At 42.4% G+C, this 224284-nt stretch overlaps 27 protein-coding genes, 1 long non-coding RNA gene, 2 other non-coding genes and 2 pseudogenes across 49 annotated transcripts; 17 read left to right on the top strand and 15 right to left on the bottom strand.

Annotated features, from left to right (window-relative positions):
* Positions 1 to 3224: 3224 nt before the first annotated feature.
* On the top strand, positions 3225 to 3298 carry TRNAV-AAC (transfer RNA valine (anticodon AAC)). Its single transcript has one exon. It is a non-coding gene; the product is annotated as a tRNA-Val (tRNA).
* Positions 3299 to 3753: 455 nt separating this feature from the next.
* Positions 3754 to 5524, bottom strand: LOC103989244 (E3 ubiquitin-protein ligase PUB23). Its single transcript, XM_009408050.3, has 2 exons — positions 4029 to 5524; positions 3754 to 3958 (listed from the first exon to the last, which is right to left on the bottom strand). Exon 1 carries the CDS (start codon positions 5255 to 5257, stop codon positions 4034 to 4036), a length of 1224 nt encoding a protein of 407 aa, XP_009406325.3. The 5' UTR covers positions 5258 to 5524; the 3' UTR covers positions 3754 to 3958; positions 4029 to 4033.
* Positions 5525 to 7083: 1559 nt separating this feature from the next.
* LOC103984265 (heat stress transcription factor B-2b) lies at positions 7084 to 8906 on the top strand. Its single transcript, XM_009401730.3, has 2 exons — positions 7084 to 7828; positions 7925 to 8906. The coding sequence occupies exons 1-2, from the start codon at positions 7553 to 7555 to the stop codon at positions 8711 to 8713; spliced, it is 1065 nt and encodes a 354-aa protein (XP_009400005.2). The 5' UTR covers positions 7084 to 7552; the 3' UTR covers positions 8714 to 8906.
* Positions 8907 to 14635: 5729 nt separating this feature from the next.
* LOC135641110 (protein DWARF AND LOW-TILLERING-like) lies at positions 14636 to 17043 on the bottom strand. The gene has a single exon (XM_065156185.1). The coding sequence runs from the start codon at positions 15806 to 15808 to the stop codon at positions 14738 to 14740; it is 1071 nt and encodes a 356-aa protein (XP_065012257.1). The 5' UTR covers positions 15809 to 17043; the 3' UTR covers positions 14636 to 14737.
* Positions 17044 to 17827: 784 nt separating this feature from the next.
* Positions 17828 to 26625, bottom strand: LOC135583889 (probable transcriptional regulator SLK2). 2 transcript variants are annotated; one of them, XM_065156102.1, is made up of 11 exons: positions 26488 to 26625; positions 25167 to 26107; positions 24949 to 25080; positions 24750 to 24798; positions 23877 to 24091; positions 23697 to 23765; positions 23011 to 23111; positions 21650 to 21743; positions 21475 to 21544; positions 18553 to 18863; positions 17828 to 18444 (listed from the first exon to the last, which is right to left on the bottom strand). In XM_065156102.1, the coding sequence occupies exons 2-11, from the start codon at positions 25869 to 25871 to the stop codon at positions 17998 to 18000; spliced, it is 2193 nt and encodes a 730-aa protein (XP_065012174.1). In that variant the 5' UTR covers positions 25872 to 26107; positions 26488 to 26625; the 3' UTR covers positions 17828 to 17997. The 2 variants fall into 2 exon arrangements, with proteins under 2 accessions (XP_065012174.1, XP_065012110.1); XM_065156038.1 differs by having other exon boundaries at positions 17828 to 18863.
* A 903-nt stretch (positions 26626 to 27528) lies between these two features.
* LOC103984289 (ARMADILLO BTB ARABIDOPSIS PROTEIN 1-like) lies at positions 27529 to 30219 on the top strand. 2 transcript variants are annotated; one of them, XM_009401763.3, is made up of 2 exons: positions 27529 to 27750; positions 28229 to 30219. In XM_009401763.3, exon 2 carries the CDS (start codon positions 28258 to 28260, stop codon positions 29962 to 29964), a length of 1707 nt encoding a protein of 568 aa, XP_009400038.2. In that variant the 5' UTR covers positions 27529 to 27750; positions 28229 to 28257; the 3' UTR covers positions 29965 to 30219. The 2 variants fall into 2 exon arrangements, with proteins under 2 accessions (XP_009400038.2, XP_065011863.1); XM_065155791.1 differs by lacking the exon at positions 27529 to 27750 and adding an exon at positions 27815 to 28129.
* Positions 30220 to 35751: 5532 nt separating this feature from the next.
* Positions 35752 to 37518, bottom strand: LOC103984294 (protein DETOXIFICATION 49-like). The gene has a single exon (XM_009401778.3). It carries the CDS (start codon positions 37354 to 37356, stop codon positions 35776 to 35778), a length of 1581 nt encoding a protein of 526 aa, XP_009400053.2. The 5' UTR covers positions 37357 to 37518; the 3' UTR covers positions 35752 to 35775.
* Positions 37519 to 37846: 328 nt separating this feature from the next.
* On the bottom strand, positions 37847 to 44056 carry LOC103984301 (serine/arginine-rich splicing factor RS41). 3 transcript variants are annotated; one of them, XM_065155679.1, is made up of 7 exons: positions 43521 to 44056; positions 42557 to 42689; positions 41266 to 41378; positions 40959 to 41207; positions 39814 to 40019; positions 39650 to 39726; positions 37847 to 38873 (listed from the first exon to the last, which is right to left on the bottom strand). In XM_065155679.1, exons 1-4 carry the CDS (start codon positions 43566 to 43568, stop codon positions 41142 to 41144), a joined length of 360 nt encoding a protein of 119 aa, XP_065011751.1. In that variant the 5' UTR covers positions 43569 to 44056; the 3' UTR covers positions 37847 to 38873; positions 39650 to 39726; positions 39814 to 40019; positions 40959 to 41141. The 3 variants fall into 3 exon arrangements, with proteins under 3 accessions (XP_065011751.1, XP_065011699.1, XP_018681195.2); XM_065155627.1 differs by having other exon boundaries at positions 39814 to 40092; positions 40959 to 41194; XM_018825650.2 differs by having other exon boundaries at positions 40959 to 41194.
* Positions 44057 to 44249: 193 nt separating this feature from the next.
* LOC135640744 (large ribosomal subunit protein mL101 (rPPR4)-like) lies at positions 44250 to 48893 on the top strand. The gene is made up of 2 exons (XM_065155491.1): positions 44250 to 44516; positions 47445 to 48893. The coding sequence occupies exons 1-2, from the start codon at positions 44298 to 44300 to the stop codon at positions 48687 to 48689; spliced, it is 1464 nt and encodes a 487-aa protein (XP_065011563.1). The 5' UTR covers positions 44250 to 44297; the 3' UTR covers positions 48690 to 48893.
* Positions 48894 to 49513: 620 nt separating this feature from the next.
* Positions 49514 to 52888, top strand: LOC135640708 (uncharacterized). The gene is made up of 2 exons (XR_010497443.1): positions 49514 to 50104; positions 50293 to 52888. It is a non-coding gene; the product is annotated as an uncharacterized LOC135640708 (long non-coding RNA).
* LOC135640653 (protein IQ-DOMAIN 18-like) lies at positions 50311 to 52715 on the bottom strand. The gene is made up of 5 exons (XM_065155355.1): positions 52443 to 52715; positions 52088 to 52348; positions 51735 to 52001; positions 51501 to 51638; positions 50311 to 51404 (listed from the first exon to the last, which is right to left on the bottom strand). Exons 1-5 carry the CDS (start codon positions 52551 to 52553, stop codon positions 50685 to 50687), a joined length of 1497 nt encoding a protein of 498 aa, XP_065011427.1. The 5' UTR covers positions 52554 to 52715; the 3' UTR covers positions 50311 to 50684.
* A 3736-nt stretch (positions 52889 to 56624) lies between the features above and the next one.
* Positions 56625 to 69280, top strand: LOC135640273 (protein NSP-INTERACTING KINASE 1-like). 13 transcript variants are annotated; one of them, XM_065154965.1, is made up of 18 exons: positions 56627 to 56800; positions 58630 to 59254; positions 59345 to 59423; positions 59607 to 59710; positions 60263 to 61071; positions 61163 to 61478; positions 61880 to 61958; positions 62994 to 64424; positions 64532 to 64664; positions 64850 to 64921; positions 65007 to 65150; positions 65252 to 65323; positions 65421 to 65480; positions 65951 to 66048; positions 67211 to 67360; positions 67534 to 67875; positions 68209 to 68588; positions 68756 to 69278. In XM_065154965.1, exons 8-18 carry the CDS (start codon positions 64313 to 64315, stop codon positions 69074 to 69076), a joined length of 1884 nt encoding a protein of 627 aa, XP_065011037.1. In that variant the 5' UTR covers positions 56627 to 56800; positions 58630 to 59254; positions 59345 to 59423; positions 59607 to 59710; positions 60263 to 61071; positions 61163 to 61478; positions 61880 to 61958; positions 62994 to 64312; the 3' UTR covers positions 69077 to 69278. The 13 variants fall into 13 exon arrangements, with proteins under 13 accessions (XP_065011348.1, XP_065011037.1, XP_065010711.1 ...); XM_065154639.1 differs by having other exon boundaries at positions 60263 to 60729; positions 61000 to 61071; positions 61163 to 64424; XM_065154856.1 differs by having other exon boundaries at positions 61880 to 64424.
* Positions 69281 to 70549: 1269 nt separating this feature from the next.
* Positions 70550 to 76106, top strand: LOC103984356 (transcription initiation factor IIA subunit 2). Its single transcript, XM_009401843.3, has 4 exons — positions 70550 to 70757; positions 72431 to 72562; positions 72657 to 72707; positions 75791 to 76106. Exons 2-4 carry the CDS (start codon positions 72434 to 72436, stop codon positions 75929 to 75931), a joined length of 321 nt encoding a protein of 106 aa, XP_009400118.1. The 5' UTR covers positions 70550 to 70757; positions 72431 to 72433; the 3' UTR covers positions 75932 to 76106.
* Positions 76107 to 77992: 1886 nt separating this feature from the next.
* On the top strand, positions 77993 to 83319 carry LOC103984368 (transcription initiation factor IIA subunit 2). Of its 2 annotated transcripts, none has more exons than XM_065154414.1 (4): positions 77993 to 78227; positions 79779 to 79915; positions 80010 to 80060; positions 82970 to 83319. In XM_065154414.1, the coding sequence occupies exons 2-4, from the start codon at positions 79787 to 79789 to the stop codon at positions 83108 to 83110; spliced, it is 321 nt and encodes a 106-aa protein (XP_065010486.1). In that variant the 5' UTR covers positions 77993 to 78227; positions 79779 to 79786; the 3' UTR covers positions 83111 to 83319. The 2 variants fall into 2 exon arrangements, with proteins under 2 accessions (XP_065010486.1, XP_009400128.1); XM_009401853.3 differs by having other exon boundaries at positions 78003 to 78227; positions 79784 to 79915.
* A 6387-nt stretch (positions 83320 to 89706) lies between these two features.
* On the bottom strand, positions 89707 to 90425 carry LOC135593308 (formin-like protein 8). Its single transcript, XM_065083526.1, has 2 exons — positions 90121 to 90425; positions 89707 to 90016 (listed from the first exon to the last, which is right to left on the bottom strand). The coding sequence occupies exons 1-2, from the start codon at positions 90423 to 90425 to the stop codon at positions 89707 to 89709; spliced, it is 615 nt and encodes a 204-aa protein (XP_064939598.1).
* An 11853-nt stretch (positions 90426 to 102278) lies between these two features.
* Positions 102279 to 102997, bottom strand: LOC135592746 (formin-like protein 8). The gene is made up of 2 exons (XM_065082670.1): positions 102693 to 102997; positions 102279 to 102588 (listed from the first exon to the last, which is right to left on the bottom strand). The coding sequence occupies exons 1-2, from the start codon at positions 102995 to 102997 to the stop codon at positions 102279 to 102281; spliced, it is 615 nt and encodes a 204-aa protein (XP_064938742.1).
* An 11249-nt stretch (positions 102998 to 114246) lies between these two features.
* Positions 114247 to 115554, bottom strand: LOC135592277 (actin cytoskeleton-regulatory complex protein SLA1-like). Its single transcript, XM_065081893.1, has 5 exons — positions 115370 to 115554; positions 114911 to 115265; positions 114753 to 114815; positions 114607 to 114672; positions 114247 to 114522 (listed from the first exon to the last, which is right to left on the bottom strand). Exons 1-5 carry the CDS (start codon positions 115552 to 115554, stop codon positions 114247 to 114249), a joined length of 945 nt encoding a protein of 314 aa, XP_064937965.1.
* A 2080-nt stretch (positions 115555 to 117634) lies between these two features.
* On the top strand, positions 117635 to 118683 carry LOC135590786 (uncharacterized). The gene is made up of 2 exons (XM_065081553.1): positions 117635 to 117862; positions 117955 to 118683. The coding sequence occupies exons 1-2, from the start codon at positions 117635 to 117637 to the stop codon at positions 118681 to 118683; spliced, it is 957 nt and encodes a 318-aa protein (XP_064937625.1).
* Positions 118684 to 135210: 16527 nt separating this feature from the next.
* On the bottom strand, positions 135211 to 141194 carry LOC135640104 (uncharacterized). Its single transcript, XM_065154264.1, has 6 exons — positions 140795 to 141194; positions 139255 to 139454; positions 136172 to 136312; positions 136015 to 136095; positions 135509 to 135633; positions 135211 to 135413 (listed from the first exon to the last, which is right to left on the bottom strand). The coding sequence occupies exons 1-6, from the start codon at positions 141030 to 141032 to the stop codon at positions 135365 to 135367; spliced, it is 834 nt and encodes a 277-aa protein (XP_065010336.1). The 5' UTR covers positions 141033 to 141194; the 3' UTR covers positions 135211 to 135364.
* An 813-nt stretch (positions 141195 to 142007) lies between these two features.
* On the top strand, positions 142008 to 142463 carry LOC135588544 (peptidyl-prolyl cis-trans isomerase-like). The gene has a single exon (XM_065081006.1). It carries the CDS (start codon positions 142008 to 142010, stop codon positions 142461 to 142463), a length of 456 nt encoding a protein of 151 aa, XP_064937078.1.
* A 1822-nt stretch (positions 142464 to 144285) lies between these two features.
* On the top strand, positions 144286 to 147168 carry LOC135640052 (uncharacterized). Its single transcript, XM_065154192.1, has one exon. The coding sequence runs from the start codon at positions 144692 to 144694 to the stop codon at positions 146657 to 146659; it is 1968 nt and encodes a 655-aa protein (XP_065010264.1). The 5' UTR covers positions 144286 to 144691; the 3' UTR covers positions 146660 to 147168.
* A 2766-nt stretch (positions 147169 to 149934) lies between these two features.
* Positions 149935 to 150989, top strand: LOC108952609 (cold shock protein 1). The gene is given in 2 exon segments (XM_065154107.1): positions 149935 to 150331; positions 150334 to 150989. Coding segments are annotated over 2 exon segments (561 nt in total). The 5' UTR covers positions 149935 to 150066; the 3' UTR covers positions 150630 to 150989.
* Positions 150990 to 154874: 3885 nt separating this feature from the next.
* Positions 154875 to 157682, top strand: LOC135639951 (thaumatin-like protein 1b). The gene is made up of 4 exons (XM_065154011.1): positions 154875 to 155035; positions 155198 to 155643; positions 155846 to 156683; positions 156760 to 157682. Exons 2-4 carry the CDS (start codon positions 155619 to 155621, stop codon positions 156947 to 156949), a joined length of 1053 nt encoding a protein of 350 aa, XP_065010083.1. The 5' UTR covers positions 154875 to 155035; positions 155198 to 155618; the 3' UTR covers positions 156950 to 157682.
* Positions 157683 to 159743: 2061 nt separating this feature from the next.
* Positions 159744 to 164517, bottom strand: LOC135639904 (uncharacterized). Its single transcript, XM_065153930.1, has 2 exons — positions 164359 to 164517; positions 159744 to 163213 (listed from the first exon to the last, which is right to left on the bottom strand). Exon 2 carries the CDS (start codon positions 163106 to 163108, stop codon positions 160082 to 160084), a length of 3027 nt encoding a protein of 1008 aa, XP_065010002.1. The 5' UTR covers positions 163109 to 163213; positions 164359 to 164517; the 3' UTR covers positions 159744 to 160081.
* Positions 164518 to 166036: 1519 nt separating this feature from the next.
* On the bottom strand, positions 166037 to 171321 carry LOC108951176 (lon protease homolog 4, chloroplastic/mitochondrial-like; annotated as a pseudogene).
* Positions 171322 to 171918: 597 nt separating this feature from the next.
* Positions 171919 to 171992, bottom strand: TRNAV-UAC (transfer RNA valine (anticodon UAC)). Its single transcript has one exon. It is a non-coding gene; the product is annotated as a tRNA-Val (tRNA).
* Positions 171993 to 172598: 606 nt separating this feature from the next.
* Positions 172599 to 178337, bottom strand: LOC103989284 (protein NPG1-like). Its single transcript, XM_009408090.3, has 5 exons — positions 177901 to 178337; positions 177028 to 177280; positions 175647 to 176854; positions 174008 to 174155; positions 172599 to 173138 (listed from the first exon to the last, which is right to left on the bottom strand). The coding sequence occupies exons 1-5, from the start codon at positions 178111 to 178113 to the stop codon at positions 172819 to 172821; spliced, it is 2142 nt and encodes a 713-aa protein (XP_009406365.2). The 5' UTR covers positions 178114 to 178337; the 3' UTR covers positions 172599 to 172818.
* A 4394-nt stretch (positions 178338 to 182731) lies between these two features.
* On the top strand, positions 182732 to 196221 carry LOC135639820 (DEAD-box ATP-dependent RNA helicase 46-like). 2 transcript variants are annotated; one of them, XM_065153791.1, is made up of 8 exons: positions 182732 to 182888; positions 183599 to 184977; positions 186813 to 187022; positions 187484 to 187552; positions 192309 to 192578; positions 193071 to 193421; positions 193800 to 194077; positions 194923 to 196221. In XM_065153791.1, the coding sequence occupies exons 2-8, from the start codon at positions 183694 to 183696 to the stop codon at positions 195872 to 195874; spliced, it is 3414 nt and encodes a 1137-aa protein (XP_065009863.1). In that variant the 5' UTR covers positions 182732 to 182888; positions 183599 to 183693; the 3' UTR covers positions 195875 to 196221. The 2 variants fall into 2 exon arrangements, with proteins under 2 accessions (XP_065009863.1, XP_065009923.1); XM_065153851.1 differs by having other exon boundaries at positions 182735 to 182888; positions 183640 to 184977.
* Positions 196222 to 196684: 463 nt separating this feature from the next.
* On the top strand, positions 196685 to 202553 carry LOC103984457 (ATP-citrate synthase alpha chain protein 2). Its single transcript, XM_009401949.3, has 11 exons — positions 196685 to 196966; positions 197368 to 197544; positions 197626 to 197868; positions 198073 to 198124; positions 199360 to 199474; positions 199576 to 199657; positions 201044 to 201139; positions 201301 to 201402; positions 201493 to 201609; positions 201685 to 201801; positions 202335 to 202553. Exons 1-11 carry the CDS (start codon positions 196868 to 196870, stop codon positions 202404 to 202406), a joined length of 1272 nt encoding a protein of 423 aa, XP_009400224.2. The 5' UTR covers positions 196685 to 196867; the 3' UTR covers positions 202407 to 202553.
* Positions 202554 to 203371: 818 nt separating this feature from the next.
* On the top strand, positions 203372 to 206829 carry LOC135639715 (S-adenosylmethionine synthase 5-like). The gene is made up of 2 exons (XM_065153611.1): positions 203372 to 203528; positions 205481 to 206829. The coding sequence occupies exon 2, from the start codon at positions 205486 to 205488 to the stop codon at positions 206668 to 206670; it is 1185 nt and encodes a 394-aa protein (XP_065009683.1). The 5' UTR covers positions 203372 to 203528; positions 205481 to 205485; the 3' UTR covers positions 206671 to 206829.
* Positions 206830 to 208105: 1276 nt separating this feature from the next.
* LOC135639615 (DNA polymerase epsilon subunit C-like) lies at positions 208106 to 211569 on the top strand. Of its 2 annotated transcripts, none has more exons than XM_065153531.1 (4): positions 208106 to 208665; positions 210295 to 210499; positions 210808 to 211287; positions 211379 to 211569. In XM_065153531.1, exons 1-4 carry the CDS (start codon positions 208173 to 208175, stop codon positions 211452 to 211454), a joined length of 1254 nt encoding a protein of 417 aa, XP_065009603.1. In that variant the 5' UTR covers positions 208106 to 208172; the 3' UTR covers positions 211455 to 211569. The 2 variants fall into 2 exon arrangements, with proteins under 2 accessions (XP_065009603.1, XP_065009551.1); XM_065153479.1 differs by having other exon boundaries at positions 208107 to 208665; positions 210292 to 210499.
* Positions 211570 to 219767: 8198 nt separating this feature from the next.
* Positions 219768 to 223879, bottom strand: LOC135639563 (PRA1 family protein H-like; annotated as a pseudogene).
* Between the last annotated feature and the right edge of the window lie 405 nt (positions 223880 to 224284).

The raw sequence follows: 224284 nt of genomic DNA, 5'->3' as shown, positions 1-224284 counted from the left end.
CTCCATCGAGTCATCATCCTTGAAAGTCCATCCAGTCCTGCGCATTAAGAATGATGACTAATACCACTAAGAATGATCACAAAGAACACACCAAGGCATCCTGCAGCTCAATGTTTATTACAATGTGACCAAAATATAGTAGACACCAAGAGTCTAGTACTGCCTCCGAGTAATATTCCTTTCAAAGGATATCCTGGATAAGAATTCATATAAACACAGTAGCTACTTTGTTACAGTATCAGTTCTTTGCCAATTTTCACAAATCATAGTCGAGTCCATATGATTCACATAAAGACAGCTTAAATAACATAAAAGTAGGACCTGCAAAAGGGTAGTTTTAAGTGTGAGGTACTAAAGGGGCCAAAATATAATGTAAAGAAGGTGTGTTAATGCTTCCAGTAATCTCGGATAGACAAAATCATTTTTAAGAAATACCAACTACCTAAGGAATCAACATCTTGCGTCGAACACAATCAACACCTCATCATCACGATTTAATATTGCAGGCGGTACAGGAAATTAACATCATTTTTTGACAGCAAGCACAAGAAGTGGACAGATCAATGATGTTGACTCGATTTTCCTTGAGAGTCTTATTGTGTGTGTGTGATGGAGGTGGTTATAACCTATGAAATCTATTGTAATTTCCATTCAGGTAATGCAGAAAAAAAACATCAAAACCTTTTTTCACAGTCAACAAATATGGCATAGTAATACGATCATGTGGTCAATTAAGGAGGTCAACTTCAAATTTGCATCAAGTTCAGATATAGATGATTTTAAATCATCATTACTTACTGCTTGTTATCAGCCATTCATGCACTTCTTGATAAGAGTTACACAAGTTGTTTGCAGGAATACAAGAGGAATTATTTGCATTTAGCATTCTGAATTACTCATTTATTATAACAATGTACATTCTCTTATGATAATTCATGAATTCAACCTTCATTCCCTACAGTCAGTATAATTGATAGGAGACCGGAATATGATATTCTGATAACCTTTTTTGTCACACATCACCTTTCTCCTATGAGGATGAACGGAGGACAGTGGCGGTGGCAGTGATTGACCACGTCGGAAACATAAATTATGGTGGCAATGCATGTCGATTGACATGGTAGTTCTTGGTTTTTGGAGTGTATTTGACAAACAGGAGGTGCAGTAAGTCCTATTCACTGCAAAAACTGATCTCAAACTCAAAGACAGGAGAAGGTTACCAGATAGATCGACTCAGAGCAGACACCAGCGCAGTTAGACATCCGAATCACATGTCCATGGCTGGACTGTTGTTCAACTTTTGAAGAGAAGAAAGTGTGGGTCTTCTTGATGGGTTGTTGCATGAGGTGACTAGGTTCCTGTCATGAGCATTTGCATTAGTGACTGAGTGCTAAACAATCATCTTAACACTGAGCCTATACTCTGCACATGAACATATATACTCATGTGTAAGAATATGAATTTCATCTATGGAAGCCTAGAAATCCATTCGAACATCACTTGGGCCAAGGGAAAAAAAAAAGGAACAACAATCTTATTTTTCATTTTTCAAGTCCAGTCACACCTATAAGCTATAACATATATCCAGAATTTAGGAGCATCAATATTACAGATAACGACATTTGGAACGCTGCATTTTTTTGAAAATATTATGCATCCAAGAAAACTGATGTCAGTTTGCACTACTATTTCCACTGCTATCTTTTTAATCTTGACATAATTACTCAAAATCAGGGGTAACTAGCAAAACGCCAAACTGATAAGCATTAGAACATTGAAACTAAAGTTTAAAAACGAGGTGCCTGATATACCAAAAGTGCTACAACTATTTCTTTGTTCTATAAAATGAAATTAAACCCTCCTCACATTCCACAACAACATGTAAAAAAATAAAATTCCTAGATTTAAACTATTGCCATTAAATAAAGTGGAATTCAAATTAAAAATAAGGCAAGCGAAGTGATACAAAAATAACTCTATTCTTTGTTAGTCCTACCCATGAGAGAGGGGAGCACATGAAAAATGTAATTAATTCTTTGGTTTCCTTGGACCACTGGCCATCCGTGGGGAGTTTCAGGTTTAACACCGATATTATAACAACAAATCCATTAAATCTAAGTGTAGTGCTTGGTGTATTGATTTGTTTCAGAAAGGGAGTGTGTGCAAGTTGTGTATTTCAAGAAGAGGTTAGATCCATCCGATTGCATGTGACCATTGCCTCAAGTTCTTGGAAATCTTTCTCTGTGAAACTATTACCTTGGTTACACTTCCATATGGTGCAATTTGCACAATCTGGTGTGTGAGAAAATGATCTGTCGATCTCACTCCTGGGAATCCAAGTGAGCCCTGGATTTGGAAAATGGGTTTAGAACAGGGCTTAACACTGGTCACTTCCCAATCCTTGGAAGCTAAAGTTGATCACGAACTTCGTTTTTGGTCAGATGAGTGAGTGTGTCCAACATTCATTGATTTCTTTGAACGTCACAAACTCCATGACGGGAGTGCAGTTAGAGTGTCGATCAGCAATCCAGGCAACAACAAAATGTAAGCAGGGAAGAAGAACATACCAGCACCAGCAAACAAACGGGGTCCGGGGAAGAGCATGGACTCCCATCGCCTCCAACACCTCGAATGCCAGTAGTATGGACTCCGAGTTGAAGTGCCGCTCCTTGTAAGAATCCTTCTGCAAAGCCTTCCGCTCCTAACATCCCCCAAACTACGCCAAGGAGAACAAGAAATCCGACCTCTCCCACAAAGATCAGCCAAAACCCTCGGAAAGAACGATGACAAGCACCCCGGTGAGCTTCTGAATCTTCGCTGTCACCGGAGAAAAAGCTGGTGGCGGCGCTCCGACATCTGCCCCGGATGGTCCGGCCCAACCGCCACCGGCAGCCCAAGGTACGCCGCCCGCAGCGTGTCGAACAAGTGGGCGCTCATCACCATTGGGTGGACCAACGCCAAGTTCCGCCCTTCCAATATCCCGAATCCCTCGCCCACCGCCAGCGCGTCCTTCCAACCAAACAAAACCAGCGCTCCAACTAAGACCTGAGATCAAAGTCTTAGAGCGGCGGTGGTTTTCCTCTTTTGATCCCAATAATGCTTATTTCGAGTCCAATAATAATAAAAATAACAAGAACGACAATTTAATGTCTCAAACTCCATATTGATATCTTGGAATGATTAATCCATATAAATAAAATTAGTTAATCTCAATAGAACATTACGGTGTCGTGGTGTAGTTGGTTATCACGTCAGTCTAACACACTGAAGGTCTCCGGTTCGAGTCCGGGCGACGCCAACTAAGTCTTGAATTTTAACTTTTGCCTCTCCTGTAGTCCATTCTTTCAAAAATAAATTTGGAGAGAGGAAATGAAAAATCAAATGAATTATAAATAAATATAAATTTATATCAGAAAATCAACATATAATTTGGAGAGAGGAATTCGATTCCTTTGTAATTTTCCCAATCAATATTTTCATTTGCCAAAAAATAAATAGCAAACCCTATAAAATAAACATTGATTTGTTAGTGAGCTCAACTTGAAAAATCCCATCTTGAATGCACCTAACAAAACAAACTAATCATTTCCCAATCAATATTTTCTTTGTTTTTGCCTTTTTTTTTATGGTGGTGTTGATCACTCATAAATTCAGAATATATGTTTTGGTCCAAAGAAAAAGTTCTCATCACCATTGCATTTCTTCAAGAATTATAAACATAGTTTTATTTTTATAAAGAAAAATAAGAGTTACATTTAACTCAGAAGTTTATATATTGGTTAAAATAATAAGGACTTTTAATACATATATTCAAATCATAAATTTTTACCATTCAAATAATCAACCTTACAAACCTTAAGCACACAAATTATACATCAAACCAATAATTGTTGCATCTGACCACTGTTTTGTGTCTTTAGAGCTCTCATCTTCCAGCCTTTGATCTCAACCTTAAAACCTAACAAAAGCATGGAAGAGATGAGGGAGGAAAGAAGAGGGATCGTGTGAACATGGTTGAAGCTTCTTACCCTTGTCAAGGCAAGCAATGAGAAGGAAAGCAAGGCGACTTGCTCCATGCCTTGATGTGATTCCCCAAGATGCCCTTGGCCATCTCCCTGCTCCTCCTGTTGCCGTCCACCTGCACCAGCATAAAGAGCTTGGCCACTCCCCCCACCTGCAACATCTCCTCCATCACCCCGCCGCAGTACCTGCACACCAAACCCAGCACCATCACCGCCCTCGCCGTCACCCCGCTCGACAAGCTCAGAAGCTTCGCCACCACCGCCGCCACCCCCGCTGGGTGCCCCACCAGCTCCGCCCTCCCCTCCGCCCTCCCGCACATCAGCTCCAACAGGTACAGCATGGCCTCGCACTTCCGCCTGTCCACGCTCTCCTCCACCAGTAGCTCCACTGTCACCGCCACTGCTCCGGCCTGCACCGCCTTTAGCCTGTTCTTACCATGAGGCAGCACCTCGATCATGATGGCCAGTAGAGCCATGGTCGTTGCTCGGTCTGCGTTCTGGTCCTTCAGTATCTCCACCACCCCCTCGATCAGATCCACAGGTATCCTTGCCTTGAGGTTGTCACCGACGACCTCGTAGATGGACCGGAGGAGAAGCGCTGCGTGAACTCTTGCCTGGTGCGAACCGCGTTGCAGCAGTGAAGCCAGATTTGCAATGAGCTCACCGTTTCGGCGCTCCGAAACCTCTCTGAGGGTCTCAGGCGATGGTTTCAGGAGGTGCAGCACGCTGGTGGCTTCGTCGATCAGCACCACCGGGTCAACAAGGTTCCTCAAAGCTTCCGATGGCTCGCACCTGGCAATCAGAGATGCGACGAGAGAAGTCACGCCGGCTTTCTCCATGTGCGCCGCGTTGCCGTCGTCATCTAATACCAGTGACCTGATCGTATTTAGAGCCTTCGCCTTGCCATCGGCACGAGCCGCAGGGTCACCAAGATCGCCGAGTATCTCCGACACGTCGAATCCAGGCTTCGTCGCGGCAACCGCAGCAGCAACGCATCCGGTGGAGCAGGCAGCCCAGGACTGGATGAGGCGGAGGAGGGTGGCGTTTGGGGTGAGTGTCAGATCAGTGAGATGCTGGTTGGTTACCGGGCATGTGTGGTGCTCGTACAGGGTGAGCCATCGGTCGATGCTGGCGCGGTCGTAGGAGACGCCGGTGGAGATGGTAACAGGGTCCTCCATGACCTGAAGAGAGATCGGGCACAGGAAGAAAGGAGGTACGTTGTCCAAGCCATCCATTCTCTTCCCTTCAACTCTCTCTCTCTCTCTCTCTCTCTCTCTCTCTCAATAGCTAGCTAGAGAAGTTTGAGGACGAAGAAGAAGAAGATACACATACAAATGGAAGATTGTTGGAGGGTCAACAACATTTGCAGCTGAATCGGGGCGTGTAATTGTTCTTCCACGTAGTTGATCGATGGAGCTGATCACATGAACGCTGTGGGTCTGTAGCAATCTCTTTTGACCAGCTTTGGCTACTTGGATATGCCATTCGACTTCATCGATCTCACGAATGTGATGCAATAACACCGCCTGCGGGGCGATGATCGTACGACTAGGGAAGTGCCGACTGGAATCCGAAGGCTGACCGTTGACTGCGGGGAAGTCTTTTAAACATATACTCGTGGGACCCCGATGATACAGTAGGCCCATCTCTTTTCCCAATCAGAGGCTGACAAGTCTGTGAAACGTAAAGAAAAGGGATAGAAGAAAGAGACGTGGAACGACAAAGTCGTAGTTTAAGCCAATAAATGCTTGCCTGTCGAGAAATTACGGCTGGAGAATGGTCAAAATGTTTGACCATAGCATAGTCTGAGCTCTGAGATGATCAAGTCAAACGCACCTCTCTTCCTCTCCTGCACTCAATGCTGTGAGACTTCTGCTCCGAGCTCTGAGATGAACTCCGAAATGAATTCTAATACCTGAGATGTGATAAGTGGGAATCTGCAAACGCTCTCCAAATAGTTCTATAGAGCTATTCTTTCAACCTCCACCGTATCAAATCACAGGAAAAGAGAGCTAATATCTAATGATGCAATATCAATCAGCTCAACGGATCAAAAGAGCCTGATATAGTTGACATATGAAAAGAAACACACTTTAAATTGCTTTGACATGATCAAAGCTTTGAATCTTCTTCTTGCTGAAGTTAACCTTGGCATATAATTACCTAAATTCACGGACTGTAAATTCATAATAAATCTGTTCGTAGCAACACGCTGATTTCTTAATGTCATTCGCTTAGACAGATAGATGCGAGGTTAAGATGAGAGAGAACTCATACTTTGACATGCCTTCGTAGTATATTGATTACTAGCAGTCTGATGGTCCCAAGCTGTAGAGTTAGACAGTGATTGACTTCTGTATTCATGCAATAATGATATATTATTTCTATTGATCACTACCAACTTGGCTTCTTGAGAGGAAAAAATGCCATTCGACATTAATCAGTTCTGTCTTCAATACAAAGACTTCTTATGCTCAGTGGACCAGTGGATTGTGGAGTCGTCTGTTGCAGTTGATGCTTTGAAGTCGTAATTACCCTCTATTCGTCAGATGCAGCGTCTCACTTCGATGCTGTTCGTAAAACTATTGGAATGGCCCGTTTCATGCAGCTGCTCGTCAGTTTCTTTGTGCTTCCATGGTCAACGTTTGATCATCTGCAGCTACACGACGATCCGGAAAAGGAGCGGTAAAGAAACAAGGAATGTGTTCTACGTTGCTCAGAATGTATTCTTCGAGATGTTATTCTTTTAAGGCCTGAAAACCATCCAAAGTTGCCTTGCTTTCGGCCTCTTTGATCGCTTCGTGATGCGTATTCGTGTCGTTGTCGACATGGGCACAGCTTCTTGTGTAAAGCTCGGCAAAGCAGCTTGAAGAAGACCTTTATCTTACAGCTGAAGCTCCAAAAGCATGGCTTTTTGGCCTTTGACTTCCGTTCTTTGTACCTGCTTTCTTAAAGCAAGGAGAGGCATGTGAAGACTCGATTTGGATTGACCAATCTATCGATACAGTTCCATACAAGGGAAGAATCGATGCTCAAGATGGTCGTCGCCTTGGATTCCTGGTATCATTGCCTGAACGAAGAGCCCTGGAAACAAAGAACGTACTACCAAGAGAAGAGCGGAGATGATGACGATGACGGTAGGGACGTTCACTTCCGGAAACCTTATCTGCGTTCCTCGCGCTCCACCCATCATTTCTTGACACGCGTCCAGAAACTTCAAGAGAACGGGGGTGGAAGCTTCCCGCACTCTCCCGCCATGTGTTATCGTTAACCGGACGGACGAGCGCATAAGAAGCTTCTATGCGACGCATCGTCTTCCTTCCGATCCGCTCCATCACAACCTTCGATGGCTTTCCAGTTTCGCCTGCCCGATGCGCACAACCTCCTCCGCTGTCCAAGTAGACGTTTATCAGTGTGAGAATGTTCCACAGCCTCTCAAGTGACACCACTACCACCCCTTCGTGTCTCTCTCCTCCATCCTCGCGAAGAAATCGAGGCCATTTCGTCGAGCGAGTGGTGGCCGCGCGGCGATGGGCTCTCCGCCCCTTCCTCCGGCCTCGGAGAAGGCCGACGAGACGACTTCAGCTGCGGCGGGGCACCCGGAGGGGCAGCGGCCGCTCCCGACGCCCTTCCTGACGAAGACGTACCAGCTGGTGGACGACCCGTCGGTGGACGACGTCGTCTCGTGGAACGAGGACGGATCGACGTTCGTGGTGTGGCGACCCGCCGAGTTCGCCCGCGACCTCCTCCCCAAGTACTTCAAGCACAACAATTTCTCCAGTTTTGTTCGCCAGCTCAACACCTACGTCGGTCTCGGCCGCAAGATTCGATTTTGTTCGCTAAATGCTTTGCACATTTTGGATTCTTTTTGTTGATTCTTCCTTTTTGGGGACATTTGATAGGGGTTTCGGAAGATCGTGCCGGATCGATGGGAGTTCGCTAACGATTGTTTTCGGAGGGGAGAAAAGCGCCTCCTTGCCGACATCCACCGCCGCAAGATCAACCCGGCGGCAGCCGCAGCCGCGCCGATCGCGGTGGCTGTGCCGATTAATAGGGCTGTGTCGCCGGCGAACTCGGGGGAGGAGCAGGTCCTCTCCTCGAACTCCTCCCCTGGCCCACAGACGCCGGCCACCACCGGATCCAGCGGCCCAACGGAGCTGAGGGAGGAGAACGAGAGGCTGAGGAAGGAGAATGCGCGGCTCCTCCGGGACCTCGCCCAGATAACGAACGTGTGCAACCAAATCGCGGTCCTGGTTTCGAAGTACGCGGCCGATGGCGGCGGCGGCGGCGGCGGCGGGACGACCGAGGTGGGGGCTCCGCCGCCGATTCTGGAGCTGATGCCGGCAACACGGGTGGAGAAGCAGGAGGAAGAGGACGCGGACACCGTGGCGGCGGTTGAGGAAGGGGTGATCAAGGTGGAGGAGTGGACGAGCGAGCCGCGGACGCCGGCGGGGCCGAGCCCCAAGCTGTTCGGGGTTTCGATTGTCGGGAAACGGGTGCGGGAGGAGGAGATGGACCAGGATCGGACGCCGGCTGTGAAGCCGGACCCTTTTGATCCGGGGCCGGACCCGAAGGAAGCGACCTCGCCAGAGCGCCACCAGCGGTCGTGGGTGGTGTACTGCCCTCGGCCGATACGAAGGTCGTGCAACGTGCCGGACAACCCGACGGATCGCGCACGTGATGCGAGCTGATCGCTCCGGATCATACGAGATGCCGGAACGGATCTCTTTTAGATTCGTGCTCGCTAATTTAATTTAGTCTCATTTAATTTAATCGTGCCTCTTATCCACTGTATGATTTCCACACGTAACTCGCTACTGCACTTGTCTGCCCACTTGGGAAAAAGCGTGGAACAATGATGGCAGCTAATGATAGCTTTCTCTACCTGGTCCGATGCAGTGAACCCTCAGATAATATTTGCTCCTTTATTTTCTTGGGTGTTTTCTTCCTTGTGTTTTGATCTCCGAAATAATTCCACCGCTGGAATTCGACGACACGGTCGAGGGAGTATTGAGTGTTGTGTTTGGTCACGTGGCACATCGGAGGACTTTTCCTATGTCGGGCCCATATCAAAGATCTTCATCAATCACACGCATGAACGAATCTGGAAGTAAATCGTTTCCCACCGCCTGCGTGGCTCACTCTCTCCACGCAACGTCCTCATCCACACGGAGTCGGAAGAGTCAAACACCGACGCGTGTATAATGATCCATCCGCCCACAACCTCGGCCTGCTCCGACGTCTGCTCCTCCTCCTCCTCTGTCCTTCTCAACGCGATCGCGATTACCATGGCGTACGCCGAGAAGGGCGACGGCGACGACGAACAGATCGCGCTGGAGGTCACCGTGCTCTCCGCCGAGTCGCTAAGGAATCGCTCCTCCCCTCTGCTCCCCGGCCGCCGCCTCCGCCCTTACGTCATTCTCTCCTCCTCCGCCGCCGCCAACCGTGAACAATTGGCGCCTATCTACCGGACCCGCGTCGACGAGGGCGGCGCCCACCACCCCACCTGGCGCGACACCCTCCGCGTCCCCATGGACGCTTCCTTTCTGCGTGGCGGCGAGCGGGGGCGGGGGAAGGAGGGCGGCGCCGCGGTGCACGTCAGTGTCGTCTCGAAGCACCCCTTCCGTGGGCCCTCGCGGCTCGGGTGGTGCGAGATTCCCGCGTGCGACGTCGTCGACGGGCTTTGGCCGCCGTCGGCGCGGCGGCGCCTCAGCTACGCCCTCCGCCACCCCCGCCACGGCGGCCACGGTCACGGCGTCATCCACATGGCCGTTCGCCTGTTGGGCCCCCACCTCGAGCGGCTGGTCCCACCGGCTCCGCGGCCCGTACCGGAGCCGGGGTGGTCCGGGACGGCGATCGGCATCCCGCGCGCGGCTACCGCAGCGGCGTTCCAGGTCCCGGAGTCGGGGAGACACGTGCCGTACTGGCGTAGGTGATAGACTTTGGTTGGAAAAAGGAGCGGAAATAAGATCCCGGCGCCGCAATGGAGGACGCCGTCGTCGGAAGTATGTTTGACGCCGAAAGAATGGTGGTTTGGTTTGGAGTGATGTCAATAATTTTCTAAAAGCAATTCCGCCTTTTAATTGTGGAACGATTTCACTATCCTTTTGATTTTCCTAAACTGTGGTCACAATTCAAAAAATACTCAAATTATCTTCATCAGCTTTTCCACCTACTTTAAATTATTTTTATTATTTTATTTAGCTCATTTATAGTCTTTTTAATAGTATTGATCTATTTTAAATTATTTTTTATGTTCATAATTTCAATATTTATAGTTTTATGTTTTCATTAATATAGTAAAAATAATATAAATTAATTAAAAAAATTATTATAAGTGATATCATAAATTAATCACATAGAGTTGCATTACACAATTGGTGTAATAATGGAGGTGTTGAGATTCAACCGAAACCGTGACCACTCGACGCCAAACTCGAGATTTGATAACCGTCTCCATGTGGCACTCATGGAGGACGAACAAATGGCCTCAACAATCGATCATTTTAGGTCTAAGTGGCAAGAAGTTGCTAAATCACAAGCCATCTGGAACTGATGTGTCCTCCACGTCACACTATAAGTGTCGACCATTGTGGTCAGTTGGTCGACTACGTCTCCCTAATATGTTGACCAAATGAGGTTGGCACGTTAGCTCATAGAGTGGATACGTTAGCCACATAAATTCGGCCAAATCATATGCACCCTCTTTTCATGGGTTGAGAGAGAATCATGTCGGGAAGTACAATTGGGGTGATCACGTGCAACATCGGAGGTGGAGGATATGTTAGTCCAACATTACCGGTCATAGCAAAGACTAGCATAGAACAACAAAGAATGCACTAGCTAACATGGTCATGCATGGTAGAGACCGATGAAGAACGACAAAGAATGCACCGACTAACATAGTCAAGCATGGTGGAGTTCGACGAAAAATAATGGAGAACACAATGACCAACACAACTAGGTGTGGTGGAGACGATGGAGAACAATAGAGAACACACTGGCTAACATAACGAGAAGTAGTGGAGATCGACGAACAACGATGAAGAACGCATTGACTGACATGGTTGGGTGTGGCAAAGACTGATGAAGAACGATGGAGAATGCATCGATTGACACAATTGGGAGTGGTGGAGACCGACGAAGAACACATCCACCAACATGATCGAGCAAGCAAGTGTGGCATGCACATCTCTTCCTTCAACAGGTGGGAAAATTCGATTAGATCCGACATGATCCGACAAATGGGCATGTATCGTACTCGCGTATTGACAAATTTGATATAGCAAGTTTATCACATGTCGTGTGCCCCCGACGAAGATTGTAGTGGATTTGGCACAATCTTCACGATGATCCAAATGACCACTATATCGGGTGGATCATGCCATGTGTCCTAGAGTGCTCTGATGGACTCACATGCCCCACCACCTTTGTTGTGCTTCGAGAGGCAAACAAGCGAATGGGAAGTAGAACCATCACTCTCGAGCCCTATAAATAGCGGCCTTCGACCATTATTGCTCTTCACTTCTACCTTCAACTCATACACTCTTGGATAATCAACTTGGACTTTCTCCTCCAACAGATTCAATGTTCTAGATGTCATCCTTCTCCTCTTTCAATGACTTGAACCTAGATATCTCACTAATTCTATCTATCATCCTTGGTGTGAATGACAAAAAGTTTATCTTTGGATAAAGCCGAATCGGTTTTGTCGACGTTAGTTGCCCCCTCCAAGGCAAACACATCATGCAGTGTGGTTCCATCCCCAATAGCGGAGTCTTTTGATTTGGACTCTATGGTGTTGACCTCCGACTTGGAGATTTTTTGGAGGGTCTACCACATACTAGTTGAGTTCAAGCTAATGCCTGCTCGATTGGGTGATCAGTTATATGTGTCACGTCACATGCTCTACACAAGATGCACCGGAGGCGAGACTCCACTTTCTCCTCTACCCTTGTTTTTTAAAAGGCTTTTAACTTTTAAAAGTTCTCACCAACCCAGATGATATCCCCCAACATTGACCCTCCTTTTAGCTTGTTATACCCCTTTGGATTAACTCTTTAAGGAGGAACAATCTTTAGTATTGTGTCGGTGGTCTTGATGGAAACGATAATATTTAGCTATATTCCTTTTTAGCTCGGGTGTTTTCACAGGGCGCGATGTTCACATAGTCCTTTTTCTAGGATTTGCATAAATACATCCATGTGGGAGGTGTAAAGTGAGGTGAAATCCCATCAAGGAGGTATGCACTCAGTCTATCATTTTGTGGCCTTTTTATAGGGATTTCTCGTCGAGGCCTTTCTTTCTTTTTCATCCTTCTCAGTTCAACCTTTTACTTTTCAGCAATTATAGATTCAATTACTATATGATAGTTTGCTTCTTGTCAGAGATTTAAAAATATGGTTAAAAGCGGAGTTATAACTTTGTAGAAGAACCATGAGGGCTGAAGCATACTAATATATGAGATGATAAGACCAGCTGGTATTGGATCAACAACTAAGTGAACCTCATCATTGAATCATCTTGCATAACTCTTCAAGCATTTCTCCTCCTCTTGCCTAATGGCCAGGAGCAAGGTAGTTGGCTTCTTAGGGAGCTGATAAGTGATAAAATTAAGTTTGAACTCCTTATCCAGCACCCTAAAGGAGGAAATTGACTTTGAGAAGAGCTTGGCAAATCACTCGTGTGCAACTTCACTTAAGATTATTGAGAAAGTTCCATAAATTAGTAAGGTAGTATGTCCGAATAACATTATTTGAGACATGAAAGTTGTTTCAAAATATTATATTTTCCTTCGTACACATCAAGTGATAGGAGTCGAAAGCCTTAGAGGATCGGTTCCTCGATGTTTTTGATGAAAGGTTATTACATGTATGATTCCACTTCCACTGTTTTTCTTATTTTGTCTCCCTTCAAATATCTTTTAATTATCAATTTATTTTATTAAGTTGATCTCAAACTTCAATTGGGAGTTTGGTTGAATAAGCAATGGATTAGTAGGAAAACTTGACATTAGCACTTGGACTAAGGAGGGGATTGTACTTTATGGTGGAGGTAGGCGGTGGTTGCTGTATAACTTGGGAAAGTTCGGAAAGGTAAGGGGACTACAAACTGGACTATTTCGGTACTTGTTGGATTAGTAGGGTATTAAAAACTTTGATTGGTATAATTATAGTGGGTTGAGTTGGATTTTACTGTAGATGGGGTCGAAGGAAAGTCTGAGTCTTGAAAGAATCAACCGAAAAGATTTAGCTCGAGTATTTGAGGTGGTGGGTTCAAGCCGATCAGACACCTCAGGTTGGATTGGGATCATCGAGATCGGCGAGGTTCGACATTGGAACAATTAGAGCTATCGAATTAGATCTGTTTTGAGGATTCCACTCAGGATTTAGTCGATCAGGGATAATAAAGTTTCCTTGAGACATGATTGGCCCTCCTTCTAGCACCAATTTATTAGAGCATATTATGATTGTTTGAGATAATCAACCCTCCTCCTTGTTAGAGCATATCAAGCATCGTTATTAATCGATCTCTCGCTATGTCGATCGATACATTCTCCGTCATTATCCATCATTCTCCACCATGCTCGATTATGTTGGCTAGTGCGTACTCCATCGATCTCCGCCATGTTTGGTCATGTTGTTTGATGTGCTCTTTGCCATTCTCCATCAGTCTTCGCCGTGCCCCAACCACGTTGGCCAATGTATTCTCCAACAATCTCCACCATGCTCAATCGTGCCAATTGATGTATTCTCCATCGGTCTTCGCCACGACCAACAATGTTGGCCTAGTGCACCCTCCACCTCCAATGTTGTACTTGATCACCCCGACTCTACTTCCCGACCTGATTCCACTAGGGTGTGGTGTGTGACATAACGGAATTGATGTGGTCGACACGTCGACTCCGTGAGACATCTAAAACGTAAAGGACACATTAGTTCTAGATGGTTGGTGAGCCAACAACCTCCTACCATTGGGACTTGAAATGATCGATTGACTATGTCATTTGTCAATCCTAATGAGCGACACACGGAAATGGTTTTCCAATCTTGAGTTTGGCGCTGGGTGAGAATGGTTTTAACTTACTCCCGTGCCCTTTATTGTTGCACTAATTATATAATAAATGAGCATAACGACTCCAGGTGACCACTATAAAAAAGAGCCTCAAGTACATTCCAACGAGATTGGTTTTTTAGTCTGACTTGTCCAACTAGCTATTGACTCGATCTTCGAATGGGCGTTTACCGAGAGTAAAATCACGAGGTCAATTCATAGAAGAATCAAGCGACTCGGCTCTTAAGTCGAACAACCATAATATGCCCTAACACTCATAGACCATTATGATATATTTTTAGACTTATGATTGGTTTGGTTAAAGTTAGAAATCAATTTGGATCATGGATAAAGTTATTTCTAACTACTACAAATAGCTATTTGAATCCATATATCAAATGATTTATTTCATTTGGTTTATTTACAGTATTATTATTATTATTATTATTATTATTATTATTATTATTATTATTATTAATCCCATGGTCTCTGAATTCTCGTTCAAGCAGTTACAATAATATGAACTAAACATTGATGCCGTGCCTCAGTGGCAAAAGCAATCAAAGAATTAATCTTGCAGTCTTTTATACATAGAAAGATCAAACCTTTGATGTCTGTGTAAGAGTATAAAAGAATCTGTAAGAGAAATGATGCAGAGACCATCAGATTTGGCTGAGATGTGCAGAGGAGCTGCCTGCAACATCCACAGGAACCCATGCAGAGACTGTGTACAGAGGCTGATCCAGCCACTTGAGAGTGAGTCCATGGCCTTCCCCTTCCACATCTATGCTGTACTTGTCGCAGGAATACATCCTCAGTATCATACGACTCTGAAGCATCTCCCTTTCTCCGATGCCTAAGCATGTAAACCCACCTTCCTGCGTCATCCTCCTCCTCCACCTCTGGAAACTCTCGTGCCTCTCGATCCTCTCGTCTCCTTCACAAGCAACTATGTTTCTGATCTCCTTGGCGAACAACTCCTCCACCTTGATCCTGGCATGGCTGTCCTGAGGGAGAACATCATCCAAAGAATCGAAGATGGCTGCGTAGTGGTTGAGTGATCTCGCTAACCTCCTCCCCCAGTCTGGTTCGTTGTGCTCTGCTTCCTGTTCCGCCATTACCACAGTCGCTGGGTTCGTGCTCCTTATCAGACCCAGCAAATCCATGAAAGCCTTTCCGCTCTCATCGTGCAGCGCCCTGTGCATCATTAAGCTGCAGCTCACGGCCACGCACTCCTCCCTCTTCACATGAAGCATCCAGAGCCTGAGATCCTCGAACCTGTCCACCACCGGGTGGAACTCGAATGGGAGGTGCAACGACTCTGCGATCCTCGCGAGCCTGACTCCGGTGGCGTGGAGGTCGGGTCTGGACTCACCGACGCCGGTGATCCGCACGTGGCTGGGAGGACGAGGCCTGGAAGCTAAGCTCTGGAGTAAGCTCGGCCACTGGAGACCTTGCTTGATGTCCAAGTCTATGACGTGCACTCTGTCCCTACCTTCGAATGCCTTCAGCAGCATCTCATTCAGGGTGAAGTGGAGGAATTTGGGGATGGGGCTGATGAGATCGAGGAGCCGCAGCGCTGTGGCGTCGTCTTCCTCACTGGCGTCGATGAGGCGCCTCGGAGGAGCATTGATGGTGAAGATGTGAGGATAGAGCCTTGCGACCCTGAGCGCCAAGGACTCGGTGAAGTAGGCGACCAAGCGATGAACAGGGGTGCCCATCGGAGTGGCCATGTCTCCCAGTCTACCTAAGAAATAGTTGATGGCTTCGTAGTTTCCGGAGCTGATGGAGTCAGCGCAGGACGTGAGCAAGCTCACGAGTTCATGGCCCTGCAGCTCCGTCTCGCCACCCTCTCCTTCTTCACCTCCTACCTCAGCAACACCGGGAGCAGAACGAGCACGAGGCTCATTGGACGTCACATTGCCAAAGGAATTGCATGCACCCGACGATGAACTCGAATCGGACGGAGAAGTGTCATTCGAATCGGCACCTCATGTGGTCCACTCGTTCCGAGGACCATTAACAGATCGTAAAAGAGAAGAGCTCGAGCATGTTGAAACTTCCACCAACGGAGGCCCTTCGCTCTCGGCGTCGACTAATCCTGCAACGCCGCCGGTCCTCGTCCGCTTGGCTCGGCGGTGGTGGAGCGAACTCCTGTCGTAGACTCTCTTCAAGCCCCTCCTCTGCTCCCGAGGCCGGCCACCGGCATCGGTGATCTCAATGGTTCCTCCCCACGAGTGTGCTGGCGCCACTACGGATGACGACGAAGAAATGAAGCATTCTTGAATGCAACTTATCCTTAGAGGAAGAAGTAACCTGGATTCGGAAACATTAGCGAGGAGCGAGCACAGAGCCATGGCCACTCCACAGCGGAGCTCGTACGGGTCCTCTGGTCACCGTAGAAGCCTCTGAGTCTCCACCAGGCATGGCCGCTGGTTCGATGACCTGAGCGACCTGAGCAAGACGACGGAGAGAGGAAGAGAAAGAAGGAAAAGAGAAACTTTAACGTCAACTTCGATTCGCTACTGTTGATTGCAGAGACTAAATGAAAGCTTTAAGAAGGGAAAAAGCAGAGATTTATGGTGTGGTGCTCGTCCTCCTTCCATCTCCCTCCCGCTGCTGCGTTGCTGCACCGGACGAACCGATCGCCACGGACTTCACCAGGCCACGGGGAAAACGCCGGCCGTCGGGGAGTGGGGGAGGGATCCTCGGGACCTATCCGGTTCACGACATCCGGTCGTACGATGTGGATCGGACGGACAGGGAGAGGGATGGATTCTGACCATTGGAAGTAGACAGACATGACCGCGTCGGAGGTGACCGGAATGAAGCTTCGTGACTCTCACGTTAGAGAGGATCGGCTGTGATGGGCCAGTCACGGGGCGCTCGAAGAAGCCGGGATGATCTGTCGACGCGTGGGCGATGAGGCTACATTATGGGTGGTTGAGGCGTCCCGTGTTAGGCGTGGATCTGCTGATCCGTGGACTCCCAGAAGCGGGAGCCGAACCATCGCTTGGCCGTAAACGAGGGTTTATTTCGTCGCGGAGCGTGAGGAAAGATTGGCTGTGGAGGCCCCGGCACGAGGTGGGACGAGTTACCGACGCGTGTTGCGTTTGGCGGTGGGACGACGCGGTGGATTGGGCGGAAGTAAGCGTTGCCGTTTGGTCCTGCTGATGAGAAGAGCTACCCCTCCCCTTCAACGTGTGCTTCTCCGTCGTCACAAAAATCGAACAGCCTTTTTTGTCGTGTCGTGTTAGATAGAAGTCGAGTTCATGTACACTTCCATGGAAGTTTAATTCACATGCATCGTTCACGAAAAAGGAGAACACATATTGGCTCACGGTAGATGATGATAAGCGACTTTGGTAAATAGATTGCAGTCGAAATCACTTTACGTAGAGATCTTCTCATCAGCAAAATGGATACAAATAAAAATTCAAGATCACCACCACAACAATAACAAGAATGATAAAACCATATACGTCAATTAGTTCGGTCAACTACATGAATTTTTGTTTTTATTCGTTATTAAGATATGTAATAAAAACCACAATGTATGTATGTATATCTGAATGATCTCCAACCAAAAACATTTGGATATCACAGCATGAGACTTGCAGGCAAAAAATAAAAATAAAAACATAAGACTCGGAATTTGAATTCTTCATCAACATCGCATTGGTGGGAGGGTATTAACAGGATCTTCAACACGTATTAGATGACTCAAAAGGCAACATCAAAAGTTCAAGCTATAGCATAAACATGGAATGCACATTTAGGGTGGTAATGAGATGGAAGTCCAAATGGCCAAACTCGAAAATTGCCTACTCGAGAAACTTCCTTGTCATAAGCTTAACAACATACACCAAAGAGTGAAAATCACAAATCGCAACTGTACATTGGTCGAAAAACAACATATTAACTAAACCTTCCAACCATATCCCATGTCACTGGGATCACCACTGAACATTCCGTTCTCAAAGTCTTTAGCAATGTGTCCGAGTTCTGGCACATCCATGTTGTGTGTCGAATCCACTCTAGAATTAAGATTGTTGCCGCTGATGCTAGGGTGGCTGGAAACAGATTTAAAACTGTTGCTTCTGCTTGGCACCATTCCCATGGAATTATTAGGCATGTCACCGTGCATATTGAGAAACTCGGTACCTTTTCCAACAGACCCAGGGTTCATTCTGACTGGAACGCCGGTAATGCCACCTCCAGGTACCTCTGGAGCTACCAAACCATTGGCATTGGGAGCACCGACAGACTGTTGCAGTCCACCCCTATTGTTATTTATCACTTGTTGCAGCATTTGTTGAATTACATGTTGCTGCAAGTGTTGGTTCACCTGGGAGGGATGCAGATTATTCTGCAAGGGCAAGCGACGATCTAATGGAGTTTGCTGCTGTGCAGAAATGTTAACAGAGGCGTTTGTCTGAATGGATGAAGCAGAACCTTGAAATTGCATAGGCTGTACCTGTTTGGGACCACCGATAAGACCCAATTGTTCCTGTGGTAGCATACTCTGATTCAAATTGGGAGAACTTCTCAGTAGGTTATGGTAATTGTTCAGTGCCATTACACTCGGTTGGTTGCTGTTAAGAACACGTCTAGCTACCAAGTTATTGTTCATATGATTGTTTAAGCCTGAATGGATGCCCATGGCTTTATTCAGCATGCTCTGGTCAGATGGCAGACTGTGAGCACCCGCCATCAGTTGCCCTGAATCCTGCAAAGTTTGTCTTTGGAGCTTTGCTGTAGCCTGACTTGTGTAGTTCTTCAAGCTATCTGCATCAAATATTATCAGACAAGTAAAACAAAAATGCTTCCAATCATCATTAATTGTACAATGATTGATGCTTTCTGCAAAAAATGATGCTGTACAATTATAAAAATAAATAATGCTCGCTTTCTTCCGCTACCTCTATATACAAAAGGGCAACTTTTCACCAAGCCCCAGCAAATACAAGCAGCAATTGAACTAGAACTTGCATTTTGTAGGATTTAAACAGAGGAGAAATACAAAGAAAATGTATCTTAAACACAGTATAAAATAGATAGTAGCGAGCAAGAAATGATATCTTTCAAATAGCATCTGGGGCTCATGTTGCCACCGTTTCGTATATCTCAACCTACAAGCAAATTCTATCCCAGCAAGCTTAAAATTTGATCAACACCAAAATTCTCACCATTTACACTCCATAATAAGCAAAATCCCAATCACCCTCCTCAAGTCTATGACCTTATCTAAGCTCTATCCCAACAGTTCTAGAAGCATAGGCAACTAATTTCAACATATATTAGCTGATGATAAGATATAGAAAACTAATTTCAGCATAAATTACCTCATAAACTAAGTTTTAGTGTGACTTAATATATTCGGCAAATATCACCTGTCATGTACTTTCTCTTAATTACAATCTAAACAAAGCATCAATAGCTTAATCTTGGTCAGATAAGTTAATAACAGGCTGGAAGACCAAATCACAATATTAGGTATACATTACAAAAAAAAATAGTTTTCTGTTTAGATTCTTTAGACAATTTGGAACCAGTAGAAAACTTTAATACTACAAATGATAGTTGTCTCCATCATATTTTGAGCTAACATACTCCGTTCCTTCTGGCCATCCTTTGGTACTTAGGTATAGAGCCCTGTCGATGTCAACACCATCACGACAACCATCACTACCACCACTGTCATTGGCAACATTTCTAATAGCGTACCTATGACCAAGGCCATCATGACCACCACCCACTATCACCATTGTTGGTGTCATTGTTGCCCTGCCACCATCACTGCTAACATCACCAATGCTGTTGCCATGACTAACAATAATGTCATGTCAGCAAGTTATATCGGCCTGTGTTCATGTTTAATTAGATGCATATACTAAAAAAAGCCCTCAATTCAAACCATACCCATTTAACAAACATGCCAAAAATTCAAACCCAAACTAAACACACCTAATTTACATGTAAACCAACCTGTGGCCTGTGTGACCCCTTTAATAAAGAAGTCACATTAAATTATTATAAAAATGTGATGTTAACCTGTTCTCAACAAGACTTGACCTACCTACATGATCCAGCCTCGACGAACAATCAAAACAACTAACTAGCAATTTAAATTGTCCTATTTACAAGTACCGAACATAATGAAATTGACAAGACAGCATGGAAATGACACACTGAACACATTTAAACCAGTTATTAATTCAGTGAATTCCAGTCAGCCATCTCAACTGCCTACCCAAACCCAATCTAGTAAATAATCGGGTCAATCTAATGCCAACTCACTTATGACCCAACCACTACCACCATACCGTCCAATCATCAATTGAAAATTTGATTCAAATTTGACTTAAGCTGGATCAAGCTATGCCATATCTAATCTACCTACAGGTATAGAGGAAGTAGTAATGCTAGTACAGGTGTGGTGGTGACGAAGGGCATACCGAGTGCACAGAATATGAGGTCTGGGAGGATCAATGTACGCAGCCTTACTATAAAGATAATGGCGGTCAGTGTTGGTGCAATAGTGCCATAATGGTGGTGGCGATGGCATAAGACCAGCTACAAGCTGATCATTTCATCCATGGTCCATCTTGTACAGGTGTGGTGGTGACACCATGGAGATAACGGCGATAGTGGTGCCATAATGGTGATGGCAGTGGCACAAGACCAGCTACAAGCTGATCATTTTGTCCTTGGTCTGTCTTGTATAGATCCTGTGAACTAGGTGAAGTATCCTACAGCTCATGAAACATGGATCCTTCCAAATACTTACCATGTCATACTCATGACATACACATTGTACACTATAATACACATATGTAGCACATGTGTCATCTCATCATCTATGCTAATGCAACGGATATATAGAGAACAGATGCATATCTCAAATTTACTGCTGTTAATTAGCTAATTATTTTTCCGATCAAATAAATGGTCAGGTTGGCCATGATTTATGTGAACTAATAACTGGTTTTCGGTTATAAGTAGGACAAGTACAATAGAATTGTCAAGTCAGGTCCAAGTCAATTTGAGTTTAGGCATACTAATTCAAAAGTTGCCACTCCAAAGTTTACACAATGTATGCAAAATAAAACTAAAAAAAGGAAATCATCAATAAATCTTCACAAATCTAGTGCATACCAGAAGGAGAAAAGAACACATAATAGATAGAAAACAAGACAACAATCTTGCAACAGAATTAAAAAGCTATAAACATTGAGACCATGCTACTGTTGCAAAAACACTTTGTGCCACTAGTTGAATGTTACTTTTGGCAAACTAAGTTTTCAGAAACAATTAAATTTCTCAACATCAACATTCTTCAAGAAGGTAACTAAGAAAATTAAGTAATACATCAAGCCTAATTTAGTAAGAATTGTACCGATTGGTCCAATCCTATGCTCCTGGCTAAAATCAATTAAGTCTTTCATGCTATTTACCACCTCAGATATCTGTCAACACAAACAATAAAAAAAATAACATGGAAAATTAAAGAAAGAGAGGACACCGAAGCCTCTTGAATTGATGATCAAACACCAAAATAACTTTTTGATTACCTGTAAGTACCGTACGTATCTTTTGGAGAACCCTAATTCATTCAATGACTGTGGTTCCATACTTTTTGCAAGTTGACAACCTGCTGCTATGAACCTACAAAAGGTAAAAATGGTATATGATGAGGAAACCCATACATTTTGGTCATAGCTACTGATACACCACAGTTGTATAAACACCTTCATTGTAAAATCTAGAAAAGGACCAAATGTTGGAGTGAAACTAGGAAAATTGTAATAAGCAGTCAAGGAACTATAGACCAGGAGGCTTAACAATAAGGCTATAAGAATATGCATCAGCATCGCCAGAGTCTTTGTTATCTTTCTATGCTAAAGAATTGGAAACATTATTCAGAAAGCAACATTTCAAAACCCAACTAAACTATTCCAGCTTTAACTCATTCATAACTTGTAGAATCTAGTTCTAATCATTATCTCAATGATAGTTATTTTTTAGAATGTTTCCATTTATGAGTTATAATTAATTAAAAAATCAAAATAATAATATAATGAAGTGCAGATCTGGAAGTCGTGACATGTTTATATATTGAACTTATGCCAAAGACGGCTGTACTATCAAATTAAGCATATAATAAGCTGGATAAAATGATCAAAACCTCTACTTGCTGAATGTCAATTTAAAAATAGATCCATGTTGATTAAAAAAATAATATTGTCAAAGCATCAATGAAAGGACCAATTATCATTCATTTGATCATGAAATGGTTATTAAATTAAGGAAAATATATCAGGGCATAATATTAAAAAAATCTTAATATATTTTCTTTTTAGCTGATTTCTCTGGTCTCAATTTCTTGATCAATTTGTATAGGCTTTGAATATTACCTTCCAAGAGTTTTATAGTGGTTTTCCATTTGTAAAGAAAATTTATCTGATTATTTTTTTTAAGAAGATGTCATGTGGATAGGAAAAGGAACATGCCTAGGTAATATGATGTTTTCAAGTCACTACAGTGTTTAGCTTAAAATGGCTTGTAAGCCCTCGCACCAATAATTTCAAAAACACTAAAATCTCTTCACTAGAAGTCCGAGTTTTTCAAGGTCAGCTAATCTGGTGTCACCATCTCATCCTGTTCTAATCACAGTACTAGAATAAAATACAAAGTGTCAGGATCTCCTTAATAATTAAGTATGGATATAATCTTCGCTAATAAAAAGGAAAACACCAAAATTTTAAGATTCCTTTCATCACATGACCATAAAATGGGTAACATGTTCATAGGTAACCACATAAAATGGCAGTCCTGTTTAGAAAATTCCCTTGTAACTTGAATTGTCGTAATAATGAAAAGATTCAGACATTATTTCATTTTAAAAATACGTGAAATGAATCAGGAGACTTACATGTTGCAGCTTGCTTGCAGATCTTGATGGGAGACTCCAGCAGATCCATTTTCATTCACAGTAGTTTGATATTTCTGAGCAACTTGCAACAGTTGATTAACCTATGAAAAAGATGCCATCCATTAGCTCATTGACAGAACAGAATTACTGAGCCAACTCAATACTGTAAGTTCTTGGTCCAATATCTTTAACATGATACCAAAGCTATTAATTAAGTTGATATGCCAAAAAGCCAAAAATGACATGCAGGAAGTTCCATAAAATGGGCCTGCCAGACAAACACGAAGGAGAGGCTACATGGAATGTTGGAAAATGCTTATACAATGAAATTGCCAACTTTATGATTGAGTCTGGAAAAACAGAAATTGGGCAGAACACGTATATAAAATAGACAAGCAACTGAAAACAGCTCCCAGAATCATAGTCTGGTCCACGGCATGTAAATAAATTAACATTCACCAATAAGTAATGACACATTTCTCTGCAAACGAATATCCTTAGATTGATCTTCCATGCAATCTCTTTCCAAGGATCAACTGAATACAAGATTTCACAACCATATAACATGTTACACTTAAAAATTTAATATACAAACCTAAAGGAAGTAAAATCCTCGATGATCCATTGTCTTGGAACTTCTAATTAATCTTATAAATAAGTAAAAAAATGCACCAATGGCCAAATACCTGAGTTGCTAGCACTCTTCGAGGAAGAAATTCTTCATGACGCCGAGCACAGAAATCCCAACATAGTATCTAAATCATAAAATTGAATTTATTAAGGAGTTCAATATTGGGCAAAAGAATGTGTAAAACAAAAGTAACAAATGCAGATTTCCAGAAGATAAGTTGCACTCAGTTTGAAACCTTCAGTTCTGGAGTGAATGTCACTCGAAGTTTTCCCTCACGAGCAACACGTAGATGTTCATAAACACTTTCATGAACCACTTTTTCATACTCCAGCACAATAATTCCCGAAGGCAAATGACACTCACGAGGTATGCCAAGAAATAGATTGTCATCAATAAGCCCACGATCAAATTTAATTTGGAAAAGCCGAGGAAGTACTTCAAAAGTAGCCTCTGCCAAAAGAAAATACATCATTATCCAGCAAAGAAATTAGCATTGACTATTAAAAATGAGATATTTGTCTATTGAGTTAACAGTAATATGCAAAACCAAATCAACTTGCAACTAACCAAAACTTAATTTGCATGAAAAGTAATAAATTAAAATCACCATAAAAACCAGCAATCATAGTTAATGGACCTCCAAGCCAAATAGAGTTAGTGTTTTCAGTATAGTACTACATTAGAAGCCAATTAATTACAAAAGTTGTCCTCAACAAGCAGTAAATGACATGACATATAATCACAGAGCCATGTACAGTCATATAAACTGATGGGAGAAGGAAAACCTAAATCTGATTTTCTAGATTGGCATCTGTATCTTCAATATTAACTTTTGAGAAACATATGCTAAACTTATTACAATTCTTATGCAGCTTAATGTTGTATATGGACTTGTTGACGATAGAACTTTATTCTAACAGAAGGACACAGCATATTTGTCCAACTAGAATGGAAATGCTTCCATGGAAAAGCTACTGATGACACAGGGAATGCCCACTAATTACAATAATGTATAAGTTCAAGAGATAAGCCTAATTTTCTAACAGAATTAATGAAAATTATCCACTAATAATTTTCTAACATAGTTTATTGAAAATTATCCACTAACCAAATCCTTTTCCAGATTTCAAACCACATAGTTCACACTGCCACGCATCCTGCAACGAGCAAAAGAAGTGGAAAAAAGATCATGTTGAATTACTAAATACAGAAAATTTAGTATGTTAGACATGACTATATATGCAGAAAATTATGTTGAGGAAAATATGCTACACAAAATTCAAGAATTAGGACAATCAGATGTTAACCTTAGCAGACTGAGGGAAAACACCAAGAGCATGGTTGCCAATATTCTCATACAATGATAAACACCACCTTTTCTTAGCTAGTGGGGCAAAATACTCTGTGACAAATTTCCTCCAGTACAGTATAGAATTAGCCTACAAATAGTGTAACCGGTGTTAAGGCATCCTATAACATGTCAAAGCCAATGGAATTAACAACCTGTAGAAACGAAGCAACTTACAGCTGGGTGATGTCGTTGATGAAACAAGTACTGCATGAGCCGACGAGAACCTATCACACTATCAACATAGCGTTCTACAGGGGCAACTGCCTCTACAGCGTGCTGCCGCATATGGTGCCTCTGTTGTTGTTGCTGCTGAACAGTGATTGGCGCTTGCTGCATCTGAGGTAAAGATTGCATTAGGTGCTGCTGCTGAAGTTGTGCGAATCTCTGCTGTTGTAATATGGCCTGCAGTTGAGGATTCTGATGCCCCTGCAGCACCGGCTCGGGTCTCAGCAGCAGTTGTTGGATCACCTGCTGCTGCATGATACCGTCCTTCTTCAAATCAAGCCTGGCTTTCTTTGAAGTATTAGTTGAATTGAGAGGCTCCTGCGCCATCGCCTCAGATGTGGCACTCGACGCCCCTTGCTTGTTGCACGCCTGCTCTTGATGAAGGCTTTGCTGCATGACGGAGCCATCCATCATTGAAGAACCTGAGATGTTGTTCGACGAGAATGACATGGGCGAGGCTGGGAGGTGCATATAGGATTCGTTGTTGATGCTGGTGCTGCGCCGCAACTGCGGACCAGAGAGAGCAGAGTTGGCGTCAGTGATGAGGGAGCTCGCTCCAACGCTTGGTCCAGAGGAGTTTCCGGTGCTGTTAAGAACACCAGGGTTCATGTCACCAGACACAGGCCCGAGTCCGGAGCGCCCATTCCCTGTCATAGAGTTCACCGCGGTTTGACTCTGGCCATCACCTTGAAAGAAGATCCCAGAGGCGGAGGAAGACTGCGACTGCCCCCCACCTCCGGCGATCCTTGATGGGGCCACCCGGGGGGTGGGCCCCAACTGACGGCTGGAATCCAGGAAGCTATCTGATGCCAAGACTCTCGCTTGGGAGATCTCCCGGAGGAAGAACCACAGGACCAATCACAGCAAATACAACACAGGAGGATCTTTTCCTGCCAACAGCGGTTGAAACCAAGTGAGACTGATAGAAAAAGATACGACCGAACAAGGAAAAAAGGGGAAAATTGGACCGATCAGCAAAGAAAGATCGAACCCTAATCACCTTAAAACCCGACGACAAAGCATTTTCAAACCTTAAAGAGAAGTTCGAATCTAAGGAAGCATTTTTCTGGCACCGGAAGTAAAAACCTCTTCCGTATGGATACCGATCGCACTGAAACAACAACAACCTCGTCTCCGATCACATGAAAACGGAACACACAAAAAAAAAGAAAGGCCGATAAAATCGAAGCTTCAGTGATCGAACAAGAACAGTAAAAAATAAAACCTCAAAAGGGACCGATCGAGATCCAATAGATTGACCCGTCCTTACCTCCGGTATCGGTCCGGAAATGACCAGGAAGAGGATCACGGAAGCAGATTAATCGACGACGCTGTTTCTCGCCCTAATCTCACCCCCTCCCCCCCCCCCCCCCCCTTTTCTCGCGGCGCCGCCGCCCGTCGAGATCGCATATATAGGGGCAGTAGGTCAGGAGACCCAACACTTACTGGACATCTCCAGTTCTTTGCCCGAACCAAGAAGTGGTCCCCACGGACTGCGAGTACGATCCTTCCTTAATCGACGGTCAAGATTCGGCGATCGGGTGGTTCCCGCTTGCTGAGTGTTACTGGAGAAGACAGGATCCACCCGAAGAGGCGGTCCGACCGGCTGCAACTGCCACGGCGGCCACAGCTTACCGGCTGTGACCAGTCAAAACACCCAAAACATAATTAGTCTTCTGAGAAATCAAATACACACGGCATTTTACACGTGTCAATTTGTAATTCTGTGATTGGATCACTTGCATTGGAAGGATAATTGAGATGTTAAGATAGGCATGATTGTAGTGTTTATATTTGTAAGTAAATACAATTTACATAAGCATATATATCCATCCTTACACATATATCCCTCTAAATTTGAATATTAGGCCATGTTATATATTCTATGTTTTGGCATCCCAAGCTAAGATTCTTCCTTGGCAGGTACGTCTTCATCAATGGAGTCGTCTTTCTCCGTGTGAAAACGTCATCCATCCCCTTTCTCTCTTTTTCTCGGCATGCTTATCCTTCTCCGTTGGCTTTTTCCCGAGTTTAGACATCTATTAGTGATGCCAATTGCCAATTAATAATAGATGCCAATCATTACATCTGTGATCTTTGTCTATACGTCTATATGACGCCCTAAAGCGTCTGATATTTTTATTGCCCACCAAGATTTGGGCCTCCGGCCCAACTAGGCCCGTCTCGTTCAAGTTTCAAATTTGAAGCACGTAACGGTCAGATGGCCGATCAACCCCCCCGTACCAGCCGTCAGATGGGCGGGCCCCTCCGCAACGTAGGCCCATAAATCGCAGCTCCGAAATTGGAGCCTGCCTTCCCCCTTCCCCTGTCCCGTTCTTCCACCGGAGCGGCGAAGTCACTCTTCTCCTCCTCTTTCTGCTTCAAGAGAAGGAAAGGCGGTCGTTTTCCTTACTCCTCGCTGCTCTCTTCCTCTTCGCCCTTCTCTGGTTCGCTTTCTCGAGGAGCAAGAAGGAGGGCTCGGACCTTCCCGTCGGCGCCGCCAAAGCCTCTTCTTTTTAGCTTCCTCATCGAGGTAACATTCGTTTCGACTCTTCGTCTTCGTTAAGCGTCAGGACTCGGGTTAATTTGGGGCCGAAGTGGGTTAAGTACCGGAATTACCCTTGATTTCGTGAAACTATTGGGGCGATCAACGCGCTGCTGTGGGGGGCATTTGTGTCATTTCGCTGACCTCCCGTCGGCTTCGAGCGAAAGCATCTTTGTTTGAAAGCTACGCCGCAAGGCGCCCGCGGACAACACGAAATGACCGTGTTACCCCCTATCTGTTCCTTAAAGCAAAGAACAACGTCACGGCGGCATCCTCCCCGGCGCACGTGCGGCTTGTTATACCTCAATTCCTACGGCGATGTTTACGTGAAGTGAACGCGCGACCGCCGGCTCGTTGATGCAGCCGCGTGGGTCGACTCGGCCGCGTGACTCGTTTCATCTCCTCATCATGTTCCTTCTCTTCTACTTCTTTTGATGAGACGGTCTCCGTTCTCTTTTTCGCACAGATCGGTGGGATCAACTGCAGCAGCGAGCCATGGTGGAAGAGACGGAGCCCATCGCCGCCGCCGTGGACGACTGTGAGGTCGCTGGATCGGCAGAGCATTGGCTCTCCCGCGCTCGTCTCCTCGTCCCCGTCGCCCTGGACAAGGCCAGGTCCGCCAAGGGCTTCCCCGGGCGGTGGAAGTCCATCGCCTCCAAGCTCGAGCGCGTGCCGCCCTGCCTCTCCGACCTTTCCAGCCACCCCTGCTTCGCTCGGCACCCCCTCTGCCGCGAGCTGGTCCAGTCTGTCGCCGCTACCCTCTCCGAGGCCGTCGAATTGGCCGACCGATGCCGCAGCGACGACGGCGCCTCCGTTGGGAAGCTCCAGATGCAGAGCGACCTCGATGCCCTCTCCGGAAAGCTCGACCTAAGTCTCCGGGACTGCGGCCTTCTCGTCAAGATCGGTGTCCTTGGCGATGCGGCGCTCCCTCCCCCCTCCGCCACCGGCGCGGGGCCTGCCGAGACGGAGTTCGCCAGCTGGAATCTCCGTGAGCTGCTCGCTCGCCTCCAGATCGGGCACGCCGAGGCGAAGCACCGGGCACTGGACGGGCTGTTGAGGGCGATGAGGGAGGATGAGAAGAGCGTGATGGCGGTCTTAGGCCGGAGCAGCGTGTCCGCCCTCGTACATCTGATGACGGCCACCTCTCTCAAGGTCAGGGAGAAGGCGGCCACCGCGGTTTGCTTGCTCGCCGAGTCAGGGAACTGCGAGAAACTGTTGGTCTCGGAAGGGGTGTTGCCGCCGCTGATCCGAATTTTGGACTCCGGCAGCTTAGTGGCCCGAGAAAAGGCGGTGATCTCCCTACAAAGGCTGTCCATGTCTGCTGACACCGCCCGTTCGATCGCCGGCCACGGTGGAATTCGCCCGCTGATCGAAGTCTGTCAGGTGGGCGATTCAATCTCTCAGACGGCAGCTGCGGGTGCGCTGAAGAACGTTTCTGCAGTGCCGGAGGTAAGGCAGAGTCTCGTAGACGAAGGAATCATTGGCATCATGATCAATCTGCTTGATTGCGGGATTGTGTTGGGATCGAAGGAGTATGCAGCTGAGTGTCTGCAGCACTTGACATGCAGCAACGAGAGTCTGAGGAGGTCGGTGGTGTCCGAGGGAGGGATTCGGAGCCTTCTGGCGTACCTCGAAGGACCCTTGCCACAAGAATCAGCAGTTGGAGCATTAAAGAACCTGGTTGGTTCTGTATCCACGGATACCTTGATCTCTCTCGGCTTGCTTCCTTGCCTCGTTCATGTGTTGAAAGATGGATCTTTGGGGGCGCAGCAGGCCGCCGCAGCTTCCATTTGCAAGTTCTCCAGCACGGCAGAGACCAAGAGAATTGTTGGAGAGTTTGGTTTCATTCCCTTGCTGGTGAAGATGCTCGAGGCCAAGAGCAATGGCGCGAGGGAGGTCGCTGCACAAGCAATCGCTAGCTTGATGACCTATCAGCACAATGGTAGGGAGGTCAAGAAGGATGAGAAGAGCGTGCCAAATCTGGTTCAGTCGCTGGATCCCAGCCCTCAGAACACAGCAAAGAAGTACGCAGTATCATGCCTGCTGAGTCTGTCATCCAGCAAGAAGTGTAGGAAGATGATGATTTCCTACGGTGCAATCGGCTATCTCAAGAAGCTGACTGATATGGATGTTCCAGGCGCAAAGAAGTTGCTGGAGCGATTGGAACGAGGCAGATTGCGGAGCTTGTTTAGCAGGAAATAGGATGGAAGTCCGATCTCTGTGATTTAGACCTTGTGGGATTTATATGTTTCACTGTCTCTGAAACATAAACCGCAGGGTTTCGAGGCTGTAAAATCAATTCTGCTCTGGGCTTTTCAGATATCTATGAACTGTGATCCGGACTTGGCTATTTTGTGTAAATGTTCAAGTGGCTTGCTTGATGTTTTTATTCTGCATTGTTGTTGTTGTTGTTGTTTGGGGTATCTGAATTCATTTTTCTCTGATAACTTATTATAATGCTCTGTTTGTGTTCTCTGTTCTTGTCTATGTCCTTTGGCTTAGAAGCCAAACTCTGGATTTGCAGATTTGGTGTGTGAATTTGTTTGTCAGCCCAACAGTCATGCATTCAAAATGATGAATTGAATTTTAATCTTGTATTGTTATTATTGTATGATGAATTTGGAGAAGGAATGGTCACTTGCAATAAGCTAAATTTGTCTGTCACCCTTATATAGTCTCCATTCCTTGAACGTGAGAACAATACTTTTATTATTTTTATTTTTTCTTAAAAAATATGATTAAATTATATTTTAGTCTCTATGGTTTTTGTCATAAACCACGTAAGTTCTTGTGATTTACTTATGTCTAAAATAAGTCCTCCTCTTTAAGTCTTATTTAATAAACGTTAGAATATACTTATGCGACGTGACATGTTAACTCACAATAAATCATTAATATAAATTTTAAAAAAATATTAAAGTTCATTTTAGCTTCTATGATTTTGGTCGTGGACTACTTAAGCTATTATGGTTTATTCGTGTCTAAAATAACCTATATATTTTCAAAAACACATCATATAGGTCATTCATGTCAAATTTGAGTTAATAGAAGTTAGAGTATGCTCACGTAACATGTTGACACACAATAAACTATTAATATAAAGATACATACAATTTAAGTTTTTTAAAAAAATTGAGACTACCATTAATGGTAGAAGGAGCACCAAGCCACTATTGATTAGTAGGGCACTATACACATGTAGTCTATCTTGTGTTGACAATGTATTCACGAGCTTTCGGTCCTACCTCATGTAGATATGAGTCAATTAGTCCGACATTAGGCATGCAATGGTCTCATAATCTATCTTCTTCATATTGAGCATCTTTGTCTCTGTCTCTCACTTCATCGTCCCCTACACCCTCACTCACCATGCGTATGATGCGGTCATCTAGCTCTCCTTCACCTTTGCCTTCGACCTCTCATATCTCTGTCTCTTTGCCTTCGTCCACTATTACGACCTTCATCGCAAAATGGACCTTAATTTTTTTTAACTTAAAATATATATATCATTATATAAATAATTTATTTTGAGTCAATATATCACGTAAGTAACTCTAATGTTTGTTAACTTAAAGATAAACTTATATGCTTATGTTTTTTTTAAATATAATGGTTAGTTTTATGTAATTAATATATATATATATATATATATATATATATATATATATGTGTGTGTGTGTATGTGTGTGTGCGCGCGCGTGCCTTTATTCGTGACAATCCAACGTATGAATAGCATATAGACATATGTTAAACAAAAACTCTTATGGGCTTTTCGTGGACCGATATGTTTGGAATTTTATTAATGCAACTCCTTTCTTCCTTTTACATATAGCATGTGAGATTTTTTTTAAGTAATTCTATCGTATTTAGGCTCATATCGCACATCTATCGACATCATGCCGGATATCATATTATAATAGATCGATCTAACGGGATAATTGATCTATTGATTGTTGAATCTGAACTATTGATCTCAAATGCTTAAATCAATGACAGTAAACTCATCAGTGACCTATTGATCTGTCTCGATTCTTTCAAATTGAACACCGGTATGCATTCCAAAGCCATGATATCATTTCACGATGCTCTAACTTGGTGATCTCATCCTATTCCAACGAGACAAACTACATTGTCAGCGTCAATCCAGCATGCAGAAGCACTCGTAGGAGTCTGGGAAGACATGGCGGGATTGAGATAAGAAAGATGGATCGTCGTTTTCTTAGGGCTGGAAAGCTGTAGCTACAGATTGATATATACGGTAAGCTTCCAAAACAAAAGTAGCGTCTTGTTTGGGCCTCATGAAGAGCTGCAGCAGTCTTCTTCTTCCGCTGTTGCTGCTGCTCTCGACATTGTTGGCATGCATGCTGATGGTGGCTTATCTTCTCTGTGTTGTTACACAGTTGGCGCAGCATTAAAAGCATATATACATATATTAACGTGTAGTTCACCGCAGCCCGCAATCATATATGCATGCATGCAAGTCCGGTCGGGTCGCCTTCCTGTCGTCGCTGTCAGCTGAGGTGGCTGACGGTTGGGTATATTTTTATTAGCGGGAACATATTAATGTATTGAAGCATTTTTCATTTCGTCAATAAAACTTCTTCGATAATTGTTCTTATCTTCTATTCTTTTCATCGTGGTATCAGAGCAGTGAAAAAAGCGAAGCTTCGTTCCTGTCTTTGGCCAGCGATTAACGTCGTTGAGAAAAGCAAAGCTTCGCCCTTGTCTTTGGCCAGCGACCAACGTCGTTGAGAAAAGTAAAGCTTCGCCCTTGTCTTTGACCAGCGACCAACGTCGTTGAGAAAAGCAAAGCTACGCCGCTGCAGTCATATTTTTAAGAGGCTCAACGGCCAATCCTTATCTTCCTCACCGCGATAGTCCTTTTGTTTTTGTCATATCTTTTTTTATCAACTCTATTATCTCCATTTGAGTGTTTTGTTATCGTTTAAGTGAATTGAAGTGAATTTTTTTTCGCTTTAATTTCACATTCGAAGTGAATATTTTTTTATAAGAGTTTGATGAGTATAATACTATTAATTTTTATTTAAATATCATCAATTAATTAAGACTCTGAAAATACTTAAAACCTCAAACCCTAAAACACAACAAATGCTAATGGTTTAAAATTTTTAATATTTTTTATTAAAATATAAACAGTTGAGTTTTCGATAATAACAGTAACACTAGCAAGCACTACTTGATATTCTACTAATAGATGATAATGCACCAAACTCATCGTTAAAGAACATTAGATTGATCTAATGGTAGTATAGTAAATCAATTTAATTATTTCTCAAATATGCATGAGACTCATTAACAAGAGTTAATAATTTAAAATTTCATTCGATAAATTTTTTTTAAGAGGTTTTAAAATCTTATTACTTAATATTTTTAAAAAAATTATATATATATATATATATATAATTTTATCGTGGAGAATAAAGAGAGAGATAGCACTGTTGTTTGACTTCCTCCCTCTTCTGCTGCACTACAGAATGGGTATAGAGACTCTCCATTCACTCACCAAAGTAGTCAACGTCATCATCAGACCCGCCGACAATCTCAATCAGCGAGGACTAAACAACGAGTGATAAGTACACACTGGGTTGGCTCAATAGCAGTCTTCTGCAGGTGGTCTTCTCCACTGGTTCATGGCAGCTGGAGACGCAACAATGACCTTCTGTGGCTTCTCTCTCTCTCTCTCTCTCTCTCTCTCTCTCAGAGTTGGAGGCAAATCAAGCACCCTTTTGGGGGAACGAGAAGGAGCTCAGGAGGAGCTTGTCCTGGCGTCGCTAATGGCTCCTCAAAATCCCCAAAGGGTCCACTGTCAAGAGCTTGTTTATTGCCTACACTGCCTTGCCAGGGGATCTTAACCCTTGGGTTGTGCTCTCCAACCCTTGTTTATTGTTAATTTAGGCCACTCCCTTATGCCACTTTCTTCATCGAAGGGTCGTTTAGCTCCTCCCTCTCCCTCTCGCCATCTCGAGAGCCATGGTGACTGTAACAGTACTCATTGCTTGTCCAATGCCAGGAATGAACTGGCGCCGGATATTATAAGCAGAGTTTGCTTACGAGCGTGAGCTTCGAGCAGTATGCAGTACCGTGCTTTGCTGGCGCTCGGGGTGGTTGCTGATGAGAGCTGAGACAACTGAGCTCAGAATTCATGTTGTCGATCGAAATCAATGTTACCCAGTCAACTACTGTTGTTCATTAATTTGATTAGAATAATTAATTCCTTTTTTGGGACTGAAATGTTAGAACTCTTGAATCGACCGAGACGGATTGATCCTCTCGAATGGGATGACCTGCAGAATGAAAGGATATCGAGAATACGGCCGAAAGAAAGAGAAATATGCTCAAGTCAAATGATGAAAACGGATTCGAATCCCTCGTTTCGATTCGACGAGCTCATCCGATGAGCTGAGTTATTTGTGATCCCTTAGAAAGAAGCGATCACCATTGCTTGCGTGCATTAGGTGCAGCAAACAAGAACAGTCGTCTTTGTGAGACAGCTAGCTAGAAATGATTAGAGTAATATCCAAGGGATAAATAAACCTCCTTTGGGATGCCATCAACTCATCCCTTTCTTCGGTGCTCTTGTGACTCTTGGAGGTGCTAAAAGCCTGCGATGAGTCTGCTCTCTCTCTCTCTCTCTCTCTCTCTCTCTCTCGTCTGGGACTGGGACTGGGACTCTTCCTGGTTCTCACACTCATTAAACTAATCGTATAAGTTACTCGTAAACTGGTCGATCCCAGATTAAGAATGCTTCCATCAGAGTAGCACGTTGGCGTGCGCAGTGATTAGTTCTTTCTTGCATGACAATACTACAGTTTCCTGTGCATTTGTCACGCAAGCCTGATGCCATTCGCTGTGCAATTTGGAGGAGAAGACGGTAGATAGAGTGTCTTATAATAATAACACTTCAATCTGCAGTGTTTTATAATAATAACAAGAAGAATAAAAATGGTGGAGGAATCTTGTGGGCTCCATTGCCTGCATCTCGCCCGAGCACGGATGAATGGTGATAAGGGTAATAATAATGATGGGACACGAACTAACGTCATCGGGTGACGTCTCTTAGGTCACACAGATCGAGGAGTTACGGGGGTCGCCCGCCTCAATTTGACCTGACTGTGCTTGGCCCAAGCAGACCAAAACGTCGACCGAGGCACGTCACCATCCTGCAGGAGCCCGGTCCTTCACGTAACGCTAATGTCGGTGTCAGACGTTATCCCAGGTACAACCCTGCTCTCTGCAAGCGGGTACATCAGGAAACGGTAACCTTCCCTATAAAGAGGAAAGGGGGAAAAATAAGAAAAAACCCCCTGAGACTATCAACTAACTTGATCGTCGGAGGGGTCGGGCCGAGCTCTCCCGACCCAACTTGTGTACAGGGACGAAGACGGAGTGCCTCCCATCGAAGGCCCAAGCGATGGGTCCCCTCTCGGAGAAAACAGTGACCCCGTCACGATCGGACCATCGTGGTCGGCTACCTCAATAGTCTCAAGAGTCGTTTAAGAAGATCTCCAATCATTCGGACCCGAACTCAATCGTATTGGCCCCGAGGCCACGGCGTAAAGATGTTGACACTGACAGACGGATGGATGGATGGCTGTGGGGAATCATTAGTTTTGCGCATGAGACCGCACTTCGCAATGTGGTCCTCCGACGCTCTAATATATTAGCGCATGCATGAGCGTGTATTGGCTTTCATTTTTAACTGGTTTCATCACGTTCAAGTCACCCAAATTACTTGTGTTTTTGGAGGGATTCAAATTGCTCGGACCGCAAAGTTAAGCCTTCAGTGATGTTGATGAGGGGAATCATAAATATATATATAATTTGGTTTATCTTCTCACAATTCAATTATTGTTTTATTGGTGAAATTTGAATCGTCGTTTGTGCTTTCTTCGTTTCTGCTTCATGAGATTTACCAGTTCAGTCGGTAGATGGGTTTGTGATCACAAGAAGAAGAAGAAGAGTATGACATGGAGAAGAGCAATTTTAAGCTTATCAACTTGATGCAGTCGATTGATCGATCTTTAGGCTATCAAAGGAATCACATATCTCAGCGTTGTCGCCGTCTGCTGCTTGTTTCTCGTCGAATTCGTTGGTTACCACCACCACCACGACTGCTGTGTCAGTTTCGACAGGGCCGCCGGTCAACCGCTGCGCCCGCTCGGCCTGCAGATTCCAGTCGGTGCGGCGAACCACCACCAGCATCAGCGCCACGCACGTCCCCTGCGCCGCGAGCATGCCGAGCCACAGTCCGGGGAAGTCCAGCCTGCCCCAGAAAGCCAGCCCCGCCGCCACCGGCATGCCCACGCCGTAGAACGACCACATGTTTATGTTGGCGCCGGTGCGTGGCCGCGCGCTCCCCCGCAGCACCCCGCACCCGGCCGTCTGCGGGCAGTTCCCCAGCTCGCACATGCCTACGATGGGGAGCACCGCGGCCGTCAATCCCAAGATCGAGGCGTCCGCGGTGAACATGCGCGCCCAGGCATTCCTGACCGTCACCGCGAACGCGAACGCCAGGACGCCGAGCGCGGCGCCGCAGGCCACGCCCACAGTGGCCGCGCGGCGGGCGCGGTCGGGGCGGTTCGCGCCGAGCTCATTGCCGACGCGCGTCGATACCCCGAAGCTGAGCGAGGAGGGGAAAATGTAGATCAAGGAGGTGGTCTGGATGAGGATGCCCATCGACGCGACGGTGGACTTGGGGTCGAGGAGCAGACCGCAGAGCAGGACCATGATCTCGTACCACCACCACTCGAGGCAGACCCCGATGCAGCTGGGTATCGCGAGGTTGAGCAACGATCTCCAGTTCCCGAGGCACTCTGCAGTGAAGTTGAGCGCCCCCGTGTGCTGATGCACGCCGGAGGAGCAGATGTAGACGAGGAGGAGGAAGAGAAGGTTGAGGTTGGTGCAGACGGAGGCGAGGGCGACGCCGCGGATGCCGAGGCGGAGGACGGAGACGAGGACGTAGTTGACGGGGAGATGGAGGAGCGCGGCGGCGGCGGCACAGTAGGTGAAAGGGAGCGTGATGAACTGGGAGCGGAGGTAGATGCGGATGGGGTGGAGGAAGGACTGGAGGAGGAGGTCCGGGAGGGAGGCGAGAACGTAGGCCTGGGCCACGGCGGCGATGTCGTCGTCCTGGCCGCTGAGGAGGAGGAGGGAGCGCATGGAGGCCCAGAGGGCGGCGATGGGGAGGGAGGCGGCGAGGAGGAGAAGGACGGCGCGGTGGAGGACGGGGCCGAGGAGGGCGGGCCGGCGGGCGCCGAAGGCCTGGCCGCAGATGGGCTCCATGCCCATGGCGAGGCCGGAGAGGACGGAGTATCCGGTGATGTTGGCGAAGCCGATGGCAAGAGCGCCGCCGGCGAGGGGGAGGCGGCCGAGGCGTCCGAGGAAGAGCATGGAGACGAGGGAGCGGGAGTAGAGGAGGAGGCCGGTGAGCGCCATGGGGGAGGCCAGGGACAGGATGGACTTGGCCTCCACCAGGGCCGCGCTCACGTGCTTTGGCCACTCGGGTTTCAGGCGTGGTGGCGACTCGGTCGGGCTCGGCCACTCCCTCTTTATCAACGGCTCGGTCAACCACATCCTTGCTTTTGCTCTATACGAAGTACATACAAGGGAATAGAGAGGAAGAGAGTGAGAGAGCGGCAAAGTGTTTGGACTCCCCAAGTCCTAATCTTGTAAGGCCAACTTCGGAGAGACCCTTCCTCCGCGTTGGTGGTGTATGGCAGAGTGAATGAATGGGGAACGGCCATGGCGGAGCTTATATAGAAAGGAGGGTCGATGTCTGTTGAGGGGATCCAAGGAGGCAATTTCTTTTATATGTGGATGGTAGCCATTTTTATATCCAAACCCTTACCAATATCGAGGAAACTTGCGTGTCCCTTTAGTGCGTACGTGGAGAACAAATACGTAGAGCTAAGCTTGTTTCTATTGCTGCTACCAAATCGGCTTATGTTTCATGCAAGAGCGAAAAGTATTTTAATTGTGTATGGATGTTATAAAGCGTTTACTAATCTAAGAGCCTAAATTAGTAATTTACAAAAATGTCAACTCAAGTTATAGCAGGAAGATATTCGACTAATCCCATCAATCATCTCAATTCACTTTACCACTAAGAGTCACGATAATGATGTTTGGAGCTCCAACTGTGATGACTTGTACCTATCATTTACTCCCTAAGATCAAATAGAAACCTCTGGAGAGGATATGATTGCTTCCTCATTGCAAGACACGCACTAATGTACAACATAAGATGAGTCCAAACCATTCTTTTCATTCCTGTGCGTGTCAGAACCCCACTTTGATAGTACCACTGGGCTACTATCTCCTGTAGCTTTTTCCGAGACTGCTTTGTCCATGTGATCTATATCCATCCGTATATAGATAACTGTCCTCTACAATGACGCAGTACTGAGCTCTTTCCAGCCTAAGTTGCTGTCCACATTTATCCTCTTTGGACAGTGAATTCTGATACACCAATAATGGATATTATCCATTATGGTGGATGTGGCCTCAGTTCACGCCTCTTATTGACTGCCTGTAGCCGCAAGCAGACCACTTGCTTGTCTTCTTCTCATCTCCTTGTGGTCCACCTGGAGGACCACAAGATACAGGTTCTGATCACCCGGATTTCCACTTGGATCCGGCAGGGAATCGAAGTCAAGACTTGGAAGATTGTACTCGAGAACTCGGAGGAGTTGTTTGTTGGCTAGCTAGCTGTAGCTTAGCTTGGCTTTCTCTCATATAATGGGTGCCATGACATGCACAGTGAAACCATGGAGGCCACCAGTGTGTCGCCACTTCGGGGGAGGCTTTGTGCAGCAGAGATCACTCCACGACCAACAGTGCCGTCCACTATTTGATTGGCTAGATGTTGCTGCCGCCAAGGCGATGACGTCTCCAAAGTGATGCCGTCCCCCTGCAAAACTTTGTCGAGTTGTGGAGAAGAATCACTGCAAAAGCTTCCGACTGAATCGACTCTATCAATAATAACACATTTCACATCGGATTTTGTCCTCTTCTTGATGAGGAAGATGATATCGAATGCGGGCAATGGGCAGACGCGCGATCCTGAGCAGCCAACCGGGAGAGAGACGTACCTGCCATTGAAGACATTTTGATGAAGATGCGTATCATGAGACGTAATATGTGATATCAAAAGCACAACCATGCATAACTTTCCTTATCCACATGCATGCATATTAACTTTCGGCTGTACCTCAAGATTTCTAATGGTTTTGACAAATCGGAAGAGAACAAGCATGTCACTGCATCTACCACTTACAGGACCCTTCCCATGAAGCAAATCATGGCCATGGATCAGAGATTGAACCAGAAAGCAATAAAGCATAGCCAAGCGGCTCGCTGTCAAATTCATCAGTGGATTCCAGCAACTTGTATCCACTTTTATGATTGTTGAGTTCTACTATTGAACTTGCACAGTCTAGGCCAGGCAAAGTTTTCCTCCTTAGCAACCACCCCCTACCCCAATAGCTCCAGATTATAATAGATCTTGCAAAAAAGAGCCATCAAAATTATTCAAAAACAAATAAACCTTTCTTTCCTGTAGCCATTTGTTCATATTCTAAAACCATTGGTGCATATACTTGATGATATTCCACCAACTACCGATAAAAAGGTACATCATGTAACACATATCCACAACTAGCACTGTAGTTGACACCTGCAGTTACAGTGTCTTTGAAATCACTCCTCTGGGTTAGACCGTACTTGTTTGCATTCATAGAGGCTCTAAAACCAATTGCAGTACTGCAATTGGTACATACAATTTTGTCATTTAGCAATAACAGCAATAGTCCAATTGAGATATAGTTCGATGCAGATCTATGATAACCACACAAACAAAAGGAAGTACCTGAGCCATCATGGCCGCTATGACACAAATTACCGAGTGTAAAATAATCTCATTCTCTTTCCTGCCTTGGTGAAGGACTGCATAAAAAACAACAGTTACTAGGACATAACAGATAAGAGATGGAAGTAACACAAAATAAAATCTCAGAATAATGCAAACCATACCTCTCATGCCCAAGAGTTTCAGCTCTTTCATAATTAGGGGTACCCCTGCGTTCACCCAGAATCAGGGCTATCCTTCTCCCTGCCTCTGCCGTATGGGCTTGGAGTACGTCCACTGTCACGACCCCTCCTCGCTAGGGATCGATACCTACGTCTCCTCTTAGGGCTGTACCCATTTCTTCTGTCATCATCATCACGAAGCGCATACTCTAGTGAAATAACCCGGTCCATCAACTTGCCGAAAATCCAAGGAGAAAGGCAAAAGGAATGAAGCAAGTTACACTGTCATGACCTCTTATCAGTTTCTTATATGTTATATATATTCAATTAACCAGTCATACTATAATGATTAAAAAAAAAAACTAGTCATACTATATAGGAATATATTCAGGTGATGTCATTATAACACATGAAGAGTTAGAAGTTATGCCTCCCACTACTAGATCCACCTGTGCAATCAAATTAGTAGATGCTAAGAAGCACCACGATTCTTTAACCAGTAATGAAATATCTTTGGCCAAGGAGCTACCTCAGTGTTCACAAATTTTTACTCGACAAAATTACGGCCTCAAACCCAACCTGTTCTGATGAAGAAGAAGGATAACATAAATATACTCCCACAAGGCAAATAATCTACAAGAACAGAAAATCATCTTCACGTTCCAATTTTACCAACTTCCATTAACCAATAGCTAGTCCTTTTCTTAACCAGTGTTTAAAAAACTACAGAATGCCCAGCAGAATTATTGTATCTTTCCATGTCACTAAAAGTGGAAACCTGGAAAGATTTAACAAAATTTTTCATACTTCCACATGGTAATAACAGAACAGATGACCAAGGGAGAGCGAAAGATATAATAAAAAGAATAATAGAAGGTATTGTCCTACTGACAACTACATAGTAATTTCTCAAGATATAAATGAAAGTTAATCAAAATAATCAGACGCTATTGATACCGATACTCCCATTAAATGCTAAATCATCTTTCATACAATAAAAAAAGAATAGGCAAGCAGATTTCATGAAGAAATTCATATACATCATGATGAAATTAATCCTGGAAGCAGATAGCCTCGAAACACTTACAGTTATGGAAAGATACACTACTACTGGTACTATATACTGAAATTGGGGGAGAAGGAAGCACCTCATGTTGGTTGCTTCCAGAGCTTTTGTGGCATCCTCCTGTGCCTCAAAGTAATTAAAGACAAAATATCTTCTAACCTAATATTTAAGCCCTTTCCATATGGTCCAAAGTGCTTCTCCAAGTCTCATCCTGGTATCGATTGGCTCAAAGTTTATGACAAACAGTGTCTTTGTATGCGTCATATTAGCAAGAGACCTTCTTGAACTGCCAGATCGTCCTACCGCCACAAGCTCTTGCTGTGTCACCAATCTAGAAAACATTAAACAGAATATGAAACCAAAAATATGCAATTTACTGAGTTGTGTACCTTCGTCCATTCAACGTGAAGCCATTGCCCGTGTCTGCCAAACTCAGTCCTGTCAAGGGCCTGGATTGCATCCCCTGCATCTCGTTCATCATCCATGTAAATAAATGCAAATCCTGCAGATATTAAATTAGAAAAGCAAATTAATCTAAGCACAAAGAACCATTTAGCTACTAACGCTTTAGTTTTATAGAATCCTTGATGACAGCAGAGTCTAGTGGGCCCAGTTAATCTCCACAAACTATTTGGAAACATAAACCCATTTCTGTCAAAGCTACAAAGAGATTGACAAACAAGAAAAATCAGGAACAGACCTCATGTAGAAGTAGAACTAAATGATGTGACGCTATAAAAAGGCATAAGAAGGTCTGATGTGGTAGGCCATCGAACAGATTGCCTTCTCCATCTATTCTCCAGCCTGGCAGTAAGAATGGGATGGAGAACATAAGCAGGTTGAGAAAATGGGCAAAATTCATAGGATTCAGAAGGCAATGGTCTCATGGGGAAATGTTTTCAGGTGAACAGTGCCACAAAGTATGGTGGATCATAGCAGCTCCTGGAACTACACAAGGAGATGAGGCTCAGGCTCGGGCTCAGGCAGGAAAGGTGATGCCATACCATCAGCCAGGAAGAAACTAGGTGTTCCAAGATATTCCCGCACCAAAGAAATTGTTTCAAAGGGATTACCTTAAAATAAAATATTTCCATTCACTAAACTTATCCTGCATTCTGATTCCCCAGCAAAGCTGAACAAAAGGATTCAATGGTGAGCTACTATCCTGGAACTGTTGCAATACAGGAACATAGGGTCCTGATGCAGTGAAAAGGGTAGATGTTCCAATTGCTAATGGGAACATAGGTTCTCATTTGCTAACTTGACTAACGATTGCTTACTAAGAAATTTCGAGTTTAAATGGTTAACTTTCCATACTTGACGTGAAAAGGGTAAGAAAAAAACCAGAAACAACTAAGAATGAAACAAGTTTTTGTCCACCACACTGCAGATCGAAGCAGCCTTAAAAAGCCCAGCAAGTAAATAGCAGTATGTTCATAAAAGAGCAACACTGAAGAAGATAATCACTGGGTTTGCTTATGTGATGACAAATCACCAAGAATTATGTTCATAGTTCCAAGAAACCGATTCCTAGGAAAATGTTCCAAGGCAAGTCATTCAGTTAAAACAACATTACCAGATAAATTAGCATTATCTCAGTACATAGATAAACACTGACAACAATTAGTAAATTGCTCAATGAGAGTTGTAGCATTATCTCTCAAAAAGGGATAGACTTACCTGATTTCATATCTACCCTGTCAACCTTCCAGTATCTGCCAAAAAGACGTTCCAATTCTGACTGGCGAGCATCATACTCAAAGTTCCCACAGAAAATGGGCCTCATTTTGGAGAGAAACAAGTTGAAAGCTATCTACAAGAAAGACAAGCAAATGATTTGGAACAAAACACTGAAAGTAATAAGCATGTGATCACAGCAAATTAGTATTATAATACAGACAAACTACCAATAACTTGTTCAAGTGTCTGAATTTTACACTACATTTTCATTAGGTAGAAAAGGAGATGCTTCACCCGATACCATTAAACCTCAACAACCTACTCTCAGTATTTCCTCAATCACATCATACAAAGAAACCAAATCCCATTAAAACATGAGCATACTACATTGTTTGCACCAATTGACATAACCAATCATTGCAAATGTAGGTTAGATACAACAAACAAATACACATGCAAAACAAAATGCAACGATGCATATAGCAACTTAACCTGTAATACACTGTCACGGAAGCCTTATTCACCTTATTTTTCGTTATGTTTTTACATGTAAACACTATCACCATTCAGATAACGAATATTACAAACACAAGGTGCTTGGTGGTCGTCCTGTAAGCGTGGACATGCATTGAATAAAGTCATTGTTTTCTCAATATTATATTAATGTACATAAAAATCACTTAGGAATTTAATTTTGGGACCATGTAATAATAATTCATGCTAATACCAGTGCCTCAACTATAATGCTTCACCGAGTAGTGATTATAAGGGATCACGAGAAAAGAAGATACAACCAACCTACACTCATTCCGTCCCCAATAATATAAAGAAAGGATCCCGAGACAAGACAACATATCGTCATCCATACTTCAGTATATATAACAAGAAGACATCGTAATGTTTACACCAACAAGGCAAGCAAGGTCTTCAAGCTGCAAAGAACCAGATGTAAAGTTCAGATCACCTGTACTTTCAATCCACTGTCGATCAATGCTTCCATATAACCACCCATCGTTCTTCCTTTTCACCCGTAACTCGCAGCAGATCCAACCCAGACCTAATATCCTAAAGCATAATTCAAATAGAACTTGACAGATATCCGAATCAACTCGATCTAGGGTTCCGAACACAAAACTGCAAAGATATAGCGACTCCGATCGAGAGGGCAGTAGTTCGTCAACGTCAAATAGAAAGCCGGAGATCAAAAGGCAACGAAATCACAGAGTGAAAACAGATGTTATAACAAAAATGAGAAGCATGGGAGCAGTTGGCGTCACCAATTTGGGACTTGGAAAGGAGATTAGATCGGAAGATTCGCCCACCTCCTCGCGAGAACGATCTGAGGAAACAACCCCAAAGGCCGACGCACGGTGAAGGAAACGGAACGCGCGTTAGCTGAAGCAATAGATGGTTGGCTTAGTATATATCTCAATTTCAAGTGGTTTTGTTGTGTGGTGGGCTTAACAATGTGGTTGGGAGTACTTTGATGGGAATGGGCGGCTTGGAAGTGGAAAATGAGCTGCTGATGATTCGAACGACTTTGATGGGAATCATATGGGATTCGAACGACTCCTCCGGCCGCAGTTCCAAACTCTACATGGGTTGGGTTTGGTTCAGTATAATCGGCCCGGTTGGGCCCAATAATTTAACCAAGCAGGCCGTTCTCGGCCTGGCCTAAACCTCCCGAGGGCAACTGAGGCCGCCAAAAAAACCCTCGCCGTCGAGCGAGACAGAGAGCGCAATGGCTACGGCGACGGGGACGAAGCTGGTGGCGAAGCGGTCGAGCAAGTACTTGGAGGAGCCGCTCTACAAGCGGCTCTTCCGGGAGGGCACCAAACCGCAGAGCGTTCGGCAGCAGCTCGAGGAGTTCCTCAAGAGCCGCAAGCGCGTCTATAAATGGGAGGTCGACGTCTCCATCCGCAGGCTCCGCGGTCAGAAGAGGTTCCACCCCGCCCTCAAGGTACCGTGAACCCGCCTCCATTTACCTCCAATCTCATCCCTCCTTGCTCTTTCCTTCCGTCCAGCTGATGAAGTGCTGATCATCATCATGATCTTGATCTTGTTCTTCATTGACAAGAAAAAAGGGGATCTTGTTAATCTATGTGAAGTGTTTGGTTTTTTTGGATCAATCCACAGTTTAGATTGGACTTGGTGCAGGGTGTAGAAATCAAAATCGCCTCAGATGTAGTTGCTTGTATTAGAGAGATTATCCATTGTGGTTTGTTGTTCCCAAGCTGCTTAGCTATCGTAGATTAGATGCTTGTTTTGTGCGTGGTGATGAGTGACCGGAAAGGAACTACTAAAGCTTATGCAGTGGATAATCTTGTTGGATAGAAATAAGAGTGGGAAATTACTGAATGCAGAACTTCTTATGCCTATTTGTCGTATCTCTGCTCTTTATCTCCTTATCTTCAATCCTTTTTATTCTTGTAAGATCCTTGCCTTTTGTCATAGCTTTTTATTTCCACAATAGAAATTCAAAATTGTAACATTCTACCCTTTGTTTGAATCCAAGCGAACCCCAGTGTCTAAGGCTGTCATATGGTTATAACATTTTTGAGCAACAGGTAACATTGGAATGATGGAATTGGAATGAAAACCCTAATTAGAATATGACTTCGCCGTTTCAATTTTTAGGCAGTTCGTCAATTGACTATAGGTCTAATTAAAATATTAGACAAATTCGACAAACTCCAAAAAGAAAAGGACAAGTGCATTAATCTTGTGATGATAAAGTACTTGAATGGGAAGACAAACTATTATTAGAAGATGATATGAAGGTTGAAGATATATATGCAAAAGGTTGTAATTGAAATCGTGATTAAAATTTTTAAAAGGTTTTTTCTTGACTGATAAAAATTTACATTTAGTGAGAACAAAATTTATTTGTATCCTTAGGATAAGAGCTTTGTTATCAAATCTGATGTCTGATCAAAGACGAGATATAATTTTGTTAGATGAAATGTAAATAAAATAAATGAGGAAGAACCAGACTCACTCTAACACAAGGATTAACTCTTTAAGGATGGCTGTCTCGTACACACACACACATATAGTGGAATTACATGATTATAGAAATAATATGGCCTCACAACCATACATGTGATGTGGAAAAAGCATATTTCTTTCATTTAGGCATTCTTGGTGATCGAATATCACAATCCATTCTTTTTTCTTATATACCCCCAAGTACAAGATAAAAAATAAAAAATAAGCAAGGGACATGAAGAAAAGAATTCTCTCTCTTAATTGAGACTTATCAATCATTCTTTCTTTTGTGTTTTAGGGAAGATATAATTATAAATTTGTTTTGACAAATAATTTTCCTTCTTGATAAGGTACTTGATTTAATTTTTTTCTTTATTGAATTTTTGATATAATGAAACTTCCTTATATACATATTTAATCTCAGTTAAGCCTTCAATTCTCCAATTTTTCTCTTTTTTCTTGGGATCTTAAATCAACCTAATATGTCACATTTCTTTTTCTGTTGTTGGTTTTCTTTTTCTTTTTTTATCTAGGCAATCTTGGTAACTAATATGGTATCATAGAAGATGTTGCAATATGACAACTTATAACATTTGCAAGAAACCCCTTAAACTAACAAAGTTTATTCAAAACAAAAATAAAATCAAAATGGTCCTTTATCAATTCTTATAATCTACTTCCAACTGTATGGAGCAACAGACTCATTAATCGAGTCATTCTTTCTCCAATCACATGATCAACTGGATAAAATAGATGGTCAATTGCATCACTACATCATTAATGTTGTCAACAGTCAGAGATACTCAAAAGATATTTGGCAATTGTTGTCTTCCAGAAGTGATTGATGTAGTCTAGCCCTAGAGAATGCATAGACTTACATTGAGTTATGTTGGCTTTAGGGTTGAACAACTAGTGTGAGTATAGTCAATCTAAGTCATATGGGTGGGTATATGGTTTAGTTTTTCTATTATGTTAAGGATTTTCATTGCAAGTTGTTATTCTTTTAGGATTGGCTCAAAGTCCTACTTTTGCCTTAAAAAAATCACGTGAGTCCCTTATAAATGTCCATTTGGTTTCAAAGAAGTTTAGGAAGATCTAGATGCCTCTCTAAATAAGGCTTTTTGTTGCTTGAAACCTTTTGTTTTATATAAAATAATATTCATAAAATGCTCATTGATTTAAGAAACCTAATTTTCAAGTAGCAAAATGCCTGGTTGTTGAAGAAGTGGGCTTGATGTGCTGAAAAACCAAGTTTTTTATGCTGGCTATCTCTACCATTCTTCTGTCTCTTCAACACTTTATTCTTCTTCTACCTCTCCTATTTGTTACCACTACTGCTTTGGTAGACATTATCCAAGTGCTTTTGTTAAAAGGCCACTGCAATTGAAACGATGAAGATTGAAACAGAATAAATGGTGACAGCAAATAAACAACAGATAAAACCACCTATTTTGGATCTTGTAACAATCTATGTATAAGGTTCTCTTGAAGATATTTTTAACAAATTCCTGTAGTATATAATCCATTTCAAATTTCTTTCACCAAATAATTTGTTATCAAACATGACTATTAAGCAATTTCTTAAAGGCAGATCATTTTCCATAAATATAATCATGCTAGTTCATGCTATTATCAAACATGACTGGAAGCAAATGCAAGACTAGGGGCATCAACATATCTAAACTCTTAACATATCTTTTACATTTTCAATATTTCTGCTTCTGTTCTTGTAAGAGTAGCAAGTCTCTTAGATCAAGTCTTTTGGTGCCAAACATTAAAAAGGATTTTCGTGTCATTGCAAGCAATGTAATGCTTTAAAATATCATGTGTCATTATTGAGCTTGGTTTGTTGTTTCTCATCTTGGAAAATCAGTATTACATGATATTGATGTTTTTGCAGCTGTCCGAGGTCATGGCTAAAAGAGGCATGAACTTGACACTGAGTGATCAAGCAGTCCGTCTGGATCTAGTTGCCAAATCCCGAGGCATTGCTTCGGCCGAAGAGTACTTCATCAATCTACCAGAGTCTGCTAAAAATCACCTTACATATGGTGCACTCCTCAACTGCTATTGCAAAGAACTACTGACGGAAAAGGCAGAGGGCCTCATGGAGAAAATGAAGGAATTGAAGTTTGCGTCAAGCCCGATGGCCTACAACAGCTTGATGACCCTATATGCTAAAACCAATCAACCAGGAAAAGTTCCTGGCATAATTCAAGAGATGAAAGCTGATGATGTCATGCCAGATTGCTTTACTTTCAATGTCTGGATGAGATCTCTTGCTGCGATGAATGACATATCTGGGGTTGAGAGGGTCATGGAAGAGATGAAAAGAGATGGGAGAGTTGCTGCTGATTGGACAACTTACAGTAATCTTGCATCCATTTATGTAGATGCTGGCATGTTTCAGAAAGCAGAAGGAGCTCTGAAGGAATTAGAAAAGAGGAACCTAGGTCAAGATGTTGTAGCTTATCAGTTTCTCATCACTTTGTATGGTCGAACAGGGAACCTGGTTGAAGTGCACCGGATATGGAGATCTCTAAAGCTGGTACGTCCAAAGATGGCAAATGTGAGCTATTTGAATATGATTCAGGTGCTGGTGAATTTGAAGGATTTGCCAGGTGCCGAGGCATGTTTTAAGGAATGGGAATCCAACTTCTCAGTATATGATATCCGAGTGGCTAATGCAATGATTAAAGCTTATGCTAATGAAGGAATGCTAGATAAAGCCCAAGCTGTTAAGAAACATGCGAAAATGCTTGGTGGAAGACTCAATGCCAAAACATGGGAGATATTTATGGATTATTATATGAATAAAGGGGATCTGAAAATGGCACATTGGTGTGCCGATCGTGCAATTAAGAAGGGGAAAAGCCTTGGTAGATTTTGGGTCCCACCCCGTGAGACCATAATTACTTTAATTGCATACTTCGAGCTAAAGAAGGATGTTACAGGTGCTGAGAAATTCATCGAGCTTCTGCAGACGGTGGAGAAAGACCTCGGGGCTGAGGTGTTTGAGGCACTTATAAGGACATACGCAGCTGCTGGGAAGAGGAGCCCTGGTATGCGTCATCGCTTGAAGATGGAGCATGTGGTTGTTGGTGAAGACACCGAACAATTGCTCGAGTCGATCTGTGTGGAATAAGAATCATCACTCGATTCTGTATGTTTCCAACTTACTGTTCATCTCATTTTAATCAGAAGCTTCATTCAGGAGGATCTGCTTACTTGGCAAATGCCATCACTTCCTTTCTCATTCCTTTTGACAAGTAATGTAGCTTAAGAATTACTTACTGTCGGATAAAGCCGGTTATGGTTATGCTATCAGTAGAAGATTATCTTGCCTGAATCCTGTGCCATCAAGACATTATTTATGCTTGCTCCTAAAGGTTGATTTCTTTTTGTTCAGCATGAAGAATAAATGTCATCTTTTAGTAATATTTCACAGTGTGCACTGTCCTTTGTCGTTATTATTAAAAAAAAAAGTGTTGCGGTGCTTTGTGGAAGAATCAAGTTTTAACAATCATTTGAAATTTGATATTGAATATCCTATTGAAGCAATCTCAAAGTCAAATTAAATGGAAAATAAAATCTTAAAGCCATTGGAATATCTGTAGAATGCATAAGGCCGAGTGCCGATCTTTATCAGTGTCTCTAATTCTGAGTCAATTTTGTGCTATAACCGATCATTTTGGAATATGCAAAGTATATATTAATAGCTTATCTTTTGCACAAATAAACTTTTATCTATATATTTTGTCGACATGTATCTTGCCTGGAATGTTAAATTGAAGGTATACTTTGGTTCAGAGCTTGAAAGTCTTAGAACTCATGTTTCATTAAGATATGTACTCTGCACATTAGTGTGTTTGTCTGAAGATGATCAATGTTGATATAAGGTTGGATTGCAGAACTGGGTAGGGATGGGTCATTTAAGGTATAACTCTACTTTTGTTGTACCAGGTCAACTTGAAGCAATTTCCATGGAAACTGGGTTGGGATGGTATGTGGGTCATGTAAAGAACATGTGTAAGTTGCAGTGGGACTATTCAGCTGCTAATTGTCAACACATCTACTTCCCTACACTATCATCTTCAGTTCATCTGGTCCTGATGGTCATCATGCTTCATATGGCACTCCAGACAAAAAATGTGGAATCATAAGAGAATTGAGGCACACTGCTGGGATTTTTATGCAAATGATTCATATAGCTGGAAATAGTGCAAAGTCCACAAGCTAGTGTTTGTCACTGCATGGTGTACAGTTTCTTTTAGTCGAACTGAGATGTCAGATATGAGATGAGGTAATATCTTGACTTGTTTCTGATGGTTCTTCATTGCTTAGTAAAATGTCAGGCAACAGCAGCACAGGGGAAAGAAAGCAGCAGCATACATCGAGCTACAAGGTGAAGGTAAACTTGCAGCATAAAAGATATTGACGCCTTCGTCTTCTTGTGGCGGTTTCATTTCCCTGTTGGTGTGCTCCTTCCATCCAGGCAAAGTGGTCACAGTCGTCACCGATCCACCACATCCGTCGTCATGCATCTGCTACCAAAGTTGGGTAAGACTCTTCTTCCCCTTGTCATATCCTCCTCGTTGTTTCTCTCGATCGATAGTGATCGAAGAATAGCAACGAGGATGAGCAGATTTTACTGCACTCCATCGTGAAATGTTAGCATTTTATTAATTACATATTTTAATTAATAGTATTCAGTGTCTTTATATGATATAGCTGTTCATGGAGCGCAGGACATTCAACTCACCATGGGCGAGCCAAGACGATGGGAACTGTTCCTGATAAGATCACGGTCGCCATTACAACAAGCTTATGAGTCCCTCCCTTTTCCGCAGCCCCAAGCGTCAGCCTTGGCACAAAAACCAAGACGTGACCGCCCGCTCCCATGATTTCCCATCACCAGAAAAGAACCCAAACCCCGCACTGCACTCCCACCACACCCGTCTCATTTCGCTTTCCTCCCTCGCAGACTTCCCCACCCGTGCCTTTGCCTGCCACCACATGAATTGATAGCTTTCGCGTCCCCCAATCCCACTCCACTGCCAAAACAAAAGCGAAGCCACAGAAAACGTACACAACAAACCAAAAAGAAAGCAGAGTCCCCTGTGCCGCCGGCGCCACCTCCTCACCGCAGCCACCGCCGGAGGTCCGTCGTCGAGGACGGGGACGCTTCGCCCACGAGGCTGTCGTTGCAGGACGAGGACACGTTGGAGCGGGGCTCCCCGGCGAACCTCGCCGCCGCGCTCTTGAAGCTCGGGCTCCGCAGGTTCTCCGGCTCCGGGAACGAGAGGCGCTTCTTGGCGGAGCTGGCCCGATCCCGGTCCGGCGTCCCGGGTCGCTGTCGCGGTGCGCTCTGCGACCGCAGCCGCGCCTTGGCGGACTCCGTCGCCGCCATGTAGTTCGGCACCGACGCCGCGGGGTGGTAGGTCGGCGTCTGGGCGGTGGAGATGCTCCTGTGGTCCTGCCGGCCGCAGCGGGGACTGGCGGAGCGGACTTGCAAAGGTCGCATCTCGGAGGGCGAGGGCGTGGTGGGCGAGTGGGTCTGGTGTCGTTGGTGGTGACCGCGGTGGAGCGGGACGGGCTGCGGGGACGGCGGCGTCTGGCGGCGAGGGTTGGCGGGGGCGGAGTAAGAGTAGGGTCGAGCGGTGTCGATCTCCAAGGTCTTGATGGGATCCCGATAGCCAACGGAGGCTCGCGCCCTGCTGCTGGCTCTGTTGTCAAAAGAGGACCTTGAGGCGATCCAGCGATCCATCCACCGGCTCGGTCTCTGCTCTCCCGCCGAAGCCACCTCGCCGTCCACGTCTTCGTCGAGAAGGCGCGACGAGCTCCGATCCGATCTCAAGAGCTTTCCGATAGATAGACCGGAGACTTGATGTCAGTCGTATATACATCACAGAGGAAAGCAGGCGGCGGGGGAGAAATAAGCGTGTTCGGAGCTCACTTTTTGAGAGAAGGCATAGGAGAGCGCCCTCTCTCGTCTGAGAGCAGCATCCTTCCGGCGTTGCAACGTCGCTTGTATCTCGTCCATCGTTCTCGGGCGGTCGTCCCAATCATCAGCAAAGCTACTCCCATCTCTCGACTGTTTGTTCCACCATTAAAGAGAGAAGAAAAAGATAGGACAAATCCACACGATGAGCAAAGAAGAAACCAACGAGGAAGACGAAGGATGTGTTACCATGGATCTTCTCTCCGCGAGCTCCTGGAGGTACTTGGAGTCCCAGAAAGAGGTGTCGCAGCTGAAGGAGGACATGTTGCTACCTCGAGAAACCGCCGCCGCCGACTCTTGGGCGAGCCGCATGCGCTGTTCTCTCACCCTCGCCTGTGCTCTCACCAGAGCTTGCATGCACCGCAGCGTCATGTTCGCTTGCTTCCGGACGTTGTGACCCCTCACCAAGGCCTGCAGCTTTACCAGCCCCTTCAAAGCCCGCAGTGCCCTCCTCGCCTTCACCACCACCCCGAAACCCAAATCCACTTTAGAACCATCCCTGAACTCAAGAAGACGAAGAACCTAAACAAGAGGTGAGGTACCAAGTATCCTCGAAAGGCGGTTTGGATGACGACGGCGGCGTAATGCTCCTTGACGAAGCTCGCAGAAGGCCTGGTGAGGCGCACCACCTCCGCCGCCGCCTGCGCCGTCGCTACCGCCGCCTCTGCCGTCGCTGCGGAGGCCACGGCAAGGGCAATAGCGTGCCTTTCCTCCGGCGTGACTACCGTCGGCGCCCTCGCCTGCTGCTGTTGCTCGAGCGTTGACGGCTTCCGGAACATCCATCTCCTCTTCTCCCTCTTCCGCTACCAGAAGACGAAGTCACGAAAGAAAGGAAAGGTGAAGGTGACCCATTAGAAACACCGAAAGCAGACGAGGGAGGAAGCACAACACTCTCACCTTCTCTTCTTCCTCTCCTTGTCCCGAGGTCTTCCTCTCGGAGTCCTTAGACGGCGACATAAACGCCCGTTTGACCGCCGTCAGCCAAGAGCTGCTCCCCTTCCTTCCCATGACACCCTACTCCCTTCTTCGCACCGTTACCCAACGATTCTCCAACCGCAACAGTAAAGGCGAAGGAGGAGGAGGAGAAAGGCAGAACTCCGCTTTCACCCGTCCATGTCGGAAGGAATCTTTTATCAAAGGTGACAGTCTTCCGGCTTTGGCTTTGGGCACAGTAACTTGACTCGCTTCACGAAGCCAGTCACAGTGAATGAGCTCCGGATGTCTCCTCAGGCCCTACAGCTTCCTGCTGCGTGAATCCCTGTTGGGGGCAGAGAGAGGCTAACCTTCTTTTGCGCCCATGTAAACTGGATTTTGGCGGATATTTCTCTCTATATTTATATTTAGATCTCGTAGTATCGTATTTTTTTTATAATTTAAAAATTATATTAAAATTTTTATAATTATTAAAAAAATAAAAAAAATAATTGATTATATTTTCTTGTCGTCGTCAGCTCCATTGACGACACGTGACATTATTATCGATCTTGTGAATGGCAAAACGGTCATTAACCTCGTTTCACCAACAACAAATCTTCCTCCCCTCCCTCCTACAAATACTTCCCCTTCACCCTCCCCTTGTCTCAGCAAACCAGCACAAGGAGACAATCCAACTTGTCTACTACTTGCCCCGTTCTCATCCTAATCATGGAGAAGCTGATCTCTCTTGCAGGACCAGTCGGCTTTCTTCCTTCGGACACTACTCAGCTATGTCATCATGACACTCCTCGAGTCCTCCCCAACATCCATCCGTCCTTCCTCCGCTCCTGCGTCGAGTTCTGCACATGCTTGTCGATGGCCCTCGACGAACCACCGGGAGAGGCGATGCCCGGCTCGATGGGGAAGACGTGGAGATGGTCATGGACGTCATGGGCCTGCGCTGTAGCCCTGAAGATGAGCCGCTCAGGGAGGTCAGCTCCGACGAGCTCTCGAGCTTGTTTGAGGAGTCTGGAGGCAGCGAAAGAGACCTTCCGGAACCGTGATGGATGCATCGATGCACTCGAGCTGCAGAGACTGCTCACACGGCTCGGCTTCGTGGAAGGGCTGGAATATGATAACTCTGCAAGGTCGAACAATAAATGAGGCCAGAACAATCGATCAGATACCTGCTACAAACTTGCGTCTCGATCTTATGGTTTCCTGGTCTTCCAATGATTAAAGCGATTCATTGGGAGGAAGCAGTTGATTAGATGATTTGCTTCATGATTTCTGCTGGACCTCCGAGTGCAGGTAAAAAATGAGTCACCGAGTACCTTCGAGGCCTTTCGCCATCAGCAACACGAATGGTGTTGTGGACCGGCGAACTTGTTCGGGAAGATGGCGACGGAGATCTCCATGCACAAGGTCTGTTTCATTGTGTTAGAACGTCGAGTAACACCCACAACTTTTCTATAGATTCGGAACGGTGTTGCGACAATGCAGAAAGTATCCCTCTGGACCAAAGTTTGTGGTCGCCGACAATGCAGATGGCGGTTGAGGCAGTCGCTTATCTACACACTTGAAGATAACACTGTTCCGGCGAGACGACGTGGTTGGGGTGGTCGCCGGCTAATCCGACGCCGCCGGAGTGGAAGATCCCGTGGTCGTGATCGTTTTCGGTGAGTGGTTTGGAGGAGATGCAACTCATTTGGAATGTAAAAGTGCTTGTACGAGGGTTAGGGTAAACATCGGAGGAGAGGCACGCTTACATATTTCCTTTAAAGGAAACAGAAGAGAGAGAGAGAGAGAGCACCCCGCACCGAATTGGAATGATAAAGGTTAACAGTTATGTGCACTGAATTGGAATGATAAAGGTTAACAGTTATGTGGTATAACGTAGGTATCCCTCATAATTACATGACGCATCAGTACACGTGTACGTATGACGTACGCGCATGCGTACGCCCAGCAGGAGATCTGTGGTTTCCCACTTTTACTCACGCCACAAAGTGCTATTTGCACATTCGCACATCAAGCATATAGCATGCAGGTAGTGTACGATAGGATTTATTTGTATATGTTATGGAAAAAAAATAGTTAAGTTAGTTATGTTATTTGGACATATATATATATATATATATATATATATATATATATATATATATATGTGTGATTGTCCAAGATATCTTCAAAATGAAAATATCGAACTCTTGAAGTATCATCTATACGAAGATTAAGATCGAAAGAGATTACTTGATCTAATTTCTTCGATACTTAAGTTAATAATTCAAAATAGATAGATGAATATAAACGTAAGTGATAAGATGGTAACCACCCTATACTATCCACGTGGGTATAAAAAATCTCTCTCTTCTTTTTTTTTTATCTTTTTATCTTAAACATTATATAAAAGTTACGTATCGAGTGGCTATTGACGGTGCTCTGCTTGTGACACAAATACCGATCAACTCTCACATTGCTCAGAGGGATCATAATCTCTATTGTTCTGCGTATTAAATGATATGATAAATTAACTTCAACTTGGAATCGAAGGGAGGAGGAGATGGTGCACATCTCCATCACATTTCTTGTTGGACTCAAGTCCCAATGTGAACCAATATCTAATCGAGTGATGTGTCAATTCAATAACTCAATTCAATAACATATTACAGCATCAAAAACCACAAATCATAAGATTTTGTTGGAACATTGACTTTGAGATTTTTAGTATCATTGTTATTCCTTATATATATATATATTGTTAGTAAATAAAAGTACCGTCGCTGATGAGTCAGCACAGTTAGGTTCGTCGGTTGATGTCGGGAGCTTCTTGCTGGGTGGGTAGGATGATGAGGTGGCCACGCTCTCGGGAAAGAATATTGGCCGACATTGGTCGGAATCTAGACCGGATCGTTGCTCTCCTTTACGCGACGGAAGGTGTCTCTTGGGTCAAGGCGTCCACCGGTTGAGAGTGGCCATTTGGGAGCAACTCAGAAAAGTGTCGGGCTGGTGGAGGTGGTTGGACCCTTGTGAGAGGATGTTGATCCGAGTTTTTCAGTTTGCTAACCCGGGCATCGTTTGTGGTGGGATGCGTCTCTCCGACTCCGAGATGAATGGCAGTGCGTCCTTTGTACTGGGTGGCAATCCCCGGATTGAGGCGCTCGTCGCTCGCGGGTGTCCGACGTCCTACAAAATGGCCTTCGTCAGGAGCTTCCCGACTTTGGCCCCTTCGAGAAGCAAGTTAATCGGGTATTCGATATTCCTTCTCCTTTTCTTCTCCCCCTGGTCGGGCGTCCACCATGGTTTTTTATACCTGCGTGCGAAGGTTGGTTCCGGCCTCGGATCGGTGTGGCCCCTGACTTCCTTGGGGGCGGGACCACCTCTCTCACGAGATGTCACATTTGGGGGTGCTTGAGTGGCGTCAAACGGCTCTACCCCAGGAGTAGACGACATCGTCCCGAACTCTCGGGATGATTAAGTTGCACAGTGTATTGGTACCGAACTTGACATGGCGTGCACCTTGTGGTTTTGACGGTGTGTGGCGTTACATTGGTGGCTGACGATGCGTGGTGTTGCCGATGATTAGCCAAAGTATACCCTATCATATATATATATATATATATATATATATATATATATATATATATATGATTTGTGATCTTCTAAGTATCATATTCGATAAAGAATTTATCATCAACTAACACATGATTAGATGAATATTTAAAATAACAAATATAAGCTTTCTTCTCAAACAAGATAATTATAATTTTTTTCATCTATTATGATAAAAGAAGGTAATCATAAGTTTTTTCTCATCTATTATGATGAAAAAGATAATCATAACTTTTTTTAATTCTATAAGGTATAAAAAATATCTTAAACCCAATGCAAATGACTCCTTAAGTATTTGAATATATTTGCAAATTTATTAACTTGAGCGTGAAGAATTATATCGAGAAGTCTTTCTATATATATATATATATATATGTTGATATCGAATTAAGGAAGACATGAACTATATTTTCCTCCGACAGCAGTAAAATTTCATAACATAAAAAGAATTAAATAATATTTTGGAGGTGACTTCGTACGCACGGAAAACGTTGGTGCGTATATCCATTCCTGCCGCCACTCCGCCTTCCTTTCCAGCAACTACATCTCCACCGTCAATCTCGAAATTGGACTGCGGATCTGAGCCCCAAGTTTCTGCTGTGGGAGTCCGGTGAACGTTCACACGGTGTGACCGCCTGAGGCGCTAATTTCCCGTACCATATTCCTCTCTCTCTCTCTCTCTCGCTGCCTTCTCCGACGAACCCTAATGCCTCCATATCTGGATCATAGTAAGTTTCTTCGCTCTTTTGTTTCCTCCGATTGCTTGCTTGTTTTGTATCGATCTCGATCGCCGGGGTTTTGAGTTCTGTTGACGCAGCCCTCCTGTTTGTGTTCGCTTTATTTTGTACGAGCGCCAATGTCCTTGTAATTTGGATGATCACTCTTTGTTGTGGTGCTTATGCCCTAATCTGTTCGAAAGCTCCTTTTTGTGTGAGAATTGATGTGGATTTATCGGCTCTCGAAGAAACATCATTTGCAATCTACCGTAAGCATTTCGGTAGATTAACACACAAGCGCCTGTTAACACTGAATTATTGATCGATTGAGTGTCGTCTGACATGAATTCAAGAAGAAATATGGAGAAAATCTGGAAAAAGAATCTAGATAGCAGAGGAGAGAAAGTACGTCCGTCCTCCCTTTATCGTCATGGAAACCAGGTCTCGTCCTTTTCGTCCTCTTCTTCTCTGCTCCACTACCACCGCCACCTTCTCGTCATCTTTAGGTTGCAACTGCTATGATGGGCTTCCAGATCACGATAAAACCGTAGGCTTAAATCCTGGAATCTTAAAACATCGTAAACAGGCGAATTTGTCCCAATTTTGAGGGTATATAGCTTTTCAACTTGGTTTTCCGTCGGAATGGATAGAATTTTGGTCGAATCATTTCAAGATTCTACCAATCTGTCAAAAGTTTTGCTGCTCAAAACTTAGTTGTCCACATGATGGTCCATGACAGCAAGTGTTGCTGTGGTTGATATTAGATAGTTGGCATGTTCAAATGCATGTTTCACCAAACAAATTCTGAATAAATGAAATTGTAACTAGATCTTCTTTACCATTGCTTGTGCAAGTCCTAGTTGGACAAACATTGACTGCATCTATGCTAATGGTCATTGTGGATTGCTGTTCACATGACTTAATTGCATAATTCCTTAACTAGCATCAGGCCATTCTCTTTCTCGTGAAGCTATTATATGCTGCTTAGCACATCTAAATCTGGATCCCATTTTCCACCTATTCATTCATATTATTCATCAAAGAATCTGCATAAATTGTTATGGATACTAAATGTGCTAAATGATTTGAAAAGGCAAAATGACTCAGATAAATTTTCTTGCTATTTGTTCTACACTCGTGGTATAATAATTATTTTCCTTACATCAAATAAATACTACATCGTAACATCTTGTTTTTTCCTCAAGCGTTTGTATTCTTTATTTATGGAACTAGATATTGTCCAAATTCGAGGGTGAGCTCTAGTGTTAGAGTGAGGTTGTTCCTCTGGGATCTAAACAGCCAAAGTTTGAGTAGCAAAAACAGTCATCCTGCTTGCCGAGGTAAGTCTATGTATATTGACCCTTTTCAGCCGGTATCGACAAGAGACATTTGCATTTGGCTGCCTTTTTAGATATCATCCAAATTTTAACAACCTTTTCATAAATGAATCCAGTCACAATCATACTCTTTTTTTTTTTTTCAGGGAAATCTGCACAATCTAACCTTTTCTCAGTAGAGATGATCCTAGAACATCAATATTTTTCAGTGCTAATAAAACTTGAATATTGTAAAATGTACAATATGAAAATTTTCAGTTCTACTTGGGAAAGGAGTACTATATTCATAGCACATCATATGATGCTTAAAGATCATAATTTTTTTCGTTTGTTCTAAGATTGGGTCTACCTTCTTCATTAAATGGCTCTCACATGTACTTGTACCAATTATTGGGTGTAAAGTATTTATAAACTTTTTAGTGAATATGTTCTTTTTCATTTTTTTTATACTTATGATCATTATGTTTGGAACAGCAGTGTGATTTTATTTATGTTTCATGTTAGGTTGATTGAATTATGTACCTTGCTTCATAAGGTTTATCATGTTGTAAAAGGAGATATTGTGCCAATCATCATGGGAAGCAAAAGCTGTATACCTCCTCCGCATCTGCGACTGCCTCTTCCTGGTCCTGGCTTGCTGCAACCAGATCCATTTGGTCCAGGCATTCATCCCCTGCCTGGTGCTTTTCCTTTCGATATGTTGCCACCTCCGGAAATTATGGAGCAGAAGCTTGCTGCACATGATGTGGAAATGCAAAGACTTGCATCAGAGAACGAAAGTTTTGCAGCTACCCATTATTCTTTGAGGAAGGAATTATCTGCTGCACAACAGGAGTTGCGGAGATTGCAGACTGACATGGGTACCATTAGAGTGATCAAGAGCAACAATTAAGAATGCTCTTGGATAATATTTCAAAGATGGAAGCTGACTTGAAAGCTTCTGAACCTGTTAGTGTAGATTTGCAGCAGGTTCATGCAGAAGCTTAGAGCTTGGTAGTAGCAAGACGGGAGCTAATTTCCAGAGTACAACAGCTGACTGAGGATTTGCAGAGGAGCCATGGTAATGTCCAGCAAATCCCATCATTGATGTCGGAACTTGAGGTCCTTGACAAGAATATCAGGATTGCAGGTCATAAATCTCTCTTCAGTTTTATATTCAAGCACGTCTCAACTTGTTATCTACTGAAAATGCATAAGCTTCATTTCTTTTAATTTGTAGAGCCACATATGATTCTGAGAGGAAACTGCACATGGATCATTATGAGTCACTTCAAGTAATGGAGAACTATGTCTCCATGGTAAGAGAAGTAGAAAAATTATGTGCTTGATTGAGAAAATCTACTAACCTTGTCAGAAGTGGTATGGTTGCCTTTAAGTACACATTTTCTGATCTTCATGCCTTCTAGATAATTGGTGTTTAAAAGATTGAGAATCTTTTCTATTGAACAACCCGAATATTTCTATGACATTTAATATGTTAGGTGGGCAATTTGGGGCAAATGCTTGGGCTTACAAGGAAAACGATGCATTTGGACACCATCCTGTAGGATAAAATGCTTATGAAGATGGTTATGGAGTCTCTCAGGTAATCATTGTTCTAGCTTGGTTTCCTAATCCAATCATCCTGCATGTTTTTTTTTATACTATTTCTATGGTTTAAGATTGTTATTTTGATTGATCTGCTCTGTTTTACTTTGAGAAACTGGCTAATTGGCAACATGAAATTGCAAGCTTTTTTATCATTTCATAAAAATTCTCAGATACAATTTAAGTGATTCTGCTTCTGTTGTAACTTTTATCCAATTTATGTGCCTATATTTTAATATGAAAGCTTGAACATGTGCTATTCTCCATAAAGTATTGTCAGTTTTCGATAAGCTTATCTTTGGGCTAGCTGTCTCTTTTGCCTGCACTGCTTGTTCAGTTAGTGACTGTTATGGAACCTTGCTTTTTGCCGTTGCCTTTTGACTGAAAAGAAGAGATGTTGTCTAGTCAATGTTCATTAGATTTCAATTTTAATTCTAGCTTTACAGACTGTACATTTTGTTTTTCTTACTCTTATTCTCTGTAATGTAGTCTCTCCCACTTCCGTTGTTCTATCTATTTCTTTGTCGGTCACCTCCTAGTTGGAATGCAGGAGCATGGTCCTTCTGTTGGTGCAGTTTGGTATGGTAGAGCTGCAGCTGGATCTGTGGCTGCACGGGATCTACATGATGCCCCAAGAGGCCATGCATATGATGCTTCTAAAGGATCTAGTTTCAGTTCTCCAAGAGTTCAGCCTATAATGCTGCTGGAGGTAGCAGCTATGATGGACCTAGAGGCACTGGTTATGAGGCCTCCGTGGCTTCTGGATATGATGCACCTAAGGTAGTCATGTGGAACGCTGCTGCTTCCTATGGATTAACAAATGCGACATCTTATGGAGCAGCAGCAGCTTCACCACTCCATAGTTCAACACAACAAGCGACATATGGATCTGGGCAGACTCCACCTGCCTATTTATCAACATAAGAAGCACCATATGGATTGAGGCACCTTGTGACGGAAACACCGTGCATAGATAAATTGAAATTGACCTACGGAGCAGTTTTTTCGGCCCACATGGTAAATACTCCTATGATGGATCTTAATCATCAAAATCTTACCCTTTTTGTTTTGGATCCTGCCACATTGAATGGAAGTGGCTACAATGTGTTGCCCATGATTTTGAAGACATAAATATACACATCTGTTTGTTTGGAAGTTCTTCATGAACTTCTGGCTTGTTATTAGATGTCGATTGCTTCCTGCTTTTAATGTATGCATGCTCTAGTGTATTACAGAGATTTTATTTTAACAATGTTTCTCTGGCTTTTACCTTATAACTTGATGAAGGCAACAACATTGCCCTAGTTAGCAATGCTTCAGGGACATCTGGTTATTTCAAAATGTACAGAATTAAGATAGGTTTGTATCTTCTATGGTGACACATCTTATTACATTAACATCTGATAAAATTTGATCCTTATCCTGTTTAATAGACTTTTGTTCTTTCCAGTCAAAGCAAGGGGAGAACGCAAACCACAGGTAGCTCGTATCTACCATGGCAGACTCCTATAATCTTCACACAACCAGCAACAAATCTTCACCTTTGACATGCCAAAATGCTGATGGAAGTTGCTGTGCATAATTGAACAAATTGCCATAAAGGTGGTGTCAGGTTGAAGGGCCAATGACTGTAACATGGAATGAAACTGATGTACATGATCTGTGGAGACTAGTGAAGGTATGATCTGCACAGAATCCACTCAGATGTGATTGCCTGTATTCAGCAATATTTTCCACCCACCAGTGTACTCATCTAAGTTACTCAGGTAAGTTGACTTTAGTCAACTGAATTTATCTAGCTCTTCGTGTTCTCTTTTTTCTTTTATGACTCACTTTCTGTTCACCTGTTACCATGCTAATAATTCTAATTAGACAAGTTCGAATTAAACTAGTCGGGACTAAAATCTATGGGATTGGATACCAATGGAATCCAAAGATTTGAGACTTTTAACTTGTAGAACAAACTCAACATATGTCATGAAAATTTACTAAAATGATTACATTTTTAGTCTTCTCTTAAATATTCTCACACAAAAGTGTTTTCCTAATATGGATGGAAGTGTATGGATATTTTAGGGACTGCCTTCCATTCATGGAGGAGAGCAAGCTTTTGATCATTTGAACTCAGTTGTTTGTCTCTAGAGTTACTTCCACCCTTCTATTACAGGCATGTGTTGCACTCGTCAGGAAGACACAGTTCAAGAGGGGATTCCCTGCTTGCATACCAGCCATGGCCGTCGTCAAAGGTACACTTCTTTGGCCATTAAACCTTGTGGTAACTTTTGAGCAAGATGTGCAGCAAGTCAGCAGTAAATGAAGATCCTTCTTTTGAATTAACTATTTCTTAATTAATATTGTGTTGCTTGTGAGGTCATGCTATGACTAGGGGTATATATTCCTTGAAACAAGAGCAAGTGGCTAGGGTTAGGAGAGAAGGAATTCATGTCTTTTGGACTTGCATTGCATGTTCACATGGAAGAGACATGTCACATATAATATATAGCTCACAAAGGACACCCCCAGGGATAACCATTGGATGATTGCTCCTATTCTTCCAATTTGGATCCTATGATGGGTTCTATTACCCACCTCCACTGACTTTGTCTCTACCTTTTTCATCCACCTCTAGTGTTTTTAATGACTAAGGATTATTCTTTATTTGCTTTTCTTCCTTCCTTTTCTCTGAAACAACATTCCATCATCAAGATATTCTAGTAGTTCTTTTTTTGGTGTAAACTTTGAAATTTATGAAGGTTTTTTTTTTAATGTTGTTTTGTAGTTTGAAATTGTGAATATACTTGTTTTTATGTTTTTGGGTTTTGAAAAAAACATAATAACACAAAATAAAAATATCTCCATGCCTGCTTCAAAAATGGGTTTTAAAAATAAATTCATTTGCATTTTTGACCTAAAAGACTTCTCCAGTGTCAATCCATCATTTGCTATTCCTACTCTTTCTCTCTCTCCTTGATTTGACTTTGAAGAGAAAATATGAAATTTTAAGGAAATGTACAGTCTCTTATCATGGGGGATTTTTTTGTTATTATTTTTTGAAACGATTGCTCATCGTTCTTGAAAATTTGGGACTTGTGTTATTCTTTAAAACCTTTAATGTCGTTTTTTTTTGTCATTGTTGTCCAACATTTTTAAATTATATTTTGTTTTCTGCTATTATGTGTGACTTTTTAGATCATTCTCGAACATTCGGGATTTTTTTTTTTGGTAATTATGAAATATGGGGGAATAATAAAGAAAAATAAAACTCGGTGTCGACCGCGTAGTGCGTTGGCAGCATTTGGAGCGTCGGATGTGCACCCGTGAGGGTTACGAATAGAAGAGATCACATGCGCGTAAACCACACGCGTATGAAAACACCGTGCGAGAGCACCACCCACGGCCGACGACGGCAGCTTTTGGTGCACCCGTGACAAGGGTTCTGCAGCTGCGAACTCTGCAATCTCGCCGACGACTTCTCCTGCGGTGCTTCGATTGTGATCGTGGTGACAAAACAGGGGTGGCATGGCTGAGGGAGGGAATCAGTAAAAGCACTCTTCGCACCACACACGCATGAAGAACACAAAATATTAATTAGCATTGCAGTGAAGGAAGAAGACAGGGCAACAAAGATATGTCCCCTTCCCCCACACACGCATCTCCAGATGCCAACCATGCCTCACTGGTCCCTTCTCAAACGGAATGATGGGTGGCCAAACCCAGGGAATGTTGGATTCTATGTTTCCCCACCACCGCCGTCCGCCTTCCTTTTCACCTTGTCCGTTTCTTGCTTCCTCCCACACTCTCCTTACTCCGACGGAGATTCAGTGTTTTCTCTTCATTTCTCATGTGCCATTGGTAATGGTAATGGCTTTGTGGATGGATGCATTGAATCATCCATTCCATTTTGATGGCAAATTCGTGACAACTCGAGCAGAGAAAACCAAGAAACATATGTTCTTCATGGGAAGAATCTAATCAAGCTTAGGTTGGATGCATCAGCGAGTCTAGGAAACTAGAGTACATCATATGGACCCTTTTGAGGGCCATCTTTAACATAGTTATTCTTTGAGGTGCATCATTAGCTGTCCTCCTCCTCTTGTAATTGCTGGAAGGGAACAAGTTCTTGTTCCCTTCTCTCTCTCACTCTCTCTCTCTCTCTGCTTTTAAGTAGTCCTGCAACTCTGCCATCAAAAGACATGAACATCTTGTCATTCCATAATCTGTCATCAATTTGTGCCAGACACACCTCCCAAGCAAGTGACCCACCAAATATTTCCATTCTTTGTTTTCATCGGAATAACAATCCACCACTTCATCTCACTTCTAACTTGCTGCATCTGGCGAGCATGTCTGCGCTCCCCACTTCCTTGCACTCTTAAAAAACTCTCCTTTTCATTCCATCAAGACAGCAAATTCTACAGACTTGTCTACTGTCTCCTGCCTCAAGAGAGGAGGATTGGTAATAGGAGGCTGCCTGGTGTGTGAAAGAGGAATCCCACGAATGATTTCACCACCTGACTCCATCAAGCCATCGCTGCAAACCTTAAGCTGAACACCTGCCGTGCCTGCTCTCGAGTATCTGTTATTTGGAGACTGGTACACAATGAGCTCGATGAGAGCAAGGAAGGGCAGCACTCTGGTCTTTTGCTCGGTCTTCTTCTTCCTCTGGACTATCGTAACTGCTACACTCTCCCCCAAAGGTGTCAACTTTGAAGGTGCCATCGCTGTTTCTCTCTTAGTTCTCATTTTCTTCTTCTTCCCATCTCCAGTGGGAATGGCCCATTTGAATTGTCCTCTTCATCATGTTGCAATCCTGTTACAGTGCAAGTTTTGATGGGTATAAAAGCTTATCTTGTGGATCCTCATGGTGTTCTCGAGAATTGGGACCAGGACTCTGTTGATCCATGCAGCTGGACTATGGTCACATGCTCGCCTGAGAACTCAGTCATTGGCCTGTAGGTGGCTCACTGTTAACTACAATTTTAGTTCTTGTGATTTCATCTTTGGTCTTCCTCTATATTTTCCTCCTAGTGGCGAATGGTACTTGGATTTGCATGCTTGTTTTAGGAGCTATCTGCTTTCAGAGGATGTAGAGAGGAACAGGCATATCTAAATTTTAGCCTGTGAACATTTGTTGCAGGGCAACTCCAAGCCAGAATCTCTCTGGTACTCTCAATCCAAGCATAGGAAACTTGACAAACCTTCAAATTCTGTAAGTTAAGAGACTTCAATTGATGTGGCCCAAATATGTTTTCGTTTTCACATTGAACCCTGACTCTATAGGTTTGTTTGTGTAGGTTCCTGCAGAACAATAACTTATCGGGGCCGGTACCGCCAGAAATTGGGAAGCTCTCCAGGCTTCAAACCGTTGATCTGTCCAACAACTACTTCTCCGGCAAAATCCCTGCCTCGGTGGGCAATCTGAATGGTCTTCAGTACATGTAAGCCGGATGTGAACATCAAAAACCATGTTAAGTTCTTTGAGTTTGAGCTATCGATTACCAACTGATAGTTTGATTTTACTTGCTTGGGTTGAGAACAGGAGGCTTAATAATAACAGCCTTACTGGAGCATTTCCTGCATCTTTGGTCAATCTTTCACAACTTGCTTTTCTGTAAGTTTGTTGGCCTCCAGATACCATGCTCTTATTAGGATGTTTCTATGGTTGATTGCTTGTCACTGAAGAGGCTGCTGTGCTTTTCGTGCTCCAGGGACTTGTCTTACAATAATATCAGCGGCCCTATACCTAAGCTTCCAGCGAAAACGTTCAAGTAAGACAATTTCTGTTGCACCTGAACTTTATCTACTGTTTTTGGGCTAATAGCCTATTCATATTCAACTTCTATCCATTTAGGATTTCAACAAACTAGTTTACCATCAATATCACTGTTGTTCATCAAATTCTAATGCAGCCCATTAAGAAGCTGCCAGTTGGTGCTATGTGTTGAAAGAAAAGGTGGAATGATCAACTAACTTCTTTAGGGTGGGATTCAAAATTCTTCACAGTTCATGTTGGCAATGGTCACTGATAGCCTTTTTTTTTTTTCATCTTCTTTGTTTATCAAAAAATTTGGGCGATATCATATCTAAGATGAAAGTATCTTTTGATTTTCTCTGCTGGGTCTAAGATTAATTAGATTTAGCATGTTCTGCTCCTGCTTCTTTTTTAGAAAAAGCCTTTGTTATTTGAGTCTCTCTTGAGTTATGGAATGCTTATCTGTCTCCTTTTATGTTTCTGCAGCATTGTTGGAAATCCTTTAATTTGTCCATCAGCTTTGAAGCAAAAATGCTTTGGAATGATGCCCATGCCAATGTCCTTCGACATGAACAATTCACAAAGTATCGTTCATAACTTATCTATCTACTTCCATATTATTTCTTGGCAAATATTAAGACTGCATGGTTGATGACTTGAGTGCTAAATTCCACATGACTATGGCAATATTTTGCAATCATTATCAGATGAGAAAATAGTTTTTATCTGAAAATTTAAGCTTATATGACAATTCCACATGACTATGGCAATATTTTGCAATCATTCTCAGATGAGAAAATAGTTTCTATCTAAAAGCTTAAGCTTATACGACAATAAGTTGCCTGACAAAAATCTCAACATGACACTTGATGTTGTAGGATAGAGGTCTCTGCTTCAATTCCCATGTGATCGTTCTCATGTAAAATCCTCCATTTTGTTTATTTGTATTTTGACATATGTACCTATTTCCCTCTGTATTCGCTTTTACTTCCCTTTTGTGCATGTGAGTGTTATCCTAGTTCATTTAGTTTTGTAACAATTTGACCTTATTATCAAACCATTAGGAGAACATGCAGAAATTGGTTAACATTATTCTATAAAATGCTGTGAATACTAAATCGAATGGTACCAAAGTGTGAAATAGAAGACTGTCACCAAGGTCTTGCTACTGGTATGATTTTTCTGATTGCTCCAGCTACTTAGCCTCCTTAGAACATTTGCTTTCGTGGTCATGCAGCGGCTTGACTATATGTGAGTCACCTAGAAGTCATCCATATTGAAACAAGCAACTTAAGTGGAAAACAATATCGTACAAAGATATCAGTAGTAATTAGCCAAAATTTCTTAGCTTATGTGAAGTCCATGACAGATATCTTGCTGCCTAAAATAAATTGAGTGAGTTATTGGAACATGGAACAAGTTTCTTATTGTTCAGTCAGGAATGCTATGTACATGGCTCGGTGTTGTCACTTCTAGAACAAGTATTTTAGTGTTGGGACATGTGAAGTGGCTATCTTGATGTTATGTCAATGGATGATGTTTATACTTCAGAAAAAAAAAAAAAAAAACAAGCAAGTGAGATGTGTAAGTGATGTTTCGTCTCCCTTTTGGTACTATGATAAATTAATTCTGAAATTTATTCACCATTTCAATTTTTTTTTTCTGCTGAACATTGCTCTTGTTAGTACTTCTTTACATTGACTGATTTGAATTTTGGTTCTTAATCATAATTCTCTTTTTCATAAGGTGCTCCAGCTTTGGTGAGGCCCAAAAGCTACAAAGTCATTCTTGCATTTGGATCCACCTTTGGGAGCATCTGCTTAGTTTGTCTTGGCTGTGGACTTTTTCTCTGGTGGAAGCAAAGTCATGACCAACAGATATTCTTTGATGTCAACGGTAAGAAGATAAGCAAGAGAACAGTAAATTTGTAACATGTTCTTCTTAACGGAAAACATGATCCATTTGCTACATGTTAATTTGAGCACAAATAAAATCAAACTGTTCCTTTCCCCTAAAAAGAATGAAGAAGTCATTTGTGTCTCCTTGTGACCAACATATCAACTTTCCAGACTTACAACATGAAGAACTCTGCCTCGGTAATCTAAGAAGGTTTCACTTCAGGGAGCTTCAGATAGCAACAAATAACTTCAGCAGCAAAAACATACTAGGCCGTGGTGGCTTTGGAAATGTCTATCGAGGGACGCTGCAAGATGGAACTTTAGTCGCCATCAAAAGGCTCAAGGATGGAAATGCTGCAGGTGGCGAGAAACAATTCAAAACTGAAGTTGAAATGATCAGCTTAGCAGTGCACAGAAACGTCCTTAGGTTACTTGGTCTTTCCATGACTGCCACAGAAAGGCTTCTTGTTTATCCGTACATGTCAAATGGAAGTGTTGCTTCCCGACTCAAAGGTAAATGCTTGGATAATCTTGAAATTCTGATGCATTAAGCACTATATCATGATGTACTTATAGGTCCTTTTATGAAAGATGTGGTTTAGATCATGCCAATTCCTAACTATCAAACGACTCTCCTTTGAATTATGCTTTACAAAGGTTAATAATGGCACACTTGGATATAACCATGCATCAACCATGGTAGAAAAATTTGATGCGCTGAATAGAATCGAGAAATATAAAGCCTTCACATGCTTATACTTATGTTCTACCATGTTGATGATTTGTGTTGTCTTTATACATTACATAAACATTTAATCTCTCTTCTTCTTCCTCATTGTTGATCAGCAAAACCAACAATAGACTGGAGTACCAGAAAAAAGATAGCTTTGGGAGCTGCAAGGGGCCTTCTTTATCTGCATGAGCAATGTGATCCCAAGATCATTCACAGAGATGTAAAAGCTGCCAATATACTGCTGGATGACCACTGCGAGGCTGTTGTGGGAGACTTTGGACTAGCAAAGCTTCTTGATCACAGGGATTCACATGTAACTACAGCTGTGCGGGGAACCGTGGGACACATAGCACCAGAGTATCTCTCGACGGGCCAGTCCTCTGAGAAAACAGATGTATTTGGTTTTGGAATCCTCCTCCTCGAACTGATTACTGGTTTGGGAGCCGTAGAATTTGGTAAGGCAGCAAACCAGAAAGGTGCCATGCTCGATCGGGTATGCACGATACGAACCATTTGAATGTCTTTTTTCTTGCATTATCATATCCCAGAGGCATCAAAGCATAATACATCCTTCTCATTCGCTCGCATACTCTACAATTCATTCATAATGAAGTTCTTCAGAATTTAGTATCTAGATGAATGAGTTGTGGTTCCTTACAGGTTAGGAAGATTCACCAAGAAAAGAAACTTGACATGCTAGTTGACAAGGATCTGAAGAGCGACTACGACCGGGTTGAGCTGGAAGAGATCATCCAAGTGGCACTCCTGTGCACGCAGCACGTTCCAGGCCACAGGCCAAAGATGTCTGAGGTGGTTAGCATGCTCGAAGGTGATGGTCTCGTAGAGAGATGGGAGGCCTCTCAGAGGATGGAGGCTCATAAGCTGACGGTGCCCGAGACCTTCTCGACATGTTATTCCTTCAACATCACCGATGACTCCTCATTACTGGCACAAGCTATTGAGCTTTCTGGACCAAGGTGATCGATCGATGATGATAGTTGATTGTCATAACCAAGATGCCTATAATGCTATGCGAAGAGATTGTACATATCATATCAGGGCCATTAATCTCTGTTAAGAACATATACGATAACATGTGTTATCGCATAGCAATAAATTAATTTTATGCTTTTGTATAGAAATAAATTGATCATCCATGTGTTATGATAAGTTCACAATGAAATGAAAAGTATAGTTGAATGCTTATATTGTGGATTGGAATACCAAAGCTAAACCAATTCTGAGGAGATATCCCAATGTTTAATGTGTAGTTTGTGCAATCAAGAGATCTTATGAGGAGATATCCCAATGGTTAATGTGTAGTTTGTGCAATCAAGAGATATTACGAGGAGATATCCTGTGGATCGGAACCCAAAGGAATAGAAGTTAGGCTCATTCCCGGCAACCATTACGGTGACTAAGGAGTACTGTTGCCAGCAGACGACGAGCTCGCGCTGTCGGTGTCGGACGATGACAGTGGGGGCAAATTCAAATCCACCGGAGGCTCCCGCCGCCTCCTTTTACTACTTCTCGAAATCCCCTCGATCGCTCCTCCTGACGCCGTTGGTGCCTCCCCGCTGTTGCGCTTTCCTCTTGGAGCTGTTCCTTCGTACTTCCTTGGCTCTCGCGTAGCAGCCTTTCCGGTTCCTGTGGTTTGCACGGTGGCCGCCGAGTGCTTGCCGGGTGTCGAACTCTTGTTTGCACCCGTCGCAGATGTACTTTCCTGTGCTGCGCTATCCCCAAGCCCGATAGCAGGAGCAAGGAGTCCGCGGCCTCTTGCTCGAACCCGGAGCGCACGGACGGCGGGACCGCCCCGCGCCACTTCCGCGGCGGGTGGGATCTCATATGGCCGTGCCGGAGACGTAGCAATGGTGCGGAGCGCGGGCGGGGACGGCGTCCCGACGAAGGATGGCGTCGACGGTGTGGGTCTGCTTGAGGCGGGACGGGTCGTTGGCATCGTCATCACCGCGCAGCGCCACCAGAACGGTGGGCATGCGCAGTGGTCATCGGAGTTGGACGGGCCGATGACAAAGTTATATTCATTCAAAGCATTTTGCATACAATAAGACGACGATTCCTATGGAAACCATGCGGCCACCAAAGCCGTTATAGAGAACTCGTTGCAGATGTCTAAACCCAGTTTGACTTGTGGTAAGCTTTGTTGTCCACAATGGACTAACACAGAGTTTGCCCGAGTCGAGTCGACCTACTCGTCCGAGTTTGCCGCACTGCTGCAGAGTCGACCTGGGCCGACTCGGAGTCGCAGTCATGCGACCAAGAGCCACACATGATCGCAGCGCGGAGCTCGGACGGCCAGGATCCATTAGATTGATAAAATGAACGGTGGATCAGCCCACCGCACAAAATTCGTGTGCGAACAACGAAAGAAAAGATTCCCTCCAGGCATCGTTTCTCTCTCTCTCTTGCTCTATTTATATCTCTTCCTCAACGATGCCATCGCCTATATAACCCTCGATTTGAAATCCCCCATTGGTCACCGATCTCTCGTACTGCGTTTCTATCTTCCTCTCCTTCGAGCTCGCCCTCTTGCCGAGCTCTATTTGACCATCGCCCCAGGCCCTTGGGAATCGGCCACCGTCCTCGTCCAGAGGCGATTAGGGTTTCGACATTCGAGTTTTAGCCCGAGATCTCGCGATCCGAGGTCGTTTCATTCCTTTTCTTCTCCCTTTTCGTCCGTCTTACCCGCGGGAACCGAAGCCCCTTGTTTTAGTTCTTATTTTGATTTTTTTGGTCGTGGATTTTGGTTTGGCGTTAGTTCGATTTGGATGACCCAAAAAAAGCCAACTATGCTTTGATTTGATGGGCTTGGGAAGATGTCTCGGTTGTAGCGTTTGATTTGTGGTTCTTTGTGTTGTTCGACTACTTGAATGTTAATTACGGTTTCTTTTTAGACTCGATAGAGTTAGTCTTTGCTGCGAGATCGTGGCATGTGATACTTCATTCGCAAAAAACGCGATCCTTATTGTATTCAAGTCTCTGATTGGTTTGCCATTATTTGGTTAATATTTTGACATGTGATGACTGGAGGCTTATGAGTGGTTTTTAGAGGACGAAGCACATGGTATATTGAAGGATGAAGATTTTATATTATCTAGCTTTCTTTACATATTTTTGATCGTGATGCTTGTAATCATGATGGAGTAAGTGCCACTTCAAACAAGTATTTTCACCTATTCAAATTCAGTAAACCCCATGGTTGTATATGCTCTGTGATGTCTAAACTTAGGTGTGGTTACATTTTTAGAACTGGTATGGTTTTATGACATTATTGATACGATGATCTGTTATCTAATTGTCATTAGAAACTCAAAATTGCAGGTGTCTGCATTGTAAAATGTCCATCATAGATCTTTATTAATCACTTCAATTTTTATAACTGGATTTGCTTGTCCTCTTGATTTACAAATTCCAAATGTGTACTTAACGATTGTTGAAACATAATTCGTGTATGCACAAGGAGATTAAAGATTGAAGATCTAGGTTGTGCTTGTCCTTGTTATGAAGATGTGACTGCCAAACATGTTCTGTAAAACAGAAGATAAAACACAAATCTTTTTTTTGTTTTTAGTCTCAAGAAGACCAAAGTTTTATTACTTGTTTCATGCATGTTTTTATCTCCATCCCACTTTACCATGTAAAAGGGGTTTCGTTCTTCTGTTTATTCTTTGGATGAAAGAGCATATCTTTCTTACATGATTCGGCAAGTAATTATGCTATGACGGGCTTTGCTCTGGGAATATTCTTCAACTATATCAAATATATATTTAGAAGACCTTTTCCTAATTGAAATTGTCTACTAATTGGGTTGCTTTGACATTGTGTCAATGCCTCTTTCATGGCATAGGGAAGTGCAATATCTACTTCCCCATGTCTTTCTTACACTTTTATCACTTTTCCTTCTTGAACTGGTAGTTATTCCGAAGCCGTCATTTATTATATAAAGCATCCTTTTTTTGTCAAGTCTCAGTGGTTTTTATTATGGTTATTTATGATGTTAATATTCTGCTACAGGTCAATTTCTAATATGTTAAAGAGTTGCTGCCTCCACTTAATAGAAAAAATAAAATATACCAACCTATTCTTTGTTTCTAGTTGTTTATCTTTGCCTTTTTGCTTTAATTTGTTTTGAATTCCTGAGCTTTTGTTACTAGATAACCTTTGCTAATTGGAGTGCTAGAATTGGCTAGAAAAAATAAAATATACCAACCTATTCTTTGTTTCTAGTTGTTTATTGTTGCCTTTTTGCTTTTCTTTGTTTTGAAATCCTGAGCTTTTGTTACTAAATAAATTTTGCGAATTGGAGTGCTAGAATAGGCCATGGCCACATTTGAATTGTACCGAAGGTCCTCCATTGGCATGTGCTTGACAGAAACCCTAGATGAGATGGTTTCCGGCGGTACGTTGAGCCCGGAGCTAGCTATCCAAGTCCTTATGCAGTTTGATAAGGTAAATTTAATTTAAACCCTGGACAAATTTCTTTTGGAGATTTTGGCAGTCATGCTTTTAAGTTCTTTTTCCTTTGAATTTGTTCTCCTCACAGTCTATGACAGATGCCTTGGAGACGCAAGTCAAGAGCAAGGTTTCGATTAAGGTAAACTTTTGCTATTAGGCATATTCTTTGTCATGTATATCCAGTTCACTTGTGCCTCTGATTGCCTCTTTTACTTTTGTTGCTTCTTTAAAATTCATTTTTATTTAATATTTTAATTTAACAATGACAACTATTGATTCTTCTAACAATAGTTTTGTCTTTAACCTTTTAGTATCATGTCATACGGCCAATGTGTTATTATCTCACTAAATATTAAGTGTGACGTCTGTCTGAGGCCTTGACTCATGAGTTTCTGTGTTTCATTTTAATACTGGAGAGTGGTAGATGGATCTCAAGCTGTAAAATTATATGGCTCAAATTCTTCGACATCACCATTACAAGTATTTGAACCCAAAATCTTTCAAAATAAATTGGATGTCAACCATTAGGCCAATGCCTTGATTCAGTTAATTGTGACGAATAGGGACCAAAAGAACTTAATATGTGGCCAAGGGTCCTTCGAAGACCAGTTTAATATTATATCAAGGAAATATCGTTTCTCATTCCAAATGCATTTGCTGCTGAAGCTTCATCTGTTGTTAACAATTTTTTATCGAAACAAATTATGCAAGATTCACATTCTATTACTCAACCTAAAATTTCCAACAGATAAATTTTGATGAATAAAAGATACTAATTGACTTGAAGCTTGTCCTTTCTTCCGATTGAACAGCAAAATTGCATTAAATATAGTTGTAAATGTTGAAGCAAACTAGAAGCTTCTTTTTTAAGAATACTAATAATCTTTTCAACAATCAACTTGGGGAAGTGTACTGCTACCCTAGCAAACTTTACACCTCTCATTCTCATTGAAAGAAGCATCAGGTAGCTCTAGGGATTTTCTTTCTTCCAGCCTCTCTAAACATCAAGTATCTCTTTTCTTTTTGCCAATACATGCTGTGAAAATTGGTTCTCTCCGAGTAAGGCAATATGTGCATGTGATCACATATCTTCATTGCTAATTTAATAGCCTCTGGATTATGCTAGTCATCATCCAGAATTAGTTATTCCCTCAGTAAGGCAATCCGTGCTTGTGATCATATATGCCTCTGGACCATGCTAGTCATCATCATCCAGAATTGGTTGTTCTCGATGCTTGTGAGCACATATGCCTCTGGATCATTCTAGTCATTTTGCAAGATTGATTGTTCCCCCAGTAAGGCGATCAGCGGTTGTGATCTCATTCTAGTCATTTTTCTAGTTGTGTCATTTAAATCACTGAATGAATATTTACACAAATTTCATTACTAAAGGTATTCTTCTGTAATTTGTTATATTACTTTTATATTTGTGGATTAGAAAATATTACTAAAAGAATTGTCATAATAATCCAAGAGCAAGTTATGAATCTTTTTCTTTTTTCATTCAACTTCTACCAAAATTGAACTTGCCATGTTGCTTGCCCAGTCATGCCATTCCCATAACAAGTCCAATATCCTGGACTGGGCCTGACTCTGGACTCTTCCAGAAGAAATCTGAACCTTCTTGGACATATTCATGAAATCACATAGCTTTCATTCTCTCTGTTGAGGCATCGCTTAGACTTGAACTTGTGTGATTCATGAGAAATAGTAGACGAGGCTCAGGCTGATATGTACGTCACTTTCTTTGCTTGAGCTTCAGTCAATTCTTGGGCCTTAAATAGCAGATGAAGCATCGCCTTTTCAGGTCAAATAGGGTTTTAGTCTGTGTGAGCACCTGAAACCTTTGCTGCTTATTACTTCTTTGATTATCTTAGCATCTGAAACTTGAGTGTGAACCTTTTAAAGTAGCATTAAACCAAAGGATTGGTGTATTTATGATATGATACTCTCTCTACGTGTTTGGTGTGTGTAGTTTGTTGACATGTTTTAGGAGTCATACATTTGTTCATCCGGATCACTTTATGACGTTACTTTTGTATTTTAAGCTGACACTATAAAATCCCATGATAAATTCTAGATCAAAGGTAATTGATAAATTGACCCGTCAAGTCCTTGTACCCTGTACTCTCTTGTATCTTTTATCCCTAGGTTGTCTGAGACTGAGAAACAATCTTTCTTCATTTTATTAACAATTTGGAAATGAAATATCATTAGGTAAGTGACTTTTTGTTTGTTTGGTGACAATGATGTGTGTGTGTATGTGTATACATATATATCATTGTTATTGGACCAAAGTTGTTGTACTTGAGGACATTCTGTCTCTTGTTTTATGCTTATCTGTGGGTAATTTATATATATGGTTCACTAGTTGTCTATGTGGTATATGCATGCATTTAGCGCATATAATGAATCAACAGATTTCCTGCTAAACCTTGTTTCCAGGACATTCTGTTTTCTACTAGTTAAGAACTTTTCTTTCCTTCTAAATTTCTGAAATGTGCATGGTTTTTTCTGAAGATGAGTTGATCTCGCTTATTCAAGTCCACCAGACTGGAAACTTTGACTGACTTAACAGCCTGTTGTGTGTCATGAGTACCAACTATTTTCATCATGTCTGCATATACTGTAGTTCACTGTGCACCTGCACTCATGCAATATGCAATACTCCAATTCTGGACTAAATCATCCTAGTTAAGTGGTAAAAGACATATTTTAGTTCTGATCTTATCTGGCTTAACTAAATTATGCATATGGAGCTATTGAAATGGGAGTTCCCATCCTGCAGATTTTGCAGTATATGTACTACTGCTTACCTCTTAAACCTGAAGTTTCCTTTTTTCCCTTATCAATCTTTCAGGTCCATCAGTCCCTTTTATCATGTGAAGATTTATTTCATTTAGAGCTATCCGATCATAGGTGGTTATTTTGACCGTTAAGTAATATTCTGTAGTTTATTGACATTATAGTCGGCTATGTGTTATCTCATGCCTATTCTGTGCTTTCTACTTATCCAAATCCCATGATAGATGCCAAGTATGCCCATAGTTGGCCTCTCTATTCTCTGGTCAAGATTTAAGCTCCCACTGTTAGACCAATATTATGCAAGTTATAGAATAAAGTCAAACCATTATCATGCCCTCATGTTTAAGTTTTGCCTTTTTTTTTTTCTGATTAAACCTGGTAATCAAGAAACCTTATTTTCTCAAGACTGTTCTACAGGGTCATCTGCACACTTATAGGTTCTGTGACAATGTGTGGACATTCATCTTGCAAGATGCAGTTTTCAAAAGCGAGGACTGCCACGACCAAGTCAAGAGAGTGAAGATTGTGGCTTGCGACTCCAAGTTGCTCACACAGTGAAGAGCCCCTGTCTTGTGTTCTCGTGGGGACTATGAGTACGAATGTAAAGTTTGCTTGCATCTTGGATTAAGATACACCAATCCCTCTGCCAAACTCCTAATCTCTGTGGCAGGTTTGTAACATGTATTTAACTTGAATTACGTGCGATTGCATACTACTGCATTTTGGTGGATTATTATTGGAGCATCAGGGACATTTTTGGAGTCTTTTTTGCTTAGTTATCTAGGGAGCTTATTATGTGCATGAACAGGAGTTGCTAATGGCTTTTGGAAATTCCAAAATGTGTGTTTTGATATGGCTTTTGAGACACAGTAAAAGGATTCAAAATACAATGGCGCACAATATTCTAGTAGTTACTTGTGATGATCGTAGTAATCCACTTATCATCTTGTAACATTACTTGTGGCAGCATATGGTAGTTTCATTACATAGTTTGAGGTAGCTCTTTTTTTGTGTAAAATGTGTGTTTTAAACTCTAAACCTGAATCATACTCTTGCATGGATGTTTTGTGGGTTCAACATTTTGTCATGAGTTCCAACTTGATGACTCTAACCTCAGTTCCACATCTTGATATAAAATCTAAGAAAAGGTAGGTTTCCGATGAAACCTGAATAATTTCATACAAAAATGTCGTGATTTAATTATCACAAGAAATTTAGGTCGAACATTTGGTTCTCTGTAACACATACTTCCAACTCAACAAGTAGTTTCAGTATGAAGCTATCCCATCCGTCATCGCAATCCACATGATAGCACAAGCAAAACCAGTCTGTCATCAACAAGAAAGTTCACTGCATTTAGGTATTGGCAATTCTCAGAGCGAGATTATTTGCGGGTTGATGTCTGTTAGGAAATCCATTGATAGACCTCCCACTTTCCTAACGATGATCGATGATATTGGTCTGTAACAGTAATGGGGCAATTTACCAAAGAAAAATAAAAATTCTTAGTAATGAGTTTTATCTTTGTAGCACCCTTATATTTGATTTTATCAAGAGATATTTTTTTAAAATTTTAAATTTTTATTATAATCAGACTATTTCAAGTCACAAATTCATGAGTCCATTCATTTCAACCAAGTTGATTGAAATTGGATCCATTCGGATTATCAAGTGTAATCAAGATATTTTTCGTTAAATCAATTCACAAAGTACATAATTTTAAAATATTTAGTATAAATTTATATATATATTTTTTATAATTTTAAAATAAAATATTTTTTTTTTTTATATTTAATCGATGATCAAGTATTATAACTCATTTCATTTTCATCAAATCAATTATTAGGATAAGATGATAATATTGCTAGTATTATGCTTCCCGAGTCCCCTCGACCGCTCCTCCTGACGCCGTTGGTGCCTCCGCGGCACCTTCTTCTCCCTCCTCCTCCTCCTTGTCCGCCTGTTCCCCGGTCCAATTCGTCTCCCCACTGCTTCTCCTTGTCTGTTGTGCTTTCCTCCTGGAGCCGCCCCTTCGTACTTCCTCGGCGCTTGCGTAGGTGGAATACCAACGCCATCTTTTTCGTCTTCCTCCTCCGCCGGGAATACGGGGTCGGTGTCGACTGTGTGCTCTGCTTGCGGCGGGACGGGTCGTTGACATCGTCATCACCGCCTGCGCCACCACAACGGTGGGCATGAGCAGTGGTCATCGGAGTTGGACGGGCCGATGACAAAGGTATATTCATTCCAAGCATTTTGCATACACCAAGACGACGATTCTTATGGAAACCATGCGGCCACCAAAGCCGTTATAGAGAACTCGTTGCAAATGTCTAAACCCAGTTTGACTTGTGGTTTATATTTATGGCTTTTCTTGTCCACAATAACCTGACGCCCGATTCGAGTCGACCTACTCGTCCGAGTTTGCAGCACTGCTACAGAGTCGACCCGGGTCGACTCGGGGTCGCAGTCATGCGTCCAAGAGCCACGCATGATCGCATCACTGAGCTCGGACGTCCAGGATCGATTAGATTGATCAAACGGACGGTGGATCTTCCCACCGCACAGATTTAGTGTGCGAACGATGAAATTAAAGAGTCCCTCCAGGCGTCCTTTTTCTCTCTATGTATATATCTTCCTCTCCGATGCCATCGCTTATATAATCCTCCGTTTGAAATCCCCCGTTGGACGCCGATCTCTCGCTGCGTTCCTCTCTTCCTCTCCTTCTTCGAGCTCGCCCTCGTGCCGAGCTCTCTTTGACCATCGCCCCAAGCCCCTGGGAATCCGGCCCCGTCCTCGTCCTGAGGCGATTAGGGTTTCGGCATTCGAGTTTTAGCTCGAGATCTCGCGATCCGAGGTCATTTCCTTCCGTTTCTTCTCCCTTTTCCTCCGTCTTACTCGCGGGAACGGAAGCCCCTTGTTTTAGTTCTTATTTTGTTTTTTTTGGTCGTGGATTTTGGTTTGGCGTTAGTTCGATTTGGATGACCCAAAAAAAGCCAACTATGCTTTGATTTGATGGGTTTGGGAAGATGTCTCGGTTGTAGCGTTTGATTTGTGGTTCTTTGTGTTGTTCGACTACTTGAATGTTAATTACGGTTTCTTTTTAGACTCGATAGAGTTAGTCTTTGCTGCGAGATCGTGGCATGTGATACTACATTCGTAAAAAACGCGATCCTTATTGTATTCAAGTCTCTGATTGGTTTGCCATTATTTGGTTACTATTTTGACATGTGATGACTGGAGGCTTATGAGTGGTTTTTAGAGGACGAAGCACATGGTATATTGAAGGATGAAGATTTTATATTATCTAGCTTTCTTTACATAATTTTGATCATGATGCTTGTAATCATGATTGAGGAAGTGCCAATTCAAACAAGTATTTTCACCTACTCATATTCAGTAAACCCCATGGTTGTATATGCTCTGTGATGTTTAAACTTAAGTGTGGTTACATTTTTAGAACTGGTATGGTTTTATGACATTATTGATACGATGTTCTCTAATTTAATTGCCATTCTAAACTCAAAATTGCAGGTGTCTGCATTGTAAAATGTCCATCATAGATCTTTATTAGTCACTTAAATTTTTATAACTGGATTTGCTTGGCTTCTTGATTTACAAATGCCTAATGTGCACATAACGATTGTTGAAACATAATTCATGTGTGCACAAGGAGATTAAAGACAGAAGCTCTAGGTTGTGCCTGTCCATGTTATGAAGATGTGACTGCCAAACATGTTCTGTAAAACAGAAGATAAAACACAAATATTTTTTTTGTTTTTATTGTCTAGAAGACCAAAGATCTGTTGCTTGTTTCATGCATGTCTTTATCTCCATCCTACTTTACCATGTAAAAGGGGATTCGTTCTTCTGTTTATTCTTTGGATGAAAGAGCATATCTTTCTTACTTGATTCGGCAAGTAATTATGCTCTGACGGGCTTTGCTCTGGGAATATGCTTCAACTATATCAAAGATGTCTTTAGAAAAACTTTTCCTAATTGACATTGTCTACTAATTGGGTTGCTTTTTTAAACATTTGCTTGCTGTTATGTCAATGCCTCTTTCATGGCATAGGGAAGTGCGATATCTACTTCCCCCTTTCTTTCTTACACTTTTCACTTTTCTTCTTGAGCTGGTCGTTATTCCGAAGCCCTCATTTATTATATAAAGCATCCTTTTGGTGTCAAGTCTTTCTAGTGGTTTTTATTATTGTTATTTATGATGTTAATCTTCTGCTACGGTTCAATTTCTAATATGTTAAAGAGTTGCTACCTCCACTTAATAGAAAAAATAAAATATACCAGCCCATTCTTTGTTTCTAGTTGTTTATTGTTGCCTTTTTGCTTTTCTTTGTTTTGAAATCCTGAGCTTTTGTTACTAAATAACTTTTGCTAATTGGAGTGCTAGAATAGGCCATGGCCACATTTGAATTGTACCGAAGGTCCTCCATTGGCATGTGCTTGACAGAAACCCTAGATGAGATGGTTTCCAGCGGTACGTTGAGCCCGGAGCTAGCTATCCAAGTCCTTATGCAGTTTGATAAGGTAAATTTAAGTTAAACCCTGGAAAATTTTCTTTTGGAGATTTTAGCAGTCATGCTTTTAAGTTCTTTTTCCGTTGAATTTGTTCTCCTCACAGTCTATGACAGATGCCTTGGAGACGCAAGTCAAGAGCAAGGTTTCGATTAAGGTAAACTTTTGCTATTAGGCATATTCTTTGTCATGTATATCCAGTTCACTTGTGCCTCTGATTGCCTCTTTTACTTTTGTTGCTTCTTTAAAATTAATTTTTATTTCATATTTTAATTTAACATTGACAACAGTTGATTCTTCTAACGATAGTTTTGTCTTTAATCTTTTAGTGTCAACATGTCATACGACCAATGTGTTATTATCTCACTAAATATTAAGTGTGACATCCGTCTGAGGTCTTGACTCATGAGTTTCTGTGTTTCATTTTAATACTGGAGAGTGGTAGATGGATCTCAAGCTATAAAATTATATAGCTCAAATTCTTCGACATCACCATTACAAGTATTTGAACCCAAAATCTTTCAAAATAAATTGGATGTCAACCATTAGGCCAATGCCTTGATTCAGTTAATTGCGACGAATAGGGACCAAAGGAACTTAATTTGTGGCCAAGGGTCTTACGAAGACCAGTTTAATATTATATCGAGGAAATATCATTTCTCATTCCAAATGCTTTTGCTGCTGAACCTTCATCTGTTTTTAACAATTTTTTATTGAAACAAATTATGCATGATTCACATTCTATCACTCAACCTAAAATTTCCAACAGATAAATTTTGATGGATGAAAGATACTAATTGACTTGAAGTTTGTCCTTTCTTCCGATTGAACAGAAAAATTGCATTAAATATAGTTGTGAATGTTGAAGCAAACTAGAAGCATCTTTTTTAAGAATACTAAGAACCTTTTCGACAATCAACTTGGGGAAGTGTACTGCTACCCTAGCAAACTTTACGCCTCTCATTCTCATTGAAAGAAGCATCAAGTAGCTCTAGGGATTTTCTTTCTTCCAGCCTCACTAAGCATCAAGTATCTCTTTTCTTTTTGCCAATACATGCTGTGCAAATTGGTTCTCTCTGAGTAAGGCAATATGTGCATGTGATCATATATCTTCATTGCTAATTTATTGCCTCTGGATTGTGCTAGTCATCATCCAGAATTGGTTATTCCCTCAGTAAGGCAATCCGTGCTTGTGATCATATATGCCTCTGGACCATGCTAATCATCATCATCCAGAATTGGTTGTTCTCCATGCTTGTGAGCACATATGCCTCTGGATCATTCTAGTCATTTAAATATTTTAATTGCATGTTGTGTCATTTAAATCACTGAATGAATATTTACACAAATTTCATTACTAAAGGTATTCTTCTGTAATTTTTTATATTAGTTATATATTTGTGGATTAGAAAATATTACTAAAAGAATTGTCATAAGAATACAAGAGCAAGTCATGAATCTTTTTCTTTTTTTATTCAACTTCGACCAAAATTGAACTTGGCATGTTGCACGCCCAGTCATGCCATTCCCATAAAAAGTCCAATATCCTGGACTGGGTCTGACTCTGGACTCTTCCAAAAGAAATCTGAACCTTCTTGGACATATTCATGAAATCACATAGCTTTCATTCTCTCTGTTCAGGCATCACTTAGACTTGAACTTGTGTGATTAATGAGAAATAGTAGACGAGGCTCAGGCTGATATGTACGTTACTTTCTGTGCTTCGACTTCAGTCAAATCTTGGGCCTTAAATAGCAGATGAAGCATAGCTTTTTGGGGTCAAATAGGGTTTTAGTCTGTGTGAGCACCTGAAACCATTGCCGCTGATTGCTTCTTTGATTATCTTAGCATCTGAAACTTGAGCATGAACCTTTTAAAGAAGCATTAACCCAAAGGATTGGTGTGTTTATGATATCATACTCTCTCTACGTGTTTGATGTGTTTAGTTTGTTGACATGTTTTAGGAGTCAGACATTTGTTCCCCTTGATCACTTCATGACATTACTTTTGTATTTCAAGTTGACACTCTAAAATCCCATGAAAAATTCTAGATCAATGGTAATTGTTAAATTAACCCGTCAAGTCCTTTTACCCTGTACTCTCTTGTATCTTTTATTCCGAGGTTGTTTGAGACTAAGAAACAATCTTTCTACTTGAGTACATTCTATCTCTTATTTTGAGCTTATCTCTGGGTAATTTATATATATGGTTCAATAATTGTCTATGTGGTATATGCATGTATTCAGCACATATAATGAATCAACTGATTTGCTGCTAAACCTTGTTTTCAGGACTTTCTGTTTTCTACTAGTTAAGAACTTTTCTTTCCTTCTAAATTTCTGAAATGTGCATTATTTTTTCTGAAGATGAGTTGATCTTGCTTATTCAAGTCTACCAGAATGGAAAGTTTGACTGACTGAACATACTGTTGTGTGTCATGAGTACCAACTATTCTCATCTTGTCTGCAGATACTGTAGGTCACTGTGCACCTGCACTCATGCAATATGCAATACTCCAATTCTGCACTAAATTATTGTAGTTAAGTGGTAAAAGAAATATTTTATTTCTGATCTTATCTGGATTAACTAAATTATGCATATGGAGCTATTGAAAGGGGAGTTCCTATCCTGCAGTTTTGCTTTGTATGGACAACTGCTTGCCTCTTAAGCCTGAAGTTTCCTTTTTTTTCCCTTATCAATCTTTCAGGTCCATCAGTTCCTTTAATCATGTGAAGATTTATTTCATTTAGAGCTATCCGATCATTAGGTGGTTATTTTGACCCTTAAGTAATATTCTGTAGTTTATTGATATTATAATCGGCTGTGTGTTATCTCATGCCCATACTGCACTTTCTGCTATCCAAATCCCATGATAGATGCCAAGTATGCCCATGGTTGGCTTCCCTATTCTCTGCTCAATATATAAGCTCCCACTGCTAGACCAATATTACGGATGTTAATAGAATAAAATCAAACCATTATCATGCCCTCATTTTTAATTTTTGCCGTTTTTTCTGATTAAACCTGGTAATCAAGAAACCTTATTTTCTCAAGACTGTTCTACAGGGTCATCTGCATACCTATAGGTTCTGTGACAACGTGTGGACATTCATCTTGCAAGATGCAGTTTTCAAAAGCGAGGACTGCCACGACCAAGTCAAGAGAGTGAAAATTGTGGCTTGCGACTCCAAGTTGCTCACACAGTGAAGAGCCCCTGTCTTGTGTTCTCGTGGGGACTATGAATACGAATGTAAAGTTTGCTTGCATCTTGGATTAAGATACACCAATCCCTCTGCCAAACCCCTAATCTCTGTGGCAGGTTTGTAACATGTGTTTAACTTGGATTACGTGCGATTGCATGCTAGTGCATTTTGTTTTAAGTGGATTATTATTGGAGCATCAGGGACATTTTTCGAGTCTTTTTGCTTAGTTATCTAGGGAGCTTCTTATGTGCCTGAACAGGAGTTGGGAATGGCTTTTGGAAATTCTAAAATTTGTGTTTTGATATGGCTTTTGAGACAGCAGAAGGATTCAAAATACAACGTCCCACAATATTATAGTAGTTACTTGTGATGATCCATAGTAATCGACCAGTCTTGTAACATTACTTGTGGCGGTATATAGTTTCATTACTAGTAGTTAGCTCCAAGTGTTTTCTGGTGATAGGCTTGACTACTTTAGTTCACATTTGTCTTTCAAGAATCCTTACATGGCATTAGAGTAAGGATTCTTGAGGAGGAAGGGGCTGTGACTGGAGGGCAAAATCCTTTTCGAAACTCCTCTTCTCTCGACTCTTGGCGCAAGCTGGAACTAGGGCTGGCTGTGGGACTTCTTGGTTGTCTCTTGGCTCTTCTTCTTCTTCTTCTTGCTATTGCTAAAGGCCTTTTTTAGATGCTATTAAAGTTGACAACAAGTTGGAAAAGATCTCTATAATAATGTGGTTGTAGGCAAGAAGGACTGCAGAACTTGCAAACGCTTCCTCTCTTTCTCTTCTCCTCTCAGCTTAGGGCCTTTTGGCTTCTCAAAAGGGGGGCACCACTTGAATGCTTTTGAGATGCCCTTAGATGGGGGCACATTCTTATTTTATAGGGTATGGTCTGCCTCAAGTATTTAGTGTTTAAGGACTTTTCTTATAGATCATGTCCAACTAGTACTTTTCTTATAGGATTGTTGTACTCTCCTTACTTGGTGGCCGCCCCTATTTGTGTGTGGGTTGTCCTAATGCGAGTCTTATTAGGATTTAGGTTGAGGTAAATGGGCTGCTATGATATAGTCTTTGCTTTGGTTAAATAATGCTTTGAATTAACATGTGGATAATGTGCTGTCATATCACATCTATCGTTAGACACACACCTTGTTAATTCGATACATCAATGATGTATATATGAGTGTCGACTCAATATCAGCGATGTCTATATATAGCTGTTTAATCTCTATGTATATATAGCAGTTCTGACATCTGATTAAAAATCTCGACATGGCATTAGAGTAAGGTGTTGTCCGAGTAAATCTCAACATGGAGTAATTCGATAGCTTTAAGTAATTTCTGGTGATAGTCTTGACTACTTTGGATCAAATTTGTCTTTCAAGAAGCCTCACACCAACAAAAACAAGAACAGTTGTTTGACTACTTTGGATCAAATTTGTCTTTCAAGAAGCCTCACACCAACAAAAACAAGAACAGTTGTTTGACTGCTTTGGATCAAATTTGTCTTTCAAGAAGCCTCACACCAACAAAAACAAGAACAGTTGTTTGACTACTTTGGTTCAAAGTTTGTCTTTCAAGAAGCCTCACACCAGCAAAAACAAGAACAATCGTTTGACTAGTTTGGTTCAAAGTTTGTCTTCCAAGAAGCCTCATACCAGCAAAAACAAGAACACTTGGTAATGCAGTACGTTTCGTCTCTGACAGTTTAGAAATCCAAGGCGTTGACACCTTTGCTATGTTGAGACAATTGCTGGAAGATTACAACCTATTGGTATGAATCAGTTCTGCTACATCCTTTGGCTGCATTACTTGAAGTGTTCTTGCTTTCATGCATCTTCTTCTCCCCTGCATCTCATCTATCTCCCTCCTCCGCTTCCTCGCCATTCTTGGCGCCACCTTGCAGTCCCGCGCTTTGCATTTGCTGGCCGGACGCGGTTGTCGAGCCGACGCGGCTGTCGGTGGCTGGCGGAGATGGAGTTCCAGGTGCACGGCGATCAGCAGCCGCCTTTGCCAGCTGAAGGGAGATTTCGGCGAAGGTGAATCCTTTTCGGAAAAGGAAGAGAAAAAGGTAACCAAGAAGGGAAGAAAGAAGAAGGAAGAATCCACCAACCTCTTCTTTGAACGTGGAGTTCCTTTCTCTCAGAATCTCAAGTCGACTTCTGCACGCTTCTAGTTCCTGAGGAGGAACCATTAGCCTCATCAAGAACATGGAAAGGCATCCTATAGAACAAGAAGAAACAACTCACTCGTTCAAGAGTTGCTTGCTCTTCCAAAATCGAATTGATCGTCGCGCGCACTTCTTCCATCGCACTGTTTCAGATGCACAACCATACCAAATCATCATCAAGAAGACGTCATGACGATGAGATGTGTCCTTTTCTCTTACCTCCTTGTGTCGTCCACCCTTCGTCTGATTCGGTGGCAGAGAAGAAGTTGAGTCCGAAGGAAACGAAGAAGAAGATGTATATATACAGCATAATTAAATGGTAATTTTTATGATTTCTTTACTTTACATAAAAGTCTTTTTTGTTTAGATTACCTGTCCTCCAAGTATATTATATTCAAAAATCTGAAAAATACTTAGCCCCCATGACTTCAAATTTGGCGTTGAATTTGTTTATGTATGAAAATACTATTTTTATTATTGAATCTTTTTTATTGTCATAATGATGACTAGTAGGTGTTTGGTTATAATTATATCCATATTTATGTTTCCTATATGATGATAAATTAAATAGGAAAAACCCAAAAGTAATCTTAATATCTTTGGTAAATTGATATTTTTTTACTGATAATAAGAAATCGTAATATCCCAACAAAGTGGTAAAAGTTTAAACTATTAATATTAATTAGAGCAGCAGTTATATGATAATCGATGGACTAAAATTAGGTGTAATATATATATATATATATATATATATATATATATATATATATATATATATTATCCATGTTGGTCATTTTGTCAACTCAATATTAGTTTGTCTTCCATGTCGTCTTGATGCTCAGTGATCTTGACACATAAGTTGGGTTTCTATCATCTTATCAACACAAACTTATTTATGTAGTTGTAATGCTTGATGATTTAAGCTTTCTTGAGATTGAGTAATGATAGATGTTTTCATGCCCAGTGGCAGGGTGCCAAGTGGTGGCACTGCTTTTGTCAGGCAGTGGTACCGCCCAGTGCAGTGTCAGTGTCAGACTGACACTGACGGTGGTATCACTCAACACAAGCGGTAGTACCACCCGTACCCAAGAAACCCAGGATGAGATATTTTTAGGCTCCAGGTTTGAATGAACTTGAGGCTTATAAGTACCCCTCTCATCCACACACAAGAACAAATAGTTTAAAAGTGAGAAAACGCTGTAGAAATCTCTTGAGAAATCCCCTCCTCTAGCTTAAACTTAGAATTCTATTTAGAGATGAGTGTCTACTTGTAAAGGTTATCTCCTAGACCTGTGAAAAGGAGAAGAGGGGTGTAAGAAGGAGGTTGACCTTTGTCTATTAAAGGAAGATTGATAGTAGATACCGGTGGCCTCGACAGAAGAGGAATCGGCGGAGTGAATGTAGGTCTCAACGACCGAACCACTATAAAAATTTGGTTTGCCTTCTCTTTTGTGCAATTTATCTTACGACAAACCTCCTTACCTTCTTACTGTGCTTTTACTACGCCTACACTCGCATACGTTTTCAAGTTTCCAAAATTGATTTTTATCGTACGAAACGAAGAGATTTTTAGAACCGACGTGATTTTTACCACCGCACTAATTCAACCCCCCTTTTAGTGCCGACTCATTCCTAACAAAAATTAGTATAGCATTGATTAGATTTTGGGTCTTTTAACTTCAACACAATCTCTGTTATGTATCATTTCCTTTGTGGCAATCGGAATAATAACACTTCAACATATTTTTCAAAGACTCCCGCCTTTATAGACTTATACCCTATGCCGAGGCCTTCAGACTCCAACTACATCGCAACAAGTTGTGTTTATCGCTTATCTTAATCATTTCATCAATCACCTCACGAATATAAGGTGTATATGCCTCGAAGCCCACTTTGACTTTGATATCATACAAAATGACTTTGCCCCATTATAATGAGAAAACTAAGGGTACAATGTGATTCCAATTTTGCCTTTGTAAGTATTTATGTCCTTAATCTCTATACAAGAAAAAGTATCACAAAGTTAACGCTTTTGCTCCATGTTCACATTTGAAGTCGACTATTTTTACGTGGCTTGTGTTAAATACTAAGTCTAACCAATGTTCTCTATTCCTTGGTCTGTATTGAGATGATGGTAGCCCTTGTGTCCATCACTGCATAGGTTAGTCCTTTGTTGTGTCTAATATTTTTCTCATCAGCTCTATGTGTATCTTTATCTTTGATATTGCCTTCATTTGAGTCCCTACCTAATCTCATAATGCATCACTTCATGTAAGATCTTGTGATGAATATTTGTTGCTTACTCAATTTTAACCTCCTTGGAACTTTAGAAAGATTCCATCTCGAGATATCTTCTTGAAATATGTGGTTCATTACACAAATTCTTCACTAAAAAACTCAAGACTTACCCCTTGGATACTAGTCGTGCTAGAGTAGCTTTATTCTTCGTAATTTTTTTCTTGGAAGATTTGGAGATGATCATCTTCTTGGAATACTCTATTTTGCCGAGAACAATATTATACACTATTTTATTATTATAAATGTATTTGCTAGATCATGACTCTTTGATGATACAACTTTTTGTTGTGCATATAACGCTTAACAACATATACTGAATCCACTACACAATTAGAGTCCCTTGGATATTACCTTTTCTACCATGTCAAAGAGAAAATTTGTATGCTCCGTGATATCGAATTTGTCATATTAAGATGGCCATGAACACTCCTACTATGTATATAAGTTATTGCATTAGTATCAAAGTCTTTAAATCAATAATTCCTATCACCACTATAAGCCTTTGCATAAACTTGTTCCATCACTAAGCAAACTAATCCTACTTGCACCTAGTCTCATCCTTCGCTCAACACTCTTACTTCCATTAATTTTAGTTTTAAAATTTGCATATATTTAGTATATTAGTTTGATGATGATATAGTAATCTTATTTATTTTAAGTTATTTGCCAACTTGAATCAAACCTACTTACCAGTTCAATCCGGACCTAAAGGCACAGGACGTCCGAAAATCCTACGTGATAATTCTTCAAGGTGATTGATTAGGCCCCGAGGTGGATGAGGTGGCACCGAGATGATCTTTCGAGTAGAGTTTAAGCATATGAAGTGGGCCTGAGAGTGGGCCGAGGAGGATTTCGACTCGTCGATGAGTCCCTGCACAAAGACTAGTGTTGGATGGGGGTGTTTCTTGGCACAGCCCCTTCGATGCTTATGTTAGTTTTAGGATGGTTTTGTAATGTAAGAGGGTTAATTTTAAATATATCAGACCCTTGGACAGGCAGGCACCGAGGGTTGACTTTTATACCTATTCGATCAGAGGAATCACTTGTAATGGCCAGAATTGAGTGCATCTATAGAACTATATCGATCAACAACCATTGGCTTACACGAAGCATTTTGGATCAATTATTCACTGAGAAAGATCAATTTAATCAAGTTGATACTTTATATATCCTGCATAGATTTGCAGTTCTTCGCCAGCATTAAACAAAAAATGAAAGAACTAATGAACAGAGTCTCTCATTCTTTGAATTCAATTGCTTTCGTATAATCTCGCAGTTACAGCCGGAATCCAACAAGAAACCAAAGAAAGGGAGTCATCATGTGGAGGAAGAAGCAACTCAGTAATCTTCAAGACCACTCCGCTTCAGTCGGATCGCCTTGCTCGCTTGTGCATCTTCTTCTCCGTCAGTATCTCCATCCTCCGCTTCCTCGCCAACCTCGACGCCACCTTGCTGTCCGCGCTTTGCATTTGCATTTGCAGCTCCCATACCGACCGCCATGCTGCGGTCATCTCCCCCGGCGGTCGGACGCCGTCGAGCGTCGGGTGGCGGACCAACGCCCGTGGTGATGGCTGACTGAGGCGGAGTTCCAGGTCCAGCTTATTTTGATGAGCAGGAGCAGCAGCCGCCGCCTTTTCCGGCTGAAAGTTTCAATGAAGGGTTAGCGAGAATCCTCCTCGGAGAGGGAAGACAAGGCAAACGAGAAAGAGTAAGAGTCCACCAACCATTTCTTGGAGCACGGAGTTGCTTGCTTTCTGTATCTCGAGTCGTCTTCTGTAAGCTTCTGTTTCCTGAGGAAAGATGACAGAAGAAAAGAAGAACTGTTAGAGCCTCGTCAAGATTATGGAAAAGGATCATATAGAAAGCTCACTCTTCTAAGATTTGCTTGCTCTTCCATAAGCGAATTCATCATGGCGCGCTGTTCTTCCATACACTGTTTCACATCCACAACCGTAGCCAATCATCATCAAGAAGGCGTCACGAATACCACAGCAAGAGATGATCACATGTTCTTTCTTTCTTCTTTACCTCCTTCCGCCGCCGCTTCGTGCTCTTGAACTGCTTCCCCCGAGGCAAGGAGGCCGCGCCGCTCGGCCCGGCGTCGTTGTTCTTGGAGCGATTCCGAGGGACCTAGGGCGGCGCGGCGATCGGCCCGGCGTCGCCGTCCACATTGTGCGTCCCCTGTCCCGAGGTTGCCAACGCGTCGTCGTGCTCAGAACGATTCCCCAGAACGGAGGTCGCCGGCGCGCTTGGCCCGACGTCGTCGTCCACAGAATGCCACCCTTGACCCGAGGTCGCCACCGCGTCGTTGTGCTCAGGACGAATCCCCGGAAGTGAGGGCAGCGCCGCGTTCGACCCGGTGTCGTCTTCCACCGTATGCCTGCCCTGATCCGAGGTCGCCACTGCGCTCGGCCCGGCGTCGTCGTTGTCGCCGCCGACTCTGCTCCCACGAAACGACAACGAAGTCACGGGGCTGGGGGAGCGCGGGCGCCCGCAGCCCTCTCCTCCCTCCTTTTCGGCTATCGGAGGCGGGGGAGGAGGAACATTATAAGGTGGGCTTGGAAGAGGAGGGGGAGGGGGAGGGGCGGGACAGAAGGTGGACTTGGAAGAGTAAGGGGAGGGGAAGGGACAGAAGGTGGACTTGGAAGAGTAGGGGGAGGGGGAGGGAGAGGACCGGGCGGTTTGTGACGAAGAGTGCGGGGCTTCTTGGTGCCCCAGCTAGGCATGCCGGCGACGAGGGATAAGTTGCTGCGGCGGAATTCGTCCTCGAGGTGGAATTCGTCGAGATCGCACAGAATGCGAGCCACCTCGAGTTCTTTATCAATCGGCGGCTCCTGCACCGGCCACATCTCTCTCTCTCTCTCTCTCTCTCTCTCTCTTCTTCGTCCGGGCGGCGGAGGCTGGAGGCGATGAGAAGGGGGAACAGAAGGGGGGATTGAGAGGGCAAGGGCGAGCTGGATCGACTGCATGGGAAAGAGAAGGGAACTGCTAATATAACGAGAATCTTCTTCTTCTATGTCGTTTTTGTCCCGCAGGCGTCCGTCTGGGTTATATGGAGCAAGTCTAGAGGAATCCGATCCGTCCATCGAGACACGTGGCAAACGAGTAATGTGGGTACGGAAGGGTATTATTGGAAGAAGAAAAGGCGTCGAAGGTTCCGAAACCTCTGGAGTTAAATCCCAAGTGAGCCCGGAAACAAAGGGCGGAGTCCGAGTCGGACTTCTACGAGGATTCATCCTGCACGTGACCGCAGGTCAGGGATTTCTATATAAGTAGTTCCCTTCTCTTTCCCATGCACAGTCGATCCAGAGCTCGCCCGTGCCCTCTCGATTGCCCCCCGCCCTTTCTCATCGCCGCCAGAGAGAGAGAACGAGAGATGTGGCCGCTGGGGGAGCCGCCGACCGATAAGGAACTCGAGGTGGCTCGCATTCTGTGCGATCTGGAGGAACTCATCCTCGACGACGAAGTCCGCCGCAGCAACTTATCCCTCGTCGCCGGCACGTCTAGCTGGGGCACTAAGAAGCCCCGCACTCTTCCTCCTACTCTTCCAAGTCTACCTTATAATGTTCCTCACCCTCCGCCTCCGACGGCCGACGAGGGCGGAGGAGACGGCTGCGGGGGCCCGCGCTCCGCCAGCCCCGTGACTCCATTATCGTTTTCTGGGAGCAACGGCGACAAAGACGAAGCCGGGCCGAGCGCGGTGGCGACCTCGGGTCACAGCAGGCATACTGTGGAAAACGACGCCGGGTCGAGCGCGGCACTCCCCTCACTTCCGGGGAATCGTCCTGAGCACAACGACGGCGTGGCGACCTCGGGTAACGGGAGGCATACTGTGGTCGACGACGTCGGCCCGAGCGTGGCGCCGCCCTCGGTTCTGGGGAATCGTTCCGAACATGACGACGCGTTGGCGACTTCGCGACAGGAGACGCACACTGTCGACGGCGACGCCGGGTCGAGCGCGCCGCCGCCCTCGGTCCCTCGGAACCGTTCCGAGAACAACGACGCCGGGCCGAGAGGCGCGGCTCCCTTGCCTCGGGGGAAGCAGTTCAAGAACCCCAAGCGGTGGTGCAAGGAGGTAAGAAAAAGTAAGGAGGGAAGCAGTTCTTCTTTTTCTCGCCTACCTTCTCTTCCCTTTCCGCGACTAACCTTGATTGAAACTTCCCATCAGCTGGAGAAGGCGGCGGCTGCTCCTGCTCCTGCTCCTGCTCATCACATTGAGCTGGACCTGGAGTTTCGCCTCTGCCAGCCTTCACCACCGGCGCTCGTCCGCCATCCGACGCTCGCCAGCGTCCGACCGCCGGGGGAGACGTCCGAGGCGTTGCGGTGGGGATGGGAGCTGCAATTGCAGATACAAGGCGAGGACAGGAAGGAGGCGTCGAGGTTGGCGAGGAAGCGGAGGATGGAGATACAGAGGGAGAAGAAGATGCAGAAGAAAGCAAAGCGATCCGACTGAAGCGAGGAGTTCGTGGTGATCACTACGTTGCTTCCTCCTCTACATGACGACTCCCTTTCTTTGGTTTCTTGTTGGATTCCGACTATAACGTCGAGACTATACAAATGCGATTGAATTCAAAGAGCAAAATTCTATTCATGGATTCTTTTATTATGATTATTAGTATAATTTATGATGGCAAATCTGTGCAGGATATATGATCTTGTGTGTTGTGTCTCCCTCCTATGAGAGAATTGGCCGAGGGTGGCTGCAATGGAGGTGAATAGGCTTGCTGTTGTGTCCATCAGCCATTACCATAGATTAAGAAGAACCTAATGGTTACCCAAAAGCCACTCTTCAATTCACTCTCAAAGTCTTAAATTTGAGACGAGTTTTTCCTATATTTGGATCTTGATGAATGTTGATCTTTTTGCTGTATTTTTTATATTGTGTGTTTGTTCATCTCCCAAAAATGTGACACAACAAAGTCCCTCGTTGGGATCTCAGTATCACTGATTAGACTTGTAGAATTATGCACTAGACTTATACGAAAAAATCCACTGTTCATATGGGAAACGGCCTATAGAATCAAGACAAGAGACTTCCATTACTAAACACCTCTCATACCTTTAAAGAAAGAATCTTATTTGCACTTGGGAGTTTAAAAACAACATGACTTCATACCAAATTTATGATTCGAGTCATGAAAACAACCACAGTATATCTATCAATCGCAACCTTTTGAACACGTGCATCATAAGGTATTATTAATCTTTAACCCATTCAATACACGATGGCGAGAAGAATGACATGTAGGTGTATTCGATACTGTTATAGAGATCTCATGAGGTGCACACACTTCCAGCCAGGGGAGGTGGAAATCCAACAGTGAAGGGTAGTTACAATCTAATAATGTATGGTCTTTAAAGGATTGCAACGTGTAATCATAAACAAACATTTGGAAGAAAGATATAGACTTCAAGAATTAAAGGCATAAAGAGATTACAATAAGACATCCAATGTAACCATGAAGAAGATAGACTGTATTCACTTTACCTTGGCCGTGAGATTCGGGATTAGAGGTATCAGTTGTAGTAGATCGACAAAGATTTAGTGCAGTTCTGGCCATGGAACTGCAACAGCCTGGAAAGCATGTGAGGACCAAAGAAATTGGTTCAACCAAATATATCAAGAAATTAAGAAATGTGACTTAATGAAGAGATAAAGCCAGCAAGCAATGCACAAGGTTTTCTGCAGAAAAGGATTTTTTTTATTTGATCCAGATTTCTAGTCTTAAATAAGACTCAGATTATGCTTTACTTTGCGGTAGAGCTAGTCAGATAAGAAATTATTTCTGCCAAATTCAGTGTCTCTAAATCTCGGTAAATTTTGAAGCTAGCCCCAGAAAATTTATCAAATCATAATTTTGACAACCCAACAAAGACAATAAAGTGAAAAAAATAAAATCGACAAGAATACCAGATTTACGTGGTTCGACCAATTGACCTGACAAATGAGGAGCAAATCATTGCTATAAAAAAGAGATTATTATAAATGCCTTAGGAAGATGTTCCTAGGCCATAAAATACTGAATAAGAAAAGCCTAAAGCAAACAATTAGATTTTCTTGTGGTGCATTTGACTTCAAAGTCCAGACCCTTATTTATAGTTCCAATAGGAGATAACAAGCTTGATTTTCTCGATGTGAGACTATGGGATTTGCCAAACTAACAAATCTCCATCTTGGTATGTCCCAACAAAACTTGCTCCACCTTCTTCATAAAAGCCCCAACAGGCAATCACCAACAATGAATACTAACCAAGTCTAAGCACTACTTAAACTTGTAAACCGGAAAAGGCTTCGTAAATATATCAACTGGATTGTCTTTCGTATGAATTTTCTGAACAAGGACCTTTCCCTCAGCAATGATATCCCATTTGCATCCAACAATTTTCTTATTCGAATACGGCTTCACAAGATCCCAAGTTCTATTCTGATAGGGGGATTCTGTTTCTTCATTCATCGCAATCAACTACTTAAGGGAATTATCATAAGAAATTACATCTGAGTAGGTAGTAGGCTCACCAACTTCACTTGTTTCTTCTGTAACAGACAAAGCATATGCAACCAAATTTGCATATCTTTGTGGTGGTCGAATATCTCTCCGTTGTCAATCTTTGGCTATGGAATATTGTTCTTCCTCTAGATAATCTTCGTTAGTGACTCGGGACCATCTACCGATATTCTTTGAATAGAAGAGTTAGACTGAAAAGAATTAGAACTACCAATCTCAAGCTCCACCTGCTTTTGCGCACTATCATTTGTACAACTAGTAGATTCTTCTTTAGAAGATAACATAGATAATTCATCAAAAATAACATCTCTACTAATTACAAATTTTAGGGATTTGGGATCAGAACACCATAATTTGTATCCTTTCACCTGAGAAGCATACCTAAGGAAAATACATTTTTTAGCTTGAGGCTCTAATTTTTTCTTCATTTATATACATGTATGCTGGACACCCAAAAAATTTTAAATCAGAATAATCAGTAGGAGTACCTGACCAAACTTCCTCCGGAGTTTTAAATTTAAGTGCTACAGAAGAAGCGCGGTTGACAACATAACAGGCCATATTAATCACCTCCACCTTCAGTTGCGTATTTACACCTAAGGGCCTCCAGGGTGCCTAAAGAGATGAGATTCTTTTTTAAATCAGGAACATATCTAACATTAGTGAGCGTCCTCACAATACCATCATGCATTTTAATTTGGATTGTTCCTCTTCCAACAACATCACATGCTGCATTATTGCCCATCAAAATAATTCCACCATTACAAGATTTATATGTGGAAAACAAATCTCTATTGGGACACGTGATAAGAACAACCCGAATCTAAAATCCATTCAATTTTAGACCTCGTCCTATCATCAATAGTAAAGAAAATATTTCCATCATTCTCATCAGCTACTACACTAGCTTCAGCAGACTCAATAGTTTTCTCAATAATTTTTTCCTTTTGCTTTAATTTATTTTTCAATTTAAAGCAATCAACCTTAATGTGCCCTATTTTATGACAATATCTGCATTCCAAATTTGTATGTCTAGATTTATATATAGATTTAGATCTACTACTGTCAAATTCTCTTTTATCCATTCTACCCCTGACAACCAGACCCTCAGCCTGATTCCCTCTACTTTCCCCAATGATATCTCTGTCTATCTGCTCCTTAAATTTTAGTGCAGATTTAATTTCTAACACAAAAAACAACAGGGCCTTATCCTCATCATCAATTTTTGTATCTATATTCTCTAAATCCATAACCAAGGAATCAAATTTATTAAGATGTGAGAGTATAGATGTACCTTCAGTCATCCGAAGCATATACAAACTCTGCTTTAAGTAGAGACGATTCTCTAGTGTCCTCTTCATATACAAGGCTTTAAGCTTGTCCCACATGCTCTTAGCCATAGTCTCCATAGCTACCTCCTGTAAAACTTCGCTAGAGAGATTTAGAATAATATTGGATCGGGCCTTCTTATCCATACCCACAAAATCTTTCTTTGACGTACCATCTGGAATGTTCTCAGCTCTCTATAGTGCCAAATCAACTCCGTCTTGAACCAGAATTGCCTCAATCTTAAGTTACCACATGCCGAAGTTGACATTTCTGTCGAATGTCATTGTTGCCAAAGGATTCTGAAACCAGGCTCTGATACTAGTTTGTTAGAGATAGCGTCAAGAAATTTACCAAAGGGTATTTTTGGCAACCCAACAAAGATAATAAAACAGAAAAAATAAAAGAAACGACAAGAACACCAGATTTATGTGATTCGGTCAATTGACTTACATCCACGAATGAAAGAGGAATCCACGAATGAAAAAGGAACAAATCACTACTATAAAAGAGGGACTATTATAAATGCTTTAGGAAGATGTTCCTAGGCCATAAAACACTTGAATCTATTAAACAAGAAAAACACAAACTATAAGCATAAATTATTTAACTGAGTATGGACTTTAAAACTTAGGTTTTTCTTGTGATGCATTTGATTTCAAAGCCCAGACCCTTATTTATAGTTTCAATAGGATAAAACAAACCTGATTTTTCCGATGTGGGACTATGAGACTTGCCAAACTAACACAATAATCTGGCAACCATGAATATAGAAGTAGTTAGAAAAAAACAGATTTGGGAATTTGATGCTCTCAATTTTCAGCTTATACCTTTGTGTTTTGCATCAGACGTAATTGTGGCAACACACCTTCCAGATAAACGCAAAAGGCCCAAGAAATCCTATCGATAAGATTGTGTTGTTGAATGGTGAACTGTAAAGGCAAATATAGCACAAGGCAAAACCTACACAAATAGAAAATATAATTCAATCAAACTATCATCTTATGAAGATGACTGGCCATTGGTGCAACTAAGATATTGTGCATAAAAGATGTTAATTGGTCCCTTGCAAGTGCATATAACGTAAACCTAATTATTGAAGAACAATGAAGAAGTTTCGCAGAATTATACTGAATAAAGTAAAAAAAAATCCTGTAAGACATGTTAAGACTACGTTAACTCCAAAGTAATACTTCGATTAAAAAAGGTTACAAAAAAAAATATTTCAAGTATCATTAACTAAAGGCATCTCGCTGTGAAGTCAATCAAATTTTCTTATAGGACATGTCCAACTAGTACTTTTCTTATAGGATTGTTGTACCCTCCTTACTTGGTGGCCGCCCCTATTTGTGTGTGGGTTATCCTAATGCGAGTCTTATTAGGATTTAGGTTGAGGTAAATGTGTTGCTATGATATAGTCTTTGCTTTGGTCAAATAATACTTTGAATTAACATGTGGATAATGTGCTGTCACATCACATCTATCGTTAGACACACACCTTGTTAATTCGATACATCAATGATGTCTATATGAGTGTCAACTCAATATCAGCGATGTCTATATATAGCTGTTTAATCTCTATGTATATATAGCTGTTCTGACATCTGATTAAAAATCTCAACATGGCATTAGAGTAAGGTGTTGTCCAAGTAAATCTCAACATGGAGTAATTCGATAGTTTTAAGTAATTTCTGGTGATAGTCTTGACTACTTTGGATCAAATTTGTCTTTCAAGAAGCCTCACACCAACAAAAACAAGAACAGTTGTTTGACTGCTTTGGATCAAATTTGTCTTTCAAGAAGCCTCACACCAACAAAAACAAGAACAGTTGTTTGACTACTTTGGTTCAAAGTTTGTCTTTCAAGAAGCCTCACACCAGCAAAAACAAGAACAATCGTTTGACTAGTTTGGTTCAAAGTTTGTCTTCCAAGAAGCCTCATACCAGCAAAAACAAGAACACTTGGTAATGCAGTACGTTTCGTCTCTGACAGTTTAGAAATCCAAGGCGTTGACACCTTTGCTATGTTGAGACAATTGCTGGAAGATTACAACCTATTGGTATGAATCAGTTCTGCTACATCCTTTGGCTGCATTACTTGAAGTGTTCTTGCTTTCATGCATCTTCTTCTCCCCTGCATCTCATCTATCTCCCTCCTCCGCTTCCTCGCCATTCTTGGCGCCACCTTGCAGTCCCGCGCTTTGCATTTGCTGGCCGGACGCGGTTGTCGAGCCGACGCGGCTGTCGGTGGCTGGCGGAGATGGAGTTCCAGGTGCACGGCGATCAGCAGCCGCCTTTGCCAGCTGAAGGGAGATTTCGGCGAAGGTGAATCCTTTTCGGAAAAGGAAGAGAAAAAGGTAACCAAGAAGGGAAGAAAGAAGAAGGAAGAATCCACCAACCTCTTCTTTGAACGTGGAGTTCCTTTCTCTCAGAATCTCAAGTCGACTTATGCACGCTTCTAGTTCCTGAGGAGGAACCATTCGCCTCATCAAGAACATGGAAAGGCATCCTATAGAACAAGAAGAAACAACTCACTCGTTTAAGAGTTGCTTGCTCTTCCAAAATCGAATTGATCCTCGCGCGCACTTCTTCCATCCCACTGTTTCAGATGCACAACCATACCAAATCATCATCAAGAAGACGTCATGACGATGAGATGTGTCCTTTTTTCTTACCTCCTTGTGTCGTCCACCCTTCGTCTGATTCGGTGGCAGAGAAGAAGTTGAGTCCGAAGGAAACCAAGAAGAAGATGTATATATACAGCATAATTAACTGGTAATTTTTATGATTTCTTTACTTTATATAAAAGTCTATTTTGTTTAGATTACCTGTCCTCCAAGTATATTGTATTCAAAAATCTAAAAATACTTAGCCCCCATGACTTCAAATTTGGCGTTGAATTTGTTTATGTATGAAAATACTATTTTTATTATTGAATCTTTTTTATTGTCATAATGATGACTAGTAGGTGTTTGGTTATAATTATATCCATATTTATGTTTCCTATATGATGATAAATTAAATAGGAAAAACCCAAAAGTAATCTTAATATCTTTGGTAAATTGATATTTTTTTACTGATAATAAGAAATCGTAATATCCCAACAAAGTGGTAAAAGTTTAAACTATTAATATTAATTAGAGCAGCAGTTATATGATAATCGATGGACTAAAATTAGGTGTAATATATATATATATATATATATATATATATATATATATTATCCATGTTGGTCATTTTGTCAACTCAATATTAGTTTGTCTTCCATGTCGTCTTGATGCTCAGTGATCTTGACACATAAGTTGGGTTTCTATCATCTTATCAACACAAACTTATTTATGTAGTTGTAATGCTTGATGATTTAAGCTTTCTTGAGATTGAGTAATGATAGATGTTTTCATGCCCAGTGGCAGGGTGCCAAGTGGTGGCACTGCTTTTGTCAGGCAGTGGTACCGCCCAGTGCAGTGTCAGTGTCAGACTGACACTGACGGTGGTATCACTCAACACAAGCGGTAGTACCACCCGTACCCAAGAAACCCAGGATGAGATATTTTTAGGCTCCAGGTTTGAATGAACTTGAGGCTTATAAGTACCCCTCTCATCCACACACAAGAACAAATAGTTTAAAAGTGAGAAAACGCTGTAGAAATCTCTTGAGAAATCCCCTCCTCTAGCTTAAACTTAGAATTCTATTTAGAGATGAGTGTCTACTTGTAAAGGTTATCTCCTAGACCTGTGAAAAGGAGAAGAGGGGTGTAAGAAGGAGGTTGACCTTTGTCTATTAAAGGAAGATTGATAGTAGATACCGGTGGCCTCGACAGAAGAGGAATCGGCGGAGTGAATGTAGGTCTCAACGACCGAACCACTATAAAAATTTGGTTTGCCTTCTCTTTTGTGCAATTTATCTTACGACAAACCTCCTTACCTTCTTACTGTGCTTTTACTACGCCTACACTCGCATACGTTTTCAAGTTTCCAAAATTGATTTTTATCGTACGAAACGAAGAGATTTTTAGAACCGACGTGATTTTTACCACCGCACTAATTCAACCCCCCTTTTAGTGCCGACTCATTCCTAACAAAAATTAGTATAGCATTGATTAGATTTTGGGTCTTTTAACTTCAACACAATCTCTGTTATGTATCATTTCCTTTGTGGCAATCGGAATAATAACACTTCAACATATTTTTCAAAGACTCCCGCCTTTATAGACTTATACCCTATGCCGAGGCCTTCAGACTCCAACTACATCGCAACAAGTTGTGTTTATCGCTTATCTTAATCATTTCATCAATCACCTCACGAATATAAGGTGTATATGCCTCGAAGCCCACTTTGACTTTGATATCATACAAAATGACTTTGCCCCATTATAATGAGAAAACTAAGGGTACAATGTGATTCCAATTTTGCCTTTGTAAGTATTTATGTCCTTAATCTCTATACAAGAAAAAGTATCACAAAGTTAACGCTTTTGCTCCATGTTCACATTTGAAGTCGACTATTTTTACGTGGCTTGTGTTAAATACTAAGTCTAACCAATGTTCTCTATTCCTTGGTCTGTATTGAGATGATGGTAGCCCTTGTGTCCATCACTGCATAGGTTAGTCCTTTGTTGTGTCTAATATTTTTCTCATCAGCTCTATGTGTATCTTTATCTTTGATATTGCCTTCATTTGAGTCCCTACCTAATCTCATAATGCATCACTTCATGTAAGATCTTGTGATGAATATTTGTTGCTTACTCAATTTTAACCTCCTTGGAACTTTAGAAAGATTCCATCTCGAGATATCTTCTTGAAATATGTGGTTCATTACACAAATTCTTCACTAAAAAACTCAAGACTTACCCCTTGGATACTAGTCGTGCTAGAGTAGCTTTATTCTTCGTAATTTTTTTCTTGGAAGATTTGGAGATGATCATCTTCTTGGAATACTCTATTTTGCCGAGAACAATATTATACACTATTTTATTATTATAAATGTATTTGCTAGATCATGACTCTTTGATGATACAACTTTTTGTTGTGCATATAACGCTTAACAACATATACTGAATCCACTACACAATTAGAGTCCCTTGGATATTACCTTTTCTACCATGTCAAAGAGAAAATTTGTATGCTCCGTGATATCGAATTTGTCATATTAAGATGGCCATGAACACTCCTACTATGTATATAAGTTATTGCATTAGTATCAAAGTCTTTAAATCAATAATTCCTATCACCACTATAAGCCTTTGCATAAACTTGTTCCATCACTAAGCAAACTAATCCTACTTGCACCTAGTCTCATCCTTCGCTCAACACTCTTACTTCCATTAATTTTAGTTTTAAAATTTGCATATATTTAGTATATTAGTTTGATGATGATATAGTAATCTTATTTATTTTAAGTTATTTGCCAACTTGAATCAAACCTACTTACCAGTTCAATCCGGACCTAAAGGCACAGGACGTCCGAAAATCCTACGTGATAATTCTTCAAGGTGATTGATTAGGCCCCGAGGTGGATGAGGTGGCACCGAGATGATCTTTCGAGTAGAGTTTAAGCATATGAAGTGGGCCTGAGAGTGGGCCGAGGAGGATTTCGACTCGTCGATGAGTCCCTGCACAAAGACTAGTGTTGGATGGGGGTGTTTCTTGGCACAGCCCCTTCGATGCTTATGTTAGTTTTAGGATGGTTTTGTAATGTAAGAGGGTTAATTTTAAATATATCAGACCCTTGGACAGGCAGGCACCGAGGGTTGACTTTTATACCTATTCGATCAGAGGAATCACTTGTAATGGCCAGAATTGAGTGCATCTATAGAACTATATCGATCAACAACCATTGGCTTACACGAAGCATTTTGGATCAATTATTCACTGAGAAAGATCAATTTAATCAAGTTGATACTTTATATATCCTGCATAGATTTGCAGTTCTTCGCCAGCATTAAACAAAAAATGAAAGAACTAATGAACAGAGTCTCTCATTCTTTGAATTCAATTGCTTTCGTATAATCTCGCAGTTACAGCCGGAATCCAACAAGAAACCAAAGAAAGGGAGTCATCATGTGGAGGAAGAAGCAACTCAGTAATCTTCAAGACCACTCCGCTTCAGTCGGATCGCCTTGCTCGCTTGTGCATCTTCTTCTCCGTCAGTATCTCCATCCTCCGCTTCCTCGCCAACCTCGACGCCACCTTGCTGTCCGCGCTTTGCATTTGCATTTGCAGCTCCCATACCGACCGCCATGCTGCGGTCATCTCCCCCGGCGGTCGGACGCCGTCGAGCGTCGGGTGGCGGACCAACGCCCGTGGTGATGGCTGACTGAGGCGGAGTTCCAGGTCCAGCTTATTTTGATGAGCAGGAGCAGCAGCCGCCGCCTTTTCCGGCTGAAAGTTTCAATGAAGGGTTAGCGAGAATCCTCCTCGGAGAGGGAAGACAAGGCAAACGAGAAAGAGTAAGAGTCCACCAACCATTTCTTGGAGCACGGAGTTGCTTGCTTTCTGTATCTCGAGTCGTCTTCTGTAAGCTTCTGTTTCCTGAGGAAAGATGACAGAAGAAAAGAAGAACTGTTAGAGCCTCGTCAAGATTATGGAAAAGGATCATATAGAAAGCTCACTCTTCTAAGATTTGCTTGCTCTTCCATAAGCGAATTCATCATGGCGCGCTGTTCTTCCATACACTGTTTCACATCCACAACCGTAGCCAATCATCATCAAGAAGGCGTCACGAATACCACAGCAAGAGATGATCACATGTTCTTTCTTTCTTCTTTACCTCCTTCCGCCGCCGCTTCGTGCTCTTGAACTGCTTCCCCCGAGGCAAGGAGGCCGCGCCGCTCGGCCCGGCGTCGTTGTTCTTGGAGCGATTCCGAGGGACCTAGGGCGGCGCGGCGATCGGCCCGGCGTCGCCGTCCACATTGTGCGTCCCCTGTCCCGAGGTTGCCAACGCGTCGTCGTGCTCAGAACGATTCCCCAGAACGGAGGTCGCCGGCGCGCTTGGCCCGACGTCGTCGTCCACAGAATGCCACCCTTGACCCGAGGTCGCCACCGCGTCGTTGTGCTCAGGACGAATCCCCGGAAGTGAGGGCAGCGCCGCGTTCGACCCGGTGTCGTCTTCCACCGTATGCCTGCCCTGATCCGAGGTCGCCACTGCGCTCGGCCCGGCGTCGTCGTTGTCGCCGCCGACTCTGCTCCCACGAAACGACAACGAAGTCACGGGGCTGGGGGAGCGCGGGCGCCCGCAGCCCTCTCCTCCCTCCTTTTCGGCTATCGGAGGCGGGGGAGGAGGAACATTATAAGGTGGGCTTGGAAGAGGAGGGGGAGGGGGAGGGGCGGGACAGAAGGTGGACTTGGAAGAGTAAGGGGAGGGGAAGGGACAGAAGGTGGACTTGGAAGAGTAGGGGGAGGGGGAGGGAGAGGACCGGGCGGTTTGTGACGAAGAGTGCGGGGCTTCTTGGTGCCCCAGCTAGGCATGCCGGCGACGAGGGATAAGTTGCTGCGGCGGAATTCGTCCTCGAGGTGGAATTCGTCGAGATCGCACAGAATGCGAGCCACCTCGAGTTCTTTATCAATCGGCGGCTCCTGCACCGGCCACATCTCTCTCTCTCTCTCTCTCTCTCTCTCTCTTCTTCGTCCGGGCGGCGGAGGCTGGAGGCGATGAGAAGGGGGAACAGAAGGGGGGATTGAGAGGGCAAGGGCGAGCTGGATCGACTGCATGGGAAAGAGAAGGGAACTGCTAATATAACGAGAATCTTCTTCTTCTATGTCGTTTTTGTCCCGCAGGCGTCCGTCTGGGTTATATGGAGCAAGTCTAGAGGAATCCGATCCGTCCATCGAGACACGTGGCAAACGAGTAATGTGGGTACGGAAGGGTATTATTGGAAGAAGAAAAGGCGTCGAAGGTTCCGAAACCTCTGGAGTTAAATCCCAAGTGAGCCCGGAAACAAAGGGCGGAGTCCGAGTCGGACTTCTACGAGGATTCATCCTGCACGTGACCGCAGGTCAGGGATTTCTATATAAGTAGTTCCCTTCTCTTTCCCATGCACAGTCGATCCAGAGCTCGCCCGTGCCCTCTCGATTGCCCCCCGCCCTTTCTCATCGCCGCCAGAGAGAGAGAACGAGAGATGTGGCCGCTGGGGGAGCCGCCGACCGATAAGGAACTCGAGGTGGCTCGCATTCTGTGCGATCTGGAGGAACTCATCCTCGACGACGAAGTCCGCCGCAGCAACTTATCCCTCGTCGCCGGCACGTCTAGCTGGGGCACTAAGAAGCCCCGCACTCTTCCTCCTACTCTTCCAAGTCTACCTTATAATGTTCCTCACCCTCCGCCTCCGACGGCCGACGAGGGCGGAGGAGACGGCTGCGGGGGCCCGCGCTCCGCCAGCCCCGTGACTCCATTATCGTTTTCTGGGAGCAACGGCGACAAAGACGAAGCCGGGCCGAGCGCGGTGGCGACCTCGGGTCACAGCAGGCATACTGTGGAAAACGACGCCGGGTCGAGCGCGGCACTCCCCTCACTTCCGGGGAATCGTCCTGAGCACAACGACGGCGTGGCGACCTCGGGTAACGGGAGGCATACTGTGGTCGACGACGTCGGCCCGAGCGTGGCGCCGCCCTCGGTTCTGGGGAATCGTTCCGAACATGACGACGCGTTGGCGACTTCGCGACAGGAGACGCACACTGTCGACGGCGACGCCGGGTCGAGCGCGCCGCCGCCCTCGGTCCCTCGGAACCGTTCCGAGAACAACGACGCCGGGCCGAGAGGCGCGGCTCCCTTGCCTCGGGGGAAGCAGTTCAAGAACCCCAAGCGGTGGTGCAAGGAGGTAAGAAAAAGTAAGGAGGGAAGCAGTTCTTCTTTTTCTCGCCTACCTTCTCTTCCCTTTCCGCGACTAACCTTGATTGAAACTTCCCATCAGCTGGAGAAGGCGGCGGCTGCTCCTGCTCCTGCTCCTGCTCATCACATTGAGCTGGACCTGGAGTTTCGCCTCTGCCAGCCTTCACCACCGGCGCTCGTCCGCCATCCGACGCTCGCCAGCGTCCGACCGCCGGGGGAGACGTCCGAGGCGTTGCGGTGGGGATGGGAGCTGCAATTGCAGATACAAGGCGAGGACAGGAAGGAGGCGTCGAGGTTGGCGAGGAAGCGGAGGATGGAGATACAGAGGGAGAAGAAGATGCAGAAGAAAGCAAAGCGATCCGACTGAAGCGAGGAGTTCGTGGTGATCACTACGTTGCTTCCTCCTCTACATGACGACTCCCTTTCTTTGGTTTCTTGTTGGATTCCGACTATAACGTCGAGACTATACAAATGCGATTGAATTCAAAGAGCAAAATTCTATTCATGGATTCTTTTATTATGATTATTAGTATAATTTATGATGGCAAATCTGTGCAGGATATATGATCTTGTGTGTTGTGTCTCCCTCCTATGAGAGAATTGGCCGAGGGTGGCTGCAATGGAGGTGAATAGGCTTGCTGTTGTGTCCATCAGCCATTACCATAGATTAAGAAGAACCTAATGGTTACCCAAAAGCCACTCTTCAATTCACTCTCAAAGTCTTAAATTTGAGACGAGTTTTTCCTATATTTGGATCTTGATGAATGTTGATCTTTTTGCTGTATTTTTTATATTGTGTGTTTGTTCATCTCCCAAAAATGTGACACAACAAAGTCCCTCGTTGGGATCTCAGTATCACTGATTAGACTTGTAGAATTATGCACTAGACTTATACGAAAAAATCCACTGTTCATATGGGAAACGGCCTATAGAATCAAGACAAGAGACTTCCATTACTAAACACCTCTCATACCTTTAAAGAAAGAATCTTATTTCCACTTGGGAGTTTAAAAACAACATGACTTCATACCAAATTTATGATTCGAGTCATGAAAACAACCACAGTATATCTATCAATCGCAACCTTTTGAACACGTGCATCATAAGGTATTATTAATCTTTAACCCATTCAATACACGATGGCGAGAAGAATGACATGTAGGTGTATTCGATACTGTTATAGAGATCTCATGAGGTGCACACACTTCCAGCCAGGGGAGGTGGAAATCCAACAGTGAAGGGTAGTTACAATCTAATAATGTATGGTCTTTAAAGGATTGCAACGTGTAATCATAAACAAACATTTGGAAGAAAGATATAGACTTCAAGAATTAAAGGCATAAAGAGATTACAATAAGACATCCAATGTAACCATGAAGAAGATAGACTGTATTCACTTTACCTTGGCCGTGAGATTCGGGATTAGAGGTATCAGTTGTAGTAGATCGACAAAGATTTAGTGCAGTTCTGGCCATGGAACTGCAACAGCCTGGAAAGCATGTGAGGACCAAAGAAATTGGTTCAACCAAATATATCAAGAAATTAAGAAATGTGACTTAATGAAGAGATAAAGCCAGCAAGCAATGCACAAGGTTTTCTGCAGAAAAGGATTTTTTTTATTTGATCCAGATTTCTAGTCTTAAATAAGACTCAGATTATGCTTTACTTTGCGGTAGAGCTAGTCAGATAAGAAATTATTTCTGCCAAATTCAGTGTCTCTAAATCTCGGTAAATTTTGAAGCTAGCCCCAGAAAATTTATCAAATCATAATTTTGACAACCCAACAAAGACAATAAAGTGAAAAAAATAAAATCGACAAGAATACCAGATTTACGTGGTTCGACCAATTGACCTGACAAATGAGGAGCAAATCATTGCTATAAAAAAGAGATTATTATAAATGCCTTAGGAAGATGTTCCTAGGCCATAAAATACTGAATAAGAAAAGCCTAAAGCAAACAATTAGATTTTCTTGTGGTGCATTTGACTTCAAAGTCCATACCCTTATTTATAGTTCCAATAGGAGATAACAAGCTTGATTTTCTCGATGTGAGACTATGGGATTTGCCAAACTAACAAATCTCCATCTTGGTATGTCCCAACAAAACTTGCTCCACCTTCTTCATAAAAGCCCCAACAGGCAATCACCAACAATGAATACTAACCAAGTCTAAGCACTACTTAAACTTGTAAACTGGAAAAGGCTTCGTAAATATATCAACTGGATTGTCTTTCGTATGAATTTTCTGAACAAGGACCTTTCCCTCAGCAATGATATCCCATTTGCATCCAACAATTTTCTTATTCGAATACGGCTTCACAAGATCCCAAGTTCTATTCTGATAGGGGGATTCTGTTTCTTCATTCATCGCAATCAACTACTTAAGGGAATTATCATAAGAAATTACATCTGAGTAGGTAGTAGGCTCACCAACTTCACTTGTTTCTTCTGTAACAGACAAAGCATATGCAACCAAATTTGCATATCTTTGTGGTGGTCGAATATCTCTCCGTTGTCAATCTTTGGCTATGGAATATTGTTCTTCCTCTAGATAATCTTCGTTAGTGACTCGGGACCATCTACCGATATTCTTTGAATAGAAGAGTTAGACTGAAAAGAATTAGAACTACCAATCTCAAGCTCCACCTGCTTTTGCGCACTATCATTTGTACAACTAGTAGATTCTTCTTTAGAAGATAACATAGATAATTCATCAAAAATAACATCTCTACTAATTACAAATTTTAGGGATTTGGGATCAGAACACCATAATTTGTATCCTTTCACCTGAGAAGCATACCTAAGGAAAATACATTTTTTAGCTTGAGGCTCTAATTTTTTCTTCATTTATATACATGTATGCTGGACACCCAAAAAATTTTAAATCAGAATAATCAGTAGGAGTACCTGACCAAACTTCCTCCGGAGTTTTAAATTTAAGTGCTACAGAAGAAGCGCGGTTGACAACATAACAGGCCATATTAATCACCTCCACCTTCAGTTGCGTATTTACACCTAAGGGCCTCCAGGGTGCCTAAAGAGATGAGATTCTTTTTTAAATCAGGAACATATCTAACATTAGTGAGCGTCCTCACAATACCATCATGCATTTTAATTTGGATTGTTCCTCTTCCAACAACATCACATGCTGCATTATTGCCCATCAAAATAATTCCACCATTACAAGATTTATATGTGGAAAACAAATCTCTATTGGGACACGTGATAAGAACAACCCGAATCTAAAATCCATTCAATTTTAGACCTCGTCCTATCATCAATAGTAAAGAAAATATTTCCATCATTCTCATCAGCTACTACACTAGCTTCAGCAGACTCAATAGTTTTCTCAATAATTTTTTCCTTTTGCTTTAATTTATTTTTCAATTTAAAGCAATCAACCTTAATGTGCCCTATTTTATGACAATATCTGCATTCCAAATTTGTATGTCTAGATTTATATATAGATTTAGATCTACTACTGTCAAATTCTCTTTTATCCATTCTACCCCTGACAACCAGACCCTCAGCCTGATTCCCTCTACTTTCCCCAATGATATCTCTGTCTATCTGCTCCTTAAATTTTAGTGCAGATTTAATTTCCTAATACGAAATTATTTCTTTTCCATAAATCATAGTATCACGGAAATGCTTAAAAGATTGGGGAAGAGAACACAAAAACAACAGGGCCTTATCCTCATCATCAATTTTTGTATCTATATTCTCTAAATCCATAACCAAGGAATCAAATTTATTAAGATGTGAGAGTATAGATGTACCTTCAGTCATCCGAAGCATATACAAACTCTGCTTTAAGTAGAGACGATTCTCTAGTGTCCTCTTCATATACAAGGCTTTAAGCTTGTCCCACATGCTCTTAGCCATAGTCTCCATAGCTACCTCCTGTAAAACTTCGCTAGAGAGATTTAGAATAATATTGGATCGGGCCTTCTTATCCATACCCACAAAATCTTTCTTTGACGTACCATCTGGAATGTTCTCAGCTCCCTATAGTGCCAAATCAACTCCGTCTTGAACCAGAATTGCCTCAATCTTAAGTTACCACATGCCGAAGTTGACATTTCTGTCGAATGTCATTGTTGCCAAAGGATTCTGAAACCAGGCTCTGATACTAGTTTGTTAGAGATAGCGTCAAGAAATTTACCAAAGGGTATTTTTGGCAACCCAACAAAGATAATAAAACAGAAAAAATAAAAGAAACGACAAGAACACCAGATTTATGTGATTCGGTCAATTGACTTACATCCACGAATGAAAGAGGAATCCACGAATGAAAAAGGAACAAATCACTACTATAAAAGAGGGACTATTATAAATGCTTTAGGAAGATGTTCCTAGGCCATAAAACACTTAAATCTATTAAACAAGAAAAACACAAACTATAAGCATAAATTATTTAACTGAGTATGGACTTTAAAACTTAGGTTTTTCTTGTGATGCATTTGATTTCAAAGCCCAGACCCTTATTTATAGTTTCAATAGGATAAAACAAACCTGATTTTTCCGATGTGGGACTATGAGACTTGCCAAACTAACACAATAATCTGGCAACCATGAATATAGAAGTAGTTAGAAAAAAACAGATTTGGGAATTTGATGCTCTCAATTTTCAGCTTATACCTTTGTGTTTTGCATCAGACGTAATTGTGGCAACACACCTTCCAGATAAACGCAAAAGGCCCAAGAAATCCTATCGATAAGATTGTGTTGTTGAATGGTGAACTGTAAAGGCAAATATAGCACAAGGCAAAACCTACACAAATAGAAAATATAATTCAATCAAACTATCATCTTATGAAGATGACTGGCCATTGGTGCAACTAAGATATTGTGCATAAAAGATGTTAATTGGTCCCTTGCAAGTGCATATAACGTAAACCTAATTATTGAAGAACAATGAAGAAGTTTCGCAGAATTATACTGAATAAAGTAAAAAAAAATCCTGTAAGACATGTTAAGACTACGTTAACTCCAAAGTAATACTTCGATTAAAAAAGGTTACAAAAAAAAATATTTCAAGTATCATTAACTAAAGGCATCTCGCTGTGAAGTCAATCAAATTTTCTTATAGGACATGTCCAACTAGTACTTTTCTTATAGGATTGTTGTACCCTCCTTACTTGGTGGCCGCCCCTATTTGTGTGTGGGTTATCCTAATGCGAGTCTTATTAGGATTTAGGTTGAGGTAAATGTGTTGCTATGATATAGTCTTTGCTTTGGTCAAATAATACTTTGAATTAACATGTGGATAATGTGCTGTCACATCACATCTATCGTTAGACACACACCTTGTTAATTCGATACATCAATGATGTCTATATGAGTGTCAACTCAATATCAGCGATGTCTATATATAGCTGTTTAATCTCTATGTATATATAGCTGTTCTGACATCTGATTAAAAATCTCAACATGGCATTAGAGTAAGGTGTTGTCCAAGTAAATCTCAACATGGAGTAATTCGATAGTTTTAAGTAATTTCTGGTGATAGTCTTGACTACTTTGGATCAAATTTGTCTTTCAAGAAGCCTCACACCAACAAAAACAAGAACAGTTGTTTGACTGCTTTGGATCAAATTTGTCTTTCAAGAAGCCTCACACCAACAAAAACAAGAACAGTTGTTTGACTACTTTGGTTCAAAGTTTGTCTTTCAAGAAGCCTCACACCAGCAAAAACAAGAACAATCGTTTGACTAGTTTGGTTCAAAGTTTGTCTTCCAAGAAGCCTCATACCAGCAAAAACAAGAACACTTGGTAATGCAGTACGTTTCGTCTCTGACAGTTTAGAAATCCAAGGCGTTGACACCTTTGCTATGTTGAGACAATTGCTGGAAGATTACAACCTATTGGTATGAATCAGTTCTGCTACATCCTTTGGCTGCATTACTTGAAGTGTTCTTGCTTTCATGCATCTTCTTCTCCCCTGCATCTCATCTATCTCCCTCCTCCGCTTCCTCGCCATTCTTGGCGCCACCTTGCAGTCCCGCGCTTTGCATTTGCTGGCCGGACGCGGTTGTCGAGCCGACGCGGCTGTCGGTGGCTGGCGGAGATGGAGTTCCAGGTGCACGGCGATCAGCAGCCGCCTTTGCCAGCTGAAGGGAGATTTCGGCGAAGGTGAATCCTTTTCGGAAAAGGAAGAGAAAAAGGTAACCAAGAAGGGAAGAAAGAAGAAGGAAGAATCCACCAACCTCTTCTTTGAACGTGGAGTTCCTTTCTCTCAGAATCTCAAGTCGACTTCTGCACGCTTCTAGTTCCTGAGGAGGAACCATTAGCCTCATCAAGAACATGGAAAGGCATCCTATAGAACAAGAAGAAACAACTCACTCGTTCAAGAGTTGCTTGCTCTTCCAAAATCGAATTGATCGTCGCGCGCACTTCTTCCATCGCACTGTTTCAGATGCACAACCATACCAAATCATCATCAAGAAGACGTCATGACGATGAGATGTGTCCTTTTCTCTTACCTCCTTGTGTCGTCCACCCTTCGTCTGATTCGGTGGCAGAGAAGAAGTTGAGTCCGAAGGAAACGAAGAAGAAGATGTATATATACAGCATAATTAAATGGTAATTTTTATGATTTCTTTACTTTACATAAAAGTCTTTTTTGTTTAGATTACCTGTCCTCCAAGTATATTATATTCAAAAATCTGAAAAATACTTAGCCCCCATGACTTCAAATTTGGCGTTGAATTTGTTTATGTATGAAAATACTATTTTTATTATTGAATCTTTTTTATTGTCATAATGATGACTAGTAGGTGTTTGGTTATAATTATATCCATATTTATGTTTCCTATATGATGATAAATTAAATAGGAAAAACCCAAAAGTAATCTTAATATCTTTGGTAAATTAATATTCTTTTACTAATAATAACAAATCGTAATATCCCAACAAAGTGGCAAAATTTTAAACTATTAATATTAATTAGAGCAGTAGTTATATGATAATCGATGGACTAAAATTAGGTGTAATATATAAATATATATATATATATATATATATATATATATATATATATATATAGTGTAACTATTATACACTATTCATTTGAAATTACATATCACAAGATTTGATATTATGTATAAATTGTGTTAAAAATACCTCCTCAGATGTTTGTAGTAATTAACATGTTGACAATGTGTCATCATATCACATCTTATTAGACATCTTGTTAGACACCTTGTTAGTTCAATACATCGATATATCAATATTATCCATATCAGTGTCGACTCAATATTAGCCTTCCATGTCATCTTGGATGCTTGGTCACCTTGACACAAAAGTTAGGTTCAGAGTCTCATTAACACAAATCTATGTGTAATTGAAATGCTTAGATGGTTCGATAAACCTTTCCAAGATCGAGCAATGATCAATGATTTCATAAAATTATCTTCATGGGATAACTCTCCAAGTAACTTCAATGGTTTTCAGAACTCCATGTGAAAAAGTCTCATGTGCGTTTCTAAGGCTCTCTCGAATAATGGGAGTGTATAATACTCTTTTTCTCAAGGATGCCTTCAATGTAGTTTCGTAGGACCCCTATCAAATTCATTTCTCTCCCAGCACCAAACTTGCCACATGTTCATATGCAAAACTCAAATTGGCTCCTAACAATTCCAACAATTCCTTTGGATAATTAAGTCTCTCTCTCTCTCTCTCTCTCTCTCTCTCTCTCTCTCGTGGGATTTACCATAATATTGTATTGCCTAGAACTATTACAATATCTCCATACCACTATAAAAATATAGGTCACGACTACCGAACCACTATAAAAATCTGGTTTACCTTCTCTTTTGTGTAATTTATCTTACTGCAAACGCTTTTACTATGCTTACACTCGCATACGCTTTCAAGTTTCCAAAATCGGTTTTTATTGTACGAAACGAAGAGATTTTCAGAACCGACATGATTTTTACCGCTGCACTAATTCACCCCCTCTCTTAGTACCGACTCGTTACTAACAAAAATTAGTATAGCATTCTTTAGATTTTGGGTCTTTTAACTTCGACACAATCTCTGTTATATATCATTTCCTTTGTGGCAACCGGAACAATAACACTTCAACATATTTTTCAAAGATACCCACCTTTATAGCCTTATGCCCTATGCCAAGGCCTTCACTCCAACTACATCGTTACAAGTTGTGTTTATCTCTTATCTTGGTCTAACCAAAGTTCTCTATTCCTTGGCCTGTATTCATATGATGATGGCCCTTGTGTCTATCACTGCATAGGTTAGTCCTTTGTTGTGTCTAATGTTTTTCTCATCAGCTCTATGTGTATCTTTATCTTTGGTATTGCTTTCATTTGAGACCCCACCTAATCTCATAATGCATCACTTCATGTAAGATCTTGTGTTGAATATTTGTTGCTTACTCAATTTTGACCTCCTTGGAACTTTAGAAAGATTCCATCTAGAGATATCTTCTTGAAATATGTAGTTTATTACATAAATTCTTCACTAAAAAATTCAAGACTTACCCCTTGGATACTTGTCGTGCTAGAGTAGATTTCCTATTCATATTCTTTTCTTGGAAGATTTGGAGATGATCATCTTCTTGGAATACTCTATCTTGCCGAGAACAATATTATACACTATTTCATTATTATAAATGTATTTGCTAGATCATGACTCTTTGATGATACAACTTTTTGTTGTGCTTATAACGCTTAACAACATATACTGAATCCACTACGCAATTAGAGTTCCTTGGACATTACCTTTTCTACCATGTCAAAGAGAAAATTTATATGCTCCATGATATCAAATTTGTCATTTTAGGATGGCCATGAACACTCTGTGATTGCATAAGTATCGAAGTCTTTAAGTCAATAATTTCTATCACCACCGTGAGCCTTTGCATAAACTTGTTCGATCACTAAGCAACCTAATCCTATTTGCACCTAGTCTCGTCCTTAGCTCAACACTCTTACTTCCATTAATTTTAGTTTTTATATTTGCATATATTTAGTATATTGGTTTGATGATGACATAGTAAACTTATTTATTTTAAGTTATTTGCCAACTTGAATCAAATCTATTTACTAGTTCAATCTGGACCTAAAGGCATAGGGTGTCCGAAAATCCTACGTGATAGTTCTTCGAGGTGATTGATTGGGCCCCAAGGTGGATGAGGTGGCACCGAGATGATCTTTTGAATAGAGTTTAAGCATCTGAGGTGGGCCTGAGAGTGAGCCGAGGAGGATTTCGACTCGTCGATGAGTCCTTGCACAAAGGCTAGTGTTGGTCAGGGGTGTTTCTTGGCACAGCCCCTCCAATGCTTATGTTAGTTTTGGGATGGTTTTGTAATGTAAGAGGGTTAATTATAAATATATCTGACCCTTGGACTGGTACCGGAGGTTGACTTTTATACCTATTCGATCAGACCCTCCAATGCTTATGTTAGTTTTGGGATGGTTTTGTATGGACGTCGGCCGAGCTGGGGGGGGGATAGACAGACCCAATCGATCACCTATAGATTGTTGTCTATGGACGTCGACCGGACTAGCCCAAATAGCCCTCCATGGACTTTTGTCCACAGGGTCGACAAATCATATTCCTCCATATCAGTGTTCTAAGAGGGATGATTGAACCCTTGGTTTTCCACGTTAACGTCTCGACGAATCGGAGAGACAAGATTGATTACTAGAATATTACCTTATCAACTTTCAATGTCCAGAATTGAGTGCATCTATAGAACTATATCGATCAACAACCATTGGCTTACACGAAGCATTTTGGATCAATTATTCACCGAGAAAGATCAATTTAATCAAGTTGATACTTTATATATCCTGCATAGATTTGCAGTTCTTCGCCAGCATTAAACAAAAAATGAAAGAACTCATGAACAGAGTCTCTCATTCTTTGAATTCAATTGCTTTCGTATAATCTCGCAGTTACAGCCGGAATCCAACAGGAAACCAAAGAAAGGGAGTCATCATGTGGAGGAAGAAACAACTCAGTAATCTTCAAGACCACTCCGCTTCAGTCGGATCGCCTTGCACGCTTGTGCATCTTCTTCTCCCTCAGTATCTCCATTCTCCGCTTCCTCGCCAACCACGAAGCCACCTTGCTGTCCGCGCTTTGCATTTGCATTTGCAGCTCCCATCCCGACCGCCATGCTGCGGTCGTCTCCCCCAGCGGTCGGACGCCATCAAGCGTCGGGTGGCGGACCAACGCCGGTGGTGATGGCTGACGGAGGCGGAGTTCCAGGTCCAGGTTATTGTGATGAGCAGGAGCAGCAGCCGCCGCCTTTTCCGGCTGAAAGTTTCAATGAAGGGTTAGCGGGAATCCTCCTCGGAGAGGGAAGACAAGGCAAACGAGAAAGAGTAAGAGTCCACCAACCATTTCTTGGAGCACGGAGTTGCTTGCTTTCTGTATCTCGAGTCGTCTTCTGTAAGCTTCTGTTTCCTGAGGAAAGATGACAGAAGAAAAGAAGAACTGTTAGAGCCTCGTCAAAATTATGGAAAAGGATCATATAGAAAGCTCACTCTTCTAAGATTTGCTTGCTCTTCCATAAGCGAATTCATCATGGCGCGCTGTTCTTCCATACACTGTTTCACATCCACAACCGTAGCCAATCATCATCAAGAAGGCGTCACGAATACCACAGCAAGAGATGATCACATGTTCTTTCTTTCTTCTTTACCTCCTTCCGCCGCCGCTTCGTGGTCTTGAACTGCTTCCCCCGAGGCAAGGAGGCCGCGCCGCTCGGCCCGGCGTCGCCGTCCACATTGTGCGTCCCCTGTCCCGAGGTTGCCAACGCGTCGTCGTGATCCGAACGATTCCCCGGAACCGAGGTCGCCGCCGCGCTCGGCCCGACGTCGTCGTCCACAGAATGCCACCCTTGACCCGAGGTCGCCACCGCGTCGTTGTGCTCAGGACGATTCCCCGGAAGTGAGGGCAGCGCCGCGTTCGACCCGGCGTCGTCTTCCACCGTATGCCTGCCCTGATCCGAGGTCGCCACTGCGCTCGGCCCGGCGTCGTCGTTGTCGCCGCCGACTCTGCTCCCACGAAACGACAACGAAGTCACGGGGCTGGGGGAGCGCGGGCGCCCGCAGCCCTCTCCTCCCTCCTTTTCGGCTATCGGAGGCGGGGGAGGAGGAACATTATAAGGTGGGCTTGGAAGAGGAGGGGGAGGGGGAGGGGGGGGGGGACAGAAGGTGGACTTGGAAGAGTAGGGGGAGGGGAAGGGACAGAAGGTGGACTTGGAAGAGTAGGGCGAGGGGGAGGGAGAGGACCGGGCGGTTTCTGACGAAGAGTGCGGGGCTTCTTGGTGCCCCAGCTAGGCATGCCGCCGACTCTCTCTCTCTCTCTCTCTCTCTTGTTCGTCTGGGCGGCGGAGGCTGGAGGCGATGAGAAGGGGGAACAGAAGGGGGGATTGAGAGGGCAAGGGCGAGCTGGATCGACTGCATGGGAAAGAGAAGGGAACTGCTAATATAACGAGAATCTTCTTCTTCTATGTCGTTTTTGTCCCGCAGGCGTCCGTCTGGGTTATATGGAGCAAGTCTAGAGGAATCCGATCCGTCCATCGAGACACGTGGCAAACAAGTAATGTGGGTACGAAAGGGTATTATTGGAAGAAGAAAAGGCGTCGAAGGTTCCAAAAGTGTTTTAGTTGCTTTGTCAGTTAACAATTCAATAAAAGTGTTTTAGTTTCTTTGTCAGTTAACAATTCAATAAAAGTCTCAGTTGTTAACTGACAAAGAAACTAAAACACTTTTATTGAATTGTTAACTGACAAAGAAACTAAAACATTTTTGGAACCTTCGACGCTTTTTCTTCTTCCAATAATACCCTTTCGTACCCACATTACTCGTTTGCCACGTGTCCTGATGGACGGATCAGATTCCTCTAGACTTGCTCCATATAACCCAGACGGACGCCTGCGGGACAAAAACGACATAGAAGAAGAAGATTCTCGTTATATTAGCAGAACTAATAACGTACTAACTCTTAAAGCGACCGGGAGAACTGTAACTCACTGGCGAACTTAACAACGTCTGTCTTGCTTAGCGTAGTAGTAGAGTTGTTTGTTGATTTGACTCTTGACGAAGAATTATGGGAAACGAATTCCCTAACGCATCTTTCTTGCACATAGTATGGAAGTGACCAATACCTTCACATAGTATGGAAGTTGATAGTGGTAATAATGGTTTTGACATCAGCTCCTCCCAGATAATATCTACGTCTCGGTTTGATCTGACACGCTTGATCGAGGCATAACATCCTGTACGAGCTCGGTTCATCATGCAACACCAACTGCGATGTCGGACGCTATCAGAAGTACGACCCTTCCTTGCAAACGGGCAAATCAGGGAGCAGTGAATTTTCCTATAAAAACCCCCGCACTCGAGGAGGAGAAGAAAGATAAAGAAGGGTGGAGAAACCCCCTTAGACTACCACTGACTCGATCGTTTGAGGGGTCGGGCCGAACTCTCCCGACCCGACCTGTGTGCAAGAATGAAGACGGAGCTCCTCCCCCCTGAACGTCGAAGAAGGGAATCCCCAACCGGAGAAACCCGGCGAGCCCCGATGCGATCCGAGTAGTGTGACCGACTACCTCAGCAACTTCGAGGGACGTCGAACAAGATCCCCGTTCATTCAGACCCAAACCAAGCTGTGTCGGCCCCGAGGCCACGGCTTAAAGTTGTTAACCCTAACAGTTTGGCACTAGAAGGAAGGCCTGAATGTCGAGGGATCGGCAGACCGACTCAGACGAACTCGCTGCTGAGGGGTCACACCCGATCGGGGCCCGGGAGAACACCCCTCGCATGGCCAACCTCGAGATGAACACCCCGCCACGACATCAGAGCGCTATTGGCGATTATTCAACGACCCGGGCTTGTCACCACCCGAGGGTGCCCCTACCGACCCGTCGCCCATATCGTTTGAGGCCTTTTAGGACCTCGCTCATCAAGGCCGAGCTCTGATGGGTATGGTTCAGACCATTATCCCACTTGTTTCTCATCCAGCGCACCCGCCTACTATCCAACCACTGCGGCAACAGGAGCCACCTATTTGGGCTCGCACGCCACCTCCGGAGCCCCCTACTTCGCCTCGGGACCGATCGGTCCCACTTGAGGGTCGCGTAATGGCAAACCCGAGTGGCCAACCAGAACCCGAGGCGTTACCGTTGAATTCAACGGACTCCCTGCGAGCCCAGCTATGCTTTGTGAGTCAGCGGCTTGACGAAGTACAGAAGGAGGTTCGCAGGTCGAAGGGAGAGCTCGGGATGGACGCACACCTGGGGTCTCCGTTCGTGCCCGAGATACAAGAGTAGACAGTCCCCCCGAGCTTCCGACTCCCCTCTCTGGACGCATATGATGGCGCCACCGACTCGATGGATCACGTGGCCGCTTTTCGCGCCCAAATGGCGTTGTATAGAACCTCCGAGGCTTTGATGTGCAGGGCGTTTCCCACTACCCTGAGGGGGCCAGCCCGCACATGGTATAGCGGCCTAAAGACCGGGACTATTGCCTCCTTCGACCAGCTCGTTAGAGACTTCGAGCTTAACTTCCTGGCCTACGCCCGGCCAAACCTGTCTGTTGCACTCCTCCTCGGACTCAACCAAAGAGAGGATGAGCCCCTCTCCCATTTTGTGAATCACTTTACAATACAAATTCGGGGGTTGCCGGACGCTCACCCCTCTCTGTTAATGCAGGCGTTTATGATAGGCCTGCGGCCTTCCAGATTCTTCTAGTCCCTTGTGGAGCGACCCCCCACCGCAGTACCCGAGATGCTTCAACGAGCGAACCAGTACATTGCAGCGGAGGCCTAGATGACCGGGAAGCAGGAGGGCATAAGCAGGTCAGGCTGGAGCCGACTCGAAGAGAATCGCCTGCCACACCGAGACGCAGGTTGGACCGGCATGACCCACCGACGTTAAGGTCCCTATTGCCCTCCTTGGGCACCTCCCGAACGGAAGTATTTCTCCAAATAAGGGAAAAGGGGTTGCTTATGACCCTCAACCCAATGAAGAGCTCGCGGGCGCTCGCGAACCAGACGAGGTATTGCCGTTTCCACCGGCAAACTGGGCATGACACTAAGGAGTGCCGTGAGTTGAAGTGGCAGATCGAGGGGCTCATCCATAGAGGGCACCTCGGTCGGTACCTCCGACAAAGTAAGGAGCTGTCGCCCCGCCCGGAGGGTCCCGTTGAGCGCCAGATCAACGTGATCACGGGCGGCCCAGCGTCTGGAGGGAACAATATGTCCGGAAGAAAGGCATACACCCACTCCACCGAGGTCGATGCCCCCAGACACGGCCCCGAGCTCGAAGTCACGTTCCCACACGATGGTGCTGAGCGGTCGGAGCATGATGATGCTCTGGTCATAATAGCCAGGATCACCAACGCCCAGGTTAGGAGGATCATGATCGACACGGGGAGCTCAACCGACGTGCTCTACTTTGATGCCTTTTAGAAGCTCGGGTTAGTTAGAGAAGCCTTGGAGTCGATGTGCTCGGCGCTCACCAGCTTCACCGGCGACTCGATCTCGCCGTTGGGGGCGATCACCTTGCCCCTAACCCTCGAATCCCCGCCGAGGTCGAAGACAGTCATAGCAACCTTCCTGGTGGTAGACCTCCCTACTGCTTACAACGGGATCCTCAACCGCCCGACCCTCAACAAAATCAAAGTCGTTGTCTCCACTTACCACCAGACGATAAAGTTCCCGACCCGCGCTGGGGTCAGGGAAGTCTGGGGAAGTCCCCGTGACTCTAGGCGGTGCTACTTGACGACAGTTTCATTGCACAAAAGGGTGAGGGCTGAACAACCCCTGGGAGACCCCAACGTGACAAAGAAGCCGACCCAACATCCCGAGCCGATGGAGCGCACTTGCGATTCACCACTACTGGAGGGTCGGCCAGACCAGACGGTCAAAATCGAATTTGAACTCCTCGATCGAGAGCAAAAACAGCTCGTCGGCTTCTTACAGGAGAACGCCGACGTCTTCGCTTGGTCGCCATCCGACATGACGGGTGTCGACCCGAAGGTTGCCCAACACCACCTGAACATTTTGCACGAGGCTCGCCCGGTGAAGCAGAAGCCTCAACAACAAGCTCCTGACCGACAGCTTGCTATCCGTGAAGGGGTAGAGCGACTTCTGGCAGCAGGCTTCATAGAAGAAGTCAAGTATCCGCGATGGCTGTCCAATGTAGTCCTTGTGAAAAAATCCAATGGGAGTTGGAGGATGTGTGTTGACTACACTAGTCTGAATCGTGCGTGTCCGAAAGACTGCTACCCCCTCCCGAGGATCGATCAGTTGGTCGATGAAACCGTCGAACATGATCGCCTCTCATTTATGGATGCCTTTTCTAGCTACAACCAAATCAGAATGGCGCCCGAGGACCAAGAGCACACAACCTTCCTCACTGACCAGGGGGTATATTTTTACAGGGTCATGTCGTTCAGGTTGAAGAATGCTGGAGCAACGTATAAGATACTCGTGAACAAAATCTTTGACCGACAGATCGGGCGAGATATGGAGGTCTACGTCGATGATATGATCGTTAAAAGTCATACGGCAGCAACCCACCTGACCGACTTGGCCGAAACGTTTGCCACGTTGCGAAGATACGGCCTACGCCTCAACGCGGCAAAATGTGCTTTTGGCGTTGGCTCGGGTAGATTCCTCAGATTCATCGTACACGAGAGGGGAATAGACGTCAACCCAGAAAAGGTCCAGGCGATTATCAATATGCAAACCCCTCATACAATTAAGGACTTACAGCGACTGAACGGGAGGCTCGCCGCCCTATCTCGGTTCCTTTCCCGATCAGGAGATCGTTGCCTCCCCTTCTTCTGGGCCCTAAAGAACCCAAAGAACTTCCAATGGACGGCGGAGTGCGAGGAAGCCTTTGAACAAGTAAAACAATGCCTTGCCAGCCTCCCCCACCTTGCCTCAGTTTCCTCTAGGGAGAAGCTAAGCATTTACCTGGCCACCTCTTATCACGCAGTTAGCTCCGTCCTAACCAAAGAAGCCTCCGGCGAATAGCTACCGGTCTACTACATCAACCATGTCCTAAACAGACCCGAGGAGCGGTACTCACCAATCGAAAGATTGGCTTTGGCGCTCATGTTGACAGCTCGAAAGCTGCGCCCCTACTTCCAAGCTCATCCGGTTGAGGTAATCACCGACCAACCTCTCCGGTAGAGCTCGGCGAGTTTGACATACAATACGTGCCGAGGACTGCCATCAAAGCTCAGTCAGTGGCCGACTTCATCTCAGAACTAACTCAGATCGAGGACGAGGGTGCTGAGCAGTTTAGAGACGGATGGGTCCTGCATGTGGACGGATCGGCCAGCTCGAAGGGCGCGGGCGCGGGGCTGGTGTTAGTAGCCCCCAACGGACAGTCGTTCAAACGCTCCCTCCGCTTCGGGTTCCAAGCTACCAACAACGAGGCTGAATATGAGGCACTCCTGGCAGGACTCAGGCTAGCTCTTGAGATGCAGGTGAATGCCATACATGTCCTCACCGATTCGCAACTGGTGGCCGAATAACTCAACAGCGGATACAAGGCTAGGGAACCAACCATGGCAAGGTACCTGGCGGAGGTAAAAAGCCTAACCGCCAACTTCTCTCGCTTTGCAATATCTAGGGTCCCGAGGAGTCGAAACGAGCGAGCCGACGAGCTGGCTAAATTGGCATCGAAGTTAGACCCCAAAGCCCAGCCCGAGATCGAAGAGCTCCCTTTCCACGCTATCTCGATCTCGGTTGTGTCCTCGGTAGATGCACGAACCACATGGGTACAGGAGATGCTGTGCTTCAAACAGGACGGGGTTCTTCCCACCGACGAAGCCGTGGCTCGGCGCATGCACCGAATGCAAGCATGGTACTCCGAGGTGAATGGACGGCTCTATAAGAGGTCTTTCTAACACCCTCTCCTATGGTGCCTTGAACCCGAAGAAGCTCGGTCGGTCCTGGCCGAGGTCCACGAAGGGATTTGTGGAGAACACGTATGTGGGCGAACCTTGGCATTCAAGGTCATTCGCCAAGGGTACTACTGGCTCACAATGTCCCGCGACGTGAAAGATTATGTACAACGGTGCATCTCGTGCCAGAGACACGCCCGGACTTCCCGGCAACCCGCGGCTCCGCTCGCCCCCATCGACTGCGTGTGGCCATTCGCACAATGGGGATTGGACCTCCTCGAACTTTTTCCGCTAGCCTCGAGGCAACGGAGATACATTGTTGTGGGAGTGGATTACTTCACCAAGTGGGTTGAAGTTGAGCCACTAGCAACGATCACGGAACATCAGGTAGAAAAATTCGTATGGAAAAATATAGTGACTTGGTTTGGCCTGCCCAGAAATATCATCACGGACAACGGAGCCCAGTTCACCAGTGCACGGTTCCAAGAATTCTGTGCAAACTATAGGATTCAGCTGAAGTTCAGCTCGGTGGCACATCCCTAGACGAACGGCCTGGCGGAGGTGACTAACCGGTCCATTCTGGACGGGCTCAGAAGAAGAGTGTCGGCAGCCCGATCGGCTTGGGTGGATGAGCTCCCTAGCATTTTGTGGTCCTTGCGAACTACCCCGAAGACCGCGACCGGAGAATTCCCCTACAGCCTCGCGTTCGGGACCGAGGCCGTCCTACCCCCCAAAGTAGTCTTCCCCATCCTCCGAGCTGAAAACTTCGAAGAGAGGGTATCAAATCAAGGAATACGAGTTGGTCTCGACCTGCTAGAGGAGCGGCGCGCTAACACACATTTAAAGACCCTCTCCTACAAGAGAGCGGTCGTTATAATCTACAATCAGAAGGTACAACCCCGATCAATTAAATTCGGCGACTTAGTCTTACGCATGGCCGAAGTCTGCGACCCGACCCGACCCGAGCGCACGGTAAGCTGGCCCCTAATTAGGAAGGACCTTATCGAGTCATCGAGGTCGGCATGTTCCGACTCGCGACAATGCGAGGCCGCCCCTTGCCGAGGTCGTGGAACACACAAAATCTCAAAAGGTTTTTTGTGTAGTAGGATCGAAATGAACAGACAACACGCTACACCTGACCCAAATAATTGGGTTACAAGACCAGACAACACGTTACACCCGACCCAAATAATTACAAGGTACTACCCTATTTTTCTAGGGCTTTGGCGCTGTCATCAAAAGAGACCTCCTCCGGGATGTCGATGCTCGTGTCTTCGAGGAGGGAGGTGAAGGGGTTTTCCTAGATCTCCAGATCGAGATGGCGCGCTCTGAAGTGGGCCAGGGCAATCCGGTACCCACACTCGTAGGTAAGCTGCCCCGACCGAGCTAAAAGCTCGAGGATTTTTTGTAGTCCTCGGTCAGCTTCCTGTCCTTCTTCGGCCGCTGCTGAACCTCAGCAGCTAGGGCCTCAGAAGCCCCCCTCGTCTCGGCGTGCGACTCCTCCAGTTTTTGGGTGAGCGCGACCACCTCTTTATTAGCCAGACGCACCTCAGCTCGAGTCGACTTCAGGTACGTCTTGAGTTCTTTATTTTGTTCCTCGATGGCTTTTACCTCATATTTGAGGCGTGTCGTCTCCGCTTCCAGATCCTGTTGAATCTCGTATTTTGATGATGAAACCACTTGATATATGTTTATGATTTAATCCGTGTTTTGAGTGACGTAGGATGCTTCGATCAGGATGAGACAATTAAAGCAGGAAAATTATGTTGCGCCGAAGGAACATGTCAGAAGATTGGACGTCGGGCCAGTGGATCGGTCGACGTATCGACAGAAAGCTTCGGGCCGTGGACTCGAGCATCGGGCCAAGAAGAGCAGGTATTGTGCCAAGGATATCGGAGTTACGGAGTCAACTGGCCGATTGGGCAATAGGCTGCAGGAGAGGACGATGCGCCGAAGAATCAGACGAAGCGTCGAGGGACCAATGACATGCCGGACAACTTGGTTAATTGCTTAGGATTAATTGTCTCGATCGAAGTTTTGTTTTAAGTGTGCAGGATTAACTACGATAGAAGAAAGACATGCAACAGGAGTTGTGCCGGAGTCAAGACAACGATCACGTTGGGAGTTCGAGAGTTCGACGGAAGTTCGGACAGTCGTCGGAGGTTCTACGGGAACAAATCCGAGAAGTCCATGAGCTTGCCAAAGAAGCTCGTCGGAACTCGCCAAGTGGATCGTCGCAAGTCCAGGAGTTTGCCGGAAGTCCGCAGGAGCATCACCGAGGGTTCATCGGATGATCGACGAAAGTTCGCCGGAAGCTCGCCGGAAGAAGCGATTGACGCACCGGAGCAAGTTGCAGTAAATGTCTTAGGAAGTCTTAGGAAATATCATAGTTAGCACAATGATTAAGTTAGAAATGGGAGGTGATCCCATTAACTTCATCTTGGGGCAATTGGGCCCCTGAAAAACCCAAATCGGACCGAATGGATCAACCCATTCGGACCCTGATTTCTGCCAAGCGATTGAACCGCCCAAGGCAGGAGGTTGCACCGCCTGGGCTCAGTCTCCGAGCGAGACTAGGAGGTGCAACCGCCCCAGCCAGGCGATGGCACCGCCTTGTCACGACCTTAGCTGGTTTTGCCTAAGGCGTGCGGCACCCTCGCGCGTCCGTCCGCAAAGGTCAGCCTCCCCGAAGCCTCCCATTGTCCCTTAGGACCAACAAAAGAGAGAACGGGTTAAAGAGAACGCCTCAATCGGGATCCAAAAAGCAAACATGTCCGAAAAACACTTCATAGACAATGCAAATTACAAACAGACTTTACAAGCTCTGAATAGTTGCACAACAAAGGGTAAAATGGTCCATTACAGATCGAAAAGCTCTCGCTCGTGTCCACATGACACAACCTTTATTTACAAGCCTAAAAAGGCCACCAACCCAACTAACATGGGACTATTTAGCCTTCGGCTGCCCCTCTATCTGCTGTACAAGGCATGAACATGCCAAAAGACAACGGACAGACATAAGCATTACATCCAACATCTTGTTTAGAAGTTTGTCCGTTACATTCTCCCCCACTTATCCCTTCGACGTCCTCGTCGAAGCCTTTGTGAACACTGCAACTCTTCGCCTTTGCTGAGTCTTCAATCTTCTGCTCCAGCTGCAATGCGCCTCCTGGCTCCCAGCTGCTCTCCGCTACTGTTTCTGAGTAGTCGAACCTTTGATCCGCCATGCTGCTTCAACTCACCAATGACTCTGACTCTGGTGTGGGGTTGGCTGAGTTGTGTTGATCCTTGTTGATTCCTGCGGATCCGCCAAATGAAGGAAAAGACCATCCTTACTGCGCCAGTCTCTTAAAAATTCCTAATGCTGCTTGAACTGGGTGGATGCTTGTTGGAGCTTTAACGAGCATCGTCTCGCAAACTTCTGAAGCTTTGGGTCCTTCCTCCACAAAATCTGCTCATTGACTCTTCTTTTAGTTAGTTGTCACATCCAAGTAGGTTCGCATCACTTCCGCTTTCGATTGGCATTTCGTTGGGAAATGAAGCGGACAATCTACTCTCAGTAGCACTGATCACCGTTGGTGAGGATTTGACAACTATTGTCTTCCATTATCTTCGAAGGGTCTTTGAACTTGTGCAGAGCTCCTCTGCTGGATAGATAAGAGAACTGGGGTACTCGGTTTCGCCCATTCTCTTAAGAGTTGAGAAGGCAAAGGTTACTTTGACTTCGCCCGCCTCCTCGAGGTTGTACTTCATGCATCGAGTTGGTTACTGGTCTTCGCCTGCTCTTTGCTCACACTTCTGAAGCACTTGAAGTGTTTGCACTCCTTGCATTGAGTTAGCTACTGTGATTCACCTTCTCAATGCCATCGAACTTCTGGAACGCGGGAAGTTTTCACCCCAACTTGGAGTAATTCTCTGATAGATGAGGTCGCCTCTGGGATTGTACTGTCTTCTCAATCAACCCTGCCGCCTACTCCACTGAGTAGCAAAGGTACAGCACCGCGTACTGCCTGCTTCGTTCCTTGGTCGTGCACTCTTGCATGACCCGAAGTCCTTCACTTACGGCTATCTTGATGAGAAACTTGTTGACACCGGTCTTACGAAGTTTCTTGGCCTCTGCCCTTCAGCCTTGTCTCGGTACTTGGAGATTGCCTCTGCATGCTCCACCTCCTCGGCCCCTTTCACGACCAAGTGCTCTCCCTCTGTGAGAGCAATGGATCAGTGACTTGCACGGAAGTCCCGCCTCTGCGGTACCAAGGCGCTGCCATGCCCATGGCCCTACTATCCGTCGCCTCGCCTCTGTATCCCTTTTCTTCACAATCAGTAGAGATGTCTCCGTGGCACTCCTCTGAGTCCACCTCCATTCTAACTGATGCTTGATTTTGGGTAGCTAAGTCCCTCTGGACTCGTCGTCGCTTCCTCGCCCCTTTCGACCCCCTGCTTCAACACCAATGTGTTCTCCAAGCAGTCCGTTTGGTCGATGGAAAGACAGACTGCAACTCCCATGCATAGCCTCTGCCATCACGTTGTAGAGTTTGCACCGATTTTGTTCTCCTTAGCTTCCTTGGTAGCAACGTTCGCTTACTCGACCTTGTCCTCTGACTTGTCGGGCTCCCTTAAGCGAATATGAGCTCTGGAGCAGTCCAACTCTCCAGCTGCTTCGATCATACCTCTGTATGATCAAGTCCCTCCCATGGAACTCACTGGTACTTGCATTCGAACTTTTCCCTTGGTGGAACACAGCCCCCATATGCTGATGACCAAGGCTTTCATTCGATGCAAAATTCGATGCACGCCCGGAAGACCCGCCTCTGCGGTACCATGGCCTTCACTCCTTGAATCCATAGCTCTTCTTGTCGTCGTGTTGTTCACCGAAGTGGAGCTTCCAGTAACTCCCGATCATACCTCAATATGATCTCATCCCTCACGGGACGGATTGTGTGTATCACATTGCCACGAACTGTTCCACCACGATCCGCTGCACCATGTCGCCTCCTGGTGACATCTCCATTGCATTATGATCCTTGTGGAATAAACTCGAATTGTGAACCCTCCATGTGTGGCCTCTGCCAATACATCGCAGGGTCCCTTCCACCTTCGATTTTGTTCGCTCCTCTGGCAATCGACCTTCATCCACCCACTCCTGGGTCACACCTAGATGAAGCACTGCTCTAGGACAGTCCGTCACCTAGTAGCTCTCGAAGTCCACCGACTTCACTGTAATCTGTGCACCATTGTCTGGATCCTGGGCCTCTGCCCCTACCAGCACAATCTCCGCTGCGCACTGCTTCCTTCATAGCAACTCAAATGGCAACACTGTGGCATATTCTTCAAGAGTACCCGCCTCCGCGTCCTCTTGCCCCGTGCTAAGGCCCTTCTGAACCCAACTTCGCCTCCGCAAATTGAGTCGCCTTAGTTCCTCCATCAAATGTTTCTCCGAGTTAAGGTGCATGTGCCCAGAAGCTCCCTTCGTCTTTGGCACCATGCAAGATGAGTCCGCTCCGTCAGAATGAAGGACCCATGGAACAACATGATCCTACCCTTGCCTCTGCAAGAGTTCATGTCTTTGACCTCTGTCTAAGGAAAGCACTGTGCTTCTGCTCCATGTTCCAACTTCTCTGCTGGCTCCCTTCATGCGGCTTGGGTACCTCGCCAAGTTACACCCAAGTTGCTCCGCTCCTCGTTTTTGCATTGAGTCGATGGTGGCCCTCACGCCCTCCATTCCACGGGTCAGCCCTCCCTTGAGTCCGATCTCCATATCGACTCTAAGTGTGCCTTCATTTAAGTTGCTTCAGGTCGCTCCCCCACTTGATCTCGCAATGCATCCACCAATGCATTCTCTCGAGCGAGATCATGCGACAACTCCTCGCCACTTGCTCAGTCCATCGAGCTTCGTGAAGTTGTTGTTTGTGAGGTACTCCTCCTCAACATGTGAAGTCCGTCTCACATGATTCTCCCTCTGGAGTGCCGAGACTTATCCCTCCTAGATAACTGTCCCGTTGGAGCAACATCTCTCTTCGTTTCGGATACCACCATCCCCTTGGACTACTCCGATCTGCTGAACAAACTGTGCATTGTACTGTCTCTTGCAAACGCACTTGCTAGATTGCGCCTCCACGTCAATACAGCCACTGCCGCATCCCTCAAGGCCTAGCAACATGCTAAACTTGTTGCACACTTCAGCCTCCTCCGAACGTATCCTTCACATGACGAAGAGAAAGTTTCAATGCTCCATGGCGCCGAGTCTCGGTCGCCTTGGGATGGCCACGAACATTCCATCGTCCGCATACAAGCCCATGCATGAGTACCAAATTCTTCGAGTTAGCAATTCCCCTCACCTCTGTGAGCTTTGCATAACTCTTTTGGTCGTTGAACAACTTATTCCACCTTGGATGGTCTCATTCTTGCCAAGCGCCTCGCTTGCCTAGAGCACCATCAAGTATAGTTATCAACGTTGAGCCGTAGCTCAAACTCAGCCATCCCAGCCTTTGTGCGCTCCACATTCTTCCAAGCTTGCCTGTTCTCGTGGTGCCTCTTGCGCGAAGGGTTGGCCATTCCTCAAAATGCCAATGTTAGATGCCCGCTCCTCTGAGCGACTCTTTTCCCTACATCTCCATGCCCGTTTTCCCTCAAACGGTCACGCATGTGCTGACTGCCCTCGACGCAGCCCCGCTAGGTCCCCCACGTTTGCATGTCAAGTGTTTCTATGAGTGCTTGTCCCGCTCTGATACCATAATGTCACGACCTTAGCTGGTTTTGCCTAAGGCGTGCGGCACCCTCGCGCGTCCGTCCGCAAAGGTCAGCCTCCCCGAAGCCTCCCATTGTCCCTTAGGACCAACAAAAGAGAGAACGGGTTAAAGAGAACGCCTCAATCGGGATCCACAAGCAAACATGTTCGAAAAACACTTCATAGACAATGCAAATTACAAACAGACTTTACAAGCTCTGAATAGTTGCACAACAAAGGGTAAAATGGTCCATTACAGACCGAAAAGCTCTCGCTCGTGTCCACATGACACAACCTTTATTTACAAGCCTAAAAAGGCCACCAACCCAACTAACATGGGACTATTTAGCCTTCGGCCGCCCCTCTATCTGTTGTACAAGGCATGAACATGCCAAAAGACAACGGACAGACATAAGCATTACATCCAACATCTTGTTTAGAAGTTTGTCCGTTACAGCCTGGGGCTCAGTCTCCGAGCGAGACTGGGTGGTGCAACCTCCCCTGACAAGAGGTGGCACCACCTGAGCTCAGTCTTCGAGCTCTGTCAGGAGGTGCAACCGCCCCTGACAGAGGTAGCATCGCCTAGAGGCTCAGTCTTCGAGCTCTGCCAAGCGGTGCAACCGCTCCAATCAGGAGGTGCAACCGCCTGATCCCGGAATTTCGGGAATTGACAGTTTTAAGCTCCAAATTTGAACTGGGTTGGGGCCTATAAATACCCCACCCATTCAGCACTGAAACAGCACAGACATACACCGAAATATTGATCCTTTTCTGTGATTATTAGAGCTCAAAATTGTTGTAAAGGCCAAAAGTTCTTCTCCCTCTTTTCTTCCAAGTTCTGAGTTGTAAAGAGAGGAGAGAAAATTCTGTAAGGGTTGTCTCCTAAGCCCGTCAAAAGGAGTGAAACTGTAAAAGGGTGGTTGGCCTTCGCCTATTGAATGAAGGCCTCTAGTTGACGTCGGTGACCTCGTCTGTGGAGGAAGCCAAAAGTGGAGTAGGTCAAGATTGACCGAACCACTCTAAATCTCGGTTTGCATTTACTTGGAGCATATTATCTTTACTGCAAACCTCCTCTGAAGCTTACTTCCTTCTGCGCTTTTACGATCGATTTTCAAGCCTTTTACTCTCCGAATCAGCGTTTAGACGTAAATCTGTTTTTTCGTACGATCATCATATTGCAGATTGCGTTTACGTTTTGAGCTTTACCAAAACTGTAAACTGCCTTTATACTCTTGCTTAAACTGCATCTTGTCTAATCAAGTGATTTACGAATCAGCATTTAGACGTAAATCAGTTTCTTCGTACGAACATCGGATTTTGGTTTGCGCCTATATTCTGGTTTTCATCATAGCTGCAAACTGCCTGCATAGATTAACTTTAACATCATCTTGCTTAGAATCGACATTCACACAGAAATTATTTTTTATCGTTCGAACGCAGTTTCGTTTTAATCGCAGAAAGTTTTTCGCTGCACTAATTCTACCCCCCCTCTTAGTGCTCTCGATCCTAAATGATCCGAGGCGCACTACTCAACCGTAGCAACCGCCTCAGGAGCCGCTCCCGCGCGGACCTCCTCGATCTGCTTACGCAGCTCGGCGTTGCGATCGCTCAAAATGCCGACAATGCATCCCGCATCACGCATGCGATCCATCGGCGCCACGGCGTAATGATGGCCATGCAGTAGCAGGCGTTAGCACGAAACCGATCAGGTACAGTCCGGGAGCCGATATTGAGATACTTACCCGTAGTAACGACTTGGCCGACCTGCCAAGTAGAACCTCGGAAGGCAAGGTGTACAGATCCCGAGCTATCTCGGGATGTAGCCCCCCGTAGACGAACCAGGCTGCAGCGTCCCCGTCGGTCCAAACCCGGTCCCCTCGAGATAACCCTCCCCATCGGGCCACCAGCGGGTCGGAAGCTTGACCCTCCGGAAGCTCACCCGTCGCCCGAGCCTGGAAAGGTTCATCCTTCTTCCCAGCTGGAAGGCGGCACAGGTCGCGGATGGAAGGCTCCCAAAGCGCCTTCTCGGCCCCCTCTCTGCTAGCACCGGCCTCACCCCGACCGAGGCTCCTTCCCCCCTGCCCGACAGGTCCAACGGCGGTTTCCCCTGACTGAACCGCTGACGCCTTCGCCTTTTTTCGAGGCCGACTGGCCTCGACCTCCACCGGCGCATCCACAGTGCCGCTCTTCGGCTCGGTCGGTGGGCGCAACGACGAAGCCGACGATCCTCACCCTCCGCGCACTGAATTGAGGTTCACCATTTCTGGATGGAAATCCCGACATTAGTCAGTACCCTGAAAGATCTCCGAGAAAAAAATCCCTAACACTACCCACTATGGGCATACCTCGAGGCGTTGGGCTAAGACCCGCCTCGACCAGCCATTGCTCAGTCATGATTCAGATGACTCAGGAGGCTGGAAGAATCTCCTTTAGCCCTTGAAGGCCCCTGCACTCCTCGTCGTTCAGAGCCGGGGCGGTGTTGTCAATCACGCGCGCCGCCCATCGGAGCCCAAAGCCCCGGTCTCTCGCGCAGCAAATGTAAAAGAAACGCCCCTTCCATCCCTTGTTATTGGAAGGGGCCCCGCTAACATGGAAACCTAACCGGGCAGAAAGATAGTAACCCCCCAACCCCTTAGAAAGACGAAAACAGGACAAGAAAAGAGACCGGGTCGGGGTAATATGGGCGTAATGACACTCCCCTAGGAATGCCACCAGATAGTGCCAGGAGTTCGGCGCCATCTGTGACGGAGAAATACGCCACCATGAAATATAGGAGATGATGACTGGGTGCAGAGGGAAGCGTAAACCCGCCTCAAGGGCATCCAGGGTTAGGGCGAAACCCTTTGGGATCGGATCGTATGCCCGTTGCCCTGGCTCCGGGGCAATAAGGACGAATTCCTCCGGGATGCTGTAGCGCTTCCGGAGGTTGCCTAGCGATGACTCACTCACCGTGGAGTCAAGGTCGTGCGGCCACATTAAGGCTTCAAGGGCCCGAGCCACCTTCTCGTCGAATGACGAGTGGGGGCTCGACGGCAATGCCTTTCCTCCGACGTTACCGAAAGTGGAAGGTAAAGAAGGTGAGGACAAGAAAGAAGGGGAGGCCATCCTTACTGACCTTCAGAAGGGATGAAAGGACGGCCGACTCGAATGAAGCGTGAGGTCCCGGAGAAGCGACTGGACAAATGCCATAAGGAGGCGCGCTGGGAACCAACTCCACGCTATTTATAGGGAAGATCCCGCTAACATCAACCCTTCGCCTCCTACAGCATGTTGCGTGGGGCAGGCCGAACGTCACTCATCATAAATATGGCCTGACGTGGCAGCCGATGGGCGGGCAAGACGAATGCCAATGCGCTGTCTTCTTAGTTCTGATCCCCGAGAGACGGCGCTTCCGCGAAAAGTAATCACCCTCTGTGCTCCCGTGCAAACGAGACTGACTCGGCTACCCACGATTCACAGATCGCTACATAACAGATTACTTCTCTAAGCAGCTCCTCGGCCTTGCGTCGCCCGAGACCACCTCTGCGCGGCCATGCCAGCCTGAGTCGTGCTCCTCGGCCCCACGTCGCCTGAGAGCACCTCTACGTGGCCATGCCCGCCTGAGTCATGCTCCTCGGCCTCGCGTCACCCGAGACCACCTCAGTCATGCTCCTCAACCTTGCGTCGCTCGAGATCGCCTCTGCGCGGCCATGCTCGCCGGAGTCGTGCTCCTCGGCCTCGTGTCGCCCGAGACCACCTTTGCGCGGCCATGCCCGCCTGAGTCGTGCTCCTCGGCCCCGCGTCGCCTGAGACCGCCTCTACACGGCCATGCCCGCCTAAGTCGTGCTCCTCGGCCTCGCGTCCCCCGAGACCACCTCTACGCAGCCATGATCGCCCGAGTCGTGCTCCTCGGCCTCGTGTCGCCCGAGACCGCCTCTACACGGCCATGCCCACCTGAGTCGGGCTCCTCGGCCTTTCGTCGCCCGAGACCACCTCTGCACGGCCATGCCCGCCTGAGTCGTACCCAAGACCTTCGCTGCACAACCGATCCGCCTGAACCGCGCTCCTTCGTTGCAGGCTCCACGATTCACATACTTCTGACGACAAATCGATAGGATTAAATACTTAAAGCATAAGCCACGCCTCAGGCTCCCCCAACAAATAGTCGAGGCATGGCCTCCTTCGGGGGGGGGGGGGGGGGGAATGTGATAGTGGTAATAATGGTGACAAGACATGCGTTGACATCAGCTCCTCCCAGATAATATCTACGTCTCGATTTGATCTGACACACCTGATCGAGGCAGACCATGACAACGACCGAAGTACAAAACATCCTGTGCGAGCTTGGTTCATCACGCAACACCAACTACGATGTTAGACACTATCAGAAGTACGACTCTTCCTTGCAAACGGGCAAATTAGGGAGCAGTGAACTTCCCTATAAAAACCCTCACACTCGAGGAGGAGAGGAAAGAAAAAGAAGGGTGGAGAAACCCCCTTAGACTACCACTGACTTGATCGTCTGAGGGGTCAGGCCGAACTCTCCCGACCCGACCTGTGTGCATGAACGAAGAAGGGAATCCGAGCAGTGCGACCGACTACATCAGCAACTTCGAGGGACGCTGAACAAGATCCTCGTTCATTCGGACCCGAACCAAGCCGTGTCGGCCCCGAGGCTACGGCTTAAAGTTGTTAACCCTAACAAAAGTGACTAATATTACCTGGATTTCTATATGATACGAGAACTTACCTTGATTTCTATATGATACGAGATTGATTTCTATATGAGTTAAATCCCAAGTGAGCCCGGAAAGAAAGGGCGGAGTCCGAGTCGGACTACTACGAGGATTCATCCTACACATGGCCGCAGGGTAGGGATTTCTATATAAGTAGTTCCCTTCTCTTTCCCATGCACAGTCGATCCAGAGCTCGCCCGTGCCCTCTCGATTGCGTCCCCCCCTCCCCCGCCCCCCCCCCCCCCCCCCCCCCTTCTCATCTCCGCCAGAGAGAGAGAACGAGAGATGTGGCCGCTGGGGGAGCCGCCGACCGATAAGGAACTCGAGGTGGCTCGCATTCTGTGCGATCTGGAGGAACTCATCCTCGAGGACAAAGTCCGCCGCAGCAACTTATCCCTCGTCGCCGGCACGTCTAGCTGGGGCACCAAGAAGCCCCGCACTCTTCCTCCTACTCTTCCAAGTCTACCTTATAATGTTCCTCACCCTCCGCCTCCGACGGCCGACTAGGGGGGAGGAGACGGCTACGGGGGCCCGCGCCCCGCCAGCCCCGTGACTCCATTATCGTTTTCTGGGAGCAACGGCGACAAAGACGAAGCCGGGCCGAGCGCGGTGGCGACCTCGGGTCACAGCAGGCGTATTGTGGAAGACGACGCCGGGTCGAGCGCGGCACTCCCCTCACTTCCGGGGAATCGTCCTGAGCACAACGACGGCGTGGCGACCTCGGGTCAGGGGAGGCATACTGTGGTCGACGACGTCGGCCCGAGCGTGGCGTCGCCCTCGGTTCTGGGGAATCGTTCCGAGCACGACGACGCGTTAGCGACCTCGCGACAGGAGACGCACATTGTGGACGGCGACGCCGGGTCGAGCGCGCCGCCGCCCTCGGTCCCTCGGAACCGTTCCGAGAACAACGACGCCGGGCCGAGAGGCGCGGCTCCCTTGCCTCGGGGGAAGCAGTTCAAGAACCCCAAGCGGTGGTGCAAGGAGGTAAGAAAAAGAAAGGAGGGAAGCAGTTCTTCTTTTTCTCGCCTACCTTCTCTTCCCTTTCCGCGACTAACCTTGATTGAAACTTCCCATCAGCTGGAGAAGGCGGCGGCTGCTCCTGCTCCTGCTCCTGCTCATCACATTAAGCTGGACCTGGAGTTCCGCCTCTGCCAGCCTTCACCACCGGCGCTCGTCCGCCATCCGACGCTCGCCAGCGTCCGACCGCCGGGGGAGACGTCCGAGGCGTTGCGGTGGGGATGGGAGCTGCAATTGCAGATACAAGGCGAGGACAGGAAGGAAGCGTCGAGGTTGGCGAGGAAGCGGAGGATGGAGATACAGAGGGAGAAGAAGATGCAGAAGAAAGCAAAGCGATCCAACTGAAGCGAGGAGTTCGTGGTGATCACTACGTTGCTTCCTCCTCTACATGACGACTCCCTTTCTTTGGTTTCTCAAAATTCTATTCATGGATTCTTTTATTATGATTATTAGTATAATTTATGATGGGAAATCTGTGCAGGATATATGATCTTGTGTGTTGTGTCTCCCTCCTATGAGAGAATTGGCCGAGGGTGGCTGCAATGGAGGTGAATAGGCTTGCTGTTGTGTCCATCAGCCATTACCATAGATTAAGAAGAACCTAATGGTTACCCAAAAGCCACTCTTCAATTCACTCTCAAAGTCTTAAATTTGAGACGAGTTTTTCCTATATTTGGATCTTGATGAATGTTGATCTTTTTGCTGTATTTTTTATATTGTGTGTTTGTTCATCTCCCAAAAATGTGACACAACAAAGTCCCTCGTTGGGATCTCAGTATCACTGATTAGACTTGTAGAATTATGCACTAGACTTATACGAAAAAATCCACTGTTCATATGGGAAACGGCCTATAGAATCAAGTCAAGAGACTTCCATTACTAAACACCTCTCATACCTTTAAAGAAAGAATCTTATTTCCACTTGGGAGTTTAAAAACAACATGACTTCATACCAAATTTATGATTCGAGTCATGAAAACAACCACAGTATATCTATCAATCGCAACCTTTTGAACACGTGCATCATAAGGTATTATTAATCTTTAACCCATTGAATACACGATGGCGAGAAGAATGACATGTAGATGTATTCGATGCTGTTATTAGAGATCTCATGAGGTGCACACACTTCCAGCCAGGGGAGGTGGAAATCCAACAGTGAAGGGTAGTTACAATCTAATAATGTATTTTCTTTAAAGGATTGCAATGTGTAATCATAAACAAACATTTGGAAGAAAGATATAGACTTCAAGAATTAAAGGCATAAAGAGATTACAATAAGACATCCAATGTAACCATGATGAAGATAGACTGTGTTCACTTTACCTTGCCTGTGAGATTTGGGATTCGAGGTATCAGTTGTAGTAGATGACAAAGATTTAGTGCAGTTCTGGCCATGGAACTGCAAAAGCCTGGAAAGCATGTGATGACCAAAGAAATTGGTTCAACCAAATATATCAAGAAATTAAGAAATGTGACTTAATGAAGAGATAAAGCCAGCAAGCAATGCACAAGGTTTTCTGTAGAAAAAAGGATTTTTTTATGTGATCAAGATTTCTAGTCTTAAATAAAACTCAGATTATGCTTTACTTTGTGGTAGAGCTAGTCAGATAAGAAATTATTTCTGCCAAATTCAGGGTCTCTAAATCTCGGTAAATTTTGACATAACTGCTTGAACTTGTAACACAAATCAGCCACAAGAGCTACAGGTCTGAAGAAAGATGAAGAGAATTTCAATTGTTTTGGTATAAGACAGAAAGTTAAGCAGAAGATCACACTACACCAGAAGGAAGCCTTAGCACCAGTTGTCCACCAACAACACTGCAGCAGAGAAGAAGCAAAGAAGAAAAGAGAAATGGGATCAGAATTAGAAAAGAATCTCATAGGTGCGTTGCATCTGAAACTTTAAAAGTTACCTCTTCACATAATAATAACAAAAATCTGCCAGGATAAAGGTTTGAACAATTTCAGCAAGAAGGACCAGGGGCGGCCACAACCCATGGCCCAAAGCAGTCAATAAACGTCCACGAGTATCCAAGACCTGTGGAATAGAACAAAATTTTGCTTCAGAATGATATACTACCTCAAGCTATGCAAATAATGATGCCATATTCGTCGCACAATTAAATGCAACAAAGACAGGAAAAAAATGTTGGTCCCATTCCTGTGCGACTAACATCAATCCATCCTTTCATCATGCATATATATAGATTGCGAGATGCTAAAGTTTGATGTTTAGAGACTGATAAAACTCTGCGTGATAAGTGACCTTGTATAGAGGAAATGGAAATAGCAAGAAGCCTTTTGCTCCGAACATCCAAAGAGACAAGCAATTTACTAAGATAAATTTCATGAAACTAATTGAGCAATAAAATTAAAAATAAAAGAAAAATATGAACCAACAAATATCCACGGATCAAACCTGAAGGACCCAGTGTGCACAGCTCAGAAATCTTGAAACCCCCAGTGCAAATACATAGTGAGCGGTGAATGGCTCAACAATCTGGCAACCATGAATATAGGTCTAGTCAGAAAAAAACAGATTTGGGAATTTGATGCTCTCAATTTTCAGCTTATACCTTTGTGTTTTGCATCAGACGTAATTGTGGCAACACAGAAACAGCTTCCAGATAAACGCAAAAGGCCCAAGAAATCCTATCAATAAGATTATGTGTTGTTGAAGGATGAACTGTAAAGGCCAATATAGCACAAGGCAAAACCTACACAAATAGAAAATATAATTCAATCAACCTATCATCTTATGAAGATGACTGGCCATTGGTGCAACTAAGATATTGTGTATGAAAGATGTTAATTGGTCCCTTGCAAGTGCATATAACGTAAACCTAATAATTGAAGAACAATGAAGAAGTATCACAGAATTATACTGAATAAAGTAAAAAAAAAATCCTGTAAGACATGTTAAGACTACATTAACTCCAAAGTAATACTTTGATTCAAAAAGGTTACAGAAAAAAATATTTCAAGTATCATTAACTAAAGGCATCTCGCTCTGAAGTCAATCAAATTTCTCAATAGTAGAAGTGTAGAACCTCTGCCACTTATGTCAACATATGAGCCAAATACTTGACATTTTACAATCTAATGTAGCTGGTTTCTCTGTTCTAAATTGTAACCAGATTAACTTGATCTGAATGCCTATACATTAAGCCAATCAATTTTTTAAAGGTTACAGCAGCTATGACTTAGAATAGATAAGGGATATCTTTCCATATATTGCGATATTAACTAATTAAATTATTAAAAAAGTCAATATGGTTGAATGCACTGATCTTACCCAGTGTACTAAATTTCCACAAGAAATAATTGAATATTGCCTGGAACAAACAAAACAAGAAATAGGTAGTAGTTTGAGCTCATAAAGAGTGTTCATCTATATTTTCATATGAACTAGTTTTGTAGTACAACTTGCAATTATGTAAAATTGTGCTCAATCAGATATGGTCAGAAATAACATTTATATGATATTCATAGAAGCATGTCGGATATTTCTTCAAAATTTTCATTTTTCTTGTAGTTATTTGAAAGCTCAAATATTCTAAATTACTAACAGAGATATGTCACAGATACTTATTGAGAGAAAGTAATCAAATTATGATAATGTAGTAAAATCATGAGATTACATCACAGTGATTTAAAAAGCGCTAAGTGCTCGCCCGAGCGAAGCAAGATGCTAAAATACAAAAATATATAATATAATTAATAAATATAATTATTTAAATAAAAATATGATATTAAATTAAAAAAATATTGCAAAATCACAAGACCACATTAACAAAAAGTTTCAAAATTCAAAACAATAACAATAATTTTAAATAAATAAAAATTAGTAATATTAAAATCAAAATAATATATTATTAATCTAATAAATAAAAATACTATTACTAATATACTGTTAGTAGTATACTATCGAGCCGATGTGACAAGAGTGAGTAAAAGTAAGACAGCAACAGCAAGTAGCGATAGTGGCAGCAGTAGCAGCGGTAGCAGTAGCAACGAGCAACAGCAGCGGTAACGAGAGCAACGATAGTGGCAGCGGCGAGCAGCGACAGTGGCAACGGAGAACAGCGACAGTGGAGAGTTAACGACAGCGAAGAGGAAATGTCGGCGGTAGAATCGCGAGCAGGGTTAGGGTTGGGAAAGTTGCGAGAGGGATGCTGAGAGGCTGATATCGGTGCTTTAGTTGGTTCGATTGAACCAACTAAGGCACCGAGGTTACTTGGTTTAACCAGGGCACTCGCCCGAGTCCTGGCGCCAAGCGCTTCCGGTGCTCTCCTCTTTAAAGCACACCGCCTGGACATGAAGCGAGGCGCTCAGGCCTCACCTTGCCTAGCCCAAGCGCCCGAGCGCCTATTGAAATCGTTGTTACATCATTCAACGTGAGTTCTTGGTTTCTTGGCAATATTATGAATCCTCTGTTACTTAATATAATTTCTTTAAATGACATGGTTATGGATTTAATTACTTGTTATTATTATCGATATAGAACTTATGTATTAACACAAATGTCAAGCTTTGTCATGTACGTTAATGGTCTTTGTGCCATACTACTATATCGTATTTTTGTGGAAATTTCCATATTTGCATATATGTATCATGTTGCATTGGTATCTCATGATTACATTCGTGACTCATAGTGATCATGTTAAAGAAAATTCATGATCTGAACATATATATGCCTGATGTCATGGCAACAATATGGCCAAGTTTAACTAGCTAAAGACGAGTAATAGACAAGTCAATGGCTTCTTGATCAGCTCTTTGTTTGCAATATCTAAAATCAATAAAGAAATGTCATGAATCAATGGTAACAATAAAACAAAGTCCAAGGTCACTAATGAGATCCCCAAGTACCTTACAAGATGATGTCCATTAAATATCATTCGGGCACCTGTGGTGGTTGATCTTTTTGGATACGCAATAGATATGTTAATTGATGACTGGAATGATATCAGAACTCTTGGATTGGGCTGACACGAAGGGCCACTACTAGTTACTAAATAACCTCACGAAAAACTTTTCCTAGTTTCACATTACAAATTACTTAACTAGTTAACTTGTGTTACATATTAAACATTTCATAAAGAGAAAAATAAATCCAACATGGAAGAAGGATCAAAACTTCCAAGGTTCAAAAAGAAGTCTCGTGTTACTTTCAATTTTTAATTTGAGCGTGAATCTTCTTTGCAGATGGCAACAAAAAGGTTCACTAAGTATGTGATATCTCCATCTCATGAGCCAGATTTGTTTCTTAAAGATATGATTCCGTAAATAAAGCAGAAGCACTAAATTAAGAAACTACTGGCACTTTGATGGTTTGTCAGCACGAGACCTAACTTTGACCATACCAAGTAAACCTGAAAAAATATTTAGCAAGGTTGCTTTATATTTCTCATACATAAATGAAACAGTTACATGATCAATCATTGCAGTCGAATGATGGATAGTATATTTTGAGTGTAGTGCCACTCAACAATGTCTAGTACTATTAAATTATTAGAGAGCACAGGAAAAGGATTTATCAGAATTATAAAGATACAAAAGTCTAGGTTAGAAGCCATGGAATCTGGTACAACTAAGAGATATATGGTTGACTCTAGAACATGGTGGAGGCAAAAAAAAAAGAAAAGAAACATTATACCACATAATAAATTGCAAAGTTGTCCTTCTCTTTCATGTAACTTGACTTTAATCTAAACCGAATCATGTAGATAACCCAAAGAGTAGTTGCAAGCGTAGCGCAATCTAGCACTGTGTGTATGTCGTATTCCATGACAAAGCTGCAGTACAGTCTGACAGCTAAAAACAAAGCTGTCAAATATTGAGTCTTAAGCGAAAGTCCTGCAATGTCAAAAAATTATCAATTTAGACAAACACATGCTGTACTGTTTAATATTGCCTTCTAATTTGAGTGCACTTAAACAAAGAATTGTTTAAAAAATCAAAATACATCTCAACTTCACTCAGAAACAAAGATCAATCATGTTTGAGATATACTTATCTGCAACCACTAAATGATTTTTTTTTTTTCTTACTGATTGGTTCCACCTCATGCAATCTACCCAACATATACTAGGATATAAACTGCCAACATATGCATAATGGACTCCCAGGATCAAAGTCCAGCACCAAGTTTGCTCACTTGTCAATGAAAAGAAATGGAATCTGCAATGTAGACTTCTTGATCAGTCAAAATAAAGAAATAAAGCTTATTACGAACTACAATGTCTTTCTGGTTGAGTCACGCGAATTCTCACTTTTAGTAGTTGACTCCTTAGATGATCCTTTTAAGTTTTCACTTGTTTCAAATGTTGATAACAATTCTCACTAAATTGGTACACAAACCACTGCTATGAAGTTTCACAGGCAAAACCATTTCCTCTGGATGCAGTTTTCACATGCTTTAATTCTTGATTCACAAACGATATCATGCATATCTCATTACTCAAAAAACTTATTGTTATGATCCAACCACATGGTGAGATATCTAGCACTGCATGATAGGCCTAAGACCACCATGGCCTAAAATAGTTAATAGTGGTAGACCCGTATAACCTCAGAAACTAAGTCAATTCATCTCCCATATCAGATGTGAGATTAAACTAGGTGTCACAATTTTTCTCACTCTTCGTCATGGTCAATGCTGAAGTACGTGACTTACATTGTGATGTGTCTCCAACCTCATTCACAAGTGTCTGCTTGCCTACTTGGGCCACTTCAACATGCACAATACTAGGTCCACTCGAAGATCATTTTTCATGATCGGACCCGCCGATGTAATAGCTGACCTATTAATTTGATTGACTTGAACCACTAACTAAAAATGCTTAAATCCAGACTAATAAAGATAGATCCACTTAGCCATGTAACCCACAACTGGTTGTCACACTTATTCCTTGAGGTTTCGAAATATACACCACCTATTAGCAAAGCTTTCCTGACCCTCATGATCTGCTAAATTTTAGGCAGGTAGAATGGCTATCATTACCTCCTCCAAGCTTCAGACTGAAACCCTAGCATTATCAATAAATTGGTCATTTGCTATGCATTTCAAATTATCGTGAGTAGTATATCTCTAATTAAATTGAGTATGTCCAACACCTACCAACTCACGGCTTCGAGATCGCATGGATCAAACAAAAAGGAAAGTGGCATAGAGGGAGAGGGGCGGGAGGGCGAACCGGCGCAAGTCCGCTCCTTGATGAGCTTATAGATGAGGACGGAGATGCCGAGGGCGTGTGCGGCCTCGGCGATGACGAAGAGCTTGTCGTGGTCGTGGACAATGAAGCGAAGGAAGACGAGCGCCGCCATGCCGGCGATGACGGAGAGAGAGGCCTTCACCTTGGGCGATCGCCGCCTCACCCATCCCACCACCGCCCTAATCGGCCGCGCCCGTCCCTTCCTCATCTTGCTCTCCATCTCTCACTCTCTCACCCTCTCCCTCTCCCTGTCGAGCAATCCGATCCCACAAAAAGCAAACAAGAGGCGTTGCTCGACGGAGTTGGACGGGGGAATGTAGACGGGGAAGACATCTTAAAGATACGATGCGGTGCGTTCACCTACATCAGCAGGTTCAGGGGATAAGAGACGACTTTAATGTGGCATGCACCTTTAATGCCCTTTTTCACCCTCTTTACGGGGATGCATTTTTTATTTTTTTTTGAAGATAAATTATGAAGACGAAATTTGAGTTTCGAATTTTAAAATAAATTATTAAAATCATTAGACCGACATCTAAAATTAATATTTTATTATATCTTAATCTATGATAATATCATGCATATATCTCTAAAAAATTAAATATTTTTTATTCAGCCCTTAAGATTTAATATACACACACCTCAAAATTTGGTAGTTTTATCGTTATTTTAATCTAATTTTAATATATACATATATAAATATATACACCTCAAATTTTAGTATATTTATGCTTATACCTTTTAATATACATCTAGCAAACTGAAAAACTTACAAGTATAATATTGCCGTTAATGTCTGTCATTTGACTAACTATGTTGAAAAACTCTACTTAATATTAATAATGTTACAAATGTAATAGATATATATATATATATATATACTTTGTAAATTAGTAACTTTTCCTATTTGATCCTCTAAATTATGTTCCTAAATTCCAAAAAAAATATGGTATTTTAGACATATAAAATAATTATGCACCCCAAAAGCACATTTATTCACAAGGATGGAAACTGATGTCAAACAAAACAAGCCAAGTGACAAAGTCACATTCATTTAAAGCATTTTGCAGTTTGCGTTTCAATACAATAAGGCTTTAATCCATGCGAGGAGCGTGCAAAGGTGACCACATGATCACTGTGTTAGCATGCGCCCACAGCCTTCATCACGATCCGGTCGGTCTGCTTACTTCCGATCATGGCCACGGTGAACCGTCGCCCTCGCGTGTTCTTCGACATCACCATCAACGATGCACCGGTGGGGCGGATCGTGATGGAGCTGTATTCAGACGTGGTGCCGAAGACGGCCGGGAACTGCCGGGCGTTGTGCACCGGGAAGAGGGGCGTGGAGCGCTCCGGGAAGCCGCTGCACTACAAGGGGACGAGCTTCCTCCGGGTGACCCCGGGCTTCATGTGCCAGGGCCGCGACGTCGCCCACAACGACGGCACGGGAATGGAGTCGATCTACGGCGGCGAACGGGGGCCGGGACATGAACGGATCGTAGAGAAGGCGCCGTGGCTGGACGGCGAGCAGGTGGTCTTCGGCCGCGTGGTGGCGGGGATGACGGTGGTGAAGGCGATCGACTTTATGGGCTCCATGAGCGGCGAGACCAAGACGGACGTCCTCATCGCCGACTGCGGCCAGCTCTCTTAGAACGTCATAGAAAGATTTAAGTAAGTCGATGACTTGAGAATAGAAGACCCAAAATAGTTGGAATCTTCTTTACTACTCAAATTTTGAATCCATTTATTATATGATTATGTAGAATTTTCTTTTTTTTAGCTTTATTATTTGATTTGATGTCGACATGTGTTATTATTATTATTATTATTATTATTATTATTATTATTATTATTATTATTATTATCGTCCTTCCAATGGAGTCAGTCTAACAAGATCGGATCGGACCGGTTGGATCGAAAAATGGGACAAGAAAAAATCAATCTATTCTTAGCGTCGATTTATTATAAAAAAAAATCCTGCTACTTGTTCAATTTCTTGAATGCTAAAAAAAATCCAAAATGCTAATTTCTTGTAAACATTAAGTTTTTTATTTTTCTCGTAAATCACATCTTTTTTATTTATTCTTATTTTTTAAAAATAATATTACTCATGATCTTTGTCTTACGCCCTCATCTTCACTTTCATCCGTTATTATAGAGGCATCACTAAGGCCTTTCGTCATAGCTCATATTACAACTATCATTTCCCTCGTTACCTTCACTTCGGATACCTTTTATTGTATTATCTTTGAATAGGGCATCATCAACCCTCCTCCACATCTTGAATTTCGAACCTTTCGTATTAAAAGGAGTCCTAGCTTGCTTTTACCTTGTCACATTCTTAGTTGGGATTGCCTAAGGTATACGACGCTCGAGCAATATTCGTTTACAAGGATTAACCTAGACATTAATATCGTGCAATCCACAAAGGACCTATACAATGAAAAAAATGGTAGAAAGATGAACATGCGAGTATTTTATTATCATTGCACATGAAAAGAGTAAGATAATCAAGATCCAAAACAATTAGCTCTTGTTACGCACAAATAGGTCTCGAAAATGGTTTAAACTAGCGCACACAAGGAGGCTCTAAATATAGATGAATGCCCAATGCTCACTAGGATTTTCATCAAATAGAAAACGAACATATTAAAGATGTTACAACACCCCTCTAGTGCCACCCAAGGGGTTCTAAGGTGTTGATACGACTAACATTTCATATTATTAAACTATCGACCAAAAATCAACCCAAGGCATATGAGAATAAGGTTATATTGGATCATTATCCTTCGTACAATGTCGCATATCCAAAAATATTTATGAGTGTTACATGATAAAAATACAAAACGAAAACACTAACAACAAATAAAAATAAAATTGATGATAGTGTTTTTTTTTGTCCCGAATATTGCATGCAAGAAGGCACAAAGAACAACGAGAAACAAGAATAAAAAACTATCATGAAAGGAGCATGCCCTCATCCATTTTCACTCCTCGTCGCCACTCGATTAGGGGAGGATGACAACTCGAGGAGGCATAGATGACACCTAATACGATGGACCATACAAGGGAGGAGAGAGGAGAAGCCTTACCATGATCACTCATTCATCGTGTTCCAAGTTGATGATGAGGATGACGAAACAAGACGAAGGTAGGGTCATAAAGATGCCTTAACGGAGATAAACAAGGGCGAAAACACATCGACATATAAGGGCAAGAATAATGAGACGAAGGCGACCACGTAAAACAATGAGGAATAAAGTCATGGGTAATCTCATCATTTAGAAAATAAGAACGTATTAATAAACGAAAAATAAAAAATCGAAGTTTTAAAAAAATTAAAAAAAATTATGGCGTCATGCTTATGAGAGAGGTGTGATGCTTTTTAGGTTTGTTGGCTCTAATTAGATCTAAACACGGAGGATTATAGACTACAGCGGCAAGTTGGTGTGATTACAATGGAAATAACCTCCTGCTAATAATATCACACCATAAATGCACGCAGAAAAGGAAGAGGAAGAGGAGGAAGACGGGGAGATGGGTTGTGATGCAGAGCAAAATTCGCGGTAGGCTCTGCAAAGAAAGGCAAACAAGTAGGCTCAGGCGGAGGCGGAGGCGGAGGAGGAAGAAGACGAAGGCGTTGGTGTCTTTTCCCGTTCACCTCGCCGGCACGCCCATCATTTCCTCCGGTACCAATTCATTCCCCCTCTCTTGACACCGGAGGCGAAGAACAGGAACTGACAGAGAGAGGGGACATGAAAAGGTCCCCTCTTTTTGGTGGAATCATATCCGTCATTTGATCCGCAGAAGCAGAAAGAGGAGGAGGAGGAAGAGGAGGAGGAGGAGGAGAGGGGGAAGGAAAAGGAAAGCTAGGAGAAGATGATGGGCGATGGCGGGGTGAAGCAGATATTGGCGAAGCCGATCCAGCTGGCGGACCAGGTGAGCAAGTTGGCGGACTTCGCGCACTCGTTCAAGCAGGAGTGCGCGGAGCTGAAGGCGAAGACGGAGCGCCTGGCGGGGCTGCTGCGGCAGGCGGCCCGTGCGGATCTGTACGAGCGGCCCGCTCGCCGCATCATGAACGACACCGAGCAGGTGCTCGACAAGGCCCTCGCCCTCGTCGCCAAATGTCGCGCCCACGGCCTCGTCCGCCGCGTCTTCACCATCATCCCCGCCGCCGCCTTCAAGAAGATGTCGACCCAACTCGACAACTCCATCGGCGACGTCTCCTGGCTCATCCGCGTCTCCTCCTCCGCCTCCGCCGGTTCCGACGATAGTGACGGCGACATTCACCTCGGCCTCCCACCGATCGCCCAGAACGAACCCATTCTCTTCCTCATCTGGGAGCAGATTGCCACCCTGCACACCGGCTCCCTCGACGCCCGCGCTGACGCAGCCGCCAGCCTCGTCTCCCTCGCCCGCGACAACGACCGCTACGGCAAGCTCATCATCGAGGAGGACGGCGTCGGCCCCCTCCTCCGCCTCATCAAGGAGGGCCGCCTCGACGGCCAGGAGAGCGCCGCCCACGCCCTCGGTCTCCTCGCCCGCGACCCGGAGAGCGTCGAGCAGATGGTCCTCGGTGGCGTCTGCTCCACCTTTGCCAAGGTCCTCAAGGAGGGACCCATGAAGGTCCAGGCCATGGTCGCCTGGGCCGTTTCCGAGCTAGCCGCCAGCCACCCCAAGTGCCAGGACGTCTTCGCCCAGAACCACGTCGTCCGCCTCCTCGTCAGCCACCTCGCCTTTGAGACCGTCCAGGAGCACAGCAAGTACACTATCCCCTCCAAGGATATGTCAATCCACTCCGTCGTCATGGCCAACAGCAGCGGCAGCACCGCAGCCGCCAGGAACGACGCCAGTGCGTCGGTGGCCATGGACAGCTCCGAGCAAGGTATGGTCAAGCATCCTACCGCCGACCAGAACCAGAACGCCAACACGAACCAGATGCACTCCTTGATCCAGTCCACCATGGCCGTGAAATCCAACAAGGTCCCGCACAATTCCAACAGCCACAACCCGCACGCCAGCAGCAACGGCAAGCAGCATCATGTCACCTTGTCGGGGACCAGCATCAAGGGCCGGGAGTTCGAAGACCCGGCCACCAAAGCCTACATGAAGGCCATGGCCGCGAAGGCCCTGTGGCAGCTCGCCAAGGGCAACCCGGCCATTTGCAAGAGCATCACCGAGTCCAGGGCTCTTCTCTGCTTTGCAGTGCTCCTCGAGAAAGGGACGGACGAAGTCCAGTACAATTCGGCCATGGCCCTCATGGAGATTGCACGTGTGGCGGAGCAGCATTCTGATCTCAGGCGTTCAGCGTTCAAGCCGAGTTCCCCAGCTGCTCGGGCAGTGGTCGACCAGTTTCTGAAGATTGTAGAGAAGGCTGACTATGATGACCTTCTTGTTCCCTGCATTGTGGCCTTGGGCTGCTTGTCAAGGACATTCCGGGCAACGGAGACCCGAATTATAGCGCCATTGGTCCGGTTGCTTGATGAGCAGGAGATGGTCGTCTCAAAGGAGGCTGTCATTGCCTTGACCAAATTTGCTTGCACCGAAAACTACCTCCACCTTGATCATTCGAAAGCCATCATCAATGAGGGAGGGTCAAAACACCTGGTTCAGCTGGTGTATTTTGGTGAACATCTGGTTCAGATTGCGGCATTGATATTGTTGTGCTACATTGCACTTCATGTGCCTGATAGTGAGGATTTGGCGCAGGCTGAGGTTCTCACGGTGCTTGAGTGGGCTTCCAAACAGGGGTACATGGTTCAGGACCCAAAGGTGGATAGCTTATTGCCGGAGTCAAAGGTTAGGTTGGAGCTCTATCAATCAAGAAGTAGCAGAGGATACCATTGAGTCTAGGGAAAACACTCTTGTAAGGGTTTGATGGGCGAGGAAGAACAGCAGGGCCAGCTATGTGCATCTTTTCTGAAGGTCCAGGAATGAACATGCCTCGAGGTTGCTTCTATATGCATTCTTAAGGTCACACCAAAGAATTCCCTAAACTTATTAGTTCATCAAAGTGGTTGAATGTGTTTGGTTCATGATTAGCTTGGGAATTTTGGTCGTGGGGGCATTGTTTGTCCCTAGTCAAGGATTTCATAAGCTGAAAGAGTGGAGCCTATATTGGTTTTGTTAGCAGATCACTATTTGGAGGGGCATTCTAACTTTTCAAGCCTGATAATGTATATTGGCTGCTTTCAATGGTGAACTAATGTTAAGTGAAGCTTTTGTTACTGTGTATGATGTCCACTACATATCAAACGACTTTAGGTTTTCCAGTTAGCATGTTCTTCCTTTTTGTATCTTGTCACTGCGTATTGTATCATTTAGACATGAAAAGCTTCCACAGAGAGGGCTTTCAATTTTTTGTTGTTTTTGTGCTTGAAACTATTTTGCTGCTTGGGTATGCTAGCTATCGAGAAACTTGTTAGAGCATGAACTAGCCATTGGAGATGCTGGTTTTATGTCCGAAATATTTGTCCATATAGTCTGTTTAATGACATGGACCAATTAAGCATTGTGGAGTTTCACTAACTAGGGGTTTGGAGAGACTGGGGTCATGTAACCATATTGGATATGCTTAGCCTCATTAAACCTTGAGAATCATTAAGATATTTGATTTGTTTTGATTACATGCAAAGAAAAGTTAGATATTTGGCATGTCTTAGCTCTCAGCAGAAGCTGGCTGTTCAATTCCTAGAAAGACATCCAAATTTCTCTGTAGACAATCTGTGACTCTTCTTCAAATAAATCAGACAAAATTTTGACCAGACTTGGCTTTTCAAAAAACACAAATTGCATGCAGCTTTGCTCCATCTGATCAGGTAATACATCATTATGATACTGGCTTTGCTGGGTTCTTGTGGTGAATCATTTTGTACAGGTCTTAGGTACAGAAACCCAATTTTTTGATATATAGTTTGCTCAATTCATAATTGATTCTGATTTCAGAGTCTTTTCCATGCCTTCTGTGTATGCTTCATATCTTCTTTAGTTTCTACTTGCTCCATTATTCATAATATATCTGCTGAAATAGCTCCTTGTGATGTCATTTGACTTTATTACTTTCGTCTAAAACTGAGTCATAAATCAGGAGCTGTTTTATGTCAGTGCACAATTTAATGTCAAGTTTCTGGTTTCCAAGAATCATGAGACACCACACTAAGACATCCACTGGAGTGGTGAGATCATTAATTCCAGTATCTATCACTCTAGTTTCCTTTTTCCACTCACACCACAGCCATGGAAGTGTAAGATTAGGTACAGAAGTAGACCAGATTTGTCTTACCATGTCTTTGCAACAGGCGATCAGATTAATCTGCTGTTTTCTCCTGCAAGTTTCCACCTTCCTGTCCTGCAATTAAATGTTGTGAGAAGGCATAGAAGCTACCTTCCTTTGTCACTCCTCTTTTAGTTCAGTTTTCTTGTTCATCTTGCTCCTCATTCTATAAGATCTGCAGTTGCTTGATTCTGGAAGGGAAATCTAGTTTTTTTTGTACCATTTTGATTGGAATACACAAAAGCAAAGAATCCCATAAAATCTGGTAGGTGAACGTTGCTGTTGAGAGTGAAATCATCTCATCACAATACTACAGATAAGTCAAGAAACTGTGAGAGCATGTCCAGGGACAGGGAAAAAGAGAAATCTCACTTTGTGTTTGCATGTGTGGCATGGGATCCTCCATCTTCCATGTCTCTCACCATTACTTCGCATCACTGTGTATGACAAAAGTAACAGATGTGCAGTTCTGCCACTTCTAGGCAGCCATTGCTACTGGCCAAAACTCCACTGTAGCTACTGTTGCTCTTCATTGAACCACGTCACGCCAAAGCATGTGGAAGGCATAGCATCTGTCTGCAGAATAATTGAAAGGACATATGTAATATTTTAACAAAGGAAGAGACCTATACTGATCTGTATAACATTCTGATTTAGATATGCTGCATTAAAGTAGGAAAATTAATGATTCAATTATTCTATCGGAGTGGATGGTGATAATTGATGACTAATGTACACTGATGTTAGAAAATAAACCGATAACTAATGAAATATCAATATAGTGAGCTGAAACATTAAAACATAAGGTATTATTTTTTGTATACTTTAGTAGAATAAGGTATTATTACAAAGCAAAAAGAATTAGAAAAATAAGTAAAAAATTAATCTTAAAATTTTCTCATTATGATATCAGTTGGTCAGTGTTTGTGAACCTTTACGTCGTGGCTTGAGAGTCAGCACAGTTCGGTCCTGTCTTGAACATGCAAGATCGCCCGCGTGGATACTCAGGTGACGGAAGTCGTCATCCGGTTGGGTCGAGCTCGAACCTCGTTTCAGGAATGCAGGGGTTCCCCTTTGATTGGTCGCTTCTTTGTCGTCGGGCTCTTACACACAAGTTGGGGTTGGGAGGGAGATTTTCCGACTCGACCCCTCCGAAGATTTAGTTAGAGCTTGGTGGAAAAATAATCATGACCCCTGGCGTTGGCCAAGTGATGGGTTTTTATACCCTGCGCAAGGGGATCGATTGTACCTAACTCATTCATGGTCGCCGATCCTTTAAGCGGCGAACTTATACTTTTTGTGCGATCATTGATCGTCCTTTGTGCCTCAATGCCGAACAGTGGCGTCACACTTGACTAGCACCGTCCTAATCTTTGTGAGACGATGTTGTACTTGATCGACGCCGTTTCGATCTTTGTGGGGTGGCATTGTACTTAATCGGTGTCGTCCCGATCTTTATGGGGCGGTATCATACTTGGTCGATGTCGTCTCGATCTTTGCGAGGAGGCGTCGGTCGGTACCATCCCGATCTTTGCGATGCGACATCATACTCGATCGGCGTCGTCTCGGTCCTCATGAGACAATGTCGTACTCGATCAACATCGTCGGAGTGGTGTCGTACTTAATCGACGTCGTCGTGCCCAAGGGGTGTGGTGTCGACGTGGTCCGTCATATTAACTTTGAGGCTCCTGATTGGTACACAATTGTCAGTATATTATTATATAATAATAAATCTCATATTCAAATGCGTGTATGCTATTTGATGTAATGAAATTTCGTGCCACTTCGAAGAACACATCATCAATCAAGGCGTTATTTTGGCCCCGTCATCACCGATCTCTTTTCCCATCCAACGGTCATCATTCTGCCACGGTGTCCCTCTCGCCTCGCGGGGCTCGCTCGCTCGTTACATGGCGACCGGGACAGGGAGTGACGAGGGGAGGCTTCTTAGGGTTCCTTCGTGGTGTTCGAGATCGGCTCGATGGATCCGATGGTGCAGGCAAGCGGCCGATCGAGGGGCACGGTGAAGTAGTTCAACGACACCAAGGGGTTCGGCTTCATCTGGCCGGACGACGGAGGGGAGGACCTCTTCGTCCATCGGTACCCCATCAAGGCCCAGGTGTACCGGACCTTCGCTGAGAGCGATGTCGCCGAGGGAGACGATGGCCCCAGCAAGGCCGTCGACATCACCGGGCCCGGCGGATCCGACATCCAAGGTGGCGGCGGCTGCCGGAGTGATTGCTACGGGAGGGTGGGTATGCTGGGACTACGGGGTTAGCGATGGTGGCGGTTGGCGTAGGAGAGGCGGTCGGAGCTTGTTATAACTGCGTTGAGGCTGGGCATATCGCTAGAGATTGTTACAGTGGCGGCGAAGGTGGTGGTGCTTGTTATTACTGTGGTGAGATGGGGCATCTTGCTAGGGATTGCTATCAGGGCGTCGGAGGCGATGGAAGGTATAGCGGTTGAGGTGGTGACGGCAACCTGTCCTGTTACAGTTGTGGCGTGATGGGGTACTTTGCTAGGGAATTCCCTTGCAAGAACTGAGGATCAATCGCTTTCAAGCTTTGGCTTACTTTCTTTGCATTTTGCTAGGGATTGCTATCGGGGCCATGCAGGCGGAGATGGACGGTTTGATGTTGGAGGTGCTGTCCTGTTACTGTTGTGGCGAGATCCGGCACTTTACTAGGGAATTCCCTGGCAAGAACTGAGGATTAATCACTTTCAAACATTCCCTTAGATTTCTTTTGTTCCACCTAATATCGATAGTTGGTAGTACTCCTTTTTTGTGCTTGGCTTTATGTTTTTCCCCTATCTGCAAAGGATATGGACATGTTCTGTTCTTATGTTGATTTTGATGGATTGTTACCTACTTTGGGGTTTACTGAACAAAATTTGTATGCATTATATGTGTTTCTGCCTCGTTTTTCAGATATTTACTTATGCACTTGTATAATTGCTTCGCTACATTTCTCTAAACATCATTCTTGTTGCAGCTTCTTTCCATTTTATTTAGCTTTGTCATGTTATTGTCATTATGATTTTGCATTATGCAGTTGAACTGTGGCTTCATTTTGGCTTGTAAGTTACCTCTTGTTATTGATTTTTGAATGATGTAACTGTTGCTGGATCCCTTTGATGATAATGTTTTGTGAAAGCTGTGGGATGCTTTAACAGGAATTCTTGATGATCACTTGTCTTGATGAATGATATGCTTAATGTCATGCCTTTGTGTCATGATGGTTGTTGTTATAGAGATTTTCATTGTTAATGTTGTTTGGTTATGTCTGGGTTAAATGACTGGTCAGCCTTTTATTGGTGTTTCATTGTCGTACATTCTGCTATGAATCAGAGGTTATATTGCAGTGGTATTGTTTTAATAGAAATATTATAATATTTAAATATGCTTCATCTTGATGCATTTATCTGATGCTCTATTGGACAAAACTGGTCTGGAACTCTGAGTAGTACAAGCTACACTGAAAAGTATGAATTGTATGAATGAATATGCATACGTTCACTCTGTGCTTGCATTTTGTGTTACATCCCAATTTAGTTCTACATCGGATACATCAGATACATTAGATGCATTGGATGTGGGTAAAGAATCGAGTCAGTTTATCAGCTGGATGTGTCTAGTAGTATTATCTTGTGCATGAGAACTTTAGGTTGGTGGTTTATACTAATCTAGTGAGTCATTTATCCATCAGATCAGATCGTGACATAGTATTAGAGTTGACTTAGTATTGGGCATTTTGAGGAACCAAATAGGAAAGACTTATCCATGTCTGAGGTTAGAGGTGTACATTACAACATGGAGCTAGCCTATTCAATTGGGCTAGGCCTCATGTGTAGTTTACCTGGGTTTGGTTTCATGTTTAGACCTCGACAAGGACATCAAGCCTTTTAAGTGAGAGGGATTGTTGCTGCAGTTTAGTTTTGCATTGGATGTGAGACAAGAATTAAATTGATGAATGAGCAAAGTGAGTTTAGTACTTTTAACTTAAATTTAAGTATTTTGGATCCCTGGTGAATGTTCATCAAGTTAATGAATTAGTTACCTCATCGGATCATACCATGACATGTTGTGATTTAAGACGAGTTCTCATTAAGTAATGGCGGCTGTGCTTGTTCATGATGTTTGATATTTAACATGAAACATACATAGTTTCTACAATCAGTTCTGACACAGGAGGCTGGAATATTTTTGTGTAATTTGCTTTGGCTGTTCAGTAACAAATTTACTGCTGTGCTGAAATATGTAAAAGTTTGCCACGTGCAATGTTACAAGATTATTAATTTTTTTTACTTAAAAATATGTATAGATTGTCTTAATAAATACTCTCATGTGAATTCCATTTTAGCTTGTTATGTCGTCTCTTTTTTGAAATAATTAATGTTAGTGGTACGAGGAAAGGTAGAGAAAAACTTAAAAAGATTTTAATAGAAATTATAAATAAATATTTATGTATTCTAAATTTAACTAAACATTTGGTTTTTTACCAATCTCAATGGTGACAAAAGATTTATGTAGTTGATCCCACATAGTTAGGACTTACGGTTTTGTTGTTATTGTTGTTATTGTCATTGTTGTTGTGTCTTGTCTCTCTTTCTTGAACTGTTTTGATTTCTATTCTTACTGGTGTGCTTATTACTTTGGTGTTCTATTATGTGGCATTAGTTTTAAGAAAAGTCCTGATAACTGAAGAAAGAATATATGCTCTACTGTGATCATTATAAGAATCTGATTTGGGCTCCAACTAAGGTTCTTGCACTACATTAGTTGGAATGGGAGAATCGTTTGTTGTTCTGTCTTTTAGGTCATGTACAAGAAGACCTGCCATCTATGCCTAATTTCGTTAAACATGATATGTAGTAGATACAAGTCAAGTTTATTATTTCTATTTAGTTGTAAGAATCTGACAACACTATGTTAGTTCATACCCTCATCTTTCCCTAAAAAGCTTAAAACTCAAAACATGAGAAAAGGCAGAAGTGAAAGCTCGAGTCTAAGAGTGGAGGTCGCTCGGGAACTCGAGTCGATGAGTCAGTCCCATTCATTCTTGCCTGAAACAAGTGGGCTATTTATTCTGGTGCCACCTTTGTTCTCTATTTCCCAAAACCCATTCATCACACAACCTTAAGATTTCATTTTTCTTGTGTTCAGATAGAAAATTTGGGTTGTTGATTCTTCCAAGATGCAGTACAGAAAAAAAAAATCTGTTGGAGATAATGCCAAAATTCAGCTAAAAATATCATTTTTTTTTTCTTATTATAGGCTTGCATAATGACTTTTAAGTAATCTCCTGATATTTTCTTGGTGATGTTGGTTTTTCAAGTTATTATTTCTTTATTTTACGGCTGATTTCTTTAGCTGGGTCATCCTATTTCTCACAAAAAAAAGTTATACTATTTCTCAAGGTCTGTCGTACCATACCGCCCATACCGGGCGGTACGTATCGGTCCGACAGGTTACCGCTACAGTACTATAGTACTATACTGTAGCATTGCTACAGTATAAAAATAAAAAAATATTCGGTATACCAGGGTGTACCACTCGGTATGTCCTGATGTACCGCTCGGTACACTGGTATCATACCGTACCGAACCCGAGTCAAAACGCCGGTACGGTACGATATAGCGAATCTTAGTATTTCTCACATGTAGTATCAGTTTAAAATTGAATTTAAATCTAGACGGTGACAGATTCAGATATTTTAAAATCAGTTTTGGTATATAGTGCACATTTTATCCAGATATTGGTACAAATTTTGATCATACTATAAAATTAGTCTTAGATACCCAAAGGGCATTGAGATCCGATTTATATTATATTTGGATATCCTTTAATGTCGATCAATCTATTACACAATAATAATATGATCAATCTAAAAAAAAAGTATTAATAGAAACTGTAAAAAGAAGATTTAAAAACTTTTAAGTTTAACTAGATATATGATGTTTTTGCAAATCTTAATGATAATAAAAGATATATATAGTCGTTCGGAACTTACAATTTGTTACTATTGTTGCATAAATCATGCATTTAAATCTGATCTATACGTGCTTCTCATCAGATATCTCATTTTAATATGGTTGACATCCATATATGTATTGTTTTAAATTTTGTTATTGATCTGCTTTCTGGATCCATAGTTGAGATGTGGTTGGGCTTTCATGTGACCTATACACCCTTAGGCAACCATATACACCACATATAGATGCTGTAAGAGTCTCATGGTTTCATGATCTTTATCTGAGAAGATTTAGCTTCCTCTATACATGAACCTTATTTCCAATATCTCTTAATTGTGTGTGATGTGGTGAAACAGCATCTCTTATTTCCAATATCTGTGTTTCCTACGAGCTTCATTTCCTAGTTTGACTAAGTGAATTTGAGTTGTATATAAATATGCATCAATTTGATATGTTTGGTAGATTTTGGATTTTTTTTCATCTGCCAACTTGTTAGGATTTACTTAATCTGGTTGCTGCTGTCAATGATCATCTGTTTAATCTTGCCTGGTATCTGTAAAGAGAAGTAACCACCATTGTTCAGCATCCGTTCCCAGGAAATAATATGGATTAGTTGGCCCCAGTAGTCAAATTTAATCTTGCTACTATTGTTTCTTATAGCATCAATTTTCTTTTAGGATGTTAACAATATGATGCAATATTATTATTACAAGAAGGACCTGATACTTAACAGTGTGCTATGTGCAGCATGTGCTATGTGTTAGTATGTATAAGCTGACATAACACAGGGTGTCATTTGAAATATCCTGAAATCGTCCGGAGGCACTAAAAAACTATTGAGCTTGCTTCGCCGGTGACAATGATTTTGACGTGTAATGCAGTAGCACAAGAGGCCCCGCCCACCGTCCCATGTGAGACTTGCCGACCTGATCCAGCACCGCTCTCGTCACTTCCTATGATGCTGACTCCAACCCTCGGTATGTAGTCCTGTATGTAAGAGAATATTAAATAACATAGTAAATATGTAAGAGAATATTAACATAAAAAAATTGGATTTTACTTTAAATATTATATCAAACTGTGTAATTGTCGTTTTACTTGTCCGTGTTCTTAACTTGATTATGGATACCTCATTTCAGGTACCTTAACAGAGACTGGTCACGTATGTAGATCTGAGAGCTTTAGCTACTAGCACAAGAGACATCTCGTCCGAGCTTACTTGCATGAGAACAAACATAAACAAGAAGATATGTATCATCTCCTCTACAATAGCTTCGCCTTTTCTTTTGCAACATCCAAACTGCCAACTTCCTCCGCCAAGGCACCATGTCTCTCTCTCTCCATCTTTTCCTCGAACATTGAGGTCATTACATGCTATGCTAAAGGGTAAGTCAACATTGACATGACGTGAGCTTTTCCTCAGGTGTGATCTGATCCAAACGAATTGCTTCTGTCGGTGCATTGCCTATTCTCTCACGTCTCTGCGAGCTCCTCTTTTCCACCCTATCAGACGCTGTGATCCAACAACACTGCTTTAAGAATCGATGATGCACGGCCGAGATGTGGGCAGATGACGATCAGACGGGTAAGATTCTCTTGCCCAGACAAAATCTTACACCTGCTCTCTTCCCAAGTAGGACCAAGTCGTGGACAGAATTGGCGAGATGGATATAAAATATTTCTGCGCCTCGTCCTCAAGTCCACCGGCCATCGAGAATTTTAATGGTGCAAGCTCTGCAATCAATGGATCTGATGCCAACCTCCTCTATAAATATATATTCATGCAGGTTTGTCTATCTCCTCACACGTCTTCTCCTCCGAGAAATTGGTCGCGATGCCTCCCTCTCTTCCACCACTCCAATCCACCTCTTCTCTCCTTCTTCTTCTTGTTGTGTTGGTGTTAGCGTCTGATTCCTCGCCGGGTGTCCTTTCTGCTACGTTCACGGTGACGAACAACTGCGCCTACACGGTGTGGCCGGGCGTCCTCGCCAGCGCTGGTTCGGCCCCGCTCGCCACCACAGGCTTCGCCCTCGCCCCTTCAGAGTCCCGCACACTCGACGCCCCCGTCCCATGGTCCGGCCGCCTCTGGGCCCGCACTATCTGTGCCGCTGACCCTGCTTCCGGCCGCTTCTCCTGCGCCACCGGCGACTGCGGCTCCGGCTCATTGGAGTGCTCCGGGGGCGGCGCGGCCCCTCCCGCCACCCTCGCCGAGTTCACCCTGGGCGGCAGCGGCGGGACCGACTTCTACGACGTCAGCCTCGTGGACGGATCCAACGTGCCCATGCTGGTAGTCCCGCAGAGTGGGTCTCCCGGGGGTAGCTGTGGGCCCACGGGGTGTCTGGTGGATCTCAACGGGTTGTGCCCCCCGGAGCTGCGGGTGGCGCAGCCCGGCGGGGAAACGGCTGCGTGCCGGAGCGCGTGCGAGGCGTTCCGGACCGCGAGGTACTGCTGCAGCGGCGAGTTCGGCAGCCCCGGCACGTGCGGCCCGACGGCGTACTCACAGTTCTTCAAGAACGCGTGCCCCAGGGCGTACAGCTACGCTTACGACGACGCGACCTCCACGTTCACCTGCCCCACCGCCGCCACCGCCGGCTACACAGTCACCTTGTGCCCCAGCACCACCAGGTAGCCATCTCTTTTACCGACATTTTCCGAGCCAATGACATGACGCGTGGAGTCTGACAACATCAAACCATTGCAGTCTCAAGTCCATGGGCTACGGGAATCAGATGGCAGGAGGCCTGCCGCTGATCAACAACACGATGCCGCCGCTGTTAAGCTCGCCGAATCGCGCCGCGCGGCGGTGGCCGACCATGTCGCCAGCGAGCCGAGGCCTCCTCTGCCTTGCAGTCGCAGTGGCACTGCAGCTGCAGCTGCTCCACCTGCCTTGAACCTCTCGCCACAGCACATGCAGGTACCCGTTCTGCGTGCGATCATGCACGTGAACGCCATGCTGCGCCATTGCATCGCCAGCATCCATGCAGGCGTCTGCTCCCTATTCACGAGGTGTACGGCACATTCGCAAGCCGACATCTTTGCACTGTTAAGTCTGGAGCCGATGCGCATCCGCAGGTTCTTTATTGAGATATCGATGTACAGTTCATTAAAACCTATTTCTTGCCGCAAGCATGTTGTGGCTCTCCAAGACTGTATCTCGAATGGCCCAAACCCCGTTGAGGTTGACTGAATCAGACTTGGTGGAATCCGTATGTGTAGAAATATATGCATCAAGTCCGAAGAAGACCATATCATATCACAACAGATCGGGGAATTCAAATATCATGTGATCTGATCGATATGTATCGCAGTTGTTGGTACATCAGGAATTCCTCCGTTTTCGGTGGACGGTTGATGTCGGATTGGCAGATGCATCTCGAAGGAAACGCCGGCTGTCGCTGATCGTTCTCTTTTACTTTTTTTATATTTGATGGAATGTTTGACTTTCTAAAACAGTCAATAAAGATCTTGCTCTCTGATCATATATATATATATATATATATATATATATATGGAGAAGCATATTGATTTGTAAGTAGGCAAGTAGATTATTTATATATTACCTATGTAGTTAGACTTCTTTAACATTTTAGTTCATCGATATAAAAAGTTACATTAGAATTCTTACGTAAAGTGAAACATCTAATTTTATAGTTTTATCGAAAAAATATATAAATACTAGACAAAATAGTAATTTCAATGTCTTAGTTATGTTTTTGGTGATGGTAGACAATAACATTATTGTAGGCCGCGAGTGACTATTGTAGATGAGGAGGAAGAGCGAGAGATGAGACAAAGGGAGAGGAGAAAGAACGACACAGATACTAACACTCTATATCCACGTCAGTACCGATGTAGATGTCAAGCGATGAAAGGACGACAGTCTACTACGAGCCAGACGCGACCTTCCTTTGTTGGGCCTGTGATGTGTCTATCCATGGAGCCAACTTTCACATGGCTCATCACGTCCTTTAGGTCACTTATGTCGCTTGTCACTCTCTCGATGTTGGCTGTCATGTCTTTAATGTAGGTCTACAACGAGTATGCTCCCTTTGCACTTCTTGCAATTCCAATCTTGCTACCTTCCTTTGGCACTCTATGGCCTCATCATCCTTTAGCTCTTGCCTCTCCACCTTTGAGTCCATGGCAACATCTTGGAAGAAGAAGCTCGTAGATCTAGAGTAAACAACCACGAAGTGACGACGCAAGGTGGTCGAGGAGAGGGTGGAAGTCATTCTACTAGGTTAGAGTCGGATGGGATTGCGGAGCAATGTCGATGCAGTTGCTGAACAATACCAACATAGACGCATAACGTCGACATCTGCATCATCCTCTTCCTTTGTCTCAACTCTCATCGTCGCTCTTCCTCATCATCCACAATAATTACCTGTAGCTCCTAATAATATCATTGTCTGTTACCATCGAAAACATAACTAAAACATTAAAATTATTTTTTCTCATCATTTTTGTACTTTCGTCGATAAAACCGTCGACGTTATGATTAATAGAATTAAATATTTTACTTTTATAATTATAAAAATTTTAATATAATTTTTTTAAAAATTAAAATATTAAAGAGGTCTAAAAGTAGCGATAACATTTAGTGACTAAAGGGCGCAGCGAATTGTTGCGACATTCGTTATCCGTCATCTTAAAAGATGCGGCGGTTGTATACATAGATTTGGGAGATTGATTCCTTTCCCTGGATTTTTGTGAGTTTAGACTGACGTGAGTAGATATCACGTATATTATAAGCGTTGAACTGTCAGCAAAATAACTCAATTTGTGGCCTGTAAAGAAATAAAGGTATATTATATTGTTCCAGTTAAATCAGACGAGACGGTTAATATTTAATTATATGAAGAGAGAGAGAGAGAGAGAGAGAGAGAGAGAGAGAGAGAGATTTAAATATTTTTATTTTAATTAAATATATTACTTTGTATTAAAAAAAATATTAATGTTGATAAATTATCGTATAGTGCTCCAACTTTTCAAAATTCTGCTCCTTACTAATTGACGTTTTATCCTCCGACTTACTTTTGCCTCCGCCACCGCCTTCCTCCCCTTTGCCTTGCCGGACCTGCCACAACCCGTGGAACAAAGAATTCAATCTCACCTCGCTCAATTGTTGGCTGGCATACCACTCCCATGAATTGAATTCTGAGTTCTTCCTCTCGCCCGCTCCCTCTCCACGTCTCATATTTCTATTCCTCCTCTTCCTCACTTTTCTCATTTCTATTCCTCCTGCATCGACATGAATCAAACTCATACAAAATTGCAATCCTTCAAAGAGATCCGATCTTCTCAAAAGTCCTAATCCCTGGAAACGAGAGATTCGATCTCCTCAAAAGTCCTAATCCCCGAACAGGAACACAGGAACACCAACATTTCAACATAAGCTTCCAGACTAACAGTAATCATCGACAATGAGAAACACTATCCCTTCAAAAGAATCTGACTCCTACCACAGGATCACCGAACTTAACATAAGACTGCAACGATATGAATCCCCAGAAAATGAGAAACATCAACCCCTGAAGAATCGATGCACCTCGTAACATCTATGTCACAATGCATCAAATATGACACAGTATGCTCCATTTGTACCATGAACTAATGTTCATGTGAGAAAAATGGAGGCACAATGCAAACTACCATCCGCGGAACGCTTTAAAGAAACACATGCTCTGAGAAGACACTAAAACACTTCATATAAGACAACCAAGGAAATAAAAAACATATCTCAAGGACTCAATTCTCTATGTTGTTAAGAGTATTTATGAGATGTACAATGCACAGACCTTCCAACAGGGGTGCAATGGGGACTAATAATAAATGACGACGGAGGGATGCAACCAATCAAATCTACCCATATATTGGCGGTCAATTTCCACTAACACTAACTCTAACCTTATTTGCCCATCTATCGATGCCGCATGGTTGAGTTGGCCACCATCTTCCTCCACTGAAAAGGTGTGCAACCACCGTTCTCTTATAACAAAGAAACCCTAATGGTTTTAGAAACACTATGGCCCCGATGTCATCTTCTTGTAACCGATTGGATACGAATCCCAACCAGAATCAGCTTCTTTCCGCTTAGGATGTGCACCAGCCTTTGCTTGTTCTTCCAACCAACTGCTATGCCCTTGCGGGAATAACTGTTTAAATCCACCACCTTCGCAAGTCCCACCTTCCAGTGGTGTCATCCGACCATTCAAGTCGAAACCAGATCGAAAAGAAGCAAAACCGGTCACGTCTGAGTGCATACTAGTTGCACCAAAAAGAAAGTGTGGCCTAGCAGATGGTACACCAAGTCCTCCCGAGACAAAAACATGAGGTATGACTGTCGCACCTCTAGTATCTACCATGTAAGAAATGCTCTCAGGTGAATAATACACTGGAGGAACTGACATTGTTGGCCCTGTTGGAAGTCCATGGTACCCATATGCAGGGGTTGGCATGTTTATAAAAGGAACCGGTGCATTCGCGACCGCAGTATGTTCCATGTGCAATCCATTTGGCTGAAAAGACTGCTGTGCTTGGTTGGTATTATCCTTCCTTTCAACAGCAATTCTTGATCCCATAATTCTGATGACCGGACCATGAGGTGTTGGTCCTCCACGGGATTCAGAGGCTTTAGAAGATGATTTATGAATGTCGTGAGAACCAACAGTGTCAGGGAAACATAGGTTGTCATTCAGATCAAAGTCTCTAAGCAAAGGCTGTCTAGAAGATGATGAAGAAGCTGGAGATGGATGCCGCCCTCCATTCTGGACGTGCAACTTCCATGGTGAGGATGGACATGTAGGGGCATCCTCATCTCCGAGGCGATTAAGATCCAGATTCAGCTTCTCTGTTCTTCTCAATTTGACTTTGACACATGAATCTTCATATGGCAGACTAGAGGAAGCAGGCACCTGTTTCACTGATAGGAGTTCATCAGCCACCTCATCGACCCTTTCAACCACATTCAGATCAATTTCAAAAATGTTTGATTTCTGCTTTGAACTAGAAAAAGTCCTTTCACCATCTGGAGTTCTTCGAGGAGATGCTGGTCGAAAAGCACTGGTAGCAGCTGAACCCTTCCATCCCGATTCACTCCCAAGACGGATAGGAGTAAAAGGGAACCCTGGAGTTCCTTTTGAAGAAGCTATGACAGCTATAGGAGCAGACACATTGACAGGGATTTTCATGATGGGCTTCATCAAGCACTCAAGTTCATCACTGCAAAGATCCATATTCAGATCAAAGGTGCATCCATTTGTGATGGTCTTACCAACTAATTCTTGAGCAGGAACTTTTGGCTTCAGTGATTCTATATCTTGCTCAGAGTTCTCTGGAACAGAAATGTTCTGTGTGATCTCTGACACCTTTTCAGGAGATGAGTCCCCAGAGTGATCTTTTCCAGCTGATGAACTACTCCCACCAACCTCCTCGGTTACTGATTGATCTTGCTTCTCTTCTTCAGAATCAGGGCTATGAGAACCTGTGTTTTCTCCAAAATTAACCTCAGGAGAGCTGCAAGATCGCTCTTTGTAATCCACTACCTCGCGCTGCACTGCTATAGCAACTTGCCTTGCAACCTCTAGTGCATCATCCAAATAATCAAATCCGAGTTCAAACTTTTGACTGGTCTTGTCATTGGCCTTGCTCCCAACAACCCTTAAAAAATCAGTGGAGCTTTCAAAATGGCTCTTGCTAGTCTTCAAATTGACCTCACAATCAGGGTCCCTAATAACACTACTTGTGGCTTCCTCCCTTTGACAAGATAACTGAGGATCACCTGCACTACTAAGGAAGTTAGCAGGACTAGAAATATTTTGAAAGCCACCAGTGAGATTTGCAGCTGGGTTGGATTTGGCTGTTATCACGCACTTTTCCCTCTCATAGTTCAAAGTCTCAGCCTCTGGCAGATTTTCCATTGACTTTGATGCACAAGAATCACCAGTGTTAGAATCCAACTTGCACAAAATAGTTTGTTCTGCAGCATCCACCGACGGTGTCTTGGAAGCTGAAAAAGCAAAAGATGAAGAATTACTGCAAGTTTCTGTTGGATTGAATTTGCATGATTGACTTTCCCTGATATCCACATCCATCTCTTTGACACTGTCAGTGTTGACTTTAGACACCGATGCATGGTGCTGACCATCTCTTTCCTGACCATCTTGGGAACAAGTCCCAGTGGAGGGTTCTCCTACAGCAACACAAACAAGAGACTCTTCTGTGACAGACAAGTTCTCCTGACAGGAGTTTGAAACAAGGTATGATCCCGATGAATTCACGTCTACCAAAACTGCATTTGAACCAACAAGATTCAAAGAAGTGGAAAGAACTTGATTTGATGTTAGAGCCCCCTCCATATATGTGGAATTAAGAAGGGTACTGTCAGAGCATCCTGTAGCATTAGAAACCTGGAATTCAGTCGCTGAAGGCTCCGCTTCACAGTTCTCTTCAACAGTCCCCGTGGAGCATGGAGGAATATCAACTACTGGATTTACTAAGTTCACACAATTTTCACTTGTGCGCACATTCTCAGAAGCTCCATGCTGGTCATTTTGACTGGCTCCATTTCTATTATGATCATAGCAACTTACGTGATCACTCCTTGAAAGATTCCACTTATCATAGAGAAGTCTAGCCTTCTCTTTAATTGGAATGTTTTTGTGATCAAGTAAAAGTTCAATAACAATTCCAGTCCCAGAGTCAATTACCCTTTTAAAGTCACTAGAAAGCCTCTCAAACAATGTCAGTGATGAACTGATCAGTTCTTCCACAACAGTGCCACTGGCTTCAGCACTGAGCGTCAGTGCCCTTTGTAGCCAGCGGTTGAGAAAAGAAAGGCCATTTAACTGAATAAATTGATTAAGACACTCCTTATTTTCTGTAGCTGCTAAAACACATGAAACTGTAGACCATTGTCTTACTGCATCACCTAAGTTCCCTGTAACACAATCATTCAGCTTTTGTATCATGGATAGCAGCTCTTCAACCCTCCCAAGACTTGAGAGCCCATCTCTCATCTCAGTTAGAGTAAAGAAATCTTCTAGTGTCATTCTGGCTTAGTAGCTAAAAGCATTAGTGACCAATTCCTTTTAGCATGCTGCTACGTGTGTCATCTAACCAATATAGGAGCATGAACATGTGACATAGCTCATTTTCTGCAATGTATAACATAATTTGATAAGTTAGTGACGTTAGTCACAAAAAACGTAATCACACACACACACACACATTTTTGGAACATGAGAAGGTAATATGTCCTCAACCAGAAGGGTCCAAGTATATGTTTGCTAATCCACGCTTACCATATAGAATGTTTTAATGGTTCCAAACTTGGACATCAAGGTCGCTGTGGAGCAAGCTTACCATGCCACCAAGCCTACTGATGTTAACCGACCATGAGATACTTGTTTGCAAGAAGAAAGGACCAAAACCCTACCGGTTTAACTACCTCACAGTTTGAACTTACTACTTCCAAGTCAATACCTCCACTTAGCAATATATGATGCAGCTTGAATATTTCAATTGGAAAAAATTGCAGTTAGCTCAATCCTAAACTCGCAATAGTACAAGCCACTAGTCCATGGCAATGTTGCAGTTATTAACAAGGCACAAGCACCATGTATATAGCTCCCAAACAATTCCCGCAAAATAATTGCAGTCAGAATAAGAAAGAAGCAGCTTTGGCCATATCAAGGCGGAAAGAAATTTTGGAACATCACTCAGGAAATATACATAACCATAGCTAAAGATACAATTTAGCAATGAGCTTGGAAATTCGGCAGAGCAAATTTCCTGTACCTTCAAATGATCGACCCAAGTATCAATTACAAAGAGGAAAAGAAAAAAAATTTCAAGCGCAAACGACATATTTGCGAGGAGCAACTCACAAAAATTTACATAAACAGCACAAATCTAAACCCTAAGAACTTGCCAAACAATAAAATTCAACTAAAAAGTTAATCCGAATTCAGCACTCAGAGAAAAATGAGTTCGTAAAATGAAATACTGAGGTTCAGCAAAAAATCATCGGCCCAAGGTTAAAAAACAACAAAAAATTAAGCAATTCCACAAATAAATAAATAAATTTAATAGAAAGCAGAGATCTAGAACAAAACCCTAGATCACGATGATTCCCCCAAGGCGCGTAGGGAAGAAACCAAAGCATACAGCAATCTAGTAGCAGAAGAGGAATCAAGGCTGTCTAAAGGGATAGAGGAGAAAGCGAATCAACTCACACCCAAGACCACGCGGATAAGAGATCAATAACGTAACTCGAGAGAGGGAAAGGTCTCGGGATTACCACGGCGCTGCCGCAGGGAGGATGAAACCCTAAGGAATCCGGTACGGAAGAGGTGGAGGAGCTCCGCCTTTGATTGCCTCTCGTTCACGCCTTCCACCTCTCTCTTCCCATCGTATTAAATTTCTTTGGGCCATTTCGCTGGAAAACCCTTTTCTTCACTTTGTCAACCACTCTACTATAATAATAATAATTATTATTATTATTATTATTATTATTATAAGATTAACACTTAATAATAAATAATAAATGCCAAAAAATCAAAACAAAAAAAAGGTAAATGCAGAGAATATGTATTTTATATTTTGAATATAACAATACCATCTTAATATCTGAATACCACATCATATATTTATATCTTTATAAATTATTACACAATATTTAGAACTAGTTTAGTTCATTAATTATTTTTAACAATATTATTAAATGCGTTTGCTGGAGAGAGATGTTTCCATGGGAACAGCTGTTAATGGGTTTGCATGACAATGCGTAGCTGTCGCCCATGCCTCCTTCCCTCACCTTCCTCCGTGTGCTTCCGCCGGGGGTGGGGAAGGGGGAATGAGGTGGGCAGTGGTCCGGAGACGGCGCGGGCGGTGTCGCGGTCACATCGTCGATCCCAACCCCACACCCTCCCCACCAGCTACAGAAACCCAATCGGGTGTCCGCCTGCGGCTCCCCTTTGAAGTGGACAAGTGGGGTTGGCGTTATGGAACATGGGGGATGTACCAACCGCTCTGTCTCTGTCTCTCTCTCTCTGACCTATTATGTCTCCAACTGTCAGCTTGTCCAACTGCACGTACTTCGCTCTCTGCGACATGTCTAATGTCCTTCCAATAACAAAAAGATGTAGAAAGGCTACACCGTATATTACAGCATACTGCATGTCTATATTTCATCAAATAATAAAGATACTGTCAAAGACTGCTAAGAAGCAAACGTAGTAGATAGAGGTGATTACGGTTTCGTGGATTCTTATTTTGTAAAACTCGAAATAAGAATTACTTATCAAAAATTAAATTTATCTTTTTAGAAAAAAATAACCTAAATGACAAGTCATCAAAAATAATATTTTTAAATAAAAATATCATGAGACTAATGAGCTAATTAATTTATTAATTTTATTTGACCTAAATGATTGATCATAATATTTAAATTGGAGTCGATAATAATACACTTATTAAATTTTTATAAATAAATTTTAATCTTATTCATTTCTAATATAAAACCAATCGGGATGTTACAAGCAAACTCGATTCTTATCTTTTAATCTACAACATATTAGGAACTACTGCTATATTGCATGCACATTCAAGTCATACAACATTGTAATATGTAAATTCTAGGCAGAATTTAGCATGATGCAAAATGTTAGTATCACCATAATATGGAATTCATCATATCAATAAGAAAGTCACATTTAAATGACATTTCCTAGTCGTCACTTCATCACAACTGATACATAATTACCAAGAAAAAGCAATGTCAATCCTTCAAACAAGCTACAATCACCAAATTTATCATATAAGTGTATCACTAAGGATGATTTATTAAAATTTATCGGAAAAAAAAAAGAGTATCATGACACAATGACCCTAAATTTACAAACTAATGATTCACCTAAATGATATCACTTTACATCGGGAGAAAAATGTTCAGATCGTGGAACATCGAGACATGACAATCAAGGTATGTTGTTCTTGGTATTTGTTTGTGCCAATGTATCAGAATAGTTATGCTCACTTCCAAAATCCAGCTAAAATATTTGGTCGTAGTAATCCACAAAGTAGACTTCAAAGCCTTCTTTCACATTAGTAGCGATATCATCAAAATCGTCTTCACACAGCTCCTCCTTGTTGCAATTGTTTTTTCTTTCACCTGTTTGAATTTGGAGAGAGAGCGTTATGATATTGAAATCTATAAATACTAAATTCAGGATGTTCAACTGTAAACTAAAGTGATTGCAATAACATCTTTAGTGGAGTGATCAAAATAGACCCCTGAAAATTTGAAAGTCCAAAGAAAGTAAAGCTATTGTGGAGAAATTGGCCTCAGATTACACCCAAAAAAATGAAATAGTAATTCAATCAATGAAGACAATCACACAAAAGGTGCAGTGTTTGACATGATTGCATTTTAAGTAAAGTCAAAGTAGCAATAACTCGATACACTCAGGGAAATCAGTATTGAATAAGAAAACAATGAGCCATACTGTTTCATTTAGCACAAATGGAAAAGATCTTTAGAAAATAAGATGATCAATTGAAAAAGAACAATCAAATGGAAATCTAAAGTTGAAACCAATAGAACTTTAGTTGAGAGGACTTAAAGGAGAGTCTATAGACACCATAATGGACATAGTGAATCTTTTTATAATTTTTCCTATAGGACGGATGAGATAATTGAGGTGAAGTTCTATGATCAGGCCAAACTGTATAACATGCATGTATGTACCTATATATATCTATGAATGATCAGATGGGAGAAAGAAAATAATAATACACAGAACATAATCAACATATAATACCACGAGTCTATAAAAACTATAATGGACATTATGAATCTTTTAAATCCTTTTCCCATAGGATAAATAAGATGATTGACGTAAAGTACAATGATAAGGTCTCTCTCTCTCTCTCTCTCTCTCTCTCTCTCTCTATATATATATATATATATATATATATATATATGTATATATATATATATGTATGTATATATATATATGTATATATATATATATGTATATATATATATGTATAATTATATATATATATATGTATATGTATATATATATAATGATCAGTTGTGAAAAAGAAAATACTAGTACACAAAATAGTTACTAGTTCCATACCCCTCGAATTGGAAGCATTCGTCCTGTCACTGTCACTTCACTGATCATAGAGAGTTCCTTCTTGACAGGCTTATTCATAGCAAGAGATAACAATAAAGTGATCCTGGTGGGTGGTCCACCCTTTTGAGTAGCACCGGCAGGCACATGCAGGTGGAGCTTGGAATTTGCAAATAACTTGTTCCCTGGCTCTTTCTGAAGTAATATAGCTCTGGCAACCGTATGATCTTTTTGGGCATTTTCCTTCATGACATCTCCAAGCTGTCCTGTTAGATGAAGTGCACCTTTCCCTACTCCTTGCTCCACTAGTTAGGCCACAATGGACAATGTTGAGCTACTGAAGGCAGTCCACGCAAGACCCAAACAACTCCTATAGGAGTCTGATCGTAAACATGTTCAGCTTGGTATGCTGGCTTTCCTTCAAAATTGGCCAGATTTGACACATCAACAGAAACTTTATCGACCATGTCACTGCCAACTACTTCACTGGTGCTGTTTGTCCCTTCATTAACCTGCCAATAACAATTGCAATGTCAAGTGGATAGCAGTTTGTAAGTATATCATTCAAGTTTAGCTCTAACTATTCCACTCTGTTGATGTTATTGCTTTGTTCTTCGATAACTTACAAAGAACTCCCCAATGCAGAAGCACCAAATCATCAAAATTCTTACGTCTGAAATTTCTTATCTATAGATAAAAATTTGCTATTGTAGATCTTTCTACTGACTTCCTGATCCTATTATGAGACACTGGAATCCTATAAATGGACATGAAGCAAGAAGCTCTGTGTCTACCAATTTTATGGAAATGCAAGAACAGATGTAAGAAATAAATGTCTGCTGTGATCCAACAGATTCAAAAAATTGATGGCACATATCGTGGCAAGAAAATAAGTTTAATCAGATACAGGTGTCATTTGACTGACGATCACATTCTTTAAAGAATGGTCATCATACAACATAAGCTTCACTTATAAGCTACATTCCATGCTGCAACAGTAGCAAGAGCAACAGAAACATCAGAATCTAATCAGGTGCTCAATTTTAAGAGCCATCATGCCAAGATATGTGTACCTTCCGATATATCCTTTCAAAATTCCTTTTTTAGGTTTCTAACACCAAGCTTCTCGGCAATAATTATCAATCAGTGATAGAAGAGCGGCATCAGTTGCTTCTACCTGTACAAGTAAGAATGAGACTATGCATATGGTGGACGTGTAACAAAATATAAAGCAGGAGACTCATACACCAGCTTCACACAGAAATCATGCCTTTTGTTTAAATCTTACTTTGGTTTATATTTTATACCATGAACCTGAAATAAAATCGCCTCATATTAAAATCAAATTCCCACATTGATAAATTACAAGCTGTAATAGTGTAAACAAGGATTATATATAGTCTTACAGGTCAAGAGTCAAGGGGAAACTATCATCTGTGGTGCCAATTCACCATGCATTGGCTTTGGCACTAATATAGAAAGGTTGGCAACCTCTCTTTCCTCTTCTTTCTCGGTTCTTCTCTAATATTATTTCCCTCTTTTACCATCTTGTCCTCAAATAACTTCCTTTTTCACCAAAAGTTATTTATGTTTTGAAATCAGATATCACAGATCGTCCAAAATCAAATACAGCAGCCTTGATCCTAGACCATTGATCTGTTACACAGAAACAGATCAGATCTAAATCCCCATGCTATATACGGCCTTAAATCATCCTTGAAGGAACTTTTTCTTAACTTAAACCAATGTACAATCCACATACTTTCATGCAAACAGTCTAGCATTGTTATGTGGCATAAACTAATAACACCAATGAGATCCCTGGTTATTACGAATTGTAATGATACGTGAAACACCTACATATACATATACTATATACATATTCAGACACATATGAACATGTATGTGTAAACTACATATAATATATACTTGATAAAGTTATATATGTGCAGATATAATACAATTTTAAACAGTTTAAGCAGGGTAAAGAAAAGAACTAACAACACAAGGTGAGTCAAAACAAGCATACCAATCCATTGGCAGGAAAACCAGTGGGGGATATTTGATGACAAAGGATAGTGATGGACGATTCGTTTGATAAATTTGGATCTTACTTGATCAGGTCTGACACCACAGGTTTCACAAGTTTTCTCTATATGGTCCCTTGTGAGATGCATCTTCTTATCAGTGATCTAGCCAGCAAGAGAGATAATTTCCATTCTATCCAAGAGAGGGTTTGGAATCATCTCAATTACATTAGCTGTACAGATAAAGAAAACCTACATAAACAAAAAGTTCATGCCATACAACATCCAGGCATAAAAACTTCCTATTACGAGAGAGCAACAATGTTGCTTAAAAAAGAAAAGGAAGCAAATAGGGTATACCAGCTGTCCAAAAAGCCAAATCAAGGAAAATTATCAGAAGAAAGGAAGAACAGTGTTCTCCTAATATTAACAAAAAACAGACTGTAAGAAAATAAATTGGATATGTAGCTGGCAGTAACATGAATGGCAAAAAAAAGCACATTAACATGCTGGGGATATTTTCATCGTTAACTCCAGATCAGAACATGTTATATCGATTCAAAACAAAAATTCCTGATAGACAATAGGAACTGACAATCTTCCTATGCAAAATTTTGCAAATATATTACAGCTTCAACTATTAGTAATTCATTTAGATGAACCATGCTTCAAAAATACTTGAATAATAGAAAGAAATAAACTGACACAGTGGGGAGTTTCTAACAATTTATGTTTCCATCTGCAAATTCATATTTTCATAGATTTTCATTTACTGTATGAAATTGCATACACATGCTCTGTTGGTATCCTTGCTAATGATGTAGCTTGATCAAATGAATATTTTTGTATATACAGAATAGTATTTGGCAAACAAGTTAATCCAACTGGGAGAGGTGCTGTTCGGACCAACCACAAGCAGAAAGGTGCTGTACAAAATTTCCTACTGTGACACCAAGTTGAGAAGGCTAATCAGCAGCATATGAAGTAATAGATCTTTAGAAAGAGAATTAACAAAAGAGAAATATGCAGATATCATAGAAATTTTTAACAGAGAATAGATTCAAGCAACTTGATTTCAGTAAAAGCATAATCAAGAAATCACTGGTACAAGTACAGTGTTTAACAAATCAAGCAATAGTGATCAAGGAGGATTCCAGAACTTGGACATAATTATTCAAGTTGTCAATTTCTCCAGCCTGCTGCTCATTTAAGTTGCATTAACACTAGTAAATTGTCCAGAAAGCCTCCAATGCAAAAGTATTGTTATTCTTAACAGTACAATAAAACTACAATAGCAATACTAATTATTTGGAGTAACAAATACTATACAGCTTAAGAACCAAGTTTTTTTTAACAATTGCATTGCATAAAAGCCAGTAAACGAGATTTATATTCTCACTCCCCCTCATGTGGATGATAGATGGATCAACCCAGCACGTGAAACTTCAATTAATCAGAAATATATATTTAACTATGTGTGGCTCGGTCAAGTTCTAAAAGCTTAAGTCAGTAGATGAGACATGAAAGATTGATTTAAATTCCCAACATTATGAAACAAAACATCAAAAATAAGAAAAAAAATTAAATTAAAAAAATCAAGAAACTCGTAAAATATTTAAGATCCGGGGTTAATAGAACATTAACTATTGCGACACCGACTACCTAAGAAACGATTTTAAGATATTAACAAACACTTCCATCCAACAGACCGCTGTCAAAAGAGTTGCAATGGTTAGATTTTAATGGAAAAACACTGACCGACGAGTAGTCCTCGGGCGGTGGATTCGTACAAACAATCGCTGAGGATGCCCTGGAACCAACCTTTTCTGTCCCGCCACCCTCCAAAGAGACAATGACAACGGCCCTAGCTTCCTCCTCGGCCTTGGCCTCCGCGGACGGCTCAAAACCAGTGCCACGCTCGGAGCAAAAGAACACTTTTCTCCCAAAACCCGAGCTTCCGCCGCGCGGACTCCTGAAGGAACCCAACACACTGAGCAACGGAGAGCTCCTTTCGCCGGCATTGACGGCGACCGCCAGGGGCCTGGCCGAGAGCCATCGGCCTCGGACGCAAGCAGACGAGAGAAACCTCAGCATGGACAACCGGGAATCTAAAGCACTAGAAACCAAGATCGAGACATTGGCGTTCTGGCGATGGTCTACGCCTCCTGTCCATGGATTTCGCGGAGGATCGTCGTGGGGAGGGAGACGCTTCCTGTAGCCTTCTCGACCACGAAACCCCTCTATAAACCCTTGTGTTTCCGTCGTCGATTCGACCGCGATTTGAGTGGGAGTCGAATTACGATACGATCCGGTAACGTAGTCAAAACTTGAGTTGCCGTGGCGAGACACCGAGTCGAGCGTGCTGTCCCCAACTCGGCGAGTAGACCGCCTTCATCAACCGAATCACACTTTCAAAGCTTATCACGTGATTTTTAAAGCAGCTCCACTGTGGAAGGGCCCACTTACATGACGGTGGGTCTTGCCGTACGACAAGGCTTCCATGCAAATATTTGCTTGAAGAGACTGAATCCTGTTTGAGTCATTAGAAAGGCAAAAAAAACCCTCAAATAAATTAAACATATGTTATCCAATTAAATTATTATGGATATTATATTATATTATATTGAGGCTTTGTATATATAATATCTGTCGTTCATTTAATAAAGTAGAAAAAAAATTAGAATATTTACTTGGTGCTGCCCAGGTTCGAACTGGGGACCTTTAGTGTGTAAGACTAACGTGATAACCGACTACACCACAGCACCGTTGTGTTATAAGCGACGATAAAATTATATAAGAATGTTTGAAAAGGAAGAGACCGGCAGCTCGAGATCTTGGAGAAGAGGAAGAGCCTTCCGGTGAATGTGGCAGCAGAAAGGCGAGTTCTTGCGGACGTTTAAGGCCAACCAGACTCTCATCTTGGTCGGAGAAGCCGGGAGTTGTAGACCAACTCGAGTTCCTTCCACTTTTGGATTGGAGGTCTTGTTTCTCTGGTTATGTGCTCTGTTCGATTGGCTTAAATTGCATCAAAATATTAAGATCATGATGGCTGCAATATCCCTCTTTGGTAGAAAAGCAAGAACATTAAAAAGCCAAGATAGCTGACTGATGCTTGGTGGTATCTGAAAGATGTAAATGCTTCTTTGATTGTCTCTGCACTTTTAAGAAATTATTATGATTGTATGAATATTAGGGAAATTTAAGGTAATTAAGTTAAATTTTCTTGGACTCAAACTAGTTGATATTAATGGCAGTGATTCTAATAAGCAAGAGTTGTTAGTTCTTTGCATTCTAATCCTTCGATTGCAATCTTTGAGTTCTTGAAACTAATTACATCAGGTAAAGTTTCTACCATAAATGAAACAGTGGTTGATATGTATATATTGAAATATGAATCAGAGCATCTCACATTTGATACCTTACAGAGCTGGCAAAGCAACAGCCAGAAAAAGAAACAAAGGAAGAGGTAAAAGAAGGTCCACCAGACTAAGCTCTAATATATAGCTGACATCCAATTCAATTGGCTATGAGCACATACAGTTGGGAGGGGGGGGGGCAGGGGGAGTAGGAACAGATGACTGAGTTGGCTGCTTATGAAATAGAAGTAAAACTCTCTATAGGATCCGATTCTTCTAACAATGATGCTGCCTGGAAGCAGTCTGCTGCATCGGCAATCCTTCCTTCATCCCTGTGGATTATTCCCAGGTAGTACCATGCCAGCCGATTGGCAGGTTCGAGCCTGAGGGCATCTGAAAGAAAGCTTCTGGCGACGGGCAAAGATTTTGAGCCTTTTTTGGACAGCAGAGCACCGATCGATACCTTAGATGGCACATCATCTAGCTCTAAGGAAAGGGCATTGCTGAAAGTAGCCAATGCTTCTTGCATCTGTCCATGAGCTTCAAGCATACTACCTGGCAAATCACATAGAGAAAGACTTTACTGACTGATATCATGCGGATGTGTTGCATGTACACTTTGAGCTAAGCCAAATATGGTGGCAGCTGGAGAAAAGAATTCTTTCAGAGATGAAACTAAAGAGATGCCTATCTAAGTTGATGAGCTATAAAAAAAGGGGGGTCAATTCCCAGATATTTCAGTGAAGAAATGCAAGCTTAACATGTTGCTTAATTTCGCCAGATAAGATAAATGAAAGTAGACATTAAAAAAAGGTAGCAAATAAGTCTTCTTTTGCTATGGAGACATGAAAAAAAAATCATTCAAACAATACATATTCAGTAGTTTGCCAATAAGAATCCTTTAAGGAATACGAAAGCCTTAAAATGGTGTCACGACCTGGGTGTGATGGGCTAACTGGCCTATCAACATTGTTGAACCAACGAAAATGCCTAAGCTGAAGTTGATAATAGTACAACAAATTAATTTTAGTCTTCTCACTTCTGATATGGGACTAATCCGGGTGTTACAAATCGTGCGATATAAGATAAGAAATCTCTATTAAGAGAAACAGTTTATATATTAAATTTTCTTATACAAGGAACTGGCATATATGACTTAACAGCTTTATCTTCTTTGTGATACTTCTATAAAAAGCAATCAAAATTTAACTGCAAGCTGCACCTCAATTTAACTTAGTAGATGCACTGAGTTAATTAAACAAGTTACTAGCTGCTAATGTATCCTATGTCTCAGTGTGGCTATTTGGTTCTGAATAAGAAGAAATCAAACAATTAAGATGACAGAATATTAGCAGAAAAGGCAAATTGGTAATTTATCAAGTAGCTCAGGAGAGACCAAAATACATAATTATGATCATTGGTACCTTCAGTATGCAGAATAGAAGAAGAGAAAGGTTTCAGGGCCCCAGCTTTCTCCAAACATATCTCAGCATCTCTCCAGTGAGAAAGGCCAGAGTAAAGATTGGCAAGACCTTGCCAAACTTCAAACTCATTAAAGTCGTCATCCTCAACCTGAAAAAACATCAGATAAAGCATTAATATCAAAACCAAGCAAACATTAGATGCACACAAAACACACCATACACTTTCAGACAGTTATCGACGGGCAGGGTGTCTGCTATACCTCTAACATCCATCATCCAAACCATTAGCCTATGAGTGAAAATATTCTCTTTGCTAAATCTTATTTGCTTTCTCGGTACGCAACAAGATAGTAATAATTTCAAGAATCAGATTCTTCAACAGTATTGTCTGGTTCCCTATCTTTTGCATGCACCATTTGAATATCATAAACATCCATAAATAGTAAGCTCATACAGTGACTGGTAAATACATCTATCGACAGACAAATATTTAATGCAATGACATCTTATAGATAGTGCTCATCAATTCCAAAAGACAACATACGTGAATTTATCAGAACCACCATATACATCAAACTGAACCAAAACTTAAATTGGCATTGGGAATTATGTGTTGCGATATTATTCAAAAAGGAGAGAGCGAGTCTTAGTACAATGATAAGATTGTTCCTTTGTGATCTAAGAGATCCGAGTTGCTGAATTGTCTCTCTAAATGTATATTTATAGATAAGGGCATTAGGCTATATATATTGATCATTCTCGGACTCCACATTGGCACAAACCTAATGCACTAGATATGCCCTTTTTTTTAATATTATTTGAAAAGGAAAACAAGACAGACATAACATATTATTACAAGAAAAATAAGGAAAAAAATAAAAAGGATTCAAAATTTAACATGGGCCTATTTCTAAGAAGAAGACCACAAAACAAAGCAGAGCAGAGCAAGAATGGAAGTAAATTATTTCTAGATTCAACTATAGTCTAGCAGGCATGGAATCAAGTGACAAGAAGATATGTGCATTTATGATACAACAAGTTTAGAGGATCTCTAAACATGAAAAAAGGTATATATTCACACCTGGCCTAACAAAAGTTGACAAAAATCCTAGTAAAAAGTGCATCTAGAACCACACCATAGAACTTTCTGGTGCTTCTGAACATGTTATTTATGATATAGGTCATTCTTCCCTTCCCTACCAGCTGTTATATGACAAAGAAAACCCCTCTCCAGATCAACATCTATTGGCTCCTAGTTGCCCCAGACAACTAATGAATGTTCAAATAATATCTACTAACCAGTGAAACACACAAATATATACCTACTATTTCATTTGCAGTTACATTTAATTTCTTCAGGACAGTTAATAGGTCTCGCACAATCAACATTAACTTTAAAATGATAGTGGTACCGTTGTTTTAGCAATGTATAGTGGATCCCTTTATTTGTGGAACATACCATCACTATGGACTGACAAGAACATGGCCAGGCATTATTTATGGAGGACATCTATAAATTGCAGGATCCACAATTACATGCACAATCAGTAGATAAACGAAATAAACAGAAGAAAGAACAGCCAACAGATATGTATATGGAAATTCTCAAGATATAAATTTGCACAAAGGTTAAACAAACCTCTGTGTTATTTTTCACAGATCCAGACTTCCTTTGGGCCTGAACTAGAGCAAGCAAGAAGCGATAGGCTTCAATGGCATCCATGGGCAAGGTCTGAGCCACTTTCAGCTTTGCCTTGATCCTGAGTAGAGGCCCTTGTTCCCATTTAGCAGTCTCATCCAGTGCTGCATCAGTGACAATTTCAGCCTCTGTGAAACGTTGCTGAGCAGATAAAATCAGAGAAAGCAATCTCCATCCTTTTAATACTGATCCACCTGTTGCATCAATAAATTCTTTAGCACATTGGAGAGCTGCATTTGTGTTGTGTTGCTCAGAATATTCAAGTCCTAGATCAAAAAGTATATCTGGGTTGTGTCGTTCAAGAGCAACCGCCTCATCTAGTGATTTCAAAGCTTCAATTCGCAAGTTAGACCTTTCATAATCTGAGGAAGCAATTTTAGCTTGTTTGCCCAGACAATTTCCTAGAAAATGAAGACCCACGCTCTTTAGATGCTCATCTGCAGCTTGAGCATTTGCTATAGCCCTCCGTGCATATTCGACTCCCTCGGCAGAAAGAAGGCGGTCTTCACTGCAAATCTTAGCAGCCAATAGTAATGCCATGATGTCATTAGGACTTTCATCCTTCTTTAATGCCTGTCTTAATAAGTTCAAAGCAGAATGATTCTGACCTGCTGCACTATAGCAAAGAGCCAAACTGTACCACCTATCACAACGTGGATATATTCCAGGCATGGCTTCTTCAAAGTGCCTAGCCAGCACAAAAGTTTGGGAACATACAGAGAGTGCAAAAGAGAGATGTTCCATCACTGAGGGATCCCATTGTATCTTGCCTAGATGCCATTTTCTTAAGACTACCATTAGAAGTAAAATTGCTTCTTCCAAATTGTTTTTTGGAACAAATGTACCATCAACTTGGGTAGCCAAATTTGGTGGACCAGCCTCTATCCCACTATATAACAGAAACGCAGCAAATCTTTTCTGAATTCTTGCACAAGATTCATCATCAAGATTCCACTGACTTAGAAGAGCTTGTCGGTAAGAAGCCAAAGCCTCATGATAGCTCCCAGCTTGCTTCCAGAGTTCTGGAAGGAGCTCCACAGCCCTACTAACAGTTTCCTGTAACTTCTGCTCGACCAAAACATCAGGTATGCCATGTTGAAACATCTTTTCCACTGTATCAAGAATACCTTTACATTCTTGCGCAGCTTCTGCAGGAAGCAAAATTTTGTTTCATCAGAAGCTAAAGAAACCATCTGATTCAACATCAGAAGAGTGCATGACAAATATAGTATTTCACAAGATAAAGGCAAGGAAACTATGATTCACATCTTCAGGCTTCTGCAAATTGCAAGGATCATGAATGATGATTAGCAGCTCATACCCGTAGCTTTGCCTAGCTTCCGGAGAGACATGGACTTCAAGTAGATGGCTTCAAGGACAAGGCTAGCAGCACGCTGAGACACCATATGCATAGAGTCACCGCGTGAGCGACCCCGCCTCGTAGCAGGCTTCTCAGAGACAGAAGGTTGTATACGCTGAATGGCAGCTTGAAGATCTATTCCATCAAATACCCGAACAGCAGATTCTATGTTGCCTCTTTGATATTCCAGCCTTCCAAGGAGTGCTCTTGCTTCCTTTATCATTTGATACAAATACATTTAATGATGTAAGATGCCAAGATCAAATAGTCTGATGATAAGAGGCATGTCAATGAAGTATTAACGATTATACATCATTCAATCGTATCAAGCGGAATTACATCTCAAAATATCATTGTGGAATTAATAGCCTCTGCATTTAGTGTCACATGCCTTACGCGACAATCAAGCATTTGATGGAACCTCTTTTTTTTTTTTTAGCGTTAGCATTTAGAATGTATCTAGGAATATCTTGGAACATTATACAAAAACATAAAATAGACATGAATGAACCGTTTCAAACATTACATAGATTTTGCGTCATGTCCATCTTGAACACTACCAATAACAGAGATTCTTCAGCGGGGTAGAACGTATTATACGAGCAATTTTGTTTGAGAAGTCTGAAACAGACTACAGGCAACTTCCTTGCTAGGAAAATTCGTTTGAGAGTATTGCCCGTTGCCAGAGGCATAATTGCAAGGCACGCTACAAGAAGAACCATAGTGGATGGATTGAAACCAAAGGAGCGGATGGCAAGCAAGAGAAAAACCATAACTTTCGCATGGAACAACAGCCGCTCGAAGAAACAAGAGGCGGGGAAGAAAGAGATCGACCTCGTAATTAAGTGAGAGCCCTTCCCGGAGGGACGACTCGGCCTCCTCGATGTTGCCATCGTCGAGCTTGGCCTCCACCTCGGCGGTCTTCATGGAGAGTCCGTTCACCGACACCTCCCGCTCCTTCACGGACACCTCACCCTCATCCCCGCCTGCCACGTCCCCTTCGAACCCCCCGACCCCCATGTCCGCTCCCTCGGATTTCGCCGCCATCCCCCTCCGCGGCCGCAGATGCCGTCGCGCATTCGACCACCGCCCGCCTCAACGAGGACGGAAGCCCGACGAGCTTTCGATGATGAACGCGAACAAGGACAGGCCGATCAATGAAGAGGGGATCGCGTTGAAGTCGGCGGTGGCTCGTCTCATGGCCGGGAGGAGGAGGAGAGGAAGTGGGGACGGTAATGGGAAGCGTTGCGTAGCGCGAGATCCGGGGGGACCGCTCTCTGACCAACGGTGGTCCTATATATATATATATATATATGCCACTTAATATTAAGTGAATATTAGGCAAAAACGAAAGAAGAACTTCTCCCGCGTCTACGCGTTTCCCCGGACCCCTACCTGTCTAGTGATAGGAGGCTGGGACAACATCATCGAGGGGTCCCACCTCTGGCCCCACAATTCTTCCTATCAAGGAGCACATCGGTGATTCGGGTACAAGTAAGAGAGCCGGAGCCGCGGTGAACCCGGTTCGCATGACAACATTTTGAATTTGATGAGTTATAAGTATAAATATTTTGTAATTAATAAGCAAAACAATAGTATGAAATAGTTCATCAAAAGCTGAATTATTCACTCATAAATTAAAAATGTGAGTTATTTTTAGTTTATGACCAAAGTAAACGAGAGGACCAAATGATTCATACACTCGTCAGTTCAACTATTTGAATGTTACATGTAGAGTTGGTATTTACACTTGCAGTTCAGATGGATTACCGAAACGGGCGTGTGAAAGAACAACGAATGAAAAAGGATAAAATAGTATCAAAATCCAACTATACCACTCAAAATGCCAAATAAGAGGTTTTTTCCTGCAATATGTTAATCACATGTAAAGCAAAAAAAAAAAAAACAATTCACCATCTTATAATTGAAAGATAATATTTTTTGTTAAAGAAAAAACCCCTTACGAAGTTAGTATACACAATTATAATTAAGATAGATGATATGATTGTCACAAGCTCATATAACAATTGTATGGAAAAGTAATACGTGAAAGAAAAACATAAAATAGTATCTAAATCCATTATTGAGGTGCATCTCAAAATACATGTGCGACATGCAATATTTCATATCATGTTTTATAGTTGCTGATCGTGTGAATTGTAATACGTCAAATTTAATATGAGGATCTAATTGGAATAAAATAAAATAAAATAAAAGGAGAAAGAGAGAGGGAGGATCCTAGAAAAAAAAAATCGAGAAGAGGGTGACCAGTTGAATATATATTTACTATGTATGGTGATCGTTAATTGATTTGGTAGTAATTGATTTAACATGTCAGACATCTGACAGGGTTTTATAATGATATAAATCCTCAAATGCTTTTTTTCATAATTCATATAGCTCAAACAATTAGTCGTATTACTAATCAAATAAATATGTTTATAAAATATCAATATAAAAAAAATATTTTAAAATAGTTTAATTAGCATCCTTGTTATAAAATCCATGACAAGTTGATACAAAGAAAAGAGAATGTAAATCTAGGTTTTCTTAATACTGTTGTAACTTTTGGTTTTGATGACGGTACATCAAGTAAAGGTTTTCTGAATAACATCAAAAAGGTATATATCATATATTTAATTTATATTTTTATTATTAATAATTTTTACATCCATTTTTATTTAGAATTATTTATTAGCACCCTTCATTTGCAATAAGATATTATCTGATTTTGATTATACAATAATTGAATGATTTATTTATATTGTCGATATACTTTATTATCTCGTCTGTCCCATCATCCGCTTGCGAGCAATCAAATGTTTATTGTGTTCGATCGATATACTACCATCGATAACATTATTGAGGGTAGTAGCCTTCAATGATCGTCGACTCGATCGTGGGCAACGATTGCATACAATTGTTACTGTATGCAACAAAAGTGCCATGTGTTGCATTATGTGCAGTAGCTTTGCAATGGATGACGTGCCTTCGTCACAAGTGACTGAAGAATTGTCACCACATGTGACGACCATAGTGGTGTCATCACCTGTGACAACTATAATACTACCTTTAATTGAGGATTGCAACAATATTGTTGCAACGTTTGTTAGCTGCAATCGACGTCGATTGGATGCCAAAGGTCATGGTACCTAATGACGATGGTGGTGGTTGTCAATCGATGCATAACTGCATGCGGGTGCGACAACATTAGGTAATGACGATGTGGTCGCTAGTAGGTGCACAGTCGCATGTGGGCATGACGATGATGAGGTCATTGGTCAATCGCATGAGAATAGTCGTGCCACCATGGGTGACGTGCAAGCGATGAATGATCGATGCACCGTCGATGAGACTCGCGCGTGTGAGCAAAGTGGAGAGGTTTTAGGATTTTTTTATTAACTAAAAGGATAATTTTATCCCTGAAAATTTAGATAATTTTAAAAACTATAAATTATTATTATTTATTATTTTCTCATATGACATATTAATATTTTTTTTGCATGTGATAATTAAATTGTAATTGTTTAGTTATTCACATGCATATACCTAAAATTATGAAATAATTTTTATTTTTCACTTTTCACGTAAAGGTATGATTTATATTTTATCATGATTATAATTATTATATGACTTTTTCTTTATACTGATCCATGTTCACACAACTGTGAATAACTAAATAATTTAATAACTCGTATAATAACAATAATTAAAAAATTTCACATAAATTTCTTTATGTTGATTATTTTTAAAATGACTAAAAATTTTAGTCAAAATAAGTATTTTTAAAATTACTTAGAAAATAATCAAATAAATAAAAATATTTCTTATGTATATATATTTGGAAGTCTATTACATGCTCAAGTCTATACTAGACCTAGGTATCAATTTTATAATCGGAATACTAGATATATCTTAGAGATATCCAAGAATGAAATATTAAAAAGCTATAAATAAAGTAACATATACGTAGTTACATATATGAAATTTAATTAGCTTGAAATGAATGTATTTTTAGATGTTGATTATGTGAATTAGCTCAAAAGTAAGTACACTTGGATGAGCAATTTATAGGAAATAAAATAAGCAAAGTAATAGAAGTTGATTTTGTGATATTTCCCGAGGCCACTAATCAAGTTTTATGATTGTAAAATTTTATTTCTGGATTTAATATGATTATACTCAATTGTCACGTCGCTAATGATGCTTCGTGTAGTTTTTTTCTTCGAGAATAACAAGTACATTAGTAATTCTATGTATTATAGTATAAAGTACTTAATGGTTAATGAAAAAAATCTAAAAATAATTAATATTAATTAAGAACTTAAGTTTTACTATATAGATTGTTGATCATTCACTATATCTTATTATCTAAAATGCTTCAAAATATATTTTTTGATTGAGTTTATGAATAACCCATAAAAGATATATTGATGTATGTTTGAATGAATATTAAAATTGATATTTTTATTTATATAATTAAAATTATTTATTTCTATTATACCGCTCACATTTAAGATTGTCTTGATAAAACGAATTACATTAATCATTTTGGACTATATTAAGAAGGGCTAACATTATTGTGATACATACAAAATGATATTGATGATATATAACTGTTATAACTCGCATTGATACTCAAACTTAACGGGCTAAATGGAAAAATGTTATACTATGTGACATTATCTAATTAGGTAAAATATATTATAGATATGATTGGATTATGATTATGATTATCGATTGATAGAAAGGAAATCTATTCAATTTTTTAAGAGACAATATGGATGGGAATAGCTCTCTAATTACTTATTATAAAACATATACTCTCACTAACAATATCTCACACGGACGAATGACTACTTATAGATTTATTTTTAATTGTTTTTAGTCTCTAATTCATTATTGATAGTCGTCTAAGAGGAAAATATGAGTCGGGTTCTTATAAATAACGATCTAAGAGGAGAAGATGAGTTTAGTTCTTATAAATTGAAATTGCTATAGCCTTTGTATAGATCAAATAAAGACACTTTAAATGAGATGTGCATCATATTTTTGATATATTATTATTTGATTTTAATTTTTGATATTAAAAATATATTCAACATAATTATGATTTTTATACTTATATATATATGTCTATATATATATATATATATATATATATATATATATATATATATATATATATATATATATATACACACACATATATATATATATATACATATATACACATATATATATACATATATATATACATATACATATACATATTTGTATATATATACATATATTTATATAGACATATAGATATACATATAAATAAATAAAATAAAATAAAAAAATATTAAAATAAAATAAAATAAATAAATATATCGATGAAAGTGAAGGATATTTTTTATTAAATCGATAGGAGAGGCACCCCCAAGTAGAAAATCATTCTTCGTAAAAGTTAACACCGAGAGGAGATAAAATATCATATATACTTTTTAAATTAAGTATACATTAAAATATTATTAATTAGACACGTCACTTGACCAATTGATGCATTGATCCGACTAGCGATTAATTAGCATCAGGAGTCACGACCTTCGTCTCCTGGAGGCGGCGCGTCCGAACTCGTAACGTGGACGTGGGTCCATTTTCTATAACACGAAAAAGAGAGAGGGCAAGAGGCAAAAGAAGTCGACTCGCGTTAGGGTTTTCTTTTGTTCCGGTACCGTGTCCTCTCATTTCTTACTCCGTCGCGTCTCTTCTCGGAGAGGAAACCCAGAGGACGAAGGGGAGGTCGGGGGCTGAGTCCACGACGCGCGTCTGTCGAGGTGACCATCTCCGTCTACGCATTCGAGCTTTTCCATGTCGTTATTTGTCTCTTTGTTTTGTGGTTTTAGGGTTTTGATGGTTCCCGCTTGGTTTCATGCGAGAAATTTAGGGCTTTTGAGTGTGTAGTTCTTTACTTGGTTATGACGCTGTTACTTGGGTTTAAGAATCACCGAAACTTCGGTGATGGGAGGCAAAGCGCGTTAAGAGTCCCATTTGTTTGTCTATGCTTTTAGAATGACCCGATATGGTTTAGGAAATTCGGTGTTCTGGTAATATTTGCTTTCGTTTCATCATGTGCGTGCGTCCATGCTGCTATCTGGAATATTGAGTTCAGTTTCTGAACGTTTTGCTTTGTTTGATTTCCGTTTCTTGATTTTTTTTCCGCAGTTTGGAGTTGATATAGTCTTGAAAGGGGAGATGATAGGATTTTATAAGTGGTCCGGTCGGACAAAATTCTTCCCTTCGATCATACATGGCTGGAAATTAGGATCTATTTTCATGCATGTACAAAATATGAGAATGTTGGTCTTCGGTTGATCTCAGAAGAACAAGTCATCTTATTTTTGTTTGTTTTTGAGCAGCCACTTCAAGATGATTTTTTTTTTCTCGTTACAGGGAAGATATAAAATCATGGTACTCTGGCTTTTGGGCTGGTCTAATTTATTTAGTTTCACAATGAAAAGTTGCTTATTGATTTTTTTGTGTTTAGGAGTTGAATACAAGCATTGAAGAGATGTTTTTCATTGTCAGAAAACAATTTGGGGTTTGACAGTTCCGAAGCTGGAATTTAGTCAAGCTTTTGGCATGGCAACAGCTGAGGCGGCTGCAGGTTCACTGGGTCCACATTATGCCCCTGACGACCCAACACTCCCAAAGCCGTGGAAAGGTTTAGTAGATGGTAATACTGGCCTTCTGTACTACTGGAATCCAGAAACTAATATCACACAGTATGAGAGACCTGCTTCGTCGGTACCTCCGCTGCCACCTGGTCCTCCCCCCTCGGCTTCTGTGCCAAAGTTGGCCCCAATTCCCATGGCTGGTAACCTCCCTCCCAATGGCACTGCCTTGCAGCAAGGCACCCAGCAGATTGTTCAGCAAGCTGCCCTTCCAGCACAGCAGCAGCAACAGCCCAGCCAACACTTATTTCAACAGCAGCAGCAACAATCGAGTCAACAACTTCCAGGTCAGCAGCCTGGTCCCCAAGCACTGCTACCAAATGCCCAGCAAATACCAATTCAGCAGCCACACCATTCTACAAATCAGCAGATGACACAGCAGCAAACATCTCGACAGTACATGCAAATTCAGTCTCAGCATTCTCCATACCAGCATGTTTCTTATCTTCAAGGGTCATTACTGCCGCCTTCCCAGGTTCAACAACAACAGGGATTTCAATTTTCTCATCAGCAGGGACAAGAACCTCAAGGACCACAAATGACATATCAGCCGGGGCAACAACCACAAAGTTTGCAAATCCCGAATCAGCAACATCCGAAGGAGTCTCTGACCTTGAATCAGCAAGGTCAGCAAACACATGGGCTGCAGATCCCACTATCACAGGGGCTTCCAATTTTGTCTCAGCAAACCCACCATGGTCTACAAGTTGGACAACAGCAAGGTCGCCAGTCACAGGGCCTTCAGGCTGGAAGCCAACTAGTGCAACAGCCACAAGGACAGCAACCCAGATTCCCCTGGGTGGAGGATGCACTGCATCAAGAGGGGAAACAGGGTTCCCTTTCTTCATCTGGCATTGCATCTTCTAGTCATCACCTGCCAGGTTTAGTTCCTCAGGTCAGCATTCCATCAGTGGGTGGCCGACCACCTCAGTCACCTAATCAACTTGGTGGATCTGTGCAAAATGTTTCATCAAGTCAGGTGGGAATAGATACAAGCTACGGTAAACAACAGCAAGCAGGCTCTGCTGTCCCCAGTCCAATGGGGCATCCAGTGGTTCATCCTCCCATTGGAGGAAAAGTTGCGTATGATGAGGATGAACATGAATTTTATCCTTCTAGCAGAATGGAAAGACCGATGATGTATCCTCATCAACCAAAGCTCGCTGCTATTCCCCTTCCACAAAGACAGCCTGTATGCTTTACTTTTTTTTTTCATACATTTTCTTTTATTTCATATCTGAACAGAGTAATACAATATATTTTTTTTCTGATAACTAGAGTAATACACATTAGGATACATCATTTAGTTGCTAAATGCACAAAAGAAAAATGATTGCATAAAAGGATTCAGCATTATTTCATTTAATCAATGAATCGTCTGGCCTCTCTTTCTGAAACAAAGATGAAAATAGGACAATTCTCACGTGTCTTTTATTAGTTTCTTGTTATTCTTGAGAATATCGGTTATTTTTGTGAAGCCTTTTATTTGCTTTTCCCCATTAGTTTTTAAATACTTTAAAATTGGTTATATGTTGTTGTGGTAATTCTGTGAGTTTGTTTTATATCCTTCTGGAATATATTTTGAAGAATACCAAATGTCCCTTCTTGCACTCTTTAGGTTATTTTTTTCCAGACCATGCTTCACATGCATCCAAGTGTATCATTTGAATGTGCTTGTATACACATTACTAATTAGGTGGAACTCCTGGATTCTGTTTCTGCTTTTGCATTATAATAATATCAATGTCAATTAATTTATTTTGTCATCTATGAGTTGATTCTGCCATGAATTATGTGTAAGGCTTCTGAGTCATTACATTTTTTTTCTATTAATTTCATTACATCTATATCATCGTGACATTTTATAATTTTTAACCCTTAATATTGGACTACATATGGTATCATGTCACTGAACATTCAGTGATTGACTGACAGCATGTTTAACCATCCATTTGAGAAAGAGGTTATCTATAAATTAGTTGGTTTCCGTTATGGGTAGATTTTCTCACCTTCCTGAGATTTCCAGTATTCAAGATCTAATTTACATGATTGGTCCTGATTTGTTAAACTCCAGATGAATACTTGCTTGAAATGTTCACTTCCCTCATTTGTTGTTTCCTGACGAAGTTCTACTGAAATTATTTAAACTATCCTCCACTGAGATTAATTGCTACAAAGGGATAGGAAGAATCAAATAGTTAAGAAACTATTTTATTTACTTGTCCCAGGTTCTTTGTTTTCCAAAGTCCAAAGTGGGTTTTCTAGCTCACTGTTGTATCAGAATTGTTCAATGATTTCTACTCTATTATCTAATATATAGTTTGCACAAACTTTTTTAATACTGAATTAATTGTACACTTTGACAACTTGGCTACCTCAAAGAAAAAGATTCTTGTTCAGTGCCTGATTATGATGAGGGATTTGGCATATTGCTATCCTTGGCTGGAGAATCCCTTATCGGGGACCAATAAAATGAGCTTGGGTTGGGCTAAATTTGAATTAGGATTCCCCGAGATTGGCTTGGATTGTTTGGGATCAGCTGATCATTGGGTTAGGGTCATATAACTTACTAAATTGGGCTGTTGCCAGAGCATATTTGATATGTTGTAAAAGCTTTCATGGGACTTGACTGGAGTAGCTGATGGCTCTTTAACTGTCATCAAAGGCATGCAAAGTAGTAAAAAATTATATTTGGATGAAATCGTGTGGAAGGATGTGGAGGACGAAGTTTTCTGGCTGAGAGTTATAAATTTGATGCACAATATGCAAAATATGATCATAGAATTTATCTTCAAAAACATTGTACAGGAACAGGTCTGAAGGGTGACAATAATCTGGCTACAAATTTACATAAATAGGATCTTGTGCTTGATGTGAGAGCTGGTAGGGATCTGATATATGTGACATAACAATCTCATGCTGTGATACTGTTAGATGTATTTATTTTTTTCCTTATTATGAAAGATAAGTTTGCTAAGCTAATCAGATTGTTGATCCTGGTGACTCATAAGTGTTATCCTGTACCAGGATGGAGGTATCCGACCCCAGTTTGACCTACCTAGTCTTTCAGGTGGAATGAGTATGGGTCCACAACATGCACTGCCAAATATGTATGGTCGTTCTGCCTTTCCTAATTCAGGTATCTTGGGACCATCACAAGTAGGGTTTGGCTCATCAGATTTTTCAGATGTTTCTGCAGCTGATGCATATCGGCAGCACCATGAAGTTACTGCAATGGTAAGAAATGATGTCATACTACATTTTATAACAATTGAATGTAAGGTAGTTGATGCTTTTGAATTGTATTGAGCTGATGCTTTTGAGTTGTTGTGAGAACCTATGGATATGACATGGCCTATAAACATACAATATACATGTTTTAAAGACTGTTCCATGGTACAGAGGAATATTCAAATTGGGTAAATATAACAGTTGTCAACCTCATGCATTAAAATATCATTTGCATTGATATAAGCTTGTGGAATATTCTTTATGCAAGGCAAAAGTAATGAAAGAGCAACGACTTCTCTTTTATATGATTATTTCAGGTTTTGGAAATTTGGATCAGGTAGACTAGTTGGGATTTAACTTAGTGCCAGCTTACTATCATTTATTATCTGTACTGAATGATTTTTCCCTCTTAGCTTGATACCTTATTATTGCATGGCATCAGTAAACGGTGTTTGCTATTTTCTTAGGGCAACGATGTTCCTCCACCATTTATGACATTTGAAGCCACTGGCTTTCCTCCAGAGATTCTTCGGGAGGTAATATAACTTTTTGTTTCAATGGCTCTATCTATTTAAGTTGCTCCAAATATTTGTTGTTTCCTGTTCTTTAACCTTTTCCTTGAGAATAAATGGGAAGCTCACTTTGTTCCTACTAGTTGATTCTTATCACTTTAAAGAAGGGGTTACCTGCTGATTCTTACTGTTATGACTGCTGTTTAATTTGCTTCTTAGAGCAGTATAGGTGGACATGTCTTCCTATGAGGCGTGAAAGCTTGTCAGTTTCATCTATCCAAATCTATTTCTGTATCAGATTTGTGCTGGATATGATTGTGTGTTGTCATATGTATATATAGATATGTGAATCTGGCTGTCTGATGTCCTCTGGATATGGATACAGAAATGAGTTAAGTTTTAATGATATACTGGTTGGACCAACATGTACAATCATTATTTGTTGTTTGGGCCAAGTATCAGTGTCACAGTGTATAGCTTGATATGATATAGAATTTTATTATTTTATTCAATGATACTGGGTGGTATAGTTGGTGAGGTGGTACCATCCCGATCCATTGGTTCATATTGGACCAGCATATAAACCATGATCTGAATATCTAAGTGTACCTGAAAGTGTTGAATATATTCGTATTAACCTAAGAAAAAAAAGTTATTGATTATTTGTTTCTTGTTAAACAAGATTCATATAGTATTCACATCTGCATCTGCCTAAAATTTCATTTGAATTCATCTGTCATATACCCTGTTTGCATCTCCAACTTTGTTAAACAAATTTGGTTAAAAAAATATAGTGTCCATTTGATATCTATATCCAAATTCATTTTTCTTGGTTAGAAGTGGATACAGATATATATGCTTTACTATTTAATCCATCTGTAATCATTGTTAACCCTGCTTCTTACTGAATACTTGACTACATTGCTACTGCTCACTTGTTGGGGTGCCAGTCCTATGTTGTCTCTTTTTTTGGCCAAAAAACATGCAGTTCTATTTTCCTTCTTGGTTTTGCTGTTATTGCCAAGCCAAGAACTTCCCTTTTCAAATATTGGACCTTTTTGGTTGCTAATTGGATTGGATGGTTGAAATTTTGTTTACTGGTTGAAGAAGAAGACAGGAAAGAGTATTCAAGCACCACGACAATTCAAAATGACCAAAATGAAAACAGATAGAAAGAACAGAAGAGTGTACTCCTCTTGTTTGTGACTTTTCTTTCCTTTCATGGTCGCTTCAAGTGATTAGATTATGCAATCTGGGCTAGATCACTTGTGCTGGCAAACTGGTTTTAGGCCTTGAACCTATGTGACACATAATGGTCATGATCTGTTTATACTTTTTTTATAAATTTCGTATTGGACCTTGGAATTTGATAATTTTACCTAAGACTGGGCTGTCAGTTTTTAAATGTTCTGCTCTCATACTAGTATATACTACTCTGTATGGATGATATCATGAGAAAGGAAACCTTGTGTCTGGTTTTTTGCTTTTTGGATGAAGAGCGTTTTTTGTTTTTGGCTCGTTGCATTGTGTCATTTTACCTTTCAATCACTTTATTTTTTTTCACTTGTAGCAGGATCAGTTAGTAATGATATGGTTGGGATCAGGTGGATCAACTGATTAATTGATAGGATCATAATTGTCTAGAAAATAATTGGAAACCAAAAATTAAAAATCACATTGCAAATATAAAAATTCAAATAATTATAGAAAATGAAAATAAAAAAAGAGACATAGGAAATATTGTTTTGTTATGACATTTTAGAACTTATTAAAATGTTCAAATTACACTGTTAAGAGTTTGGAACAAATTTTAAAAAATAAAAATAGTTTTTTAATATTTATAATTTTTCTGTGGTTATTGTTTCATATTGCACAGTTTCGTCCCCAGAACTTGCTCATTCTTTTGTTGGTTTTTTTAAAAACATGTATGACACATGGGGCCCTTGTATTTTTAGAGAACCTTGTCAAAACGGTTGAGTTATTGGAATGAATCTTTGGCACCTTTTTCTAGATTAGGGTGCATGAGATTTAGGTTTTGGGAGGGTCACCAATACTTCGTTCTCATCAGTGGTAGAAGCAGAAGGTGGAGGCATCAAAGGCTTCTGTTGGTGATTTTTGGCTCTGGTGGTGAGTCAATATCTCCCTTCTCCTCCACCTTGTATCCTCCTCCACCATCTCCTTTTCTTATGTAATATTGCCAAACTCGCATTCTTAGTTAGGATGAAGGTTCAGAATCTCAGATCATAGGCTCATAAGATCCTAACACATAGGGAAACATTAGCTTTTAAGGATTATACATATATTATATGTATGCCAATTATAAGATTGACATGTCCATTAGGAACTTGTTTGTGGTAAGCTTTAACATAGGAGTCAATGTAATGTTGGTAATAGATTATGTCAATTATGAGTTTGTAATCTATGCTTGCTACTGCTTTTAGTACATGTTTCATATGTTTAACATCTTGTTAGAGCTAAAAGTTACATTGGTGATGATGAAGGGTCAATTTTGAAGTGGTCTTTTTTCATCATTTATATCTTGAATTAGCAAACAAGCAACTGTGGAAAAAGGAACATACTATCTGGTATGTTTTTAATGTGTATTGTCAGAGTCATTATACTGTGAGATTCAGATTGATGACACTGTAAACCCAGATTTGAAAAAGAAAGGTTGCCTTCATTTTGTGACACAACTTGCAGTATGGGTGAAATCTGTACTTTTTTTTTTATAAACTGAGGACAATGATCATGGGTGAGCCAGAGATTCATCTAAAGAGAGTAAAAAAATGTGCTATTTAGAATTCTTAACAGATACTCAATTCTTATTTATTTATCTAAGTCCGAATACAAAAGTTAAGTAACCTTACTTGGGTTTGGTTTTGGTTATTTCTTTGGGTCTAGCTTGTCTAAGGTGGTTTGGACTGCAAGGTTGTGTTACCCTATGGCCCAAATCTTGAGTTCACCAACAATGTTATTATGTTTCCTCCTTTCTTATTCTTGTCCTCCTTTCTTCTCATCAGATATTGTCCATTGGCCATCAGAAGCCAGCCAGAGTTGGTGTTTAGACAGAGAAATCGACCAATCATATAGGGACTTGCTGATATAATCAGATTGTATGATTGTGATCATAATACTGGTCTTGAAAACTAAATAAATGGGACAAATGCTTGCAGTGTGTATAAAATTCTTTTACACCCCCCATTAATGGACAAACTTCTTATCTAATGGACATGTTAATATATGATAGAAACAAGACTGACCCTTCTTCATTGGTTGTAGTTGTGCATAGTAATTATTGAAAAACCAGTTTGACTGGGCTGTGTCGATTGGTATTTGTCGGTTTGACCTGGTTCAGGCATGTGGACACGGTGATTTTGCTCTGTTTGGTTTAAAACTAGGCTTGCCACATGGTATGATTCCCATATCGGGCATACCACTTGGTACCCTTATTAATTTTTTGACAGCTTTTGTTAACTCTTTTTCTTTTGTTTTCTGCTTTTATTTTTGCTCTCCTTCGATGCTTCTTTTCTCGCCCCCTTTTTTTTCTCAGTCTATTTCACATATTTCTCTCTACCCTACTCCCCACCACATTGTTGATGTTGCCCCACTGCATCATCATCATCATTCATCACTCCACAGAGTCGTCGTTGTCCTTCTCTGTCGTTGCCACTGCCATCACTTCTTCCTCTGCCTCCTTACCTTCTTCTCCTCCTCCGCCTCTCTCTTTCTCCGTGTTCTTCACCTCTCCTGTTCCTCCTTTCACCTCTTTCATTGCCTCCTCCTTCCATCTCCACTTACTCCTCACCTTTTCCTTCTCCTCCCCTCCTCCTTCTCCAGTTCTCTTCCTCATCTGCCTTTTACCTTTCCCTCCTCTTTTCTCTTACTCTTTCTCTTGGTTCAAGCACTCCTGACTTGCTGAGTTTTGGTATGTTGGGGCCATGCCAGAACTGTATCAGTATCAGACTGAGATTTTAAACCTTGGTGCAGAGTGTTCATAGTGTGGAAATGTGTGATTTGCATCTTTGAAGCCTTCCATTTTTGCCCACTAAAACCAACAAGAAGTTAAAAGTTGGACTAAAAACTTTGGATACTAGTGTCTTGGAGTTAGACTCAACAATTGGGCCTCGTTAGTGATCATAGGAGGTTGATTATGGACACCTGACTATGATCTTACTCGGTCAAAAATGATTACCAACAAGAAGTTTAGATCTTTTGGTTAGAAAACCAAGAAGGGAACTCTGCTTCCCTCAATACTACAATCCAGTAGATCTCATGGGAGATCCTACAATCAAAGCCATATAAGAGCAAGGAAAGACTGCAAGAATTACATTCATATCTTTTATGAACTGGGTTTTGGAAAAATGTATATGGTGCACTATAGAAAGGAATGCATTAACAATACTCATTTAATAGAAATAAGGAACATCATGTTCTATGGAATGACCTTTTTTTTTGTGAGGGGGGAGGGGGGAAGGGGGTGGGGGGGTTTGGGTTTACTGTATGAGTAGTATTTTTTCATATTGACAAAAACATACGACTTGTGTAGTTGTTAGAAATAGATCCATATCTTTCAATGAAAAATATAAAAAATGTTTAATACGTTAGTGTTACTTGGTCGGCACGCCGAACATGAGTATAATGATGTTAAACCAGTAAATGCTGGTAAGTAGATGGCATGTATGTATCATTGATTTGTATAATATGATTGAGTTATTTTCTTATTGTTATTATTACATTCTAGTGCTTGGTTGACATATTTTTTGTCTTGATTGCTTTTCAGATGCATCTGGCTGGATTTTCATCTCCAACACCTATACAAGCACAAACATGGCCAGTTGCTCTACTGAAAAGGGACATAGTTGCCATTGCCAAAACTGGTTCAGGGAAGACCCTAGGATATCTTATTCCTGCATTTATTCATCTGAGACGATGTCGAAATAATCCTCAATTTGGTCCAACCGTGTTGGTTTTGGCTCCAACTCGTGAGCTTGCTTCACAAATACAAGATGAGGCTTTTAAATTTGGCCGTTCTTCGAGGATATCTTGCACTGTAAGTCCTGCTTTGTTGCATTATTATCTCCATTTTCGGGTCAAATGGCCTCTAAGGGTATCTCGATGATGTTAACATTTTGTGGTTGATTGTTGGTAAGGTCCATTATTAAATGCAAGGCTAAACTGCAAGATGAGCAGAAAGTATTGTGATGATTGCTTAGAAGTTTGCTAGACTACATGAACCATATTGCATGTTCTAGCAGTAGCCTTTTGTTCATGCAACTATTTCATGTTACCTTATACTTGTATAGTTACCTGGCCTAAAGTTCTCATAAATCAACTTGTTTGATAGATCTAGCTTCTGAGTATGAGTTTTCTCTCTGAAATAGAGTAGGAGGGTCAGGAACCATGAGCTATTATTACAGTATGACAGTTATTCTATTGTTAAATTCTTTGATGTTACTAAATAATGAATAAGTTCTTGCATCTTTTCATTTTTAATATATGATGCCTTTGGTTATTGATTTTTGCTGTCATTATATTTTTTTAGTGTCTGTATGGAGGAGCTCCAAAAGGGCCTCAACTTAAAGAAATTGAACGAGGAGCAGATATTGTAATCGCAACACCTGGTCGCCTCAATGATTTTCTTGAGATGAAGAAGATTAGCTTTTGTCAAGTTTCTTTGCTGGTCCTTGATGAAGCAGATCGCATGCTTGATATGGGTTTTGAGCCCCAGATTCGGAAGATTGTGAATGAGATCCCTCCGCAAAGGCAAACTCTCATGTATACAGCAACTTGGCCAAAGGAAGTGAGAAAAATAGCCAGTGATCTACTGAGGAATCCTGTTCAGGTTAACATTGGCAGTGTTGACGAGCTTGTTGCGAACAAGTCCATCACACAGGTAATTGTATGAACTACATGTTTTATTTGTTTCATCTGCTGCTTATTTAAATTGTCTTATTCCAGTAGAGAATTGTAGAAATATACTTGAGTAATTGTCAAGAGACAGGATTACTTTTCCACTTTTATATATTTCACTTACGTTTTTCCATTGTATCAGATGTGTTCAAATGTGTTCTGCTTTGAATATAATTGTCAGACCGGATTACTTGTTGATTTTCCTACAAATATAATTTTTCTTAATTGTTTGTGGATATCTTGCTTTTAGCCTATCTGCGCTGATGAGAATTTCTTTTACTTGTCATGTTTGTTCATGTTACCTTTTCCTCGTCTCTTGTTTTATTAGTATTGAAGTTCACTTTTAGTTTTGAACATTCAGCATGTGGAGGTGGTCACCCAGATGGATAAACAAAGACGCCTAGAGCAGATTCTTAGAACTCAAGAACGTGGATCCAAGGTCATCATTTTCTGCTCCACAAAAAGGCAGTGTGACCAGCTGGCCCGCAGCATAGGACGAACTTTTGGTGCTGCTTCCATTCACGGTGACAAGTCTCAGGGTGAGAGAGATCATGTTCTATACCAGTTTCGCACTGGCAGGGCACCAGTTTTAGTTGCTACTGATGTTGCTGCCAGGGGACTTGACATCAAGGACATCAGGTAAGGCTCTTGTCTAGTCGATAACAGTTTCCATTTTTTTAATTTTAAATTTTCAAGGTGAAGATTCTTAGATGCATTAGTTTGAGTTACTGGAAACGTTTAGAGAGAAGTTTTAATTATTTGTGAGAATTTTTAATTATTTTAAGTTACAGGCTTTTGTTGCTTTTATCAATTGCTTGTGTCTGGTTCGGTGACAAGTAATTGTCAAACCCAGTTCCCTTTGATGGATCAATATCTTTTACATATGTAGGCAAATAGTAGAAGAAGAAGTTTAGATGTGGGAATTGTTCTTGTTTCCTTCACTGCTACTATTAGGTTCTGGCTATCATTAGGATAATAGTGAATAAATTTAATCGCTGTTTCTCTATAATGAATGTATTGCATTGTTATACTCTGCTTCTATATGATGAAACTTAGTGAACAGTAGTGTTGGAATGGCTTCCTTGTGTGATCAAGATATTCTTGTTGGTGTATCCTACTATTGAAGTGTGGAAAATGGAAATATGAAAGGACAACTGGACCAAACGATTGAGGTACCTAACTGGCCTGCTTAAAAGAAAGTAGTTCAGTTCTATTTATTGTCAAGACGCTTGACACATTCCATGAATATTTTCCATCACGCACTGAATTTTCTATTGGAGTTGAGTTCAAAATTTCTTAATTTGATAACTTATAACATGGTTACATCTAAGATTTCTCTTGAATTGCTTGTTGTGCTTTCGATCCATCTCTTATATATGAATTGGCGTGTATTATCTAAATCATGAGGGATTTGTAACATTATATTTTTGGATGACATCTGTGGCCAACATCCTCTCTCATATCTTGCCATCATTGTGTTACAGGGTGGTTATCAATTATGATTTTCCTACAGGGATTGAGGATTATGTCCACAGGATTGGAAGAACTGGGAGGGCTGGGGCTACAGGAGTTTCATACACATTCTTCACCGATCAGGACTGGAAGTATGCAACTGATCTTGTAAAAGTCCTCGAAGGTGCAAACCAGCGTGTCCCACCTGAGATCCGTGAAATGGCTGGTCGTGGTGGGCCCCTTCTCTCTAGGCCTCGTGATGGAATAAACCGTTGGGATTCAGGCGGTGGCGGCGGCGGTGGCAGGTGGAGTGCTGTAGGTGGTCGTGGCATGAGGGATGGTCCTCCTGGTGGCTTCAGTGGGCGTGGTGGTAGGCAAGATTTCTATGGTGGGCGTGGACCTAGAGGTCGTGGGTTTGGTGGACCTGGTGGGCCTGGAGGTCGTGGCCGGCACGACCGTGGTCCTAACGACCGATATGTTAACTCGGATGGGCGAAACCGGTCTGACGGTCGTAGGGGGTTTGGAGAGAGGGGTAGGGAAAGAAGTTATAGCCGTAGCCCGGAGATGGTTCGCACATGGGGTTACGATAGAAGCAGAAGTGCAAGTAGGAGTAGGAGCAGTAGCAGGAGCCGCAGCCGGAGCCGGAGTAAGAGTTGGTCACCAAGAAGTCGGAGCAGAAGCAGGAGCCAGAGTCAGAGCAGAAGTTATGATAGGGTTAAGAGGCGTAGTGGATGGGACTGCAGACCCTCCCCAGTTCCTGCAGCTGCTACTGCCCCCTTTGCAACATCTGGTTCTGAACCTCCAACTGCAGCTGCAACCGGAGGTCCATGTATTGTCGAACCTGAACCAGTGGCTGGACATCAAGGGCCTGCGCCTGTAGTAGGATTTGAACCTGGTTTACCTCTGTCAGGTGATATGTCACCAATGTCACCAGGCCAAGGCAACGGATCTCTGTATGGAAATGAGCCACCGGAGCAAACTTAGGGAGGAGGCTTTTAAGGTTGGGGAATCAGGTGATGTTGACTGGAAAACTGCTCAAACCATGGATTTAGATTTTTACCTTGAGGAAGCAAGGGAGGGAGCTTTCGGTGGTTGATTGATACCGTACGGTTACCTGCATTCTATTGCTGTTGCTAGTAAAGAAAAATGCACTTTACACTGGGATTCAGATTATTCAGAGTTTTTAAGTTGAGCGATCCTTGTGGTATTTTTGTCACTAGAATTGCAAGATGAGATGCTTTTAATGTAAAAGCCCTTTCTTAAGTAAAAGCTATCCTGTGGTAACTTTTTTTGGAATTAGAAGTGTACGATGACATGTTTTTGATGTACAAGTTTTCTACCATGTGATGCTCTTGGACGCCCATCTCTTGCCGTTTTAGTTCATTTAGAAAAAAAGTATTTTTTTTTTGTGATTTAGTAGTTCTCAAATTTGTTGATTCTTCATTTGTTTTATCCATTTCAAGATCTCGTCGAATTCATTTTCGACCTCTTCACTGCAGCCAAGCAGAATCATCATGGAGGACGAGTTCGTCGGGCTACACGGTGACTGCAGAGGTACAGAATTTTGCGCCACTTACCACTGCTGTACACCAACAACATGTTTGCGAGTAACTGCTCGCATAAAATAAAATTAAACGCTCTTTAAAAGGCAGATAAGCTATTAAATTGTGGCCGACGCAAGCTAGCTCGGGACGCACCTCCCACCGGTGCTTACACGGTAGCAACACGTGGGGCGTCACTACAGCCGCGGGAATATCGCACATGCGGTGCTTTTAGATTCGTGAATTCTGCGAACCAACGACAGCGATCCCGCCGCTGGTGGAATCTTGCGCGGTCGTCCTCGTTCTATTGGTCTTCGACCGGCCATAAATTGGAACTGTCCGCAGCTTCGCAGCCGCGGCGATCGCTCTGCTCTCCGACTCCGAGCTCCGAATCCATCTTCGTCCGTCGACCGACCGAAGCAGTCGTTTTGAAGCGATGGCGAGGAAGAAGATCCGGGAGTACGATTCGAAGCGCCTCCTCAAGCAGCACCTCAAGCGGCTCGCCGCCATCGATCTCCAGCTCTGCTCCGCCCAGGTGAGCTCCTCCTTCCCTACTACTCACGGCTTCCGATGTCGATCTCGTTCTCGAGGTTTTCCCTTTTTGGACCTTGTTCTCTCCCCTTCGTTTGTTCGTTCGTTTCTTTCCTTGGGATCCGACATGTTTCTTGGGCTCGCGAATCCTCGGATCCCTTTCTTCCTCGAAACTGAAGCACGAGCTTATCCTTTTTTTTATTTTATTGCGCGCGTCGAAGTCGGAATTAACAGTTTAACGCGACCTTATTTATCATCTACTAGTGGTTTTCTTTCGCCGGTTCGTTGAATTCTAGATCGCTAATTCTTGGGAGTTGTTCGTTTGAGTTCACCAGTATCATCATCATGTGGAAGTCAACTTATTGTGGTGATGAATGCTTTGAGTCTGTTGTTTGGTTGAATAAGGTGACGCAATCGACGGACTTCACGGAGTTGGTGAACCAGGAACCATGGCTCTCGTCCATGAAACTAGTCGTGAAGCCCGACATGCTGTTCGGGAAGCGCGGCAAGAGTGGTATGGTGTCTCTCAACTTGGATCTGGCCGAGGTTGCAGAGTTTGTCAAGAAACGCTTTGGAGTGGAGGTTTTATCATCGAAGTTGGATCCTTTTGTTGATTTCCAAATTGTACTGCGCTAAAATGTAAGCAATTCCGGTGGCGTGTAGGTTGAGATGGGAGGATGTAAGGCACCGATCACTACATTTATAGTCGAGCCATTTGTCCCTCATGACCAAGAGTACTACCTCTCTATCGTCTCCGAGAGGCTTGGCTGCTCCATCAGCTTTTCAGAGTGCGGAGGCATTGAAATTGAGGACAACTGGGACAAGGTTAAGACCATATTTCTTCCTACTGAAAAGCCGATGACATCTGAGGCATGTGCTCCACTGATCGCAACTCTTCCTCTCGAGGTACGATTGCCTTTCTGCACTCGGCATCATTTCTAGCTTTCATTTGTGGACATTACATATGGGATTCAGCTACCTGATCCTTAAATACATATATTATCGACATACCTCTTGATTGTCTATAAGTTTGTACTGTCTAAGCAGTGTTGATATGGTTCAGCCTTCTTTAGTTTGGCAGCTTGCTAACTCATTGCGATTATGGCTCAGGTTAGAGGAAAAATAGGAGACTTCATAAGAGGTGTGTTTGCTGTGTTCCAAGGTATGTTTGAAGACATACTTGTAGGACAAATCTTATGATGATATTTTTATATTCTCAGAATTATATGAGGAACATATGCCACTTCTTTTTGATTTGCTGATTAATTAGCACATACAAACTACTAGCTGTGTCTATAAAATTGTCAATGAATTGAAGGGAACTAACTATGGTATTTTTTAAGGCTAATTATAGATTACTCTCTGTAGTTAAACCTCCTTAGCATTTTAGTCTCTGTACTTAAAAAAATTACATTGAAATCTCTATAGTTATGAAAGTGAAACATCTAGGTCTATTTACCCTAACGCTGTCAGTTTTATCAGCGGAAACATAAAAACAATAGGCGAAAAAATAATTTTAATGTTTCAGTTGGTTGTGATGGACGACGTCGGTGGTGGCAAACAATGACGCCGTTGGGGGGTCGCGAGTGACTGCTATGGATGAAGAGAGCAACAGTGAGAGATGAGGGTCGCTCTGTATCTACGTTGATGCTGATGCAGTTGCTGAGCAGCCCTTTCACCGCTTTACATCTGCGTCGGCGTTGACACAGTTGTCGAGCGACAAAAGGGCTGCCGATGCAGATGTCGACTAGCCCTTTCACCGTTGGGCAACTACATCGACATCGATGCCGATGCAGAGCGGTGAAAGGGTCGCTCACTGCGTCTGCGTCGACAAAGTTGTCGAGCAGCGAAAGGGCTGCTCGACATCTGCATTGGCGGCGATGCATATGTAGAGCGATCCTTTCGTTGCTCGACAACTACATCGGTGTCGACGCATATGCAGAGCGGCTCCCATCCCTCGTCGCCGCTCTCCTTATCCATAGTAGCCACCCGTGGCCCCTAGTGTCGCCACTGTCCGTCACCACCAACTGAAACATTGAAATTATTTTTTTGCCCATTATTTTCGTGTTTCCGTTGGTAAAACCGATGACGTTAGGGTAAATGGACCTAGATGTTTCACCTTTATAGTTTTAAGGATTCCAATATAAATTTTTTAAGTTTAAGGATCAGAATGCTAAGGAGGTCTAACTACAATGATTAATATGTAATTAGCCCTATTTTCCAATCACCTCTATCTATAGAATTGCCATTGAACAAACATGGAGAGAATTCTCTTCAAAAAACATATCTTTCTTACCCGAAACAGATATATAATGTTTTTCTTATTTGGAACACTCATATTTGCTTTTATCTTAATATATTTGGTGGCATGGGATTAATTGAGTGTGCCTATCGCAGACTTGGACTTCAGTTTTATCGAAATGAACCCATTTACCTTCGTAAATGAACAACCATATCCATTGGATATGCGAGGAGAACTGGACGACACTGCTGCTTTTAAGAATTTCAACAAGTATGTATTGGGTGTTAGGCTTCAAGTTTGCTGATGCCAAGACTATCTCTGACATCTATCTCTTGATCACTTTATGTTCTTCATTTTGTTATGTTTTGCAGGTGGGGTAACATAGAATTCCCACTCCCTTTTGGCAGAGTCTTGAGCCCCGCAGAAAGCTATATCCATGAACTTGATGAAAAGGTAGCGAAGTTTGCATTTTTACCATGTCATGTTTCACATAGTGTAGGTAAACACTAAAAAAACAAGCAGCATTTTTTTTTTTGAATTACAGAATCCTTCTACACCTTCTGCTCTGAGTACAAACATTATAGCCTACGAACATGGAAAATGCTGGATATTTATATGAGCTTGAGGGATGTGTTATGAATTAGAAAATAGTTAGATATATGTTGATAAAAGTTAATGACAGCAAATTTAACATGCTTGTTTGTTTGGATTGGCATTATAAGTGACATAAAGTGAATATCTGAACTTGGTTGAATGACAAACAACAAAATAGGATACACCAAAATGCAAGTTCCAGTTTAATCCATAATTAGCAGATAACTCCCCACTTAATTCAGTTTTTATACTATTCAAGTGAATTTGTGCACTAGTGTACCTTAGATTTGCTCATGGCCTCATACCTTTTATTTTTAGGGTCCAACTTTCTAACTTCCTACATTCATGCTATGACAAGACATGTTCAATATTATCCATTCAAATTCACTGAATACTGTTGATGACCATGGTCACAAAGAAAGTTGCATTATTCCTCTTATATTCTTTGTCTATCATTCTTGCGATCAAGAGGACAATGAAATGTTAATATTAACAGGACTGCGATGTTCCTTATAAATTTTTATGTCCTGTATCCTTCTGACGTAATCAACAAAATTGTTGAGAGAGGGAGGATATGACATCAGTTTCTCTATCTCTGCATCCAAGCTTTTCCATGGTTTCTTACCTTTAGGAAAGATTTTAACATGTGAAAATAGCATTGCGGCATATCCATGTAGATTATTGTCTGCAACTTTGTTTGAACCAATGAACTTCTATATTGTTATTATCGCGATCTGTTTGTTGCTTGCAGATCAAATTCCTTTGATGATTTATTTTTTTAATCTGCAAAAAGTTATATATCAAGCAGGGTGTTGCTTTTAAACATTCAACTGTCACTGTTTTTTCTGAGTCAAAGTTAGGATCAGGTGTCTATTCTAAGAAGTTTATTGGACATGTTTGTGTACCAGCCCAATGGAAAGGAACATAGCTCAGAGGGTTTCAATTGATCCATGATTTTTGCTGGTACTAGTTTCTTCTGTTTGAAAAATGTATTGTTTCTTGTGTGGTTATAGTGTGGAATACTTTTCTTTTTTATTTTGTAAAAGAATATGCTGGTGAACACCACAAATATTTTCCAAAATGCAATTCTTCCCAAAATTTCACAAATAACAATTTTTTTTCAAATATCTTTTCTTCCATGTGGTCGATTGGTTTTATTTCCTCCTTTTCTTTGGTTTAATTACTCATGTACCCATGTCCTATACCTAAAGCATTCATTTATCATGCGAACATGTTTCATTTCAGACTAGTGCCTCATTAAAGTTCACCATTTTAAATCCCAAAGGACGCATTTGGACCATGGTGGCAGGTGGTGGTGCTAGTGTCATATATGCTGATACAGTAAGTAATATTTGTTTTGCTTACACTATCGCAACATCCATACCAGATCAGAACATCTACATCTTATCAAAGTGCAAAAGATATGCAATTCCGAAAGGGATGGCATTCACAAAACACTGGCATACAAAATCTGCTGACAAGTCTGATATAATGTACACTAGGTTGGAGATCTGGGTTATGCATTGGAGCTTGGAAACTATGCAGAGTACAGTGGTGCTCCAAACGAGGAGGAGGTCTTGCAGTATGCTAGAGTTGTTCTTGATGTATGAACTTATTGGCTTTCTTTCTCAGACTACTGCTTTAGAAGAGGTAGCATAAATACAGGCAATGAGGTTTCTTTTTGTACTTTCTAGTGTGCAACCGCCGACCCTGATGGCCGCAAGAGAGCGCTTCTCATTGGAGGGGGTATAGCCAACTTTACTGATGTTGCCACAACTTTTAATGGTATCATTCGGGCTCTGAGAGAGAAGGTTGGTTGACTTAATGAATTGCAGCTTCTTTAAACAATTCTCAGATGATTTACAAGCTATACTATTTATCCGCAGGAGGCCAAGCTAAAGGCTGCAAGGGTGCACATTTATGTTAGACGAGGTGGTCCAAATTATCAGACTGGTCTTGCAAAAATGAGGTCTCTAGGTGATGAAATTGGGATTCCTCTTGAGGTAACAAACTGCAACTATTAAATTGCAAACATTCTGATGGCCAAAAACTAAGTTTTAAGCTTTTCTCACGAGTCATTTGGATCATACATATATAGTTTTTTCATCAAACAAATTTATTCATGATTAACAACAATCACAAAACATTTCTGATTGATGCCAACTGATTATAAATCCAACTGGCACCATGGCACACCAGAAACAAACCATACAACTGCGTTGGTTTAGATCTGGTGAAACACCTAGATAAAAGCATACAAATACCCTCAGCCATATATATAGCTATTTTCTTGCCCTAGCCATACATACTTCTTGTTGGTCCTAATTTTTTTTTGATCTTTGCCATTCGCATCTAAAAGTTTAAGTCAGGAGATGAAACATGATCTCAATTTATGGGATCTCTTAATAATAAGAGACTTTGCAAATTTGAATGGTTGCAGACAAATGGTACTGTGATACTCTCTCAAGAGTTATAGAAATAATCGTAGTATAGATCTAAATTAAATTATACACTGATCTTTTAAGTTTGCGTGCAGGTTTATGGGCCAGAGGCTACAATGACAGGGATCTGCAAACAAGCTATTGATTGCATCATGTCTGCTGCATGAACATAGTCTTCCTTTAATCTTTCTTCCGTCTCCCTTTTGTTCCCGATCTCATGATGATTTGGTGGTGCATTGAGTGAAAGATTGTACTTCAAAATTTAGAGGCATAAAGGGTTGTTAATGCAATAATACTATTACTGCTTTGCTGAACCTTCCCCTTGTCGTAAGAAAAACATCTTTTTTATTCATGCATAAATCTCATGAAAAGGAATTCTTTGTCATGTAAGATCAGATTAACCTAAGACTACCCGCTGAGAGCTATCAAGTTAAATCCTCCCAACTCAATCTTGGATACATGATTTTTTTTGTTGGTATTATTATGTTCTGTATAAAATAATACAAGATGCTTTATACGGAAAAATCATATAGGATTGCCCAACTGTTGATTGTTGATAGTGGGATCCTTGTTCAAAACTCTTATTTACCGAATTATATACTCTTACTCATACTATATCTATATAATTATTCTGATGGTGTAACCAATTCACTCACCAATATATTATTTTTTTATATAGAAAATTTATAGAAGGTTGCTCCAAAATTAGGATGAACAATTCTGAAAGGACACTTTATCTTTAAAGACACGAGTAAAATTTTGGTGGAACTAATTCAGAAGTTATTATATATCTTTTCCTTTAGAGACACCTTGGATTGGATTGAATCTTAGGATGCTGACTTAGAACTCTTATTTATTGTATTATATATTTGTACTAATTTTATTCCTAAATAATTAGTCTAGTGATGTAACCAACTCGATCACTTCACTTGGAGAATCCGAATAATAATTCTTCAAATTTAAAAAGAAAATGGTGGAACAAACAAATCATTTTGTTCCTTTAAAAAAAGAGAGAGAAAGATGATAAATAAAGTTTGTTTCTAAACAAAAACAACGCTTTTTATCTTTTCCAACAACACCTCCAACAACACCTTCGCCTTGCGATCCTCATCGTGAAACGTGGTGGTTCTGGGACCCCGTGACCCAAAGGAATCCAATCGGACGGTCGAGATCCGATCACGGACCCCATCGCATCTTTAAATAGGTGTCGGGGACGAAGCAGGCGAGTCCACTGCGTTCAAACCCCGGGCCTGAGCGACCTCAAACCAGCGTCGGATCCCACCGCTCTGGTGAGCAATCTCCCTCCGGCTCCATGTTTTCTTCTGTTTCTGTACTTATTGGTGTTGATCTCTCGAGGTCTCGGTGGGATTTCGAGGCTTAGATCCGAAGGTCTCGATTGTAGTGGTTCTGCGGCCAGATCTGGGAGGATCTGTCCGAGTTCCTGTGGATCATCGATTGCTTTTCAGTTGATTTGTTGGTTCTCGTGGTTTTGAACGAGACGTTTCTTTTCCTTTCCAGAACTACTGGTTTTTTGCTTGCAGACTAAGGTCTGACATTGATTGATGCCGTCTCGGCTTCTATATGCGTGGTTTGGGAGTAGAAAGAACTGGTTGTTCTTTTCTGTGCTTACAACTGGTTTGATATCAAATGAAGAGTGGTGGTTTCTCTCCATCTTGAAGCTGTCAGCCTTAGATCTTTTCGTTTGGATGTGCATGGTAGTCGGTGTATGCTATCTCTGCTTTGCTTGTGGTTATCAGAATGAGACTGGATATTGACCTGATCTGGGTGTGGTTGAACTGGTATATCGATTTGTTAGACCGTAAACATAATAAACATTTTTAGAAAATAAATGCAATTATATATGATGTTAAGAATCTAAAACATGTGGATTATTTTATGAAGGGCAGGGGAAGAAGGAGAAGGAGTAGGGGGAGGTGGAGGGGGGAGGAGTACGGGGAGGCAAATGGGGGAGGAGGTGGAGGAGGGGAGGGGAGGGTTGTAGGAAAAGAAAGGTTAAGATTAGCAGTTTGAGGAGCTGTAAATGATAAAATTATATTTTATTATTTTTCAAGGGGTTGCTAATAGCAAAGAAGTTGTCAATTGTAAAAAAAGGTTGCCGATAGATAGTTTCTTTTTGTTCTGACTGATTCAGTCCAGGTTATTAACTCCCATAAAAAATCTTAGGAAGAAATTATTAGATTTTCTTGTGTCATATCTATTGTTCATGTTCAATCCGCTTTAACCTTTCTGTCTAAATTGTTGGTGTATTGGCAAAAATATATAGTTGGATCAAAAAGTTTTAGTATGTCTATTTTCCTGATCTGTTCTATCTGATTGGCATCGGGTCAGCATCATTCCTTCAGATCTTTATAGGTTTTTGTTTTTGGAATCATCTTCTACTAGATCCTTGTGACATACTAGTGAAATATTTAATGTTGGTGAAGAATTTATTGTGTTTTGTGATTTTAAACCATGTATTTTCTTTCCTAACAGCTTTAGCTGGGATTACTGGTCACTCATTTAAATCTTTATAATGATATTGGAGAAAGTCATGAGTTTGAAACTAGCATATGTCCCTCTTTCCCGATGCTTAATCAATAAATATTCGTAGGATATCATATTTCATTCGAGGTTGTGCCATATAGTTTTATTGTCGATACTTGTTCATGAGATGGGATGTTAAAGCATATATTGGATCTTTTTTTAATGGCTTAAACTTTTGAGATAATTGATTACCCAATTAAATCTTTAAGATGTGCATTTAATGTTTTCATTATTAGATGACTCATGTTGTTAGATTCTGTGTTGTCTCTAGCATGCAACTCTTTTACTTGCTTCCTGGATCATACTTCCTTTCCTCTCTCTTTCTCATGATTTTATAAAGCATAATGCACCTTTCCCCCCTCTTTTTGTTGTACTGTGCAACTCTGGCAAACACCTCATCTATCCTCCCACCTGAGAATAGTTTCTCATGATTTTAGACTTTGATTTGGGGTTTCTGCTTCTATCGGTGGCAAAACATTTTCCCAATATTGCTACTTTTGAAGGTTACATCATTTTTTTCTTCAGTTGAGAGTATGTGGATTCTGATGGTCTTGATATATTGTACAATAATTATTTCACCATCTCAACTGTGTTTAAGTAATGCCTCTTTGTTGTATGTGAATTTATGTAGTTGGCTTTGGTATTCATCTCTCACACTAATTTGATACATTCTAATTCTATGTTGATCCAACTTCAGGTTAAATGGAGGACACCTTCCTTTTCACCTCTGAATCTGTCAATGAGGGGCACCCGGACAAGCTGTGTGACCAGATCTCTGATGCAGTTCTTGATGCCTGCCTTGAGCAGGACCCTGACAGCAAGGTTGCCTGTGAGACATGCACCAAGACCAACATGGTCATGGTATTTGGTGAGATCACCACCAAGGGCAACATTGACTATGAGAAAATTGTCCGTGACACCTGCCGTTCCATTGGGTTCACATCTGATGATGTTGGCCTTGATGCTGACCACTGCAAGGTGCTCGTAAATATTGAGCAGCAGTCTCCTGACATTGCCCAGGGTGTTCATGGCCACTTCACCAAGCACCCTGAAGAGATTGGTGCAGGTGACCAGGGGCACATGTTTGGCTATGCAACAGATGAGACACCCGAGCTGATGCCTCTCAGCCATGTCCTCGCTACAAAGCTTGGTGCACGCCTCACTGAGGTCCGAAAAAATGGAACTTGCCCCTGGTTGAGACCTGATGGTAAGACCCAGGTTACAGTTGAGTACCACAATGACCATGGTGCCATGGTTCCCATTCGTGTGCACACCATCCTCATTTCCACCCAGCACGATGAGACTGTCACCAATGATGAGATTGCCGCTGACCTGAAGGAGCATGTCATCAAACCAGTCGTACCTGAGCAGTACCTCGATGAGAAAACCATCTTCCATCTCAATCCATCTGGTCGATTTGTCATCGGTGGACCTCATGGTGATGCTGGGCTTACCGGACGCAAGATCATCATCGACACCTATGGTGGCTGGGGAGCCCATGGTGGTGGTGCCTTCTCTGGCAAGGACCCAACCAAGGTTGACCGCAGCGGTGCCTACATAGCTAGGCAGGCAGCTAAGAGCATTGTGGCAAATGGACTTGCCCGCCGCTGTATCGTCCAAATCTCCTATGCCATCGGTGTTCCTGAGCCACTGTCTGTCTTTGTTGACACCTATGGCACTGGCAAGATTCCCGATAAGGAGATCCTGAAGATTGTGAAGGAGAACTTTGACTTCAGGCCTGGGATGATCACCAATAACCTTGACCTGAAGCGGGGTGGCAACGGCAGGTTCCTCAAGACAGCAGCATATGGTCACTTCGGCAGGGATGACCCAGACTTTACCTGGGAGGTGGTTAAGCCTCTCAAATGGGAGAAGCTGGCTACTTAGATTACTAGATCTTCTCATCCTTCTAATGATAGTGTCACAATAACCAGAAACTTGCTGTTGCTGCTGATCTGCTTTCTGTTCGCTAGCTTCCCCTTTTGCTTTTATGTTGTCTTAATGATTATTGAATCTTGGTAATGGAAATTTTGAAGGTTAGCCTCAGATTACTACATCTTGCCATCTATTAATCTAGTTGTAACAACAGCCAGAAACTTGCTGCTGCATCTGATCTGCTTTCTCTTCGCTTGCCTCATTAAGTCTAAATTTCTTTGCATTATGCTATTTTGTGTTCCACTGTTTGTTTTACTACTCTCTTAATGATTATTGAATCTTGTTATGGAAAGTTCTGAAGGTTAAGCTTTGAATTACTTTTATTGGAAGCTAATTGCTTCATTACTGCTAACTCTCTTTCCACAGCTTGAATCAAGACAATAAGCTGGTACTTTTACTGAATCTGTGACATAGAGCAATCCAAGGTGATCACATATTGCTTGGTGGCCATCAAACTTGTTACTGAAGATATAACAGAACTTCATAAGAATGACCAGTTACAGGAGTGACAAGTAAATTCTCTACAGCTTTTCTCCATTCTCCCCATTTTTTTTTTTTTTGCTTCTTGTTCTTTAGTTCACAGGGTTGATGGGTTTCAATCATACTAACACTTGCATCATTTGTGTCAGATGCAAGAGAATGCGCCCTACCTTTTGCGTCAAAATGTTATTTTGTGGCTTTATCTACAGTTTAATAGTTATACTGGTCTTCTAAGTAGGGTTATTTTAGGGATTTCCTAACTGAAGTTTGTTTAAACTTAATCATTGGTATTCTAATATCTATAAATCTATTGGTTAATCTCAAGCAAGATGTTTGACACCATGATCCACTTGTTACCACATGGGATGTTGGATAGACTTCTCATCCCGTGAGTCGAGTGTTTCATTTTAATTTAGTGTTTTGAGAGAACTATCTACCATGATAATAACCATTTGTGATGGGTATTGAGGTTTTGCTTGGATCCCTCTTCACTGTTGCCATTAGTCAATTAAACCTGAAAAGAAACCACTAACTTTAGATTAAGCCTTGTACATCTCAATTAACATATTACTTCGAAAGATAGCAATTAGCAGCAGTCATTAGCATTCAATCAGATAGCCTTACTACCACATCATATTCACACAAATACTTTAACCCACTAATTACTATGATTAATAATATCTATAAGTTGATGTAGTTATATTTTGATGTAGTCATTGTATATATTTTGATGTAGTTAAAAAATGAGTTGCTTTACAAAAAGAAAGTAAAAAAATAGGGAAATTTGCCCATTAATTAATAAATATTACCTATTATTTTGGAACGGAACGAAGAGTTAGTTATATGAGGCTTCAGAATTAAAATTAAAATAAGAACGATATTAATAACCAACCAATTATCTTTTAGGAGGTCTCAACGATTCGTTTTGCTTGTGAGAGTAGAGATTGAGAGGCTGATCCATCGGGAGGGGAAGGATGACGAGCACGGGAGCCGGCTCCCTCGCTACAGCCATTCCCCATCTCCTCCGCCGCCGCCGCCCTTCCATCTCTTTGCCTGTGCTCTCTCTCAACCCGCTGCTCTTTGGCAGCCGCGTCACCGCCGCTCCTCCCCTCTCCTCCCAGCGGCGGAGAGGGCATTGGCTCCCGCTCTCCGCTTCGAGGCAGCGGCGGGGGCGGCAGAGTGGAGCAGAGGACGAAGATGACGCGTCGGTGGAGGGGGCTGAGGAAGAGGAGGAGGAGGAGGACGGGGATGAAGCGGCGATGCCGTTTCAAGAGATGAGGCAGTGGCTCCGTAACAAGCCGGCCGGGTTCGGAGAGGGGAGGACGTACGACACCAGATTGGAGGATGAGCTGTGGGAGGAGATGGAGCGGAGCAGGAAAGTCCTGCTCGCCAGCGCCAATAAACTCAAGAACGAGCCCGCGAAGAGCGATGGCACAGCCAAGGCAAAGCAAGAACCGTTACCGAAGGGTACGACTGCGATTTCCTGTGCTTCTTGCTTCAGCTTCGCGGTTGGTGATGTTTCTTGGAATCTCCATGTAGTTTCACTCAATCGAACAATTTAGTAAAGCAATTAACAAAGGACAACACTTGGTCTAAATCCAAAACTCTCGATTTCATGCTTATTCCTCTCCAATCCAAGCAAAGCAAGCAAATAACCCTAATTTTAGTTGCGTCATCCTTTCTAACATCTCAACCCGTACCCTTTGTTTTAGATATATCTCGATACTTGTCTTCAAGTCCAAGTTACCTGTTATCTCAATTTAAATTTCTTTTGTTCGATGTACTTCGTCTAAATCCAGAACCCTCGATTTGATGCTTATTCCCCTCCAATCCAAGAAAATCTAGTAAAAAAAGCCCCCCTAATTTTAGTTGCATCATCCTTTGGTGGCATTTCAACTCTTTGCTTCATATGTATCTTGATACTTGTTAGTGAACAAAAGTACCGTGGTTGATGAGTCAGCACGGTTAGGTCCGCGGGTCGACGTCGGGAGCTTCTTGCGTAGTGAGTAGGATGATGAGGTGGTTACACCCTCGGGAAGGAATGTTGGTCGGCGTTGGTCGGGATCCGAGCCGGCTCATTGCTCTCCCTTGTGCGATGGAAGGTATCTCTTGGGTCGAGACGCTTGCTGCTCGGGGGTGTCCGCCTTCCTGCAAAATGGCCTTCGTCGAGTGTTTCCCGACTTTGGCCCTTCCGACGAGCAAGTCAGTGGAGTATTTTTTATATCGAGTTTTTCTCCCCCTGGCCGGGCATCGACCAGAGGTTTATATACTATTGTGCGAGGATTGGTTGCACCTCGGTTTGGTGTGGCTGCTAACCTTTGTGGGATGGGACGGCTTTTCTGACGAGCTGTTTTAGGGGATGCATGAGCGGCGTTAGACGGCACCGCCCCGAGCCCTCGGGATAGTCGTGTCGCATAGTGTCTCGATACGAAACCTGGCTTGATGTGTGTCACGGGGTTCTGATGACGTGCCGCGCCGGATTTTGACACTGGTTGGGACGTGGCGTGTGACGTCGGTGGTGACTCATCTGGGGACCAAAATATGCCTTATCAATACTTGTTTGCAAGTCCGAGTTGTCTGTTATCTCAATTTAAATTGCTTTTGTTCAATGTACGTTAAAGTTTAACATCAAAAGGATTTCCAATTCATGTAGTGAACAAGGCATCAGTGTTAATTTGCTTACCTTCACACATCCTCTCTATATGCACTTCTTTACTGGATTGTTTGCTTTGGTGTAATTGGCAAAGAGATATAATAATACTACTCTTAGAGCATCAGAGGGCGCTTTGCTTTTGCCCAAGTTGAATATGACTTGACCAATTCACACATCCTCCTACAGTCCTACTTACCTTTCATGTGATGTTTCTACATTAGTTACCTGGTTTCTTTGTCATATACACACAACTTTCTTATGCTAAATTCTACTTAGTTACTTCCTGAAAAATTTATCATCATGGTGTTCCTTCTTAAACTTATATGTAAGAGAAACTTAATAGAGAATAGGAACTACAAGAGGGTTCCAATCTCTCTATGTTCATCACCTTTTGTTTGCCTTTGAAGCTCATATTGATATATTGCAATGGGGATTTGCAGCAGCAGATGAAGTTCCATGTGGTTTTCGTGTGCGTGTCCGGAACCTTCCCAGGAAGAAGAACATACATAGAGATTTGCAGCGTGCTTTCCAAGGGTTTCCTGATCTTGTTAGTATAAGTCCTGCAGTTATTGGGAACCAAAAAACTCGTGAGCCGATCTGCAAGGGTTTTGCATTCGTGGACTTTGCATCTGAGGATGCTGCTAGTAGGTATGCTTTTGTCTTTATAATTTTACTGTGTCAAATACAAGATCCAAGAAGCCCTTTAAATAAATAAGAGATAATTTTGTATTTTCCTTTTACTATTGGGATGATCCAAATAGTTCCTTCTTGCATTCTGATGATTATTCCGGCTTAGTCCTAAAATATCACTATTTCATGTTTAGTCCCTCTTGACCTTTTTCATTTGATAACTTTGGGTGCATGCTTTCAAAGGAGTCCTAGTATGACATAATTACTCGACCTCTCCACTCTTTTAATGACAATAGAGTAAGCATATCCATCCTTCTTTGTCTCAGGTTTGTACAAGTATATTCCAGGAGAAGTGTGTGTTTTGGTAAAGTGGAGAAACAGATTGCCTGTGATGTCATAAGCCCGCATGGTACTTCCAACTCCTCGGAGCAATGCGATGATGATGCCCTGGGGTTTACTCAACCAAATTCCAGAGAGGCAGGAGATATGATAACATCCGACGTCCAAGAGAGGGCATTTGATGATGTAGCTGTTGGTACAAAAGTAATAGACGAGTCTGAAGCAGCAACGTCACCCAAGAGAAAAAAGGAGAGTCTGTTGACACATTTCGAAGAGAGAGAACATCTTAACATCCCGGTTACAGATAATGTGGATAATGAAAGCAAGACAATGATAAAAAATTCAGGCCTGAATAATTCTGTGCCTCCAATGCAGAAACAGCAGAAAAGGACATCTTCAAAAAAGAAGGCAGTCAAGACATACTTAGTGAAGGCTTCAAAACCGAGCTTACCTGGTTCAGTGGCCAGGTACATCTCTATAATTGCTAACCAAATTTCTTTTGTTTATAGGAATCACAATGTCCAGTCTACATATTGAATATGTTTATAAATGTTTCAGGTTAAAAATCAAGGAGAAGACGATACTAACCGGTGTGTTCTCCAAGTATGGCAGAAAGGTTGCTTCAGGGAGTTAATTCAGCAGCATTACTGTAAATCATTTTGGTCTCTGTTCTATTATCGATGACCATGATAGATATCAGTGCCTGCGACCACATGAATTATATAACATGGTTCGTCTTGGTTGCATGAGTTCTTCTCATCGTGTTGTAGATCCATCATTTTGGCAAGTTTGTCAAATTGTCACTCATAAATGCTGTCAAGAATCCCACTGACTGTTGTGCCTTGGACTGCCCTGGTGAAAGGCGAATTGACTGTAGGCGCTCCTGGTTTGGAAAGTTAGAAGGCAGCATAAGCTTTTGTGTGTCGATATGCTTCCTTCAACCTACTTAGGAAGATTTCTGCCTCATTGGGATGACAGCCTTCACCAACAATGCTAGGTGATCGATCATTGTATTTTCGGTTGTATCGGGTTTAAATATCATATTCTTGCGAATAATGCATCTCAAAGAACAGTTCAGTTTAATCAGCTATGGATCATTGATTTTTTGATCCCTCTTTTTAACCATTAATGGCAGGAAGAATATGGGTTTGGCTTGGCGTGCAGTCGACATGTTTGAATCCAGTGGACGCGATGAGCATAACAGGTCAGACAGCTTTAAACTTTGCCTGGTCATTCCACGGCTGATGGCCTCTCTCTCTCTGCATTTCGTCACAGTCGCCGCTCGTTCTCTCTCTCTCTCGCTCTCTCCGGTGCTGTTGATCTTCCCTTTCTTCTTTCATTGTTTCCGCCCTCTCTGTCAACGATGTTGACTCCTCTTTCTCAAGGATAATTTCTCTCTCGTCTCATCGTCCTTGGCGGTCAACTCATTGTTGTCATTGTCGCTTGTCAATAGTATCGAGACCCTTTCCATGGAGCGCAGCACCAACCCTTGATGTCTTGTCTCCGTGGCGCAACCCCGCACCGAGAACCTCATCACCGAGGATGAGGCCTTAGGTGGATTCTCGCATCCTTGGCCTGTACTTCACCATGATCACTCTATCTTCGTTGCCTTTTTCATCGTAACCAACCCCTAACGTAGTCCTGCGATGGCTAGCTCATCTTTTGGTGACACAACTCATTATAGATTATTCTTTATAGTTAAATTTCTTTAATATTCTGATCCTTATATTAAAAAAAAATTATATTAATTTTTTTATAATTATAAAATTAAAATATTTAATCTTATTTATCCTAATATCGTCAACTTTATAAACGAAAGATAATTATGCATGTATGAATGATACAAAGATAATGAACATAAAGATAATTTCAATTATAGTGATGAATAATAGCATCATGGGTAACTGTTGTGGCGGTGGTCGATGAGAATGATGCGATGGTCGACTTTATCGATGTCGATTCGAACAACGAAAATGAGGAGGAACAGAAGATAAAGTGGTGAGGCATCTATGTTGGAGCCACACTACTCTATCTCCACAAAAAGGAGGCAATGCAGTGCTGCATTGAATGGTGCAATGGTTGGTGAGAACGAAGATGAGGCAAAGCAGTACGATGCCAAAGGAGAAAGAGGAGGCAGGTGAGGCATATATGTCGGCGTCGCACTGCTTTGCCTCCTTTTCGTTCTCGCAAGTCACTGCATCATTTGGTGTGGCACCGCACTACCTCCTCTGTGTCGACACTACATTACTCTATCTCCTCTTCGTTCTCGATGACCACTACATCGTCGAAAGAGGAACAAGAGGTAGAGCGATGTAGCACTGATGTAGATGCCTTCTCTTCCTCCTTCGGCACCGCACCGCTCTACCTCCTCTTCCTCTCTATCGTCAATGTTCAAATTGACATCATCAAGGTTGACCATCGCATCATTCTCGTCGACCACTACCATAACAATCACCCACGGTACCACCATCCACCACCACTATTAAAATTATCTTTTTTGCCCATCGTTTTCGTGTCATTCATGCATATGCTATCACGTGCTGTATCTTCTATCAGTAAAGTCGACAGTGTTAGAATAAATGAGGTTAAATATTTTACTTTCATAACTATATGATTTCAATATAAATTTTGTAAGTTTAGGGACCGAGATACTAAAAATGTATGACTATAGGAGGGTAATATATAATTATCCCTTGGTGACACCACTTGCCACGTACAAATGACAGTGACTCAAAATGTATAAGGGTGGCCTCCTATAAATTTGGGTATTTGATTGCTTTAGCATGCATCAAAGCATGGTACCCTAGACTGGAACTTGAGGAATACCCATTTGCTGACTACCCCAAGGATCAAGACGTTCCAATGGAAAGCCAAGTTGCTTTTGATGACAGTCTCGATTCTTCGCCTAGTGCATGATGATGTCTCTTTTTCTTCTCTTTTTTGTAGATCAACACCCAAGTTTACTTATAGGGGCCTACTCTGTCTATTGTAATTTTCTTTTCTTTTTTTAAAAACACTTTCTCTCGACTTGGATAGTTCCTCGATAAAACCCTTCCCCCTCTAGAGGCCTTTACAGATAAATTTTTTTAGGTTGAAGATATACCATGTTCTTGGTAATGTTCTTCCTTCTGTTGTACTGAGGTGATATGTCCCATCTCGGATGACTTCCATGACCCAATAAGGCTCTTCCCAGTTTGGTGCTAACTTTCCTTGGGATCGAGTGGGGTCGATCATCTCAACTATACGTAACTCCAAGTCTCCTAGTTGAATGCCTCGGGGGCAAACACCTTAGTCGTAGAGCTTGGCCATCGCCTTCTTGTATCTCAAAACTTGTAGATGTGCAGCGGCTCTAACCTCATCTATCAAATCGAGCTCGACTCAGTCTAATCTCGGAAGTTTCTTCGTCAAAGTTTTCAACATGGGGGCATCGAGAAGATTACCTCAGGTGGTAAGACGACCTCTATACCATAGGCTAGGCTAAAAGAGGATTCTCCTGACCCTGTCTTTGGTGTCATTGGGGAGGCGCACAAGATGCTTAACAGCTCATCCACCTAGGTGCTCTTTGATCCGATGACTTGATGTTTGAGGCCCTCGAGGATAGCTTGTTGGTGACTTCGGAAAGACCATTAGTTTGGGGGTGAGCCACTAAGTTGAATCTAACTGGATTCTATAATATTGGCAGAACTCTTTGAACTTTGGATTGTTGAATCGAGTCTCATTGTCTGTGATAAGGGCCTTTAGTATCCCGAAGCAAGTGATAATGTTCCTCCATATGAATCCTTCGACATGTCTCTCGGTTATTGATGCTAGCAGTTTAGCTTCCACCCATTTTGTGAAGTAGTTGACCCCTACGATGACGAATCTTCATTGGTCCAAGATAGGTGGGAAGGGTCTGAAAAGGTCCATTCCCCACTAAGCGAACGGTCACCCACAGTCGACTGGATTTAAGGGAACTGTCGGTTGTCTTGGTACTTGAGCAAATTCCTAACACCTACGACATATTTAGGTGTATGCAATTGCATCTTTGCATAGTGTTGGCCAGTAGAACCCTTATCGGAGCACTTTGAAAGCAAGGGTTTGCCTGTCAATGTGCTCTCCACAAATGCCCTCGTGGACCTCGACAAGTACTCTCTTGGCCTCATGGGGATTTATGTTAGGATCGAGAGCACTAAGAGGGGGGGGGGGGGGGGGTGAATTAGTGCAGCGGAAATCTTTCAGCGATTAAAAACGAAAGCTGCGTTCGTTTGATAAAAACTATTTTGATGCAAAAGCCGATTCTAAGAATACTTATGATTAAGTGCAGTTTATGTCTAAACACAGTTTGCGTCTAAGCGCAGTTTACGCAGTTTGCGTCTAAATGCAGTTTACGTCTAAATGCAGATTGCGTTTAAGCGCAGTTTGCGTCTAAGATCAGATTGCGTCTAAGCGCAGTGCAGTTTGCGTCTAAACGCAATTTTACGTCTAAACACAGTTTTACGTTTAAACGTAGTTTTTACGTCTAAACGCAGTTTGCGTCTAAACGCAGTTTTACGTCTAAACGTAGTTTTACGTCTAAACGCAGTTTGCGTCTAAACGCAGTTTTACGTCTAAACGTAGTTTTACGTTTAAAAGTAGTTTACGTCTAAAACACAGTTTTACGTCTAAACACAGTTTGTGCAGTTTACGTCTAAACACAGTTTGTGCAGTTTACGTCTAAACGCAGTTTTAAAGGGATCTGAACTTAGAAACTTCGTTCGTAAAAGCGCAGAAGACAGTTTTGCAGAATCAAAACGTAAATGTAAACTGAAATGTATGAAAACACCGATTTACGTCTGAATGCAGATTCGGAAAGATCAGCACTTAGAAACTTGTTCGTAAAGGCGCAGAGAGCAGTAGCTATGTAGGAGGTTTGCAGTAATGATAAAGTGCTCAAAATAAACGCAAACCAGAGATTTAGAGTGGTTCGGTCAGTCTTGACCTACTCCACTTTTGGCTTCCTCCACCGACGAGGTCACCGACGTCAACTAGAGGCCTTCCTTCAATAGGCGAAGGCCAACTACCCTCTTACAGATTCACTCCTTTTGACGAGCTTAGGAGACAACCCTTACAGAAGTTTTCTATCCTCTCTTTACAACTCAAACTTGAAGAATAGAAAGAGGAGAACTAGCAGTTTTGAGCTCTAAGAAACACAGAAAGATAGCAAGATTTCGAGTGTGTGTTCTGTGCTTTCAGTGCTGAATGGGTGGGGTATTTATAGGCCCCAACCCAGTTCAAATTTGGAGCTCAAAACGATCAAATCCCGGAATTCCGGGATCAGGCGGTTGCACCTCTGACTGGAGAGGTTGCACCACCTGGCAGAGCTCGAGGACTGAGCCCAAGCGGTTGCACCTCTCTGTCAGGGGCGGTTGCACCGCCTGAGTCTGGCTCGGAGACTGAGCCCCAGGCGGTGCCACCTCTTGACTGAGGCGGTTGCACCTCTCTGCCAGAGCTCGAAGACCGAGCTCAGGCGGTGCCACCTCTCTGTCAGGGAGGTTGCACCGCCCAGTCTAGCTCGAAGACTGAGCTCAGGCGGTGCCACCTCCTGGCTGGGGCGGTTGCACCGCCTAGTCTCGCTGGGAGGCTTAGCCCAGGCGGTGTCACCTCCTGGCCTAGGCGGTTGCACCTCCTGGTGCAATCAGGGTCCGAATGGTTAGCTCCATTCGGCCCAATTTCAGTCTTTCAGGGGCCCAATTGCCCCAAGATTAAGCTAATGGGATCACCTCCCATTTTCCAACTTAATCAACGTGCTAACTACGATTAGATCTAAGACAATTTCTTCAGCTTTGCTTCGGTGCGTCAATCGCTTCTTCCGGCGAGTTTCCGGCGAACTTCCGTCGATCATCCGATGAACCCTCGGTGATGCTCCTGCGGACTTCCGGCAAACTCTTGGACTTTGCGACGATCCACTTGGCGAGTTCGAACGAGCTTCGCTTGGCAAGCTTCTGGACTTCTCGGATCTGTTCTCGCAGAACCTCCGACGACCGTCCGAACTTCCGTCGAACTCTCGAACTCCCAACGTGATCATGAACTTGACTCCGGCGCAACTCCTGCTGCTTGTCTAACTTTCATCGTAGTTAATCCTGCACACTTAAAACAAAAACTTCGATCGAGACAATTAATCCTAAGCAATTAACCAAGTTGTCCGGCATGTCATTGGTCCCTCGACGCTTCGTCCGATTCTTCGGTGCATCGTCCTTTCCTGCAGCCTATTGCCCAATCGGCCAGTTGACTCTGCAACTCCGATATCCTTGGCACAATACCTGCTCTTCTTGGTCCAATGCCCGAGTCCACGGCCCGAAGCCTTCTGTCGATACGTCGACCGATCCACCGGCCCGACGTCCAATCTTCTGACATGTTCCTCCGGCACAATATGATATTCCTGCTTTAATTGTCTCATCCTGATCAAAGCATCCTGCGTCACTCAAAACGCAGATTAAATCATAAACATATATCAAGTAGTTTCATCATCAAAATACGAGATTCAACAATTTAAACACGTGAGCGGTTAGCTGAAAGACCTACGATACAAGCGACCATTAGTTAGACAATATCAAGCTTGGTGGTGCTTGACTCTTTGAGTTACCATGAGATTGGTTGGGAGTATTTCATCTTTCTTGTAATGTATGATTTCATCCATCTAACTCGGTTCTGCCTCAACCACAACCAATGTTGAGCTCCGCGATGGTTTGGCTTGATAGGGTCCTAACTAATAGACAATTTGGCTCAGGAGCTCGAGTTGGGTGAGGGCATCTACCTCGGTATTCTCTTCATGTGGTATTTGAAGTACTTGGAGTTGGGAGAAATTGAGACAACTTTTGTGCCTAAGTGAGATATCTTATCATGATGGTGTCCTGAACTTCATAACTTCTCTCTATTTGACTCACGATTAGCTCAAAGTCACTGAAAACTATTAGTTCTTGAACTTGGAACTCTAGTACGAGCTGGAGTCTTGAGAGAAGTGCTTTATATTCGACCTTATTGTTAGATATCTTGAACTCAAATTTAAGTCTTGTTCGAATGTTTGTTGGTTCGAGCCCTTTAGGACGACACTAGATCATGAGTACTAATGCAAGTACTAATGCAATAAGAATATATGGGAGAGCTTTAACCCCATCACGAAGGACTAGATCATGAGTGAAGGGTGGGCATTGTCCACTTTTAGGATCTCATTGGTAAATCAATTAACAAGGTTCGCTAGTATCTCCTCCTCGCCTTATCTTAATCCTAGAAGCATTGAGGCCATAGGCCTTAGGCATACATTCCCGAGGAAGTGGAGCTCGAACTCTTTCACTAGCTAAGCAAAAGAACTAACAGAGTGAGATTTGAGATGAGCATACCACTCTCATGCTGATCTCCTTAAGGTAGTTGGGATGGCACGACATATTAAGGCGTCCGATAAGATGAAAGCTTATGAGAACTGGTTCCTCTTGCATGTTCTAAATGAACGGGGATCAGACCGACATAGAATCGACCTGCCCTTCTATTCTGAATTGGTGGAAGTCACAATACATTTCTTCTGAGCATCGGTCCATTTGTTGTGATCAGATTCTCAATGAGTCAACTGTTGAGTCAGTTGAATGAGTCTTAGACCCAATCGGAGCTGAAAGGTCGCGGTGATGTCTGCCAAGTTCCATGGTTGGGGAACATGGGGCTTTCTCAGTTGATGGTTCGGTGGGTTGTGAAAGATTGGGGGGAGCTGATAACCCATTAGTCAGGACTCCGACGGACACCTAGACGTAGGGTTGAGGAACTATCACCAGCGATTGAGGTAGTGATGTCACTTGGTGGTCTGGCCGAGGCAGAAGTGGAGCGACCACTTTATTATATTAGCTAGTGTTTGCATCTGTTGGATAAGATTTAAGAATCGAGGAGATGATTGCTTGACATTCACAAAGATGATAGATCGACCACATTATTATAGTAGCCTTGTTTCTCCTTCCTTTCTTTTGGAAGCCTTTAGTGCGTTTTTATACTAGCATTCATAGGAAGAGGAGTACCCCGCGTAGATATCATGGAGAGGACAATTTGTAACCAATTAAAACTACTCCTTAATCTTCTTGGAATATGTTAGTAACTGATCTAAGCTGACCCCTTATCTTCTTAAAATATTCTTGTGAATATTACATATGGAGGTTAATCCATAATTGATCTGAACCATTATTTTAGTCTTCATGGGAGGCACCTCGATAGCTCGAAGATTATCCCGAGCCACTTTTCAAACCTGGATCCTTTACGGATAAAAGAACATTAGTCCTTATATAATACTGTCATAGTGAATTATAACTAGCTAGTATATATATATATAAATATAGAAAAAGAAAAATAGGCGCAAAATTTTGAACATGATCTCCTTTGAATTTTTCTCCTTTCTCAATGATTTTTTTTGGGTTCTTAACCTAATTAAAGTCATATTTTGATTTCTTTTGGGTTCTTGACCTCACCTTCCTTTTCTTTATCTTTCTCTCCATCTCTTCCTTTGTATTATACAAAAAAGATACAACAAAATAAACTTAGCTCCTGTAATATTCTTTCAATAACAAGTAATTTAAGATAAAGGCCAAACAACAACCCAAAAACTTACTCATCAATCTTCAATATCTTTACCGACTAACACATCTTGGTCAATATGCAAATGCAGCAACCTACAAACTCTTTACTGCAATGCTCTTCCTGGGATTATACTCGATTCACTTTTGTAACTCGTGGAATAAGACATTGTCCTCAGTCCAGTAAAATTTTCTGTTGTTTGACTGCATAGTGTAACCTCCTTGTGTAAGTGAAATTGTGATGTTTTGACCATATGCAAGTAGATAATGCCACTCAAATAAATACCCATCATTAGATCTTCAGTTGTGTTACAGACAACATATTGGTGGTTTGGTTGTGTAGGAGCTAAAATGTGTCTGAATCACAAGTGGAGGAACCAAGATTTAACGCTTAGAAATTCAAGGGTTTTACCTGTAGCAGTAATGCCAAAAGAACAAACTTCCAATTTTGAGTCTCACAACTCAAAAATGTCAAGTACGATCTACCTGTGTTTACAAGAAGGATGCCAGATGTATCCTGTGCACAATCTGTCCTATAGAAGAGTAGTCTTTGTTCCCCTTAATGCCACTGCCATTAGCTGTTACACTTTCATGAGTGTAGAGCAATGACACAGAGCATCAATGGATAAACTTTTTCTATCCCTAAAAGAAGTTCTAGAGCTTTAACAGTACCCTATGTTGGAAACTAACGATGAGATCCACATCAAAAGTGCATGCTCCCTCCACAGCCGGGATGAGCACTTGTTTTGCTGCCAATCGTTACCTTCTCTGCAAAAATCTTCCATGCTGGTTAGCCCCCGGGATCCGTCTTGGAGTCAACTTCCGCAGAAAAGCATGAAAAATGAGGACTAGAAAAACAAAATTGTTGTTAAGGTTATGGTTAACAATGTATTTAATGAGATCAAGTGATGAAATCAGGTAGAGTCACCTGCATAACTGACACCAACCGTGCAAGCAATAGCTAGTTGAAGATTGCACATATAGAGTACCACTGCAGTCGCTTTAAAAACAAAATAAATAAATAAATAAGAACAATGACAAATATGGAATTAGGAAACTTCAGTAAGCATATATACTTGATAAATGCAAGACTTTTGTAACTGTTTTGTGAGTATTCTTGAATACAAAATAGGATATACTGGCAAGCAACCATAGAAAGCAATGTGTAGCGTAAGTGCAATCCCAGACTTAAACTATATTTATAGCATGCAGTGTTCTGCCATGTCGCATTATGCAGATTACACACGTGATTTCTGATACTAGTTCTTCCTTTATTAGAATGGCAAGGAAATAATCATATGAAGATGGTCCCAGTGAACAACAGAGTGCAGCTACATCACACTCTAATTTCTTTGTATCCTGATTATCAAATCAGGGCAATAGAAAAGGGAACTGATACTTCATGATCAGTGAACACAGCAGACGGCTGAATCTCTCTGAGCCCAATCTGCACTAGGCCTTCACCACAGGTTTACATTACATTTCGTCTGCTTGATATTATGACTAGTGATGTGTGCCGATGTTTAGTTGATGGAAACTATCACATTAGCAAAGATGCGATTAGGTAATTGAAAAAACAAACTCATGGGGAAGTTTCAGTGAAGAAAAATATAACAGAATAACCTTACAAAAATCCTCATCAAAGAAACTTTAGTCCCTAAATAATTGACAGGATTCTGCTACATGTACAAACCCAATTAACATCAAGCTTGTCTCAATCTTGCATGTGATTTCTAGCATAGTACCAATAAAACAATATAGTCGATCAACCTTAAATTGAACATATTTGTAGAACTTTCTTTATCAGAAGATGAACCATTCTGATTTTGTATTTTAAAAAAATTTCGTCTAAAATGGACAAATGCAAACAAAATCATAATTCTACGTACTCGGATGGTACTTGGTCAATGTTTGAAAAACATCTCATAATTTGCAGACTATGATTGTGCAAAATGTTGGTTAATGAGGAATACAAAATATGTCTCATGGGCAATATGGTAAAATGATTGCAGGAAGTAAAATTATCATGCTCAGTAAAATTAACATAAAAAATGGCTTGATAGAATAAATAAGAAATCCTTGAATCAGATTAAGTTCAATCATTTGAGTACCGAACCCAGCCCTTAGCATTTCTCACTACTTCCATCTCCATTATTTCAACTACTAAGCACTATAATCACTCGTTAAGAATTAATAAGAAATCCTTGAATCTGCTTAAGTTCAATCATATTGAGTACCAAACCCAGAGCTCTTTGCATTTCTCACTACTTCCATCTCCATTATTTCTACTCCTAAGCACTATAATCACACGTTAAGAGTAAATAAGAAATCCTTTGAATCTGCTTCAGTTCAATCATATTGAGTACCAAACCTATCGATAAGCCCTTAGCATTTCTCACTACTTGCACCTCCATTATTTCAACTACTAAGCACTATAGTATAATCGCACGTTAAAGCAGCTTACATTTATCTCTCACATCTAACGGTATTTTCACATGAATCTTTTGATCCTTGGATCATATAAATTAGTCTGATCTGTCCAAACTATATCAGCCAACAAATTATTGTTAGGTTATAAAACAATATATACCACAGGTATTGGTATAACTATAAAGCATGTTATCCAGCCAGCACAAAACCAGATTGCTAATCAATATCTTCCAGCTAATCTCCTATTTATATACTGAAGCAGCAAATCTGGTTATATTTTAAGGTGTGTTACATGACTCTTTTTTAGTCCTTATTCTTGATAGAAGAGGCCAAACACCCATGTGATGTAATAGAAAGTTAACACTATATTCCATATCAAACATTCTAATAGCCTATTATCTTTAAGCACTCAATTGAACTATCCTTGCTAAAGTTGCTAACATGGCATGCAAACACAATATAGCGTAACAAAACAGGGAGCTAGGTGGCCCAGAAATCAATCATATCAATCTCAAAGTTCTGGATCTAGACTGACACAGTATTGCATGTCCCAAAGTCACAATATCTAACATTTAGGTCCAAAGGTAAAACCATGGAACAAGGGAAACAAGGTAGTTAAGAGTGAAGAAATATATTGGCCATGTCTGTGGTAAGGATTTCACTCAAGGAGAGCACAAACAATCTGAATGGAGTCAAAACTCATTCACTGGGGAATCAATGTCCATATGGATATGTGACAATGACTTGAGAAGCCTTCATAAACTTTATTCTAGCATTCTTAGGTTCTTTACATTTTTTTTTTCACATTTACTTTACTTTAAATTTTAAATGTAAATTGAATGATTAACGAGACTGATCGGCATCAATACTTGAGATGCACCCACCAAATCTTTAAGATCAAATCTACAGAGCATGTCACATGTATATGGAGAAATGAGTCCATGTTTCCACTCAATTAGCACAATAATTAGTTCATGCATGCCTCTGACTGTTAAATCACATAACTTGTACCTAAGTTCATTAAGTCAAAAGAAGGGAATAAATGATCTCAGGCAACTCACCAAGGTGACACCTTAAACATTGGTCTAGCGGTGGTATACCAGACCAACTTATCAAAGATTTGAGGGTTCGAAACCTCATTCGAGCTTAGCTGATAAACACTTTAATAGTACATCACAAAATCGTGAAAGCTCAAATCCCACCTTCGCCACTCACCCTTTGCCAAAAAAAAAAAAAAAAAGAAGCCTACTCACCAAGCTGAGCAATGTGAACGAACGCCTGTCTTAATCCAGGGCTCCTTTCCTCCAATTGCCACTTATCACTGCAAAACCTCACAAATTCCCAGAGAACCAAGCACGCAATCAGTCCAAGAAGCGAAACCGGCATCTTGTACCTGCCAAGAGAACAAGAAGGCCTCAGTCGAGATACATCTAAGGCTACAATAAGTCAGCAGATCAATCAAGGAACAAATGAGGAATAGGTATGCAGACTCACAAGGTGCAAGCGAAGACGATAACCGATAGCAGTGCATAGTTCCGGACGTAGCGGCGAACGTTTTCCTGCACCCTCATCCGGGCCTGGGCGGATCCGGCGGGCCAGGAGTAGGAGCCGGCAGCGCCGATGAACTCGAGAGTCCACGAGGGGGTCCCGACGGAGAGGTCCTCGGGCGTGAGCTTCGCGAAAGGGTTCAGAGTGAAGAGGGAGGCAAGGGTGCGCATAGAGGAGAAGGCGCGGGCGGCGAGACCACCGCGCCCGGCTGCAGGAGCGGAGGTCCTAGGGCGGAGGGGGAGGTCGGGAACCGCGGTGGAGGAGGAGGAGGACAGGGAGGGGAAAGATGAGGGAGGAGAGGGGTCGGCGGAGGCGGCGCGGTCGTCGAGGATCTCGAGGTAGCCGGTTTCGCGCAGCCATGCCTCGAAGGCGGGTTCCGTCACGCTTAGCGATAATGGATTTGAGGCGAAGGCCATGATACAACGACGAAGACCACCTCTTGTGGGTCGTGTAAGCCGACTCGCTCGAGGCCGGTTGATGAAGCCCTTTGTTCGGCTGCTATTCAACAAAACGCACTTCCTCGAATCCCATTATATATATATATATATATAATTTTTTTGAAGATAAGCTGAAATTTGAGCGTCAATTTTACCTACCTTATGTTTCGAAAATTATTATAATGTAAAAAAGATGACTTGCTAAATATATAAAAATTATTCATTATCATATTTAGAAATACTTGTGTCTCATATCTACTTTTCTACAAAAGATGATGTTTATTCGATAAAATTCCTTCGACAATCAAATTTATTATATTTTTTTATAAAAATAAAAACAAAATTAATCATCAATTTGACCTAATTTATGTTTTAAAAATTATTATATTGCAGAAAGATGACTTATTAAATATATAGAAATTGGATAGGGAAGATATTTTCCTAAAAACAAAGGATGTTCATATTCTGTATTTATTGTTATATTT

This window comes from Musa acuminata, chromosome BXJ1-1 (genome assembly GCF_036884655.1).
Source record: "Musa acuminata AAA Group cultivar baxijiao chromosome BXJ1-1, Cavendish_Baxijiao_AAA, whole genome shotgun sequence".
Taxonomy (NCBI): Eukaryota; Viridiplantae; Streptophyta; class Magnoliopsida; order Zingiberales; family Musaceae; genus Musa; species Musa acuminata.
This window is presented reverse-complemented; position numbering and strand designations above follow the sequence as displayed.

Excerpts from the sequence above, each read along its gene's own strand:
- LOC103989244 (XM_009408050.3), bottom strand. The coding sequence starts at position 5,257 with ATGGATGGCTTGGACAACGTACCTCCTTTCTTCCTGTGCCCGATCTCT.
- LOC103984265 (XM_009401730.3), top strand. The coding sequence starts at position 7,553 with ATGGGCTCTCCGCCCCTTCCTCCGGCCTCGGAGAAGGCCGACGAGACG. Across the intron at positions 7,829-7,924 it reads TTCGCCAGCTCAACACCTAC|GGGTTTCGGAAGATCGTGCC; the intron begins GTCGGTCTCGGC and ends GACATTTGATAG.
- LOC135641110 (XM_065156185.1), bottom strand. The coding sequence starts at position 15,808 with ATGGCCACTCCGATGGGCACCCCTGTTCATCGCTTGGTCGCCTACTTC.
- LOC135583889 (XM_065156038.1), bottom strand. The coding sequence starts at position 25,871 with ATGACAGGGAATGGGCGCTCCGGACTCGGGCCTGTGTCTGGTGACATG. Across the intron at positions 24,799-24,948 it reads TTTTCCCTCAGTCTGCTAAG|GATGCGTGGCAGTGTGAACT; the intron begins GTTAACATCTGA and ends TGCTCGTTGCAG. Across the intron at positions 24,092-24,749 it reads GAAATCTGGAAAAGGATTTG|AGGCTACTTTTGAAGTACTT; the intron begins GTTAGTGGATAA and ends TTCTTTTGGCAG.
- LOC103984294 (XM_009401778.3), bottom strand. The coding sequence starts at position 37,356 with ATGTGGTTGACCGAGCCGTTGATAAAGAGGGAGTGGCCGAGCCCGACC.
- LOC103984301 (XM_065155627.1), bottom strand. The coding sequence starts at position 43,568 with ATGGGTGGTTATATGGAAGCATTGATCGACAGTGGATTGAAAGTACAG. Across the intron at positions 41,379-42,556 it reads CAGGGTAGATATGAAATCAG|GATTTGCATTTATTTACATG; the intron begins GTAAGTCTATCC and ends TAATATCTGCAG. Across the intron at positions 41,195-41,265 it reads TTCACGTTGAATGGACGAAG|CAAGAGCTTGTGGCGGTAGG; the intron begins GTACACAACTCA and ends TTGGTGACACAG.
- LOC135640744 (XM_065155491.1), top strand. The coding sequence starts at position 44,298 with ATGGCTACGGCGACGGGGACGAAGCTGGTGGCGAAGCGGTCGAGCAAG. Across the intron at positions 44,517-47,444 it reads GGTTCCACCCCGCCCTCAAG|CTGTCCGAGGTCATGGCTAA; the intron begins GTACCGTGAACC and ends ATGTTTTTGCAG.
- LOC135640653 (XM_065155355.1), bottom strand. The coding sequence starts at position 52,553 with ATGGGAAGGAAGGGGAGCAGCTCTTGGCTGACGGCGGTCAAACGGGCG. Across the intron at positions 52,002-52,087 it reads CCGCCTTTCGAGGATACTTG|GCGAGGAGGGCACTGCGGGC; the intron begins GTACCTCACCTC and ends GTGGTGGTGAAG. Across the intron at positions 51,639-51,734 it reads TCGCGGAGAGAAGATCCATG|TCGAGAGATGGGAGTAGCTT; the intron begins GTAACACATCCT and ends TGGAACAAACAG.
- LOC135640273 (XM_065155148.1), top strand. The coding sequence starts at position 64,313 with ATGAGCTCGATGAGAGCAAGGAAGGGCAGCACTCTGGTCTTTTGCTCG. Across the intron at positions 64,425-64,531 it reads CAAAGGTGTCAACTTTGAAG|TGCAAGTTTTGATGGGTATA; the intron begins GTGCCATCGCTG and ends ATCCTGTTACAG. Across the intron at positions 65,481-65,950 it reads CTTCCAGCGAAAACGTTCAA|CATTGTTGGAAATCCTTTAA; the intron begins GTAAGACAATTT and ends ATGTTTCTGCAG.
- LOC103984356 (XM_009401843.3), top strand. The coding sequence starts at position 72,434 with ATGGCCACATTTGAATTGTACCGAAGGTCCTCCATTGGCATGTGCTTG. Across the intron at positions 72,563-72,656 it reads TCCTTATGCAGTTTGATAAG|TCTATGACAGATGCCTTGGA; the intron begins GTAAATTTAATT and ends TTCTCCTCACAG. Across the intron at positions 72,708-75,790 it reads AGAGCAAGGTTTCGATTAAG|GGTCATCTGCACACTTATAG; the intron begins GTAAACTTTTGC and ends ACTGTTCTACAG.
- LOC103984368 (XM_065154414.1), top strand. The coding sequence starts at position 79,787 with ATGGCCACATTTGAATTGTACCGAAGGTCCTCCATTGGCATGTGCTTG. Across the intron at positions 79,916-80,009 it reads TCCTTATGCAGTTTGATAAG|TCTATGACAGATGCCTTGGA; the intron begins GTAAATTTAAGT and ends TTCTCCTCACAG. Across the intron at positions 80,061-82,969 it reads AGAGCAAGGTTTCGATTAAG|GGTCATCTGCATACCTATAG; the intron begins GTAAACTTTTGC and ends ACTGTTCTACAG.
- LOC135593308 (XM_065083526.1), bottom strand. The coding sequence starts at position 90,425 with ATGTGGCCGGTGCAGGAGCCGCCGATTGATAAAGAACTCGAGGTGGCT. Across the intron at positions 90,017-90,120 it reads TTCCAAGCCCACCTTATAAT|AGTCGGCGGCGACAACGACG; the intron begins GTTCCTCCTCCC and ends TCGTGGGAGCAG.
- LOC135592746 (XM_065082670.1), bottom strand. The coding sequence starts at position 102,997 with ATGTGGCCGGTGCAGGAGCCGCCGATTGATAAAGAACTCGAGGTGGCT. Across the intron at positions 102,589-102,692 it reads TTCCAAGCCCACCTTATAAT|AGTCGGCGGCGACAACGACG; the intron begins GTTCCTCCTCCC and ends TCGTGGGAGCAG.
- LOC135592277 (XM_065081893.1), bottom strand. The coding sequence starts at position 115,554 with ATGCCTAGCTGGGGCACCAAGAAGCCCCGCACTCTTCGTCAGAAACCG. Across the intron at positions 115,266-115,369 it reads TTCCAAGCCCACCTTATAAT|AGTCGGCGGCGACAACGACG; the intron begins GTTCCTCCTCCC and ends TCGTGGGAGCAG. Across the intron at positions 114,816-114,910 it reads CGAAGCGGCGGCGGAAGGAG|TGTATGGAAGAACAGCGCGC; the intron begins GTAAAGAAGAAA and ends GATGTGAAACAG.
- LOC135590786 (XM_065081553.1), top strand. The coding sequence starts at position 117,635 with ATGGCGTTGTATAGAACCTCCGAGGCTTTGATGTGCAGGGCGTTTCCC. Across the intron at positions 117,863-117,954 it reads ATGAGCCCCTCTCCCATTTT|ATTCTTCTAGTCCCTTGTGG; the intron begins GTGAATCACTTT and ends GCGGCCTTCCAG.
- LOC135640104 (XM_065154264.1), bottom strand. The coding sequence starts at position 141,032 with ATGGAGAGCAAGATGAGGAAGGGACGGGCGCGGCCGATTAGGGCGGTG. Across the intron at positions 136,313-139,254 it reads ACTTTGCAATTTATTATGTG|GTTTTGCCTTGTGCTATATT; the intron begins GTATAATGTTTC and ends CTATTTGTGTAG. Across the intron at positions 136,096-136,171 it reads GTCTGATGCAAAACACAAAG|ATTGTTGAGCCATTCACCGC; the intron begins GTATAAGCTGAA and ends CATGGTTGCCAG.
- LOC135588544 (XM_065081006.1), top strand. The coding sequence starts at position 142,008 with ATGGCCACGGTGAACCGTCGCCCTCGCGTGTTCTTCGACATCACCATC.
- LOC135640052 (XM_065154192.1), top strand. The coding sequence starts at position 144,692 with ATGATGGGCGATGGCGGGGTGAAGCAGATATTGGCGAAGCCGATCCAG.
- LOC135639951 (XM_065154011.1), top strand. The coding sequence starts at position 155,619 with ATGTGGGCAGATGACGATCAGACGG. Across the intron at positions 155,644-155,845 it reads GGCAGATGACGATCAGACGG|GTTTGTCTATCTCCTCACAC; the intron begins GTAAGATTCTCT and ends ATATTCATGCAG. Across the intron at positions 156,684-156,759 it reads TTGTGCCCCAGCACCACCAG|TCTCAAGTCCATGGGCTACG; the intron begins GTAGCCATCTCT and ends AAACCATTGCAG.
- LOC135639904 (XM_065153930.1), bottom strand. The coding sequence starts at position 163,108 with ATGACACTAGAAGATTTCTTTACTCTAACTGAGATGAGAGATGGGCTC.
- LOC103989284 (XM_009408090.3), bottom strand. The coding sequence starts at position 178,113 with ATGGCGGCGAAATCCGAGGGAGCGGACATGGGGGTCGGGGGGTTCGAA. Across the intron at positions 177,281-177,900 it reads GGCTCTCACTTAATTACGAG|GAAGCAAGAGCACTCCTTGG; the intron begins GTCGATCTCTTT and ends CAAATGATAAAG. Across the intron at positions 176,855-177,027 it reads GAAGCTAGGCAAAGCTACGG|AAGCTGCGCAAGAATGTAAA; the intron begins GTATGAGCTGCT and ends TGCTTCCTGCAG.
- LOC135639820 (XM_065153791.1), top strand. The coding sequence starts at position 183,694 with ATGGCAACAGCTGAGGCGGCTGCAGGTTCACTGGGTCCACATTATGCC. Across the intron at positions 187,553-192,308 it reads CTCCAGAGATTCTTCGGGAG|ATGCATCTGGCTGGATTTTC; the intron begins GTAATATAACTT and ends ATTGCTTTTCAG. Across the intron at positions 192,579-193,070 it reads CTTCGAGGATATCTTGCACT|TGTCTGTATGGAGGAGCTCC; the intron begins GTAAGTCCTGCT and ends ATATTTTTTTAG.
- LOC103984457 (XM_009401949.3), top strand. The coding sequence starts at position 196,868 with ATGGCGAGGAAGAAGATCCGGGAGTACGATTCGAAGCGCCTCCTCAAG. Across the intron at positions 197,869-198,072 it reads TCGCAACTCTTCCTCTCGAG|GTTAGAGGAAAAATAGGAGA; the intron begins GTACGATTGCCT and ends ATTATGGCTCAG. Across the intron at positions 199,475-199,575 it reads GCTTTTAAGAATTTCAACAA|GTGGGGTAACATAGAATTCC; the intron begins GTATGTATTGGG and ends TATGTTTTGCAG.
- LOC135639715 (XM_065153611.1), top strand. The coding sequence starts at position 205,486 with ATGGAGGACACCTTCCTTTTCACCTCTGAATCTGTCAATGAGGGGCAC.
- LOC135639615 (XM_065153479.1), top strand. The coding sequence starts at position 208,173 with ATGACGAGCACGGGAGCCGGCTCCCTCGCTACAGCCATTCCCCATCTC. Across the intron at positions 210,500-210,807 it reads TCTGAGGATGCTGCTAGTAG|GTTTGTACAAGTATATTCCA; the intron begins GTATGCTTTTGT and ends TCTTTGTCTCAG. Across the intron at positions 211,288-211,378 it reads TTACCTGGTTCAGTGGCCAG|GTTAAAAATCAAGGAGAAGA; the intron begins GTACATCTCTAT and ends TAAATGTTTCAG.